General features: G+C 43.4%; 2 protein-coding genes across 4 annotated transcripts; both read left to right on the top strand.

Moving 5' to 3' along the window:
* Positions 1–27,265: 27,265 nt before the first annotated feature.
* On the top strand, positions 27,266–174,054 carry Chn1 (chimerin 1). Of its 3 annotated transcripts, none has more exons than XM_057754877.1 (13): positions 27,266–27,603; positions 75,097–75,135; positions 79,217–79,272; positions 84,603–84,634; positions 87,894–88,007; positions 112,696–112,984; positions 126,020–126,097; positions 143,495–143,579; positions 154,238–154,411; positions 155,118–155,195; positions 166,086–166,223; positions 171,762–171,867; positions 173,179–174,054. In XM_057754877.1, the coding sequence occupies exons 1-13, from the start codon at positions 27,585–27,587 to the stop codon at positions 173,348–173,350; spliced, it is 1,380 nt and encodes a 459-aa protein (XP_057610860.1). In that variant the 5' UTR covers positions 27,266–27,584; the 3' UTR covers positions 173,351–174,054. The 3 variants fall into 3 exon arrangements, with proteins under 3 accessions (XP_057610860.1, XP_057610861.1, XP_057610862.1); XM_057754878.1 differs by having other exon boundaries at positions 112,696–112,783; XM_057754879.1 differs by lacking the exons at positions 27,266–27,603; positions 75,097–75,135; positions 79,217–79,272; ... (1 more) ...; positions 87,894–88,007; positions 112,696–112,984 and adding an exon at positions 114,835–114,858 and having other exon boundaries at positions 173,179–174,052.
* Positions 174,055–202,833: 28,779 nt separating this feature from the next.
* On the top strand, positions 202,834–216,615 carry Chrna1 (cholinergic receptor nicotinic alpha 1 subunit). Its single transcript, XM_057755257.1, has 9 exons — positions 202,834–203,032; positions 208,374–208,519; positions 208,639–208,683; positions 209,386–209,495; positions 211,115–211,310; positions 211,985–212,222; positions 214,373–214,596; positions 215,707–215,946; positions 216,258–216,615. The coding sequence occupies exons 1-9, from the start codon at positions 202,990–202,992 to the stop codon at positions 216,387–216,389; spliced, it is 1,374 nt and encodes a 457-aa protein (XP_057611240.1). The 5' UTR covers positions 202,834–202,989; the 3' UTR covers positions 216,390–216,615.
* The last annotated feature ends 17,605 nt before the right edge of the window (positions 216,616–234,220 follow it).

A 234,220-nucleotide genomic window follows, 5' to 3' on the forward strand; every position in this document is an offset into this window, starting at 1 on the left:
CTTGAAATCCCCCCACACACACCCTAGATCTCTTAACACATAAAAAGCTGATTTATTTTACAGGCGAAGGTACTTATGACTTCACTGAGGCCATGGGAAGATGACTTTGGTTAGTAAGGACCCATTAAGGATGGGTGTTGGGCTTAAGTGTTGGATGCTATCAGGACCACGGTGTTAATAAAAACCCTACCTGCAAGTAGGGTCCATTTGGAAAGACAGCGTGCTTGTTATATATCTATCCAGAAAATAAATCTTAACGAGAAGAAACGGTTTAGTTTTTTATGCACAAAACCCATATCCTGATTGACACACATCAATTAGCAAGAACAATGAACAATAAGACGAGCAACAGAAGCAGAACAAGCAAGCTTAGTACATTTAGGAACCTGCCCGGACTACGGACTGTGATGGGTGAGGTCTTTGCTCTCATTTTGGCAGGTGTTGGGGTCCATGTGCTGGGCTCTTAGGTCAGAGCGGTGCCTTGATGCCTCTAACATGGCCTCACCTGTGCTAAGATCTGGGGGCCTGTTACAAAGAGAAGGTCCGTAGGGAAACTAGCACAAGAAATTTTATAGTCTGAAATATTTAAAAAGTTTCTTACATGGGCCGTGGTGGCACATGCCTTTAATCCCAGCACTAGGAAGGCAGAAGACAAGCAGATCTCTGAGTTTGAAATCAGCCTGGTCTACAAAGCAAGTTCAGGATAGCCAGCAATGTTACACAAAGAAATCCTGTCTCAAAAAAAAAAAAAAAAAAAAAAAAGAAAAAAAAAGTTCTTTTTTTCTTCTTCCTTTCTTTTTCTTTTTTTTAAATATTTAAAAAATATTTAATGTTCTGTCTGTGTGTATGCCTGCAGGGCAGAAGAGGGCACCAGACCTCATTACAGATGGTTGTGAGCCACCATGTGGTTGCTGGGAAGTGAACTCAGGATCTTTGGAAGAGCAGGCAATGCTCTTAACCACTGAGCCATCTCTCCAGCCCCTCTTTTTTTTTAATATTTATTTATTTATTATGGATACAATATTCTGTCTGTGTGTATGCTTGCAGGCACCAGACCCCATTATAGATGGTTGTGAGCCACCATGTGGTTGCTGGAAATTGAACTCAGGACCTTTGGAAGAGCAGGCAATGCTCTTAACCTCTGAGCCATCTCTCCAGCCCCTCTTCTTCCTTTCTTGGTGATAATGAAATTCAAGAAAATGTGAAGAAAACACCAAGAAAAGTCAAAAGTAAAATAGAAGGAAAGATAATGGAAAATAACAATGGAAGTTATTTTTAAGGTAAAGAAGAAACCAAGTGTGCGGACTCACACATTCACAGAGAGTGCTGGGTGATTTGTTGCTGATTCTGCTGCTTTTCCCCAAGCATCGCAAAATGAATTCCAGAAGAGATGCGGGCGCTGGTCGGATTGTCAGAGGCGCTCCCCCAGACAGGGTAACTGGGGAGCTAGTGATCTGGGCAGCAGGAGGTGAGAGAATGGGGACCTTATTTGGTAGGGGACTAAAGCAAGAGGCAATAAAGATGGCTGTAGGCTGGGTGTGATGCTACCGGGACCCAGTTCTGCCACCCAACTCTCCGTCCATGTCTCAGCATCACAGACTGTTGAATGGGGGCCTCCGCAGTCATGGGGCCCATCGAGATGGTCCAGATTCTTCAATTCCCAAGCAGCTTCTGACCTCTGGGAGCCCTGGCAGACATGTGGGTCACAGACATCCATGCAGGTAAAATATCCACACATACAATTTTTTAAATAAATAAATACAAATTACGCTTACATATGAATTTATTTATTGTGTGGACAGCTTTTGGATATAGTTTCTCCCCTTCCACTATGTGAGTTCCAGGGTTACAACTCAGGTCTTTAGGCTTTGTAAAAAAGTGAGCACATTTATCGTTGGAGTTATCTCACCAGCCTGGAGATCCTGAAATTTGTATGTAGGACAAATTTCACCAAGATATTGGAATACAGATTCTCTGAGCGATGAGCAGCCTAAAGATATTTCTCGTGGTGGCTGGAAAATCAGCTGATTGCCTGGATTCCTGGGAGCTGGCAGGGAAAAGATCCGTGAAACGAGCCAGCCCTCTCTTGGTGGTTTACCCTTCTCCCACAGGCCCACTGCCCTCTCACTGTCCACCAAGAATGGAAGAACAAAGGATCCTCACCCCAGGTAGTCACCAGTTTTGGACTTCCCAGCCTCCAAAAACATGAACACAAATAATCCGGGTCCTTCATAAATTTCTCAGTCTTGTATATCCTGCTATCCAACCGGAAATGAGAGTCAGGTCTCCAACCCAGGGTGAACCCAGGGGAAGGGAAGCTTTGTGTTAATGCAGGAGGGTTCTATTTTGCACCCATAGTGAAACAAAACATTCATTTTCCCTAAATAGTTGCCCAATTAACTTGAAACATTTTGTTAAGTGATTCTTAATTAGGTGGCTTGGCTTTTAATGAAGGGTTTTTAGTAATGAGCTCGAAGAACACATGGGAATGGTAGAAGCAAAGAGTTTTAAAAGACCGGGAAGGGTCCTCAGCTTGTAAAGAACGCAGGGGCAGTGATACCACAGCCTATGCTGGAAGGAATGGCCTCCACACCGTTGTCCTTGTTGTGGCACGTGTGTGCAAACACTATGGTGGTGGTGGTGGTTATCGTGATGGTGATGGTAATGATAGTGGTGATGGTGGTGGTCATGATGGTGATGGTGATCGTGATACTGATGGTGATTATGGTGGTGGTGGTGGTGATGGTCATGATGGTCATGATGGTGATGGCAATGATGGTGGTGATGGTGATGGTGGAGGTGGTGATTAATAGTGGTGATGGTGATTATGGTGGTGATGGTGATTATTGTGGTGGTGGTGGTGGTGATGATGGTGGTGAAGGTGATGGTGATGATGGTGATGATGGTGGTGATGGTGGTGGTGGTGATGGTGTTGGTGATTATGGCGATGATGGTGGTGATGGTGGTGGAAATACTTTTAAGGAACTTTAAGCATAAACCTTTTGTTTCAAAAGAATTATAAATTAAAATTATTTCTCAGCCAGGCAAAGAGTCACGTTTCTGTCACGTGTCTGGTCTCTTTCACCGTTTATTCCCGTGTTTTTGAAAGAAAAAGTGCCACATCTCATCCCATTTCCTTCAGAGACAAATTGAACAGGATGTAACACTTGCAAAGTAAAATTTTCATTTATCCTGTAGCTGCTCTGGAAAATTGACATTAGCCAGAAAATAAACATTAGAAGCAGCATGCAGCTGGCAGAGCATTTACCTTTCAGTGTGGCTCACGCTGAAACTGGAGTCAAACGGAAAATTAATTGAGCAAAACATCACCTGGTGGGAGCAGTTGAAAACTGAGAAGTGAAGAGAACGCTGGCTCCGGGTAGAAACTCAGGAGTCAGCTCAATATGAATTCATTGTATTAGGTAGGTAGAGTTTAGTATCAAAATACTAACGGGCTCAGTGTGCTGGTTTGCTGTTTAGGGGGCGGCTATGATTGTAACCAGCCGGACAGTGTAATCCCGAGGCGCAGATGGCCACGTGCACTCCTGTTTCAGGTCAGTGTGTTAGTTTCATGTCTGCTGCGGTATCAGAATACCCCAACCAAAAGCCGCTTAGGTGGGAAAACATTTAGAAGGTTTAGTTCCTATTTCCAGGCTGCAGTCCATCATAGCCGGAAGCCAGGCCTCAGGAACTTAAAACGTCAAAAGTTACATCCATAGTTAAGAACAAATGCCGGGTAGTGGGGGCGCACACCTTTAATCCCAGCACTCGGGAGGCAGAGGCAGGCGGATCTCAGTGAGTTCGAAGCCACCTGGTCTACAAGAGCTAGTTCTAGGACAGGCTCCAAAACTACAGGGAAACCCTGTCTCAAAACAACAACAACAAACCAAAACCAAGACCAAACCAAACCAAACCAAACAAAAACAGAGAGAAACAAACGTGTGCACATTAATCAGCTTCCACTCTCCACCCTCACAGGATCCAAGACCCAAGTCCAGGGAAAGGAGCCACACCCAGCGGCCTGGGTCTTCCCTCAGCAGTTAAAGTAATACTATCTCCCACAGATGCATCCACAGGCCAACATGCTTGGCACCATCCCTCCCTGAGACTCTGCCCAGGTGAGCCTAGAAACTGTCAGGTTGATAAATAAGACTAACCATTGCCATAGTTAAAGAGAATTGTGCAGGCTCCATTTTAAAACCCAGAAAAACAGTGGTTTGTTTTGTTTTGTTTTTTAAAGTTTTAGAACTTTAGGATTAAACTATGGTGATCACTTACTTTATTAGGAATATCAGTGTGTCCTGCAGAACCTCTCCCTGAACAGCCCCGGTCACCACCTCTGCTCCACCCAGACCCATATCCATGTTCCCGTCTTTCAGAAGGTACTGGTTCTGCCTATTCATGGGGTATAGGAAAGCCACCTGATAGATCTGACTCAATGTCCCAGCACCTCCCCTCCCCTCCCCTGCCTGTGCATTACCATCTATCTGGAGCCATCTTCTCCCTCCTCTTTCCTCCCCACCCCTCCCCTACTTGTGTATTTCCATCTATCTGAACCCACCTTCTCCCTGCTGCCAGGACAGAGGAGACTTCTTTTTCTGTCAAAGCTGGGGTCCTGTGTTTCCGCCTGCTTTCAATATCTTCATTGACGCTCCAGGCCCCTCCACCTTTCTCCTCTTCTACTTGACACTTGGTAAGTACTGGGATGTAGCCCCCATCTTAGAAGCAAACACTCCCATGACTCTCTCTGGTGATGTCCTGTTGCCTTCACTGCCAGGCTTCTTTTAAAAGATTGTCTACTCTACTGTCCCCAGATCTGTATTCCTTAACCCACTGGTACCTGACTTTGAAAGGCTCTCTGCAGGGTTTGCCTTGGGTCGTTTATTCCTCCCATAGTACTGTGCCTCATACCTTTAAAGTCTACTGACTTCCCTACCACTCACCTTCTTCCAGTTCCCTCTTCCTCCGAGGCCTTGAAACATCGGTGTGCTTTGTTCTGGATCTTTCTCCGTGTGTGAGGAACTGGGTGGTCTGAGAGTCTACAAGCCGTTAGTGCTTGCCACATACACAGTCACCTCACTGCAGCTTAAACTGACAGTCATTCATAGTCTACTGTGTTGCAAATCAAGAACTCAGTGCTCTATGAATTGAATACTCTATGGGAATTACTTGGTAATCTGTAAAACAAGTGTGGAAATCAGATTTTATTTTTCTCTCCTATAGCATCTGAGGAAACAAAAACCCTCCCAAGGTCACAGTGATAACAGAAGAGCTGGAATTTTTTTTAACATTTTTTAATTGAATCTCTGGGAATTTCATATCATGCACTCCAATTTCACTCACTTCCCAGTCCCTCCGTATCCTCCTCTCCCCACTGCAGCAGCCTCCCACAAACAAAAATTTAAAAAAAAAAATCAAACCAAAACAAGTAATCAAACAAAAGAAAACAGCAACAACAAATCTCTCCGATCCTCCTTCTTTCCTGCCTCTCCAACCCTCTTCATGCATCCTGGTGGCATTGGGGCCTCGGTGTGCCACACAGAAAACCTTTCTGTCCTGTCAGCTCTACTAGCGAATGTTCATTGCCAGGAGTCACTGGTCTGCTTCAAGTCCTCTGGTTTGTGGTCCACCATCATCACCGGATCCTCACTGAAATTCCACTCAGATATCCCACTGCCCTACCCCACTATCAGACACTCACAATTTTCTAGGGCATTGGCTTATAGAAGCCATATTGGAAACAGTCTTCCTTTCTCCTAAACATAAAATACTAAAAAGAAGCAATTGAAGGGAAGAGGATATTTTGGCTTACTGTTTGAGGTGGCACAGGTCATCGGGAAGCAGATAGATGTCCTAGGACTTCAGCCCACAGGATGGTCCACCCACATTCAGGACGAGTCTCCCCTTGTCACCTAAACCCTTCTGGAGATGTCCTCAAAGGCACACCCAGAGCAGTTTCCATGGTGATTCTAAACCCAGTCAAGGCAACAGTGAGAAGAAACCATCGCATATTTTTTATTTCTTTATTTTTATTTTATTTACTTATTGGATTTTGTTTTGTTCTGAGAAAGGTTCTCTCTACGTAGCCTGGCTGTCTTGGAATTTACTGTGTAGAACACAAGAGCCTCAAACTCACAACTTGCCTTTTTAGTGCTGGGATTAAAGGTGTGGACCACCACACCTGGCTTGGTTTAGCATTTATTTCTAAGTAAAGAAATATGTTAGCTTATTTTTAAGAAAAAAATGGTAGTATGAAGGTACACATTTTGGGGGGAAAAGAGATTAAGTTGGTTTTATTAAAGGTTAGAAGTAAATTAGTCGGAAGCATCGCCCTGACAGTTTGTCTTTGCTGCCGTTTGTAAATGTGACCAACCAACTCAGGGTGTGAGTAGGGGTCCATTCTTCTCCAGAGTCCACTGTATCCAGCCTCAGGCATGCGAGCACTTCAGCCAACCTGTCCTTGCCACCCCAAGTCCTTTAAAGAGATACACACAGCCACAGGCTAAATTTTGCTCCCAAATAGTGAGGCAGTGACTGTTCAGCAGGTCCCAGGAGAGTTTTGGAATGACATCTATATGTGTTTTTCTGGGACTGTCGTAAGGAAAGTACCACAACAGAGTGACTTAAATCTCAGATACTGATTGTTCCAAATTCCTGGAGGCTGAAAGCGTAAAATCAGGGACCCGAGTGTTGGGACCGTTTGGAGTCCTGGCCTCCAGCTGCTCTTCCCTGCTAGAGATCTTTACTTTCCTTCTGATCTGAGTTACTGAAAGCTGTGTCAAAGTTGTTTACCAGCTCTGCTTCATGAGCACGGGTTGCCTTGGCCTTGAGGATCAGAGGATAAGGTTTTCACCTGTTGGCCCACCTGACTGTTGGATATATAAGCCTCCGTGGTGCTATTGAATAAAGGGGCTTCTTACCAATGACTAGAGGTCCGTGTCCCTGTCTCTCTGTTTGTGTGTCTTTGTGTGTTTCAACCTCCAGCGCCTTGCCCGAAGGTCGCGAACTGTATGGTAGCGCATAGAGCGCAGACAGGCATTGTGCGCTGCACCAGAGAGTTATTCCAGGGGTTAAGAACCCTTGCTGCTTTTCCAGAGGATCCAGGTTCCACTCCCAGCACTCACATGACAACTCCCAACTGTCAATTCTACTTCCAGAAGATCCCACACACCCAGAAGGCTTCTGAGGGCACTGCACACATGGTAGGTAGACATGCAAGCAGGCAAGACACCCAAACACATAAAATAAAAATAAACCTTTAAAAAACGCGAAATCACAGAGTTGGTTGAGGAGGCTCCCCACTAAAGGCTGGACCCAGCTATCCTTATATTCACACTGTGCTATTTCCATGTCCAGATTCCTCCTTGTTTAATGCGGTTTAAAGGACTTGGGACCTATCTTAATGATCTGTTTAACCTGGTTGCCTTTGGGAGACTATTTCAAAGTAGGATCATATGCTGAAGTTCTGGGGACCAGAGTTTCAAGATGGACTTGAAGGGCACACAGCTCACACAGGTATCTCCTGCAGGCTTTGGTTCAATCAGTGGGCACCAGACTCTTCCCCTTTATGTCTAAAAGGTCTTTGAGTAAGACATAGAGGTCTCCCCTGTCTCTGTGACTCATATGCATCTTAGGACAGTCTCCTGTCCTGACTCTTAGGTCACGACCCCCTTCTTGTCCTCTCCTGCTTCTCTCCATCTCCCTGGCAGGCCTGTGTTAACCTTCATTTCTACTGTAGATGTCTCCCTAGATGGTGGTTCCCTCTGCCAGTGGCTCCCACTCCATCTACCCAGAGACGATCCTGCATCTGGATTTCTGCCCTGGATCTCCTTCCTGTAAATCCAGATGTGGAACTGCCTGATGGATATCTCCACCCGAGGCTACTTAGAGTTGTTTTCCTCATGGGCCTCTCCTCTCTACACAGATACCGTCCTATATCTATAGAGGTATCTATAAGGTCAATTCTGTGGAGGCAGAGGGTGGGAAACAAAGGCCCCCACTGGCTATGGAGAAACTGGAGAGACTCTGAGGAGCCAAAGTGAAGCTGTTCATATGACAGCTTTGCAAAACCAGGTGTCACTGGGGACTCTGGGTGCCCTGATGGAGCCCAGAAAATGGTTTTGACCATGAAGGGCCCCTCCCTCCCTTTCGTCACCGGCTGAGTACAGGAAGATCAACCCTGCCGTCATCGAGGCCCTCCCTCTGCCTCTGCCTCTTTCCTTCACCCGTGGTTACACAGACCGTGCATGGAGTCATCTCTACATTTCACACCGTTTGTCTTACAGCTCACCAGGAGCATGACCTTGTTTGCACATGGCAGTCAGCTTTAGTGGTCAGGCTGTTCAGGGCAATGACCCATTGTTCCAGCTGTTTCTCCGGGTCATCGTGTTCCAGGTAGACAGTGAAGTTATGCTGGGCAATAGGCAGTACAAACGGTGCTTTAGTGAGCCACTAGATGAATCAATAAAGCAGTATATAATAATTAATCTTTTTACCTTATTCGACTTTAATGAGGCAAGCCTGGCTGTTAGTAATTTTCTACTCTAAACGTTAGTTTGAGTTGGTGGGGTAACTAGATTAGTTACCAAACAAACTGAGTTTGGGGAGAATAACTAGCCAGCGGGGGGTTCAGGGTTTTCTGCTTATCTGTAATTAGACATAAACCAACTCAAGATACTTTTATTTTCATACATGATATTCTTACTAAAGTTTAGCTATTGATATAACTAGGACCCAACCTTGATTTCCACATTGGATGTTAGGGAAGGGGCATGGAACGTTTCTGAAGGAGGAGCAGGACGGCTCAGTGTGTCAATGCTTGCCTAGCAAGCCTGACAACCTGACGTCATTTCTCAGAACCCAAGCAAAGGGGCTGAGCGATGTGGCACTCACCGGTAATCCCATGGTCTATGGGGAGATGTCTAAGGCAGATATGGAGGCGTCAGGAAGCTCTTGGACCTGCAATGCTCTTGTAGGATGCACAGCAAACAAGCGAGACTCTCACTCAAAGAGGTGGAAAGTGAGGGTCCGATTCCAAAGTCCTCTGACCTCAATACAGGCATCTCTCACTCCAGTTATTAAATTATGAAATGCATTTACCTGGCCTCCGTTGTAGACAGAGGTCTTCACTTTGGTCACGGAGCATGAAGCAGTTGTTCCCAACCAGGAATGATTCCCCCTCCCTTAGAGGATATTCGGCAGTAACTGGAGACATCTTGGGCTATCACAACTGATGCATTATTTACTGGTACGCGGCAGATGGAGGTCAAGGATGCCACTGAATATGATTTTAATGTAATATCCCAGAGAGCCTCCCTCTTCTGAGCATCCGGTCCAACAGCACTGAGCCTGAAGAGTAGCCGCTTTCCCTGGATCGTTTCTTCCTGTTCGCTACTTTATCAGCATGAACGGAGGTTGCTAGAGATTTAGGAGCAATAATAAGGAGCTGGGTCAATGTCATAGGAGCTAAGTGGAGACTACAAATTTCTATTAGATTTTCTATAAAGCCACATTGCAGAAACATTAAAGTTCACACCCACTTTAAAGTTAGCTTGCATAGGAGGTACCTTAATTTATTCTTTGGAGACATCATTTCATTAGTGCAGAACTGTAAAATTTCTTAAGCAACAGAAAAGTTACTGTGGTCAGAATATCTTTTCTAAACCAACTCTTTCTTTCTCTCTCTCTCTCTCTCTCTCTCTCTCTCTCTCTCTTTCTCTCTCTCTCTCTGTGCTCAGCATTGAACCATGTGCTAGGCAAATGCTCCATTACCAAGCTGCGTCTCCAGCCCTCCCTTTTCTGCCCAGGTACAATGGGGTGTCCATGAGGCTTGCCTTACTAAGCAGCCTGCTCTCCAGGATCTCCATTACCTCGTTAATGGAGGCAGGCTGCATGGAATAAGCTGTATGCATTTCTGTCAGATGCTGGTTATGTTTTGGCATGCTGACACCAGTGAACACTAAGAGTGGGGATGGGCTAACAGTAGACCATTGCTCTTCCTTCAAGTGGGTGTTGAGTGAAGAGGAGTCACTCTGAGAAAAATACTTCCTTGCACAATTGAATAAATATCCAGCAGGAAAAGAGGGACAGGACAAAGAAAAGATATGAGCTTACTTTGTTGTTTTTATACAGATTTTAATGGGTAATAACAAGTCAAAAGAAGTATGCTGAGAACGAGAAGTACGAGTATTATTGTCTCTGAAGTCATGTTTCATGGTGACCTTTTCTGACACCTTGACTAGATTGAGAATTAGAAGATGGTGAGGCACATCTCTGTGTGTGTCAGGAAAGGGTGTTTTCAGAGAAGGTTACATGAGAGACAAGACCCACCTTGAGCATGAATGGCACCATCCCATGTGCTGGGGCGTGGACGGAATAAAAGGGAAAGAAAAAAGCCAGCAGAGGGCTGGCTCCGCCCCTTTCTGCCTCCTAGGCCACTGGGACATGAGCAGCCTCTACCACAAGCGGCCGCCATTTACCGCGCCTTCCCAACCGTGGCGGACCCAGACCCTCCGAGCTATGAGTCCCAGCGACACTTTCCTCCTCATGTCGGTTTTGCTGTGTTCCGTCACAGATATAAGAGCAACGGATGCAGTCACGCTTACAGACGTAGGGTTCCTGAAACAAGTCAACAGTCTCAAGGATTTATTCTTCAGGTATATGCTCGTGTCCTCATGAGTTTATACACACCAAAGGCGTGCGGTTGCCCCTGGAGATCAGAGGGAGTCGAGAGCGGAGTTCCAGGCAGTTCTGAGCTGACTGACATGAACGCTGGGAACCGAAGCCAGGACTTCTACAAGAGCAATATGCCCTCTGTACTGCTGGACCATCTCTCCATCCCTGAGCTGACATTTTATTTCTGTTTTGATAACTAAAGAACTAATTTTAGAATATCTACTTGTTACATGGTACAGAAAGGTAACATGAGAAAGACTATAGCTAGACTGTATTGTTCAGCTGGTTACCGCAGGACAGTCATGAGCAGGCAGTACAATACTTGGATCATTTAGGAAGTTCATATGTCTGCACTGGGTTAGGGAATTGCTTCTGGTAATTAAAATTCCTGGCACACAGTAGGTGATATCAGTGATATCAATTGAATAACCATCATCGTGTGGTAAGAATTTACCAACGTGTTGCCATGAACAGACTAAATGAAGTGTTAGCTGTTTTTCAAATTAACTTTTTAAGATTCGAGAAGTTTTGCTGGCTTCTATATTTTCAGATGTTTTGTGTATTTTGTTAACAGAGCTCTTTTTAACTCAGAGTTAAAGGAAGGATTCTTTTAAATCCTCCTACCAAATGTTCAAATTTAAGAGTAGTCATGTTTCTTTACTTGGATAAATCAGTGGTTTAAGATTAAATGGCTGCCGGGCGGTGGTGGTGGAAGCCTTTGATCCCAGCACCTGGAGGCAGATGTAGGTGGATCTCTGTGAGTTCGAGGCCAGTGTGGCTTACAAATCAAGTTCCAGGATAGTCAGAGCTGTTATGCAGAGAAACCCTGTCTCAAAATCCAAACAAACAAAAACCAAAAACAAACAACAACAACAACAATAATAAAACCCAGCAAACTGTTTTAACAATCCTAGCCATTAAGGCTGGGAGCATTCCTGAAGAGAAAGGCAAACTCCCTGCCCTGCTGCCATCTGATGTGGTTCTTACAAGATTAGACCAGCCTGGCTTGTGTCCTAGAGACAGAAGATGGGCAGATGGGGTTCAGAATCAGTTCTAGTTTGCCGCTGAAAGGCACAGCTAGAGTTTGGCACAGAGAGCTTTTCTCTGGCTGTGTTCTAGGAGGTTCCATAATCCACGGAGCCTGTAGGTAGGAAGCTGCCGGAGTTCTTCTGATGCTGCCTTCCCGTAACCAGGCCACACTATTGTCCCTGAGAGACATTTCTGAACAGCACCACATGGCATCTTCTCCTTGCTCCTCAGCTACCAAGCTGATCATGCCAGTGCCTGGGGCACCCGGGAAAGGGTGCCCCACGTGCCACGGGGACAGAGAAAGATGTTTTCTGCCTCTTTGAGATTCATTCTAGAGAGAAAAGGAGGTATTTCCCACCAGATCTCACCAAATATGGAACTAAGGCTTGTTTGTGAAGTAGCCAAGCCCCCAGTCTAGGGGAGCTAGTGAAATTAAACAGCCAAGTGAAACCGAATACGTGCTGGCTCCCAACGCCCTGGGGCTGCTTCCCAGCCTGCAGTGGCCTGAAAATGAAGGAAATATCATGATTCTGGTGGGAGTTCTTAAGGTGTTTGTTTACGTTGCTAGGCAGGCTGGAGCTGGAAGACACCCCCCCGCCCCCGCGGGGAGTTCTTTTTTTTTTAATTTTTTAAAATTAATTTATTTATTTAATTATTAAAGATTTCTGCCTCTTCCCCGCCACCACCTCCCATTTCCCCTCCCCTCCCCCAATCAAGTCTTCCTCCCTCCTCAGCCCAAAGAGCAATCAGGTTTCCCTGCCCTGTGGGAGGTCCAAGGACCACCCACCTCCATCCAGGTCTATTAAGGTGAGCATCCACACTACCTAGGCTCCCACAAAGCCATTACGTGCAAAAGCCACATTTAAGGTGAAGGTGAAGGGAAGCGGAAGACTGCACGGGCTCCGAAGCTCGCTTTGAGGAGCCCCCGTGTGGCTGGGAACGGAAACATAGTCTGATAGTTTGGCCTCTGGGTCCACCTGCTGGCTCACTTTTCTTTCAGTTTCTTTATATGGTGGGTTATATTAACAGATTTTTTTAATATGTTAAACCATCCCTGCATCTCTGAAATGAAGCCTACTTGATCACGGTGTATGGTCTTTTTGATTTACGAGTATCTTATTATTTTCGCATCAATGTTGATGAGGGAAATTGGCCTGTAATTCTCTTTCTTTGTTGAGCCATTGTGTGGTTTGAGTATCAGGTTGACTGTGGCCTCATAAAATGAATTTGGCAATGTTCTTTCTGTTTCTATTATGTGCAATAATTTAAGAATATTAGCATTGGGTCTTCTTTGAAAGTCTGATAGAATTCTGTGCTGAAACCATCTGACCCTGGGTTTTTTTTTTTTTTTTTTTTTGATTAGGCGATTAGATATAGACGGGTGGGAGGGGGAGGGAGTGTTGTTGGGGACTGCTGGGTAGGCTTTAAGGAGTGTTAGCTGGTGGTGGGCTGTGTCTTACTTGGAGTTCCTAGTGACTTGGTCTCTGGTAGAGCAGGAGTAATCTGTCAGAGTTGTGGCCAGAAAATGGAGTCGGAGGTGGGTGGGGGTAGGTGGGTTGCGTGTTGGTTACTTTTAAAATTGATCTTCTAATGTCTGCTCTAGAATCCTTTAACTAATCCCTTATTGCTAGCAAACTGGTCAACAGAATTGTAAGTATCAATATGTAGCCTATTCAATGATTCTTTCTAGTGAATTGATCAGATTCCAGAGAGCCGGATCAGCGAGTGTTTGAAGACTGTGCCCTTCACCAGCTGGAGAAAGGGTGCCTCTGGAAGGTGGGGTGGAGGGAGGAAGCCTACAGTCAGCTCTCACCATTAGGGCAACTTAACATTTCAAAGTAATATAGGTAATGAGCAACACTGAACTCCGCCCCCCCAATCCCATGTCCTGAGACTCTACAGCAGGAGGATTTCAAATTCCAGGCCAAGTACATAGGGAGTCTCTCTCTCTCTGTCTCTGTCTCTGTCTGTCTCTGTCTGTCTCTGTCTGTCTGTCTGTCTGCCTCTCTCTCTCTCTCTCTCTCTCTCACACACACACACACACACACACACACACGCCCAGTGTAAAATTTACTACAAAATACCTGCTATTTTTTGTGTTATATTTATTTCTGTGCCTCTAAAGTGCTCAATAATTTTCTTACAATTACTATTATATAAAAAGATTTCCAAGGTGACTGACTTTTGATGCCTCTCTTTGGTCAAACAAACTGAAAAAGTGCATTTAAAGAAGCTAATACCAGAGGCTGCAGAGATGGCTTATTGGTTAAGAACACTGGCTGTTCTTCCAGAGGACCTGGGTTCAATTCCCAGCCCCCACATGGTAGCTCACAACTGTCTGCAACTCCAGTTCCATGGGATCTAATACCTTCATACCAATGCACTTAAAATGAAAGTTAATAAATTATTAGGAATATATAAAAGAAATTTTTTTTTTTAAAAAAAAAAAAGGAGCTAATACCATACCTTCAGCCACACAGCTGGCAAACCGAAGAGTGAGAATCCAAACCCAGGTAGCCTGCCTCTTGAAGTGCGCTTGAGGCCACCACCGCTGGGCGCACCCTTTCCAGTTTCCTGTCATAGAGAGATTTGATGAAGATGTCTTTTCTAAAGAGGTTGGCTTTCAGCCTGGGATATAGCTCAGTAGTAGAGAGTTTGCCTAGAATGCATGAAGCCCTGGATTCAATCCCCAGTGCAGAAAATAGAGACTGGCCTTTGTCCAGCATTTTCTGGCTCCCAGACCTTACACTTGGCAGTGGGTATATAACATCCAAGACTGATTGCAGCGGGGAAAGGTTAGGTACAGGGTAAGTTTAGTGTGCTCGGTGCCAGATATATGATTAAGTCACAAGGGTTTATTGGTTTGCATGCCCAAAGAGAAATAGATTGTGCTTCAAAGAAAATAGGATCTATAGGAAAGAATGTTGTGGCAAGGAGGTGACACGTGATTTACCAGTAAAAGATGAGGGAAAGCCAGCCTCTTGGGAAATTAAGGGGCAGGTGTATAGCTTGGGTCCAATGTGTGCGAAGCCTTTGAGTTCTCGCCCAGCACTCAAACAACAACAACAACCAACAACAACAACAGCAGCAGCAAAACTCAACACAACACACTCACACACACATAAAACAGCAAAACAACCCATTCTACAAAAACGCCATTCAAAACCTAACAAAGAAGCTGGGCACAGCAGTCCCCACCTATAGTCCTAACTCCTGGCAAGGATTGTCTTAAAGATGTCCAAAGGAGATAGCAGTGACCCTGTACTTTGAGTTGTCACCCTGCTTTAAGTTGCTGTGCCCTTGGAAATGGCATACGGTGAACCCAGTTAGCTTGACTGCGCTTCCTTCACCATGCAGTCTGCTTAACAGTTGAGGAATTACCAAAGAGCCTAATCACATGACCTGCCACTGAGCTGTGCCCCAGCTACATTTCTTTTTTTTTCTTTTTATTTATTTTTTATTCTTTTTTAATTAAAATTTCCACCTGCTCCCCGTTTCCCATTTCCCTCCCCCCCAGCTACATTTCTTAGTGTTTGTTTGTTTTGTAATTTAGCTTTGGAGGTGTTTGCTTCTGTCGGTTTTATCACACCCGAATGCTCATGGACACGTACACACATAGAGCCAGAGACTGACACCACGTCTCATCTTCTATTGCTTTCTACCTTAGCTTTTAATATTCTTTTTTATTTTATTTTTGTGGGTGGGTGTTTGCCTGCCTGTATGTCTGTGAGCCACTCCCATGCCTGGTACTCTTAGAGGCCAGACAAAGGCAATAGATCCCCTAGAACTGGAGTTAAGATGACTTCCAGTACCCAGTGAGTCACCGCTGGGTACTGGAATTAAATACCCTGGAAGAGCAGAGTGTGCTCTTAACTGCCATTGCTCCAGCCAGCTACTTTAGCTTTTGAAACAGGTCTCTTGCTGAACTGGAGCTCACCAATTGGCCAGACCGGCTAGTCAGAGAGCGCTGAAGGTCTGCCTGTCTCTCCACCCCACTGCTCAAGCACTGGGGTGGCAGATGCCACTGGGGGTTGGGATGTGACCACAGGGGTTGGGATGTGACCACAGGGGTTGGGATGTGACCATAGGGGTTGGGATGTGACCACAGGGTTGGGATGTGACCACAGGGTTTGGGATGTGACCATAGGGGTTGGGATGTGACCATAGGGTTGGGATCTGACCACAGGGGTTGGGACCTGACCACACAGGGGTTGGGATGTGACCATATGGTTTGGGATGTGACCATATGGATTGGGATGTGACCACAGAGCCTCAGGCTTGTACACAGGCACTTTACTGACTGAGCCTTTTCCTCAGCCCACTTTGATGGATTTTAAATGCCCTGAGGAGTTTAATATTTGATAAGTTTCATACATCCCAATATATTCCTCAATGGGAAACTAGTACTTAGAATTTTATGTTATAGAAGCACTAGAAATTATCTGGCTCAACTGTGACATTTAGTCTAATTTAGTTACTTGACTGGAATTTTACATTTTTAAATTGTTTTATTTCTTCATTTTGGTTCTGGGGACTGAACCTAAGGCCTTGTGGTTGCTGACCTACGTGCTTGGATCATTTTCTAAAAATTACCATATAACAGCCAGTGGTGTAGGCACACACCTTTAATCCCAGCTCTCAGGGTTTCCATTGAGAAGTTGGGTGTAATTCTGATAGGTCTGCCTTTATATGTTACTTGGCCTTTTCATTTACAGCTCTTAATATTCTTTCTTTATTTTGTATTTTTAGTGCTTTGATTATTATATGATGAGGGAACTTTTATTTTGGTCCAGTATATTTGGTGTTCTGTAAGCTTCTTGTACCTTCATAGGGATATTCTTCTTTAGGTTGGGAAAGTTTTCTTCTATAATTTTGTTGAATACATTTTCTGTGTCTTTGAGCTGGAGTTCTTCTCCTCCTTCTTCTATTCCTATTATTCTTGGGTTTGGTCTTTGCATGGTGTCCCAGATTTCCTGGATGTTTTGTGTTAAGAATTTTTGGGATTGAACAGTTTTTGACCAATTTATCTATTTCCTCTGTCGTATCTTCAGTGCCTGAGATTCTCTCTTCCATCTCTTGTATTCTCTTGGTTATGCTTGCATCTGTAGTTTCAGGTCATTAACCCAGATTTTCCATTTCCAGAATTCCCTCGGTTTGTGTTTTCTTTATTGCCTCTACTTCAGTTCTCAAGTCTTGAACTGTTTGCTTCACCTGATTGCTTTTTCTTGGTTTTACTGGGTTTCATTAAGAGATTTATTGATTTCTTCCAGTTTTTTGTCTTTATGTCTCTCTGTCTCTCTGGTTTTTAGAGACAGGGTTTCTCTGTAGCTTTTGAGCCTGCCCTGGAACTAGCTCTTATAGAGCAGGTTGGTCTCAAATTTACAGAGATTCTCCTGCCTCTGCCTCCCAAGTGCTGGGATTAAAGGTGTGCGCCACAATTGCCCAGCTTCCTCCATTTCTTTAAGGGAATTTTTCATTTCTTCTTTAAGGGTCTTTATCATCTTCATAAAGTTATATTTAAGGTCGTTTTCTTCTGCTTCTTCTGGGTTAGGATGTTCAGGTCTTTCTGTTTGTTGTATGACCACTGGGTTCTGGTGTTGCTTTGTTCCTTTTAGGTTGGTGAATGTATTCCTGCATTGGAGCCTATTGGTTTCTTCCTCCAGTTGGTGCAGGCAGTGTCTGTGTCTCAGGGATCCTCTCTTGGACCAATCACTGCAATTGCGTTCTGTGTCTTAGGGAGCCACTCTTGGTCCACTCTGTGCAGTCACTGGCTGTGTCTCAGGGACACTGAGGTCACTGGGGATGGGTGGATTTGGGGACAGAGTGGGACTTATAGCTTATGCGGTTCAATCAATGGGGGTGGTGTTGGAGGAAGCTTGCGGGATGGCTGGGTAGTGAAGCTGAGGCAGGTGGGGGAGGGGCCCGGGTTTTGCCCAAGGGCCTATGGTCTGGAGGTTGGGCTGTCCAGCTGGGGAGCTGCTCACTCACCTCTTGCCCTGCTCTGTGCAGTCACAGTCTGTGTCCCTTGTATCATTTCGAATGCACTCAAACCCATGTTCCTTCTGCTTCAGATTTGTAAGTAGCTGAGAGTGTAGGTGCTGCCTGAGTCTAGAGGAGTGGTTCTCAGCATGTGGGCTGCGAGCCAGTTTCAGAGATTTAGTCCATTATCATCACGGTAGGAGAGCATGGAAGCACACAGGCAGACATGGTGCTGGAGAGGTAGCTAAAAGTGCTACACCTGGATCCACAGGCAGCAGAGAAAGAGCTTTTTCTTACTTCTGTATGTCTTACTTTCACTCTTTGGGTGACTGGGTGACTGGGTAGCTGGCCCCTAGTGTCCCCCTCTCCTTGTTCTCCTGTTCCTGTAATTAGAGACCAATGGGGGAGGGCCCAGTCCACAGTGGGTGGTCCCATCCCTGGGCTGGTTGCCCTGGTTCTATAAGAAGGTGGGCTGGGGGAGCAAGCCCGTAAGCAGCATCCCTCCATGGCCTCTGCATCAGCTCCTGCCTCCAGGATCCTGTCCTGTCTGAGTTCCTGACCTTCTTCAGTGATGAGCAGAATCGTTGAAGTGTAAGCCTGATAAACCCTTTCCTCCCCAACTTGCTTTTTGAGCATGGTGTTTCATCGCAGCAACAGAAACCCTAAATCAGACAGTCATCTATAGTGTTGGCTCACCTTATTGTAAACAACCGTCAGAATCACTGCACGTCTTTAAAGTGCCACAGGATGCTCAGGCTTGGAGCTCAAAGAACTGACAGGAAATATTTTTTCTTTTGTTTCTTATTTATGTATTTGATGTATATGAGTGCTCTACTTCCACGAATGCCTGCATGAAAGAAGAGGGCATCAGATTTCATTAGAGATGGTTGAGAGCCGCCTTGTGGATGCTGGGAATTGAACTCAAGACCTCTGGAAGAGCAGCCAGTGCACTTAACATCTGAGCCATCTCTCCAACCCTGATAGGAAATATTTTCATTTACAGAAACTCTCTCAGTTAATAAAAGACAGGGGGTAAGAGGTCAAAGCCCCAGAGTGTCTCAGTAAATGAGAAAGACTGTTAAGACTAAGTCCCTCCCTAAGGGATGCCTGGTCACTATACAACAAGCAAGCACCAGCACTTTCCTGCACGAGATTGTATTTGTACCAAAAGATAAGCTAAAGAAATGACTTGGACATTCAATTAGGCAATGGAATCAATGGAATAAAAATGTTTGTCACCATAGTTGCGTTAAAAAAAAAAAAACAACTTTTTAGACAAAAGGAAACCTGACTTGAATGTCCAGGGGAAAATGTGACATAATGCAGGGGCACAGAAAAGGAGGTGGACAGAAGCACTGCCAAACTGAGCGAGGACCAGACGCGGAAAGCCTTTGGCTAGGAAGAGCGCATTATGTCATCCTGTCATTGGAGGTCATCTTTCTCCAGCTCCATTGTTCTTCAGGAGAAACACAGGAAGACATTCCCGGTGACAGCCACCTTCCCTTCACGGCTCAAGCCGCATCAAGCAAGCCCTTACATATCCTTAAAGCCTAGCAATCAGGCTGAAAGCCAAGATCGGAAAGGAAGGGGCCTCAATGAAGCCTCTCGTGACGACAGAAAGCGCAGAATAGGAAATTGCTCCACCTGGGGATAAAAGTTTAAAGTCTTGCTTTTCGGCAGATTGAATTTTATCCTGTCGTTCTTCTGCTGAAGGACTTACTGGCTTAATTTCGGATTGTCTCAGTGGCACTGATGATCTGATGACAGGCAGGCTGCAGTGTCCGCTTTCCGTCCTCCCTTTCCCTCTCTGCACAACTGGGCCAGCTGTTTCCCACCAGTCATTATTTTTCAGAGAGGTCTAAAGGCAACAGCTACAGGTTGACTGTTCCCTAGAAATTGTTCTGTGGGTTTGGAGCTCAACCCCAGGGCCCCATACACACTAGGTAAACACTAGCCCCAGTCCTTATGTGCTTCTCTTTACAGATTTTTGGATTCTCTTCATGGTGGGAGGGAGTGAAGGGATGAAGAGAAAGGAGTTTTAAGGATAAATTAGAATATAAAATATCGATAAAACCTATCATTATTTGTTTTTTGACACAGGGTCTTGCTGTATAGACCAGGCTGGCCTTGAACTCACAAGAGATCCATCTGTCTCTGACTCCCTAGTGCTGGAATTAAAGGCATGCGCCATCACCCCCGGTAAAATCTGATCTTTACAAAATACTTCTGCTAGGTGCAACTTTCGGCAAAGATAGGCTATTGGAGGACCCGGAATCTATTGTATTCTTTTTATGGTGAATGCTGTAGTTATAAGCTAATTATTGGCACCTGCCAGTCTAATGGCGACCTCTATCATATCCAACCAAATATCATAAAGCACAAAGGAATTTCCCTGATGATGAATCAATTAGATCTTTGAAAGAGACGGAACTTACTTTGAAACTGAAGAACAGGGTGGAACAAATGCCTGATTAATTGAAGAGGACCCAGCGGTCTGGTTGGCATTGCATACCAGACAAACACACTTAGCCAGTACTCAGCTCAGTTGTCATTTCCAATGGGCTTGTTATCGAGATGTCACCTTAACTGTTGAGCAGGGGAGCAGGGGACCTGTGAGGTAGAAAAGGGCTCATCTACTGAGATGACGATGTTTTGAAAAGAAGGGACTCGGCATAAGACTCTGGTCCCTCGCGTCAGACACAAACTGGATTTTACTGAATACGGAGGAAGATAATCCACACGGAGGGAAAATGGAACACATTTGTTTAATGTCCATTGTGGCTTCATTAATCCTAATAATCCAGAGGAAGTGGCCACTGCCCATCCCTGCTCTCTCCGCAGCAGTTCCTTGGCTCACCTCCATCATGCTGTCTGAGCACGTGAACCTGGGCGGCACATGTTCACGCTCTGCCTCTGCCACCGTGGGGATTATTCATGGATAACCCAATCCAAGTCAACGGCAGGGAGATTCCAGGCCAGGGCAAGACTCCAGCGACACATACACACAAATGGGGCAGTAACAAAAATTTCAAAGAATTTTATCTAATGAATTCAAATTCCTAGTTGTCTTAAGTGTTTGTAGAAAGTAGGCAGAGTCCTGGAAATAATGCTAAGACTCATCAGCTCAGAGGTCTGTCTCATCTCCATGTTCTCTCAATGTAGATGTCCCCACTGTTTCTCTAAGAGTTCCTAGGCACGGCCATAGCTATGCTCATGATTTTCTCATGTTCCTGGTTCCCCAATTTCAACTCCATGTCTCTCCCTTGACTTCTTGCTTAATTTCTCATCCCTCAAGACACAGCTTGATCCCTCATAAAGTTCTCTAAGCTCTGAATATGCTCTTAGGTTCTAGTGCCAGAATTTTGCATGAGGCCTTATATATCAACGGTACATTTGTTGAACAGATGAGTGATGGATGTATGAAGTTAAATTTGTTCATTGTCACAAACGTCTGGGAAAGTCCTAGAGAGCTGGATACACGGCAGCCTTGTGAAAACTCCGTCACAGGAACAGAACCAGACTGTGATTTCAATTATGGAAATTCACTAAATCCCTCTCAGCGGCTACTGGCTCGATATTTAATTTTCACCCAGAGATCATAGGCATTTTGCCGATTTATAATTCCCAATGTAATCACCTTGAATAAGTCACCCTTTCTGTGGACACCCACATTAGCCAGAAAAACCATGGCCATGTTAGGGAAATTTGATTTGTAGCCAAATCCGCTTATATACTCTTGAGCAAACCTGGCAGAAATCCAACTGCTCAAGTTAAATAGACGTTTAGCCACACTGCGCATTAGATATGCCTGGTAACCTCAGAAAAATAGACTTGAGTAGCAATGCTGGCTTAGCAGACTGTTATATGATTGTAGTATAGAACAAAAACTTACTGGTAGCCGGATCACTGTGCTTTTATCTAACATATCTTTGAAAATATACTGGGTTTTGAGTCTATATAAAAGTCCCAGAAGATCTGCTATACTACTTACCAAGAAAAAATATTCTTTTTTTCCTTTTTAAAATTGTTTTTAGTAAGCTATATATTTTTCTCCACTCCCCTCCCTGCATTTCCCCTCCCCTCCAACCCTCTCCCATGGTCCCCATGCTCCCAGTTTACTCTGGAGATCTTGTCGTTTTCTACTTCCCATGTAGATTAGATCCATGTATGTCTCTTTTAGGGTCCTCATTGTTGTCTGGGTTCTCTGGGATTGTGATTTGTAGGCTGGTTTTCTTTGCTTTATGTTTAAAAGCCACTTATGAGTGAGTACAAATGATGATTGTCTTTCTGGGTCTGGGTTACCTCACTCAATATGATGTTTTCTAAATCCATCTATTTACTTACAAATTTCAAGATGTCATTACTTTTTCTGCTGTGTAGTACTCCATTGTGTAAATGTACCACATTTTCCTTACCTATTCTATTGAGGGGCACTTAGGTTGTTTCCAGGTTCTGGCTATGAAAAACTATGCTGCTATGAACATAGTTGAGCACATGTCCTTGTGATACGATTGAGCATCCTTTGGGTATATACCCAAAAGTGGTATTGCTGGGTCTTGAGGTAGGTTGTTTCCCAATTTTCTGAGAAATCACCATACTGATATCCAAAGTGGCTGTACCAGTTTGCACTCCCACCAGCAATGGAGGAGTGTTCCCTTTACTCCACAACCTCTCCAGCATAAGTTGTCATCAGTATTTTTGATCTTGGCCATTCATACAGGTGTAAAATGGAATCTCAGAGTTGTTCTGATGGCTAAGGATGTTGAGCATTTCCTTGAGTGTCTTTCAGCCATTTTAGATTCCTCTATTGAGAGTTCTCTATTTAGGTCTGTACTCCATTTTTTATTGGATTATTTGTTCTTTTGATGACCAATTTCTTGAGTTCTTTGTATATTTTAGGGATCAGCCCTCTGTCTAATGTGGGTTTGGTGAAGAACTTTTCCCATTCTGTAGGCTGTCGTTTTGTCTTGTTGACCGTGTCCTTTGCTTTACAGAAGCCGATAAAAAAGTATTCTTTTAAAAAATTTATTCAAAACCAAATAAAAATAGATTTTCCTCTTCTTGTTCTTTCTCCCCTCCTCCAACCAGTGGTCATTTTGATACATCAAAACAAACTATCATCAGATGGTGGTGGCACACAGGAAGCAAAGGCAGGCAGATCTCTGTGAGTTTGAAACCAGCCTGGTCTACAGAGTGAGTTCCAGGACAGCCAGAGCTACACAGAGAAACCCTGTCACAATCAAGAAAGCAAAGCAAAACAAAAACAATCACAATTGTTTTAAAAAGGACTTATGGCTTTTAGAACATTCTAATCTAGGTTGTACAGTAATTCCCATGACTTTAGCACCTACTGAGCTGAGATCTTCTCTTCTTACTGAGTAACTAACAAGAAACTTATTAACCTGGGCCATTCTAATTTTGAATCGAATTTCCCTTCTTGTTGTTCCCCTCTTTATAAACACAGGGCTCCCAAATGCTGGCTGGTTTGCTTAATTTGGAAGGCCTTACTATCTTCTCAGTAATATGCCATCAGAAGCAGGATGGGCGTTAGCATAATTTTGATGCAAGTAAGGCATTGTGTTGACAACCTTGTCTTTGGTTCTTATAGATTTTTCTCAGATTGGGTTTCATGCCATTTCTAAGGTACGATATTACTCCAGTGGCTACAATTTAGGCACCCTCTGGTGGTTAGCAGAACACAATCAATTCTTCTGAACATCAATTTAAATTATTTAAGTTCAATGGCCAATTTTTTAGTTTGTGATGCATTCTCCCCTCTAGTTTTCTGATCTAAATCCTTATGTTCAAGGTATGTGCTATCTTAGTTACTTTTGTATGTATAAAGCTTTGTCCATTCAAAATGCTACTTTTAAGTCATGAAATGCCATAAATAATGGGTAAAGTGTTTATTCAGAATATCTAAGATAAAGGGGAGGTGCACCCTCATCCTCACTAAGAGTTTAAGAAAAACGTTAACAGCAAAGCCAAACCACCTTAAACTAATTTACATGGTGGAAACAGAGCCGTCAACAGCATAGAGCTGTCACACACAGTCAGACGTTGTTAGAACTTAAATAAAGAACTTCCACCTCTGTAATGGCTGTGCTGAGGACTAGAAGACGTTCCTATCGAATTAGCAGAAACAAACCGTGTCATTTTTTTCCTTCGCCAGCAAACTTCTGCACTATTTTGGGAACTGTGCTAATACCGCTGGTATTCCAGTGTTTAAAGCTGTGTTGACATGATAAAGTGCTGTAATTTTCACTTGTTATTGTGAGACAGAAGCTGCCTCATTAATTTCTGCTTCATTCAGAACTGAAGAACAAATCAATGTTTACCAATGGGAATGAAACTAAATGAGCAGCAGAAAGAAAACCTGAAACACTGTAATAAGCCATTAGTTCACGATGTTAAAAAGATATTTAAAGGATTGTCTAAGTTCTGTTTAGTCAACAAAATTTAGATAAAAATGAGGAACGGTTCTAGTAAATTTAAAATAGATTTCTCACAAACATTTAATTTTAATGCTGTTGAGCCTGTAAAAGATTTCTTTGTGCAACAATGTAACATGGTTAGTATAACCAATTATGAATGAAAGAAGAGTGTGGGTGCTCTAAGAAATGTGACTAATAAATTTTGAACACTTACAAATTTACTTTAAACAGTACCTTAAATATATTAAAGATCCAAGCATTTTCCAACTTACCCATAATCCACTGGAAGACTTAAAGATGCAGAATAGCAGATGCACCTAAGAAGGGTGTTAGAAACAATCTGTTCCCACCATTCCATCCTTTCATTTTATGAATGAGGGAAATAAGGACTAGAAAGAGTACTGTGTTTGCTTAAAATCTAACAGTTAATTAACAGAACAAACAGATCTGGCTCTTCTAATTACTTTCCTGTTAAGTATAAAATTAAATTTGTGAATGAAACCATGTGTGTTTTGGAAAGTCAATTCTTTCTTTGCCTGGTTTACAAATGGCCAAAGTCACCACCCATAAGAATCTCTTCTGAGTAGTTAACGCCCTTCCTCACATTGAATCTGAAGCAGAAGGCTATAGCTTTATTTCCAATTAACTGAGCAAACACACACACCCTATTTCTCAATGGCTAGGGCAATAGTAGAAGCACCGACCGGTACTGCTTACAAGACAGGACACTTGGGTTGAGTGTGGAAACCATTTTTGATAACACCAAACCATCAGGAAGTCAGTGAAAAATATCACACCAGCTAGATGCTTTGAGAAGAAAGATGGCAACACTCTCTCTTTGTTGTTTCCGGTTCCTAAAGACAGCTGTCTCTGCTGAGTGTGGGCTCACCAAGGTCTTGTACAGACAAGAGGAAGACAAAGGGAAGCCCTCCACTAAAGTCTAAGGTGGGTCATTAAAGTACTAGCAGGACCCAGCTCTGTTTCGTTGCTGTTGGTAAAAAGTGAAATGTTGGTCCAGTAACCAAAGTCTGGCTGCACAATGGGTGAATCTGAGCAGAGGGTTCTGAATTCCCTCTCGCTGACCCTCAGGGGAATTCCTCAAGGGGCAGGGAAGACTCCCAGCAAACTGAACTGCTAACACCCAAAGCCTTGACACTCTGGTACATCGCATTAAATCGAACCAAAAGGAAAGGCTCTGTTCTGTTCTTAGCCTCCATGGACACGCAGTTTCTGCTTAGAGGTGTGTGTGTGAAGAAAGACGCTGGACAAGACGTAGCCTCCAGAAGCTGAAGAAGACCCAAGCATGCCAAACTGCGGTGGGCAAAGTACCCACCTCGCTTCTTTGCTTCTAATAGTAAGCAGATTTTTTTTTTTTTTAACTTCAAACCAAACATGCTCTAAACTGGTGGGGAATGGGGTGCGGGGATGGGGTGGGGAGTTGAAGGAGGTTGCCTAGGAGAACAAAAGAAACCAAGATTTTCCCGTTAGTTGTCATGAAGTAAGTACACACATTTGGGGGAAATCCTTACACCACCAGGTCTTCAATTTTTCTGTCGTCTTCTTGAAATCTGTTCAAAATTCAATGAAAGACTTTTTAGATTATAAAAGGCAAAACCCTCTTGAGATTAAAAAAACCCTTCTGAAATCGTGCGGAAAAATTTGGTGTGCTTATGTGTATAAACACTTTTCTAGGAGGAAGGATCATCTTTCCACTGGAACCTCAGAGAAATTAGGTGACTGAAAAAGTAGACAACCACGGTTGAGACGACGGGGTCTCTAGATACTGATTTATCTGGTTGGAGAGATCAGTTGAGGTCTCAGCATGGTATAAAATCTATCCCACAAAGCCTGCTTGAGTTTCCATTTATCTTGATGAGTTGTGTGTGATTTTTTTTCTCAAGAAAAGGGGGCGGAGGTACATGAAATCAAACCGAGTTTATTCTCAATAAAGATTTAAAAAGAAATATTTTATAGGGGTGGCTAATGAAATTTTATTTTAGATAAGAAGAGACTCTTGGACACTTGCCCACGCATACTGGATTAGTTGAATATTTCTCTTTTTGAGTTAATTAACTTGAAACAAAAGGGTTTGGCTCCTCCTTCCAACAGGTTTTTTTCTCCTATCTGATGTTTGAGTGCGCTGTGAAATAGTGATGATGGATTAGTTGTACTTCTATTTGAGCTAGTAATTACCGTTTTATAAAGATTTGATCCCTGAGATATATTGAATAGAAGCTATTTATATAATCTCACAATAACGTTGAAAATTAGAGAAAAGAGGAAAAATGGCACTAGAAGGTAAACGAGAGGTGCATTCAGGAGAAAATGAGGACCTATGAGAAAACGAACACGATTACACACCCAAACAGTATCAAACCCTAAACAGACAAACTAGGGGGAAAAGAACTATCTTAAACGGAACAAAGGTACCAAGGGGAGAAATACAGTGAAAAGGAAGAAAACAGCACAGTTGAGCCTTTCAAAAAAATCTCAAGGCCTCTTGCTAATGAAGGCGAAGACAAGAAGACAAGGAGAAAACGTCAGAGCGAGAGCCGTTGCCTGTGATCATCAGATAAAACATCGAAAGCACAGGGGAATAATCTTTTGTGGCGGAAACCGGCCAGGCAGTAAGGAATGCTGATTTTTCTCAGACAACATCCATAAGGTCTAATGTAAAAGGGAGAAAGTGGGCTTAAGCACCTGCCTTCTAACAATTATTTTAGATAATTCCTGATGTTTTTCAATTACCCGTTTCCGGGTATACTGATAGGGAACCTGAGGGGCTCCTCGATCCCTAGAGAAGGCTGGCACCATCCACAGGCAGGGACCGCTTGCCGGTTAACCCTGAGGGCGCCGGCAAGATCCCCTATCGTCAGACGAACCCGGTACTCAGGCGACCCCGCTTGCCCGCGAGCCCGAGCATCTTCCTCCCGGCTCTCAACCCATTCACGAAAAAGCCTGGGAATTCTGGAACCGCAACCGCCTCCCCTCGGGCGCTAGCCGCGGCCGCCGCCGTAGCCTCCGGGGGGCGCAGCCTCACCCGTCGCGGCGCGGATGGGGCGCGCCCCCGTGGGCCCACAGCGCGCGCGCCCGTTACCACGGCAACGCCCGCCCGGCCGCCCGAGGGGCCCGCGGGGGAGAGCGGGCGCGCTCCGGCAAGATGGCGTCGGCGAGGTCGCGGGGTGCGCAGTGAGCGCCGGCCGCCGTCGCTCCGCCCGGCCCGGCGCGCCTCAGGTCCGGCCGCCCGCCCGCGCGCGCCCCGCGGGCCCATGGCGGCGACAGGTGCGGGCGCGCGGCGGGTTGTCGGGCTGCCGCGGGCCGGGCGCGCCCCTCGCTAGCGCGCGCGTAACTTTTCCTCGCCGCGGCCCCCCGCGGCCTCGGCGCCACGCCCCCCGGGCCGCCGCCCCGCCGAGGTGCCGTCTGCCGGCCGCCGCGGGAGCCAGGAGCGCCGGGAGGCGCGGCTCCACCATGGCCCTGACCTTGTTCGGTGAGTGCGGTCCCCGGCTCCCCGCCGCGGGTGGGCCGCGCCCCGGCAGTCGCGTGCGGGGCCGGGGGAGGGAAGCGCGGGGCGGGCCGGCCGCCGAGTCGGGGCTCCTGGAGCGCGGCCCCGCGCGCCGCTCCCATTGTCTCCTCTCAGGCAGGGCCGATGGGCGTGAGCTCCCGGGCCCGTCCTGGGGTCGTGGTAAACGCCTGGTGCCAACTTGAGAGGGAAGTTGGCTAGTTGTTGGCAAACCAATTTTTCCCCAAGTCGGTAAATAAAGATCCTGGAAAGTTTATTTATTTTGAACAAGATGTGAGAGCATCCCCAGCCTCTCTAGAATTGCCCCGTCCATGTGTTGCTTCCTCCTGGATTGTTGGGCATTTTATATTTGGGGGGGGGGGAGCTTGGTATATTGCATTGGAAAGGAGAATAATATGTGAACTTAATTTGGTTTTGGTTAAGGTTGGAAGTGTGTTATCTGACGAAAGAGGACAGAAGAAAGTTGGTTACTGGCAGGTAACCGATCGGAATAGTAATTTTGAGCTTTGGATGGGAAATGTTATCCAGTGGATGTAGTTACTGGAGCACTATTGTTTCAGTGTCTGAGACCGGTTGCATTGACAGTGCATTGAGAAAAAGCCTTGGAAAGCCTTGGAAAACACTGTTTTCTTTTTACACAAAACAGACTTTGGTACGTCCACTCAATAGAATCCAGTATGTCGAAACTTAGATTTGCAAATAATTCAATTTTTCAAAGTAGTAAGGTATAAGGATGTACTATTACCTGTAGCCACGAGAACATTTCTTATGAGTTATTCAGCATATGAAGTTTCCAGTTAAGTTTGAATTGTGTCATCTGAATGGGCACATGGTGTTGTCACGTCCCAGAAATGCTTTTTGTTATAGATGCCTCCAAGTGAATCAGCCAAATGCCCCCTGCTGGAATCAGTTACTCCCCCCTCTTCTTTCACCAAAAAATAAAATCTCACTGTGGTTTTGCCCTACCTTGTGTTTAATTTCTATTGTTTAGCAGAACTGGGGACTTTTCTTTTGGTACAAAGGTTACACATGATATAAAACTGGACTCTCAGTTGATTTTTTAAAGAAGCAGTGGTGGCGGCTAATCAGCAACTATTGTAGCGAATACACAGTAAGATTTCCAGAGAAGAGCTTTTCAAACTATCTGATTAAATTAGTTCATCCCAATTTCTTGTGAGATATTCTGCCTTTTTAAGGATTCCAGAAGTAAGTTGTACTCAACTAGTATTTTTTTTAGACTGTTGGCAGTTGTGATAAATAAAGCAGTTAAACTGGGAAAACAATACTTATTTTAAAGGATTGCTAACTTGGGAGCCTTTACCTTTACCTAACTTGGAAAAGAAGGGTGTGGTATTCTACCCCACCCCTCAGCGTGAGTGACTTGGTTTCTACATTCTGATGTGTGTTTGCAGAAAACAGAATTCACTTTGCACTTCTTCCAACTCCATAAATGTGGGTATGTTGTAACGCACACCTCTGAACAGAGAGAAGTAGGGGTGGGAGAGGGGGAGAAGGAGAGGAAGAGACAGACACTGCCTGTCGCCCAGGTGCCAGGATGATAGGAATGAGCCGCCACACCCACTGTTTTTTGGTAGTGACGCCACAGCAGCTGTTCTTAACTGCCAGTTGCGGAGCACACTCCTGTCTCCTGGGTCATCTGTGTGTCTGTTAAATGTAGAGGCTTTTGTCAAAGTCTGGGGGTGGGGGGGAGGGAAGGAGATCTTTAAAGGGACACTCATTGTGATTTCTCTTAGGCGCACTCACAAGTTTGAGAGCTACTGAATTACAGGAAAATTCCAGGAGGTTGGATCAACTTTGCCCAATTCACAAAAACTTTTTGCATATGTGAGGAGAAGTACCCGAAAGTTAGAAGAATTGGATTTTATTTTAGATTTTCTTGCCATTTACTTGGGTTTAGAGGCACTTCTTGTCTTTCTGTTCAGTCTTTCAAGAGTTGGAAGAACTGCTCAATGGCCTCCATCACATTACTCTGTTTTTGAGAGAGGGCCTTGGACTTATCGGTCCTCCTGCCTCCGCCTCCGGAAGGCTAAGACCACAGGTACATTTCCTCTCCATGACCAGCTAGCAGGATCAGTGATGATGGGGATGAGGGGATAGGAAAGGGGCTAGGTGAATTTGCTGTCAGACGTCGAGGAGAGCGCGACAGTCCATATCTGTGGCTGCCCAGAGCACTCACTGCTGGCTGTCTGCCTTGACTGTCTTGGTCTGTTGATTTACACCAGAACAAAAGAGTATGGCCAGTTCCTCAACTTGTGTTTTAAATTTTCGTTCACACTTTCACAGATGTAATATTTTTATTGGTAATTATTAGAAGTTTATGTAGAAATTTTAGAAGCTCCTTAGTGTTTCAGTGTGTATATGTGCACCTGTTTGCAAGTATGCAGTGTGTGTGCACATGTGTATGTATGCGTGTGTGTTCGTGTGAAGGCCAAAGGTCAACCTCAGGTGTCATTCCTTGGATTGGGTTGGGTCCTCTGTGATTACGTGTTTGTGCCACTGAATATTTAAAATTTCAGTGTAGTCCCCCAGCACCTGTCACTGGCTGGAGCTTCCCAAGCTTGCCCTTAGCTCTAGGGACCCGCCTGTTTTCCTTTGTCAGCATGAATTTTCAGGACCTGAAGACAGGATAAGTTATGTGTGTAGTCTATGTATTTGTGTGCAATCTTCTGTCCAAGCACACAGGGCAGTCAGAGGGTGTCTTCCTTTATTGCTTTCCAACTTAAATTTTGAGGCAGAGTGTTGGTTTTTAATCTAAATCTCTATCTTAGGATTTTATCAATAAAGACTCAGAAGTCAGATGCTAGGGTGAAAACCTGCTAGCTGAGAGAGGCAGAGGAGCAACCAGCTGACCTTCCTCCTTAGCCAGCATCTCAGAAAGAGCTTCCCTTCTGCCATTCCAAACCAAAAAGGGCCATCAAACTCAAAGTCCCTCCCCACTACTTCCTGTGTATTTCTCTATCCATTTTCTGGACTCCCTGTAACTCCCTATGGCTACCTGTCAACTAGTTGTTGGCTCTACCTCTTGACCCAAGGTTGGTTTTATTTAATTAACATGATCTTGGGGTTCACAGTGCGATCAAGTATCCTGAAGCAGCAGAGTGTCTCACTGAAGCTGGAGCTCAGTGTTCCAGTTAGAGTAGTTGGCTGACAACCTCCCGAGATCCTCCCATCCCCTAGTGCTGGGGCTACAGGTGTACTGCTGTACCCACTTTTACATGGGTGCTGGGGATCTAAACTCAGATCCTTATGCTTGTCCAACAAGCACTTTTCCACTTTTCCCAGCTCTCTCTTAGCTTTTGAGACAGAGTCTCACTGGCACTTGGGGTTTGCTTTGTAGGCTAGACTGTCTAGAAAGCCTTAGGGATCCTCCTATCTGTGTCTCTAGACTGAGAATGTAGGGACTGGCTTCCAGTCTTGACTATTTTACATGGGTGTTGACATTGAACTCAGGTCCCTGTACTTTGGGGCAGATACTTTGCCGACTGTTTCCAGCCCTAAGTGTTTCACTTTTTTTTTTTTTTTTTTTTTTTTTTGGTTTTTCGAGACAGGGTTTTTCTGTGGTTTTGGAGCCTGTCCTGGAACTAGCTCTTGTAGACCAGGCTGGTCTCAAACTCACAGAGATCCGACTGCCTCTGCCTCCCGAGTGCTGGGATTAAAGGCGTGCGCCACCATCACCCGGCAAGTGTTTCACTTTTGAAAAACTCGAATATGCATTGAAAATGTTCACCTTTGAAAATTCAGAGATTTGAAACTTTTTCTCTGCCTTTCAAATGAATCCATGTCACACTGTCAACCCTGATACAGTTTTATTTTTGTTGTAAGATTACATTTACTTACTTATAGGAGAGGAAGGAGAAAGGGACATGCTAGGGTGCCTATGTAGAGGTCAGAGGACATCTTCTGGGAGGCACTTCTCTCTTTCAACCTGTGCGTTGTAAATGGAGACAGCTCGTTCGTTTCCTGGATGCTCAGACTCGAATAATCACGCAGACACTATATTAATTACAACTCTGTTTGGCCAATGGCTCAAGCATATTCCTAGCTAGCTCTTATACCTTAAATTAACCCATTTCCATTAATCTGTGTATTGGCACGACGCTGTGGCCTACCAGTAAGGTTCTAGCATCCTTCTCCTTTGTCAGCTCATGGCGTCTCCTTGACTCCACCTACTCTCTCTCTGTCGAGGACCAGCCTCACAAAATCACCTCTTACCAGGGTAGGAACGTGGTACTTTTAGAAATATGAGTAAAGAATATGGATATATGTGAAGAATAACATAACAGAAACCATAGAATAATACCAGGGCATTACTGAATTTGCCCCCGTTTATTTTTCCATAGCTTTTATACCCAATGTAAATGGAGGAGAAGGTAACAGAAAACTTTTTTAACGTGATACAGAGGATAACTCACACAGTCAATTGTGTTATCACTCTGTGAGACATTAAATCATTAGCATTCTATTGTCTAGGTAGTGAAGCTGATCTAGCTCATGATTGCCCCTCCCCAGGTGACCTCATAGTTACAAAAGAAGGAGCAGAAGTACATTTTCATATCCTGACCACCTGTCAGGATGGCATGAACCTCCTTGAATGAACTATTTTAATGTTAAAAGAGTCAAGCAATCACATCCTGAGTTGGGCCTTGCAACTATGCTTGTCAATCATTTGAGCAACCTCCAAACTCTCTGACCCTCAGACAAGGTAGAAATGGGCCCACATTTCTTTGTCTCCACATCTCTCTGTATCTCTGTTCAGATTTCCCATCTGGTTATATTCTTCCCTGCCATAGGCCAAAGCAGTTTCTTTACTAACCAATGGTAATAAAACATATTCACAGCCTCCAGAGGGGAATCCCGCATCAGTGAGTCCTGGGGATTGAACTGTCAGAAGGCTTAGCAGCAAGTGCATTCATCTGCCGAGCAGCTGTCTTACTGGTGCAAAGTTAGTTTGTTTTTGAGTTTGTTTGTTTTGACTTGGTTTTGGTTTTTCGAGACACGGTCCCTCTGTGTAGCCCAGGCAGTCCTGAAACTCCACCTGCTTCTGCCTTACAAGTGAACCACCACTGCCAGGCCAAAGTTAGTTTTTGTTTTGTTTTGTAAATGGGATTGAACCCAAGACCTCACTCATGGTAGGCAAACGTTCTACTGAGTTACATCTCCAGCCTGATACAGTTTTAAAATCTTCACCCTCAAAAATAGCCAAACCTATACCAGATAGACTCATCGTACTGGCCTTGCTCATTTGGTCTGCAAACCTCTGTTGTAGCGTGCAGGCTGTGTGGTGTCTGCTGTGCTCCTGATTGTCTCTCCCGGTGCTCTAGCTCACGCACTATGGCTCTGTAGTCAGTGATGTCCATCTTGGACATTTTGCTGAAATCTACAGGAAGGGGATTGTAATTGCTAGGATGGTAGGAAAGTCTGAGATCATCTAATTTTATCCTTTTGCTGCTGTGCCTGACAGGATTTGTGACAGGCCACACCTGGAGAGCTCCAGTTGGCAGAACTGGGTGAATTTCCATCCTACCAGGTCATCCTTTGGCAGGAATCTCATCATTTATAGCTTAAGGGTCTGTGGCTTCTTCCAAGCCAGTGATGAGGCTGGAAATTGAGTACAATCCCTGCCTGCCTGAACCTTGAACAATGCTTGTCTGTCCAGGTAGTTGGTGCTAGTGCTGCCTCACCCCCACTATCATGTAGTTGCCAGCATTACAATCATAGGCCTCTTATAGTACTTTCTTACCACTTGTGGTGGCTTGAAGGAGAATGTCCCCCAAAGGTCCATGTGTATTTGAATACTGACCCCAAGTTGGTGGAGCTGTTTGAGAAGGATAAGAAGGTGTGGCCTTGTTAGAGTCATGGTATGACTGGGGTGGGATTTGAGATTTCAAAAGACTTTTGCCATTCCCAATGTGCTCTCTCTGTCTTGTGGTTATGAATGAAGATGTAAGCTCTCAGTTGTTCCTAGCACCATGCCTTTTTGCTGTCATCATGAACTGTGGTAGTGTGAATGTAATTGTCCCCATAATCCCATATGGAATGGCACTGTTAGGGGATGCGGCTTTGTTGCAGTGGATATGGCCTTGTTGGAGGAAGTGTGTCACTGTGGGGACGGGCTTTGACGTTTCCTATGCTCAGGTTACTGCTCAGTGTCTCAGTCAACTTCCTGTTGCCTGTAAGATACAATTTTCTCAGCTACTCCAGCATCATGTCTGCCTGCACACTGCCAGGCTCCCCATCATGATGACAATGGACTGAACCTCTGAAACTGTAAGCTGACACCCCAATTAAATGTTTTCTTTATAAGAGTTACTGTGGTCATGATATGTCTTTACAGCAGTAGAAACCCTAACTAGTCATGGACCTTAACCCTCTGAAACTTCTTTTCATCTTTTCTGTCTTTTTTTTTTTTTTTTTTTTTTTTTTTTTTTTTGACCAGGCTGGCCTTGAACTCAGAGGTCCATTTGCCTCTATCTCTAAAGTGTTAGGGTTAAAAAAAAAAAAAAGTGTGTGCCACTACTGTCTGGCAAGTGGCTTTCTTTTGGAAATTGCCTTGCTCATGGGGTCTTTTCATAGCAGTAGAAAAGTCACTGAAACTGTTTGGTACCAGGGAATGAGTTATTGCTGTGATGCCTGACCCTGCTCTTTTTTGGAGGAATATGGGAGACTTTGGGACTTTTGAAGGAAAAGTTACTGAACACTGTAAGTGGGTCTTAATTGGCTGGGAAGACAGTAGTGCTAACAGCAGTGTGGACTACAGAAGCCCAGCTCAGGATGTTTCAAAGGAGAAGGATATTAGTAACTGGGCTAGAGAATATGCTTGTGATAGTCTGCCCTTGTCCCAAGACACTGCCTGAGGCTAAATCAAAAAGTATCAGGTTAATTTCCTTGGTGGAGAAGAATTCAAGATGGCCTAATATGGACTCTGCCACATGGTTGTTAGTAATCACTGTTCTGCAGATTGGCAATGGAAAAGAGCAAGCTGGGCAAAAAGAAATGCAAAATGTAGTTTGAGGAGGAAAGTAGCACCATGAGATTTATTAAATCCGTAGCTGTGCTAGAAAAGATAAGAATATTAAAGAAAGACGATTAAAGAAAGGCTAATCTGAAATAGAATAAAGGAAGGGGTGACCTCAGGGCAAGGCCCCTTGTAGCTAAGCTTCTGACTTGTGAAAGGAAAGGCCTGAGGAATTTTCTGCTCTTAAAAATTGCCAACAGAAAGAAGTTTGAGATGTGAGTCAGGGGAGCTGCAGGGCCAGGTGTGTGGCAGGGGAGTCCCTGGACAGAGGCCTGAGAGGGCTCTTCTGGAAGCCGTGAAAGAAGCTTGAATCCTGTTGAAGCGCCCAAGATGTTGAGCATAGCAGAGCCCTGGGATGTCTGCTGAGGAAAACTTCAAACAGGTTGTGGAAGCAGCCCAAGAGAAAGAAGTCTGTGTGTGTTTTAGGCAGCAAAGCTGGAAGGGCAGTCATCTAAGCCCTTAAAACAGCAGCCGCGGAGTTACAGGATTCAGAGTTTCCCTGCTTGTTTTTTACTTTGGCTCACTATTTTCTCCCTATGCCCTGCGATGGTAATGTGTATTCTATGCCATTGTATGTTAGAACAATGTAATTTGCTTTTTGATTTTAAGAGGGCTACAGTTTGCCTTGAGTCTCCGAAGAGACTGGACTTTTAAGAAGTGTTGAGGCCGTGAAATACTATGAGGACTTTTGAAGTTGTATTGAATATGTTTTGCATTATGATATGGGTACACGTCTGGGGAGGCCAGGCCATGGAATGTGGTAGTTTGAATGGGAATGGCTCCCATAGGCTCAGATATTTAAATGTTTGGCTCATTGGTGGAACTGTTTTGGGAAGAATGAGGAGGTGTGACCTTGTTGGAGGAGGTGTGTCACTGCCCCTCCCTCCCGAGTTAAACCCTTTCTCTTATAAGTTGTCTTGATCCTGGTGCTTTGTCACAGTAGCGGTAAAATTACAGACAGACTCCATCTTTCCTCAGCCCCTTGGCCACGGAAACCTTTCACTGTCTTAGTTTATGTAGGATTTGCCATTGTCCTGACATACCTGCTTCTAGGTGTCTCCGTACAAGTCCTTCAGAGCAGTTAAGTGGGAATGGTGTGTGTGCGTGTATGTGTGAGTGTGTGATGTATTTCACAAATTTTGATTGTCCTGAAATTACAGCCTATTTTCAGAAAGATAAGTCATGTGTAACCAAAACTGATTGCAAGAGAAACTCCCACTTTACTCTCTGCTGACATTTTTTTATATGTACATGTTTTATGATTATGTGTGTGAGTGTTCTGTCTGCATGTATGTGTGTGCATGCATGGTGTCTGTGATGTCAGAAGAGGACATCCGATACCTTTGAACTGAAGTTACAGATGGTTGGGAGCTGCCAGTTGGGTGCTGGGAACTGAATCTCTACAAGAACACTAAGTATACATAACTGCTGGGCCATCGCCAGCCCTCCTGCTGACGTTTTTAGCTTTCCTTATTCTAACGAGACAGCAGCCTAATGGCCAGAGCCCACCTACCTTTCCCAGGGTTTTAATTTTCGTCTGTCATCAACACCACTGCCCTAATTTTTGAGTATTTCTCCTCACTTTTTTCTTTAACTGAAGTAAAAAACCTTAATGTTTCAGTGATAAAATTTATCTTTTAATGTGGTATCATATAAAAGAGTGAGAAGAATTAGTGGTTAAAACTCTGATGTTTACATCTGTGTACAACATGTGAAGGAATATTGACGATGCATGTCTGCCCCTTCAGGGTGCTGTTCTATAAATAATCTCGTCTTTGGAGAGAGAAGTTGGGACATGTTGTTAAGAGTTTTAACTTCCTCACGTCCCTTTCTGTCCTGTCTGTCCTAGCACCATGCTCCTCACAGAGACTCTGTCTCCGGAGGCCAGCTTCACTCTGTGCATCTCTTTACAGACTGTGGGCATCTTATTCATGCAGAAAAGGAGGAAGTGGCTGGGAGTGGCAGTGCTGTTTTGTAATCCCAGGACATGAAAATCTGAGCCAGGAACTCGAGACTAGCCTGGATTGGTTGGTGAAACCCTGTCTCATGAGAGGTGGGGTGGGGAGGCACAAATGTTTGTCTTTTAGTTTTCATCTCCAAACGCCACCTCTGTATTTTAGACTAATTTAAAGCAGGTGTAAGAAAAATTGGTAGGAGAATACTCTTTGAGCATTCTTCCTCATGGTGGTAATAGCTCCAAAGAGATGGCATAAGCAAGATAAGTTGTTCTTTTTTAACCAGATTGGTGTAACATGGGGATTGTACTTCACTGTTATTTTGAGACATCTGGACCAAAGAGGACCTTGCAGGGACTGAGCTGGCGTAACTTTTTCATTTTCTCTAAGTGATTTTCCTTGATGTAGCTAAGGGATGCTTCCTTAGTTTCACATGACGTGACAACACTATTTTCAAAATACATAAATGCAACAAAATCAGCGATTTTCTGTGTAAAACCACAACTTATTCCTACTTAGAAAACTGCTTCTGTAAACTGTGATTCCATCCTTCCTTCATTCTAAGTACCGGGATTGCAGGCATCAGCCACCACATCCAGACCTTTGATTTTTATTGATTGATGTAAATCTTTTGTTCTTTCTTTTATTTTGTTTCAATTCAAGACAGGGATTTTCTCTGTAGCCCTGACTGTCCTGAATGTTTCTATAGACCAGGCTGGCCCCGAACTCAAAGAGTTGCACCTGCCTCTGCCTCCTGAGAGTTGGGATTATAAGTGTAGGCCACCACTGCCTGGCTGATGTAAATCTTACATTTTTTTGGGTTTCACGTGCACACCATGGCCCACATGTGGAGTTCAGAGAACAACTTGTGAGAATCAGTTCTCACCTTCTGCCATGTGGTTTTGGGGATCAGACTCTGGTCCTCAGTCTTGGTAGCAAATGACCTTACTTGCTGAGCCATCTCACTGGCCTAATTGTTGCCCTTAAATGAAAGATAGGGAAAAAGTAACAGGACAGAGTGACCATATTTAAAATCATGTTAAGTAAATTATGTCTGACAAAGTTGTAATTTATATTCCTCCATGGATTTTTTTGTTATAAAAACAAGTACTTCCTGATGTTGTGGAATATTATTTTAAGATGCGTTGTATTTGTTTATGTTGTAGAACATTAGTTTTAATGATGCAAAGATATATTGCATTCTTTTATGTTGCATTTGTTTAACTCTGTGAGGCTGTGTTACTGTGTCTGTCTAAAACACCCAGTGATCTAATGAGGAGCTGAATGGCAAGTAGCGAGGCAGGAGAAAGGATAGGCGGAGCTGGTAGCAGAGAGAATAAATAGGGGGAGTATTTTGGGAGAAGAGGAAGGAGCAAGAGAGAGCAAGAAGAGGAGGACATGGGGCCAGTCACCCAGCTGCAGGAATAAGAGTGAAAGTAAGACACACAGAAGTAAGAGAAAGATAAAAGCTCAGAGGCAAAAGCTAGCTGGATTTAAGTTAAAACAAGCTGACAATAAAGAAGCCAAGCTAAGGCCGGGCCTTCGTAAATAAGAATAAGTCTCTCTGTATGTGATTTGTTTGGGAGCTGGGTAGCAGGTTCCCCCACCCAAAAGAGTTAAAGAATGAAGAGTTCAAAACAACTGACTACATCCTGACCACACCGAAAACCCACTGCAGTGGCCCTTGCGAAGGCTGAATGTTACAGGATGTGAAGCAGATTTCAGCTAAGTTCTAGTTAGCAAAAGACACCTGAGATTAAAAACATAAGCTGAAATGAAAGGAAAATGTACACCCCTCCCCCCATCAGATAGAGTCTTGTGTAGCTCAGTTCCACCTCAGATTCTGTAGTCACCTCCCAGGCGCCTGGGTTCCACTTCTCAAGTGGTGGGATCTCAGGAACAAATGTCTCCTCCACTATAAAATACACTGCAGTAGCATTAGGAGGATGGCTTGTATCCAAGAACCTCTAAGACAATTTCATATTCTTAGATAGCTTTTTCCTTTTCCTAAAGAACAGAAATGCCTGACGTGTCCTGAGTGGTTGTTTTAGATGGAGAGCAGTGCATGTGGAGAGTTCAGCGGGGATGTATGGAGAAGGCCCCGTGAGTCAGGGCAAGTGCATGGCCTGGCCCTCAGCAGCCTCATCAGCTGATGGGAAAGTTGTTCCTTTGTCCTTCCTGGCTTCACCTCTCACGTTTAGATTGCATTCTTGATAGAAGGCAAGACAACCAAGATGGAGCCCAGGAACGATCGTCACTAGAATCGATTTTCTGACCATAAACTAAATGGGTCCTCTAGGCTCTTTAAGCAGCTGCACTCCCTCCCAGTATGCCCTTCTGACATTGGCACTCACCCTCAGCCTGCACCGCACAGGCCTTCTGTTTGCATCTTTGAGGTGGGTCTTGTCCAGGCTCCATATGGCTGTGAAGTTACTTTGGTAGAGGTGACTTAGGATTGCAGGGTTTGGTTAGATGGGACAGACAACGGGTGAGTGCTGTAGATGTCTAGCTAAGGGTTATGCTTGGCTGAGTATTTCCCCTGCAGATCTGTATGGCAAAAAAACAAAAACAGCAATCGAAAACCACTTTATGGCATGATAGTAAAGTTGAGGTGTGATGTTTGCGTGCTATCTGTGAAGAATACCATGTTAATTCTACATGGACCCTGGACTTTTAATTTAGTCTGAGGATCTTGAAGGGGCAAGACAGAGTACAGGGCAAGTATTTGATGAAGGAATTGCACCATAAGAGAAAAGAAATTAGTTTTATTTAGAGGGTGAGGCATTACTAAAACAGGTTTATGGAAGGTGCCGTAAAATAAAACTATACTGAAAAAACAGAGCATACAAGGTTGGAGGAGGGATAGACGGTACCGTTGAGAGAAGGACGTCAACACGTAATTTTACTTTTGAGGAGCTCTGGGGCTTGAGGTGTGTTTTTCTGTTTTTTGGTTTGTTTACTTATGCATTTGATGACTATTTATTGGGTGCCTAATACGAGTCAGACAGGTATTAGTTTCTGCCTTTAAAGAGTTCACATTTACAGCAGGGCAAGCAGAGGAAAAGTGCCTGTGCTGTGCGAGTGTCGGGAGCCGAGGGGAGAGTGGGGTTGAGTGAGCCAGGTGCTGAGTCTCAGCGGAGAAGGCTGCACGCTGCTGACAGGCAGGCACACAGAGCTGCCCACAACCAGGACATGTTTCTAAATTATTTGGCATAATTAGAGAATAATGTCGACTTCATTAAACTATTGTTCATTTCATTTCAGCAGTACAAAGGAACTGCACATAAATTAACTTGTTTGTTCATGTTTTACCTCCACAGTAGAGAACATACATAATCAAATCGAATTGGAGTTCCTTGTCAAAATGGCTGACTCGATTTTTCAGGGCTCTGAAAGTAAAAACAGTACAATCTTTTGTCATAGTAAATATGCGGGCTACATGCCTGTTAGTTTTCAAATGACGTTTACTATATATGTTTAAACACTTTTATTGCATGTGAGTTAAAGGCTTTTATTTCTGTTATTTATTAGTATCTCTTGTTTGTCCAGGGAGATTTGAGGTGACTCAGAAGATAAGGTGCAGGAGATAGAAAACAGTTTGTGGGGGAGTTCATCTTTCTACACTTTGAGTCATTAGTTTCTTCCTAGCCCCTGAGTTGTTTCCCATAATAATCATATGATTATACTCTGCTTTTGACCTAATAAAGGCTTCCCTCAACTTTGGTACCCTTGTAATAATCATAAATTATCAGCATTCCCCCATTACCGTTTCAGGGGTACAAAGAAACTGAACATAGTTAAAAGACTGAGGCTGGTAGACAGTGAGAATTGTGGGTACATGAAGAGAAACGGGAGCTCCTCACCCTAGGTTTAGTTGAAGTCTCTTGCTGGCTGAGGATCAAGAATTTAACATAGTGGACAAAATTTGCTAAGGCTGTTGGCATAAAGACATTTCCTAGACAGGTGCCTTTAATCCCAGCACTCGGTAGGCAGAGAGGCAGGTGCATGTCTGAGTTCAGGACCAGCCTGGTCTACTGGGCAAGTTTCAGGTCAGTCAGGGTTACAGAAAAACCTTGTCTTGAAAAACCAAAACTAAAACACAAAACAAAACAAAACCTCCCCGCTAGTCCTTTGATATAGAGATATTTTTGAGTGAGAATATTAACATTCTTAAAGACCTCCTTTTCCAGCTATTGACCTGCAATTTCTAGGATTTACGTCAGAAACCCCATTAACACATGGAAACCTTGGGCAACCTTTGTGGCCCATATTTATCAGCTTGTAACCCCACCCAAGGTATCATTGGATTCACCCTGTAATCTCATTTATCTTGAGAGAGAGAAAAAGAAAAAAATTCTAATAACCCTTGAGATGTAACTTGAGAGCCACCAAAATTGTATGTATGGATATTGCTAAGACACTTGTCTGTGACCTTCCTGAGATGTGCACACCTTGCTCTTGGGTGTACTTTTTTTTCCTGAGTAACACTTTTTCTGCTAACCTTCATGATTAAATCTGTGTTTAAAAAAATCTAATTTTAAGCCGGGCGGTGGTGGCGCACGCCTTTAATCCCAGCACTCGGGAAGCAGAGGCAGGCGGATCTCTGTGAGTTCGAGGCCAGCCTGATCTACAAGAGCTAGTTCCAGGACAGAAACCAAAGCTACAGAGAAACCCTGTCTCGAAAAAACCAAAAAAAAAAAATCTAATTTTAATAAGCTCCAACTCTGTTTTGTGCTGTCTAGTCCTCCAGTTCTTTTCTGTGGTGAACTCCAGGATCTGACTTTTCCTAAGTGGAGGTTCCTGAAGGATAGGGGAGCCTCAGGCTGTGGGTACAGTTCGAATGGTGTCTTTTCCTGAACTGCTGAGAAGAGCAACCTGCACAGCCCGCTGCAGCTTTTGCATGCCTGCTTATGCTCTCCTCCTCATCGTCCATCTTTTCCCGGCACAGTACACTGGGCAGTGTTCCACAACTCAGTCTGGGTGTTCATGAGTGTGTTTCACTCCTTGTGAAAGGGAGGTTAAAGAATTCTGAGACATATTAACACATAAGAAAGATGCTTATGATGTTCATGCTAAGTGTCAATACTATCTATTATAGTAGTGGGGAAAGAGGCTTTATATCCTATATTATAACAGCATAAGACCAAGAAAGGGGTGTGGTGGGAGCAGGAGGGTGGTGATGGCAAGAGGAGACATCAAGGATGGGGAGAAATCCTAGTTAACCCCACCTAACAGGATAAGCACCCACACTCACTGGGTCAAGGTCACCTGATATAGCTGCAAAGAATTAAATCAGGCCAGTTGAGGGACCACAGCACAACTGAGGCAGTGACGTTTTATTGAGAGCAATCAGACTTTATCAGAGACAGAATGTAGTGGCAATTGCCAGGATCAATACAGTTGTAGTTGCCAGGATACAATGGCGTTTGTAAACTTTACAGGGCACACAAGGTTAATGCCTAAGACCAGTTGTCCTGCCAAGCTTCCAGTTTTTCCTTGACTTCCAGGGGGAACATACAGAGAAACATAAAGTGGCCTGAAGGCTTCACTGCCTGAGGGAGCACATCTGTCTCAGGAACTGGAAGGCATGCTGTACCCCAGGAGCCACGGACTCTAACCTGAAACTATGACGCACGCCTCTCATAGTAGCCAGGCTGGGCCAGCTCTACCGTTCCCTGTGTTTGAGGGCTCTTGTTGAGAGTTGCCAGGTGACTAGATATCAGCTGGGAATTTAAGAAGATAACAAGAGTGATTACGTACTGCAAGTGTAGGGAATTAGCGGCAGGGATGGTAGGCTTGCTTCCTGCCAAGTCTGGCCTATGCTGATCTGGCAAAAATGATGGCTAAGGAGACGGCCTATCTGAGGACCTACAGCAGCGGTTCTCAACCTTCTTAATGTTGTCCTTTTAATACAGTACCTCACATTGTGGTGACCCCAACCATGAAGTTATTTTCATTGCTATTTCATAACTGTAATTTTTCTGTTATAAATTATAATGTCAATATCCGTGTTTTTCGGTGATCTTAGGTGAGCCCTGTACCCTCTCAAAGGTTGAGAACCTCTGGTCTAGAGGAACCTGACTAAAGTTTGGTCAGAGTGAGCATCTTCCACAAGCTTTCCTTGCATTTGCAGCTGTCCAGTTGGAAGTGCTTTGTCAGTGGCTGGTATCAGTCCTTCTGCTGAGCTCTCTGCATTATTTGATCTTTCAGTGGCTTCTTTTGTTTTGGTCTGCTGCTGCTCTTTTCTTCCCTCGACTGTTCTCCCTGCTGCGGGTGGACTTGGTGTTCCTTAAGAGCTGCCCCTCCCATCTGCCGTGGAAGTTGTAGCCTTCAGCAGGGGCAGTGTAGATAGTTCCAGCTCTCTAGCACTGTCTTCCTGGACACCCCGAGTCTGTCTGGATTTCCTCTAAACACTTGGTAGTGTGTTCCACCCCAAGAGCTTAGTGTTCATTCTTACGTCCTTCCCTACCTATGATGCCCAGCTATTGCTGACCTTTGCAGAGGGTCTTTGCAGGCTTTCACATCTGTGCAAATATTTGCTCTTCTCCCTCCCTCCCTCCCTCCCTCCCTCCCTCCCTCCCTCCCTCCCTCCCTCCCTCCCTCCCTCCCTCCCCGTGTGGGTGTGGTACATGTGTTTGTGTGTACATGCACATGTGGAAGCCAGAGGTCAACTTTAGCTGTCTTCCTCTATAACTTTGCATCATATGTTTTGAGATGGCATCTTACTGAATTGAAACTTGTTGATTCAGCTAGACCAACTTGCCAGTGAGATCTCAGGACTGATCCTCATCCCACACCACCACTGGGTTTACAGATGAATTCTACATTGTCACCTTCTCTGTAACTAATGGGCACCCAAACTCAGGTCCTCGTGCATGGAAGGCAGCATTTGGACTGAGCCACCCCCCTTGCCTCACTTATTATTTCTCTTCCTTTCAGGTCAGACAACCCTCTTTCCACCCTCTGCCCCCATTGGAAGTGGTTGCTTTATCTTCTGAGTATTTTGTCATTTTACTGGTGAGCCTGTGGCATTTGGTAGTACACTGGGTTTTTGTTTGTTTGTTTTCATTTTGTCAAGGCAGGATTTCTCTGTGTAGCCTTGGCTGTCCTGGAACTTGGTCTGTGGACCGTGCTGGCCCCAAACTCATAGAGATCCACGTTGGTCTCAGGATCGCTGGGATTACAGGCGTGTGTCACCACTGTCCCACTGGTAATACACTGTTCCATAGTAGTTCTGAATCTGTTTTAGCACAGATCCCTGGATAATCTTCCTTCTCTAGTCCATGCTGTGTTAAAACTAGGCACAGTGCTTCACACAGGCTAGTGCTCAAAAGGTGCTTGCCAAGTGAAACAAGTAACTTGTAAAACATGGCAGTGCTTTTTTATTGTTTTAATCTTAGTACACTTTTATTTCCTTTTTGGTGTATGTGTGTGCATGCATGTGGTGGTGCTCGTGTGGCGGTCAGAGAATAGGAATAGTGTAATAGGAATTGTTTCTGTCATTCCTCCATGTAGTTTCTGGGTATTGAATTCAGGTCATAAGGCCTGATGTGGGCACCTTTACCAGTTGAGTTGTCTTACTGGCCTAATGTACTGTAGTTTGTGTTGAGGGTTAAAAGTTCATGTTTCTGTCACTTTGTAATTTTAACTGACTTAGCAATAGACCATAGTTCAGAATGCTTCTTGTATATTTTTATTGTTGACCAGTTATCTTATTTTCAGTAAAGGGAAGATACACATATATTCTTGCATTTGGCCTGTGAAGTGCAAATGTGTCTCTTACTATGAAATTGGTTGCTTTGGTCAGTACATTTGTTCAGTGTATGGAAAAACAGTAATTGGATTTACACTGTTTTATATCCACTAACAATTTCTTCAGCTGAAAGCGGAGAACAGCGATCAGCCCTGCACACAGTGTTGCTGTGTGTCTAGTGTTCTGTTGGAAAGAAACGAAGCTTCCTCTGGAGAAAGGCTTTGCTGTAGGGGAGAGAAATGCAGGACGCTTCAGGTGTGACAGTCTCATTCTTCCAGAGCCTTGCAGGCTGTTCACAAGTAGCCATGAAGGGGAGGCCTTCCGGAAGTCTCCTTCAGACCTCGTGGGTAACAGGGTCAGAGACATTCCCAGACGCCCTCTACTAAACACTCTGCTCCAGTAGCTTTTGTTTCTTTTTTGGTTTTGTTTTTTCTTTCTTTCTGTTTTTACTTTGGTAGAGTCTCACTCTGTAGTCCACGTTAAACCTTAACTTCTATATAGTTCAGGCGGACCAAAATTTTATAACCCTCTTGCTGCTTCTGCCTCCTAAGTGCTGTGTTTACAACCGCACCACTGCGCCCAGCTCCCTGAGTGTTTCCAGTGTTGCTCAGGAGAAAACAATAAGCAGTGGGGCACAAAGCTCACACATTGTTTTTCAGAATATGCTAGAATATATTAAGCTGTGGTGCCTAAAGAAAGTAAACCCAGTGGCCAAGCGTGGTGGTGCACATCTGTAATATCAGCACTTGGGATGTCGAAGCAGTGGAGTCTGGAGTTCACGGTCGTGCTCAGCTGCATAGCGAGATGGAGGCAGCACACACCACAGAAGACAAGGGCGTGGGTACTCAGTGGCTTACAGGACATTTTATAGATTGTCTATAACTTTTTATTAATAGTGACTTGGTGAGGTTGCCTTTGCTACTGCTCTGTGTTGTGGTGGTGTTGCTGTTTTGTTTGTTTCATGGTGTTTGTTAATTCCTCAAGGTTCCAGAGTTGCTCATGGTGTGTGTGCAGCCTGTAGCTAAAAAAGAGAACTTTAATCCCAGCACTTGGGAGGCAGAGGCAGGTGGCTTTCTGAGTCAAGGCCAGCCTGGTCTATAATATGAGTTCCAAGACAAAAAAACAAACAAGAACAAAAAGAAGAGAACCTTTAAAAAACAGAGTTCACATTTTTTCTTCATCTCTTCATTGTAGAATTTAAAAGTTAATCCTAGACTTTAAAGTTATATTCCTTGACAAAAGCCAGATCCTCAAGTCTTGTCATTTTATTCTTTCAATTGAATTTCAACTGAAATCTTAAGGATAAATTATCACAAATGGACAAGAAAAGGGAACGGGAAGGACCCCTAACAGGATGATAGGAGGAGGATACAGACAGTGTTGCTGAGGGAGATAGGCTTTTTGAGGCCTGTGGACATGGTGCTCTAGAGTGCCCTGCTGAGCCTCTCCTGCTGCTTTCTTAGGTCTGTCCAGATAGGGGAGCTCTGAGCCCTTGCTCTCTCTAGTCTCCCTTGTGTCTGCTCTTCCTTCCCTCCCCTCTCCACACAGACACAGACAAAAGTTCCTGCTTTTGGAGGGTTTGGTGGAGAAAGCAGTGACTGTACTCCATCCCCAGTCTTTGTTCCTTTGAGGTGTGACCACACACACCCTCTTAATGCTGTGTGACTTCACTCTTCTAATCAAGACAAGCATTTGAAATCTTCCTACATTTTTGAAGTATTGTTAATTAAAAATTGCAAGATTTCACAAGATAACATCTAGTATTTTCTAATCTTATAATCTGTTTTCTACTGTCAGGTGAGGAAAGAAAATTAATGCATTTTAAATGTGTTAATATTAGATAATTTAAGAGAGAGATGCCCTATAATGGTTTTCTCATAGGCAACTTTGACTAGACAGCTTGACCATTGAGTTCCAGGATCCTGCCTCTACCTCTCTGGGGTTGCAGACACATGCCACTATGCCCAGATTTTTATGTGGGTGCTAGACATCTGAACTTAGGTGCTTTACCAATAACCATCTCCCCTACCCCTGCTTTTCATTTTCAGCTGACATCTTTTACATGACAAGAAACAGTTATATGGGTAGTGCCAGGAGTCAAACCCCGGGCCTGGCCTTGTTAGAAAAGGTCCATGTGACAGGTGTGGTAATACCGCCGAACCACATGCTCTCCAAATTAAGAGGCCACACTGTTTAGTAGGTGGGCTTCATTCACTGTTGTGTGAAAGTGGAGATGGTGTGTGTGTGCTATATAATAGCTCTTTTATGGAGCTAGGGTCAAACCCAGGCCTCACATTACATTACCACTGAACAGGGACCTCAGCTCACCCCTTCTGCTTATCAGACACATGTATGAAAGCTATGGACTTATGGATGGATACATCTGTTTATCAGCCCCACTATATTTTAGGTTCTTGGCAACTTCTTTGGTTTTGTGGAAAGCCTTCCTCTCCTTTTTTTTTTTTTTTTTTTTTTTTTTTTTTTGGTGAGAGAGTGTTTTATAGCTTTGTTTGCTATGTCATAGAATTGGGAGAATTCTTCTAACTCCACTAACTAGATGCTTTCTAAAGTCCATTCCGTAGACAGGGGTCTCAAACTTCATTATCCAGCCTAACTCATGAAGGTTAAGGATTAGATATTGTGCTACTTGCGCCCCTCCTTCCCCTTTAGGACCACTTCAATGTGTCGGGGTTAATCTCTGAGGCTTGTTGCCTGCACCATCTGGAGATGGCTGTTACACACTATGCCCCCTTTGGCAGTCTTAAATATGTGCATGTGATGATAGGAACCTGTTCCTTTGCTTATGCCCTCACCCTTTCTGGGGAGAAAGCCATCAATGCTATCAAGGCTCTTAAGTTGGCCATGGTAGTTTTGGAGGTACCTTGGGCACTTACGACTGATAATGGCCCTGTCTGTGCCTCTCAACAATTCAGTGACTTTCTGGGGTCCCATACTGCTGGCATCCCTGCAGTCTCGAATCAGGACGTCTGGGAAGAACAGTAACCTATAATTGAACCCAAGCTGTCGATCCTAAAGGAAAGAACAGCTAAAGGTGGGGCACATAGAACCAACCACAAGTAAACATAATACCCCCATATTTGTTATGGATACTATCAAAATTAATAAAGATTCAGTTTGTACAGGGGAGACCTCTTGATCAGGAGAAGTGATAGTTCATCAACTGAGGTGGCAATTTAATATGTCAAAAGGAAAAACCTTACAATCAATCTTCTCCCAGCACCCAGGCATTCCAATCCATTAACAGTTGATATGTGGTTGCCCTTCATTGGCTAGGCACCTGTTGCTAGGTCCCCCAGCAGCATCGCGTAGCCCCTCATTGGCTAGGCATGATCAGGACCACGACAGTACCAGGCAGGGTCCAGGTTGGCTCTTTTCAGCCTTGTAGGCCTTGCTTTCCTGCAGTGTGACTATAACTATTCCAAGTCCTTTAGAAGGATCTTACTCCAACCATAAATGGCCTGGGTATGGTCGTGCATGGCTGTAATCCCAGCACCTGAGAGGCTGAGGCCAGCCTGCACAATATGAGATTCAGGACAGCTAAAGTGAGATGCTATCTCAACTCCCTGCTCCCATAAATGCTGCTTATTGTAGTTATTGACATAAGGTCCTGGCAAAGTTGACCTAGATTTAAGTTACAATAACATTTTGGTTATTTGGAACCTTGTAAACATGTATAATGATTAGCTCTGGAACTCTGAACAAAAGAAGACAGTTTCTAGGAAGCCCACAAGATGGCACTTGCTACCCTGCTTCCTTTTCCCCTTCAGCGTAAGGGATTCAGCAAAATAGAAGAGGTCTGAGTCTTAAATTTAGTACTTAGGAAAACGTTCATTTCTAGAGAGAAGCCAGTTCTTCTGTGGAAGATGTTACGGTTATGTTGAAAGCACAATGGGATTTCTAGACTAGAAAGAGCTGTCTCTATTCATTGTATTTGCCCATTAAACACCTTAAAAAGAAAATAGAAGTTCATTTTTTGTAACCATTTAATGTGTAGTATGAATAATAAAACCCAGACTCAGATATTGGGGTTCAACCTGAAATCCAGAAAAGCAAAGCTGCCAAGCCACTAGAGAAGTCTTACCTCTACCAAGGCTGGGTGATCACAGGCTAAGTAAGCAGACAGAGCCTCTCTCTCCTCTCATTTTATATTCCCTCTAGTGCTGGGATTGAAGGCGTGACTCCCTAGGACTGGGAGTAAAGATGTGAGCCACCACCACCTGGATTTGTTTCTGCATTGATCTTGGGTAGCCTAGGGTGGTCTTGAACTCACAGAGATCCATCTGCGTCTGTCTCCCAAATCCTGGGATTAAAGGTGTGTGTCACCCTTGCCCGACCTCTAGTAGCTTTAGCTTTGCCTCTGGTCTTCAGGCAAGATTTACTGATTAAAATACAAATAATATACTATTATGTTAACGTATATAACCTATGATGAAATGGAAGCCATTTACAAATGTGCACCTTATCACATGCACATTATCAGTGGAATATGTCATATTCTGGAGCCAAACAAAATTTAATATATCAATAATAACCCTAACGATAATGATGTCCCCACAGGCGCCACACTCCCAGCTTCATTTCCTTCTGAAAAGGCACTGTCCTCCTAGTTCATGATAGTATCTTCAGTTGACCAAATCCAATGAGGGAGGATCCAGAGCATAAGTCTTGATACCAGCCTTTTGGAGTGCAGAGTAAACAGAACTGGTCGAAAGTAGATCTGGATGGGCAAACTTGAATGCCACTGATAATCCATATATGTCTCATATAAGTCATTTTATTCTATTCTCCATGCCACTTTATTTTAACTTTTCTTTGTGAAATGGGCAACATAGTACTCTAGCCACTGTATGTTACAAAGAAATTGCAATCTAGTGATACTTCTAATAGAATACTGTATTATGGTTGGTACCACTAATAAAGCCTGGGAAATGAGGATAGAAAATAGAGGTTTATAAGACAATTTATCGTTTGTAAAACAATTGCCACTAGCAGTTGTTTTTAGGTAATTGTGCTATTTTTATATTTAAAGGAAAGAAAGCATATTTAGAATATGATATGAAATTTCTAGTTCTAATATTTAGGCATTCCTAATTCTAATTATGATTGAGATTTTCCATGTGGAACAATAATGAAGTTGAGGAATCACAGTATGACCCTAATATGCATTACTGTGGCTCCTTTTACCCCCATCTATGTGATACTTAACCGGTGCTGTTTTCCAGCCTGTGTGCTGTTTCCATTAACATACTCCATGTGAAGGGAATGATCCAAGCTGATGTTGACATTGGTGGTGAAGTTTATTCTGCATGCTCATCTGTAAAAGCCTGTCCGCAGTTCATAGTGGCTAAGGTAGGGAAGCACATTCAGTATACTTCAGTGCTGGAGCATGGCTTCTCGGGGACATTCTGAGTTTTCTCTGCCTCTTCACAGGGAGTCAAGCAGCACAAGTGAAGCCATGGACTGAGCAGTAAAAGGAACTTTCTTTGTTGCAAATGGAATCAGATTTGCAAATATCTAAATTTAAGCTTCTACTCAAATGCTCTGGAGGGTTGTGAAAGTACTCATTTTCACCATTCTTAGGAAGGGTTGTGAAGAAAGAATCTGTTTCACAGGAAGAAAGGATCGAAAAGCCTTCTTTTTCAGAGCTTTGTTACATGTCCTGGCTGTGCTGGCCTACTGCCTGTGCTCTGTGGGCAGGCTGTGCATGGCACGCATTCCTTTGTCAGCTTACCCTCTCCAGTGTTCTGTTTCAGGTTAGTTATTGACATCATATCATCTAGCACAAGACCTCCTTTAAAAGCTTGTACACAGTGTGTGGGTGCACCCCTCGCGGTCCTGACTTCCTTGCTCATGTTCTCCCTCCTTCTGCTCCTCATTTGGACCTTGAAAGCTCAGTCCGGTGCTCCAATGTGGGTCTCTGTCTCTATCTCCTTCCATCGCCAGATGAAGGTTCTATGATGATATGCAAGATATTCATCTGTATGGCTATAGGATAGGGCCATTTCAGGCTCCCTCTCCTCAACTGCCCAAGGAACTAGCTGGGGACATCTCCCTGGACACCTGGGAACTCCTCTAGGGTCAAGTCTCTTGGCAACTCTAAAATTGGCTCCCTTAATTAAGATATATACTTCCCTGCTCCCATATGGGGCTGATCTATTGGGAACCCACCAAGGCCAGCTGAACTGGGTCTAAAAAAGCATGGGATAAAACCAGATTCTCTGAACATGGCGGACAATGAGGGCTGCTGAGAAGCCAAGAACAGTGGCACTGGGTTTTGATCCTACTGCATGTACTGGCTTTGTGGGAGCCTAGGCTGTTTGGATGCTCACCTTCCTAGTCCTGGATGGAGAGGGGAGGACCTTGGACTTCCCACAGGGCAGGAAACCCAGACTTCTCTTCAGGCTGAAGAGGGAGGGGTAGGGGAGCAGGGGAGGGGGAGGGAAATGGGAGGCAGAGGCGGGGAGGAGGCAGAAATTTTTAATAATAATAAAAAAGCTTGTACACATTGCATTTCATCATTTTATTTCTGAACTAGCAATAGAGAAATTCTGGTCAGAGGAATGTAGTATGGGAACAGATATGGGGCTGTTTGCCAGCTTCTGGGGCTTGTTTACCCACTGGCATAGTTGAATATTAAGATGATAATTATGTATAAAGTTACTTAGTTATTTTTATCATTGATAAAATAAAAATAATGCTTTCAATTGTACTCATTTATAGTTTTTTAAAAGTTTTTCTTCTCCTCCTCATTCCCCTCCTCCTCCTCCTCTTCTTCTTCTTCCTCCTCCTTTTTTTTTTTTTTTTTTTTTTTGCCAGCATGGGGAGCGGATAACAAATGACTGTAAAAATTCCTTGTCTTTATCCTCTGTGTTTAGATTTATAATCTGCATTTGAGATCAAGTGGTTATTAGATAGCTTAAACGGGATTTTCTCCCTGGTGCATCCTTTACCATTTCTTGTGAAATGTAAATGTGTGCAGTTTGTCAACGGAAGGATTTATCTTTTTACGCGGACAGCTGCTTCACTAGCAGGGCTTTGAAGTGTGTCTTGCAGTTTTGTTTTATACTCAGGTACATTTTATTCATTTCTTCTAATTCTGATCGTATCATCCTCAAACTTTTGCATGGGATCTCTTTGAAATGCTGCGACTGGTGGAGGGCACTGCCTGTGGTCTATCATCTTCACACTCAGTCCAGAATAACTAAATGTAAGGAGTCATGTTTGCTTATTTCTCAATGTTAAAACAATTAAGACTGACATACATACAGAAAAATAGATAATGGATAATGTTCTTAAATAAAATACACATAAAATGAGAGGGTAGGCAAAGGACAGGAAACATGCACTTTGGACTCTTTCTAAGTGAGCACACCTTAGATTGTCTCCCTGGAAAGCTCCTCCATCTGCTTTGATTTGATGGTCAGTGTTTATTTTGTCATATTACAGGAATTTAAAATCTCATTGACAAAAAATATTCCTCTCTTATAGAATATAAAAGCAATGAAAATATTTTCCAATGCTATTATTTCTCTGTGCCTGATGTTGGTTTGAATCACATGATTCTTTTCACTTCCCAGTGACAGGTGACCTTTGTTGTCTGGGTCCTGGTAGTCCACATTTTGGAGGGCACCCTAACAGTGTTAGTGCAGCTAAGTGTGCACATAGTGCTTTAGACTAACAGTGTTAGTGCAGCTAAGTGTGCACATAGTGCTTTAGACTAAGTGCTTGTGCACGCTGCTCAACATAAATCACTCGGTCTGCTTTTGGAATAGCCACATTGTTTATTAGGAAATTTTAACTTGAATTTCAAATTAAACAAAAGAATCTATTTAGATATTTAAGAGTAGGTAATGATTTGCCTGTCCATTTTGGAAGCTGTCCTGGGCCACATTTCAAACACGAAGTATATTTGGCATTGGCCCAGTATTCTGAGTCCCATGGTAGAAATGTGAAAACAATGGTAGCTTGAATGGAGATGTTTTAGAAAGTTCCTCCAAGTATAATGCCTTCCTAAGTATTCTGTTAGCATGTTTCCTTTTGTTAGTTAGTAGGAGTTCATTAGCTTTTAGCTGTGTTCATGTGAAAAGTTCCTTATGCTGCTCATAAATCACCCATTGCTTTATATGCTCTCAACCATACCTATATCTGCATTGTGTTTAGTGCTTGAATTCTATGAGTATATTTGTATGTGTATGTGATGTGTATGCGTTGTACATACGTGTATTTGTATGTGTATATGTATATATGTTATACACATGTGTATGTGTATATGATGTATATGTATCATACACACATGTGTGATGTGTGTATGCATTGTACATACGTGTATTTGTATGTGTATATGTTATACACGTGGATGTGTATTGATGTGTATATGTTACACACACATGTGTTTGTCACTTTCGCTTCTGCCAGGCTCTTGTGTAGGAAATGCATTAGGAGTCTTTTGCTGCAGAGTGACAGAAAGGCGTTCCCCTCTGTTTTTCTGTAGACTGGCGTCACTGGTGTTCTGAAGACTTCATTTGGAAATCTTTCTAGTGACATGTGTGTATATTGTCCTGAAAATTTCTTTAATATTGGATATTTCAGGGGGAATAGTAATAATAACAGCAAATATTCATTTGCCCTTGACTTTCCCAAAGCAGAATTCTGATTAGTAAGTGCTAGCATAGGCAGGTTTTCATAACCCGAGATCCCACCTTGTAGATCACTTTCCTGCATTGCCAAAGCTAGCAGCTCACAGTGAGGCAGGGCCTTATAGTCTGCCTTTCAGAAATTCACATCAGCCTGCCAGAAAATGTAGAACCCCTCTTCCGCCTCAGCCCCACATGGGAATCTGCCAGATACCCTTTACCTAAAACAAACAAACAAACAAATCAGTTTTAAAAGACAGAGTCTTTAGTTTAGGCTGGCCTTGAACTTGCTGTGTAGCTGAGAATGACCTTGAACTTCTGTTTCTCTTCTTGTAACCACCTCCTTGATTACTGGGATTAAATGCATAAATCACTGTAATTCAGGCGATCAAGCCCAGGGCCTGGTGTGTGCTGCCTAAGCCTCTCCAGCTGAGCATCATTTGCAGTCCTACCCTCCATCTTTGCCACTTTTTCTTGGAGTTTCACTTGAATCATGCAAAAGAACCATGGTGGCCTGTGGAGTCTGCAGCCCCTGATAGCCGCTTGCTTCATAGTCGTGTTTGCTGCTTATGATCTAGCAAAATGTTGAGTCACTGCTGTTCTGCACACCATATGTTGAAGCATGGCTGTGGTTAGGAGGAGGAGGCAGGAAGGTTGGATGACAGCCCACTTAACTGTGGAAAATACCAAAGAGCACAGTTACTGCGCTGAGCTTTGTTTCTCACCTTCATAGTTACTTCTGCAATTGCAGATAGAAGATTGGGGTCTGATAAACTTGGAGATTCAAGGCAAAAACAGGGTTGCAGTGGACATTAATGAAGCTGTGAAAAATTCTATTTCTTTGCATAATCACTGATGTAAAGTGAGGGAATACTTAAAAAGAAAGTATTGTTGGCCATTTGTCGCCCTTGTACATTAGAAGCTTTTCCTAATCTCATCTAAAGATCTTTAGAGAAGCTTGCTCTCTCTCTCTCTCTCTCTCTCTCTCTCTCTCTCTCTCTCTCTCTCTCTCTTTCTTTCTGTTGTAGATTTTAGACAAGCTGTATTTTCCATTCTAGCCTCCCAGATGCATAACTGAGTCAGTTTTGCACCTTTCTCTCTCATGGGGTTATGTAGTCCGTCCCTCACTGAGTAACACATTGCACGGGGTTGTGGACGAACTCTGATAAGCTGGCTTTGTGACTTTGTCCCTCCTTCCCAAATATTGATAACACTCTGAGGTCTCACCTCACTTTCTGTTCTAACTTCCTTAGTTGGTTTGAATGCTGCATTGCAAAAACCACGAGTGCTGCTCTGCCACCCACTTCTTTTTCTCTTCCATATATTAGATCCCTCACTTAAAAAAAAAATCATCCCCAACAAAAATGATTCATAGTTTAAATATTACAGGAAGGAGAAATGCAAGATTATGCAGAGTTTATCTGAATATTCCAGCAAAATTTTTAGCTTTGGAGAATTTAAAATTGGAAGAGATTGCTGTTCTTGACCTTAATAAGACTCCTTCATAAATATTGACAGTATGTGCCCTTCCTGTAACTAAGCCCAGTCAGCATGCTGGAGGCCTGAGAGTTAGCCTTCTTCAGTCTTAATGCATTTAAGGTGTGGCTACTCTCTCTGGACATGAGAATTAGGAAATATCCCGAGACTTTCACTGAAGGTTATACTACAAGGAAGCTGTCAATCGCAAGAATGCATCAATAGCATGAATGAACTCAGCTATAAAGGGATAACAGCATCCTTCTGCTAGTCTTCCAAACCAGTGATTTGGATGCATTCTTTAGCCTAATGTTGAATCCTTAGACCCACATTTGAAGCATCCACTCAAATACTAGCACCTGTCTGTGAGCAGTTTACTTGGCCTTTTTCTGTTCATGTGACCTTCCTTAAATTGTCTCCTTCCCATTCTGAAGGAATTGGCTTTGCGTTTGGTTGTTTCTGACTGCATCGATATTTTTTAGATGAGCTGCCTGGCTCTCACTGTTGTCTTATTGATAAGCATCTTTGTTACTAGTCACAATTATGAGCATGTGCTGTGAAATCATATGCTCTGGGTTAAGGATTCACTGTGTGCTGGGGATGTTTAACTGTGTTTATGCCTTGGTCTCTCAGTTATTGGATTTTTCTCTGTGAAAGGCATTATGTTTTCTGCCTATTTCTTAAGGTTGTTTTGAGTTATTAACAAAATAAGTTTAAAAGCGTTTAATAAAAGCCTGGTGAATTGTAAATATTCAGGTCTACAGAATCTTCTACTGTGTGCTGGCTATTGGTTTAAGTTGTTTTTAGGCACCCAAACTAATCTCAAGACTTGTTTACACTATTCGTCATTATTGAGAGCCCTGGGGCCTCTTGTTTTTGGGGTGCTGTATGTTTTACAGTTCTGAATGAGAATTCCAGGAAATGCTGTGTATACAAAGGCTGATTGACTGATGAGGACCTCAGTGATGTGGAGAGGATGGCGTGTTGACCTCACAGAACCTAACTGCAGTTTATCTTGGGCTGTTTTTAGGCAAGTCCATATGCCACTGTGTGCCACCTAATATACCAACAGATTAAAGGAGAGCAAGAACCCTATTGTCACGTTAGCATAGCCTAGTTTCCCCAGTGCAAGGGCTTAGTGCTGATTGATAGCCAAGGCCCGTCACTGTTTCTCTACATTGCTGTTAACCAGATAGCTTAAGCAGTCTTTCCAGCATGTTATTTAAAAGTGTCTTCATTTATGACTTCCTGGTTCTCTTACTATAGAAACTTTATGAAACTGCTTCCATACTGAAACATGGATTTGGGATAATATAAATCAAATTTGATTATTTAAATTTGGCTACAGAATAAAAAAAATTTCTTATTCTCGTTCAGATGAGAGCTGTGTTTTTGTGTTGACTATATTCCCTGTATTTAAAATTAAAATTGAGAAATTTAAAATTGATCAATTAATTTAAAATAATATTAAAGGTATTATATCTTATGAAAAATAACTTTATAAAGTAGAAGATAGTTGTGGAGGTTTTTTTTTTGTTGTTGTTATAACATTACAAATTCATGTCTGACTTTAGAGAATTAGAATTTTCATCTGTACCTGTCTTTAGGACTATGTGTTTGAATGATGAAGAAACTCTGACTGGCTTCAGATAGGTACATAGTTAGAAAAAAAGGAACGTATTTTAACAGTCTTTTCAGATAATTGCAGATTTTCTTTGATGCTACATTAAAACTTGACAAGTAAGTAGTTTTATTTTTGTGTGTATATATGTGTACATGTTTGTGTTGTATATGACTGTGTGTGTATGGTGACTTCCTCAATCATCTGTGTCACTTTATTTTTTGAGATAGAGTTTCTTACCAACACTGGAGCCCACTGATCTAACTATATCTACAGGGCAGTAAGCCCCATTCATCTGTCTCTGCCTCCCAAACACTGGGATTACAGGCATGCAAAACCAGATCTTTTTCTTCTTTCTTCCTCTTTCTTTCTTTCTTTCTTTCTTTCTTTCTTTCTTTCTTTCTTTCTTTCTTTCCTTCTTTTTTTCTTCCTTCCTTCCTTCCTTCCCTTTTTTTTTTTTAGACAGGGTTTCTCTATAGCCTTGGCTGTCCTGGAATTCACTCTGTAGACCAGACTGGCCTTGAACTCAGAGATCCACCTGCCTCTGCCTCCCAAGTGCTGGGATTAAAGGTGTGCCATCACTGCTGGGCCTTACTAGATTTTTTACGTGAGTGCTGGGATCAAACTTAGATCCTTATGTTTGTATGGACTGATGGTTTGAATAAAATGCCACTCTAAAGGGAGTGGCACTATTAGGAGGTAAAGCCTTGTTGGAGTAGGTGTGGTCTCTGAGGAAGTGTGTCACCGTGGAGGCAGGTGAAGTCTCTTTATATTAGAGCCATACTCAGTGAGATAGACCACTTCCTCTTGCCTTCTGATCAAGATGTTGACAACACCATGTCTGCCTGTATACCGCCATGTCCTGCCACGATAATGGACTAAACCTCTAAAAATGTAAGTGACCCCACCCAATTCAATGTTTTTTTCTTTATAAGAGTTCACAGCAATAGAAGCCCCAAGTAAGAAGAAGCTGGTACCAGGGACAGGGGTATTGCTATGATAGCCTGACATTGGTTTTATTAGAAGGAATATGGACCTTGGGACTGTGGATTAGAAAAGCAATTGAAGGCTTTAAATTCTGCTTAATGGGCCATCTTTGGTGTAGGAGGTCCTTCTGTTTGTGTGTTGTTTTATTGGTTAATGAATAAAGAAACTGATTTGGCCTTAGTTGATAGGACAGAAATTAGGTAGGTGGGGAAGACAGAACTGAATGCTGGGAGGAAAAGAGGCGGAGGCGGAGAGAGACACCATGGAGCTGCCAGAATCAGACATGCCGAATCTTTCCCAGTAAGCCACTGCCACATGGCAATACATAGATTAATAGAAATTGGCTAAATCAAGGTGTAAGAGTTAGCCAATAAGATGTTAGAGCTAATAGGCCAAGCAATAATTTAATTAATACAGTTTCTGTGTAGTTATAGCCGGGCAGCCAGGACGAACAAGTGGGCCTCTCCCTGCAACAATGAAATGGTGTAGGAGGTCCTTCTGTTTGTGTGTTGTTTTCATTGGTTAATGAATAAAGAAACGGCTTTGACCTAGTTGATAGGACAGAACTTAGGTAGGCAGGGAAGACAGAACTAATGCTGGGAGGAAAAGAGGCGGAGGCGGAGAGAGACACCATGGAGCCGCCAGAGTCAGACATGCTGAATCTTTCCCGGTAAGCCACTGCTACGTGGCAATATATAGATTAATAGAAATGGGTTAAATGAAGATATGAGAGCCAATAAGAGGCTAAAGATAATGGGCCAAGTAGTGACTTAAGTATAGATTCAGTCATATAGTTACTATTGTTCATGCTTACAACCATTTATAACAACAATTTATAATGAAAAGGAGCAAGCTAAACAGGGAAAATAATTTGAGGAGAAAAGGAACACCAGGAAGCTGTAATTGGAGGTTTCTTTCCCACCCCACCAGTTCCTGAATAACCACTCAGAGGCTTAATATTACTTATAAATGCTTGGCTGATGGCTCATACTTATTATTAGCTAGCTCTTCAATTTAAATCAACCCATATTTTTTATCTTATGTTTTTCCATGTGATTCATGGCTTGTTACCTCATTTTTTACTTGTCTTACTTCCTCAGCAGCTGGCTGGTGTCTCCCAGACTCTACCCTTTTTCTCCTGTACCCTTTTTCTCCTGTGTCTCTGCTTGGATTTCCTGTCTGACTGATTGCAGCCTTCCCATAGGCTGTGCAGCTTTATTTATCAACCAATAAGAGCAACACACATTTACAGCATACAGAAAGACCATACCACAGCATTCTCCCTTTCTGTCTAATCAAAAAGGAAGGTTTTTTTACTTTAATATAATTAAATTACATATAACAAAGCAGTTATCAAGTAAGAATTACCGTTACAATATCTAGTCTATTTGTATTTGGAAAACTTATAGAAATTACTCTAAAATCTATTCTATCTTTATGAGTATAAAGTTTCATATCTAATTTATCTTTTATCATAACTAAGGAGAACTTTCAACTCCATCAAAGGCCCAGAAGGATATGCTATTATTACCTGAGTAAACAGGAAGTTCATTGAAAGCAACTTCTAAAACTCTAGAAATGACAGAGACGTCTGACTCCCTGCACAGTCACCTAAAGTTCTTCTGTAACATTGGGGCATCCATCTTCAGCTTGGAGGCCCATAGTATCTGGCATGCTTTGTAGTGAACCAGGAAATCTGAAGGACCGTACCACCTATTTTGGCAAAGTTTGTCAGTCGCTTTCCTCTGTGTTCTGCAGAATGTCTCGAAGTTTCTTCTATGAAGCAGGAACCTGAAGTACCATTTCCCCTTGTTTTGGCAAAGTTTAATGGTCACTTTCCGGTGAATCCTTCATGTCCAGTTTATACAGCATACTGGCAAGCAGTCCAGGCAAGAGCAGTTTCTTGTCCAAGTGGCTAGCTTTGCCACATTGAAAGCAAACTCCATAATGAATGCCCATCATCCTCTTTGAAGTAATTGGTGCTGCCAAGAATAGACTTGTCTCACTGTCGAGAAAAGTCTTTAAGTTCTTAAAACATTTTAAATACCATATTATGAAGGTCTTTGCAGTGTTTGGAGATTACCTACCTAATTGAAATATATCTTTGTGTACCTAAAAACCTAACATGTCTATAAGTTTGACTATTGTAGATGACTATTAATCGGTATTTTTAATTATATGTTAAATTTTAAATGATATACATAGACTTAATACCTTAAACAAGAGTAGAAATATACAGTATAACAAAGTTGACCTTTAATTTGTATCAATACACTAAAATCTATACCAACGTAAAATATTTTGAGATTGTTGTTGTTGTTGTTTTTTAAATAAAAGTAGATTCAATAATCTCCCCTTTCCCCCCATCATTTCTACATCAGGAAGTGAAATGGAGTTAAGTCCTGTGTTCAGCGAGATAAACAGATTAAGAAATGGAATAAAGGGAGTGGTAACCTCAGAGCATTATCCCACCCAGCTAAGTTTCCAGCTTGTAAAAAGGAATTAAAGAAAAGCTTAAAGCCACTGTGTTGATGCATGCCTTTAATCTCAGCACTGGGAAGGCAGAAGCTGGAGGATCTCTGAGTTTGAGGCCACCCTGGTCTACAGATCCAGTTTTAGGACAGCCAAGCATAGGCAGTCGAGGAAACCATTGAAAACAGAAAGTTGGCAAAGATGGAATTGAATAAGGGTACCATGCTCCAGCCCCAGCTAGCAGCAGAACTTGACAGCTTTGGTTCTGTGGTTCTGGAATCAAGAATAAAATAAAGTGTTATGGAACCTTCCTTGACTAAGGAAAGCCGTTGCAGCAGGCATGTGTCAGTGGTGTCCCTGAATGGAGGCCTAGAAAGGCCATTGGGTGAAGCTGTGAAGTTGAAGCCTAGATTGCTTTGGAGGACCCAAGATGTTAGAGAGGCCAGAATCATTGGATACCCGCTGAGGAGAGCTGCTGAGAGGAAGTGGATCCAGACCAAGGGAAAGAAGTATGTTGGAGTCAACAAAGATGAAAGGAGTTGGAAGATCTGAGAACACTTTAACATCAGACATGGAGATAGACAGTTTGGAGTTTGCCTCTCTGGTTTTTGTTCTTGCATTGGTCCAGTATTTCTTTACTATGATCCCTTCCATACATTTTGGAATGGTAATATATATCCTTTGCCATTGTATGTTGGAAGTATGTGTATCAGTATCCATGTAGATAGCTATACATTACCTAGTTCCCATTTGTCACATAGAATATAAAAAAGGTATATCTATAGGGTTGAGATTTAATAAAATCAGTACTTCATCAGGACATTCTTAAGTGAAATGCATTTTTCTTTTTTGGTATGAGTATGTGATGTTGAAGTATAGAATGGCCACTGTGTACATTATTGCTGCTTTGTTTTGGCTTGAGATGCAGCAGTTTTACCTGTTACTGCTTCTACATCATCAGTGCAGTTAAAGGAAAGGGAGGACCTCACTGAGTAAAGAATTGAGCGAGCCACAGAGATAGCATGGAAAACATATTGCAAACCGAAGAAACTGCTGGCTAAATGTGCATCTTCCATATCTGGTGAACAGTAGAAAAGCCAGAGAGCCTGGAGAAAAGTGGGTAAGAGCAAGAGAAGTAGAGGAACTATTGGGATAAGATGAGCAGCCCTTCTGGAAACTGTGCATGCAAATACTAGGTCTTAGGAAAGTGCAAATTCTGACTAATAGAGAGGCTAGGTCCTGGTGTACTATGTGTCTAACAAGTTGCCAAGTAATGTCTTTTATCACACTCCTTTTAAAATAGCAATCTTTGTAGGCAGTTACAGAGAGTTTAGTTTTTATTCTGAATGATCCAGAAAGCCATTGGAGATAATCCAGCAGAAGAACAAGTTTTGATTGTTTAGCGTGATTAGCTATAAATATTAATAACTGCAACATGTCCATAACCCTAACCCTAGAGACTAGTGTGCTAGATTTCAGGGTATTTGAGAATTAGAAAGGTCTTTTGTGTGTGCATATGTGTACTTACATATGTATACATGTATGCATACATGGATTGAAAGAGAGAGAGAGAGTGAGTGCACGCGAGTGAGAGAGAGCTATAATACCTCTAGCAGCATCTGAGGCATTCGTCTTTAATTACATATTAATAATCACATATAAGTGAGACTGATGAACAGTCACATTTAATGGGAGAAAATAAAGACTATTCTCAGATCCATCGAGGTGAGCCTTTTACCACCAGTTCATATAAAAGCATTATAAAAATATTTGTGGGTTCAAGTCAGACAAGTGTTGGTTGCCAAATGACTTGTAAAAATACTTTCACTTTTTAGAACAGTGGGATTTTAAAATTGAGAAAACTTGGATTCTTTGTTGTTACTACACTTGTAGCTAATTGTTCCTCCTGTGCTCATATTTCAGGAATTTTAGAGAAATTTAGACAGCGCAGTTCACTGCATGTTTGTTATAGGTGCTGCTGGATGCAGATGTCAGCCTGCGTCACCATACTTCAGCTGTGTTACCTTCTGTTCTCTTCAAGGCAAGACAAACAAGCACCCATCAATTTGGGACACACATTCTCCCTCCCAGAGACTTTCTACTTCTTGCTGCACTCTGCTATCATGCAAGCAAAGTATAGTTAACTAAAATATGCCCAGTATTTTATTATACTTTGGCATGTTTAACATTTACTTAGAATCATCTAACTCTGGTCATTTGTGGTTGGCAAATCTGACTTTGGTTTCTTCTTTACTTTATTCTATATTTCACTCTGTAACTTGTAATTTAAACTTAACTTCTCCGTAGTCTCAGTGTCTATTTTACCTCTCTAGTGACTACATGGCTTTCCTTGGCAAGTCTGAAACAAATGCTCATAGAAATCATTATAAGGCAAGGAATGCTGTAGTCTTCTTTCATCTCAGTGAGCCGTGGTGCCACTTAGTAGCAGGCTCCTTTACTCCCTGTCCCAATAGACTCTGCTGTTAGGTTAGCACACCTGTTCGCTGAGCACCCATCCTCTCACAATACTTGAAAATAGTGGTAGAAGGAAGATTTGAAGGAGCTTGTTTTTTTTTGTTGTTTTTTTTTTTGGTTTTTCGAGACAGGGTTTCTCTGTGGTTTTGGAGCCTGTCCTGGAACTAGCTCTTGTAGACCAGGCTGGTCTCGAACTCACAGAGATCTGCCTGCCTCTGCCTCCCGAGTGCTGGGATTAAAGGCGTGCGCCACCACCGCCCGGCTTTTTTAAATTTGTTTTTATTTTATGTGCACTAGTGTTTTGCCTGCATATATGTCTGTGTGAGGGTGTCAGATCTTGGAGTTATAGACAGTTCTTAGCAGCCATGTGGGTGCTGGGAATAGAACCCTGGTCCTCTGGAAGAGCAGTCGTGTGAAAGAGCTTGTTTTAAGGCTTGATTGACATATTACTGGGGAGTTTTATGACCATATGAAGAAGAATTCACATTGTATTGCTTTACTCATAGGTCCCTAGTGTGGTGGGAGAATCTTTTCTTCCAGGATAAGGGTCTAGGTGAGCCATTGCTACGAACTATCCCATAGAAGTGTGGGATAGGAATTATTTGTCCAAAAGGCTGAATTGGCAGAAGAATGTGCATTCTGACTGTGTCCGCTGAAGGATATGAGGGCTGAGACAACTGAATTAGAATTCTCAGTTGATTAGAAAGAGCACCAATAAATGTAGTTAGTTTCAGCTGGTTATTTCCTGGGAAAAACAGTCTTGTATTTATGAGTAGTCACAGTTTTTGTCTACTTGACACAAACCTAGACAGAAAGAAGGAATCTCAGTTGAAGAATTGGCTCCATCAGATTGGCCTGTGGATATGTCTGTGGGCATTTTCTTGATTGATAATTGATGTAAGAGACACACTGTGTGCAGTGCTGTCCCTGGGTAGGTGGAACTTGGCTGTAGGGGGAGAGGTAGCTGAGCAAGCCAAGAGAAGTAAGCGACAACCCTTCCTGGTCTGTTCCAGTTCCTGCCTCAAGCTCCTACCCCGACTTCCCTTAGTGACGGTGATGGCCGAGAAGCCATCTAAAAGCTTCCTGTGCAAGTGGCTTTGGTCGGTGTTATATTCTAGCAGCAGAGAAGTGACTAGGGCAGCGGGATGCTGAGGATGGTGCTCATTGGGTTACAGCCTTCTCCCTGGATTTCTAGTGCTATAGAAAGTCTAAGCTGTGTTCGGAAAAATGTGTTCAACAGACATGTTTTTATTGCAGTAATATATAAAATATACTATATTTTAAAAGTTTAATTATAAGAAATTAATTAAATTTAAATCAATTTACTACATTTTAATTTTAGGCATGTGAGAGCAGAGTGGCGGTCATAGCTGTTGCCACGAATGACTGAGCTTTGCATGCTGTTGTCTGGGGTAAAGAGGTTCAGGAAGAGTGTCATTATTAAAGGTAGAGTGCTTTGCTTACCCAGTAGGGTCCACATGGCAGCCTGTTGGAAATGCTGAGATACGAGAGCCTGGAAGAAGTTGAACGTCTTCCTGAAGAGTCCTTTAGAAACTACGGGCAAGCAAGTCTGAGGGCTCTCTCTGTAAACATGCCAACATGCTAGGGCAAACATCAGAAAGAAGCAAATGTTTTAGGGAGAAAGTCTTAGGGATATGAATTGTATCTAGAAAAAAATAGGTTAGAAATGATCTCCTCCCCTTTTCATTAACTGTATGTTATAGCTTCTTGCTTCCAAGAAAGTAATGGAAAATTTTGCATGAGCAGAAGGATTTTGTTTGTGTTGTCTGTTGGCTAGCTCTGCCAAGTTGGTGAGAGGAAGCTTTGCTAAGGTTTTGAGTGAAAGGCCAAGCTGCAAATGTGAGAAGCAAAGTTTCCAAGTTGGCTTTGGTCACATTTGGGAGGAGGCTCTGTTGGGATGGACTGGTGAGGAACTGAGTAAAAAATTTAAAAATACTTGTTTCTGGAGATCTTTGTTAAGGGTTATTTGTGAGCATGGTAGTTGTACCATCTTAGACTCCCCCACCTCAACATATCAACCCTTCTAGGTTACTGTTCTCTGAAGAATTCAAAGTAAGCGTATTTGGGATTAAAAATAGTTTATTTCTGTCGCAATTGGATCATGACACATCAGTTTTCAAGTTGGAACAGTAATGATTTGGTTTCTCGTTTTTATTTTTATTTTTGGTATTATTTCTTCCTTTCCTTTTTTTCCCTCCAAACCTTACCCTTTCTCCTTTTCAAATTTATAGCCTCTTTTTTATGCATATATGTATATACATCTAAATATAACCTCCTCAGTCTGTATATTACCCATATGAACGTTTTCAGGGCTGACTGTTTGGTATTAGATATCCAAGTGATGGGGTCTTCCCTGGGGAATACTGTTTCTCCCACTTTGAGTAATCCCCCTGTCCTTTATGTAGAGTTGAGATCTTATGAGAGCCCCCACCACCACACACATCCACATTAGCATGTTTCTTGATGTTGCCCTTGTTCAGGACATGTTTAGGCAGTCGTGTCAGTGAGGCTTCATAGGTGTAGTTTCTGACACTACTAAAAGACTCACAGCTAACTCCCTGATCTGGCTCTTACAATCTTCCTGCCCCATCTTCTGCAGTGTTCCCTGAGCCTTAGGTGCATGAGCTGTTCTGTAGATGGATCTATTATTACTGAGCTCCACAATTCTACATTTAAATTGGCTGTGGTTTTCTGCAATGGTCTCCTCTGTTTCAAAGAGAAGTTTCCTTCATAAGAGGTGATGACTGCACTTATCTGTGAGTACAAGTATAAATATTTAGAATGTACTTAGGATTATGCTGGTTTATAAAGTGGCAGTTGTATGTTCTTTCTCCAGGACCAATGACTTCATGAACACTAGGTAATTGGCTAGGTTTCAGGATTTCATTTTTGTTAAGTGAGTCTTAAGTCGAATTAGAAATTGGGTTTGTGCTGGGCAGTGGTGGTGCACACCTTTAATCCTAGCACTTGGGAAGTAGAGGCAGGCAGATCACTATGAGTTCCAGGACAGCCAGGGCTACACAGTGAAACACTGTCTTGAAAAACCAAAAAGAACAAAGGAAAAGAAAAGTAACCGTTTGTCTGAAGGACATTTAAGTTGTTTCCACTTCTAAGTCACAGTGATTAGAGCAGCCATAGACATGGCTGAGCAAGTGGAGTAGGGCGCTAAGTCCTTTGGGCATGGCTGTCAAGGAGTGGTATAGCTGAGTCATGTGGCAGACTTATTATTTAGCTTTTTGAGACTTTTCCACTCCGATTTCTATAGTAGCTGCACCAGTTGGCAATGCTTCCAACAGCGAATGACATTTCCCTTTTCTACACATCCCTCTCCAGCATTTTTCTGTTGTTTTGTTGATCTTTGTCATTTTGACTGGGGTAGTATGAAATCTTAATTATTTTGATCTGCATTTTCCTAATGAACATTTTTTCCTTCTTGGGGGGGTGTTTTTTTTGTTGTTTTTTTTTTCGAGATATGGTTTGGGCTGGCCTCAAACTCAGAAATCCTCCTGCCTCTGCCTGTCAAGTGCTGGGATTAAAAGTGTGCACCACCACTGCCCTGCCTGCCTGTCTGCCTGCCTTCCTTTCTTTCTGGAGATATTTCTTACCCTTTTTAATTTTTTTTATTTTAAATTTTTATTTTGAGAACTCTCTGTTCAAGTCCCAGGCTGAATGGATCATCTCTTTGGTTTGTTTGTTTATGTGTTCTGGATATTCATACTCTGTCAGATGAAGAGCTGGCAAAGATTCGCTCCCATTGTGTGGACTTCCTCTTCACCCAGTTGATTGTTTCTTTTGTTGTTTAGAAGATTTTTAGTAGGATTTGTGAAGCCCCACTTGTCAATTGTTGGCTTAATTGGTTTGGCTACTTCTAAGGATGGATTTAACTGACCCAATTTGACCATGACTTTGCAGGCTGAATTTTAATGATTTCAGTTGAAATGTCTTCTTTCCACAGTTTGAATCATTTTCTAGGAAAAAAGTCCAGTCAGGATGTGAAGTACCTAGAAATTTAGCAAAGCTCAGTTTTCAATGCTTTCTCATTTTAAATTTATTTTACAATAAATAGTCTTTTATTTACTGTGAATTGTTTTCCAAGAAACTTCTTGTAAGGGTTTATTTTCTTGTGATCCTTTCAAGCACTAACAGTAACACTTGTTTGTTATTTATTCTTTGGATGGTCTTGTTTTAAATGATCACTTTATTACAACAGGGGTTTGGTCATGTAATTATTTTGCCATGTCCAGATACTGCATAGAACAGAATGAAAGTGGAAAGAACTCAGCATCAGCACCTTGAGATTGTAGATAAAACAACACAGGGAAGAAATGCTTTTGTTGTCAATAGATGTTCTTTGCTGGACTTATTTTAAAAATGAGACAGGGTCTCCTGTATCCCAGGCAGATCTTGAATTCTCTGTGTAGCTGAAACAAGCCTTGAACTTCTGACTCTCCTGCATCCACCTCTGAGTGCTGAATTCAGAGTTGTATACCACCTTGTGGTTTATGTGGTGCTGGAGGGTAGAACCCTCTACCATCTGAGCTGTATCCCCAACTGTAAATATTATTACAGATGCCAAAGTTACTCATTTTTAAATCATAGGCAAACTAAATGAATATACTGAAAACATTTTAAAATGTTTAAAGTGTTCATGAACATTAGTGTAATTAATCATTAGTGTAAACATCATTTAAAATTGAATGTTGTCCTTCATTTCTTTCTTGCTCTCTCTCTCTCTCTCTCTCTCTCTCTCTCTCTCTCTCTCTCTCTCTCTCTCTCTCTTTTGTGTTTTTGAGACAGAGTTTCTCTGTTGTGATGCTGGCTGTCCTGGAACTCACTCTGTAGACCAGGCTGGTCTCAAACTCAGAGATCCACTTGCCTCTTCCTCCCGAGTCCGGATTAAAGGTGTGCACCACCATCGCTTAGCGAATGTTACCTTTTAACGAATATCTGTTCTGTGATTTAAAAGTTGTTTGGCTTAGGCTTTTAAAAAGGAGCAGCGGAAGATCTCATTCTCACATGTTCTGCAGTGGACCACTTTCCCTTTCATATGGAAAGTTGAGCAAGTTTACCTTCACCAGAGAAGTAGTCTTAAACCAAAGAATACGACACAATATGTGCTGGTCCACAAAGCCATATTTAATAAAAAGAATGAGATAATTAAAGCAGATTTTCTTCAAAATTCAGCCATCTTTTGACAACATCTATCTATATATTAGGTACAGAGAAGATCTAATTGAGGAAAGTATAAAGATTCGATTATATAATGTTTTAATCTCAAAGAATCAGAACATTGGGTATTTATAAATAGTTTAAGTTCTGCCAACCATTACATGAGCACTTTTGAAAAATGCCTCCTAAGTGGCCCTGACGTTAATATTATAACATTATAATTTATAATATTATAAAAATACAACATATAAATTTAAATATATATAATTTATAATACTATAGAATAATTATCATAGATGTTTTACTGTAGATTTTTAAAACTTCTACATACAGACACAGATAATAATTTGAAATATATTACTATTTTGGGAAAAATGAGTGTCCTAAAACCACGCAGCAAAAACTGTAACACTAAGTCCTGTAAATATGCTTACCTATAGGTTTAAAAATCCACATGAACTTTCTTTAAATTTCTAGGAGTAGTCAAAATAAAGGGAAATTTAATTAAGAAACTGCAGGTTTTTTCTATAACAAATTCTTGACATTCCACACTCTTATGACAGGAAGTAGAAGACCCCAGAAGGAAGGTGGCACTTTACTGTGTGTAAGCTGATTAGAAGAATGAGTGGTTTTCTGCACCTCACAGTGGGAGGGAGCATGTGTTCATGTTAAGAGCCTTACAGAACCCTGTGGGCATTGTTAAAAGAGTTTGCATTCTCAGTTCCGTGTTTTCTTTATCTTTCAGATAGTTAAACTTGCAGTTTTTGTTTAATATTTACATTGTGTGTGAATGTGTGTGTGCATGCACACACATACGTGTGGTATCAGGGCAAGTGTGGCTAGGTGAGAGGACAACTGGTAGGAGTTGGTTCTCTTCTTCTACCCTGTGTGAGTCCTGGGAACCGTACTCAGGACAGCAAACTCAGCAGCAAATGCCTTTACCAGCCCCGGTCTTCTGTGTTCAATATTAGTTTGCTTGCTGTTGCTGTTTTTCTAAGTTAGTACAAAGGTACTCTTCACTACATAATTTTCTACAGAACATATAGCTATTTTTGAAATTATCATTAGAGATACCTCTTCGGCATTTCTGAAACCTGAGAAAATATCAGCATGTGTCTGGGCTCTGTGGTTTAGATGAGATCTTGATTGAGAAAAGCTGATTTAGAGTTGGCTGCTGTTACTGCCTCTGCCTCCGCCTCCTGAGTGTCGGGATTAAAGGCGTGCGCCACCATCGCCCAGCTGAGTTTTATATTTTTGCAGTGTATCATGGAGGAGAATGTCTCAGAAGAACCCATCTTATTTACCCACTCAACTACAGATGAAGCTTTTCCTCCACCTTCCTGGGCCTTGCTTAATGCTTTGGGGTGGGATTTGTTATTGTTGCTTTTATTATGATACTGGGGATTGCTTAGCTTCTGTATTTTGGATGTTAATTCTTTGCCAGGCATATAGTTTATAAACATTTCTTCCGTCCTATAGACTGACTCTTATTTCCCTAATGCTTACCAGCTGTACTAAGCCAGGCCGTCTTTAGCAGCTGCTCATGACCCAGTCGTCTCTTGTCTGGTTCTCACTCCCAAAAGTTCTGTGATGTGAGTCTGACATACTTGTGTTCTTGATCTGGGTAGATTTTCTGATGCAATCTCAGAGATGCCAAGAACTCTTAAGACGTCCCTGGAGGTGAGAATGTGCTGCTTAGTGGTTCTTGGTAACTTTTTTTCAATGAGCTCCTGCTCTATGCTAAGAGAACACAGTTTCCAGTCCCCTGTGCTCTCATCTCATTAGTTTCTTTTTATGTGTTTCCTATCAGGTGGGAGGGCTCTTAGCCCATTCTGCCCTGTAGCCGCATACGCTGAAGAAATGGTGGAGAGTAGTCATTTCAGAGTGCAGATCACGGACCCCTAGGTTCCTAGGTTTGCTTTTCTCCAGACTACAGAGTCAAACTAGTTTTCATGTAATTCCAAGATATTCAGCCTCTGTCATCATCTAGTTGAATCTTCCAAAGTGATTTGGCCTGTGATGTAATGATAGCTATACATAGGAAAGTCTAGCTGTGTGATAACTAGGCTCAACATTAACATGATTTGTAAAGTGGAAAACCAGATCCTTTTATTTTTAGCACTTTTTCTTTTTAGTCTTGATAATTTCTTACCTGGGTATAATACACTGATCGCACACCCCATCCTATCTACTTTTCACCCTCATCAGCCTCTCCTCTCCTTCCTTCAAGACTTCCTCCCACTTTCTTTTTGTTTTGTTTTGGTGTTGTGATTTTACTGCATCCGGGCCTTCACCTTGAGGATGGCTAGGAATGTACCCATTGGACCATGGGGGCTCACCAGTGGCTACATCACTGACGGCCCTGATGCCCCCTTCCAGCATTCGTCAGCAGCTAATTGTTCTCCAAAGACGATAAGGTTTTGTTTTGAAAATATTATTTTTCATAAAAATATCAATATGTAATGATAGTATTTATTATTTTGTGAAATGATGTTCATGAGTGTGGCCTTACTCCAGTACATGGTGGAGATGAAAGAACAACTTTTTGGGATTTTTTTCTCTCATTCCAGCTGTGAGCTCTGGGAAGCAAGCTCAGGTTGTCACTTGCTTGACAAGTGCTTTTAGTTGTAAATCTGGGTTTGTTATTTTTCAATGAAATGAAATAAAATATACTATCAAAATTTCTGTTTTTATCTTTTATGAATATCATTACTCATAGTTCGATATCCCAATTCCTTAAAAGGTTGATATCCAAAATACTCCAAAATTAAGCAATTTAAAAAAACTATCATGATGCTAGCCATGAAAATTCATGTGACAGGTTGTAGTCAAAGCAGATGCTGTAAACATTATGTAAAATCACATTTAGTTGAGCGTAGGGTATATATGAAACATCATGAAGTTTGTGTTTAGACTTGTCTTATCCCCAAGACAGCTTACTGTGAGTATGTCAGTATTCCATGTCTGAGAAGATCTGAACTGAAGCACTTCTGAAGATCCCAAGCATTTGGGATCCTCAACTTAAATCAATAAATATTAACAGCTTTTTTAGAATTCACATTTCTAAAGCCAGAAAGGTTGTCAGGCAGTGGCTTATAAGGCTTAAACTGTTTTCAGAAACAGACTAACAGGAAGATGGAGTCTTATTATGTAGTAAAGGTATTTCCCAATTGTAATTGTTTAGTTTAATTTCCAGCTCTTGGCATTTTTGGTCATGTTTAGTCAGTTAGCCTTTGTCTGCAGCCCTCACCACTACCACTTCGAGTACTGACAGTGTTCCTGCACAGAACCATACCCTTTGCTTTTGATTATTATAAAGAATATTGCAGTGATGATGCTTAGTATTATTTAAAACTTGACTTTTACAGTAAGCTAGAAATACAGAAACTGCTTTCCAAGATAAGCAGAAAGAACTAGCAGGCCTGTCACATGACCTCAGGGTTAAACAGACTCCTTTGTCTTTTAGTCAGTGCTCCAGATTAGTAAGTGATTCAGCCTCTCCCTACAGGCTTTGAACCCCAAGAGGCCTCTTTAGTCTCAGGGTTCCTCTTCCAAAGGCCAGAGAGAGGGCTGCGGTTTAATAGAACACCACTTCCCCTTCTTGTCTCTGTTTCGGTTGGTGTGTGCGCGCACACACGTGGTCCATGGTGTGCACATAGTGATCAGAGGGCAACTCAGGAGTCAGGTCTCTCTTTTTGTCATTGGTGTCCACGAGTCAAACGCATGTTTTCAGGCTTGCTGTCATTTGTTTGTTTATTTCCTTGTTATTATTTGCTTAGAATTAAAGACGAACTCTGCCTTGTTGGTTGATAACTACTTGTATAACTCTGATAGGATGCTGTCAGACCATGACCAAGGTCACTGCAGTGACTCCAGTGAAGGTCAAGATTGCAAGTATTTGGTTCCCTCTTTGAATTCACAGTGTAGTGTGCCAGGAGGCTGAGGTCAAGATCCAGCGTCTTCCTTAGGCTGTGTCAGCTCTGTCCTTCCTAATAAGCTTAAAGATCTTTTGTGGGGCTCTTAATTACTATTTTTCAATTAATATTTCTTTTTACTTAAAATATTTTATATTTTATTATTAATTAAATTGATTCTTTGACAGTTTTATACATGTATTTTTTATTTTTGAAATTAAAATATAATTATGCCAGTTAATCCTTACAGACTAGTTTTCTTTAAGAATGAATGCCTCTTCTTATTAGTGGGGCTTGATGTCAGTGGCTTTTGTGTGACACAGCTCTTTAATTTTGAACTTCAAAAATCAATTTTTTTTGTCATGTTTGTTTTTAAGACAAGGTTTCCCTATGTAGCCCTGGCTATCCTGGAACTTGCTCTGTAGACCAGGCTGGCCTTGAAGTCAGATATGCGCCTGCCTTTGCCTCCTGAGTGTTGGGATTAAAGTCATGCACCACCACCGCCCAGCCAGAAATAAATGTTTGAGGTGTTTTTTTTTTTTTCTTATAGGAGTTTAGGATCCCAGAAGATTGCTGTTCCTAAGTTTGACAATAATTCTGTAGATGGAGAGGTTGTGTAATAGGTTTGAGGGATTAAACTCTCCCTAGGGCACTAGTTAGCATTGTGAACTATCCTCAGTCAGCATGGGAAGTGGGGGACATCTCCTCAAGTAACTCAGCAAGTGGGCAGTGATTGGTGCAGTGTAGGTCTTCTGGTTGGTTGTTATGAAAGTTTTATGGATGGTAGACATGGAAGCTGTGTTGTGATCAGCATAAGTATAATCCTTCATTTATATGTCACATGCCTTCCTAGTTCTATGACTAGACTATTGAGCTCACTCTATGAATCAACTGGGAAGAAGCCTTCTAATCTCTCACTGATATTCAAACAGGAGGCCAATAAAAGCCTTCTCCTTAGTGGTCTTTTCTTGCTTGTGATCTTTGTGGGTGGTCTGCAGGCTTAGGTGCTAAGGACAAAAGGAGGGAAGGGGGCAACTGTGACATTACTAACAGGTGGGACAGCAGCTGTTGCATCAGAAACTTGACAGAAAATTCCAGAGAGCAGAGACTGCAGGGAGCTAAGGAGATGAGAAAAGGAAGGATGCTGAAGAAGATGTGTGGCAGGGTGGGGGGGGGGGAGGACGGACTGTGAAGAGATGAGAAGCTGTGGGCCCTAGTGGCTTAGAATTCCAGGGAGCTACCAAGACAGAAGAGCCAAAGAGTTCTGATACTCAAGGCCCACGAGCTGTAACACAAACCTTGTAGGAGCTGAGGGTCACAATCAGGGCGCACAGCCACACCACAGATCATTCCTGCCTCTGTCACTGGTAGCTGTGAGCTGGGTGCTGGTTGTTAGTATAGGGACGCTAACAGACAGAGCCTAGAGCAGTAGCTTCTGAGTTTCCTCACTGTATAGGAGATATGCTTGGAGCAGGGTCAGGACAAATAAAAACGTGGAGCTCCTGCTCTCCTGTCTCCTGAGAGGGCACATAGTTGTACTTCATGGTGTGACTGTCTGCAGGGAAGAGAAGCGTTTCCTGTCTAGACACTCAGGACTTCCCCACATATCCTTTGTGGTTGGTTAACTGGTACCATCCAAAAATTGCATTCTCAGTTTCATTGCTATGCTCTGGGCAGCCCAAGGCAAGCCCAGATTATTTCCTGGGAGCTAAAGGCAAAGCCATATTTCTCCTTGAGTGGAATGACTGTAAATTGAAGAGGCTATAAAACAGGTTAGAAGGATCGAACTCCCCCTAGGGCACTGGGACAGGGGTTAAGTCCTCATCAACTTTGGGAACTATAGAGGACTCTGCTTATAGTTCAGATACACGGGGATGCGTTTCTACATAACACATTAAGGCTTTGTCTTGTCTAATTTTTTATTATCATTTTTAAATTTTACTTTTTTTTGAGACAAGGTAGCACTATCTAGCCTTGGCTAGCCTGGAACTTGCTATTCTGACAAAGCTGGCCTCAAACTCTTAAAGAGATCTGTCTGCCTCTGCCTCAGGAGTGCTAGGATTAAAGGTCTGTGCCAGTACCCTCACTTTAATTACTATTTTTTTACATTCACCTAACCTGAATGGTTTCTTAAGTAATTGCTTATTATTTGTAGTCAATTTTCATAATTCACAGGGTGTGTATTTATAAATTTGCCTGCTTACTAACATTGTTGGCAACTGAAGCAATTGCTCAACATTTTCTCAGTCATTTGTGAATGTTCTCAGCGCTGTAAACCTTTGAGCCCTGTGACCTGCCTGTGACCAGCTGTGAGTTTCTCCTCCTTTCAGCTTTCCTTTTGCTTTTGCAAAGCATTCTTCTGTTTTGTGGCATTTCTGTTAGTAGTTGTATGGATAAAATGCCTGTGTCTCCTAGCATAGTGCTGCAGAGTGGTGCGGTGTTCCTGAGTGTGAGAAGTCTGTGATCTGTCTCAGAGAGAGTATACACGTTAGACACACTGCTTGTAGGACGAGTGCTGAGGCATGGGAATTCAGTGTTAACCAGTCAGCAGTGTATAGAAAGGGATTTCTGAAGAGAAACACACAAGGCAAGGCATGTACTGATTGCTTGATGAAAATGCTGTGTCCAGAAACAGAATTTGATCTCTGTGCTTCTCCTAAGAGCTGTGGTTTATAACTTCTTCTCAATTCAATGTGGTGGAGATTTTATCCATTGAAGCAAATAAGGACAGTCCACTATTACTTGCCTTGTGACTCATTATTTATTTATTCACGCAGTTTTTCTTGTTCTTTAAGCAGGTGTATTTTAATGCTTCCCCAGGTTGCTAAGCGATTTCTACACAACTCAAGAATTTCACATTTTATGTCCTAAGTCCATGTTGGTAGTTTGCTCTGTTCTCTGACAGTGTTTGTGTGATTTATAATAACACATTATAAACCTAGTGAGATGTTGCATTTTAAAGGTTGGGAATTGAGAGCTGAATGTTTTGATTCTGTGATCATTTTACTAAGTGTCAGGTTTACCCTCAATAAACTTTCCAGGATTTTTCTTGCCTTCCTGGGGACAAGATCTCCTAATGGGTTCATTTTAGATGTCAGTAGAGCCAGGTGATGTGATCGGCTGCATCTTTCCACACCAGAACTGTTATGTCTGTTCCTTTGACTCCATAATCCTGCAGAGGCTTTGGCTGGCAAACAACTCCTTAGCTATCCATGGTCAATGAGAATCTAGAGCACACTTGGCTCTTCGCCTTTCTGTAATTTATTTTCTCTTCACATGCCTGGATTTCCAGCTCCTTCCACTGCATCCTGAAACTCAAATAGAGTGAGAGAAATGGATTGAAGAGCAGATGTTCACATCCTGTTTGCTGTTGGTCCCTGGGGACATGCTCTTCCATGGGAGCGGTTCTCATTTCCTGGTTTTCACTGTCCAGGACATTTGACCATGAGGATTTGTTCCCGCACTCTCCTCTCTTCATGTTAGTGATTAGCTAGCTCTACAAGAGTCCCCAGAATTAGTGGGGGAAAGCAGAGACATCTGTGAAGGTTAGCATCATGGAGTCAGCTGAATTGGAAAGGAAAAAGTCCAATAATATGAGGAATTTTGGGGGTGAAATAAGCACTAAGCCTAAACATGGTTTTATTGACTACTACTTGATGGATATAAGAAATGATTATGAGAAGTCAGAATCAACTGTTTTTTTTTATGTTGTACAACTGAGTAGACACAATAACTTTCTTTTAAATTTCTTAAAAACAGTATTTTAAGAAAGTAAGGATCAAAGCTAAAAAAAAAAAACTTTGCATTTTTGTGCCTAGCACTAAGACAGATAAAACATAGCCAGTATATGTACCATGTTAGTTAATGATTGAAGCATCTTATTTAAGTAATATTCAGTAATATTAACTTGGTAATCTATTCTTTCAGATACGGATGAATACAGACCTCCTGTTTGGAAATCTTACTGTAAGTATACAAATAAATTTTATTATGTAGATTTTAGTGTTTTTGTAAGTAATGTAAGTATTCACAACAAAGTTTGGGATTAATATAAAAGGGATATTTGTGGTGAATGTGTTTCTACAAAGCTCTGTGTGGTTTAATGTCTGGAGAGAAACTCACCTGTTTTAGTGTACAGAATCCCATGTAGATGATTTGTTTGAACAGCCGATATAGCTAATGCATGGAGAAACTAATAATTTGAGCAATTTAATTATTCTGATCTCAATTCTTTATGTGACAAAAGGAATATATATGATAAATGTGGGGTCTATCTTAAAAGGATTTAAGTCAGTAAAAGAAGGTAAAAAATTATTTAAAAGTGCTTTCTCAAAATATAAAAGGTGTGTGTGTATGTGTGTGTGTAGCTGACAATTCTGTTGACAGTTTTGGATTAAAAGTGAATTCAGAATCTTTCTTAGATATGACTTATATCTGGTTACTTAAAAAAACTTCTGAAAATTTAATCAGAATCTGTACTTCACTTTTTTGTATGTGCTTTTTAAACTTAAGTGGGTGATTTACTGTCAGATGTTGCTGTGTATGTTGGGTTTTGGTGGGATATAAACATCTTTTCACAGTGTGAGTCTATAGGAAACTAATTATTCACTGTGATTCTTTAGAAATAGTTACATTTTATTCACTTGCTTTGGTTGTGTGTGTGTGTGTAGCATGTGTGTCTGCATGTGTGCACGTGTTGTGGTGTGGTATGCATATAGAAGTCAGAGGACAGTCTGTGGGAGTTGATTCTCTCCTGTGCGGGTTGCTGGCCTCTGCCACCCTCTGAGCCATCATACTGTCTCTTACTGAAAGTTTGAGACAGTTATTTTTCCTCTGTTCTGTGCGTTTTCCTCTTTGGGAATAATTAAACTTATAAATACACAGAAACAAAAAAAACCCTGAAAATTATAAACCAATAGGGGAACAGAATTGTGTTTAGTGCCCTTCTTAACCAAACATAAGCATGGCAGTCAGCAAATGAGTGCCGTGTGTGCTGGGAGGAGCAGTGGGTGGGGAGGTGGATGTGCCTCATGGGGAGCAGCTCAGAACTGGCCGTTTTGTTGTTGCTGTGGACCACTCTGAACTGCTGCTGTCACAGCTGAGGTTTGTGTTTTAAGAGAAATGGGAATTTCCTGTTGCTTTTATTGTTGAAGCAAATTTAAACTGAAAGCAAACAAACCATATGTGAGCTGATTTTGACTTTAAGATACTAATTTGTGATCTCTGAATTTGATTGTTGTTATTGCTAGGGACTGAGAATTTTATTAATAATTCTATAAGCATTGACACTTCTAACACGACTGAAAATACGTTAAGTTCTATACTTGTCTATCCTGTCATCTTGAATTTAGCTAATAACTTCCCACAAATAAGTTAATGATTGCCAATTTTAACTCAGTTATGTTTCAATTCAAATTATCAGAAGTTCTAAACTAAGGGGAAAATGACTGAATTAATTAGACCTTTCTATTGTTATTTTTGAATACTTACTTTGGAAGAGAGCAGGCGTACAGTCTTGCTATGTATGTAGGCTTGACTAACTTGGTACTCATTATGTAGCCCAGATTGGACTTGAACTCATAATAATCCTCCTGCTTCAGTCTTATGAGTTTTGGGTTTATAGATTTGTGCCACCACACTTGGCTTGTGTGTGTAATTATTATTATTTTGTTCTCGTTGTGTTTTTGTTTTTCGAGACACAGTTTCTCTATATAGCCCTGGCTGACTTGGATCTTGCTCTGTAGTCCTGGCTGACCTAGAACTCAGAGATCCATCTGCCTCTGCCTCCTGAGTGCTTGGATTAAAGGAGTGTGCCACCACCACCTGGCAGTTTGTGTATAATTTTTTAATGAAACTTTTCACAGGTGTACTGTGAATATAAACCTGCTGTATTTGACTATAAAATGTCCATATACATATAGATTTTGCATATTACTTCAGGAGGTGTTTTATCTAGAGACTTTTCTCCAAGTAATAGAACCATGCCATTTTGGGCTATTAGAAGTACTGAAAGAAAATGAAAATAAATATACACAATTTATTGTTAGGAAAAACACAGGGGTGAAACCATCTCAGTTCTTTTGTGTGATGTTGTCACCCCTTTATTTTTATTGGCTTATCTTACTGTTTACTTACTAGACAGGCAGATGTTTACTAATTATAACAGAAACTTCAGCCTGTGTGTGTGGGGTCACATTTACTTTGGTTCTAATGGTACTTTTTTAATCTTCTTGACTATGGCTCAGTTGCTGTAATTGGAGTTTTATAGGTGACGGTACTTTCTGTAACATTTATTTGACAAAGAAGACAACATTATAGACAAAAGTAGAGTTGTGAACTGGATTTTAACCTCGTCATTATGCTTACCACTAAGGAGCCATGGGCATGGACTATCTGACATGGCGTTTGTCTCCTTGTAGGTGGAGACGTAGAGCTCTCTCTGAGTGATGCACACATCCTCAGTGTCAGGCCCAGTGTGATTTCAGTGTTCTTTCTTTTCTTCTGCATGTCAGAATTATCCCCCTCATATCCTCCCTTTAATCTGTAGGTTCACAGGTCACAGAAGAACTTTAGATGAAGTAAGGTATGTTTCAAGACTGACCATTTGGAACTGATAATCATGTGATATGCTCTTCCTTGGGGAAGACTGTTCCCCACTGCTCTCACCATTCCCTAGTTGCCTGTACTCAGTTCCTGTTACATCATGGCATTATCCAGGAACTCGAAATGCGTCCAGAATCAGACATTACTGTAGTAAGCTTCATATTTTAGTATTAATTATCAACATATAATGTTCTTTATGATATGTTTCCTGTCCAGCAGGGATTATTGTGAATGTTTCACGTGTAGTAAGTAGCAGTAGAGAACACCAATGTGTTCTGTATTTGTTCTAACTATATGTTTTTATATTATCTAATTGTATATATTCACATATATTCCCATTATATATGTATATATATATATATTATAAATTACAATGGCCAGAGATGGAACCTATAAAATGATACTTCATTCAAATGAGTCATGCATGGTCTGAAGTCCCAGATTTCTGGATAGTTTGATGATGTTGACAAACTATGTAAGTATTTAACGGCAGTATTAATTTAAGTTCATTTACCTGTGAATGCACGTTTAGAAATAGGAAGAAAAGCAATCTCAAGAGATGAACTCGCTTTCTCTGACAGCCATGATTCTGTAATTTAAAACCTAGTGTAAGACTGGAAAAGGTCGTGCTCTCAGTTCAGATTTCATGCATCCTTTGGCCAGGTGCCTCAGTGTCCCGTTCTTTCTTGTACTGAATCTGCCCATATTTAGTAAGTCTAGGAACTTGGCCTCTGAAAGTTTGTTTTTGAGGAGATTATATTTGAAAATAGATGTTTGCAATATAAGTAAGGAGAAAAATAGTGTGTATTCTAACTTCTGACCTATAACTCCTTATTTTAGTCTCGTGCTTGACAGTAATGTGCTTTAAGCAGTATAAGTATTACTGGTTTATATTAGGAGAAACAAAGAGTGGATTATAGAGAAGAGTGTAAAAATTATAGTACCAACTTATTCTAGAACAGTGCTTACCAGCTGCGACCCTTTAATACAATTTCTCTTGTTGTGACCCCAACCAGAAAATCATTTTCATTACGACTTTGTAACTGTAATTTTGCTACTGTTATGAATTGTAATGTAAATGTCTGTGTTTCCTGATGGTATTAAGCAATCCCTGTGAAATGGTGGTTTGACCCTCAAAGGGGTTGTGATCTACAGGTTGAGAACCACTATACTAGAAGATATTTGTCTGGATTATGATTATATACAGCCTTGATTGTTCTATAAGATATTTGTGTGGATTATGATTTTTCTGCTTGTGTTCTCCTAAAATTTGATAACTTTTAATTTGATTGACAGTCTTTGTTTTGTTCATAACAAATTTATATTTAGCAACAAAAAGGATATAACTGTTTTCTTATAAGTATAAAAACCAGCCAATTTATTCTAGTATCTTCCTAAATCCTGTATAAGGGAAAGTGACACTTTGATGTCTACCTTCTTGTAGTGTACCAGCTGCAGCAGGAAGCCCCTCATCCTCGAAGGATCACCTGTACTCGTGAGGTGGGTGTGACGCACACAGCACAGCATACGCCCTTTCCTTCCTCTGTTTCCCAAGACTGACCTTCCTTGGAGGCTTGTCTGGGGGTGTAGCCATTCACTCCGGTTCATTGTATTCGTGGTCTCATGGGACATGTATGCTGTTTACAACATTATATAAGACATGTTTGTATAGTTTTAAATTATTTTAATTTTCTTTAGCTAATTACAGGTTGTTCTTACATTTTAAAATTCCAGGCAGGCAGTGGTGGCACAGCCCAGCACTCAGGAGGCAGAGGCAGGCAGATCTCTGTGAGTTTGAGGCCAACCTGGTCTACAGAGCAAGTTCTAGGACAGACTCCAAAGCTACAAAGAAACCCTGTCTTGAAAAAACAAACAAACAAAAGTTTTATTCTTTATTTATTATAATGAACTTGAAAGTTTAATTGTAGAATTTTTGAATTATTTCTTTTATTAAAAGATTTAAATCATAATGTAAAAAGTGAACAAAAATTGAGCCAGATATGTGACCTTTAATCCCAACACATGGAAGGCAGAGGCAGGCAGACCTCTGAGTTCCAGGCCTTCCTGTCTACATAACAAGTTATACACAAACACACATGCAAACAAATACACATATACACACACACGTAGAAAGAGGGGGCTGGATATGGGTGGATGCCATTTAAATACAGTGTATACATGTATGAAATTACAAAAGAGTAAAAAGAGAAAGCACTTCAACAAAATAAGCAAGCAACATGGATAATTTACCTAGGAAAGGTATTTTTGTATAATATGAAAAGATGCAAACAGCCTACCCCAAATACCCACACAAAAAGCTCACAGAAAAATCATGGAGTCGATTTTGTGTTGGCCAACTACTCTTGAGCATGGGTCCTGTCCTGAATGCGGTTGGTATACTCAGTGAAGAAAACTGACTTTCCCTGTGGGACAGTGTCCACTCCCACTCTCAGTGCTGGGGTCTTGTCTTATTTGAACCTGTGCTAGTCTGTGCATGTTGCTCAGTCCCTGTGAGTTCATATGTGTATCAGCCTCGTGTCTAGGAGACACTGCTTTCTTGGAGTCGTTCACACCCCTGGGTCTTAAAAGATCTTTCAGCTTCCTCTTCTGAGTGGACCTTAAGGGGATGTATATAATGATGGCATCCCACTTAAGACTGAGTCTCTCACTCTGCACACTCTCCAGTTGTGGGTCTCTGTGCTAATTAACATCTACTGCAAGAAGCTTCTCTGTTGAGAGTTGAACAAGACACTGATCTCTGGGTATAGAAATGTACCATTAGGTGTTATTTTTATAGCTATATTCCTTTTGCAATATAATATGTGAATGTTAGCTTTTATTCTGTATATTGTATGTTTATCTCAATAACCACAGTTTAAACCAGTGTTTAAATAGCTAGTAAGGGACCTGGGGGCAGGGAAGGGATCTTCCAAAGGAGGTGAAATACAGTGTTCCAAAGAGATACAGGGAAACTAGAACAGAATTAAATCAGGATGGGTATGGGAGAGTAGGGTAAAAAAGGGAATTTGGGAAGCGACAGCTAACACTAAAGACATTTGAAAAGCCATATGGAAACTTACTAATGTAGAAGCTTCCTAAAGTATATGCATATATGAAAGAAATTTAAATGGAGACACCATATAAGGGGCGAGACAATGCTCCAACCAGACAGACATATTATGCCACCAAGTAAAACCTCCAGTGCCAAGAATGGGCTGCATCTTGTTGCCAGAGGACTCCCGTAAACTCTCCCAAACATCAAAAGTTATTGCCACAGCTATTCATTACCTTCTACCCCCAGACGACAAGGCCCTATTGCTGACAATTCCATTGATATCATCAGACATGGATAACTTGAGCTGGCACCCAACTAGAAGCTTCACCTCAACTGACTAATGTTTATGATGCTAGAAGGTACTTTGCATGCTACCGGAGGAGAAAAGTAATTATCATTATTACCCTTTGACCTATAGCAGTGACCACATGCAAGATATGTTGAACTGGTAATATCACATATGTTATGGGAATAGGTGACCACTTTTTATTTATTTATCTGTTTTGGATTTCTCTGTATAGATTTGGAGCATGTCTTGGAACTCCTGTCACTGCCTCCCGAGTGCTGGGATTAAAGACTTGAGCCACCACAGCCTGGCCACTCTTTTTAAAAATTGAATTTAATTTCACTCCATGATATAGTACCCATACCTGATACTGCTAAAGTGTTCAAGACCTGAGACTAGACATTTATGTTTTTATTCCTTCAATCAATTAACCAGTATTTGCCGAGGGACTGCTTTCTGCTAGATCCTCAAAATTCAAGTCAAAGCAATATCTCTCTCCCAGAAGAACCTAGAGTCTCCATAGGGAGTAGAGCAGATTAGACAATAGGACCAATTGGCTAATGTATCTGGTGTTTGTGAGGTTTTTTTTTTTTTTTTGGTTGGTTTTTGTTTTGTTTTGTGTTTTTGTTTTGCCACTTGCAGGGAAGTTGTAGTAGAGAGCCAAAAGATCTATCTATATAGGCAAAAAATAATAAAAATGTTTTATGTCCTGAATATAGAGTTTAGACCTTGTCCTTGTAGTCATAGAAGTAAAGGTATTTTAGACACTAAAGCATTTTAGGCTAGAGCACTTGGCTGCAGTGTGGAAGGTGGGTTAGGAAGGAAGATGGACATTTGAAGGCAAACAGACTATGGTGCGGGACAATTGTCTATATTCTGTCAGTTATGTTTTAAGTGAACGCTGATTGGCCAGTAGCCAGGCAGGAAGTATAGGCAGAACAACCAGACAGGAAGTAGAGGTGAGTCAATGGAACAGGAGAATTCTGGGAAGGAGGAAGACCATTCCTCCCCAGTCCTGTCCCAGCCACAGAAGGAAGATGTGATTGCCCTGCTGAAAAAGATACCAAGCCACGTGGCTAACATAGATAAGAATAATGGGTTAATATAAGTTGTAAGAGTTAATAAGAAGCCTGAGCTAATGGGCCAATCAGTTTATAAATAAAGTAGACCTCTGTGTGATTTCTTTGGGACCTAACGACTGTGGGAACTGGGCAGGACAGAAAACCTCAACAGACTGTTTTATGAGTTTGTTGTCATACTTCTCAGGATGCATGGAAGGACCTATATCACTATTTGGTTATTCATAGGAATGCCAGTATTAATTTGATCTCTACCATTTGGACAGACAGTATCTTTAATAACAAGTGTAACTTTCCCTGCTACTCAGTTTTCTCTTGTATCATACAGTCCAGCACATGTGCTACTTGGTACCTGTCCAAAGGAAATGAATTCATTATGTTAAGACATATCTACACTCTGATGTTTTGATGTATTAGTCACAGTGGCTAGTCAGTGGATGATGCGATACTGTATTTCACACCAAACATAGCCTTTAAAAGAAGCAAGTCCTATTATTTGCAGCATCATGGGTGAACCTGGAGTGCAGTATATTAAGTGAAATAAGCCAGGCGGAGAAAGTCAAGCAGTCATAATTTCACCCTGTAGAATCTAGACTGCTTAGTGCAGAGGACCACAGTGTGGGTAATAATTATAGATGCTGGAGTGGCTGGTTACTGGAAAGGTGTTGGTTAAGAATACAGTATTTCAGTTCAAATAGATTACTTTGGGAGTACAGCTTTTAAATATGTGAGGTAATGCATGTTAATTATTTATCCATTCCACAATGTACACGTGGTGTGGGAAGTCCTTCTGTATATGTGTTGCTTTTATTAGTTAATGAATAAAGAATCTGTCTGGCCTGTAATAAGGTAGAGTGGGTAAATGAAACTGAACTCTGGGAGAAAGGAGGCAGAGTCAGAGAGATGTCATGTAGCCGCCTCCAGGAACAGGCATGCCAGAAGCTTGACTGTAAGCCACAGCCACGTGGCGATATACAGATTCATAGAAATGGGTTAAATTAAGATGTAAGAGTTAGCCAATAAGAAGCTAGAGCTAATGGGCCAAGCAGTGATTTAATTAATATAGTTCCCGTGTGGTTATTTTGGGAATCCGAATGGCCAGGAAACAAACAAGCAGTCTCCTACAGCAAACACGTATCAATAAATGTCATAATATTCACAAATGTGTAAATTATATAACATATATACATTTTCATCAATTAAAAATAACTTTACCATAAAAAACAAGATTAAAAACTGGGAATGATAAGACTCTCTTACAAAGACAGAGTAGAATCATTCTTACCTTACTGTGGATAGTAAATGATCTTTACATGTAACTAAAACAGCAAATAGCAAGAGTCCCCTGAACCCAGATGTCTCCTAGGAAAAAGGCTTTTCTGTTTCTGTCATTTTGCAGTTAGAACTAGACTGTCATTCAGGACACAAATGTCACCTTAGAATGGCATTTTCTGACCACAAACTTAAAGTTAACATATTAGTCCTCTGTTACTATCCTTAGGCCATTTGCTACTCCTGTACTTTCTCTTTTTCTCCTTGCTTAACAAACTACCTACAACAACCAAACTGTTTTATTGTGTTTCTCACCTTCACAATGTATTCTCAGAATTGGACAGTTTTGGTTTTAATTCAGTGATGTCTCCTGCATGTAAAAATAGGTATGGGGCTGACAAGATGGCTCAGAGGTAAAGGCACCTGCTGATGACCTGAGTTCAAGCCCTGAGACCCACATGATGGAAGGAGAGAGCCACTTCCTGCAAGTTGTCCTCTGACCTCTCTGCTCATGGTGGAGCAGTCACCCCTCCCCTCCCCTCCCCCAGACACACAAGCACAAATAATGTAAATAATTTTCTTAGAAAATGAAAAATCCCATGTTTTTTTTTTTCACTATTTCTGGAATGAACTGAGTGATTTCCCTCTATCTACCTATCTACCCAATAGGAGCTTCTCAGAATCTGTGCTTCTAGATATGCCACATGCTAGGAAATGCTGTGGGCAGAGAAACTGATGGAAGCAGAAGGCTGATGCATGTTAGGATGTTTGTGACCAAATGGAGAATGTGGAGTGATAGGGAGGGAGAGTGCTGGGGAGGGTGGGAAAAAAGCCACCATCCGTTGTGACACTGTTATGACATTAAGTCCTTTGGACATTTTCTTCTTTGAATAAATGGTTATCTTTTCTAATTCATTAGCGTCTAGAAACAAAAGATAGTTTAGTTCTACTGTTTACACACACAGAAACAGGTATAGAGAGATAAAAGATAACTGATAAACTTACAGTCCATCTTCTGCCTGTTATTATTACTCAGATCTCTTGATATGTGTTAGTTTATCGTATGGAAATGGTGTTGGCTTACATTGTGTGTGTTTGGATTTTCATAAGTATTCATTGTTCTTCCTTTTTTCTGTAGGTAGAAAACAGACCAAAGTATTACGGAAGAGAGTAAGTATGGATTATCAGAAAATACCTTGTAGGTTTATATGTGTAAAAGATACAGGTAAATGCATGCTTTTGGAAAAATACAGGATGAAAGAAATATTCTAGTTTTTATTTTTATTTTTTTGAATTTTCGAGATAGGGTTTCTCTGTAGCTTTTTGGTTCCTGTCCTGGAACTAGCTCTTGTAGACCAGGTTGGCCTTGAACTCACAGAGATCCGCCTGCCTCTGCCTCCCGAGTGCTGGGATTAAAGGCATGCGCCACCATCGCCCGGCAAGAAATATTCTAGTTTGGTGGGATCCATTTCTCTTTATCTGATTACAGGTATAATTCTTACTGGTCTAAAATGGAAAATAAAGGCCACTATTAAAAGAAAATGCCATGATAAAGTAAATATGCTATAATGTTAAGCAAGCCATGTAAATGCTTACTCATCGATTAATATCAAGAAAGTGTATATATTTATGTACTAATACAATAAAACATACAAACAGATTAAATGGGTTCAGACAATTTATTATATATTGCCCCCTTTTTTCTAGTTTTCAGTATTATGTAGTCTCTTTCCAAAAAAAAGTGATTCATGTTATCCAGAGACATACTAAAAAATTTTGTACACTACCTTCTGAAGATGTCTTTTTAATGCTATTTTTAGGATAGAGCATCACTGTGAAGTCCTGCTTCCTTCTGTGGTGGAATTTCTGGCATGTGCCCGTGCAGCAGTCCCCTTCAGACACGTGCCCATGCATCAGTCCCCTTCAGACATGTGCCCATGCATCAGTCCCCTTCAGACACGTGCCCATGCATCAGTCCCCTTCAGACACGTGCCCATGCATCAGTCCCCTTCAGACATGTGCCCGTGCAGCAGTCCCCTTTCAGGTTTTACAGAATTTATATCTGTGCATATAAATTTGCAGCTTGAGTTTTCTGCTTAATATTGATAATGAGCATTATAACATTTTTAAAATTGATTTCGTTTTAGTTCTATGTTTGGGCAATAGGCTATACCAAAAATTATTCAAAATGTTGTTTTAATGTCTAAGTTCTTAATTTTTCTTATTATTGAGAAATAGTAATATAGCACTTTGAACAAAAGAGTAAAAAAAAAATCACCTATAATTCTTATCACACCCCCTCCCTTTTTCGTTTTTCATTTTGTTTTGTTCTTGGTTTTGTTTTTCGAGACAGGGTTTCTCTATGTAGCTTTGGAGCCTGTCCTGGAACTTACTATGTAGATCAGGCTGACCTCGAACTCACAGAGATCCGCCTGCTTCTGCCTCCTGAGTGCTAGGATTAAAGGCGTGGGCAATCACCGGAAAGCAGATCAGTCATTCTTAACCTTCCTAATACTGTTACCCCTTGGTCCAGTTTTTCATGTTGGGGCGACCACAACCATAAAATTATTTTTATTGCTACTTCATAACTGTAATCCTGCTACTGTTACGAACTGTAATTATAAATATCTGTGCTTTCCAATGGTCTTAGGCAACCCCTGTGAAAGGGTTATTCAACCCCCAAGGGGTTGCTATTCACAGGTTGAGAACCACTGCTCCAGATAAAAATCTTTGTTTTTCATTGGGGTAATATCAAATAACAATGTATACAGCAAGTATTTATAAATTATTTACAATTCCAGGTGTGTTTTTTTAGCCTGTGCGCTGAGGTGAGAGTGATCACATAGCTGAGAACCTGTCCTTTCAGTCTTAAGAGTTACTCAGTTGGTCTCTCATCAGGAGAACTGGACACAGAAGTGGATCAGGTTTTCGGCTGGAGATTATGGGTTAGGGAGGATTACTCTCTAATGCTAATAGTAACTCAGAACCTCTAACTGCGCACCATTTAAAGGGATACAAATATTGGACCACTTGGTATGAATCCTTTTAAGGTTTTTTAAATTTCATTATTAAAGTGTGTTCCATAATTTGAATTTGATTGCCTTTTAAGGTAATCGATCTTTTTAAACAGCTAGCACATTTTGCCAACTTGATTCACTGATGGCATGGTGCATAGAGAGTGCAGACAAGGGCATCACAGAACAAGTAGTGAAGACCCACTGCGATGTCAGAGGTTGTCTATTCATATGTTATTACTTAGTTATTTTTCTGTAATTTTTAATGTCCTTAATGATTTCTAGGAACTATGATTTTTTTCCCTTAGGAAAATGAACGGGAGAAATAGGCAAGTTTGTGTGTGGCCTGTGTTACCTTTTTTTCTTGTTGTTGTTTTGAAGACAGGGTTTCTCTGTAACAGCTCTGGCTGTCCTGGAAATCACTCTCTAGACCAGGCTGGCCTCAAATTCAGAGATCCTCCTGCCTCTGCTGGGATTTAAAATGTGTGCCACCACTGCCCGGTTTGTGTAGTGTTACATTTATGTCTCCTCTTCTGGATGAGACTCAGTCTCCCAGGAGTCTGCTGGGATTCAGGTCCTTTTCTGATAGTTTGTCCTTAGGTAGATAAAGAGAGCTCAGAAAGACTTTTCCTGGTACTGGCCGTTTGTCTCGTGCTGTCAGAAGAGGATAACATACTAAAGCAACACATTTGGGGTGGCGTGGCCTGTACTCCTTTATAGTCTTTGAGTTCTAAAAGGACACGGTATATGACTTCACGAATTGAAAATCCTCATACAGGTGTAAAGTGATTCCATACTTTAGATATTTGCTACCACTGCTGCTCTACTTTCTGTGTTCTGTATCAGGTTGTTGTAAATGAATCTTTCCATAAAAGATGCATTTATTATTTGTATTTATTCTTCCTTTTTTTTCTTTATTAATGAAAGATAGGGTTTGGACAGGAAGCCAAAACAAGTGCTGTTGCTTGTGGTCTGAGTATTCAGCAATGCACATTAAGCACATTATTGGGTGATCATGTCAATTAAAGACAGCTAGGGGCCTGGGAAGTTGCCAGCATGGACTTCCAGCCAGAAGCTTGGATCATAGCACCAACTGGGAAGAAGAAATGAGATAAATTCTGTGGATTATTCTTTAGCAAGCCCATATGGTCAAATGGTTACAGGTGTTGGATCCTGCCTTAGATGTATGTTGATTTTGCTCCCTGGCTGGGAACTAGACTCAGTAGCTACTTTGGTGCTGTTCTTATCACAGAGAAGCTGGCCAGGGGCCAGCCAGGCCCACAGAATCGCAAGCACAGTTAAACTCAAGTGCTTCCTTCCACGGTGTAACTGAAAGCAACAGGTGAGGGAGAGGTCACGTTTTGTCCTGTTAAAAACTATGGAGAGCCAGGTCTCTGACTGACTTTGTTCCATAGGTTTCATGGCATGATCTCTAGAGAAGAGACTGACCAGCTCTTGAGTGTGGCTGAGGGGAGCTACCTCATCCGGGAGAGCCAGCGACAGCCGGGAACATACACTTTGGCTTTAAGGTTGGTCCTGGACCTACAATTATAACTGTGCTTTATTTTAAACCTTCTTAATAGAGGACTTTAAAATTTAAAGACATCCAGCAAGTAATTGAATCGGTTCTTGTTTTCTTGGGGCCTAATTACCATTTTAATAGCTTTGAGACCCTTTAAAAACTGTCCATGAATGGTAACCCTCGGTGAGTAAGGGTTCAGACACTTTAAAGCATGTTTGTTACAGTTGCTTCCTTCCATCATTCCCTTGCTCTCTGTCTTGCTGGGTCAGCTTCCATCTATTTCTCAAATAAGGAAAGATACCAAAAGAAGTTCTTTGTAACTGATGAACCTAAAGCCAATGCCATTTCTTTCTTTTTTTTTCTTTAAAATATTTATTTATTTATTTATTAGATATACAATATTCTGTCTGTGTGTATGTCTGCAGGCCAGAAAAGGGCACCAGACCTCATTACAGATGGTTGTGAGCCACCATGTGGTTGATGGGAATTGAACTCAGGACATTTGGAAGAGCAGGCAATGCTCTTAACCACTGAGCCATCTCTCCAGCCCCGCCAATGTCATTTCTTAAGTTGTATTTTGGTTGAAGTAACTTTCTTGAACTCTTGGCTCTTCTCTACGATTTTGGCTGTTCCTAGCTGACAGTGTGGTGCCTAGAAACAAGTATCTCTATTAGCCCTGCACTCAGATCAGTCATAGGAGCAGAAAGGCTGTTCACTCGGCTTTCCCTGTGCCAGACTTCTAAGTGTACTAAATCTTCAAGATGATTCTCTATATTGTTATTTTCACTTTACCGTTGAGGAAACAGAGGGGGCCTGGAGGTTGATTAACACTGCCAACCATGGTCACACATGTAGTAAGTTGTGCTAGTATTTTAAGTTCGTCGGACTTAGAGTGTGCTTTTAAATACTGCCTTCTTGCCTGCCCCAAGGCTCAGAGTAATGGCTTGTTGTCTTTGTCCCTCTCTTCCTGGGTTATCCACACTGTCCCTTTGAGGAGACTAAAGAGCAAGGGTAACTTCCTAAGGAAGTGGTGAAGAAACCATAGCTCACAGAAGGTAGAAAGATGCCAGGGCTTTAGCCTGACTCTTTCTTCAGCTGCCCCACCTCTATGAGTGAGCATAGAATTCATTCTCATCCATAGACGAGGATCAATTCATCTTTCTGATAACTTGACTGATATAATTCAGTATTAGTTCATACTGAGTTCTGAATCCTCTGTATTCTTGGAAAGAAGAATTCCTCATAGTATTTGTGGAACTTTACCTTTTGATACAAATTATGACATATAACTCTCCCTTCAACTACTTGTGTTCTTATTAATTTTAATTGTGGTATATAGGTGAAGGTATATATTTTGGCAACCCAAATATCTTTGTTTATTTACCTACCCATTTTACCAGAAGACTGATTTGTAGAAAAATCACAGAATTACTAGAAGTTTACTTTTCCAATTTTCTGGTTTTGTTTCTACTTTCTCTGCTTTGGGGGACCTCAAACACAAGACCTGTGCATCACTGAGCTGCATCTGCAGGATTTTTTTGTTTTGTTTTTTTTTCTGTTTGTTTGTTTGTTTTTCGGGACAGGGTTTCTCTGCGAAGCTTTTTGGAGCCTGTCCTGGAACTTGTTCTGCAGACCAGGCTGGCTGACCTTGAGCTCACAGAGATCCGCCTGCCTCTGTCCGGCTTGCATCTGCAGTTTTTGAGGTCAGTTTCTTTGTCTTTCTATTCTTTAACTTTATACCAGAATTCTGCACCACTGAATTTCCATATGTGGCAGTCACGTGATTGTCTAGGATAAATGAGCCTTGATGTAACAGCCAGTGGACCAGGGTATCTTGGAAGGAGAAAGAACAAGATTCTGCTCCTTTGGCTGCCGTTTCCTTGTTTCTCGCTAAGATCACGTGTAAGTTCTAAGATGTCAGGAGCTCGAACTCAGTTTTGCTCTCATCTCAGGATGCAGTCATTGTGGGGTTTCATCGGACTCCAGACCATCAAATATTCAAGGACCACAGATTTGATTTGGAGTAAAGTAGCCCCCTGACTGCCCAAGTTTTCCTGCTCCTCACCTTTCTGCCCTGTCATTCAACTTCTCTGCCATCCATCGAGATTAGAGAGTAGTTGGACATTAGTTTGAAGGGAGTGATGGGATGTTTTTCTTTGTTTTGTTTTTTTAAGACAGGGTTTTTTGGTGCAACCTTGACTGTCCTGGAACCCACTCTAGACTAGGCTAGCCTCGAGCTCAGATTATCTGCCTGCCTGTCTCCTGAATGCTGAGGTTAAAGACATGTGCCACTATTCCAGAGTGTTTTTAATTGAAAAGTCTGTAAGAACCTATAGTCTGTCTTTTGTTACTGAAAATAATTTTTTCATTACATGATTCTTACATGGAAAGAAACACTGAGTAAGGAAAGCTGTGGGCGAGGGTAGGAGAAGGAATTCATGAAGGTGTATTTTTAGTAATTTATTCATTGAAATATAACAGTCTTCACATTTTAAACTAGATGTATGGCAGGGTACTGTTAGGAAAAATATGAAATAGAAGTTGTATTGAAATGTGTTATTATTACCTCTTACTCCCACTGCAACTGATAATTCTCCCAATTCATGTCAGTTTGTCTTGTTTTTAACATAGTGTACGATCTATTTGTGGTAAATGGCTTATCTAGTTCATAGCCATCTGTGTTTATTGTGCATTTGTTGTGTTGGCCAAGGACTCTCTAAAAAGGAACAGATCTTACACCTCAGGGTCCTCAGTAGGTCCATCAAGACCAATATGTTCAAAACCAAGCTCATTGCTTTCCTTCCAGATAGCCTATGTCTCCATTCCCCTTCTTAACTGGCAATACTGTTATCCAGTCTGTTTTTACAGAATCTACAAGTTGTTTTGTTTTTTTTCTCTTAGGTTTTAGATCCTTGCAGCATTTATTTGCTCCTACCTTTTCTTACAGCACACACTAAATCTTTTTATCTTTTTTTATTGTTTTTATTGATCTGTTATAAGGAGAGGGGGGCCCTTGTTACAAGGGAGAGGCAGCCCCTTTGTTTGTCCCGGCCACCCGGCTAGCTTACACTCGAAATAACCACACAGAAATTGTATTCATAAAACACTGCTTAGCCCATTAGCTCTAGTTTCTTATTGACTAATTCTTTTTTTTTTTTTTTTTTTTTTTTTTGGTTTTTCGAGACAGGGTTTCTCTGTGGCTTTGGAGCCTGTCCTGGAACTAGCTCTGTAGACCAGGCTGGTCTCGAACTCACAGAGATCCGCCTGCCTCTGCCTCCCGAGTGCTGGGATTAAAGGCGTGCGCCACCATCGCCCGGCTTTATTGACTAATTCTTACATCTTAATTTAACCCATTTCTATTAATCTGTGTATCGCCATGTGACTGTGGCTTACTGACAAGATTCTAACCAGTGTCTGTCTCAGGCAGAAGATCTATGGCATATCTCACTCTGCCCTTCTTCCCATTCAGTTCTGTCTTCTCTGCCTACCTAAGTTCTGCCCTCTCAGGCCCAAAGCAGTTTCTTTATTCATTACTCAACGAAAGCAACACATAAACAGAAGAACCTCCTACACCATTGATCTATATATTTTTCTCTACTCCCTTCCTTTCCCCTTCCCTCCCCTTCTACCCTCTCCCATGGTCCCCATGCTCCCAGTTTACTCAGGATATCTTGTATTTTTCTAAATCCCATGTAGTTTAGATCCATGTATGTCTCTCTTAGGGTCCTCATTGTTGTCTAGGTTCTCTGGGATTGTGAATTGTAGGCTGGTTTTCTTTGCCTTATGTCTAAAGCCACTTATGAGTGAGTACATATGATATTTGTCTTTCTGGATCTGCGTTCTCTCACTCAATATGATGTTTTCTAGGGATCTATCCATTTGCTCACAAATTTCAAGGTGTCATTGTTTTCTGCTGTGTAGTCCTCCATTAGCACACACTAAATCTTACAGCAAATATATAGTTTGCCTTTAAAATAAGTTTATTATTTTTAACATAAACTTCAAAAATTAACTTTGGTTTTATAATTTTCCTTTAGTGTTCTGGATCTATATCTTTTTTTGTTTAGTTGGTTTTTGGTTTTTTTTGAGACAGGGTTTTTCTGTGTAACACTACTGACTGTCCTGGAACTAGCTTTGTAGACCAGACTGGCCTTGAACTCACTAAGACCCACTGCCTCTGCCTCCCAAGTGCTGGAATTGAAGGTGTGTACCACTACTGCCTGGCCTGACTTTTCCTATTTATACCTTTGCATAGATCTCCAAAGCCTTAGATACTGTACCGTATTACCTAGTAATTAAGAGGAATTTCCATTTGTGTATTTCATATAACCAAGCCAGTCCTATCTCTTGGGTGTTTTTAAAAGTTACCTTTTCTATTTTATGCAATTGCTTGGATTGGTAAATGTGTGCGGATCTCCTGAGACCAGCTTTGTCTCCATAAGTGATCATCCTGAAATCTCGTATAGTTGTCAGGAGTATAGACTGGCTGGGGAGACTGAGACAGAAGGATTATTCAGGTCCAGTAGTTCAAGGCCAGCCTGGCCAATAAAGTAGGGCCTAGTCTCCAGTGATTAGTAAGATTGTAGAGGTCACAGGACTGAGAAAACATTGCTTCCTTTCATTGGTATCTCTTGTACTTCCTTCCCCAAGGGTCTCTGCAAGTAATGTAGGGTATCGGGGTAGTGTCCAGATGTTCCCATGGTTGTAGTTGCCATAGTAAAAAGGAGGGGAGCTGCTCCATTGAGTTCATAGCTTGCAGATAAGGAGAATGTGCTGTTTAGTACTTACTATGACCTGCCTGTTTCCCAGTGATTTGGAGGCTTCCTGTGGGTTAATTTGACGTTTGGATTAATTACAGTTTAAGGAAGTAAACATGAAGTGATATAATGTAACTTAAGAAATTCAGCTGAAAACATGCTTTTCTAGTGATTTTCATAGTTTTAAGACATATTTTTTTTCCCCAGTGCTGGGAATCAAACCTAGGGCTTTATAATGACCACTGAAATACCCCATCAGTTCAGGAACTAATTTTTAAAACACATACTTCACTGGTCAGGGGAGATTCCTCAGTTGCCAGACACGTAGACCAGTGTGGTTTACACTGAATTCCAGGTCACCCAGAGCTACATATTAAAACTTTGTCACATACACAATCACATGCATGCATGCACACACGCGAGGCTTGGTAAACACTCCTGTATTCCCAGTGCTGGGAAGGCAGAGACAGCTCTCTGATCAGCCAACCTAGCCTGCTTGGTGAGACTCTGTCTCAAAGAAACAGTCCTTATAGGTGGTACTTACAAGGACAGCCTTAAAAGTTGTCCTCTGGCATACAGAAACACACAGAATATATACCATAAGCTTTGTACCTCTCTAGAGGAAAACTTGTCAAGTTCAGTTTGAACGTTTCCTCTCGGGCTTTCGCTTCCCTGGTCTTGCGCATGCTCTCCAGGCATCATGCTAGTGAGCAGCTCCCACCCCAATGCTCTGCTGTTTCTGATCTGTTGTTTAACCTGTCCTACTGAGTTTATCATTTTCAAGTACTGTGCTAGATTATTTGGTTCTAAATTTTCATCCACACCGTGAGACTAGTGAAGTAGAAAGGTCTAGAAGATATGGAGAGCTAATGAGAGTTACCACATGAAGTGACTGTTCAGATAGCAAGCACCTGCTCTCTCCCTGCTGTCACTGCCTGATAAACTCTCAACACTTACGGATGTTTGCACAGTCGCAGCCTGTTTACCACTCTAGAAGCAGTGGGTCTGGGAGAATGGAGACGCAAGTCTCATGCAATAACTAACTTTATTCAGAGCATCAGACAATCTGTATCTTTTTTATTTATTTATTTATTTATTTATTTATTTATTTATTTATTTATTTATTTATTAGGCATATAATGCTGGCAAGGAAGGCACCAGGTCTCATTACAGATGGTTGTGAGCCACCATGTGGTTGCATGGGAATTGAACTCAGGGCCTCTGGAAGAGCAGCCAGTGCTCTTACCCTCTGAGCCATGTCTCCAGCCCCCGACAGTCTGTATCTTGAGGGTTAAGAAAGATCACCTGAGTATATAATCACAAGGGCAAGCTGCGTGTGACACAAACAAGTTTTTCCTTAGCGGCATAGAAACAACATCAAGTTGTAATGAGGAGTCTGCAGTGAACTCATTGCTACCTCTATACTTTTAAGGGCCATGAAAGCACATTTCAAGAACAATTCCAGCTGGGCAGTGGTGGCACACGCCTGTAATTCCAGCACTCAGCAGACCGAGGCAGGTGGATCTCCATGGGTTCGAGACCAGCTTGGTCTACAAAGAAAGTTCCAGGACAGTCAGAGCTGTTACACAGAGAAATCCTGTCTCCAAAAACCAAACAACAATAAAAAGAACAATTCCATATTGTTGAAGAAACTGGGGTCATAAGCCTCTTGCTTTTTTTTTTTTTTGAGTTTTCTCACACTCAGAATTCTACTCATAGGACTCCATCCTTTGACCGTGTTCCAGGAGCAACCCACTTCAACTTAAAAAAACAAAACAAAACTTGTCTTTTATTTGAGAAATTCTATTTTTATTGAAATTGGGTAAATGTGAGAAGCTGTTTATACTCAACAAATGTATTACTCACAGTTTATGCCAATAGCTATTTATGTTCTCACCCTGAGTAACTAACGCATGCAGACAGGTAAGATTACTGCTGAACATTATTCTTGCTGTTGTTCCCCTGAGCCAAACATTTTATTCAGGGCACACTTGCCTGGATTCTGTCCAAGAGTTTTCTTGGAAATAGCAAAAACAAAATAACAACAAAAAGCCCCAAGAAACATATAACAGTGTCAGATATTTAACCAGATACGGGATTAAATCTGGTGTGACGGTCGCTGGGTTCTATTACTGTGGTCCCTCTGATATAATGAATGCCTTGTTAGCAGTAGCTTTAGCCTCTGAGTTTAATTTTACTTAGGAGAAAAATCTTAAGTATATGTTTACAATAAGGAATAAGGCCAAATGAATCATTTAAAATGAATAGATTGAAAAACAAAAGGAAGATCAGAGAAAATAAGAAGTTAAGATTTTAAAAATTCTATTACAAAATAATGGCTCTCCCTGCTAGAACTTTTCAAATAAAATGATACTGCACATTTGAAGTCTGACAGACTTGGGTTCTGGTTGTCTACCTGTTTTATATATGTGTGTATATGTATATGAACACACACATATATATTTATGCATTAATATACACATTAATAATATAGAACTGTTTATATATGTATATATATATATACATACATACATACACACACACACATATATATATATATATATATATATATATATATATATATATATATATTTACCTTTGAAGTTTGAGTTCCTGGTTTGTAAAACAAGAGTAACAGACATGGTACTTTTCAGAAGAGGTGATTTTAAAGTCTATTATCCTTCTTTGCAGAATTTTGATTTCTATCAGTTGAGATGCTTTTACCTATAAGTATCTGATCCTCAAAATCAGATACTTATCACAGCTCTACTGGCTTCAGTGTGAAATGATTTAAGGAAATACCATTAGTGCTACAGACGTGTAATGATGGCTTGGATATCAGTGCACTTGTGGTGTAACAAAGGACTTGTGATCCCCTGTTTCTGTTAATGGATAATCAGCTTCACTATAAGGTCAGGTTTCACTTGGGATCAAAATGTAGCTGCCATACCAGAGTTGTGTGCTTCCCTTTTTATCCCCAGTGAGAGTATATCCAGGAGTCTTTCCTGTATTTGCAGTGTGCAAAGCTTCCCTTCAGGATGGTAAGATGAATTCAGGTCAAGCCTACCCAGACCAGAGCCTGGCGCATCTGCAGAGAAGTACAAGTAGGCCCTGAGTGCCTGTCTAGCTAGGACTTGTTCCTGGTACCGTGTAGTGCCTCTTCTGGAAGAGGACCATTGTAGGGAACTGAGTGAGCACATAAAATGTAGGGTTTGGTTTGGTTTGGTTTTGTAGAGGGGGATGGGAAATGGATACCAGTAAGTACAGCTTGGTAGGCTGTAGCCATTAAGGAAGTTCTTGTTAGGCACTGAGAATTGACCCATAGCATAATTCTCAAAACTTAAAGTCCTCAGTGCTGGGGATTGGACCCATCTGTAAAGTGTTTGCTGGACAAACATGGGGGCCTGTGCTTGGATATCCTGAACCCATGTAAGAAGCTAGGCACAGCAGATATACCTTAGCCATGGCACTGACTGGAGCCAGGCAGAGCTGGGGCACACTGACCAGCCAGTATAGCTGAACTGATAGGCTGCATTCAGTGAGTGAAGAAAGGAGACATTTCAGGCAGCTCCAGATATGATGGCTCTGGCCTCCATGGGCATCCACACATGTGCATACCCACATAAGACACAAACACATAATTAAAAATAATTTAAAATTTTTAAAAAGAAAAGGTGAAAAATGTTAAAATGAGCATTTGGGGAAGAAGGAAGTGGCCATGACACTAATGTGTAAAGCAACATGGAATGTTTGGTGTTGAGGCAGATATGGATCAGGGATACAGGAAACAGAGCAGTAAAAGTCAGGATGCTGTGGTGGCTCACACTAAGAATTTATTTTTCCTCTAAGAAATGGTAGCCATTGAAGGTTTCTAGTAGAGACCTTAGCTTGCAGTTTGATCAAAGCAATAAGAATGTTGAGTGATTGGGCAGCAGAGGCAGGCAGATCTCTGTGCATTCAAGACCAGCCTGGTCTACAGAGTTAGTTTCAGAAAAGCCAGGGCTACACAGTGAAACCCTGTCTCAAAAATAAAGAAAAAAAAAGAGAAAAAAGGAGGGATGTTGAGTGGAATGAGTGTCTATAACTTTCTCCAGAATTACTGTGGATGTGGGAGTGTTGATGATGCAACCCAGGATGCCATGTATGCCAGGCAACATTGACCATGCCCCAAAGCATGTATATATGTATATGTGGCTTGGCCTTGCTGGAGATGAAGCCCACAGTCTAGAAAATTAATTTAATAAGCAGTTTTCATTTGGTTATAAAGATCTTTAGAAGGGTTTCTTAATAACTTATAGATTTGCTTTGAGAAGATGTGTTAAACTCCAAATTTGGCAACTCCAGAAATATTTCTGTTAATCTGAGTTATTTTAGCATCTCTAAATTGGGAGAAGAACACGATGTCATATGTGCAGGAGTCTTGATAATTCCCAAAATCTGGATTCAGACCTTCCCAGGACAGATTTGGACATGTGCCAGAAGATGCTCAGAGCCACGGTGCTTGCTACTTCCTCATTTGTGTCATGTACCAAGATGGGAATTATTTGGAAGTTTTTAAATAATGGAAAACAAGATTTTAAGACCAAAAAGCATGTTTAGACAAATTATATTTTCTTTTAAAATACATCACACTTCTTATTTGATAAATTCTGAAGCATATATAGCCTATGTTAATCTGAAAAATAAAATTATACAGCACAGTATGTGTAGCATCATCCTACTTATGTAAAATTATGTATCTGTGGTGCATATATAAGTAGTCTAAGAGAATGACCACAAAAATATCCAGGGTTTAGCTGAGTATTGAACTTAAAGATGGTTTTTATTTTGTACCTTTTAAGTTCATTGATTTTGTTTTCACCAACTTTGTATATCATTTCCTAATCAGAAAAAAATCAATGGGACTGTTTCTTTTTAGAAAAAAATAATATTAATTATAACCTTAAGCAAAAATGAAAGTCAGTATATCTTAAATATATGAGGATTATAAACTTACCAACTTACTTCAGTGATTGATCAGAAGAATGTCTGGTTGGCAGTTGGGGGACAGGGCACAGGCAGTGTCTGAGAATCTGCACGGCCTGTGTAAGAGGAGCCCTGTCCAGTCCAGTGCTGGCAGTGGTAATTGTTGCATGGAGATAGTGGGAGATGCCGTTTGTCCTACCTGCCGTAAGCTTCATCAGTTGGACGTCTCCCCTGCGGTACTCATCAGGGCCGTGAGGATTGATGGGATTCTTGTCTCGAGGTGGTAGTGGAGTATACTTTGGGAGAGTCTGCATTCAACATTTTGATTCAGCTTTTCTCTTGCAGCCAAGCAATCCTCTGATGATTGCTCCTCATGCAGTTGGTTCACAGGAGAGAAGACTGTAAATAGATAAGCTGGCTGTTAAGATCCTTGGCATTAGCGTTCTCAGCTAGCAAATTAGTATTAAGGGCTTGGAGTAGCGGAGACAGAGGTGGCGAGAACTACTGGGTCAGAGTTCTTCTGTCTGCTGAGGACATCCAAAGGCCTCGCTGCTCCTGCACTTCACTTCTTCTCAGACCCTCTTTTGATCAGCCAACAAAAAGACGACTTGCTAAAGAGTCAAGTTGATAGGAAAATAAGCTGAGCGAGTAGCTTTTCTTCCTCTCTCACCAACCTCCCTTTCCAACCAAAAAGGCCTTGACTCATCCCAGGTGCGCTGAAGCACCTCCTCTTGGCAGCCAAGCATGGCTCTTGTACTAAGAGTTGCAGGATCTTTCTAACTCTCCAGGCAATGCATGTCATTTTATACGAACAAAATCAAATAATATGTGATGTTTAATAGCTGATTTCGTCTCGTGATGTTTTTAGGTTTTATCTGTGTCATGGTATGTGTCAGATTTTATTCCTTTTTATTAATAAATGATAACAAATATGCCAAGAAATGGGAACATTTCTTTTTGTTTATTCACTTACCAGTTAAAAGACATTTGTATTATTCCCACTTTTCTGGCTTCTGTGATTAATGTTGCTATAAATACAACAATCATGAATGTACAAATTTTATGAAGAAATCTGGTTTTGTATTTTGGATATATTCTTAAGAATTAAATGATTGGCCGGGCAGTGGTGGTGCACGCCTTTAATCCCAGCACTCGGGAGGCAGAGGCAGGCGAATCTCTGTGAGTTCGAGACCAGCCTGGTCTACAAGAGCTAGTTCCAGGACAGGCTCCAAAACCACAGAGAAACCCTGTCTTGAAAAACAAAAACAAAAACAAAAACAAAAACAAAAAAAAAAAAATGATTGGGTCTCGTTATAAATTAAAAACAATTTGGGGGTCTTGGGCATATGCTTCATTGATAAAAATCTGTGTTCAGCAGACCAGAGACCCTAGGAGCAGCAACAAAAATAGTTTTGAAGGACTGCCAAATTATTTCCCAAGATGACTGCACTAGTGCAGTTCTGTAGCAGAGAAGGAAGTCGAGTCCAGCTTTACCTCGCCAGTGCTGTATGGAGTGGCATCGTGTTATGGTTTTGATTTGTACCTCACTCTAAAATGGTACTTCATTTTAAAGTTTTTGATTACTGTCATGGTTTATATTCACTGGTAGTCTGTCTTCAGATTTCACTTGTCTTAGATGTGTATAAAGCAGTAGGTTTAAGATGGAAGCTAGAGAGTTTTGTGAGCTATCTGCAGTGGTTGCTGAGAGCAGAGCCCCAGTTCTCCGGAATGTGCTCTAATCTGCTGGGTATCTCCGCCAGCCCCCAGTACATTTCAAAACCAACGGACAGAAATTTGGTTCAGTGATGATCTGAGCTGTTGCTTTGCCAAGGAGAACTAGAATCTGACCTGTGTTTCTGCTTGGAGGTGAAGAAGGAAGTATCTAAGACTTGCTTTTTGGGAACCAGGCCCAGCCCCGGAATATGTTTATAACGTGATTCTTTTCTTTGAAAACAAAACCCCACAAATTTGGCAAATCCAGACATTGTATTAATAGCCCTAGTCATCTTATAAATATAACTATTCTTCAGATCCCTTAACAGGCATTCTAGTATTTTGTGTGTTGTAACGCTTGGTGTTTCTCAACCCATTTTGTATTGTGGCAGCCACGGAAAGATGCACAAGGCAGGCCTGGCCATATGTGCCTGACCCAAGGACTCCAATAGATCCACTTTGGCATCCTTGAAGGCTGAATGGATTTAATATCTTGTAACTTGTCATTTCTGTTCATGGCAACCAGTTGGAAAATTTAGTTTTGTCTATAAAGTAAGTCCATATAGTACATGCTAGTGGTTTGGGGTTTTTTGCTTCTTTGAATTTTCTTTTACAGTTAATAGATGAGAAAGCTGAGGTATAGCTGTTACAGCACAAAAAAACTAAGAAACAGAAGTTCAGCTATTAAAACAGCAGCTTGACTAACAATGAAACACATATGTTACAAGTGGGTATGACACATGAGTAAACAGTTTTTAAAAAATTGGAGCTCTTAAAAATTAATATTTTTAAAAGTAGTGACACATTATCATCTTTATAAAGCCGAGAAACTATTTTTTAATGCTTTTAAAGATAGTAATTATACCAACTAAATCTCAAGGACTAAATTTTCACTTCTCCCAAAAGAAGAAAGCCAAATTAAATGTGTTTAAAATTCAATAATTTAAACTAAAATTCTACTGTAAGATCACTTTGTGATCATTTGTATAAAACAATTTGGTGCTAGGGATGTGTAAGTTGGTGTTATAGCTTGATCTTCTGTGAGCAAGGACCTGGATTTAATCACTAGTCTCAAAAAATGTATATTAAATTTGATTAACTAGTCAAAGGACAAACAACAATGGTTCTCTACTAAAATAAGTGTTTGTTTCCATGTCATCTATTACATCTTTATGGTGTTGAAACTGGTAGGTAGATGTGGGAAAGTTTTTTCAACCAAAAGCAAAGCATCTGTGACAGTAAATCAGGTGCTTCTCTGGTCTATCCCTAGTTCACCTTGTAGACAGTGCTAGTCACAGTTATTTGTCTGCTCGCCCAGACATTACTCATGCCTAAAATTCACATCTATTTTATGTCCCACATGTAAACTGTGTTCTCATTGAGAATTGGTAGAGATTGGTCCATGTACCAAGAAAAGTAATTTCTAGTCTTTGCATAAGTTTGCACTATTGTCTGCCTGGCTATGTGTTGTGTAACCAACAGCTTATGCCTAACAAATGCCATCATTGCCTTGTTTATTTCATTTTAGCAGATACTTGGTAGTTTTCAAACATGTTCAGCCCCATTCTTTGAGTTTAGCTTTTGGTAAGCTGGTTGATCACTGGTGAGAGATTAGACAATAAGATGTAATTTATTGTGACTTTTGACTAAAATGCTGATAAAATGTTACTAAGCAAGGAATTCCTATTATGTTAATTCATCTTCATATTTCTGAATACTGTGTAGGAGGAATTCGTTCCTTTTTTTTTTCTAAGTCAGGGTTTCTCTGTGTAGCCCTAGCTGTCCTAGAACTAGCTCTTGTAGACCAGGCTGGCCTTGAACTCACAGAGATCTGCCTGCCTCTGCCTCCCGAGTGCTGGGATTAAACGTGTGCGCCACCACTGCACAGCAGAATCCATTCTTACTGTGTTATGAAATAATAAAATAGACTGAAATAAAAATCATTGAATTTTGGAATATTAGTTTGAGTTTTAGCATTAACTGAATCAGAATTCCCAGAGAATCACAGTAGCTGCTTGTAAAGGGGATTTTACATTTTGCTGGTACTGAGCACTGGTCAAAGACTTTTTCATTCTAGAAAAAGGATCCAAAGGACCTGGGGAAGGATTATGCTGCTGGTGGGCGTTGACATGTTGGGTACTGTGTGTTCTTTTGATCTGATCGCTCATGATAGGTTCAGTTGGTTGCTATGGTTTCATTTCAGTTTCTGCAAAGCTTCCTGTGCTATTTGGATTAAGTGGAAAATGATGCTGTGCAGAATTATTTCCCAAGAATATTTTCAGCTTCTTTTACTTAAAATTACACATTTTTCAAGAGAAGTTTTCTGGGTATTAGAGTAGGGGGGCTCACGAGACAATAAAATTTAGTAGTCCTGAGGTGTTAAAACTGATGTGATAAAAGGCTACTGTAATTAATTTTAAAATGCAGTCAGTGCCATAGCTTTAAAAATGTTTGCAAAGACTGAGTGTCCCTTACCCCCAAAGGCTTGTGGCAAATGTGTTTTAGAATTCAGCACATAAAATGTCTGTGTGTGTGTGTGTGTGTGTGTGTGTAATTAAAGTGGAGTTGCTCTGAAGCTCTGTCTCAACCATCCCATTCCCCCAAGCTCTCCCCAATCCTCCCCTTCTCCCTTCTCTTTTCTCATTTCCCCTTCCCCCCAGCCCACCCCCACCCCCATGCTCCCAACTTTTACCCAGCCATCTATTCTGAGAGACTCTGAAATTTGGGGAGTTGGATTGGCTTTTTTTCCCCTCAGGATTGGTTTATGTAATTTTTATTATTTTTCTTTTTTGTTTTTACATATATTCTGACTTTCAAAAAAAATTTATTTTTATTGAGCTATATATTTTTCTCTGCTCTCCTCCCTTCCTCTCCCCTCCCCTTCTACCCTCTCCCATGGTCTCCATGCTCCCAGTTTGCTCAAGAGATCTTATCTTTTTCTATATCCTATGTAGATTAGATTCAATAATGTCTCTCTTAGGGTCCTCATTGTTGTCTAGGTTCTTTGGGATTGTGAATTTTAAGCTGGTTTTTCTTTGCTTTATGTCTAAAAACCACTTATGAGTGAATACATACTATATTTGTTTTTCTGGGTCTGGGTTACCTTGCTCAATATCATGTTTTTTAAATCCATCCATTTGCCTGCAAATTTCAAGATGTCATTATTTTTTTCTGCTGTGCAGTACTCCATTGTATCACATTTTCCTTATCCATTCTTTGATTGAGGGGCATTTAGGCTGTTTCCAGGTTCAGGCTATGACAAACAATGCTGCTATGAACATAGTTGAGCACATGTCCTTGTGATACGATTGAGCATCCTTTGGGTATATACCCAAAAGTGGTATTGTTGGGTCTTGAGGTAGGTTGTTTCCTAATTTTTTTGAGAAATTGCCATACTGATATCCAAAGGGACTGTACTAGTTTGCACTCCCACCAGCAATGGAGAAGTATACCCTTTACCCCATATCTTCCCCAGCATTCAGGCACTGAAGACATACAGGTGTTTTTTTTTTTTCTTGTCATCACGCCCAGAAGAATACAGTTATGTGATGTTTACAAAGTTTGCATTGTATTGGGTGTTGAAGTAGCTGGAGATAATTAAAGTATATGGAGGATATATGTTTTATGGGACTATTTGGCCATTTTATTGAAGGGACCTGAGATCTGCAACATTTGGTCTCCATGGGGGCCCTAGAACCAGTCTCCTGTGGATATTGTTCAGCTCTATACCAGTTCCCGAAATGAATCAGCAGAAACAAGTCCCTTGTATATCTCTCTGAGTAGTGGAATGTTGCATACACACTTGACATGCTTGCCCTTTTCTACTTGATAAGGGAGAAGCCGTGATTTGAGTAGCCTTCCCCACTTACATTGAACTGCACTGGACTTGGTGGGTGGCACCACAGGACTCCAGCTTGTCTTTGCCCTCTTTGGCTTCCCTGGCCCCCCACACATCCAAACAATGCTGACTCCATTAGCATTCTGAGTCAGTCAAGAGAAAACTAAGCTTTCAGGAAGCTCTGGAAAAGCCCAAATGAATGCATGTTTCATTCTTCTCCTCCCACCCACCCAGAAGCCACAGGCATTGCAGAGCTCTGCCGACTTGGAGCAGTCCTTTTCCAGATGAACTGAAAGGCTTCCTTTACCCTTTAATGGAGCTCATCTGGACTTTGCTTGGAGTATTAAAGCTTTTAAATTACTTTCTGAAGATCACAAATAGGTGTTTGATATAGAGCCCTTATCCCTTAGGATAACTTAACTCCCCTCCTATGTATCCTGTAATCTTTGACTCGAGTAGAGTAGCTGCCCTGTGAATATCCCATGCTATCTCCTGCTGCCTGCTGCAGTCTGAGCGTCTGTCCTGCCCTATTTGCTGTGGTTTTAGGTACTTGTGTTAGCCTTTGCTTCTGCTCTCAGTTGTGATTATTTTGTGAATTCTACAGATTGCCACTGCCTGCTAAGACTTCAGAATTTTTGTTAGAAATTCCAACATCTGTTTTCTGCCGGGACCTTAGGTTCACTTAAAAATCTTCTGACTCAGGTGTGGGGGCTTTTTAGGAATGGTGCCCAGTGGACAAAGTTACAGTTGAGACATTGTTTCATGTTTACATCTGGTGCTTTTTCCATATTGTTATTAAATTGAATTTTCTAAAAAGATCTTTATGTGATCTTTAAATACAGCTAAGCAGAAGGTACACCTACAGAGAATGGCTATTTATGTGCCCCTCTGTCTTTAAAGATGAAATGAGGTCCTCCAGGGCGCGGAGGATGCCTTACTTATCTTGACTTCTTAGGCTTCTACAAGATGCATACCTGGGATTTGTTCAGTTGCACTGGATCGTGAGCCATCGGATTCCCAATACCTCCTTAGGATGCAGTTCTCTGCATAATATGAAACCGAAGAGCCATTTTTCACTCAGATCATTACTCTTCTCTAAAAACCTCTCTAGTAAACAGAGATTTGTGTTTACTCAAATTTGTGTTTGCTGTGTTGCTCGAAAAGACACATAGCCTTTTGATAGGGCTTTTGATGACTGATTCAGCCTGTGGTTCTAAATCAGGGTAGGTGGTCGGTGACTCAGAACATGACTCTTAATCACACAGTCCTGGGTTCAAACCCCAGGTCCCAAGTTCTCTGTATGACCAATTACTTAATCTCCTTAACACTTAGTTTCCTTTGTTGTAAATGAGGATGTAATAGGAGTACCTCATAGAGTTAGAAAGGTTGTATGGTGAAATGAACATATCACTGAAAATTATTGTTATTATTGAAATAAACAGATATAGTTTAAGCCTCTACTTATGAGACAATTTGCAGTCAAAGTTACAATAGGAATATCTTAGATTCTCAAATGTTTGCCTATATACATTGAAATCTTGGGGATGCCTTAATTCTAAACACAAAATTCTTTTATATTGCATATACATTGTACACATGACCTGAAGATCATTTTCTACAATATTTTTAGTGCTCTACTACTTTGTCTGTCATGTGAAGTCATATATAGTATTTTCCATTGTAATATCATGATAGTGCTCAGAAAATTAAGTTTTAGACAGTTTCATATTACAGATTTCAGATGGAAAATGCTGAGTGTAAACTCCAGTAGCGACAGAGACACAAAGTCGCATGTGCAGATACAGCTTACTGCCACCACACCTGTATCCATCAGTTTACAATGAATCTCAGGTTAAACACTTGGGCATCAAAAACAATTATATGCATGTTATAGTTCATTAACTTTTTATTGTTGTTAGTATGTGTATGTGAATGGGCATGTGGATGTAAGAGGACCGCTTTTCGGGTCTATTCTGTGCTCCTCCACTCTGTGTACTCTAAGCTAGCTGGCCTGTGAGCTTCTGGGGATTCTCCTGTCAGAGTGCCGAGATAACAGATATGAGCTACTGCTATGGATTGAACTTAGGTTGCTGGGCTTATATGCAAGTACTTTTATCTTCTGAGCCTTCCTGCTGGCCCATGGCTCTGTTTGTAGAAAATGACAAGTTTAGTGGCAGCAGACAGTGAGGTGGTCCAGCAGGACAGAGAAGGTATATAAGAGCGTGGGGAAATTTTGGGAGCTGTTTGGGCAGTTTCTGCATTTTACCTATGATAAAAACTCGTTGAATTGTACCCTGTCAGTAAATATGGGATACTATATTTAAGTAATACAATAATAATGGGCATTTATTGAGGAAAATGTAATAATCTGCTGACCATTAGTAGATAGTTGGTATTGAACTTAAAGGTATGTAACAGACCAAATCAAGTTCCAGAGCATGGCCTGAAAACTAGAAGTAATGAGAAATGACTATTTTTGGGTAAATTAAACAAAGAATCCATGTGTCTGTTGCAAAGGAGCACTCAGTAAACCCTAATAGAGTCTGCTTAATACAGTCTTAAAACATTAAAACAAGTTTTGTTTTTTTTCTACATTATATAGTATAGAACCTGGAAACAACCTAAATGCCCCTTGACCTAAGAATGGCTGAAGAAAATGTAGTACATTTACACAATGGAGTACTACACAGCAGAAAAAAAAAATGACATCTTGAATTTTGCAGGAAAATGGATAGATCTAGAAAACATTATTTTGAGTGAGGTAACTCAGACACAGAAAGACAATTATCACATGTACTCACTCATAGGTGGTTTTTAATCTTAAAGAAAAGAAAGCCAGCCTACAAACCACAATCTCAAAGAACTTAGACAACAGTGAGAACACTAAGAGAGACTCACATAGATCTAATCCACATGGGAAGTAGAAAAAGACAAGATCTCCTGAGTAAATTGGGAGCATGGGGATCTTGAGGGAGGGTTAAAGGGAGGAGGGGAGCATAGAAAAATGTAGAGCTCAATAAAAATTAATAAAAAATAAAGAGATCAGTTATCATAGAAAAAAAGAAGCTAAAAAAATTCCAGGCACCATCCAGTAACTGATGGAAGCAGATGACCCACAGCCAAATATTAGGACTCCATGGAGAAGACTCACACAATCAGCTAACCTGGGCTCATAGGGGTCACAGAGACTGAACTGTCAACCAGAGAGCCTGCATGGGGCTGACCTAGACATTCTACATATATGTTACAGTTGTGTTGCTTGGTCTTCTTGTGCAGCTCTTAATAGCAAAGACATTCATATGGATAACTCCCCTTTTTTACAGCTGCGCTTTAGAGTGAATTTTTTTGCTATATAGCAGATTCATTTTAAATCATTTAGTCAAACTGATCATCAGTTCTTAAATAAGTGAAATCTGTTGTTAATTTCACAGAGATGGTGAGCATTTCTGGACATATTGTAGTTTCTAAAAGGTTTATATATATATAATATTTTTCTGTAAATGAAATATATAAATACATATAGTTCTGAGCAAAGTACTTAGTATTGGTTCTCTGCATAAGTGATAGGTTAAAAAATGATAACAAAATTCTTGACTCTCTGGAGTAGAAAGAGCATCTTTGTACTTTCAGTTGTTGCTATAGAAAGAAGCTTTATGTTCTGTTCTTCATCACACTGAGGGCATTGGGGGTCTGTGATGACAGTGTGGCATGGTACTAATACGCCTGTAGGAACTGAACTTATGTCTGTTCTCTGTCTCAGCTTAAGTGCTGTGGTTACAACTATTTGCTACCATACCAGGCTCATTGAGTCAACCTGCTCAGCCATCTTTTGCTTGGGCATCATACCCGCCAGGTGTTGTGTTAACAGAACCAACAGTCCATACTGCATGGCAGTGTTTGACCTTTTCTTTAGAAGCAGTGGTGTGCCATTAACTCTCAGGAAGGAGAAAGGCTATGGGAGGACTTTTCAAGCTCATGGAATTTACCATCACAGCTTTTGTTTTCCTGGGAATTTATGTGGTTTCACTTTTTGAATGTTTTTGCTATATATGTGTTTATGTGAAGTTAGGGGAAGTACTTAAATATATAACCTATGGTGAGCTGTGCAGTTGTGGTGCATGCCTTGAATACCAGCACTTTGGAGACAGAGGGAGGCAGATCTGTTCGTGAGTCTGAGGCCATCCTGGTCTATAGAGTAAGTTCCAGAATAGCCAAGGTTACACAAAGAGAAACCCTGTCTTGAAACTTCCTACCAAAAAAATAGCCTATGGTGGCTGGATATAGTGGCCCATGCCTTTAATTCAAGCACTCAAGAGACAGAGGCAAGTGGATCTCTATATGATGGAGGAAGGTCATTGGCTAATAAAGAAACTGCCTTGGCCCATTTGATTGGCCAGCCTTTAGGTGGGTGGAGTAAACAGAATAGAATGCTGGGAGGAAGAGGAAGTGAGCTCAGATGCAAGGCAGCTCCTCTCAGAGACAGACGCCATGCTCTCCTCTCCAGAGCAGATGCGATGAAACTCCAACCCAGGATGGACGTAGACTAGAATCTTCCCGGTAAGCGTACCTTGGGTGCTACACATATGAACAGAAATGGGCCAAGCAGTGTTTAAAAGAATACAGTTTCCATGTAATTATTTCTGGTGTAAAGCTAGCCGGGCAGGAGCCGGGCAGGACGAAAAGCAGGCCCGCAGCTCCTACTACATCTATAAGTTCAAGAGCAGTTTGGTCTACGTAGCTAGTTCCAGGATAACCAGAGCTATATGGTAGAAAGACCCCATCTCAAAAAAGCTATATCTATATCTATACCTACCTATAAATATAGATGTAAGCCTATGGCAACAGTAGTCATATATGATATTTTTATTTATATGTTTATAAACTATAAAAATTACATGTTTTTTTATAAAATAGCCTAGGTTATATGTGAGGTAGAATGTAGTATTTCTAGGTATTATATACCTTCAGGATGGATAAATAGTATAGTCCCAGCTCCTAGGCCTGAGCTTTCAGTGTCATAGAGTATGTATGTGTGCCTGTGTTTAGCCTCACCAAGTAAATCTGTTAAACAGTGTAGCAGCCACAGACTCTGTAGTAGCTCTGTATCCTTGCTGGTGTTTAGTAATGTCCGACATTAATTACATTTTCCCCATCTGAGGGTTTCATTGACAATTACTGCTCTATTTTTTCAGTACCTTGTTACATTTACCCATGCTGTATGGGCCCTTTTTTGCAAATTACATAAATTTCTGTCCTTCCTTTGTGATTATTTTCTTTGATTTTCTCTTTGATTTCTACCTTGGCTGTTTACAGTGGGTCTCCTTTGTAGCATCCTGATCATTTTGACTAACTTCTATGTAAGAATGGAAATAAGAGATCCTATAATACTTTAAAAATAAATATTTTCCCTGTGAATGATTTGTTTCCTCCAACTTGGCCTGATTCTGTCTGTTTATCTTAGTCTTTTTCTTCCGGGAACGTTTTTCTCAGATACTGGGTGGTTGCTGGCTGGTTACCATATTTAAGTGCATTTGGCACTTAGGCTCAAGTGCAGTTCTGAGAGCTCAGGGGAGCCTGAAAGTTACAGGATGGTGCTCTCTATTGTAGAGCTGATAGGATTCCCCAGAGAAGTCTTCAGCTCTCCTGTCAGGAGAGATGCTTCCTAAGGACCTGGTAAAGGGGTGGTTTCAGTGTCCTATCTTCAAGATGGCACCTCGGCTTTCTCCTCTGCCTGTGCCCGCCAGTCTCTGTTTCGTCCTCGCCAGTGAGAAGAACTTAGGTCTGCTAGGGACAGGATGACGAGTGCAGTGGGTGCTTAGCTGTGTCCTGCGTGGGTTGTGACCTTCCAGAGCTGTCTGGTGCCATCTTTGGAAATTGGTTAAGCAATGGGAGGGGAAATACAGGAATAACTTTACTCACTTTAGTAATTTCCCCAATTTTTATTAATAAAATTATGTAACAAGGTAGGCAAAGGTCATGCATAGCCTGATGTCTTAGAGGGGTGGTGTGTAATCCCTCAGCAGAGCCTAGATCATGGAATGCTTCATCGCTCACTTCTCTTCCCAGCTGTCTCCTGAAGGCTTGTTTGTGACTCTGTGTGCTTCTGCGGTGTTCCTACAGTTACTGCATTTAGTTGGATGTTTTGGTTCTGGTAAATTGTGTTTATGGTGAAAATATTTTTGTGTATTTGTTGCTAGAAACTCCTCCTCTGTCTCGGTATTAGCGGACATAGTCTTGTGTATACTATATTTTCTGTCTGTAAGCAGGAGACTTAGCTTCGAGTCCTTTGAAGAGATACTTCAAAATAACTTTAGCCTCAAATCAAATTAAATTTTGGTTTTATAGAAAGTAACAGTTTTATATATTTTCATCATTTTATGTATGTAGACTGAATTTTTTAGGAATATTATTCACCCACAAGAAAAAAGTTGGAAAAGAGTTCATATTTTTAAAGCTAAATGGTGGAATTACAAAATTTGAAATACATCTAATGCAACTAGGTGGGCACAGTAATACAGTTATTTTAACCAGGAAAATCCAACTAGAGCCACAGGAGAGGATAATCATGGGAAGTGGTAATTCCATACAGCAGTCACAGCGTAGAGCAGATTGCCCTCGTTCTTTCCTGCTTATTAGGTTCAGAACCACCTTGGAGAACACGAATTTCATCTGTTCAGCTGTCTCTGCAGAGCTGGCTTGCTCCAGTCCAGGCATGTTTACTCAGCCTTAGTTCAGGCAGAGGTGGATGGTTATTTCAGAAAATGAGAAGAGTGAATTGTCTAAAGAAATAGTGGAATAGCAGACCACAAATTAGTCAGCTGATAAAGGTGCTTGCTACCAAGCCTGATGTTCTGAGTTCAGTCCCTAATCCAAATGGTCTAAGGAGAGAACCAGTTCCTAGGAATTGTTCTTTGACCTCTGTGTGCTTGGGCATGCTCGCACACAAATAGACGTAAAACATATTCTAAGCAATCTTAACTTGAGGTTTTTGAAATTCAGCACGTCATATCTTTTTTTTTTTTATCATCTTTTTTTTAATGGTTGTCTCTGTCCCATTGTGTTTGCTATGTGCACAGGACATCGTGAACATCCTAATACTGGGAGTGTCTGAGCATTTCTTGACTGGTTGTTGAATAAAGGACATACCAGCAGAGCACAGTTACAAGGAAGGGGCCCTTCATCCTCAGACCTGGTGTTTTCCTCTTCTTGTTTTTCTTATAGCCATTCCCCTCCATTCTCAAGGATATTCTGCTTGATCTCTACATCTGATCCCACAGATCCCTCAACAAAGTACAAAATAATCAAAGTAAAGCACAGTGTCTGATAGTCCGCACCGTTAGACTGTCCCTTAGGTAGCGCCCTAAGTAAATGAGAGTTCCTTTTGGCAACTAAAGGAAAACCTATCATTCCTTTAGTAAAATGATATTATTTTAAGCAAAGTTCCAGTCTGGGCATTGCTTCCATGTCCTTTGAGACTAAGTTTAATCAGGTACCTGATGACCAAGAGCTCCTTCGGTAATCTCATAGCTCCCTCAAGGCTAGCAGACAGAAGAGGAGCTGGAATCATGGAAGAGACCTCTTGGGATTAAAGGGTAAAGCAGAAATTCAAACTTAGACTTCTCTCTTCTAGCCAAACCATACCTAACCCTTTTGGGACCAGTTTCAGTACTTCTTCCCTCCCCTGCCTCCCCTGCTTACTGCTCAGACCTCAGAAGACACTTGTACGACACTAGCGCCCAGTCTGTCTTCAGTTAGAGGGCCATCACCATGGAGAGGAGCTTAGACAGTTTTTAAGCTCTCTCTTTCTCTCCCTTCTTCTTCCTCCTCCTTCCTCCCTCCCTCCCTTCTCTCTCTCTCTTCCCACTCTCTCGTGTGTGTCTCTCTTTTTCCAATAATACCTATTATTTTGGCATAGACATTTTATCTTTCTAGCTTTTGTGACCTATAGAATAAAAATTTGTTTGGGAGAAATGTTTAATTTTAGAAGAAAGTTTAATTATAGAGCTCATTTACTTAAGTATAATAAAAACTTAATTGCTTTAGAAGGAACAAAAGGTGGATAATTATATGTTAAAAGGTCAACATTGATATTATGTTTGATTCTGGATTGAGTATTATTAACATCTAAATACAAAAAACAAACAGAATATTCTGGGCCCATTATTTAAAAGTGTCTAATTTCTAGCAAGATGTGGTGGCTGCACGCCTTTAATCCCAGCACTCAGGAAGCAGAGGCAGGCAGATCTCTGTGAGTTTCAGGCCAGCCAGGGCTACACAATGAGACCATGTAACCAAATAAAATAAACTAGAATAATTATGTAGCTCCTACACATTTGAATACTATCTGTGCCATAATTATGTTGCATACTGAATTTGCAGCTTCATGGTGGCCTTTTCAAGGCAAAATTGCTGCAATTTTAAAATTTATTTCTAATGAGTGTGTGTGTGTGTGTGCGTGAGAGAGAGAGAGAGAGAGAGAGAGAGAGAGAGAGAGAGAGAGAGAGAGAGTTTATAACCAAATTAAGAAGATCCTTTCTGATTTGCTTAGTTTCATTGGCGTTCACTCTGAAACTGGCAGCTCTTCCCACTTTGGTGTTGGCTTCTATTGAGTTGCCTGTATCTCCTGGCCAGGATACTGTCAGTCATGCCAACTTGGAGCCAGTTCTGAGGTTTCCTGCAGGAAGCAAAATACTGAAATTACTATTATGGGAAACCATCCTTCTCCAGTTATTAAGGCATATTACGAAAACCGACAACAGATTTCTATAGTCTGATGGTATGGAAGTTAACATACACTGTATTTGCAAGTGTTTCTTGCCTATACCTGACCAAAAGACAGGTTTAAAGGTAAGAATAAGTCCTCGCCCTCTGGCCAGAATTGCCCAAGTGTGTTTCTTTGCTGTCTGCTGCTTGGCTCAGTTCTGGAGGCAGCACAAGTATAAATGATTGTTGGCATCTTACTTGAGTGAGCAGTAAATGGGACTTCCCTGTTGAGAGACATGAATACTGGCCTTAACCACTTTGAATATTTTCATTATTAAACTTGAAGAAGTTTTATATATTATAGTTGACCAATTGCATATTGAATGTGCATTCTTAGGCTATAAAATTTATTTTCCTTGCTTTATTACAAGTGTAATACATTGATTTTAAACAATACATAAGTAAATAAAAGATACATTCTTTCTAGGATCACCATGCTAAAAACCCTAGTTATTTCAAGTACATTGCTTGTGTTTAGAAGTTGAATCTTATGTATTTTAAGTGACTAATGGACATTAGTCACAGCTGATCTAAACATAGTAATATGCAAGCAAAAGCAATGTATATCAGCTTGGGGTACTTGTGTATTTGTTTCTTCTTTAGAAAAAATTCACTTGTTCACTTTTCTTAAAAGCATCTTTCCCATTTCATTGAGGCAGATTTGGAAGTCAGACCAGAAACTTCAGGCTGTACTACGATGGAAAGCACTTTGTTGGGGAGAAACGCTTTGAGTCCGTCCACGATCTGGTGACTGATGGCTTGATTACTCTCTATATTGAAACCAAGGCAGCAGAGTACATTGCCAAGATGACGATAAACCCAATTTATGAGCACATAGGATACACAACCTTAAACAGAGAGCCAGCATACAAACAGCACATGGCAGTCCTGAAAGAGACACATGATGAGAAAGAGGCAACAGGCCAGGATGGGGTATCAGAGAAAAGGGTAAGCTATCCTCAACCACGCTGTCTTTGGGGGGGCGGTCTGTGGCAGAGCACCCCTCTGCCTGAAAGTCTCCCGTTCTCACAGTGCTTTCAGAAGGAAATGTGATTTTCTTAATGTCTGGGATGTGGGGATGAGCTTTGCATACCTTACTTGTTTGATTAAAATATGCCAGGTATATTTTTGCTTCTGATTGTGTTCCTTTAAAAAAAGTTCATTGTCAGTTTTAAAATATGTTGGAAAATGACCTAGTAACAAAAAGCTAAGGGGCTGTAGTCAGAAGCACAGCTTGTGACCAAGAAGATAGCTACCAGCATGTAAGGAACTGAGAGGTTACATCAGAACCTTTTGTTTTCTTTAAAGGTAGTTTATTAAATAGTTCTGTTTTTAACAATTTTATTTATTTTAATATGCATGATTTAATTCTGTTTATTGATAACTCACTTATGAAAATCAGCCAACCTTGAGTTGGGAGGATATATCCCTTAGTATTTAGAAGGATTTACTTTTCTTTAATTGTGAAACACAGCTTAAATTTTCAGTTGTCGTATGTTAGTTATGATACCTTTGATGTTGGGATTGTTGACGCGTGTTGCCATTCATGCTTTATTAGGAAAAGAGACTGTCCTGTTGTTAGATGCTATGTGGGACTGAGCTAAAGGCCATTCTCTGTCTAGGCCGCAGTGTTTCTTCATTTGGTTCTGCAGGAGTCTCTGGTGGCTGCGGGTGTGCAGCTAGGTTTGGCGCCCAGCTCTATGAGCTGGTCCCTCTGTGGCTGGTCCCTTTGTGGCTGGTCCCTCTGTGAGCTGGTCCCTCTGTGGCTGGTCCCTCTGTGGCTGGTCCCTCTGTGGCTGGCCTTACTAGAAATTCATGATAAGAGAAGTTGTGGGTGAGTGGGATGGCATGTGTAAAGCGTTCAGCAGTGCTCAGCTGGTAGTGAACCTGCAGTGTGGTCTGTGTCTATGGCCTCAGCTAAAACAGTGTAAGATTAGTTTGCTGTGGATGGGTAGGAGATGGAAAGTTAGTGTTTACTGACCAGCCCAAGTTTTGGTTTCTGGCAGATCTTAGCTCAATCAGTGTTTAGTAACTATAGAAAAACCAACATTTTAAATCATTGGCTCTTGAATTTTTGCTTCAAATATGGTCTTTCCTATATTTATATTTGCTAAAAGATGCAAATCTTGTTTGGAAGTTGCCAGAATTTACAGTCATAGATGTGTGCTATATAGAAGAGTGTTCTTTATGTCTCATTCCCGTTTTTTTTTTTTTTTTTTCACTTTTCTTATTTTCCACCTGTGATATTTCCAGGAACAAGTAGCATTGCAGCAATTTATGTAGATGTAAACTTACATTGTTTAAATAACTTAAGTCTTTCAAACTTTATCAGCCTAATGATGATCTTTGCTAATGTATATATGTATATGATTTTTTAATCCTAGGGATTAGTGACCCTTAGTGAATTTTATTTAGCACTAGAATCATTATTTAACTTGACAGGGCCTAGCTTGTCCCTAGTATAAAGGAGAAATAATAATCACAGAGTCAGGGAACTGAAATAAATACCAGCTACACGATTCCCACTATTTTGATTGTGTTCTGACAATACAGTAAACTCTCAGGACTCTGTTGTATTAAGGGGCCAGTGAAAACTATGGAACATAGTTAGCACTGGGAATTATCTCTCTTCAGTAGTACATCATTAAGGGGCATTTAAAAGTTACTCTTTGCTTAAACTGCATGCATCTTAAAAAGAGTTAACTTAGAAATCTCACTCAAAAATAGATTTATTTTATTTACAGGTGTCATTCAACAAGACAGGGATGATGACCTGTTCAACAGCTTGAAACACTGACTCCCTGTCACAGTGCATGACATTTGTAAGTAAAAGTAGTCATGCTTAATTGATTCAAAACTAGCTATTGATCCAAAAGCGGTTTATAAACATTTTAATGGATGCTTAATAGTTAAATTCCCTCTTTGTCCATACTTCTTATATAAGAGGCAAAAGTGTTTGTTTTGCAGAAATTGGGTAGTACTATGGGCAGGATGCTAGTGTTGAAATTCGGAGCTGGGTGCTGCTTCCATTGTAGACATGCATTTATGTGATTCCCCTGAGGACATCTTCATCTTCCACACAAGAGTTTTGGACTAGATTATTTAATTATGTGCTAGAGGAAAGAGAGAATATAGTACTAAAACATGTCCTGGAGTCTTGAGGCTGAGAGTTGTTGGTTATCTGCAGCTCTCACCTCACTTCTCTGGACTCGGGTTTTCCGTAAAAGATAAATTGCACAAAATTTTAATAAAAATACACAGAAGGGTTCAGTGCTCAAATAAATTAGAAAAACGTCAGACTTTTTAAAGCGATTTTCTTTTACTTAGGCCTTGAGTGGCAACTTACGCAGCTCCCCAGTAGTGCTTTGAATTTGTACTGCTTGAGTTGCCTGCCGTTGTTAAGAATGGTTTTGGAAAAAATGTCTCATGCAGCTCCCCTTGGTAAAGTTTGGCATGGTGATCACTCTCTGTTTCAGAATTGAGGAGTAAGAGCTCCAAAGGTGTGTGTGTTGTGGGCCTTAGGAGTCAGTTCTTTCTGTACCCAAGCTTCTGTAAACAATCCGCTATACGTGCTATGGCCATCAGCATGGAAACAGTCTGTCGTATGGTTTTGTACAGGCGTAGCTATCTGTTTTTATGGACGTGAACATGTAAATGTTCTGGGTTCATAGCATGAACATTGTTGCCACAGGAAAGCCAGTTCTTGTCCCTAGAAAACCTGGTAGCCTATTGTGATGACCAGCTTTCCTTCCAAGTGATAGCTATTGTATTTTTCTCATCTACTATTCAATTTGTTTCCTAAGCTTGAAAAATTAATTGCAAATAAGAAAATTAAAGCATTGTAATAATAAACTGATGAAGATGCAGTGTGTAAGGGAGCCAGGTGCTCTTCTCCACAGTAGATGATTTAGCAATCCAGACTGGACAGTGGCCCAGTTTATTACTAACCTCTATTTCTCTTGGAACTGAATTTGAATGGTTTCTTGTTCCAAGTAATAAATATATGTGTGTCTCTACAAATCCTGGACCAATGGCTGCATTTGGTAGTTTTTATGATAATTTCATACTAATTAAATTACTAATTTAATTTTAAATCTTTTGGGAAGCATGCTGTAGGAAATATTTCTTATAATAAAAAATTATAATTATATAATATTATATATTATAATTTAAAAAATGACAAACAAACCACGTAATTTGCATTTCAGAAACCATACTGTGAGCCAGAACATAATCTAAGCAGAATGTCCTGAGCTTTGGATCAGTTATCTGAGCGTCACCCCTCTCACACGAAGATGCTTCTGATGGCATGGGTGTGCACAAACCTCAGTAAGCTAAATCACACCTCTCTCACAAGTGTTCTCTCTCCTTTCCACACACACCCATAGACACGTGTGCACACAATCTATATATGCATACATGTGTGTGTGTGTGTGTGTATCCCTTTTTCTAAGAAAGTTTAGAATAAATGCAGTGTCTTACATGTTGTCATTAATTTGATTTTTAGGGTTTTCTTTTACATTGAAATTTTAATTTTGAAAGATTTCTTTGGGATTACCAAGCTATGTATGTTTGACATTAAGACATAACTGATGCCATGCTAAAAGTTATTTTTACTACTAGAATCTTTGGATACCGCTATAAACATTCAGTTTTTTTTTTTTTTTTTTTTTTTTGTTGTTGTTGTTTTGGAACAGCTGGATGGGTCTGGGTGATCTGGTGTGCATATTTTCCTAGTCTTCCATATAGTAGCTTTGCAAATGTTTAAGATTATATAAACTTAATCTTAAATAATAAAATTGACACTAGAGGAATGCCACAAACTGAGCTAACCCTTCAAGAAGCTACATTCTGTCCCAAACTTGGACATGCAAGTTTTTCGGGGACTGAGGTAGACCAAGGCAGGGCTAAGAAAAGAAGTTAAAACTCAGCATGATGTCATACATCCACAATCCCAGAACTTGAAAAGTAGAAGTAGGAGGGTCAGGAGTGTAAGGCCAGGCTAGGCCACATGAAACATTGTCTTTGTTGTTTGTTTGTATAAGTTTATATAAGTCAGTCTGTTGATTTCTAAGGAGATACAGATAAAATGGCACAAACTTTTTATGCAAAGAAAAAACATTTGCAAAGCTACTATATGGAAGACTAGGAAAATATGCACACCAGATCACCCAGACCCATCCAGCTGTTCCAAAACAACAACAAAAAAAAAAAAAAAAAAAAAAAAAAACTGAATGTTTATAGCGGTATCCAAAGATTCTAGTAGTAAAAATAACTTTTAGCATGGCATCAGTTATGTCTTAATGTCAAACATACATAGCTTGATAATCCCAAAGAAATCTTTCAAAATTAAAATTTCAATGTAAAAGAAAACCCTAAAAATCAAATTAATGACAACATGTAAGACACTGCATTTATTCTAAACTTTCTTAGAAAAAGGGATATACACACACACATATGTATGTATATATAGATTGTGTGCACACGTGTCTATGGGTGTGTGTGGAAAGGAGAGAGAACACTTGTGAGAGAGGTGTGATTTAGCTTACTGAGGTTTGTGCACACCCATGCCATCAGAAGCATCTTTGTGTGAAAGGGGTGACGCTCAAACACCAGATTCATTGCTCACTATTGTTCATTGGAAACAGTATCATTAAAAAAAAAAAGAAACAGTATCATTGGTATAATATAATGCACTAAACCCTGTGCTCAATATCTTAAAATACTGACTCTTAAAAAATAAGGACATTACAAAGATATCCATTATCACACATTTTCTCTCCTGTGTGTTTTCAGTTCATTGTTTTGCAGTTGTTTTGGTTCTCAAATGAGAATTTGAAAGCTCTCTACTATATAGTCCTGGTGAGACCAATTCTGATATTAACAATGTAATTTTAGGTATGATAAAATATATCAGCATTTGTAACATTCAACTGATGGCACAGTTTGAAATTCTGACAGTGAAAAATGTAATGATTGCATCCACTTACATCCTCTAGCTTCCCATCCTTATTCCAGTATCTCCCTTGCTTTTGAAAATGGTAAAATAATCTCAACTCAGAATGAGTTGCAGCTTTGAGTTTATAGAAGGAAAAATTATCAAACTTGGAACTCTGCTTGCTAAAGGATAGGTAGTGCCCACATTCTTTTTCCTTCTAATATTGTCTTGAGATTTATTCTCACAGTTTTTACTCATGAAGGAACTTTCCTAGAACTTTGTTATTCCTTAATGCTATTCCAAAAATAAATTTTGGGGTCCTGTAAACAATCTTTAGAAATGAGACCTGCAGTTCAGGTATGCGTCTCATTTCAGGCGGCCCCTGCCCCTCAGTGCTGCTAATGTCTTCAGTTCACTGTCTCCTCAGGGCAGCAGTGTCGCTGAGATACTTCTGTCATCCCAGATTTTCTCTCCCGCATGTCTCCAGTTCATTGTTTTGTAGCCATATTGACTGTCAAATGAAGAAATGGTGTTTTAAAAGCCCTTCTTTCTTGTATTCCTGGCCAGCCATTGGATTCTACTAATAACTGTAAAACAAAAAGAACATTTTTGTGCATTTTCTTTATATTCAATATTTTCCAACAACTCAGAGAGGAGGCTGGAGTAATCGTTCTCCTGCAGCATTTATGTGTTTCTCCCTTTTCTGAGCACCGTGTCAAAATGACGAGAGCAGCACTGGTCTCAACATCCTTCCTCCGCTTGCTGTGTTCTGGGTACTTGCTGTACATCTTACATAGTTCATCTCGGCCTCCCAGTGTCTCTACTGGGGAGAGGTGCTCTTCATCGTTGCAGGTTTTATGAAGAAAAAATAGACTTACCTACTGCCCTGTGAGAGACTCATCTAAGATCTGTTATTTCATCCCTTCCTAAGATCCTAGATCACTGTTAAGTTGATTTGAGATTCATTTATACATTATCTGACTCGAGAGCCACATTATAAATAGCACTAAGCTTTACTTACTTTTTAAAAACTAATGTAATTAGTAATTAGGCAAACTAAGCTGCAGCTTCCTGTCTATTTCTGCTAAGATTCTGTGAGATGAGGGTGTTTAAAGGCACATTCATCATGGAAGGAAACAGAGATCTGGATGGAGGGCTGCAGAGAAGTCACCTGTCTCAGAAGCCCCAGGAGAGGGGGAAGCAGCTTGGAAGGGGAGTATAAACAGATTAGTGGGGAAATCCAGGCTTTCTTAGAAAATGGGATTGGGAACTGAATGATGAAAATATCTTTTATCCACTAATATGTACTCTAATTATAATCAATTCATGAAATATATATTTATCTCTTTAATATCTGACCCTTGTGAAGACAGCATGTGGCCTTATACTCTGGCATTTACTAATTTTACTGGTGAAGCCATAGCATATTCTACTTCATGAAATACTTGTTAATTGAATTTAATTCATCAGTGCTTAGTATTGCATTGTCATACTCAGCCCTATTTGCAGTCGGTGTCAGTCATGCCCCTGGGTCTCCATGAAGCATAGCAGAGACGAGAGAGGCAGGGTATGAAATCATAAGGCCTGGATTTCTGTCGTAGCTACCTTGATTCTCTGCTTCTAAGCAAATACCATAATACTGATGGATTTCCCATCTGAAAAACAGGAATGTGAGAACAGAATAAAATAACCTGTGTAGCAAAAATTCTTCTGGAATCCTAAGTTCTGTGAAAGAGCCCTGCTGCGGGGCAGCATAAAAGCTGAACCTATTTTTTGTGAGTAGATTGACAGAATAATACAGTAGTTAAAATTATTATGAAGTAGGTTACTTCTTAATATGGAACATGTTTATAGAGTCAGGCTTGGGACAGAAAGCTTTTCCAAGGACTTCCCCATGCACTCAGACCTGTTCTGATGCCATTCTTAAACCCGAGGTAAATACCTCCTGTCTTCCTAGAGCAGCAGTGTTACGGAGTGGTGATTGAGAACACCTTTGCATTAAAACCTTCTGGGTGTTGAGAAAGGCCCCCTGCACCTTTGCTGGGAAGGGCATTTCTTGGCGACGATAGTGAAGCCCTGGTCCCATCTGGCCAGGTGACCATCATAGCATTGGCCAGTTTAGCTTCAGATCTCCAGTTACAGTCCTGTCCTCTGTAGAGGACAACACCAGTGAGTAGGTGCTTTACGGTAACAAAGTAGAACTAAGAGAAAGTAAATCCGACTTTATTCTTTTCTTTTGCCTCTCAAGGGTCTGTCATTTCAGGCAGAGAGAGAGAGAGAGAGAGAGAGAGAGAGAGAGAGAATGTGTGTGTGTGTATTTTCTTCTTAAATTTTTTAATGAGTTATTTATTTTTATTGTATGTGTGTTGGTGGTTTTCCTGCAGCATGTTTGTGTAAGGGTGTCAGATCCCCTGGACTGCAGTTACAGACAGTTGTAAACTGACATGTAGGTACCAAGAATTCAACCCAGGTTCTCTGGAAGAGCAGCCAGTACTCTGAGCTGCTGAGTCACCTCTCAGTCCCTTTTCTTAATATACCATTCATTTGCAGGACCTCATCCTTATGCCTCCAACCCTATTAAGCATTGATTTTCAAGAAAGACCACATACTCAAATAGTCTAATGACTGTCTTGGGCATGAAGGGCAGCAGCAAAATTAGAGATTGCTAAAGTTTTCTCTAATTTATTAGAAACCTTTGAACTGGAAGGAATTTCATAAGTTGAAATATTATGGATGTGATATAAAAAGTTTTTTCAGGAAGTACCCAAAAGGAAACTAATTTTATTTCTTTGGGGGATGGTATTTCATCTTAAGGTTTATAATCCATCCGGAAAAGTCAGGTCAAGATCACGGCAGGAACCTGGAGGCAGTAACTGATGCACACAGTTGTTTTCTGGCTTGCCTACTCCACTTTCTTATACCATCCAGGACCACCTGCTCAGGGATGTCACCACCCACAGTAGTCTGGGTCTCCCCACATCTAGCTGTATTTCTTAAATATCGTCATCTTGCTGTAAAGCATGCACATAGTAGAGTCACGGCACAGAGTAGTTTACAGCAGGTGGGGCGGTGGACAGTGGTCATGTCTGAACCATGTTCCTGAGGATTTTTTAAGTATTGGTGTTTAAGGAAGTAAAGTCATGTGCCTTCAGACCTCTGTTACCATTGCCAGATGAAGTACACTACACTAGTATCCCCACTGCCCCATACCATCTCTACTCTGACGTGCTCCCTAACTGACCCAGCATGACATACCTTATCTGTTTAGATAGTATGGTTTTGATCAATATTAGGTTACTGCAATAGGAACTGTGATGAAGAACGAGTTAGAAGTTATAATCTGATTCTTGCGGTGACTGAAACATTTAGCAACCCAGCAGATGGAGGTTTCCTATGAAACATAAATATTTAGTAATATGAACATGACTTAAGGAATTTAGAAATCCTAATCTAGAAGTCTCTAATGTTTGACTTAAAGTCCACTTGGAAATTTTGGTTAACATTGAATCTAATAGACAGCACAATCTACATATAACAGTACTAAGTGCCTAGTGACATAATGTGCTTAAGATAAATGATCTAGGATGAATACTAACCTTTTAAGAATTTGTGTTAAAAACAGATACTGTGAGAGCTGGGCGGTAGTGGTGCATGCCTTTAATCCCAGCACTCAGCTATATACACCATGGGTCTGACATACATGTTAAATTAGAATTCTATCCCCAAAGCACCTCATGTCATCTCTCCAGCCTTTGGCCTTGGGTTTTTAATTCATCCATAGTCATATAGTATACTAGCCCTAATCTCAGAAACATAGACCCTTGAATACAAGGGAAAGAAGGGCAAACTTACTTATTAGTTACTTCTTGGCTCAAAATCATGACAAATTCTTCTCACATGTTATCTCATTTAAATTCAGCCAGAAGCAGTTGGTTTGCCCCATACCCTTCATGCTACGGCTGAAATCATGGGCCTGTCTTGCCAGGCTGGTTGTTATTATAGTTCACGGGGTGACTGTGATATATCTTATAATTAATAAACAAGTGAAGGACTCCTAGGTTTACAGATGAGTAAGGTCACACCTAATACATTTAAATTTTCCAAAGCTTCCTGGAAAAAGGAGTATTTGGGTTGAACTTTGAGGAGCATCTGCTACTCCATGGGACTGAGAGTTGAACTTGAGGAACCATCAGTTCCTCTTCCTTTTCTTCATTGGTCTCCTCTCTGTCTCTCTGTCTCTCTGTCTCTCTGTCTCTCTCTCTCTCTCTCTCTCTCTCTCTCTCTCTCTCTCTCTGTCTCTCTCTCATAGTCTGTTATCAGCCTTTGAAATTGGAGGCAGATGAACCACCAGGAGAGAAGAAATAGCCCTCTCAGAAAATAAGTTCCTCTTATTTTCTCAACTGTGTGGCTATACCTTACTGGTTAGGATCTCAGTTCTGCTTCCACCTGTCTATTCAACTTTGGGGATTTAGTTTCTGTGGGTTTCAGTTCCCTGAAATGCAAAATAAGGATAATATATGTATGCCTTACAAGGTTTATCTGTGGATTCATGAGATTAGATATGTAACCACCAGAGTGCCTGGTACATAAGTACTCACTGACAAATTATAACCATAATTAACAATACATGGCCAGATACATGGGAGCGTAATGATAGACGCTTGTCTACAAAATCAGAACATTTGTAGTGGTTCAGAGTCTCAGAGTTTGCACTTGAAACTGGTCCCCAAAATTAACACAAAAGTAGCGTGATTGTTCTTGTGTTGCAGGGACAGTACTGGCCAAACCTTTGGCAGTTATTTGGTATAGCTATTTGATATACATACTACATACATACATACATGCATACAGTGATCCTATAGTTTTGATTTCTATCTCCTTCAAGGCCTAGTTGCTGCCCAAGCTGTAATTAACTTAGCATGTCTTGATTAATAGAAAAGTTAAGAAAAACTATAGAACTCTGCTGAGTCTTTAATAAACCTTATCTCTAGACAAAATATTTACTTACCTGGCCATTCATTTTTCTGGACAAGTCTACTCTTCTTGTGCAGAGTTGAATTTCAGTTATTTTAGCTGAAACACAAGGGTTGATATGAACATAATAGGAACTCGACCAAAATATTTAAGAAAAACAAAACCAGACAAACCCATCATTCAGATTACACTTGTAATTGTTTTCTTTAACTTAGGAACTTTGCTTTATACATTGTTGAAAAATTAAATACCGTTATGTTTGCCTTTGGGGTCTAATTTTTTTTTTTAATCTGATGTCTACTGAGGACTGGGTTAACATGATTTTCAGCTGAACTTAACCAAGGACTTGTTGCCCTTATGCTTCCTGTCGTCACAGGACAGTCTAGGCCTGAGCTGAAGAATCATTGTTAGGCAGGACAGCATTTTCCAGTGTGTCTCCTCTCAGTAGTATCGTTTTATAATCTATCGATCGTCTAAGCCTGAATTTGTGAAAACTGAGCCATGCATTTGAGTAAGTGTTACTGTCTCCCTTTGTCATTTGCTTAAATTTCTTTTACTACAAAGGATCTAGTGTGGTTGACTAGCATGCCTGAGGCCCTGGATTATGTTTTCATTACTATAAAAAATAATTAAAGTGGGGGCTGGCGAGATGGCTCAGCGGTTAAGAGCACTGCCTGCTCTTCCAAAGGTCCTGAGTTCAATTCCCAGCAACCACATGGTGGCTCACAACCATCTGTAATGAGATCTGGTGCCCTCTTCTGGCCTGCAGACATATATGCAGACAGAATATTGTATACTTAATAAATAAATATTTTAAAAAAATAATAATTAAAGTAACTGTGTGTAGACTCAAGAAAATAAAGATAATTGGCCCTCAGTCATGGGGCTGGAGAGATAGCACAGGGGTACTTTCTGTGCAAACATGAGAACCTGAGTTTGGGTCCCAGCACCCACATAGAACCATAGTGTGGCAGTGTCTGGGCCCTCATTCAGCTCCTTGGCCAAATCAGTGAGCTCCACTTTTAGTGGGTGACACTATCTCAGAAAAAGAAGGTGCTAGACCTTACCAACCGCAACAGCCAGCCTTGGTCTTTCCTTTTACAAGCGCACACAGGCACACACCAGTTATTGCTTCCAGTGTCTTAATATAATTTCAGGATGTCTCATATATTAATTAAATTAGAATTTTTGGTGGAATATCTCCTATATTTTATGAAAACTGAGACAATATGCATTTAGTGGTTAAGTTGATTGAATTTCTGCTTTGGTTTGGTTTGAGTCTAAAGCTCAAACCCAAGCCCTTGTACAGTCCAAACATGCTTCTACTGCTAAGCTACAGCCTCCAGCCCCCAAGTAGTTTAAATACAAGACTTCAGATTTATTGTAAGAGTCATTATATAGCCAGCACAAGGAAATAGATGAGAGATGGTTAAAGAGCCAAATGGGAAAGCCTGAACCTGGGTATGATGGTGCACACTGTTCGTCCCAGCACTTGGGAGGCAGAGACAGGCAGATCTCAGTAAACTGAAGGTTAGCTTGGTCTATGCAGTGAGTTCTAGGATAGCCAGGGCTATATAATGATTTCATGTCCTGAAGGGGGCAACAGACTGAATTTCTCATAGCTCCTTAAGGAACTGTAGTCATTGCTCTTGAGTGAGTAGAACTGGGTTGGAGTCTCAGCTAGCAGCCCCTTTTTTCAAATGTACCAGGGTCTGGTAAGCACAGCCACACTACCCCTGGGCTCTGTGCAACTGAGGGATTATTCTTACCTCCCTTCCTCTGACCTCAAACTCTGAACAGAGTTCAGACTGTTGAGACTAGAAGACTAGCATATTGGTGTTATTAATTGTGTAGATCTCTAACTTAATACACACAGTGCAGACAAAACTACTCTAGAGGATATAAGCAGGGCCACGTGCATGCGTTCTATTCTGGGTGAAAATGCAACACTTAAATTCCTTTCTTTCTCATCAAAATATGTAGCCGTTTTTGTTCATCTTTAATGAAAGTGGATTTTAGTTAGCCAGCCATCACAATGCACAAATAAGAAGGCTCAATTCATCTCAGAGCAGCTCATGTCTCACGTGATGCACAAAGAAAGACATGGGCTGGCCTTTCACAATTTACCTGGCAGTAGAGTTTTTTGTTTGGTTGGTTTTGTTCTTAAATGAAAACCTGGTGCTGTGCGCTAATTTTCCTCTGCCTTTAATGATGACTCATTACCTTCCTACATAATTTTTTTTTCTTTCCTTGAGCCAGCAAGAAAAATCTTGCAGGAGAGGAGGGGGAAACAGTGAGTTGAGGAACACAGTACTTAAATACTGTTACTGGGTTTTCATTGGCTGTCTCCTCTCTTACTGTAACCAGTCTAGTGCTTCCTCCTGCAAATCCCTCCCTCCCCACCCCCTCCTGCAAGTGAGTTCTCCGGGTGTCTGTTGCTAGCGACTGACTGCAGGCTGTATGTAGGCGTCTCTCATTCAGAATGGGCATTGATGTACTGAGCAGAGGAGAAAGCTTCCAGCGATGTTCCGTTTGTCACAGTTGTCTGGCTTTTTAAAGGACTCCCAAAGAGAGATACTGCAGGTTCTGTATGGTAGCACAGACTGATTTCTTCTCCAGACTCTTAAGTTTCCAGAAGCTTAAATATAGAGCCCTGTTTTAAAAAAAGGAAGAGAGAATTTGCGTGTTAATCGGCCTTGTGAAGAAGTGCTTCATCACCCTCCCGAACCTCCCCGTGCTCTGGCGTGTGGTGTGGCCGTGGCTCTCTAGGTTAGGATTCTGAACTGGCTGCAGCGATGCTCATATGTTAGCTGAGTAGAGTTCTCCGACAGTCGCAGGCTGCTTGCTACAAGGTTGTTTTTGGTTTTTGGTTTTTTTTCCTTCCTTTGAATTCCAAAATGCCATCCAAAGAGTCTTGGTCGGGGAAGAAAACTAACAGAGCTACAGTTCACAAACCAAAACAAGAGGGCCGTCAGCAAGGTTTATTGATAGCAGCATTGGGAATGAAACTGGGTTCTCAAAAGTCGTCCGTGACGATCTGGCAACCTCTGAAACTCTTTGCTTATTCGCAGTTGACATCACTTGTTAGAAGAGCGACTCTGAAAGAAAATGAACAAATTCCAAAATATGAAAAGGTTCACAATTTCAAGGTAAGAATGTTTGTTTCTGACCCTTTTCCTATAATAAGCACTCAGTACTTAGAAGGTGTGGTGTTAAAGGCTCATCTTCCAAAGCCTTTGAAAAATTGCGTGATTTGACTGCAGTGTTATTGCTATTCAAGGAAAGCGATGTCTAAATCCCAATTTTATTTAAGGAAGAGGTGAATAAAGCTCATAGAAATCCAGCCCCATTTTTCTCAGATGTTGTAGTAATGTTCTCTTTAATTACTGTGTATACACTGGTAAGTCTTGATTGGTATTATAAAGGTCTCCGAATCATGAGTTAGGCATTGCATGTATCTGTGTTGCAGTATGTCTAAATACCTTTGTTGGCGACTTCAGGGGGATTAGCTCTTACATGTTGGGTTCTGGTCAAAGGCTTTGCTGTGGCAGGCATGTGCAGTTGACTCTGGAGTGAGCAGATGGTGTGCCTTTCCCGTAGTTTCTGTCTTTTCTCCTCCCTCCGTTAATAAACTGACCACGATTAAAGGAAAATTGCTGCCCTGCAACCGTAGAGGCTGTGACTGACAGCTTCCCTTCACTTCCTCGGGGTTGGCTTTCACCTTTGTTTTTAATTACTGCTGTGGCATGTTTTATGCAGTGTACCTGAATCTTTTATGAAGGTGATATGTATGATGGTCTGAGCTGTGTCCAGATCTTGCCTGTACTCACTGCATGGTATAAGGACCTGAAGTTGTGCCCTTTGCATTCTAGTTCAGAGGGTTTGCAAAGTGAGATCATGTGTGAGGAGACCCAGTTCCACTTCACAGTAGATGAGCCAGCATTTCTGTGGTAACTTCCTAATAGTTAAAAGTTGTCTAAGGCTCAAGAATATTCCGTTTAGACAGAAAATCATTCATGCTGATGTTAGAATGGGAATATTTATTTTCAAAAAGAGCTCGAAATTTTTGTCTTTGATCTGTTAATTTATTCAATCTTTTAAATATTTATTTGCCATATCAGAGGCACCAGGCTCTCTATCAAGTGACTTCACCCCAGCTTTATAAACCACCCTGATTTTTAACACCAGCATTTATTTTGCTCATGCTAAAAACAAAAACACTATGCCTCAGTGTACCCTGCATTTTCTATAGTGAGGAATAGATTGTAGTCTTCATACCTTTTGGGGTTAATCATATGAACCTTACTTTTCAACTGGCATTTTTGCTTTAAAATGGAGTTGAGACAGCTCAGCAGATCAAACCGTGACAGGAGATGGAAATCATGAGCACACCCAGTCTTAGCCACATCGTAAACCAACTCAGCCTCTTATGATCCAGAAGAAAACAGACAAACAAATGAGCCGGCTACCGGACTCTGGTGATTTATAGCCTGGTCTTGCAGGACTTTACAAGGAAAATGGCCCCCTAAAATGGCTATTAAGTTTGTAAGCAAGAATCACCTGCATGTTCTAGAAATTCTGGGACTTCCAAAGCATCTTCAAAGAGGTGCAGTCAGTCTAGTTTACTAGGTAAAACAGGCCCGTGAGATTGTCATTTTAGTGCTAAGTCGGTTTCTGTAAATATTTTTTGTCATTATTGTTTGGAAGTAAACATGTCTGTTGAAAAATTTGCATAAACAAGCATATCCTTTCCCTCTCCTGCAGATCATATCTTCAGTTCTTCTCACATAGCTTTATAAGAAGTGAGTGCTGTGTGATCACGTGTGACCCTCGCCACCCAGGTTACTATAAAGACCCCACCACACACACAATTGGAGACAGAACTTAGAACCTTGCGTGTGCTGGGCAAGCAGTGCAAACTCTGCCCCTACCCTCAGCATCCTTCTTTTTCTTTATTTGCGTTTTTTTCTGCTTTAAACACATAAAACATGGGAGACTTCTCTCTCTGGAGTAGAAGCTGAGGCCCAGCTGAGACTTGCTCTCCAACACTGTCCTTTGTCAAGAAGAGCCTCCTGGGAGACAGGGAAACATGGCACATAGTGTTTAAAATCTCAGGTCAGGAGTCTCAGAACCCAACTCTTCCTGTTATAAATAGCTCCATTATTTTTAAGATGTGCCTGTGGAGTAACATTATTTTAAAAAAAGAAAAGAAAAGAGAAAGGGTCATAGTTGACTTCAGAGAATATCCCTGAAAGGATTCCAGCCCCCAGCAGGAGTTCACTCCCACACAGATGCTGGCTTAGAAGGGCACTGCTTGTGCACATATGCAGTCAGGTCTGCTGTGGGAAAGCTGGAGTGTTTCCATGATGATTGTCAGTCATGTGACCTGCCAGTAGCGCTCTCTCTCTCTCTCTCTCTCTCTCTCTCTCTCTCTCTCTCTCTCTCTCTCTCTCTCTCTCAGTGGAGTGTGTTCAGAGTAACTTCGCCCTCGCCAAAGCCTCCTTTCAGGGTGCCTCTTGAGCTCCTGTTATGTAACGCTGCCTGGTGCTGTGTGCAGCTGTCAGCCCTTCTTTGGGGGTGAATCCAAGACACCGGTTACCTTTGGTGAAAGCATTTAGCAAGGCGGAAGCCATTCGGAGCAGCTGACCCTGTGATTGGAGATTTGTAGGAGAAAAAAGATCTGCTGTTACGTAACACTTTCTCCTTTTTTGCTCCCACCTCTCCCTCCCTCCTCTTCCCTCCCCTCCCCTCTCTTCCCTCCCCTCCCCTCTGTTGTTACTTACATCATAGAAAGGCTACTGTATCTAGAGAGGTTATCATTTGAGAAATAAATATACCACATTCTATATTATAGTATAGTAAGATGTCAATATTAATTTTAGCATAATTCCAAAAATGCTAGAGGAAGGGATTCTGGATATTTTTACCAAAAAGTAAAATAAAATAAATGTTGCAGGAGACACGTTTATCCCAACTTGAGCATTAGATGTATATAATGTATTATAACATCACATATTACCCCATAGTTTTTATTTTTTTTTTTAGTTCACACATAAATTTCTACATACATATTAGGTACCATGTGATGTTTCAATATGTATATATGCTTTATTTAATTAACATAAATTGTATGTATTTTTAACTAACCAACTTCTTTTAAGAATTACTCTATTCTGAGTTGGTGAGATGGTTCTGTAGGTAAAGGTACTTCCATGGCTCCTGACTGAAGGATTTTATCTCTGGGACCTACATAGTGGAAGGAGAGAACCAACTCCCCATAGTACCTATGCACCCCAGAAACACGCCCTAAATAAAGCAAATTTTAAAAAATTTTTAAAGAGTTTTTCTCCGTCCTAATAACCACATGTAGAAAACACAAAAAAAAATATCAAAAGCAAAGCAGAAACAGCCAGCTCTCCCGCCTCCTCAGTCATTGTAGCCTACTTTCCAGGCTCTGGAAAGGACACTGAGCACTGATGTGTCCTGGGGCATTGCTTGTGATGTGTACCATTGCTTATGTGGCCTGAATGCTTAATGTCTCTAACCTCTTTCTGTAGTAGGAAACTTAAGTTCCTGACCCTCTAGGCTCATGGTACTTTATTATGACATACTACCTCTGACTGGGCATTTTTTTTCTGGATTTGTATTAATTAATTTATACTGAAGAACGACTGAGTCTCCCACCTAGTAATAGAGATTACAGTGTGGTAGAGAGCCTTGGATGATCCTGGGGGCTCCCACTCAGCTCCCAGGCAGAGTGGGGTTTACATAAGAATATCTGAGTGTTTCATGTACCACAGTGTACAATGAAATCCTCTTAATTTTTTATTCCCTCCCAGTTGAGTTATAAAATGTTTTGTCTAATTAGTTGCTTAATCAAAAGGTTGTATAATACAAAAATCAAGAAGAGATAGAATAATAACAGAAATCTGGCTACCTGGGCAACTTAACTAATTAAAAGAAAAACATATTAGCAGTTATAAAGCTAGGGCATAGCTTAGTGGTAGAGCACTTGCCCAGCATGTGCAAGACCCAGAACCTAATTCCTAGCTCTGCACAGAGAACTTACAGTGAATAGTACTTTATGATGACTTTTAGTTCCATGTACTACTTGCCTTTTGCATGCAGATGGGAGATGTCAGGTATTAACAGATTTAGTGTTGCCCTGTAAGTCCCAAAGTGTGAATTGGTGATATAATTCAGATAATCCCATAGCAGGAGCCTTATGCAATAAGGCTAGTGATTCAGGACCTGCTAGATGAAGAAATAGCAAGCATGTGGCCAGCAGACAGCATCCTGCCGCTTGGTAACCAGAGGGCAGCAGTGGCCACACTCACACTGAAGAGGCCTCTCCCTCCTAGGACACAACACAGATCCAGGCCCTCTGCTCTTCCATTTGATATGTATCTAAGAGTTTTGTTTCTTTCACTGCAGTGAAATGTTACGTGCAGTGATTGTGCCTTTCCATTCCCTTGTGCTGTGCCCACCAGCCATGCCACCACTCTCTCCTCTCCCCATCCTTCTTTCCCTTTCTTGCCACATGTGGTAAAATGCTGGCAACTGGCACGTGTGTAAGAAGTGTGGACTGAGTGAGTACATAGTGCGACATCGTGGACCTGTTATTTTCAAACCAATTTTTATGATGGCAAGAAATCCCAACAAAAAAATTATTCTGAGGACCTGTATTGTTTTATATTAACCATATTTACATATTTTTGAAAATGAAACAAAAATCATGTTTTAATCTCTGTGCCTTTTTTTTTCAATTTTGTCATGAATGTAACTGTATAGCCCAGTCTGACCTTGAACTAATTATGTAGCCCAGGCTGGCCTCAAGCTCCAGCTCCTCCTGCCTTATCTTCATTAGTGTGTTTAGCCTGAAGTGTCTCGTTAATTTTTTGCAGTAATGTACTGTCCTTTATGGACATGAACATGGAGTATCCCACGTGAGATTTTAAAGGAGTAGCTTTTCTGTAAACAAGAGGTTAAAGGACTGCAATGTGTATTTTATCTTAAGCACACTCCCCCTCTCCTCACTTTGAATGTGGGACAAAGACGACAAAAATAGTCCAGATTAGTGCATACTGGGGTTCTTTCTGCCTCTACAGTCAGACAGAGAAAGACTGGTGAGCAGAACTAGGAGGTTGGAAAAATCACCTATGTGGTCCCTGTAAGAACTTCACTTCTGTTCCCTGGCATAGTGTTCTGCTGTGTAGACCCCAAAATAATAAAGAGCCATGCCTCTGCCTCTGCTGTCCGGAAGGCTGTGCTCTCTGTGCTGTCTCTGCCGCAGCACCACAGCCTTCTCACCTTACTCTCCGTGCTGATGGTTCTGATGCTTTAAGTGCAAGTCTAGATCCTTAAGATGACCGTAAAGATTGTGCCTCTCATTAAAACCCAGAAAGAAGCATTTCACAAGGGGTCCTGGTGGTTTGCTTAGTCACATTATACTTCACAGCCATTTCATGGGCAGGAGTAGTTCTACATAACTCGGAAGTAACGCGTTGTATCTAGATTCTCACAAAGCATTGCTTTTTAAAGATTTGTTTTTATTTCATGTGTTTCTGTGAGTGCCTCCTTTACTGTATGTGCATCACGTAAGTACAGAGACACAGAGGCCAGAAGAGGGTATCAGATCCCCCAGAACTGAAATTAAAGGCAGTTGTGAACCATTTGCTGTGGAAGCTAGGAACTGAACCTGGGTCATTTGGGCGAACAGTCAGAGTTCTTAACCACTGGTCCATCTCTCCATTGGTGCTAAGATATTTTGTAATCTGGTTTTATTTTCCCACGTTCCACAGTTTTACTTCCCTTATTGGTACTGCCTTTTGTGAAGGTGTACAACATTGTCTCTTTTTTAGTTTTTCCACACATATTTGCTAGAATATTTTTCTTAAAATGATTCCATTGGGTCAGACATGTCTTAGAAACAGCCTCTTGCAGAATTCCCTCCCACATCCACGTGACCCAGAAAAATTTATTCTTACATACCCATGGTATGTTACTGTTAAACACACTAAAAGAGAAGCATACTTACAGTCTTGAAACTTGTTGTCCACACTGTTTCTCAGATCTGAAAGGAGACTGCTCCAGCTTCCCTGACATGTTCTCCACCTCCTCATCACTCATCCCTCACGTGTGTGTGAGCAGCTCCTACATGTTCACCACACTGCCAGACATGCAGAGGGTAGAGGAATTGTCACCTGATCCTTGGAAAGCAAATACCAATCTGATGAGAAGAAAAGGAGAACATGATGTGTATGTGTGAACATGGATGTTAAAGTCCTTTACTAATGCCCTCCTCCCTAGAATTCAGTGTTCAGTGTGTGAACATGTGAAGGGGCTATGAACATCGTGCTTCTGCTCGTAGGAATGTGGTGGCCAGAAACAAGTATGCAAAGCTCAACTAGAAATCCACAACAGAGTCCTTCAAGCTTCGGGCAGGGTTTTGATTTTTTACTTTTGATGTTGGGATTTTGTTTGTTTTTGTGAGAAGAAGATAAGATCTACCTTGTTAAATATTTAAGTGTTCTATTAACTGGGCACCGTTGACTAGCCAATGTTATTAATTAGGTACCATTGACTAGCCAGTGTCATTAGCTAGGCCCTGTTGACTAGCCAGTATCATTAACTAGGTACCGTTGACTAGCCAGTGTCATTAACTAGGCACCGTTGACTAGCCAGTGTCATTAGCTAGGCCCTGTTGACTAGCCAGTATCATTAACTAGGTACCGTTGACTAGCCAGTGTCATTAACTAGGCACCGTTGACTAGCCAGTGTCATTAACTAGGCACCGTTGACTAGCCAGTGTCATTAACTAGGCACTGTTAACTAGCCAGTGTCATTAGCTAGGCCCTGTTGACTAGCCAGTGTCATTAACTAGGCACCCTTGACTAGCCAGCGCCATTAACTAGGCACCATTGACTAGCCAGTGTCATTAACTAGGCACCATTGACTAGCCAGTGTTATTAACTAGGCCCCGTTGACTAGCCAGTGTCATTAACTAGGCACCATTGACTAGCCAGTGTCATTAGCTAGGCACTGGTGATTAGTTAATAGCACTGTTAACATGGCACAAACAAAGTAATAGATGAGCTAAAACTTTGTCACTTTTCTGGCCCCAGTCCCCAGCAGCCAGTCTCTGTGTCTATGAGTTGAATTATTTGAGATTCCACACCTATGCAGATGTGTAGTCTGTCCCAGTGGACATGCCTATTTCACTTAGCACAATGTTCTTCAGGTTCATCTGTATTTATCATATGGAAAAAGTTGTCTCTTTCTGAAAGCTAAACATTCCTGTGCTGGTTGGTTTCTGTCAACTTGACACAAACTTAAGCACATCTGGGAAGAGGGACTCTCATCTGAGGATTCGCCTCTGTCAGACTGGCCCGTAGACAAGTCTGTGGAGCATTTTCTTGATTAATTATTGGTATGGGAAGGTTCAGCTCACATTGGGCAGTGCCACCCTGTTTGAGAAGGCCGGTGAAGCAGCCATGAAGAGCAAGCCAGTAAACAGCACTTTTCCATGGTCTATGCATCAGTTCCTGCCTCCAGCTGCCTACCTTGCTTGAGTTTCCATCTTGGCTTTCAGAGGTCTGTGACCCATGATATATAGGCCAAAACATATCCTTTCCCCCAAGTTGCTTTTGGTTAGTGTTTTTAATCACACACACAAAAAAAGCCAAAGTAAGACCATTTCATTGACTATATACTCATTTTTTTACTCATCCATCCATGACTATTAAGGGTTTTTTTCCATACCGTGACTGTTAAAAAATATCGTAAATATTAAAGCTGCTCTTGACAGAGGGTACAGATACCTCTTTGAGATCCGGACTTCAGTCTTTTGGAGTTAATCTTTAAGGAACTGCCATGCTGTTTTCAGTAGCATCCAAACCATTTCCCATTCCCACCAGCACCATTCAGATTTGCCAGCTTCTCTGCGTCCTCACCAACATTAGTTGTCTCAGGTTTTGGTTAACAGCCTTCCTAGCTGGTTTGAGGTGGTACCCATTGTAGTTTTGATTTGCATTTTCCTCGTTATTAATGATAGTACGTGATTAGTCATTTATGTATCTTCCATTAATAAATGTTTATTCAAGCCTCCTATCCTTTTTTCTTTTTTGAGATGAGGCTCACACCATGCTTCCTTTTCAGGCTGCACTTGAGTTCCTGTGACACCCCTAAGTAGTAAGCACTCCCCCTTCCTCTCTACCACCCCCCTTACTGTAACTGTACCTCGCATTTTGCTGTGCAGGCAAGATTACTCAGCTAGTAAAAGTGCTTGCCATGCAAGCCTGTGTTTGATCCCTAGAATCCAAAGTAGAAAGAGAGAATCAACTCATAAAAGTTGTCCCCTTCCCTCCATGTGCATGCCCTGGCAGATGTGCACAAGCATGCACACACATTTACACACCAATAATAATAATAAATACAATTAAAATTATTTGGTGGTTGCTATTCAGTGACAGGAATTTATTTTATATTCTGATACTAACCCCATCAAATACTTAGTTTGCTGTGTTTTCTGCCATTCTGTCTGTAGTCTGTCACTGTTCTTCCTGTGTGCTCTTCCTCCTATTAAAACTCCACCTGCGACCTGTGCCCTGGCCTCATCTCTGCTCGGGCTCAGTCTAGTTCACAGAGACATCCTTTCCTGGAGGTGTATAGGTTTGCTTTGCTGCTGACTATGGAGCCTCTGGTTTGTTTTGGTTTTTTTCTTTTTAACTACATGGATCTATTGAATAGTATTTACCATTTGATAGACCAGTTGTGAGATTTTTCTTTGTAAGTCTCAGGAAGCCCAACCCAGACTGGCAATGTGTCACATAATTAGAAATCCATCATTAAAAATGCTCTCACCAGAACCCCATCTTCCAACTTTGAGCTTATTTTTAGGATCATTTTGTTGGCAGGATGGTGGCAGAGGCACCAGCTCTTTGTCTTGCCAGACTTTGGCCTATTGCAAAGAGACAGTTTTGTCAGGCTCAAGGCCTGGCACTCACTGCCTGATGGTATGTCCACGTTCATCTCTGCACAGTAGCTCCTGCCAGGAGGACAGGGTGCTAATTGGCCCAGATCTAAGTGGTAGTTATTTCTCAGACAAGGACTATCACTGGAACTAAGGGTAAAATTCTTCAAGAAGACTTAATATTCTAATGTGTATATACATTTAGTAACAGGATCCATATACATAAAGCCACAGCTGAACTGCAAATAAAATAGACAGTCCACAGCATAGATATTTCAGTAATTCTGTCAGTGATAGAACAGACCAAAAACAGGGGCATGGGAAACTTTAATCAACCAGTTTGGTCTAATTGATATTTATAACCGACTTCATTTAGTAATAGCAAAAGTCTGTACCTTTAAAGTGAGTGTGCAGTTTAAAGAGAGAGAGAATTGGCCTAGCAAGGTAGCAACTACACTTGTAATCCCAGCACTTAGGAGGCAGAAATGGGGAGAATCTCTGAGTTCAAGACCAAGCTCATCTATATAGTGAGACCCTGTATCGGTGAATTAATTAGATCTGAGGGCTAGAGAAATGGCTTAGCAGTTACAAATACATGCTGCTTTTATGGAGGACCCAGATTCTGTTTCCAGCACCAAAGATAGGTGGTTTGTAGCTGCCTGTTATTCCAGCTCCAGAAGAATTGATGTGGCTGCCCCATAGCCCCTGGCACTCTGTGCATACACACATGCATACAAATAATTAAAAATAATTTAATAATTAAATTAAAAATAAAGCGTCTTTAGAAAGCCTTTTTCAAGATTATAATTACATACTGTCCCACTTCCCTTTCCTCCCTTCAACCCCTCCCATGTAAACCACCCTGTCCTCAAATTTACGACCTCTTTTTTAATTGTTGTTATATTTATGTGTGTATTTATGTGCTACATATATACGTTGGGGGTGTGTGTTTGTATTCCTATATACAACCTCCCCAGTCTGTCTACTACTACTTGTATGTATACGCTCAGGGCTGACCATTTGTATTAGGTAACAAAGTAGTGTGTGGACTGTCTCTCCTACTATGTGGGTCCCGGGATCAGAGTCAGGTGGTCAGACTTGGCTGTCCTGCTGAGCTGCCTTGCTACCCTTATCATCTGACATTCTTCTACCTGAGCACCATCAATTTAGAGGGAACACTACCAGGAGGAAAGGATGAAAACTATAGGCTTTAAACGTCCACATTTTGAAATGGAAAGTGGTTTACTTATATTTGTTATTTTCCTTTTCTTATTTTGGTTTGGTTTGGTTTTTTGGTTTGCCTTTGTAGTCCTGGCTGTCCTGGAACTCTCTCTGTAGACCCGGCCGACCTCGAACTCAGATCTGCCTGCTTCTGCCTTCCAAATGCTGGGATTAAGGGCGTGTTCCACCATGCCCTGCTGTTGTTTTACTTTTTAATTACATAATTATACCTTGTAATGTGATGGAAAATGGACAGAAAAGCTAAGGATGGTAACATTATTTATTTTGGTATAGCCACTGTCAATCTGGAGGAACTTTTATGCTACTTCCCCCAATTTTGAACAGTTTTCCCATTCCTGAAATAAAAATCATACTGATCAGAGTGATGCCGTGTGTTCACAGGTGTGCAGTTGGGTGCACCTGGCACAGCCCCTGCAGCTCCTCCCTGTAATTATCTGCTCGGCAGCTAGCTGTAAAGGTCGTCAGCACCTAGGCCCTCACCAGCTGTCCCATGGCTTCCTGATTCTGTCTGCTGTTGGCCTCTGACTTGTTCTCCCCCAGACACATAACTGTCTCTAACTAGTGTTCAGAATTGCTTCAGCAAGAGCCCCATACACTTCTCTCTTCCCAGCTGAGGTCAGCATTACCAATCTTTTGCATCAAAATGGCCAGCATAATGACAGTGTTGGTGCCTTAACTCAACTCAAGCCTTACTCTGTAGATTTTTGTTAAGAATTTGAAGGCAGTTTTGACTAGCAAGAAGGTAATTGATACTAAAAGCCCCACTGTTTTCTTTATAACCCACCCTTGTTTGCAGGAGACTCTGTACAGATTCATGTATTTACTGCTAATGTTCACAGCTGATATGATATACATCTCTTTACGTCTTCACATATATGCATATGTAATGTATGTATATATGTATACACTTTAACATAAGTGATCAAATTAAGACTAAGATTGTAAATTTCATATCAAGTGATCAAAATTTGTAAACTATCTTGGTGAGACTAACTTAAAATTGAGAAGCATCTCTCTCAGTCTGATGGTACAGGTTCATAAGCCCAGCACACAGGAAGGTCATGAGTTTCAGCCATCCTGCACTATATAGTGAGGTGACTTTTAACAGAAAAAAGGCGTATTGTTTCACTAAACTATAAAAATGAGGAGCACAGAAGAAATGGCCTTTCCTGCCTGGCTGCCTATTTCTGTGTTCCTCCATTTGATTGTCATCATCTGTTCCCTTCTTTTGTTGCCCAGAACCATGCTAGAGGACTGAGTCATCAGAGCCACCCAAATGACAAGGCTACAGCTGAAATGTCAATGCCACCTTTGCCAGCAAAACCTCACGGTCCTAATATTCTTGTCACTTCCACTGTGGTTTACAAGGTCATTTGCCGTCATGTTTCTAAAGGGAGTGTGTTTGCCTGAGAGGGATAACGAGGATGTCGATGCAGTGTTCCTTGTCTTCCAGTGGAGTGGGCTTCTCTTTTGCTATTTCTGTTATTGGTGTTCGAAGTGGCATTGTAAGTCTTGTGAACATGGTGAGAAGCTGGTAGCAGGTGTGTTCATTATAGCAAACCGCAGTGAGGATGACCCTCACTGTATAACAAGGTCCTTGCCTGGGAGACAGTGTGACACTGGCTATTGCCCCCAACACACCTCCCATGTCACACCCTCTGTGCCCTTTTCAGCCTGGCTTTGGCTGGTGCATTCAGTAATAAGGCTTTATTGGGGTTTACTAATTAGTTTCATCTGATTGCTTAAACAGCAATTAGCATAAAAGGAGTTGTTCACAGGTGAAAAGTAATCGCACATACCATAGTGATGATGTTGTTTTTTCCAGGAGCAAAAGAGAAAGGGGCTTTAAAACTAGCTGAACCTGCTGTTGTTCACTAAGGCGTGTGCCATTTCATGTACTCTCACTTTGACTTGTCAAGATGGACCAGCAGCTTTAGAGGTAGCTTAGGAAAAATAGTTCTGTGTCCTCTTACCAGATGACCTCCTAGCTGGTAATGCCCCATGCTACCGGAGATTTGCTCCTTTGAGTTGTCTTACCAAAAGAATCTCCAAAGGCATTGCCTCTGGGAAACGGATACAGTTACTAGTGCAGGTATCACTGACTATAAAGAAATTATGCCCCCTCCCACCTTACAAAGCCTATGTGTGTGCTTCTGGTCCGACAGCAAGCAGAGATTAGATTCCACTTGGAGGTGCCAAAGTAAGATGCCGCTGAAATCTCTCACTCATCACAAGATCACTTCAGTTGGCTCAGTTGTCTAAAACTCAGAAAAAGGCAAAATTTTTGTATGCTTACTAAGAGACGTGCATTATGCAACACTGCCTAAGACTTTCAAGACAGACTGGAGAGATGGCTCAGCCATTGAGAGTGCTCCCTGGGGAACTGGATTTGATTCCCAGCACCGTGTGGCAGCTAACAATGGTCCAAAACTCCTGTTACAAGAATCTGACTTGCTCTTCTGGCCTCTGTTAAGAATATTTCTTAGAACAAGCCTCTTGGCCGATGCAGATAATTCCAATCAGATCAAGTTAGACCGAATAAGAGATGCTCATGTTTAATGCAGTACTCCCGGGTGGCAATGAAAACATGGCAAGGGGAAGAGATTTAGTGTGGGAGACCACGCTAAACCCAGAGAGCACATGTACATTCTCTGGGGGACAGTTTAAGTAGCCTGTGGGAGTGGTCCTGCAACTCCCAGGGGAGGGGGCTTGAAATGGAACTTCCTGCCCAGTATTCCAGAGATGGGTGCCAGGGGCTGGGATGAGGCTCTGGTATATAATAGCCTCTTCAGACACTGTTGAGGACCAGCCTCAACATAAATACTTTTTACCAGGGTAGGGGCATGGAAAAATAAAGACAAAAATTACAAAACAGTATTGGGAGGGAGTTTCAGGGATTATTCGGGTCCTGAAATCACCCACGCTTATTTTTCCACAGCTTTTATACCCAAGGTAAACTGGGGGAGAAGGTAACAAAAAGCTTCAGGATGACCCAAGTCATGTATACTCACATACCCTTGGTCAGCCCCTCTCCAGGTGACCGTATAGTTACAGTGGAAGGAGCAGAAGTACATTGACATATCCTGACCACCTATCAGGATGCTGCCCAGCTTTCTTAACTTCAAAAGGGGGCTAGGCAGCCACCTCCTGAGCTAGAAGGAGTGATTAAGCCTTGTTGTTCCCCCAAACTCTGACCGTCAGGTAAGGTGGGAAATGGGCCTGAGAGGAAGGAGCAGCGAAGACTTCTCAGAAAGGTCTGACTGATGGCTCAAGCGGGTAAAGGCCCTTGCAGCCAATCTTGAGGACCTGACACATGGTGGAAGGCGAGAACCAGTTACCCCAAGTTCTGATTTCCGTGAACACCCACACATACACATAAATAAATGAATGTAATAAAAGAAAAGCAAAAGAAGTCACGGGAAAAGAAAAATCTGAGATGGAACGTTTTCCTGTTTTCTATCCACTGCTAACGAAAGGTTGTCGTTAGATTACCTAGTCTGCAGCAGTCATAGGGTTTCTATTGATGTGATAAACACCATAACCAAAAGAGGAACTTGGGGGCCAAAGGGTTTATTTTGGCTTACAATTCCACATTTCAGTTCATCATCAAAGCAAGTCAGCCAGGAGCTGATGCAGAGGCCATGGAGGAACACTGCTTACTGGCTTGCTCACCATAACTTGCTCAGCCTGATTTTCTTATGTGACTCAGGACCACTTGTGTCCAGGAGAAGCATCAAACATTAGCTAAGACAATGCCCTATAGGCCAGTCTTAGGAGGCAATTTTCACTTAAGATCTCCTCTCCCTAGATATGTCTAGGTTTGTGTGGAATTGACAAACAAAATAAACAAAAACCTAACCAGGAAAATAGCTAAGAACCAGGAGTTAAGAAAGGGAGCAGGAGTAAGAAAGGAAGACAAAAGCAAAAACCTCAGGCACTTTAGATGAAAACTATGGAAATGACAGTGTTGCTTAGCTGTGCGCTTATCGAGGCTGCAGTAGTGTTTATTCCTGCAGTACTGACCAGCTGCTGATCCCATGTGGGCGTCTTCTATATGAAGGGTAGAGCATTCCAGGCAAAAGTACTCACTTTGTTCGGGTAGGCATGGTGGCCTACACCAATAACAACAGAGCTGAAGAGACTGAGGTAGAAGGTTCAAGGCCAGCCTGAGCTCTACAAGAAGACTCTGACTTTAAAAATAGGCAAACAGACGGGCTGAGGCTAAATTTCAGGGGTAGGCTGTTTGCCTGGCACGTTAGCATTTGTAAAACCCAAAGATCCCACTGTTGTGGCCCTGGGCTTCTTCCTAATCCATTTCGGACCTTTCTTCTATTTTCTCCTCATTTCCTTCCTAGTTCCCTCCTAAGCAGTGCCACTTTTGACCTTTCTGTTATAGTTGAGCATGCATTACATTTGATTAACTCCTTTTTAAAACATGATTAAAATACAACTATTTCTAGTAACAACGTTATCAGATGTCAGCGACTGTAGAACTATATGCAGTAAATACCACCTGTTTGCATTGTGCTCGGCTCTGTACAGATGAAGGGCTGTTTCTTCTTATTAACATGTGATTACACATTCTTTGGGGATACACTGTAATATTTCAACACAAGTGTAATGACCAGACCAGGGTAATGGCATCAGCCTCCTCAAACATTTATTGTTTCCTTGTGTTGATAGCTTTCAAAATTCTTTCTACTAGCTATTTTAAATATACAGCTAATGAATATTAGCTATAATTGCCCTTCTGTGCTATAAAACTTTAAAGGTTGCTCTTAGTCAGGTAGCACCTGCCTATAATCCCAGCACTTGGGAAATGGAGATGGAAGGTCAGGAGTTCAAGGTCAGTCTTGGCAGCATTCATCAGCAGCCTGTGCTACCTGAGACCAAGGTGTGCCTGTGGGGGTTCTCTTCCTGTTCCTCCTATCCAGTTAACTCCAGTCAAAGCTAACTGTCTGCCTGATGCTATCTTCATTTAGCCCTAAGGAACCTGTCCTGTCAGTGACCCCTTTCTCCCTGCCACTCTCTCCCTTCCAAACTAACTTAAGCTGGCTGCTGATGCTTCTAAGGCAGTTTGCTGGGGTATGCAAGCTACTTAACAACTTTTACAACAAAATAACCACAAATGGTTCACAATGCCTGTATAAAAGGTCTGTACCAGCCTGAAGTATATGAGTAATAATTCTGTAACAGCTGCTTTTTGATATACACGTGCAACCTTTGATTAGAGAACATGGGGCCTGCACAGTTAACTCTTACTTCAGCATGTGTCATATGAACAGAGGCCCTGTGTCTTTAAAATGCCATATTCACCACTGCCCTCACAAGGGAAGAAAGGACTGTGCTAACATTGGTAGTTAGTGTTCTTGTGTTTAAGTAATAAACGTAACACCTCTACGACTTGTTCCCCATTGTAACTCAAGATGCTTCAATACAAGGTAAGTCATGTGCAAAGTAATTCTTGGGATTTCCTCCATATTCTCATTTCATTTTTACACATCTACATCACTCGTCTGAGTGATACATACTTAACATGAGACTCAGCAACCTGTGGTCAAATTTGTATCTCAGAGACTTTCTCCAAAGTAATTTTAGGATGCTATCATGATTTGATCATCCATACCTTTTTGTATGAGCCCGTGCCTGTGGTCTACTTCACATTTGCGTCAGAGTGAAGTGTGGCTCATCCAGTTTTACTCATTCTGGGGAAGACAGACAAGCATAGGGGTATTGGAGAGAATCTGCTGATCTTGGGCCCTGTTCCGGCACTTCCATGAAATGCTTTCAATTTATAGGTTCTGAACATCATTAGCAGTTCAGAGGCAAGTGTGTATTGTATTCTGACCCTTTTGATGAAAGATATAAAAGGAATTATGGCCTACTTTTCAAAATTACATGAAACCTGGTTCTCAGGCTTGCTTGCTGTAATCATAAACACATACCTATTTGGAATGAATTCTGGGTATCCTCTGTAGTCTCGTAGGGATATTTGTGCCAGTTCTATATTTGGACCAGAATTCTGATATCCATATTTTACTGACTGTACTAGAGACATTTTATTTCATATTTCAGCATCTTTGAAATTGAGCGTTATAATTAGTGGTGTGTCATTATTCAATCAAAATTGTTTTTCTGAGTGAAATGTTATACTTGTCATATCTTAGGCTTGAAGAAACCATTCATTTCTGTAATATATGTAAATATGTGTACATATCCCAGAGTCATTGCTTTGTTTCTGAGACCCAGTCAGTAGGTTAATGTCACAGTTATGGAAAGTGACATTCTTAGCTGCGGTTTACAGAACTGTGCTGGCAGATCTGCAGATGGAGATCATCACACTTGGTGATTTTTCTCCATGGTTTTGTTTCCTGCAGGAGGAAATGACCTTAATTAAATCTAACTGGCTGTAAGTCAGCTGACTTCCTGTATCCTCTCTTTTTGTTGTTGTTGTTTTCCTAGTGCGCTTTTAACCAGAATTTGCCCAAAATTGGTAATACTGTTTCTTCCCCTACCCCTCTTTCTCCTCCTTCCCTCCCTCTCCACATCTCTCTGTCTGTCTCTCTCTCTCTGACATGGTTTCACTGTACAGTTCTTGATGACCTGGAATCTCTGCCTCACTAGTGTGGGATTAAGAAGCATGGGCCACCACGTCAGGCAGGATTTCCTAATTCTGTTATTTAATTGAAGGTTCAGATTCATGGCATCTCTGTTCTGGTGATATTTTTCACCAGCATTAGAATACTTACCTTTCGTATGCATGAAAGTCTGTGGGAGCCAACACAATGTCACAGGCCTGGAATGCCAGCCTTTGGTTTCTCATTCACTGTAGTTTTTATAGGTACTAACATGCATTTGTTGTTAACACAGTAAGTATAAAATGTTTTGAAGAATTGGCCCTGTTTGATGATTCAGTTTCAACCAGGGTCACTTCAATATACGTAACCCATTTTGCCCAGGAAACTGGACTGACAAAATTTTTACAGACTCAAGACGTTGCCAACCCTGCTTCTTAGCTTGGAGTCTTCACACTCAGACTTGCATGTCAGTGTCAAAAGGCTCCCTGTGCCTGAGGAGCCGACTCATTGGAAAATTCCATGGTAGAAATTGTTTCCAGAAGGAAATTGCAGTCTATCGATTTGGTGTGTCATCCCTTTTAAAAGAAAAAATGAAGTTCTGAAAACACATGTCACTTGTCAGTTCCACTCGATGGGTTTTCTAAATGTGCATGCTGCATCCTCAGTTCAGCTAGCTTGTGTAAGCCTCCTTTGACTGATGTGCAACAGCCTCCTCATGTCTCCCCTTTCTCCACTTTGCCCCATTCTTTTTCCAGGTCCATACGTTCCGAGGGCCACACTGGTGTGAATACTGTGCCAACTTCATGTGGGGCCTCATTGCTCAGGGAGTGAAATGTGCAGGTAAGAGCCCCTGCTTCTCCCCGTTGTGCCAGCAGCCACTCTGAAGACTGGGCTTGTGTTGGCCATAACCTTCTCACACTTGGTGGGCAGAGCAATAGGGATATGTGTAATTCCCTGAAAAGGAAGAGGCCAGCTTGTTTCAGACAGAAGCAGAAGCACTTCGGTTATATTCTTGCCCTTGGTGTTATACTGACTGCATCTATAGTGGTTTTGGTTTTTTTTTAAGCAGTGAGCAGGACATAAGATTGTTACCTTGGAAACTGAATTTTAAAGCTGACTTGGTAAGCTGAATTGTCCTAACTACATTTTTTAAATCAAAGTCAAAGCTGTAAAAAGTCTACAGATTTATCCTCAAAGATGATTAGCAAGTTCTGAAGAAGTACTTGATCTTTTATATTTTCTCTATGATTCATGAAGATGCTCAATGTAACAGATCCTTCTGCGAAAAATGATGATGGTATTTTCGGTCTACATTTAGGCACTTTTACCCATAAAGAAAAACTCAATGTGGTAGGCTTGAGAGATGGATCAGTGGTTAAGAGCACTTGTTGCTCTTGCAGAGGACCTGGGTTCACTTCCCAGAACCCATATGGTGACTCACAACCATCTGTAGCTCCAGTTCCAGGGGATCTGATGCCACCTTCTGAACTCTGTGGGCACCAGGCACACATGTGGTGCACAGACATATATGTAAGCAGAATATTATGTAGTATTTTCTCTAAATATTAAATATGTTATACTTGATCATTAAAGTTCTACTATTTAATTTTTGAACTAAAATATCTTCTTACATGTCATTTAGCATAAAGCTTTACGCAGATGTATGCTAAGAGGGCCGGGGATGTGACTGTTGGTAGGGACTTGCTTAATGTGTTCAAGGACTGTTTCAGTCCCTACAGCCTCAAAATCCTAGGCCCGGTGCCATACACATGTAATCCTAGCACACTGGAGGTGACAGCAGGAAGATCAGAAGTTCAAAATTGTATGTAGCAAAGTTGTGAGTTCAAGGCCAGACTGAGATACATAAGACCCTGGCTTTTTTTTCCTGAAGTATATTAAGAGTAAATTATTTCAAAATGATAACTACCCTAATTTCTCTTTTCTGATTTAAGATTGAGTATTTTAGTTGTGCATTAAATGCAGACATGTTTATGTGTGTTGCTAGGTTGCATTTTCTTTGAGTACAAAGCACAATATGTATTGCATGTGAGCAGTCTCTGATCATCACTGAGGAATTCTCAGTTTCCAGACATGTGTCACAGGCCAGTCCTATTTAGGATGCTCCCTGACATGGGGAGACGGATAGCATGTCACAGTGGCACTTAAGTGTGCAGAATGATCTGTCCAGGAGTGCCTCAGTTCTGATTCAGGTGTCAGAGTCCACAAGGAAGCCTCCTTGGAAGACTGTGGTATTGTCTCTGAACTAAAGGGCAGCAGCAGGGCTGGAAAGTGTTGGTCACTGTGGTAGGAAGACCATCTAGACCAGTGGTTCTCAACCTTCCTAATGCTGTGACCCTTTAATATGGTTCCTCATGTTGTGGTGACCCCAAACTATAAAATTATTTTTGTTGCTGCTTCATAACTGCAATTTTGCTACTATTATGAATTGTAATGTGAATATCTGATGTGCAACCCATACGAAAGAGTAAGTTGACCCACAGGTTGAGAACCACTGATTTTCATGGTTGTTGAAAGGCAGATAACATACCCCTTCCACAGCAGGTCTCCTGCTCAAGGAGTGAGGGTCTCAGTCAGCCTCATTTGTCTTTTGTGAGACATCCTTGACCAGCTGACCCTGAGAGAGTTTCTTAGCACTTGACAGTCACTAACGTAAGGTTTTCTATGAATTAATAGTGTGTACCATTTACCTTTGGAAAGAGAGAAGACCATGTACATGAGAATCCTGTCAGAAAGCAGCAGAAAACAGCCCCACTATGTCTAAAGTATATGCGGTAATATGCTACAGTCCCAAGTCGTATTTGGAAGAAATGCCTTGGAACAGCTGTTTTAGTGATAACATAAGCAAGGAAAAATAAAATGATTTAACTCTGCCTTCCAGCACCACGTGTATAGCCTCTATCTCTTCCCATGAGTAAAGGGCAGAAGCTAAAAGAAAAGTCTGGAGAGCTTTCATCTGTGCTTTAAATGTTACCTGTGGAGCACATGTCAGCCTTTGTTTGAATACAGAGGAGGGAGGGGTGTGACTCAGCAGTGTTTGTCTCACATGATGCATTCCCCAGCACACATTCCTTGAAAACGGAGCATGGTGTGCAGGCTTGTACTTCCAACATTCAGGAGGGACAGGCTAGATCAGGATTTCGGAATCATTCTCAGCTACACAGGAAGTTCAAGGCAAGCCTAGACTACACGAGACTCTGCCTTAAAAACAAAGCCACAGAAACCCCAGAAATCCACCATGATGATCTTCAGAAAATAAAAATAATTCCTTTTAAATAAACAGAATCTACTTTGGTAGATGTAGCTTCCCAGCACTCTGGAGACAGAGACCTGAGTTTAAAACTAGTCTGGTCCTTCCTCCATCTTGACTATCCCTTTTCCTCAAATTCTCCTCCCTATTCCTCTTCTCTTCTCCTCTCCTCTTCCCCTTCCACCCTCCCTTCTCCCCCCACCCCCATGATCCCAATTTTGTCAGGCAGTCCTGTCTATTTCCCCTTTCTAGGTGGATCTGTATATGTTTCTCTTAGGGTTCACTTTGTTACTTATTTCTCTAGGGTCATGAACTATAGAGACTCATTATTATCCTTTGCTTTACAGCTAGTATCCACTTATGAGTGAGTACATACCAAGTTCATCTTTCTGGGTCTGGTTTTTTTTCACTCAGCATGTTTTTTTCTTGTTCTGTCCATTTGCATGCCAATTTCAAGATGTCATTGTTTTTTACCACTGAGCTGTACTCTACACATTGTGTAAATGTACCACACTTTCTTTATCCATTCTTCGGTTGAGGGACATCTAGGTTGTTTCCAGGTTCTGTCTATTACAAATAATGCTTCTATGATCATAGTTGAACAAATGTTCTTGTAGAATGATTGAGCAACCTTTGGGTATTATGCCCAAGAATGGTATTGCTGGGTCCAGAGGTAGGTTGATTCCCAGTTTTCTGAGAAACTGCTACACTGATTTCCAGAGTGACTATACAAATTTTCATTCCCAACAGCCATGGAGGAGTGTTTCCCCTTACTCCCCATCCTCTCCAGCTTAAGCTATCATTGGTGTTTTTTTGTTTTGTTTTGTTTTGTTTTGTTTTGTTTTTATCTTAGCCTGTTCTGACTGGTGTAAGATGCTATCTCAGAGTCATTTTGATTTGCATTTCCCTTATGGCTAGGGAACATTTCCTTAAGATGAGAGCAAGGGAAGAGATATTTTGATTGAGAGAGCCCTTATGGGGCTAGCAAGAAGTTTAGCACTAGAGGAATTCCCAGGAGTTCCACAAGGAGGGCCCCAGCTAGATCCTGAGCATCAGAGGAGAGGGTGCCCGAACTGACCTTGCCCTGTTGTCAGACTGATGAGTATCTTAAATATCACCATAGAACCTTCATCCAGCAACTGATGGAAACAGAGGCAGAGACCCGCAGTGGAGCACTGGGCTGAGTTCCCAAAGTTCAGTTGAAGAGTGGGAGGAGTGAGAATATGAGCAAAGAGGTCAAGACCATGATGGTGATACCCACTGAAACAGTTTACTTAAGCTAATTGAAGCTCACCAACTCCAACCAGAGAGGAAGGAACCAGTATTGGACCAAACTAGACCCTCTGAATGTGGGTGACAGTTGTATAGCTGGTTCAGACTGCAGGGCCACTGACAGTGGCACCAAGATTTATCCTTACTGCTTGTACTGGCTTTTTGGGAACCTATTCTCTTTGGATGCATATATCTTGTTCAGCCTAGATATAGTAGGGAGGGCCTAAAGCAATGTCCTTACTCTCTCTGAGGAGTGGATGGGAGTGGGCTGAGGGGTAAAGTGGAGGGAATGGGAGGAGGGGACGGAATAGAAACTGGGATTGGTATGTAAAATGAAAAAAAGATAGTTTGTTTTCTTTAAAAAAAAAAAAAAAAAAAAAACTAGCCTGGTCTACATAGTGAGTTCCAGGTCAGCCAGAGCTACACAGTGACAGTCTTCTAAAAGGGAAAAAAAGAGTTTAGACTCACATTAGTTCTGTTTTGATAACCAATTAACATTTGTATTGACAGTGAGGACTTTAGATCTAAAATGACTCTAGGACTCATCTGGCCAAAGCCAGAATATGAAGAGTGAAGGTTGTAGAGAGCACACAGTCACAGTGGTAGACAGGACAATAGTCCTTTTCCCAAAGGGAACTGTGTGGATATGATGTACAGCACGTTAGAGACAGTCAGAAGGGTTATAAGTTCAAAACCGGCCTGGATTCTGTAGCAAGGCCTGCCAGCAAATAAATCACACACATTCAAAGGATGCTCATTCAAATGATTAATTTTCCCACACTTTTTAAAATCATGAAATGTAAATTTCTAGGTTCTGTTATTATTATGTAATCACCGAATTTTATCAGACATTCCTCTTCCAGGAAATGTTATTCCCAAAAATAATTTATTCTATCAGAATCCCTAAATTGTATTTATTTTAGCCTTGCCAGAATATTCCAAGCGAAAAGGAAAGATAATACTTGTTTTAAAACAGACATTTTAGCTGAGTTTAAATTGTAAGATTCCTTAATATTTTCATCACTATTATTGTCATTTCTACCCTCAAACAAGAAATAGCAGTTTCTCTCCTAATAATAGAAGTTATTTTAAATATGCAGATATTGAACTTTTAGTTTGAAGAACTTTATTTTTATTAGCACCTCAATTGGCTACACATAGCACTAGTGGTTTCCCTTAATAGTCGGTGAGAACTTGAGGAATCCCTTTAAAAATTTTCATGTAGCCTCTTTTGTTTGAAAGTAATATTTTTATAAATATTCCAAGGCATAAACCATTTCTCTTAATTTGCTTATGAAAATGATATGTGATGACTATTAGATACTCACTGTGAGATACTCACTTTTAGTAAGGGGAAGGGACTGAAGAGATGGCTCAGCAGCTAAGAACACACAGAGAACCTGAGTTCAGCTCCTAGCACTTAGGTCAGGGCTCACAACTACCTCTGGCCTCTGCGAGCACCTGCAGAGACATGTACATACCCATACACAGACACACATATACACAATTAAAAATAACGAGAATCTTTCATAGTGGAAAATACCAGAGAGGTACATTTAACAATAAAGTTTATTGGCTGCAGATGTAGTTCAATGGTAGGCAGTTGCCCAGCCTACATGGAGCTCTGGTTCAATCATCAGTACTACAGAAAGAAGAAAAAGATGTTTCTTCATATCCTTCCTCATGTATAACCTCAAAATGGAAACCCAGGCTTAAACCCTGATGCATCCACATATCAAAACATGTATATGGTGCCAACAGGGTCACATTTATCCTTTGAAAGTTTGCAGTCATCTTTTGGGTTTTTGAGACTGGGTTTCTCTGTGTAACAGCCCTGGCTGTCCTGGAACTCACTCTGTAGACCAGGCTGGCCTTGAACTCACAGAGATTCGCCTCTCAAGTGCTAGGATTAAAAGCGTGTGCCACCACCATCCAGCTGCAGTCATCCATTTCAAATAGACAGCTACTAGATATAATTGTGATTCACTCAAAACCACATCAAATAATAACGAAGCTCAGATTTAGAACTTAAAGACAATGAAATGTTTGCTAAACAAGTATTCTTTATCCCACTTGAACAATATAAAAGTATGGGATTAACTTCAAAGACTAAATTTCTAATAGGATTGGAGATGAAGTTCTTTGGAAGGCCGTGGTAAGGAAACAGCATTAAAATACAGCATCAGGGCTGGAGAGATGGCTCATTGACTAAGAACATTGGCTGCTCATCTAGAGGCCCAATTCCCGTGCTCCACATGGTGACTTACAACTATCTGTAACTCCAGTCCCAGAGACTCTGACCTGCCCCTGCAGGCAGAACAGCATGCACAAAAAGTACAGCATCTTTCTATATTCCCCAAACACGCTCTGAAAACACTGAGAATATTTCAGTGCACGAGCAGCACACCACATTTCAGTCTGCCATTAAGGCTTAGCACGCAGGAGGCAGAGGCAGGCGGATCTCTGAGTTCAAGACCAGTCTGGTCTACAGAGTGAGTTCCAGGACAGCCAGGGCTACACAGACAACACAGACTGTCTTGAAAGAACAAAACAAAAGCAAACAAACCAAAAAAAAGACTTGATTTTGTTTTCGTATTTAAGTCATCTGCAGTTCTGTTCCTCCAGAAAATGTTACACACAAATGAGAGATAGGTCTGCAGATGTCATTTGTTATATCTCTTGGTTTTGTAGGTTAATTCTATGTTATTAAACTGTATTTTATCCTCCAGTTTCTCAAGATAAGAAATATACAACATTGCTGGGCGATGGTGGCACACACCTTTAATTCCCAGCACTCGGGAGGCAGAAGCAGGTGGATCTCTAAATTTGAGACCAGCCTGGTCTAGAGAGCAAGTTCTAGGACAGCCAGGGCTACACAGAGAAACCCTGTCTTGGAAATAAAATAAGAAGAAGAGAAGAAATATACTGTGACTCAGTGTGTGGGTGCACCCCTCGCCGTCCTGAGTTCCTTGCTCGTGCTCACTCTCCTTCTGCTCCTCCTTTGGATCGTGAGACTTCAGTCCAGTGCTCCAATGTTGGTCTCTGTCTCTGTCTTCTTTCATCGCCTGATGAAGGTTAATATTCAGGGGGATGCTTATATGTTTTTCTTTGGGTTCACCTTCTTATTTAGCTTCTCTAGAGTCACGAATTATAGTCTCAATGTCCTTTATTTATGGCTAGAAACCAAATATGAGTGAGTACATCCCATGTTCCTCTTTTTGGGTCTGGCTTACCTCACTCAGGATAGTGTTTTCAATTTCCGTCCATTTGTATGCAAAATTCAAGAAGTCATTGTTTTTTACTGCTGAGTAGTACTCTAATATGTATATATTCCATACTTTCTTCATCCATTCTTCCATTGAAGGACATCTAGGTTGTTTCCAGGTTCTGGCTATTACAAACAATGCTGCTATGAACATAGTTGAGCATATACTTTTGTTGTATGTTTGGGCATCTCTTGGGTATATCCAATGGGGATGATCTATCGGGAACTCACCAAGGCCAGCTGGCCGGGGACTGAAAAAGCATGGGACAAAACCGGTCTCTCTGAACATAATGGACAATGAGGACTACTGAGATCTGAAGAACAATGGCAATGGGTTCTTGATCCTATTGCACGTAATGGCTTTGTGGGAGCCCAGGTAGTTTGGATGCTCACCTTAATAGACCTGGATGGAGGTGGGTGGTCCTTGGACCTCCCACAGGGCAGAGAAACCTGCTTGCTCTTTGGGCTGAGGAGGAAGGAAGACTTGATTGGGGGAGGGGGAGGGAATGGGAGGTGGTGGCGGGGAAGAGGCAGAAATCTTTAATAATTAAATTAATTAATTAATAAAAAAAATCAGCAAGAAAAAAAAAATAAAATAAATAAAAAAAAAAAAAAGAAATATACTGTGACCAAGACAGGAAAAGAACAACAAAGAATCCCCATTGCACTTTAATCTGCATTTTCTTCACACACGTGTTACTTAGACTACTGACCTCAGGTTGTCTGGCTTTGTATGCACCCACTTCCCTATGTACATGCATGCTGCACTTCTAGAAAGCACAGAGACCCCTGCTTTGAAGTGAATGACCAACGTCATTCATTTACATTCTAATGGTAGGTTAAAGGGTAACAGAACTATGTTAATGTACACTTTGGAAGATAGTTATGCATTGTTTTATGAATATTCATATTTAAATAATTAAGAAACAAGAATATAATATCTAGGTTTTATCACTGCTTTGTAAAAGTCCTACAAGATCAAGCACAGATAATTGCAAGACTGGTACAGGTGAAATACCACAATACTTTTACACTCAAGAATATATCCTGGTGCTGTGATACACAGTACTGAACAAAAGACTGAACATAGGTAATTCATCGTCAGCGCTGACACAAGTACTGGCGTGTGCAGTGTGTTGTGGACAGGAAGGAGGGGTGAGGGGAGGAGCAGAGCACAGGCCAGCCGCTGTGCAGTCCAGTCACAGCGCAGCTCTTCTAGCCGAGTAGCGGGAACACACCGGGGCCTCGTTTTCTCCATCTGCCCCTAGGACCTAGGTTGCGCATGAAGTGCAAGACACAGCCAAACTACTACTAAATGATGAAAATTGGCCAAATTTCAGACTTTTAATACACTTTAAAAGAGTTTTCCAGCTGGCTATATGTATGCATTTTACTTTATTTCTTCAATAATTTTAACACCTACAACCACATAAAAAATTATGACAAGATATTTGTATTAACCATGAGAAAACTTGGAGATCTGGACTAAAGAAAGGTTCTAGAATTGGTTCAGCAGTTTAGTGACTTCTCGCTCTTCCAGGAGTTCAGGTTCCAGCACCACAGCACCCACACAGGGCAGCTCTTAATAGCCTGTAACTCCGTAGACCAGATACAGGGGACCCAGTGCTGCCTTCTGGCCTCCACCTGCACACATGTGGTCCACAGAGAGAGGGAGAGAGGGAGGGTGTTTTATAGACCAGGTAAACATTTTAATTTTATCTTCAAAGGTAATCCAGACCTGGCATTGTAAGTTTAAAGTAGAACTTGCTGAAATGGAAGATTTAAGTGGGCACTGACTCACAACATTTACAGGAGCCAAGATACAGTCCAGAATTACTTACCCTACCATGAACCAGGAAAGCTTAAACTCAAGTTTTGAAATGTTGGGATTATAAGACAAGAAGCAGGAGCTGTCGTAAACTGCTCCAATGAAACATTCTGAAAAACATAAAGATGGCCAGGTGTTGGTGGCGCACGCCTTTAATCCCAGCACTCAAGAGGCAGAAGCAGGCAGATCTCTGTGAGTTTGAGGCCGACCTGGTCTACAAGAGCTAGTTCCAGGACAGGCTCCAAAGCAACACAGAGAAACCCTGTCTTGAAAAATTAAAACAAACAAAAAAGTATAAAATGGCATTTACTTTAGTTGAATTATTTATTCAGTTTATCACTTGAGTCTAATTTAGCAGAACACTTTTGTTTGTCATCCATTATAAAACTTCATTATACTCTTGTTATTGAAAAGAGATCTCAAATATTAACCAGGAAGTTCTTGGGTTCTGCTGCCCAAGATGTAAGAGCCCTGTAAAGCCAGAGGAGTAACTTCAATAGAGACGATCAATATGGAGACTTGAGGGCTCCAGAGTCACCATCGGGTGGAGTTCCAGCCCCACTATGTAGCTTGGACAAATTCCTTAACTTACCTTGTTTCAGATATAAATAGGAAATGAGAAGAAACAGTAGCTATTTGATAGACTTTTGTGGTTTTAAAGGTAACAGTAAAGACACGGCACTTTTAATGGTACTTGGTAATAATACTAAGTCTTCCATAAATGTTAGCTACTGTTCATAGTAAAAAGAATGGTGATGGCTATTTTAGACTACCCAAGAAATTATATGTACTCTTACCTATAAAAAAAGGTTTGTGGCTGGGTGGTGGTGGTGCAGGCCTTTAATCCCAGAGGCAGAGGCAGGAGGATCTCAGTGAGTTCAAGGTCAACCTGGTCTAAAGAGTGAGTTCAAGGACAGCCAAGGCTATACAGAGAAACCCTGCTTTGAAAAACAAAACAAAAATGGGGGGGTGTGAATAGATAAAAATGGGAACTGATTTATTTTAAGCAAACCTTGTATACACTTATTTGGGTGTCTAATTCTACTTTATATCAAGTGATTTGAAATTTGATTACAACTTACAGTAGGTGTAAATTTTCTTGAGATACCTGACTGATTCATCTTGTGCTACTATATCAAAGAACTTCCCACTAGATAGTTTACAGAGAATAAGTGTTAGATACCAGAGTTCTGAGGTAGAAAGGTCATGATACCAGCATTCATTAGGAACTCCTGGCTGTATTCTCCATGACAGAAGAGAGAGAACTCTCCCACAGGCCTCTTCACAGCAACACTGACTTATATGTGAAAAGGGCCCAGCACCTCCCAAAACGCCACACCTTTCAACAAGTCATAGAATTATGACGAAAGCAAACATACTCAGATCTTAGCCTTGCTGATGTGACATTCTATTGTGTATAATTATGGAACACTTACTGATTTGGGTGTGGGGAATGTCTTGATTTTATTTTTGCTTCTTCTGAGGCCATTCAGGAAGCTAAAAAATGAAGTTATTTAATTCTTATTAACAAGAATTCTTATTAGCAAGAATTCTGACCTCTTTGGGTATGATGGCACATGCCTTTAGTCCCGGAATTCAGGAGGCAGAGACAGGCAGACATCTGGAGGCCAGCCTGGTCTATATAGAGAGTTCCAGGTCAGCCAGGGCTTTATTGTGAGACTCTATCTCAAAAAGAAAGAAAATCCTGACCTCTGGGTTCTAATCAAACTTTTCTGAGGAGAGGGGGCTGCTGTACATCTCCTGGGAGGAGGTGCAGTTCACACCAAGTGTCTTCTGCTCAGAGAAGCATTCCAGAAAGCCCAGACTGAAAATAATCATAACTTTTTTCTTTATTCCTTTTACAGATTGTGGGTTGAATGTTCACAAGCAGTGCTCCAAGATGGTCCCCAACGACTGTAAGCCAGACCTGAAGCACGTGAAGAAGGTGTACAGCTGCGACCTGACCACGCTCGTCAAAGCGCATACCACCAAGCGGCCCATGGTGGTGGACATGTGCATCAGGGAGATTGAATCCAGAGGTGAGGCATTTCCGGTGCAGCGGCTGTAGCCTTTCGCTCCGCCCCTCTGGTGCCAGTCATGGAACTGCTGCTGTCTCCATTGATGGGGGAGTAGGGCATAAGAAGACACGTGTCTGCAGTGTGCACATAAGCAGACAGCTTGGCTTCACGGAGCATTTTACCAGCTATGGAAAGTAATATTTAGGGTACATTAATGGGTGATGCCTGCAGTCTGCAGAGATCTCTGTGCAGAGATGGATTCACCTTTCGGGTTTTAAATTCTACTCAGGCCAGGAAACAAAGGCAGAAATGCCCTATTAAAACACCAGAAAAGACCAGAAACCTGAGCTGCACCCTAATTATTCTTACCCACTTGGGAGAACTGGCACAAGCCTGCTGGTGCAGGCTCTCGGCCTTTTGTTATATAAAAGACTTCACGATAGAATTGGGTGATGGATGATTTCCCTTAAGATTTAATGTTACCTGATCTAATTAGGCGATGTGATGGCCAAATTATAAATACCCAGGTGACATTAGGTCAGAAGTAAAAACTGAGTGAAACAGATTCGTTTTAGGAGAAAAGTGGGAAAAGTCTTCTAATCATGTGTGTTTTATTATTTTTTTCTAATACATAACTTGTCGAGCTTGAAGTATGGAGAGAAGTTAAATGTGAAGGAAAGGCGCAAATCAGCAGAACGGGTTCCATGATTTACTGCTTTGTTTTCAGGTCTTAGTTCTGAAGGACTGTACCGAGTATCAGGATTCAGTGACCTAATTGAAGATGTCAAGATGGCTTTTGACAGAGGTATGTTCTCAGCATAGACGTTAACTTCGGATGGTCATACTCTTAGGCTACTCCTAAATTAATTTTCTAAGTGACTGGTGATTATCATATTCTGCAAACAATTTTGATAAGCGCACCTTTGATCCCGAGACAGTTAGAAGCAGGTATTCAAAGCCGTGATTAGTACACGTGAATTTGAGCCTAGCCTGTCTCAAACTAAGCCTACAAAAACAAAATTCAACTTAGAGTTTCTTGTCTTTGCATCAGCCACCTTAGAGGATCAGATTTCATGGTGAGAAAGAAACATGAAGCAGTATCATCAGCACTTGAATATCTAAGACTGGTCAAAATTTATCACAAACATGAGATCAATTAAATTCACCAAGAGCACAGACAAGGTGGGAGAGGATGTAGCATCTCAGCCACCCGAGCCTATGCAGCCCCTGTGAGCTGCAGTTCCCAGGAAGCTGAGGGGAGCTGACACTTTGGCCTAAATCCTGCCCACTGTGGGAAGCCCTGTGGATTGTTTGTTTTGCATTATATCATGCAGAGAGGTGGGAGAAGATCTTGCTTGTAGCCATGAATGGCCTCAAATGTGAGGTCCTCCTGCCTCTGCTTCCCCAGTGTGGGATTACAGGTGTGTGTCACCATGCCCAGATTAATTGGACTTTGAAAATTTAAGTTTTGATTTGTGCTGGGTGTGGTGGTGCACATCTTTATTCCTAGCGTTGGGGAGGCAGAGGCAGGTGGACTTCTGAGTTCAAGGCCAATCTGGTCTACAGAGTGGGATCCAGGACAGAGAAACTGTTAGTAGGGGGTGGGGGTTGGGAGGTATTAATTTTGTTTTGTTCCGTGACTATCCACTTTATGTTTACTTTGTGTACTAGAATAAATAATGTAGCACCAAAGAAAAGCTGTTTTCTTAAATACAGAGTTGTGGGTTTGTGTTGGGTTTTGTTTGTTTGTTTGTTTGTTTTCTGAGGTAGGGTTTTTCTATGTAGCCCTGGCTGTCCTAAACCCACTCTGTAGACCAGGCTGATCTTGAACTCAGAGATCTACCTGCCTCTGCTTCCCAGATTAAAGGTCTGTGCCACCACTGCCTGGCTAAGTCAATGATTTTTTTAAATGCCTCTTTGCTTGACTGTGTGTGTGCATGCTCATTCGCGTATGTGTTAGGGCAAGGAGAGGGGCACTGTGGATTGAACCCAGGGTCTCATGCTAGGCAAGTGCTCTCCCAATCAGACCCACACCAGCCTGAAAATGAATACATTTCTAGTTCTGTCACATCTCCTCTTGGCAAGCTCCTCATAAGCCACAAAAGCAGAAGACAAAAATAATGAAATATTACCAATTTGCAAACAAGAATGTAGGTCAACTTAAGTGTTTTATGCAAGCAAATGACATGTTGCATACATATACACATGAAGGAACATCCTGAATTTATGCCAGAAGGAATGATAAGAGGCATTTCCTTTATCTGAAAGGCAGTAACTTTGCATGTCCATTCCTAGCCAGTCATGATTTTCAAAAATGCATAAATACTGGCAAAGAAACAAAATCACATCAACCCCAGAAATCAGTTTAGTGATGGATTTTTCTTTCATTAAACATTGAGACACCTTTTTTTGTAACACGGCTAACAGCTTTTAAAATCCCCTATGGGGGCCGGGCGATGGTGGTGCACACCTTTAATCCCAGCACTCGGGAAGCAGAGGCAGGTGGATCTCTGTGAGTTCGAGACCAGCCTGGTCTACAGAGCTAGTTCACAGGACAGGCTCCAAAGCCACAGAGAAACCCTGTCTCAAAAAACCAAAAATAAATAAATAAATAAATAAATAAATAAATAAATAAATAAATAAATAAATAAAATCCCCTATGGTTTCTATGGTTTCTTTGGCTCCACATGGTCAGGTCTTTGGGGCCTACTCGGAACTTCCTCCAGGACTCATCCTGCACTTGTTTGTAGGAAATCTATAAAGAGTTTTAACACAGGTGTGGAAGAACCAGATTTAAACCACTTCTGCACATAAATGCTGCCCAGATCTCTGAATGCTCAAAGCAGGTATCAAATAAATACCCAAGTATGGAAAATGAAGTAATCAACAGTGATCAGCTCCAGGAAGCTTAGCTTTCAAATAATGGAAGTGAAGGAGGAGGACGATAGGGCCCATGGAATGCAGGTATGGCACGGTAAAGGCAAGTTTGGGGAAGTCTTGCCTCGCCTAGGAGCCGGTCAGCAGCTGGAGCACTGCCTACAGCAGTGTCAGCAGGTTCCATTACAACTTCGCTCCGTGCTGTCCTCAGCTGGGACTACAAATAGTGGATGGGGTGGGGGAGCACTGAGAGGCCATGATGGAGCCTCAGCCCAAGATACTGGGCTGTGGACAGTGAGCCAAGGACTGAAAAGGAAAGAAAGACTCAGAGAGCAAAGATGTCTCAGACTGTGCCAGTGAGTTGTCATTTTGCTAATAAAGGCAGGACCTGGGTTTCCCATTCTAGCTGCTATATTAATTTTAACAAAAAGCAATTTAAAATGAGACAAATGGAAGACAGTTGTGTGTGTGTGTTCTTATTAAAATCCAGGCTTAGAACACATTGGTGGTGGCATGTGACTTTAATCTTAGCACTCAGGAGGCAGAGGCAGGATATCTAAAGTTCAAGGGCAGCCTGATCTACATAGAAAATTCTAGGACAGCCAGGGCTACCCAGAGACCCTGTCTTGAAAAACAAAACAAAATTCAGGTTTAGAGTTGGGTCTAGCAGCTCACATATTTAATCCCAGCACTCAGAAGGCAGAGGCAGGTATACCTTTGGGAGATCCAGGCCATCCTGTCATCTAGCAGGTTCTAGGATAGGTAGGGCTATGTAGAGAGACCCTGTCTCAAAAAACCAAAAGTAAATAAATTTGTTGTAATAAGAGCGGCGGGCTGCGTCCCGCCACCCGGCTAGCTTTATACCCGAAATAATTACACGGAAACTGTATTCTTTTAATCACTGCCTGGCCTATTAGTTCCAGCCTCTTATTGGCTAGCTCTTACATATTGATCTAACCCATTTCTAATATTCTGTGTAGTACCACGAGCTGGCTTACCAGGAAAGATCTTAACCTGTGTCTGTCTGGAGTGGGAGAATCATGGCAACTCACTGACTCAGCTTCTTTCTCCCAGCATTCTGTTCTGTTTACTCCACCCACCTAAGGGTTGGTCTATCAAGTGGGCCTAGGCAGTTTCTTTATTAATTAACCAATGAAAGCAACAAATAAATGCAAGACCCACCTCCATCATTTCCCCTTTTTCTGTTTAAACAAAAAAGAAAGACTTTAACTTTAACATAGTAAAATTACATATAACAAAACAGTTTTCAAGCAAGAATTACAGTTACAATATTTATATCTACTTTATCTTTTATCATAACTAAGGAAAACTATAACTATCTATTTATTCTTCAACTCCATCAAAGACTCCAGAACGATATAATATTACCTAAGTAAACAAGAAATAAGAAAACTCTAGAAATGACAGAGACATCTTGCTGCCTGGACAGTCACTCAAAGTTCCTCTGTACCGTTGGGGCATCCATCTTCGGCCTACAGACCCATAGAATCCAGTAGACATTTCCATGAAGCAGGAAAATTCCAAAGACAGTTGAGTCATTTTCTGCTGTATCTTGCAGAATGTCTCGCAGACTCTTTCATGAGTCAGGAACCCCGAAAGATCATCTCACCTTTAGGCAAGTTCAGCAGTCCTCTTTCTGCGGGTTCTTTGTTTCCAGTTCATGCATCAGTCCAGGCAAAAGCAGTTTCGTGCCCAAATGGCTAACCAACTCCATAAGGAGCCTCTTCGATGCCCATCTTCCTCTTGAAGTAGATTGGTGCTGCCAGGAGCAGACGTGTCTCATTGTCATGAAAAGTCCTAAGTTATTAAAACATTTAAATGCCATATTCTGCAGTCTTTGAAAGATATGAAGAATGCCTATCTAACTGAAATATATCTCTATATATCTAGAAAATCTAACTAACATGACTACAAATTTGACTATTATTGATGATTATCCATTAGCAACCTATATTTCCTAATTATACATTACATTTTAAATGAACTATACAATCACAATACAGTAATCAAGATCAGAAATACATATACATATAACAAAATTGACCTTAAAATCCATACCAATGCAAATTATTCATATCTATATCATATCCCCCTTTAAATGTAAAAGAACATTTATAAACCATATTTGGGAACATGGGCGCAGTTTTTCTCTCCAAACTGCTTCCTGCTGAATGGGGGCGCTGTATTCAGATCTTTCATGGTGTAACCTGTGTGTCAGGGTCATCTCAGTCGGCAGTTGAATGAAGTAATTTTCTGAAGGTGTTCACAGCAACCTTTCAGGAGGGCGTGGTCTATCATACCATATTGGGATAGACGCAATCCACAGAGTCTCATCCTCTGTGAAAACAAAAGAAGACCCTCTCCAAAGCATCATATCCTTAGACCCATATTCTGAAATCATAATACCTTTGTATCCATTCTGGTTTAGCTTGGCAGCCCATATAATGAAATGTCTCTCTGCACTTAGCTCCTTTACAGTCAAAAATTTTAAAGAAAACACAATAATACAAAGAATCCAGACTCTCTGTGAATTTTCCATTGTTACGTGGCTTATTTTTCTTTATTTCTTTTAATCTACAACTATCTGTACTCTGTCTCTTTAAAGACTTTACCCTTTTTTTTAAACCATTAACTTTATTCTCTATATATTTTTCTTCTCTCTCTCAAGCCTACGTACAGTCATCCAACACTGTGGTCTTTTATGTCTGAATCTGTTTTATTGTGACTCTGTAATTTTTTTTACTATCCAGGAGCATTTCTTAAAATGTTAAGCAGTTTTTAAAAACTTAAGTTGCACCATTAGAAAATTCTTGACATAATATGTGCCCTCCCTACCCCCTTTGGATTACTGGGTTGTGGTTTCTTCCCTTAAATACCCCTTCTCCCAGCTACTCAGGGTCGAACTCTCTACCCCTGCATGGGAAATGAGTTTTGGTCCCAGTGAGTACACTGGCTTCTGTCCTGTCAATAAACCTCATGTGATTGCAAAAAAAAAAAAAAAAAAAAAAAAAAAAACTTAAGTTGCACCATATATAGATAATACGGTACTGTCTGTGTCCTGCCCAGTCTAAACCTTAACTGCGCTGTTATTATGGTAATTACGGTAGTTCCTGCCTAAGACCACACAGTTCAGCTTGGCGGAGCTGAGCCAGTCCTGCCTCAGAGTCATTTGGTGCCCCTGAGCCACACACAGTTCCAGGCACACAGCAGTCCACATTGCCATCAAGCAAGCCATAGCACTTTATTACAAATGATCCATTCAAAAGCTCTGTCTCCCACAGGAACCAGACAGAGATCGCAATGGCGGCACAGCCCAGAAAGCCGGCATTTTAAAACAGCCAGTTTTTTTCTGCTGTTGAGTCAGGACAATTTCTTTGCGGCACGCAACCCAGAAACGGCAAAAAGCTGTCTTAAATTCTCTCTCTCTCCTTTTCAAGCCCTCTCATGTTTTACGTGGAGTTCATTAGCATGTTGGGCGCCACTCTGTTGTAATAAGAGCGGCGGGCTGCGTCCCGCCACCCGGCTAGCTTTATACCCGAAATAATTACACAGAAACTGTATTCTTTTAATCACTGCCTGGCCCATTAGTTCCAGCCTCTTATTGGCTAGCTCTTACATATTGATCTAACCCATTTCTAATATTCTGTGTAGTACCACGAGCTGGCTTACCAGGAAAGATCTTAACCTGTGTCTGTCTGGAATGGGAGAATCATGGCAACTCACTGACTCAGCTTCTTTCTCCCAGCATTCTGTTCTGTTTACTCCACCCACCTAAGGGTTGATCTATCAAGTGGACCTAGGCAGTTTCTTTATTAATTAACCAATGAAAGCAACAGATAAATGCAAGACCCACCTCCATCATAAATTCAGGTTTGTTTGTTTGTTTGTTTTAAGGAAATGACTTGGTGGCTAAAGGCACTTGCCACCAGCTTTCCTAGGTTTTGGCAGTGTACACAAGCTAGAGTGACCAAGTAAAAGGAACCTTAGCGGAGAAATTGTCTCCATCTGATTGCCTGTATCACAATCTATAGTGCCTTTTTCTGAATAACTACTCTAGGTGGGTCCCACCCAGGGTGGGGAATGCCTGGGCTGCTGATCCTGAGCTGTATAAGAAAACAAGCCAACAAGCATCATTTTTCCATGGTCCTGCCTCCAGGTTCCTGCCCTGAGTTCCTTTCTGTCCTCCTTCCTCTAATGATAGACTGTAATCTGAAGGCCAATAAACCGTTTCCTCCCTGAGCTGCTTTTGGTCATTGTGTTTCATCATAGCAGTAGGAACCCTAATGAGACAGTTTCTGAAAACCCGAGTTAAGGAGAAAACCAGCTCCGACAGGCTGTCCTCTGACTTCCACATGCATTACATGACACATGCATGACATACACATGAAATAAATGGAGCCTTTTGAGTTCATGTTTTAATACAGCAGATATATTTGGTAGTTTTTTTTTGTTGTTGTTGATTTTCTTTCTTTTTTTTTCTTGCTGATTTTTTTTATTAATTAATTAATTTAATTATTAAAGATTTCTGCCTCTTCCCCGCCACCACCTCCCATTCCCCCCCCCTCCCCCAATCAAGTCTTCCTTCCTCCTCAGCCCAAAGAGCAAGCAGGTTTCTCTGCCCTGTGGGAGGTCCAAGGACCACCCACCTCCATCCAGGTCTATTAAGGTGAGCATCCAAACTACCTGGGCTCCCACAAAGCCATTACGTGCAATAGGATCAAGAACCCATTGCCATTGTTCTTCAGTTCTCAGTAGTCCTCATTGTCCATTATGTTCAGCGAGACCGGTTTTGTCCCATGCTGTTTCAGTCCCCGGACAGCTGGCCTTGGTGAGTTCCCGATAGATCATCCCCATTGCCTCAGTGTGTGGGTGCACCCCTCGCCGTCCTGAGTTCCTTGCTCGTGCTCACTCTCCTTCGGGAGCAGAAGGATATTTGGTAGTTTTTAAAGAGGAAAAAGTACTAGCATAGCATAGCATATGGTATTAAACTGAGCTAGGTGAAAAGTGTCCATATTACATGACCCATACTGTGCAGACTGATAGCAGGGCAGCATATCACCCTTTGCAAGGGCCAGGGGTGGTGCTAACAGGTGTGGGGACTGCAGGGGACACAAGAAAGTTCTAAAATCAGAATATGGTAGTAATCATACACCTTGTTAAGTACATGGAAAACATTGAATTGTATAATTTAAATGATTAATTATGTTATATGAAAATTCTATCAATAAAACTTGTTTCTAAGTTGGGTAGTGGTGGTGCATGCCTTTAATTCCAGTTCTCTGGAGACAGAGACAGGTAGATCTGTGGGAGTTTGAGGCCAGAGCAAGTTCCAGGACAGCCAGAGGTACACAGAAAAATCATGTCTTGAGAGAAAAAAAAATCTTGCTTTTCAAACTAAAAAAATGTTGCATACAGATTTTAAATCGGGTTTTAAAAGAACTACCTTAATAATGATGTCTATTGTACTCAAGAGTATTAATCTTTTAGGCTCCTAGCTTTTGAAATTTTATTTCTGTTGATATAGTCATTCAAAAAATTACTTTAAGGTACTGACATGTGCCGGGCACTGAGTTCTTTAATTTAGTAGTTATCCTGTGTTCTCGGTCCTTGCATCTGTGTAGGACTTACAGTAAGCATAGTTAACCTGTGTTCTAGGTCCCTGTATCTGTGTAGGACTCATAGCACACACCAGTTAGAAACTTAATTTTGATAAGTTCCATAAAGGAAAATATTAGTAAGTGGAAAACTTACCATAGTCTAGTAGAGCAGATGACACCAGTGTCAGGAAAAGCTTCCCAAGGAAGAAATACGCACACTGGTGCTGCCTGAAGATGAACATAGGGCAACGGCACAGGGAGAGCAGCAAAACCCTGATAGCAGGCGCTGCAGCCTAGAGAACAGTGGGCACTGCCAGTGGGCACTGCAGCCTAAAGAACAGTGGGCACTGACAGTGGGCACTGCAGCCTAAAGAACAGTGGGCACTGACAGTGGGCACTGCAGCCTAGAGAACAGTGATGGCGCTAACAGTGGGCACTGCAGCCTAGAGAACAGTGGCAATGCCGACAGTGGGCACTGCAGCCTAGAGAACAGTGGCAATGCCGACAGTGGGCGCTGCAGCCTAGAGAACAGTGGCAATGCCGACAGTGGGCGCTGCAGCCTAGAGAACAGTGGGCACTGACAGTGGGCACTGCAGCCTAGAGAACAGTGGGCACTGACAGTGGGCACTGCAGCCTAAAGAACAGTGGGCACTGCCAGTGGGCACTGCAGTCTAGAGAACAGTGGGCACTGACAGTGGGCACTGCAGCCTAGAGAACAGTGACAGCGCTGACGGTGGGCACTGCAGCCTAGAGAACAGTGATGGTGCTGACAGTGGGCACTGCAGTCTAGAGAACAGTGAAAGGAGGGTGCCCTGTCCTGGTTACCTCCACTGAGTTATCTTAATGATGACACCCAGTCCAAATTCTACCAGCATCTTCACACAGTGGGCCTCACGGAATGGTGACTTCATCCTGTTTTCCAAGCTAAAAATTGGTGACGTAGCTGGCCTCCATACCCTGGAAACAGGCATATTGGTTATATACCCTGGAAACAGGGATATTTGAAATCTGGATTCTTCCTAGAAAAAAATGATTAATAGGTTTTGAAACAGGAGCTCTGTGGCAGAAAATAGGAAGAAAAGAAAAGCAAAAACACTCACTGTTTTTCCCTTGGGCAGGACTTGGATGGTAGTAGTACTTGCCTTTGGTCCCTGCCTTCCTGTGGGTGCTCGGTCCTCTTCTGTGCATGCCTTACTCTGCAGGAGGGAAGTTCTCGGAAGCAGACTCAAAATCAACTGAAGACTCAGAGGCTGCAGTCCTCTGTATCTTCAAAGAGACTGGGTTATTTTTTCTGGACTTTTATGGAGTAGTTTTAGAACTTCAGAAAAATGTAACTGAAAGTACAGCAAATTCCTCTGCAGTGCCTTGTTGCACCCCCATGTTGCAGTGCCTCCCACTGGCACCGACTCCCAAATTCCCTGTTACTAACTTGATTGTGCTTTTTGAGATGGTTTCACTGTATTAGCCGAGGCTGGTCTAGAACTCTTGACCTTCCTGCCCCCGCCTCCTGCACACTGGGATCCAGGCATGCCCTACCCTGCCTGGTTTAGCATCTTGAATTAGTGTTGTGTGTCTGTTATCACTGATAGCCCAGCATTGACACATTATTAACTAAAAGTCAGTGTCTACACTGGGTTTCTTTGTCTACATCACAGTACCATGCAGAATAGCGTCACTAACGCAAATCCTCATACTCTACCTGTGTGTCCCTTCTTCCCCCAAATACTCAGTAATCACAAACCTTTCCACCCTGACTAGTTATAATTGCATGTTACAAAGCCATTTTAGGCTGACTTCTGTCACCAAGCTTTGGTGGTTCATTTGTGTGTGTGTGTGTCACCAAGCATTGGTGGTTCATTTGTGTGTGTCATGTGTGTGTCTTTTGTGTGTGTTGTAATTTACTAACATTCTTTTCACTGTTAAATCTGTTCCCTGTGCACACACATAGGTATGCAGACACATACAAATATAGATATCAAGGAAATGATACTAATTAAATCTTGAATAGATAAAAGTTGAGATTTTTTTATTTTTAATTTATATTCATTGATGTTTTGCCTGTGAGGGTGTCAGATCCCCTGGAACTGGAGTTACAGACAGTTGTGAGCTGCCATGTGGGTACTAGAAATTTAACCCAGGTCCTCTGGAAGAGCAGCCAGTGCTATTAACTACCAAGCCATCTTGCCTACAAATTCAGATGTTATTAAACACAGGGCAGCACTGGAGGACTCTCTGAAGACAGCCTTGCTTCAGAATCTGAGTGCCTAACGCCTGTCAGTGGTCTCCCATTCTATAGTGCCTCTCTTCTTGCTTCAACACTCAGAACCTTGGCGCATTTTCTGGGGCATTTTATTTAAAATGTAGAGCATTTTAGGTTTTTTGTTTTTCACTGCCTCATTTACTCATAGGACTTGATTAGGCAAGATCCAGATGTTATTTCTGTGAAGCCAGGTGTGGATAAAACAAGGGACCTTTATCATCAGCATTGCATGTATTAGGGGTGGTACCTGTGTGGAGGTCACAGAACAACTGAAAGGAGTGGACTCTTGCCTTCCACCATTTGGTTCCTGGGGAACAAACTTGGGTCGGCAGGCCTGGCCGGTGTTCTTTTTGTGCACTGTACTTCTTTAAAACAGAAAAGAAGGCAACACTGCATTATTCCCCTGGGAATTCTCAGGCAACTGTGAAATGTAGTTATTTCCACTTCAGTCTCTCTCTGTCCCTTTCCCTCTCTCTCTCTCTCTCTCTCTCTCTCTCTCTCTCTCTCTCTCTCTCTCTCTCTCTCTCTCTTCTGACACACACATGCACAGCTGAGTAAGGAAAAGGAAAAATAAGTAGCTTAAGAGAAAAATTACCTGCTGTTTTACCAAAGTGGGTCACTAGTATAGATAGTGTTTCATGCTGAATTCAACCTTAGAAACTAGAGTGTTGGTTGCTAGTAATGAAAATGCATTTTTTGTTTTATTTTAAAATAAAAATCACTTAACTAACAAAAACATCATAGCCAGGGGTTAAGTTAGCCACTCAAGCATACACTTTTCTAGTCCTAAACTGTATACATGCCAGCAAACTTCTATACAGTTAGAATAAAATACTTAATTGATTATGAAGTGTTGCGTATCTTTAAAAACTAATCATGCACAAATCATATTAAAATGATTCTGCTATGAATTTAGTGTTTACTTTTTTTCTTTTAAAAGATGGTGAAAAGGCGGATATTTCTGTGAACATGTATGAAGATATCAACATTATCACTGGTGCACTTAAACTGTACTTCAGGGATCTGCCAATTCCTCTCATCACGTATGATGCCTACCCCAAGTTCATAGAGTCTGCCAGTAAGTACAAACGTGTGAGTCCCCCACCCAGTACACTGCGTCTCCCCAGTAACTGCTTTTCCTGCCCTTCATCCCCTGCAGCTCTCTCCACGGTCCAGTCCATGTGTCTGCAAGACTTATATTTTTCTAGCCCAGATTATCCATGCCTTCTACCCTTAGTTTTGTACTGTGCTGCTTTTCCAAAATAATCTGTACCGTACTGCTTGGACGTTGACCAGCGTCCAGTAAGGTAAACCCAAGGTCGGAACAAGACTACAGTCCTGTTTGATTCAGCAAACATACTGTCAGTTTCGGTACTTACCCTGAGTGTGCAGGCCCTCAGAGCTCACAGACTACCTGTGGCTTATCAGTGTGCTCTCAGAAACATGGCTCTGCACCATCGAGGAGTTTGTTTGGTTTTGCTTTGTTTTCAGAATTAAGAAACTGAACTCAGGCCTCAGCCAGAGTTTTGTTTTTTCCTTTTTTAATTCTAGTTGAGAAGAAAATGGCTCATTTGCAAAATTGTGTTTCAAAATTCATACCTGTAATTCACATCTTACCCTTTAAAGAAGGGAAATCTTAACAGATTTTAGGTGTTGACATCACTTTTTTTTTTAAGAAAAGATAGTCTATTCCTGTCATTTTGCTTCTGTCTGAAAACCCATGTCTCCTCCCTTTAAATAATAGCTCACTTCCTTAGTAATATAGTGATTCCTCGGCTTTGCTTCTTCACGTGGACTTTCACAGAGCTGTGGTATCCTTTGTTGTCAGTCCAGCTTGAGAAAGTCTGACCAGAAGTTAAAAGATGTGGGTTGCACTAACTGCTCCCATCTTAGGGTGGACTCGGTGCTGGCCGTGGTTGTCCAGGGAGTTTGCAGGCAGCCCTCAGCTATGGCCCCAGACTGGAAGCATGTCCCATGTGGAGGGCTACTCACCCAGCCTGGCTCTGAACCTCACACCCAAACTGGAAACACCCAAGCCTCTTGTCAGATCCTGAGGCTTTGGGCTCCATGTTCTCTCACCTTCTTTCCCACCCACCTTGACTGCCCAGGAACACCTTTCCCTTTGTTTTTCTTCCAAACCTATTGCCATTGCTGTGGGGTTTGTTTCGGAAACCTTCCTTTCTGAAATCAGCAAACCCCCTTTTCCCCCAAATGGAGAGAAAAAATGACTCCTTTATAATCTAAACTGGTAAGTGATTTGTGTGACACCAAAGCCCGTGCTTCCTGTACATGTATGGTTCCTGTGTGGTGCTGATGGCTGTGAACATAGTGAGTGTCCTTTCCCACTGGAGTCAGCTTCTTGCTTTAGTGTCTAATTAAGGCATCCCTCAAAAAACACAGAAGGAAGAGCAAAGGCGTTGGCAATTACAGAGCTATAACTGAGCTGCATGCCATTAGCCAAGGTCACGTTGCTAGAAGTGGTCCTGCACCCCAGCCTGTTTGTCCTTTCATTGAGGTCCTTGCTCTGTCCACTCTGCACCCTGCCTAGCTTCTGCAGGAACCAGGAGAAGACCTATGATGGTGGAGAGACCCCCTTCAAGTGATGGACAGGATTAGGTGACACTTCCTAATGTAGTCAACTCTTTACCTTTAAAACATCTCAGTTTCCACCCCCCAGAAATCTCTGGTATTGTTTACCATGCCTTCACAGCAGAAATCAGTTAGGTTAAAGCTTTTTTCTGCAAAATCTAGCAGAGCTGTGCTGTAGCAGCTTTCCCCCAACTCCCACGTGACAGCTGATGAGAGAGGCTGAGGGCAGGAGATGGAGGCTGGTGTGGCGGAGCCAGATCACCTGCCTCTGCAGGCTGCACAGCCTCTGGAACCCTGAAGTCTGAGGCTGCCACCCCTTCTTCCTCTGTTCCCCAGTGGAGACTCTGTTGCTCTAGAACAGAGGCCCAGAGGCAGGCCTTACTACAGGGTCTTGTCAGAAGCCGGCATCTGTGAGCACTCTGTAACCATGGTGAAAACCATGTGGGAACTGTCCCCAGCCCAGGAGCCGCAGCACTTATTTTCCAGATCTTAGACAGTCACATCTCTTCCTAAGTGTGCAGCGTTGGATGAGCCTGGCAGGGAGAACTTTCTGGGTCTTCTCTACTGAACTTCCCTATAGAGAATTAACAGTACATGCGCCAGGTGCACCTTAATTAGCTCTTGACCCAGGCCCCGAGTGTTTACTTCCTAGCCCTCAGTATCCACGCTTTCCTGGACCATCTTTCCTGGGCCTTCCCCAGCCCTCAGCCATGCATTCCCTCTCTTTTCATTACATTCCCGTTGTGGGGCAGGTGGTGGCCATGACTTGGTTTCCTTGCTGCACTGGCATCCCTTCAGGACATAATTGCCACCTCAGGTGTTATTTTCCTCAGGGCCTGAGTAGTCCCTCATTTCAGTAATAATTAGGTGTTACATATTTGTTGACTATTAAGCTTGGAATTTTACCTGGAGATTCACAGACTTAAGTCATTAAGTGAATATTCTAAGTGATTATATAGCTAGACTTTTCCCTTTAATTCATTGTTTAGTTTGGAGGTTGGGTTGGTTGGTTGGTTTTCCTGGTTTTGGTTTGTTTGTTTGTTGAGTCAGGGTTTCCCTGTTTGGCCCTGGCTGTCCTGGAACTCACTCTGGCTGACTGCGAACTCAGATTTATCTTCCTCTGCTTCCTGAGTGCTGGGATTAAAGGCCACTGCCAGGCTTCAGTCTTGTCTTGAAACCACCAGTACTGCACTCTTGCTGCTTTTCTGTAGACAGCCAGGCCACTGATGGTGGACAGGTGTGACAATCACGAAACCCACTTGTGTCCAGAGAAACCTGCCCGCCACGATGCCCTCCCGTCCCCCACATGCCAGACTGTCTATATTTGATGACCGCTAATCTGATGATACCCAGTTGTCTCTGAACACCTTCCATTTTTCCTGCTTACCTCTTAAATTATGCTGTAACAGTCTTGGGACTAAAAGTTTCGTTCTCTAGAAAATTGACGATGGGCAATACTTGTGTGCATGGGAGAACAGGGAGGACTGATGTCCAAGGGAGACTCTCTGGTCAGTTTGAGCCAGGTATTCAGTACATTTTACCATGTTCCCACTGGAACCAGTTGGAAATACAAGGGGAGGGTGCTCTTTCTGCAACAGCAGGTTCATCTAGGTCAGCATGTTGATTTGTCCATCTGAAAATCTCAGATAGCGCTATCCCCCAGACCTCCCTCCCTCCCAACTGTCTGCATCCAAACCTTGATTATCCTTGTTCTTACGTTTTTCTTACACATTCCCCATCAGGAACTCTCATGGACTCTACCTTCGAAATATACTCAGAATAAAACAGTCTCTCATCGTTCACACTGCTGTCATCTCCAAACTACTGTCGTGACCCCTGGGCTCTGTGTTAGCTGCTGGAATGGTCTTCCTGCCGTTACTCTGTAGTTGGCACTCTGCATGGCACCTAGAGGAAGGGAACCATAGAAAATGAACGTTCGTGCCAGTGTGAGGGGTCAGCGGGTAAACAGCACTTGCCACCACATGCCCATGTGGTAGAGAGAACTCACCTCCACACACATGCCATGCGTACTCACACACACAAATAAATAAGTGCCTAAATAAATAGCATGTTTAAATGAACATCAGGTTACAGCCCAACTTCGTTCATAGCCTTCCCATTCTTCTCTGTAAATCTTCAGAGTTGAGTTGCCCACAGCTGACATGAGGAAAAGTGTTTTCCTCTGACATCACCCCTTCCATCTCATCTGCAGCCGCATCTGCCCCACTGCCCCTCAGTCTTACCAGCATGCGCTCTCAGCCCAGCTCAGCTGGGACCCTCTTCCCTCCTCAGCTCGTTCCTTCACTCTGAGGCTGTACCCAAGACCTTTCCTTCACAGTGAGCTTTTTCCTGACCTTTAAAGTCCAGGTGCGCAGCGCTTGCATCCTTTGGGCTGTCTCACCATACCTTGTGGAGTCTGTGCAGCGATGCTGGCCTCGGTCTTTACTGTCCGCCCCTCCAGGAGGAGCTAAGCTCCCTGAGCTAGTGCACCGGTGCTCTCTGCAGCCTCCCACTGTCTCAAGCTTCTCCTAGTCGAGATGAATTGTAGAAATTAAAAAGGAAAATCTGCTTTTAATTTCTGAAATCATGTAGTTTCAAATTAATTTAGCCCTATACTAAGAGCTAGCTTTCCACAGTAAACAGAATTTCCTTCTCTTTATTCTAGAAATTCAATTACTGAATTTCAGTGTCTGAGAAAATAGCTGTGTTATGAACAAATACCCTTTAAAGTCCCCATGATTTGGAAGTCATGCATTATCTATCATGGCAAAAGGCAAAGAACACATTCTTTGTTATAAAGAAATGAAGCAGGGATGGAGGAAGCTTTGGACCAAAGCTGCGAAGCAGTCAAAAGTTCTTTTGAACTAAAAAGCTTCACACTTTGAGAATCATCTGGCCTGCTTCGCCGCACTCGAAGCTCAGCCTTTGTTCTTCCCTGGCCTTTCCTGGGCCCGGTGTACAGAGTGTACACGGTGTGCATGGTACACGTTGTCCTCCAGCTGGGCTGTGGGTACAAGCGAGACCAGAGTTGAGCTGTCCATCTGAAACAGACAGAAGGCTTCTGGGCAGGTGGAACCTTCCCAGCCCTTGAAGGACTCCAGTGCAAGGCCTTGTTGTGGTTGGGCTGAGAGCAGCGTTTACAGCACTCCTTGTAAGCAGAGGGAGAATGTGCTGTGGTGCTTCTTCAAGAGCTCAGGGTTGCAACAGCTTCAACTGTTGGTGTTACAGGTGTAATTGATAGATCGAGCAGAGTTGCCACAGTAACAGCCTGGTGTGTGAGCCCTCAGTGCAGATCTGAGGTCCAGAGGGAGGTCTTCCCTTCCAGGTGGACTCCTTTGGAAGAACCCCCTTCTCCTAGTACCCCACCGTGGCACAGCACACTTAAAGCTGCCTGCCGTGTGTTCTTCAGAACACAGTCTCAGAAATGGGGAGTCCTCATGCTTTGACTTAACACACAATGTAATAACTACAGCACACAATGTTAGGTGAGATATTTCTTGGCTTAGAAAAATGAAGGGCTGGGGTATTGCTCTGTGGTAGAGTTCTTGCCTAGTATTTATGAGGCATGGGTTCTGCCCATACCACTGCAAAACAAAACAATGTCATTATAAAAAAAGAAGAAGAAGAAGAAGAAAAGATTATCAATAAGGTTTTGCCAGGAGTCACAAGAGGCTGTGGATTAGCTTGTCTTGCATACTATGGTATACAATATTTTGAGCAATATGTATGTCTATAATGTTCTCAGATGAACTCATTAGAGTGTACAGGCTTTCTCTGTGAGTCTACATGTGTCTGGATTTGTCTGTTACATTCCAGATCTCTAGTGTGTCCATTTCCTCAGTCGCTGCACCCAAGACCTGCAGGTGGGAAAAAGCAACCCTGCTCCCACGTTGAACCTAGGATGGCATTGGAGAGTTGTTTTTGTTCTGTGAGAAATCATTTTTGCTTGCTTTACAAAAGCATGGAAGAGTGTTCCATAAGCATTCCCATGCATTTTCCACTAGCGCATCTCTCCTTGCTATTGTAGAAATCATGGACCCTGATGAGCAGTTGGAGACCCTTCATGAAGCACTGAGACAGCTGCCGCCTGCCCACTGCGAGACCCTCCGGTACCTCATGGCCCATCTGAAGAGGCAAGTGCAGCCTGTAGCTTACTGCTGTATTACAGCCAAATCTCAAGAATAAAATTAAGCAAAAGGTGAAAGAGAGGACATGTTCTCTTGAGTGAACGCGTAGGTGCATAGCAGCATTGTCTTGTGAGAAATTGCATCAGTTGGTAAAGGGTGCTAAAAATATTGTACCCTGCAGTACCCTGGCATCCATGCCTTGCCCTTCTAGGACCTGCTTGTAAGGATGCTCGTGTTCTGCAGACACTGGTGAGTGTTTTGGAGGAGGAGAGGGCTGCTGCTGTCAGTTTGTGGGGCAGCACACTTTATTCTTAGCTTATCGCTCCAAGTAAGCTTTTCAAGCTTGGGATGGGATTTTAGACTACTGCCCTTACCAACACTGGAAAGTGGCACACAGTGATGGAGTCGGGAGGAATGCTTCCCGTTAAGAGTTTTAAGCTATTTTATGATTGATGGTGATCAATCTCTACCAGCTGAAACAAAAATTTCACAGTTATATGACGTCAGCAGATTTAGGGCCTCAAACTCAATTAGAAACACAAATTCTAAATGCCCCAAAGCATGCATTGTCCAGAAGCACTTGTGCATTTCAGACACTCATGGATACTCACCCCGTTCTTCTTTTTTTCTTCCTCCTCTTCCTTCTTATCTTTGATTTTTGAGACAGTGTCTTGCTGTGTGACTCTGGCTGACCCCTGACTTACTGTATAGGCCAGGTTCATCTCCGCCTCACAGAGATCTGCCTGCCTCACCTCTGTAGTGCTGGGATTAAAGGTGTGCGCTGCCATGCCCAGCTCTTTCCCACTTAAAGGCGCCATGAGTGAGTTCATGCTTCCTTTGGGTGTGCTCACAACTCATGCCATTGTCAATTAAAGTCGGCTTCATATTTGACTTTAGTTCTGTGTTCTGTAAGAATCACTCTCTAAGACGGTCTGTTCTGATGCTGTAGGGTGCCAGGAAGAGAGACAGACATGAGACTGTCCTGACTATAGGCCACTCCTCCCTGTCCCCACAGCTGCTCTCACTTTGCAAAAAAGCCCAAGGGGAGCCAGAGAGCCAAGGAAGGGGAGGGCAGACCTCTTCTCCCTCCCTCTCCCCCTCAAGTATCTGAACCCACATGGACTTTAAAATCTTTATCAACATGACCTACTTCAAAAGAAGTCACATTCCTTGAAGCTTCTGAGAAGCACAGGAAAGTAGCCTGGGAGAGCTGGCCAGTAGCCACAGACCTGGACGTGATTCTGGCTTTCATCTGGGTGCTCAGATTGCTGGAGCCCCTGCGTCACTGAAGTCATCTGTCCTTCCCTGTGTTTTCAGAGTGACCCTTCACGAGAAGGAGAACCTGATGAGTGCAGAGAACCTTGGGATCGTGTTTGGGCCAACCCTCATGAGATCCCCAGAACTAGACCCGATGGCCGCCCTCAACGACATACGCTATCAGAGACTGGTGGTGGAGCTGCTGATCAAAAATGAAGACATTTTATTTTAGAGTTTTGATTTGAGGAAAAAAGAAATGTTTTACAGATGAAGGAATGTTTTCTAGTAATTTAATTAGCTTCACTAGCTGAATTGTTTCTTGGTTAAAGGTTTGGCCAAACACCCAGATTAAATGAAGGAACTTCTTGTCATTTCTGTAGCACCGCTCAGCTGTCCCTGTAAAACCGTGAACACACGCTTTCCGGTCTGAAGTCCTGGGTGTTTATCATGTTAAGAGAAACTCAAGCTCCTGCATGACCCCTGTTTGGTGAGGAAACCCCACATCAAGGAATCTCAGACTTGAACCTGCACCGCCTCTCTGTCCTGGGTTTCCTGTGCTTGTCGCCCAGCATGCTGCCCAGAGTAAACTGTCATGACTTTGCCTTTGGGGTCCATGCCATCGATTTCTGACGCTTGCACACTCACGCACACACGCATAGGCAGCGCCCTGCCATCCACCCACCCCACACTCGGTTCCTCCCCAGCTCTCTCCTCTGCCATAGTGCTTTCTCTCCAGCAAAGCAGGATGTCTGCGGGTCTGCTGCTTCAGTACAAGTGCACCACACTTCAGTAAGCTTCCCTACCAGTACAAGTGCGCCACGTGGCGTTTTCTGTTAAATTATTGGTTTCAGCTGTAAAGTTATATTTTTACCTGGCATGCAGTTGTTAATTTATTAAATTTGGCTTTTAGAAATCAAAACTACTCATAGCTTTTTTTCTTGCCATGGGGAGAATAGTTAGAAAGTTGTACTTGGCATTTAGTTAGCACCAATTGCCTCCCTTCCCCTGCCTGTTGGTCACTAAGGGATTATGGTAATCTCCTAAAACAGTTTATACTGCCTAGAATCAGCATTCACTTACTGGATTTATTGTTCCTTCTCCTATTACTCTGGCAGAAGTCTGTAATGTTTTCTCCACTTTGGGGTCAGTTTTCCTCGAGATTCCTAAGGTGAACAGGGCTCCCTGTCTGGAACAGCTAGGGCCATGTGCATGAAGCTTTAACACACGGCTGAGCAAATGCCAAGGCAGCTTGTCAGGGGGTCTGCACTGGATACCGAGAGTCCCATCCGTGCCAGACTGCCACCAGTCAGTCATGTGGCTGTGAGCAGACAGCCATCTCCTTCTCTCTTGGACTGTGAGATGAGCACCCGCATAGAGCTGAGATTCCATCTGCTTTAAACAATAAAACAAAAACTTGTATGGTAATTCACACCTGTAATCCCAGCACTATATGTGGTGGTTCACACCTGTAATCCCAGCACTTGAGAGGAAAAAGTGGGAGAATCAAATTCAGGGCCAGCCTCGGGTACCTGAGACTCTCTCAAGCCAACACTCAGTGGAACATCTGGGCACAGCAGTATATTATGGTCCTAACTACTGGGGAGGCTGAAGGAGGAGCAGCATTTGAGTCCAAGAGTTCGAGACCAGCCCAGGCAACGTGGTGAAATAAATAAATAAAAGGTGAAAATGAAATACGTTCTTGAGCTATCAAGTCTGCCCCAGAGCGGTGGGAGCTGGTGGAAGCACAAGGCTTTCTCACTCCATGCTTCCTCCTCTGGGCTATAGCGGGCATGGGCAGTTTGCTCTTTCACTGCTGTTCACATTGAGAGAAAGTGTAGCTACCCAGCTGTCTTTTAACCAGTGTCCGATGACAAATGTCACCACACTGTGATATGGGATTCCCCTCTCTATGCTTTGAATTCTTATTGGTTAATAAAGAATCTGTTTTGGGCCTGGCAGGACAGAATAGAGGTAAATGGGGAAAACTAAACTGAATGCTGGGAGAAAGACGGCAGAGTCAGGAGAAGCCATGTAGCTCTGCTGGAGACAAACACCAGAACTTTACCCAGTAAGCCATAACCTTGTGGCAATACACAGATTAATGGATATAGGTTAATTTAAGATATGAGTTAGCCAGAAATATGCTTAAGCTATTGACCAAACAGTATTACAAATAATATGGTTTCTGAGAAGCCGGAACAAAACAAGCGGCCTCCTACAGCAACACTGAGCTGTGTGGAACAGAACACACAGATTGGTTAGATACAGAGTAAATCGTCTTCAAAGTGGAAGCAAATCACAGGGTGGGGGATCAGCTCAGCAGAATCCTTACCTAGCATGTGCAGAAAATTTGAATAGCTACACTGAAAACTAATGGTAAAACAGTTACAGCCATGAAGCTCTTCCATATTTAAGCACACATCTCATAGATCAGGGCCTTTATTTAAAAAAAACAAAAAACAAAAAAACACTGTCAAGGCATCTAAAAGAGCTGACAGGCTTCCTGAATTTTGAGACAGGATCTCTGTACCATCTGGCATGGAACTTAACTATGTAGCAAGTGAGACTCAAACTTCCAGCAATCCTCCTGCCTCAGTCCTCTAAGCGCTGGGATTATAGGTATGAGTCACATGTCAGGTCTTACAATATCTTTTAATTACCCTAAATTGTCAGATGCAATTTTCCCTGGTTGCCCAATTTTTTTTTGTAATTGATGGAGTTACTGTTGTGGCCCAAGGCTCCGAATCAACCCAAGCAGACACCAAAGGTTACTGCAAGGCAAGATTTTAATGCAGAGCAGCACAAAAGGATTGAGAGAGGGGAGGGGCTGATCAGGGCCACAGAACCGAGCTGAACCGCAGCCCTGAATGCCAGCTGAAGCAAGTATTTAAGCACAAAATCACAAACATTTGTTGCCAAGTTACAGTTAAAATTTTCACCAATCGGGACTTGAGAGATTAGGGGCTTCCTTGAATGTTCAGTTCTGTCGTTGCCAGCCGACACAATGGATTCGTTTGTTCCTCCCACTGTTAGGAATAGCTGTAATCGAGAACTAGAGATGCGTAAGGACGGTTCCTGTGGTTTAGGAGGAGGTGGGTCAGCCACTGGAAGGTTCCCAGCTCCCCCAGGGCCTGCGAACCTGAACTGTGCTTCACCCTGCAGGTAAAATGGAGGCTGACATCAAAATGGCAGGACAGGTGCTTTTTGCCTGCTCCAGACGTGATCATTTAGTAAAACACTCTATATTGCGGGTGGTTGCTGCGGCTTCATGTATGGATGGGTCCCCTCAGGTCCTTGTAACTCATTTGGAATTTTCCAAATTGTCACATTTGCCAATTACATCCATTTGGCACGGCCCTCTAGTCTTTGTTTTTCCTATAAACTGAAAGTTGGGTGAGGCTCTGACCTACCTACCTCCCGATTTAGAGACAGGGACTCAACTTGTGGCTTGAAGAACCTTCCTGCCTCTGCCTTCTGAGTAGCGGGGACATGCAGCATGTGGGCTACCATAAGAAACTTGTGAAACTACAGCTTTCTGAGCAAAGCCTTCACCCTAAAAACTTGCGATGAACTGGTGTGGGTACTGGCAATCCCTGGGCTTTGTTGTTTATTTATGTACATGGGTGTTCTGCCTGTGTGAATGTCTATGTACATATGTGCCTGGTGCCCATGGAGACCAGAAGATGGTATTGGCTCCCTTGGAACTGGAGTTATAGGTGGTTGTGAGCTATCCTATGGATGCTAAGAATCAAACCCAGGTCCTCTGCAAGAACAGCCAATGTTCTTAACCCCTGAGCCATCTCTCCAGCCCCCCAGATCTTTTGTTCTACAGAGCCTCAAATGTGCCCATTATGTTACATTTCAGAATTGCTAACCTGACTCCTCGAGGAACCACAGATCTGTCCCTCTCAGTCACACCAGCTATCAGAGAGGTACTGTGCTCAGTCACACCTGCTATCAGAGAGGTACTGTGCTCAGTCACACCAGCTATCAGAGAGGTACTGTGGGGATAGTGGAGATTTCACTGAGAAGAGTCTCGGAGCCCCGAGGCTGGTGTCTCCATCCTATATCCCAGATTACAGAAATACCCTGGCCCTGTGAGTGTATGACTGAGATGACAGCAGGCTGAAGACACTGGGGCTTAGAGTTGCTGACGGTAGCTGCCTCATGATCCAGGTCGCTGTTACAAGAGGGGCTGAAATGCAGGCTTACCTGTGCCGTTGCTACTGCGCTGACTCTGCTCACTCCCACTCCCCAGAACCAAGTGTCCCCTCTGCTGCTGCAGGAGACCCCTTTGGAAAGCCAGCTCCTCACTGCATAGCCAAAACCTGTTAAATTCTTCCTGTAACTTCCTTCAACCTGAAACAAAGCCACACTCCTTGTCATGGCTGACAGCCTGCTGTGGCTGGACCCATGCCTACTTCTCTAACCATGTCAGACTTGAGCATCCTCATCGCCTGAACAACTTGGGCAGCAATTTTCCAAGCCCCACTCCCAATTCCTGAGGTAAAGCCTGGAGTAGGGCCCAAGGCTTCCATTTCTAAGCACGCGTAGTGATGCAACACCTATAAGGGTCCCAGGATCCCACTCTGGGAGCCGCTGGCCTGGGGCTTCTAGAACCTCACTGCCCACTAGATCACCACAGGTCAATGAAACCCAAGGGTGTGTTGGCAAGGCCTGGGCAGACAGCATCCTGGGTCATTCTATAGTCCCCTTTTGCTAATTGTAGCGGCTTCATTTCCTCTGGGTGTGTTACAATGCACTAGGAATTTGCTTCAAGTAGACTCAAATAGCAGATGTGGGAGAAATGGTTGTCACAGCGTTTCTGCACAAAGAAACAGGAGGCAGGACACAGCCAGGTACACAGGGTCTCGCAGGGAAGAAGTCAGTGGCTAGAAAGCATACTGGCTGGGCCTGGGCCAGAGCCTTTATCAGGTTCAAGTCAAGGACTTGCCAGTAGAATAGTGTCCTAGGCGGTGGCCCGTGGTGCTAATCCCTGTTCCCACCTGGCTCTGGTGATTTAGTGTAAGAACACTGACTTGATGGCAGGGGTTGTTGGCTCTGGATTGCATTGGCATCTCAAAGAGGAGTCCTTTGCGCTCTCTAGGAATTGGCTAGATATGGGAGGGCACTCTCCAAGACATGGAAAATACAGAAAATAAAGAAGTCAATCAGTCTGAAGTCCTTGCCTTTTTCCAGTGTCGCCTCCCTGTTTCTGACCCACAGCTGACTCTGTCCTCAGTACAATCTTCTTCTTCTTCTTCTTCTTCTTCTTCTTCTTCTTCTTCTTCTTCTTCTTCTTCTTCTTCTTCTTCTTCTTCTTCTTCTCATCTTCTTTTCTCGTTTAATTGTTTGGATAGGAATGTGCTATACGTTTTCCCCCAACTCCCCCTCCCCCTCAATATGTTCTTTTTCACATTTGATTCTAAATTGCACAACTCATTAAATATAAAGTGGATCCAAGTCAGAAAAAGGGAACGGGAGTTCATCAAACCTTATAGAAATCAGAATTAATCATATAAACACCTACTTGTTACTTAAAACCCTCTATTAGGAGACTAGGGAGGATCGCTAGAAACTGCTGAAGGACGTTTTTATGTAACAGGAATTAAGCTCAAGGCCCTGATACCACAACAGTGGTTTGCATTAGAGGTGATCAATAGCTTCAGAATTCTTCATTCCCTGGCTGAGACTAAAAGTCCATGGGAGTTGAAACTGGAATGTTCTGAGATCTCTCTGGTGGAACTTGTAAGCTGGTACTCCAAACACTGCTGTTTCACAAGTGAGTCGGTATATCTTTTGCCCTTGGCATGGGGTTGTGTGCCAGTTAGGGTTAGCATATACTCAAAAGTTGCTTCAGATTAAGGTCCCCTGAAAATTCACTTTTTAAGTTACAAGGCAGGAAGGGAGGGAAGAAAGGAAGGAAGAAGACAAAGACAGGCTGACCTGGGCTGTTGAAGACAGATTTCTTCTCTCTCCTCTCTGGTTTGCCCCTAGCTTCCCAGGTTTCATAGTTAGCCGTCTGCAGAGGAAGCTAGGCTCTTCCACATTGCAAACTCATACTGTTTCAGCTCTGAATATGGGTTATAGAAAGGAAAAAAAATCCCTGCCTGTGCCCCATGAACCGCCATGTTGTTCTTGTTCTAACTTTAGGACCGAGAGAAGCAAAGGGTTGGTGGGAGGTTGTTCTGGAGAGTTTTCACAAGCAAGAAAGGCCCTGTACCTAACACATACACATCATCCACTCCATAACTGGATGGTCAGAGCCTACCAATGACCAGAAAGGACAGACCCCTTTGACTTTTGCCTGAGGTAGAGATGTGCCCACCACCAAGCACTTCCTGTCCCCTCCAAAACCCGATCAAATACAAGGTAATATAGGTGGTAGAGAAACCCCAAGGGATCTACCAGCAACACCACAGTCTCTCACCAGTATGTTTCTCCTACCCTGAAATCTGGGCCCTATGAAAGACAACCCCCAAACGCAAATACTCAGCTCAGAGTACAGGCAATGATTTCTGTGGTGGTACAGGAAGGGTACAGTTTGGGACTGGAGACTCAGCTCACTGGTAATCACTGCACTGTGGGCGAAGGGAGGAGAGCCCTGCTGACCAGCAGAGCCAAACCCCGAATTACCCAAATTGAGGGCCTGCTTCTTATACCCATAACCGGCAGAGCTGTTCCGTGGTCAGTAGGGGAGGGTGGCCGCAGAGATGATGCTAGGTCTCGAGCCACTCCCACGGGAAAGAGAAACCTCAAAGAGGGTGAGCGGCCTGCTTCTGGCTGGTCCTGGTGTTGACAGTGTACTTTGCAAGGAAGGGCTTGTTCCGGAAAGATCGATGGGGGAAACAGTGCAGACTCAAGGGGTCAGGAGATCTGTCCAGGGGAGCGAGGCGTTAGGATGGAATTAGTGTCCTTGGAGTCACTGAGTCTGAGCCGGAGCCCTGGCAGCCCTAACAAGCTAGTTCAGCCACCCACCTCAATAGGCCAATTAATGAGATAAACGAATAGTGAAAAGCAGAAAAAGGAGATTAAGTTGGTTGGGAAGAAGTAAAAAGAGGTACAGTCATTCTCCTAAGTTCATCTTCAGGGCCCTGACAAAGAGGAGGAATCGGCATGCATATCTGAGCAGTTCCGGTGGAGGTGTGGTGCCACCCGTCATCTGGACTAAAGTCTCTCCTGCTAGGTGGCCAGACAGTTGTCAGAATTGTATGAAATCTCCCAGGAGACAAGCCAGGGTTTCAGCCTTGCCTTCTCCCAGCAAGAGGTTTCTGGGGAAGTTCTAGTTCTTTGGATGTCTGTGTGATGGCCAAAGAGAGAGCCGGAAGTGTCTCTAGGATTTCTTAATTCCTAACAGGCAGTTACAGCAGCTTTGGCTTTGCTTGTTTTGCTTTATCAAGGACTGAACCTAGGCTGCCCGCAGCCGCACAAGCTCTCTACCACTAAGCGACAACCCACCCTCCTCCTCCTCCTCCTCCTCCTCCTCCTCTCCTCCTCCTCCTCCTCCTCCTCCTCCCCTCCTCCTCGTCCTCTTCTCCTGCTCCTCCCCCTCTTCTTCCTCACTTTTTGAGGCAAGGACTCACTAAGTTTCTCCAGGTGGCACTGAGCTTCTCCAGGTCTTGAATGTCCTTCAGGCTTCGGCCTCCCTGGGGCACCGTAATCACGTATCCGCACCACCAAGTCTGGCTAGCGCTGGGCTCCACCAAACGGAGGACTCCAGGCTCCTGTGATTCTCGGGGAAACGGGTTCCAGGGAGCAGCACACTGCAGCTCTAACCCCGTCCCACATATAACCCCACATTCAGGTGCGTGAGCCTGGCACCTGGCTTCCCGCTCTAAATGAAATTAGGAGACAAAGCAGTAAAGGAAAATGTTCGAAGTGGGAAGAGATAAGCCTGCGGCCATCATGTAATTGAAGGGTAACTTTGTAACAAAGACTAGAACAAATATAAATTTGGGGGCAGTCTAATCAGTCCCTTTGGCGGGGGTGGGGGGGGTGGGGGGGTGTGGGGGGGTGGGGGGTGGGGGGTGGGGGGGTGGGGGGGGTGGGGGGGTGGCTATAGGCCCCAGGTTGTCTCTCCTCTCTGTTAGGAAGACTTTGTTTTTTAAAATTCAAGTCCAGCTGAGGAAAATGAGGTCTTCAATATCCCCAAGTTTAGAAAAGAGAAAAGCATTTCTGCTTCTTTTGTTATATTGATCGCACCCATTCGGGGTCTGGAAGAATTGCTTTTCTTTTTCCTTTGACATGAATTCATTCTTCTTAAACATGCTCATTTTCAAGGGGGAAAGATGATCATCCGGCTGGGAGGTGGGGATGCACGCCTTTAATCCCAGCACTGGGAGGCAGAGAATCTTTGTGAGTTCAAGGCCAGCCTGGTCTACAAGAGTTAGTTCCAGGACAGCCAAGAAAAAAAAAAGATAATCTGATCAAAAGGAGGGGTACAGGTGTCTCCCCGTGAGCATCCGCATCTTGTCAGGGCTCCGGCATAGAGTTGAAACAATACTTATGACAGAATCCTGAGCCCCAAGGGGCTGCAAGGAGGACAGTAGCTTGCCTAAGCCTCCCAGACTTCCAGGAGAGGTTCTGCCTGCCCCCTGTTAGGTGCCCCTCCCCACACAACTCTCAGAGACTAGAGAGGGCCCCAGAGGCACCCCACTGTGTGGGTGTTGTCATCCATGTGCCACTAGGAAGAGCTGATGTACAAGGCTTGCCAATGGGTGGGTGACCTGGCAGAGATGTATGGTTGGTCGCAGTGGAATCTGGTTGCCATGGGGATGAGAGGTTTTCTGCTCAAGCTGTTTGAGGAGCAAATTTTCCATTGAGTATGTGTCTCACACACATGTCTTTCGTTTTTATATTTTGTTTTCAAGAAGCATCAAGGGTGGGTTTAACATTAAAAGATGGATTATGCAAGCCTGGAGGCTTCGGCCAGAATCCCAGCTACTCAGTAAACTGAGGCATAAGGATCAAAAAAAGTCAAGGCCCCCATTACCCATCAGCCCATGCCCACCCCACTGCCACCCTCAACTGTGGCTGATGGCTTCCCAGAGGCAGTCTGAGGGGAGCTTGCCCTCCCTGACCTCTCTGCAACCCCTCCTACTTGAGGGGCTAAGAGGCTTTGGGTGCACTGAACTGCCTCTGCCTCTTCAGTTTAGGTTTTTGTGTTCATTTTGTCTATCTTGTTTCTGTTTCTTGGAGGGGGAGTGGGTGGTTGAGGTCTTGCTGGACTATGGAGTAAGTTCAAGGCCAATCCAGGCAGTTTAACTGACCCTGTCTCCAAATAAAGGCTAAAAGGGGGCCATTGCTGAGGCTCACTCAGTGTCAGGACGATGCTGTGACTAGGCAGGACGTCCGGGGGAGGGGGCAGGCTCTGCCAGCTGTTGGCTGCTGCACACCCCCTGCCCTTGGTGACTGCCACCACGCTGTGGCCTCTGGGTTCAACCTTTGTGCTCGCCGCCTGCAGACAGCGAAGCAGCCCCATACTCTCCATTTCCCAGCAGGGCAAGCAGCACCAGGCTGCAATCTTGGCAGCTTCATGGTGCCGGCAGCCGGTGGGTGGGCCTAGGACCAGCCCTGTTCAGTAATGACATGTTTCCAAGGGAGCTCCAGACCGCAGCACACACACACGTCCCTGTCATCAGTGCTGCGAGCACCGTAGCTTACTGGGCACGACCTTTGCAGCCTGCTGGCTAAGATGCACACTCCGCTCTGCTCCACCATCTTTATTTCCGAATTCGTGAGTCCACTTTTTAAAAATGTCTTCCCATAAGACTTGCCTTTTCTTTTCTTTTTTTTCCTTTCCTTTCTTTCTTTTTAGTTCTGAAGCTACTGCATTCCCTGTCGATTCCTTTTCTGCCACCACAACACCCCTCAGAGCCCCCCATGGGTCTCTGCCTCCTCAGAGCTCTTACACTTTGCAAAATGGTCCCAGAAGTGTTACCGAGACTGCAGAGTTCAAAGAGGCTTTAGTGGAGCCAGGAGCAAGGCTAGTACACAAAGCACACAAAGGTCACTGCAGGGGTGCAGACCAGGTGTTAAAGAGCCGCTGGAGAGCAGCTGGAGGTGTGCAGGCCAGCCACAGGATAGAGCTGACAGGAGGCATGGGACCAGGTCTGGTGTATGCAGAGGGATGTGGCCACTTGGCGGGTGTGTCAAGCAGCCAGGCCCATGAGGAGCTGAAGTGTCTGTCTGTCTGTCTATTCTTCCGCTATTTTTTCATATAATAGATGAATATAATATAGAGATCTCTGTATATATACATATAAATGTATATATGTATGTGTGTGTGTGTGTTCAGGCCAGCCTTTAGCTCCAGATTCCCCTACATCCATCTCCCAAGTGCTAGGGTTATAGAACTGTACCACTGCGCTCAGATTGAGAGGGTACTGCCCCTCCACATTGGCCTGGTATGTCCAGCAAGCCTGGGGACCTGTTTTGTCCAACATGATTTTAATATGCTCATATGTGCATATATTCTCAACCTACTTGAATAATCTACTTATAGCAAGAGGATATTTATCAAGCTTGTGGCCAGCAAGCCCCAATGATGCTCGTGTCTCTTCCCCCTTCCAGCCCCCACGGCACTGGGGTTGTAAGCACATGAACAATTGTGCCCTGGATTTTTACGTGGGTTGTGGAGATTTGAACTCAGGTCCTCACACTTGCACACCGAGCACTTTTATGCACTGAGCCGCCCCTCCAGCCCATCTCTTGATTGATCCTGCAATGTTTTTACCTCTGTGTGATTATGAATGATGCTACCACTGTGAACACCACTGTGCAAGAATCTGTCTAAGACTGCTCTCTGTTTCTTAGACATGCCCCCAGAAGTAGAATCGCTGGATCGTGTGCTAGTTCTATGTTTAACTTTTTGAGGAGCTGCCAAACTCTTCCCCAAGCAAGCCCCTGTGGAGCCTTGACGGAGATGGTTTTATAATGGAATTTGGCAGTAAGCATAATTGTATCTATTTTTTCATTCTCTCAGATTTACCTATTTTTCTCGGAGGGTTTCTACAAGCCCTTTTAGTTCGTTTTTCTATTATCTGTCTAACTGAAGTATGCCTGAGGGCAGTTCTGAGTTGAGAATCTATTAATTGATTAACCTGTACTAGCAGCAGGGTTGGGGAGTACCGGTTTGTTCTCGAAAACTGCTGTCAGCTACACATTTGTGGAGCCTTCTTCACCCACTTCACCCTCAACCCATCTCCACCCAATATGCCCCACCTGCCCCTGGCAGGAGCTTCTGCAGACCCTGCCTCCTGGATGCCACAGAGCTGGGATTGTGGTGCCTCTGCCCCTGGTGTCGGTTTTCAGTCCTTTTTAACAGTGGCTCCTCCCTGGGCAGGGTCTGGAACAAGACTAACATGGAGCCTTCAGGACCCTCCCTGATATTTTCCTTATGAATATAGAATATATTCAGAGAAACACACGGAGGCTAGAAATGTGGCCTTCACGGGGCTCCAGGCGAGAGTACTTTCCTAGCATGGGCAAGATCCTAGGTTCAGTCTCTAACACCACAAATCAATAGGTAATCCATGTAAAGTGAGCAGGTCAGTGAGTACTTGTAGAGCAAACACCCTTGTTACCCCCACCAGGTTAAGGAGAACACTGTCCGGGACTCTTTCTCCACCCTAGGGAACCGTGACCAATGCTGACCCTCCTCCCCTCCCCTCTGGTGCAGTCTTCTTCTGAACTGTATCATTTCTCCGTATATTTTCCCTTTGAAGCGTGCATCCCTGAAGAGATAGTTTGTTTGGCTTGGTTTGAACTTCACATTAAGGAGACAAGGCTATCTTCTTTCTGCATTTGCTTTGTCCCCTCAACCGTATGACCGTGGGTGGCAGCCATGTCATTGTGCCTAACTGTGGTTAGCTGGTCTTCCCGGATGAATTGTGTGCCATCCTGCAGAATGCCTACCTGTTTAGGGAACACATGCCATGACTGTCGGTGGCCCTTGGGTTGGAGCCAGCTGAGGACTAGCTGGAGAAAAAAAAACTTCCCATGGTCACTTTCACAGGTCTCCGGGTGACAGCATGTGTTGGGTGGGGGTGGGCGTGTTTCTGTGTCTACTTTCAGCCCGGCCTGCATGGATGCTGGCCTGTTTTTCATAGTAGCCATGGCAGCCTCACACCTGCCTGAGGTAAGGGAGCCTGCTGTTCCCTTTCTCTCCAAACCTGGAAGACACCGCAGATCTGTCTGTGCTTCCTCCAGGAGCCACAAACAGCCTTGAGCTTCACCCTCCAAACCTTTGGATGTCACGTGTGCAATGGCTTTATTCCTGAGGAAGTCCGGCCTAGCGGAAGGGGAATAGCTGAGCATGTCCCCACAGGATAGCCAATCAGGACACATTGCTGCCCCTACTGGAACTGTGATCTCAACTCAGGTTACAAGCCTGGCCAGCCAGCCAATCATAAAATACACTTCAGAGGCTCAGAGTACCACCGATTCTGAGTTTCGGTGGCACCCAGATGTCCCCCCAAATTTTCCTCACTGCTCGCTGCTGAGCCAAACACTCAGCTATGTTTGTAGCTGCTACATGACCAGGACCAAAGCTATACCTTGAGGCCCTATGTCCAGTATGCATACACTGAGAGACACGAGGTGGCTAGTGTTAAATGAGGCCATGGGACCCTAACCCAAATGAATCAATGTCCTCAGAAGAAGGGGAAGAAACCCCCAAGTTTGCTTGTTGCCGAGGAGCGACCCTGGCAACAGAGTGAGAAGGACCTCTGCAAGCCAAGGAGGATGGAGCTCCACAGAAACTGCCCTGCAGTTACCCGTCTGGATGATCTGGTTATGGTAGCTTACGCATACCAATCCTGCATCACAGTGGCTTCAAATACCTTTCCCATAGCAACAGAAATGGATCGCTTCACCTGCAGGCCCTTAGCTGGCCACTCAAAACCACATGGCAGTTCCACAGGCCTCCTGTCTCCACCCACTCAGGCCCCGGCTATAATTTCACCTCAAGCTACTCCACAGCTGATAGTGCCTCACTTGCCACGCAGCCACGGGAGCGTTTAGCTTCTCAGCTTGGTGGTAAGTGGAGGTGTGCACCTGCGGTCAAAGGTGGCCAAACTGGTGCATATTGTCGTGGATAAGAGTGATCTGCATGGTTCAGCCTACAGAAAAGACCCAGTGGAACAGTTTTTAACAGCGATTAACTCTTGAGCCAGAATTGTAGCATCAGGACAATAGAATACATCGGTCCTCAGCTGAGCCGGATCTCTCTGATGGCCTCAGCCTCTGACACATACAGAGTTTTGTCATAGCTGATAAAACTGGTGACAGCACTCTCAAGGAGTTCCGCTCCCTTGAGCATCCCTTAGGCTTCCAGAAACACCCCAGGAACCAGGGGTGCAAGAGGCACTTGCTTCACATGCAGAGGCTCCTAAGGCCTTTCACAAGGCTGCTCAAAGCTGGGGCCAAACTTCCTGTCTTCTCCTGATGCTCCAGAAAGGCGGAGCTCGCATGTATCCTCCCTAGACCCTAAGCTCCCAGTGACCCCAGTTTTCCTGGATTCTCCTCTTTATCTAAGACCCTGATGTGATTCCCCCCATCCCCTATCTCCAGCTCCCATCCCTAGAACTGGCCCACAGCAATCCCTCCATCATCCACTGGCTGAACTCTGTGCTGGGAGGAGAAAGCTGTTCTTTTATTGCCTTCCCAAGCAGGACTGTATTGCAAACTGCATCCTTCTAAAGCATGACTGAACTCCAAACCCTAGAAGCTGCCTGCTCCAGCTTGATTGCAGGGCTGTGCTTGGGGCATGCATGCTGGTTCAAACAAATGTGGCTCAGCTACCTGCTCTCTCTCTCTCCCTCTACTCAGGTGCTGGGCAGTGGGAGGAAAGGAAGGGGTGCCTCTGCGTTCCTGTTCTGGCCCTGCTCTGTGGGGGCGGAGCAAGCTGGTTCAGGCTCAGCTCTGCAGCAGCACCAGCTGGTGAGATCTTTCTCTACCCCCACGGCACCTCCTCCTCTCACCTAAAATGGGAGGAGAGAGGGGGAGGAAGGGCTGATTTTCCTCCTGGGTTGAATTTATCCCAACTACTTGCAGACCGGCTTGCGGAAGCCGGGAGAAGATAAGCAAAGAAGGCTTGTTGGAATCTTTCAGAGCTCTCTGGGTGCTTCTCAGCCCCCTCGTTTTCTTCCTACCTTCCTGGGGGGAAGAGCTGTGCCTGACCCCTGCGCGCAGAGTGCAGCCTGCCTTCTTTCGAGCTGCCTGAGACCTCGCTGAGATGCGGTTCAGTTTGATAGGTGCCTTTCATTCTAAGGTTCTCAAACAGGCCTTCGCTAAAGTGGCGCTAGCTCTCTGTTAGGTTTTAGACGTGCTGGTTCAGGAAGACACCAGGACAGATTATTGGTGACAAGGACTTTATTTGTTAATACCATGGACAGAGAGGTGGAGGTGGGGTATCAGCATGGCAGAACCTCAGAGGGAGAGTTGAGGCCCTAGTACCAGAGAGGTGCAGCGTGATTTAGTCTCTGAAGAGAATCAGAGCCACAATAAGAGAAGAGGGAGCTTTTGAGGATGGAGGAGGTTGGCAGCATGAGCCCACAGCCAGATTTCCTGAATCCAAGGCATGAGACAGGAAAAAGAATGGAGAACAGGATGCAGCACTGTTTGATGCATGCCCACTTCCTAGGTGAGATGTCAGGACACCCTAGTCTCGGGACTCACAGTGTCCCAGTAGGGTACCTGCCAAAGCAAGGTGGAAAAGGCCCTGGCTAACATACGGCTGACATACATTCTTAGACCCGCGGCCTGCTCCTAAGCTTTCTTTAGAGTCACGGCACGTCTGCTGCTTAATCTTATGTTTCCCTTTCCCCGTGGAGGTTTGCAGGAGGGACACACAGATGGCAGCAGCCGGGGGGGAGTAAGGGGAGTGGAGAGCTCAGACGTTCACCATGTAGCACACTAGGCTTGGACCAAGAGAGAGGGTACAGTCCAGAAAGGGAAGTCTTGGGAGGTCGAGACCTTGTCCAACCTTCACTATAGCCTCCTCGGCAATAAGCCATTGGATATTTTCCATTGGAAGGCGGTAGAAGCTGTTGGGGAGCAGACTCAGATCATGAGAACTTGCAGCAAGGTGTTCTGGGTAATAGCCCCTAGCCATAAAGAACGGGTTAGCCCCAGCCTAACCATTCTGCTCCACTTATAGAAACAGTATTCCCAAGTATCTAAAACAACCTACCTTGCTCCCAGTCAAACAACACACACACACACACACACACACACATATGCACTCACACACATGTGCACGCATGCACACAAAGCTGCAACTTACTGGTAGCTACCTATGCGTACGTACATGTCCCCACGTTTCTCTAAATGCACTTGGCTTTTGGCTTGGAGGCTGTTTATTGCCTTGCTGTGTGTCACAGGCCACTGAGGGTCCCCTGGTTTTGAATGAGGAGACTTAGGTGTGGCGTGGCAGGACCAGTAGGGGCCCCCCCGCAAAGAGCAGTCAACAGTGATGTGTTCATACTGGCTTGGGATTCTGAAGTGACTCTGCCTCCCTGAGACCGAGGCCTGAGGCGCACACTCCAGGCTTCCCTGTGACTCCCCACAGGCCTCCACCTCATCCACCTCGAAGAGCCCTTTCCTGCTGACACCAGCCATTCCTGCTGCTTACCGCTAACTTCCAAAGGTGCTGTGCTCTGGTGACCCTACCCACTCCTGCCCTTCTCTTCTTTTTTTCTTTTTCTGAGAAAGGGCGTCGCTGTGCAGTCTGGTCTGGCCTCAGCCTCCCGAGTGCTGTGATGACGGCCTGAATTCATCACACAAGTCCACCACACTTCTTTCCGAATGTTCTATGCCTGTCCAAAGCCAGAGACAGAGCCACCACACTTAGACCATCTGAAGCATCAGCTGTTAAGCTAAAAGGGTCTGAGGCCCGGGTTTGATGGGGAGGGCGAGGGTGTAAAACACCAGGTCTCTCACACGCCCCTGCCACCCACTACTCCACCAGAGCAGCAGCAAGGGTTAGCATGTTACGTGGTTAGCTGAAGACATAGAAGACAGGGCCACCAATCAGAGTAAAGCTCTGGGTCAAGAGAAGGTCCTGTACCCACAAGCCCTCTGAATGGCGCTGGGCATTGTGATTCAAGCCTAAGTGTTCTACTTTGACAGTTACTTCTGAGTGGGGCTTTTGTTACCGTAAGCCAGGTGCCCAGTGAGCGCGGCGGTTCCCCCAGCATTGTTCTCCATGTCACTGTGAGTAATGGTCACCACCGTCCCTTGATATTGGCCAGTCAAAACCGGGGTGCTGTTTCCTTCTGCCTTTGCCCTTTTCAGTGACATTTATCCCTGTGCCCAGCCTGTTAGGGTCTTCTATCAGTGTTAATAGTTCAAACCAAGGCAGGGTGGACCAGAACATCCTTCTAAGCCTCAAAATGACTTGATGTCTCAGGAGAGTCACCAAGAAGGATTCCTTGGTGTTTGAGAGGACAGTCATATGTCAGATCAATCATATAACTCATGGAGCCCTGTGGAAGACATTGAGCAACTCGGCTGGAATTAAGGCCTGAGCAAGTTATTTTTTATTATTATTATTTTATGTATTTATTTAATGGTCGTTGAATAAAACAGATACTCCGAGCCCCAGAGGCCTTGAATACATAGGAGCTGGCCTCTGATCATTGATGCTTGGAACCTTGTAATTCACCCTAAGAGCACACAGCCCCTGGTGTCCCCAGAAGCCCCTTCCTGATGTCATCCACATGTGTCACCCGTCCATGGGTCTGATTAGCTGTAGAACGTGGTATTCCTATGTTCCCAGAATGCATCTGAGTTAGCTCTGTGGCTAATTGGTTTTGTGTCAGTGACATCAGAAAAGGGTTGTGTCAATTATGTTCTTCTGGAACACGCAGGAAGAGGTTGTCCTGTCAAAGCCCAGGCTGGTCTCTACCGTAATGAGGTGCCCCAGACAAAGGCACGAAAGGACATTATTGTCCTGGCGTTCCTATCTTTAGTGGCTTCTGTTCAACAAGAAGCTGAGCTCGGTCTGGGTGCAGGAGCTGGCTCTCCACTGTACCCTTTGGCATTCAGGGTGATCAGGTGTGTTAGAGTTACTTTCCAGAGTCAGCCGCCAAGGAAATGGAATATGGAAGCTCTCTTCCCGCAGTCTCGCAACCCAGGGCTCCCTTTAGCTGCACCAAAGCCAAGAAACGGCCCCTTACAAAGCCAGTGACAGCCCCCACGGCTTCCATAACCCTAGCCACACGGCATACACCTGGAGGGAGAAAAATGGAACCCTTCCACATGGGTGTTCCCCACCCCACTCCGGTCCAGAACAAATCGTTCCTCAAATGTTTCAACATCCTGAGTGTGGGTGGGAGTGAAACTTACTTCTGTCTTCCGGAAGCCGCGGTCTGTTTATAGAAAAATCAGCAAGTTAGATGGCTGACTTGGGGAAGGGCTCTTGGCCACTCAGAACACACAAGAGTCCTTGGATTTTCTCCCCCCGCCCCCCAGTCCCTGATCCCTGATCCCTGGCCCTGCCTTGGGTTCTGGTGGGTCAACCGTCACTTTTTCAGAATGCTAGAATTTTCCAAACCTCTGACCAAAGCCCTGGAGTCATTTCCTTTATCCAGTTTCACATTCTTTGCTCAGCTGTGGCCAGACTGGGAGGAAGTGCGCTCCCTCTGGTGGGTAGCTGTCATGGGGGTGACCATCTGAAGGAACTTCTGTTACAAGCAGCAGTGGACGTGAACTGGCCTGTGGTCAGTCTGTGGTGAGAAAGGAGGCTCTCCCAGGCCAGGCGGTGCTTAGCATGAGCTGTGCCTGCCCAGCTGCCAGCCTGAGGGTGCCTTGCCCTACCCTACCCTACCCTACCCTGCCCTACCCTACCCTCTGCTTGCCTCGGGATCCCAAGGACTCCCTGTTAAAGCAACGTGGTCCAGCCACTCCCAACATGGGAACAGGAACTGAACATTTCCTGCCTTTTATCTTCTGGGTGTTGGGGACAAATATGTCCAAATGACCAAACCAAAGCCCTACCATGGGACAAGGGCCAGAACTGTGGCTCTGGTGTACAGAGAGGTCTCCAGAAAAGAGGTGCACACAGCCTTTGCAGATGGGAGGGTATGCAAGGGACCAGGCACCACTTGCTCACCCCAGGTCAGTTCTCCACAGGCAGAGCACACAGCCTGTATGGGGACACACACTGCAGTTGTCACCAGATTGCTCCCTGGGGATTCTGGGAAAACTTCACTGTGGAATTTTATCCTTAGCTGGTAAGCATCAGGCCCACCCTAGGCTGCTGCCCGGCTGGAGCTGCGGAGAGGAGCCCAGCCTAGAAAAAGCAGCTCGAGAATACAGACACAGATCATGAACGCACCAGGCAACTTTAAGGAGATGGAAATGATCTTGTAACAAATCAAACACGTCAGAATTGAGGTCCCCAAACAGGTGTCCCAAGGGTTCCCCCCGGGAGTGGCAAGGACGTCTGTTTGCATTTATTCTGGTCTAATCCAGAGGGAAGAATTGTGTTGATAAACAATTGCCAAGCTCTGATTGCCTGGCCGAATTTTCTCCGTAATCATGCTTGTCTCTTTCCTTTCTGCTGCCCCGCCGTGCCCAGCCGGTACCCCGCCTCCAGTCCTTTTCTGCCTCTCTTCTCAAGGATCTGGGTGGTGATGACTCCCAGGGAACACCCTTGCATTCTTGCAGCAATCTCTCAATCTCCCAGCCTGCTTCCTAGGTCTCCATTTGATTGCTTCCACCCACAGACTTCCTTCTGACTTCCTTGGCTTAGCTCTTTCACTGCGTGATTGTCCTTCCCAAACCATAGGGCGGGAAGCAGGTGGTCTGCTTCCTCGGTTTCCATGTCTGTGGGCCAAGTGCCCTCTACACATGGATGTGTGCCACTGAGGATGCTGGCCACAGTCACCCCTGAGAACACATCCTCATGTGGCTGTTCTAAGAAACAACAAGATCTCAAGTAATATGCTAATAGCCTTCAGAGGGGCAGTGACCCCTCAGAGGCTACCCTTCTAGCCTGCCACATGCTTGCCCCTGGAAGCAACAGTCTCCAGACAATTGCATTTTAAGAAGCAGGGCTTGAAGCACTCTGAGCAGGACAGGCGCATCATCCTTCTTACAGAATTAAGGCCTGTTAGGTCTGGAAGCAGTCTGGCTGGAAGCAAAGACTATCACAGCCAAATCTCCCATTTATGACTTCTCTAGCACTTTATTGTCAACCCAAAAGCCTCCTAAAATGTCCCTTGTGTCTGTCTGGGCTCCCAATATTCTGAGAAAGAAGCTGAGGCAGGGGCCCTGTAGGCTGGTTTTTCTCTTTCTTTGTTGTCTTTTGTTCAAATCTTTTTATTGCATTTATCTGTGTGTGCATGCACAGGTTGTGTGTGTGTGCGTGTGCAGGTGTGTGTGCATATGCCACGGTGTGTAGCAGTCAGAGGACAGCTTGGGAAAGCTGTTTCTCCTTCCACCATGTGGGTCCTGGGAATGGAACTCATGTAGATCAGCTTGGCAGCAGGTATCTTTGTTAGCCGATCCATCATCCTGGTCCACTGTGTGCTGTTTTAAGAGCCACTGCAATGAAGCTTGAAGTCAATCCCCAGAAGTTGGGAGATAAAGGCAGGAGGATCTATAGTTCAAGGACATCCTCAGCTGCACAGCAAGGTAGAAACCAGCCTAGGCTACAAGAGACCCTATCACCAAGCTAAAGGGTCCGTGGAAGCTGCCCACCGCTCTCGAACAGGGCCCCCAGCTGTAGCCAACGCTGCCTTTATTTTTCTTGAAATGCAAAGCAGGCAACATGGATGGAGCTGAATGTAATCAAAACAACATGAACTACTTCTGAAAGCAATTTGAGAGAAAAACAGAGAGAAGGGCCAGTCTGTACAAAATCAGCTCAACTATTATTGCTTCTGTTTCGAGAATCTGAAGTCTGTACTGTTTGCTGTTCTGTTACTGACCTGGTGGAGGGGCAGGGGAGACCCCATCTCAAGTCTTTATCTCAGGAAGCAGGGGAGATCCCCCCCATCTCAAGTCTCTCTCTCAGGAGGCAGGGGAGACCCCCCCATTTCAAGTCTCTCTCTCAGGAGGCAGGGGAGACCCCCATCTCAAGTCTCTCAGGAGGCAGGGGAGACCTCCCCATTTCAAGTCTCTCTCTCAGGAGGCTGGGGAGATCCCCCATCTCAAGTCTCTCAGGGACCAGAGGAACCCCCTATCTCAAATCTCTCAGGGGGCAGAGGAGACCCCTTCATCTCAAGTCTCTATCCAGGAGGGTTGGGCACAGACAGCGTTTATAGGTGGATTGAAGAAAAGTCCAGGCAGACAGTGGGCAGGAAGTCCATGTGCTAGAGGTGGGTCCTCTTTCCTCAGTACTTGAAGGAAACCTTACAGTGGAGTTGCTCTGCAGCGGCTGCCCACCCTAATGTTGGTTAATACTTAGAGTGATAGAATAGCAATGTGCAAACCAAAAGCTATGTCTGCTTGGCTGTCAGACTTCCAGAACAATGGGTGATACAGAGAAACCATATGAAGAGGCTTTTTCTGCAGGTGAGAAAGTCTGTGCACACACTCTCTCTTTCCCCCTTTCCTCTCACCCCCCCTTTTCCCACTGAGGAGTAAATTTAGGGCCTTGCACAAAAGTACTCTACCACTGAGCTGTTATTACATCCACAGACCTTAAAAATTCGGGGAGGGGGCAGGTGAAGGCAAGAGGATCAGGAGTTCAAGGACATCCTCAAGATACATAGCAAGCTGGAACCTAGGCTACGGGAGACCCTGTCCTAAAGCTAAAAGGGTCCCTGGACTCTGAAATCTGTCCACTGCTCTCTGAGAGCAAGGGCTTCTCTTGGATAAAGGACGGGGAGAAAAGGACACTTTCAAATGAACCCGTTTTATGCTGACATTCTGCAGATGGAGCGGAGGAGATGAGACTTGATAGAGTTTGGCTAGGAAACTGACTATTGGGAAAAACGTGAAATCTCCAAGTCTAGCAGGTCGCTAGCCTTCTGAGAGGTCCTGTCTCCCTTCATCCTATCGGATACCTCATTTACTTCCTCTGTCTTCTCTTCCTCCTCCTCCTCCTCTTCTTTTTAGGGATTGAGCACAGGCTACCTTACCTGGAGGGCAGGTAGGGCTGTGTCCCTTCTCCCTACAGGGAAAAAAAGCCACTTCGGGTGGCTTTCTCCTTGTCACCAGTTGTTCTGGGGCTGAAGTCTGAGAGCCAAGCAGACATATTTCTTGGTTTACACATGGTTATTCTATCACTGTAAGTATTAATCAACATTTGGGTTTTAGTCATAACATAGCTAATGCATAATTTTGTTTGCTTCGTGGAAAATTAAATAAAGAATTGGCAGCACATTAAACAAATGGTTAAATTAATTTTTTTTCTCCAAGTCTTCCGCAATAATCTTCAGTGCTCCCAGCAGACTGCTGTGTTTATCCAGAGGCTCCAGACGTCCCACCTCCTACCCTGCTGGGAATTGCCAGTGTGACCCGGACTGTGACAATGTCCAGCACACAGAAGGGACTCATAGAGGGGGGTGGTGTCAGTAGCACTGATTATGGGCCATGTGTTAGGTGAACGAGGTCCACGTACTTCAAATTAGTATAACAAATGAAAACAGTACTTAAAGAAACTCAGGCTTGAAGGTCTGGTTAGATTATGTGGAACTGTCACCTGCATTCTGCTTTATTGCAAAGCCCGTGTAAGAGGAAGAAAGGACGAACACCATCAATAAGCATGCACCACCCCCCAAACACACTCACTGAACCCTAATAATCCCACCCATTGTATGTTCTCACACGAACTCATCCTCCCTGTCCTTACTCCCAAGACAAGTCACATAGCATAGACTCCAGAAAACCATGACTGTGAGACCATACGCACTTGTCAAGTTCACTCTGGCCTTCTCTAAAGAAAGGTGCCTTTTTCAGTCTGCTAATTTAGAGCAAGCTCAGATCAGGTTCATGTGTGGAGTCCCCACAAACATGCCCCACTCCCTACGAAGCCCTTGGAGAATTTGCTTTGATCTCTTCCAGACTGTTGCTCAAAGGAACCGAGGCCTTGGACTGTGCCCTGGAGTGCCAGCTCTTTGATATTCTCCATTGTTTAGCCAAAAGGATTTGCAGGTGTTAGCACTCTGCTTAGATGATGAGTAGCCAGCCAGATCTGTTGTCCACGAAGACAAAGACAAGAAAGAGGGTTCCATTAACACTCTAGTGCTGATGGGACACGTGTTGTGTTGCAGAGTCTGCCTTCCATATTCTGGGAGCACAGCAAGTATTCATGTTTGGCCGCATTTTAGGAGGGTTCAATCATCACTCCAGTGCATAACGAAAACCGTGATCATCCAGCTAGACACATTTTCAAAGGCCAAGGATAGTCACGATGGAAGATTCGATTGTGTTTCTTGCATCAAATGTAATTAACTTTCCTGGAAGATCATGGAAAATCCCATTGTGAAAAAAAATACATCCAGGTTGAAAAATAACATTTAGGTGACTTCTTTACCTATGCAATTCCTTCTGTGAGAAAACTCTTTAAAAAAATAAATAAAAATAATTAAATTATCTGTTCCTGGTGAGGTAGATATAAAATACTGTACTATTAATGTAAGGTTTTAAAGAATTCCTCATTAATTTTATTTCTTGATAATTTTTGTCAGGGTGTCAACAGTAGAATATTCTTAGTCCAAATTGAAACTAATTAAAAGTTATTTGAGGCACACAAGTGAATAACAATGTTTAACATTTCACACCTCTCAGAATAGAAACTCAGGCAGCTGACAAATGGAGGGGAAATGTTCGTGGTTTTGACTCTTCTAAATCACAGCGAAGACTAAAGTTTGCTTATGTAACTAGCACAAATCCAGGATTCTGCATGGTCCAGTGTTTGCAGTAGTCCAGTCCAGGAAAAAAAAAAAAAGGAACAGAAAGCAAATCTCTTCTCTTTCTTGAGAAAATGCCAAAAGCAGGAATGTATTTTAAATATCTAGCAACGTTCCTTAAAATTATCAGCCAGGCTTCTCTCTCACTGTTGGTCCAGGTCTTAGTCCTTCCGGCTCGCCCAACCCCTCCCCATCACTGTGGTTCCTCCCCGGAACTAGGGAACCCGCCCCCACTCACTGTCGTTCACACAGCCACCCAGGCACCAGGTCTTTTCAAAGACTGCAGCTACTGAGACCCTGCAGAACAAAGAATAGCTCATAATCCACTCAGGGAGGCAGGGCACCTTCAGTTTCACAGGAGACTCCCTTTTCTTAGTTTGTGCGTGCTCCAGGGAAGGTGCAGAGCTAGGCAGAACTGTCCTTGCCTACCAAAGCATTTCCTGCATCATCCAAGGGGTCTGACCAGCTGTAATTGCTGTTCGCTGCTGTCTTAGTTAGGGTTTCTGTTGCAATGATAAAATATCATAGCCCAAAGCAACTTGGGGACCAAAGGGTTTTTTTTTTTCTCAACTTAGAGTTCAGCATCACTCTGAAGCCAATGATGATGCTCCTCTCACTATCAAAGGGAGTCCTGAAGCAGAGCAAGAACTCAAGGCAGGAACTCCAGCAGAGGCCCTGGAGGAATGCTACTTGCTGGCTTGTTCCTCGTGGCTTGCTCCCCGTGGCTTGCTCCGCCTGCTTTTTTTTTTTTAATAGCAACCAGGACCACCATCCTAGGGATGACACCCCCACAATGAGCTGGGCCCTCCCAGTCATAAATCAAGAAAATGCACCACAGGCTTGCCCACAGCCCAGTCAAGTTGGGACATTTTCTCAATTGAGGCTCCCTCTTCAAAAATGACTCTATCTTGTGGCAAATCGACAGAAAAGTTTGCCAGTACAAAGCAATTATTTTTGCCTTCTACAAGGAAAATCAAAGTGAAATTTTATGTATAATATTAAGAATGGGAAGCAAGAAAAAACACCTCAGAGTCCCTAAGCTTACTCTTGTCTTAGACAGGGATTAATTGGGGTGCAATTGAACCCTGAGTGTAGTGAGAGGAGCATCATCATTGGCCTCAGAAACATCCAGTTCTAGACCTGGGGAGATGGCTCAGTCACACAAGAACAAGGATTTGAAGTCAGATCTTAAGCCTCCATGTAAAGGGCCGGGTGTGGTGCCCTGTGTTTGTAACCCCAGAACTGGGAAAATAGAGACAAGTCCGTACAATTTGCTGACCAGCCAATCTAGCTTAATCAGTGAGTTCTAGACTCAGTAAGAAACCCTATCTCCAGAAATAAGATGGGCCTGGGCATGGTGACGCACACCTTTAATGCTCGCACCTGGGGGTCATAGGCAGGTAGGTCTCCGAGAATTCAAGGCCAGCCTGGTCTACAGAGTGAGTTCCAGGAAAGAAAGAAAGTGAACAGTGATAGAAAGTTGGCCTCAAACTAACTGCCCAACACACATGCAGGTGCACCCGCACGTACATGTGATCATACACACCACACTCATGGCCACATATACACACAGAGAAACTTCAAATTCTGATTGGTCTGAGACTTGCAGCCTAAGGGATCCTAAGGCATCACAGGTAACGCCGCCCTGCTGAGCTGCCCTGAGGTTGGAGAGGGAGGCAGCAGCACTCTGCCTGGCTCACCTGGTACTCTCCTTCCTTTTATTCTTCCATGGAAAAGGGGAGATTGTAATTGGGGGGACAGCCATGCTCACTGCTCCAAGACTGGGAGGCCCCCCGCGAACTGGAAAGTCTGGTTTGTGTCTCATAGGAAGCGTAGTGGAATCCATTTTATCAGGAAACTATCAGCCTGAAGGACAGGCTTCAGAGGTCTCTGCTTGGGTGTGAGGGTGGATCTGATAGCCCAAGTCGTTAAATAAAAACACTCAGGGGCTGGAGAGATGGCTCAGAGGTTAAGAGCACTGATTGTTCTTCCAGAGGTCCTGAGTTCAATTCCCAGCAACCACATGGTGGCTCACAACCATCTGTAATGAGGTCTGGTGCCCTCTTCTGGCCTGCAGGCATAAATGCAGACAGAATACTGTAAACTAAATAATCTTTAAAAAAAAAAAAACACTCAGGGGGATGAGGCAGAGCAATCACAAGTTTGAGGTCAGTTTAGAGCCTATAGAGGGACCCTGTCTGGCAGACAAACTTCCAAACAATAATGGCAAGGTAAAAACTAAAAGCCTGAACCTTTCTGACAGAGGCGGGTCATTTGGTGTAAACTGGATGAAATCTGATGTTTTCTGATTTCACGGCCAGCTCTCCAATCACCCTGCTCAGGTCCTCCGGACATTTATGCTGAGCTATGGCAGGAATTGAACTGGATTCCAGCTGAGACTCTTCAGAGGGAGCCCGCCGCATCCGGGGAAATGCACCGAGCTGAGGGAGACCTAGGACTTCCAAGCCCAAAGCTTGGTGTTTCCAGGGGTGGGGACCCAGGGACCACAGTCTGCAGGAGGCCAGAGAAGCAGTCCTTTCGAGGAGGGCTTAGATATTCTACCACAACTTTAATGACGGTTTGTTGCCCCCTGCTGGCCGCGGGGCTGCTGCACAGCATTCTGCTAAGGAATCACGGGGCTCCTTGGACTCCCATCAAAATACAGTGATCAGTGTGGTGGCAGATGGCCTTAATCCAGGAACTAGGTGAATTCAAGGCCAATCTTGTTGATATAGCTAGTTCCAGGGCCAGTCAGGGACCCCGTCTCAGTAAAATTAAATTGTGAGTGGGGTATAGCAACATTATCTGGATCCCGTGGGTTGTAATTTTGTTTAAAAGAATAGGGTGTGAATTTGGGCAGAGAAGGGATACAGGAGGAATTGAGGATGGGGCTGAGAGTGAGTATAATCTAAATACATTGTATACACGCATGAAATTACTGAAGAATAAACTTCCTAAAATGTGAATGGGGTCAGAAGTGAAGAGCCACAGTAATTCATTCATCAAAACATGATTTTGTGTGTGCCTTTTATTTACTTGTTTATTGTTTTCTTTGGTGTGCTTTTTATAAATACATTACCTTTTATTCATTCGTCAATCATATAAATATTTCGAAGGGACCCAGAATGGCACTGGGGTTATTGATGGATTGACATTTTATCCTTGAATAAAAGCATGTAGTGAGGTCTATCCTAGTCCTTTTTGATTATTTTGATACAGGTCTGATGATAGCCTGGGCTTCCCTGGAACCAGTCATCTCCCTACCTCCTCCTCATGATGGGCTTCTAGGCTGTACTACCACCCTACTCTGGAATTATGATTTGCCTCCATTCATGGCTCACAACCATGACTGCCTCCCTGTCACCAAGCTGAGGCTGCGGCGGCAAGCAAAGGGACCCAGTCATCGGTCTAGTGGGAGAGGCAAACGCTGATCAACCGCAGGGCCACCGCGACAGTCAATGTGGTAGAGTCAGAGGTAGGGTCCCAATAAGAGAGGGCCTAAGCGATCCGTCGGTCCTATCAAATAGCCATCAGGCTGTCTGATATGCACTGAAGTTATGTAAGTACTTCTGCTTTGGTGCGTGTATCCTGAGCATCCATCAGGAAAGGAGGTTCAGAACTGCCTGCTGTTGTATACAAGCTGATGCACAAGGAATGTAAAGAAAGCTGCCCACCTATCCAAGGATAAAGAGTTGCTTTAGCAAATTATGGTGTGCTCAAAAGGAAAAAAAGAATATTCTAAAGCCATTGGACATGAAAAAGTAGAGCTCCCCCGTTTGAACAGGATGAGAATTCATTGCTTATTTTGCAAGTTACAGTAATAAATCTCACTTCCAGAAACATTTTTATGTTTCTCTTCTGCTCCCAGCTTCACTGCCACTGCTGCTGGATCGCTGTGACCTTCATGCACACATGCTGTGATTTCTCCCCTTGGGAAAGAAGGGCATCCCCCCCCCGCCCCGCAAAGTTTTCCTCTGTGTTCCTACTGGCTCCCGCCTCATCCTTGTCACCCTTTGCAGAGGTGACCCTCTGAAATCCACCCTGGCCAGAATCTTGTTCATGTCAGAGTGCCCTGTGGCCCCCATATTGCTAAGTCCCCCACCCATGTTGCGCTGTCTCCGTCAGCAGTGTTAACGCAGCCACAGAGGACCCTTCCTCCTCCCTGCTCTTGTCCTCCTCCAGGCACCCAGAACTGGGCCTCATTTCCCTGCCTCTGGCTTCCTCCTTCCTAGGCTTCATCGCAACGTCCTCACGTCCTCCTAAGCTTTGAAGGTTCATTTTCTTCTCTACCTACGATCATTCCTTTGACCTTATCTGATCCTGGCTTTATTTATTTAAACTGGTCTTTACATTTTTAAAAAATGTTTATTGTACTTTTGTGTGTGTGCGTGTGTGTGTGTGTATACATGTACATGTAGATGAACCAACTCATGCCATAGAACATAGATGAAGGTCTGAAGACAACTTGCAAGAGTCAATGTTCTCTTTCCTCCATGTGGATCTGGGGATTGGGCTGAGCCGTTTCATTGGCCCTGTTCATTCATGCATGTATGCATTCATTGATGGAGATGGAGCCCAGTGCTTGCCAGGCAAGCTCTCTGAGTCACCCACCCATCCCTCGCCTTCTTCAATGAGAAGTCTACAAGAGCGGCTGTAGCTCGAAGTCCTCTCTCCATGCTAGCCCTTACTCTTTGAAATTCAAAGCAAAAGGTTCCAAATTTCCAGGTTTCTTTCTTGTCTACCTCACCTCTTCCTTGTGCCAACTTGCTAATTAAAGCCAGTTAGTCCCAGGGAGATTCTCCTGTGCCCACAGACTGTCTAGCAGTGATATCTTGCCCTTCTTGGCTCTGGGGGATGGATGCCACCCCACAGCAGCCTTAGCTTTGCTTGGGACATCCTGAATCCTCGAGTGACTGTGTGGAGGTGGGTACCCCACTACCTTCTCTCCACTCAGAATTTCATGAGTGAAAGCAAAATATTTATTGTGTACAGCTGTAGAAATTCTAGGTTCATTTGTTCAGTAACAAGGGGTGATTAATGGACAATTTGATCCTTTGCATTGGAACCGTGTGGTTAAAGATAATCTCTAGTGTGGGAGGAGGGCCCGTTTGTTCATCCTGCTGCCCAGCTAGCTTAGCCCCAAAATAACCACACAGAAACCATATTATTTACACTGCTTGGCCCATTAGCTCTAGCTTCTTATTGGCTAGCTCCTACATCTCAGTTTAACCCATTTCTATAAATCTGTTTATCACCACAAAGTCGTGGCCCACCAGCAAAGTTTCAGCACATCTCTGGTGGCAGATTCATGGTGTCCTTCTGACTCTGCCTTTTTCCTCCCAGAATCTGATATCCTATTATTTAAACAGAAAAACATAAAGCAGGCTTGCAGCTCTTTCCTCTCTTCTGCATGTCCCTCATCTGTTTGTTTGGACTCTGTGGAATGGGTCGATGTGACCAGATGCTGTCCTCAGGCTCAAGGTGAGAGACTTTGCTCAGGACTCAATCCCTGAAGGAAGTAGGAGGTGCAGGAAGCAGGCAGGATGTCATCAAAGGACTGCTTTCTGCTGGAGCCCATTCCAACGCTACAAAGATGCCAGTTTAAAAAAAAAAAAACAAAAACCTTCAGAAAGTGAACCATTGCTAGCTGCTCACTGCTGAGCCAATCTTGTTTTTAGGGATCTTCTAAACAAAGGGCTTGAAAAGCTGAACTACTCTGCCCTCTGTGTTCTCCAAGGGAGGGCAGATTGAGAAGGGACAGCAGGAACCCGAAATCTGGAACAAATGCCACTAGGGCAGTAAGCCTGTTCCCACGAAGTGCCCTGCTGTGATAAATAATAAGACACAGAAAGCTGCGGTGGGTTCAGCTAACAGCTCTGGGTGGGCTAGGTTCTGCCTGACACAGATGGGGGAGGGGACAGCCACTTGGGGCTCCAGGAAACCAATTCGCAGGAAAGCTGTCTTTGCTATGATCATATACGGACATCTCCAGCCGTTAACTCAACAGCAACCAGTCTTCCCAAACTCGGGCAGGCGCATAAGATGGAGGCGTGCTGAGCCTGCCTGTGCCGCAGAACTGCATTCTTGTTTAGGGAGTGTGCACCTGCATGATTAAGGATGGTTACACAAACTGGCGTCCACTCATTCACGCACAAGGTTTCCGTTAATGATGATTCCTGGGCCAGCAAGTGCTTGCCACCACGCCTGATGACCTGGGTTTGATCCCCAGGACCCACATAGTAGGAAAACCAATCTCTGAAAATAGTTATCTTACCTACGCAGGCACCAGGGTATACCCACCACGACCCTCAGATAGATAGATAGATAGATAGATAGATAGATAGATAGATAGATAGATAGATGATAGATAGATAGATGATAGATAGATAGATGATAGATAGATAGATGATAGATAGATAGATAGATGATAGATAGATAGATACATGATAGATAGATGATAGATAGATGATAGATAGATAGATGATAGAAGATAGATACATAGATACATAGATAGATGATAGAAGATACATAGATAGATGATAGATAGATAGATAGATAGATAGATAGATAGATAGATAGATAGATAGATAGAAGATAGATAGATGATAGATAAAGTCTGGGGGTGTCATCCAGGGGTAGAGTTTTGTTTTGTTTTTTGCTATTCTTATTTCGCCTATATTTAGCTAGTATGTGTGAGAGGCAGGAATTGCTCTTCAGCACAAAACAGTAATTGTCCAACTCATGATACATGTGGGCGTTCGTGTAATTACACCCAGCATGACTATAGTGCTCCCTTAAAGTGAGGAGCGACTGTAGCCCAAGGCCCCTGAGTGGCTCGCTGGGCCTTGGGGCTGTGGGCAGCTCAGCTGTCACACGCACACAGGTGGTGTAAGGCAATAGCCGCGGAGTCAGCTGGCTTCCAGCGCCGGCAGCCGAGCTCCAGACAGAGTGCCAGGGCGCAGGGCAGGCAGCTGGCTGCTGGAGGCCACACCAGTGCCCACAGCCCATGGAGTTCCCAGTGTTCCTCCTTCTGCTAGGCCTCTGCTCCGGTAAGTGCCCCTGGGGATGGGGTCCCTGCTTTGTGTCTGAAGTGCTAACCGTCCTCCCCACCCCACCCCCAGACCTCAGTCTTACTTCTTTGATGGGAACACGGGATGCAGACACACCAGCCACAGGCTTCGCGACTAGTCATTTCTAGACATTGACTCAAGGGGACGCCTGGATTTTTAGCTTGTTTACCCAGTTAAAGTGGGAGCCGTTTAGTCAGAGGCCATGAGCAAAATATCCTGGTTGCTCTATTATCGCCTGGTCCCAGACTCAGCCACGTGAACATCCAGGCGTTACTTGTATGGTCTGGGCCACCGGTAGACAATGGGTGCTGCCTTCACGTTCAAACCCCTAGCAGGCATGCGCAACACACAACCTGAGGGCTGTGTGTGCTCAAAGATACCTAGGAATGTGTCCCAATACAAAATCATAAGCTTACTTAAGTCTTATTTATTTATTTTTGATTATTTTATTTTTTACTTTTTTTTTTTTGGTAACTCGATCGCATGGTTTGAGGTGTGAACTTCTGTAGGTGATGGCGTGTTGGAACTCACCAACAACGCAGCATCACAAATAACGACCTTCACGGGACTTTTGTGGCTCTAGGATCTGTCTGAGAATGAAGGGAATTGATTGGCAGCTACAGGTGCCGGGAAGGGAAATCTGTTCATCAGTGTAGGTTTAAACGGTCTCTACGGAGAACACGTTTTGTCATTTTTTTTCCAACTTCAGAGTTTTTTTTTTTAAGTCCATATAAAGGTGCAGCTGCCGCCTTCTCGCCCCACCCCCTTCTTTAAGGACCTCACTAATACGTCGGCTTTCGTTTGAGTTGGACTTAGGAAACCTTGCACAGCCCTTGACCTCCTCTCAGCTCTGGAATGTGTCACGTCCCAGCAGCTGAAACAGTATCCGAGACCCAGACTTCCGGTAGAGGGAAACAGGAGATGCGTGTTGATTGCTTCCTGTGAATGTTTCCTGGTGACATCATCCTGCCAAGGAGCAAGGAGGCCGAGGGCCCGCAGCTCCCTGCTCTAAAGGGCTCTAATCAACAAAGGCCTTCCAGGCAAGGGCAAAGAGCTTGTGCAAATACATGCTCATTTTCAATAGCAAACTTAGGGAAAATATCTAAACTCAGATCAATTAAAGCCTGTGGAATTTGAAACTGAGCCAACCAAATCGGGTTCAGTATGTGTGTGTTTGCAAACACCACACTCAGGGAAAATTTATTTTTAAAATATTTAAACGATTTTTTTAAAAAAAAATTTGTATGTCTGAATGTTTTACCAACATGGATGTGTACCACATGTTCCTAGTGACTACAGAGGTCAGAAGAGGGCATCAGAGTCCTTGGAACTGGAATCACACATAGTTACGAGCCACCCTGTGGGCACTGGGAACAAATTAGGTCCCCTGCAAGAGCAGCAAGTGCTTTTAACTTCTGAGCCATCTCTTCAGCCCCCTCAGTGAAAATCCTTAAGTGCCGTGCTTCTAAAAAATACCTACAAGCTCTCTCAGGACAACAAATACAGATGCAGCTGTTCAGAGAAGGGTGTGCTATGTATTTTGGTCAAACTTAAAGTTTCCTGTGTTGATTCCCATGTGTAGTCTGTGGGAAGCAGATGACTTCACCCTAAGTGGGTGAAGTCCTGGGTGAATGTGTGCTGTTGACTCAGGCAGGACCGTGCCAGACATCCCAGAGCCTCAGACTTGTGGAGGAAGAGGAAAGCTTCCGTAGGGCAAGGCTCAGAGTGAGATGGCAAAGCCTCCCTCTGGTGCATGTGTGAATGTGAACGTGTGTGCAGAAATGTCTACCATCGTTTTCTCCCCCCGGATGTTATGGCCTGAAGACTGCTCCCCTATGGAGCTGTTCCCACTGAGATCGCTACCCTGTCCCAACTGTATACCACAAACCCTGCCTCCTTGTGAACTGGAACGCAATATCCCTCGACCCTGTTCAGTCTATGTAAGAAGCTTGCTGAGCTTCCGGATTTCAGGTTCTCCATCTGAAGGGCCAGCCGTCCTACCCTAGTGTTTCTGTGGCCTTGTGTCTGTGTTTCTTTCCTAAGTCCCTCACTGTCCCCGTCAGGCCCTTTCCTGGAGCCACGCAAAGGATGTGACAGTGGTCTATAGTAATTTAGAATTACAGCCAGGCAGGGCAGTTCACACCTTTAATCCCAGCACTGGGAGGCAGAGGCAGGCGGATCTCTGTGAGTTCGAGGCCTGCCTGATCTAGGGATGGAATTCAAGGACAGCCAGGGCTGTTACACAGAGAAACCTTGTCTCAAAAAAAAAAAAAGGAAGAAATTAGAATTACAAAACCCAGCCCAACAGTCTAAACTTTTTATTGTAAGGAAACTGAAGTTAAAAGATTTGAACTAACGTGTGGGGTGACAAGACCCAGGTTCTGGAATGTGGTCACTTAAAAACTCGGTTTGTCCCATGCACAAGCCTAAAGCAGCCTGAACTCGCCCAGGCAGTGACACAGCATGACACTGGAGTAAGATTTACCCGTGGCGACTCACCGAAGTTCAGCATTCCTTTTGTCAAAACCAGGGGCCAGTTCCCTGGGTACGGACACACACTGGGCTGGTGGGATGGCTCAGTAAGTAAAGCCCTGGCCTTATAAAAAACGCAGGACCTTAGTTCAGTCCCCAGAACCCATATTTATTTATTTATTTATTTATTTATTTATTTATTTATTTATTTATTTTGGTTTTTAGAGACAGGTTTCTCTGTGGTTTTGGAGCCTGACCTGGAACTAGCTCTTGTAGACCAGGCTGGTCTCGAACTCACAGAGATCCGCCTGCCTCTGCCTCCCAAGTGCTGGGATTAAAGGCGTGCACCACCACCGCCCGGCTCAGAACCCATATTTAAAAAGCCAAGCATGGTGGCACATGTCTGTAACCCCAATTCTGGGGACAGGAAGGCAGATAAGTCCCTGTGGTCATCCAGCCTAGCCTACATGATAAATTTTAGGCTAATGAGAGACTCTGTCTCCAAAGAGAGGTTGTCCTTTGGCCTCCTCATGCATGTACACATATATGTCTTTGCATATACACACATATGCAAATACTCACAGTCTCACACACAGAATATACATTAGACCCACACGATCTAGAAAGCACTCTTTGAACTTGTAGCTAAGTTCATCTTCTTAGCATAAGTCTTCTGTGGGCAGAATTCACACTCATTCTTGTCAGGGCCACTCTCTCAGGGCTCGCTGGACACACCACAATTGCTGTTCTGTTTACACAGCCCCTGTTATGAAGACCCTTGCCTGTCTTCCACTCAGGAATCCCAAGCACACCACTGCCACCTTAGGACACAGCACCTTCCAGTGTGTTCACAGTTATTTATGTAAATGCAAATGTCAATCACTATGTGAATAGAGAGAAGAGATTCATGCCAGGTTCAGCTCTGTTGTGGCATATTTAACCATGTAAAGGTGTGTTACATTGGTTTGTGCTACATTTGCTTAACCATGTGATGATGTGTTGCTGTTTTACCTTGCCTGCCTAAGATACCTAATTGGTCTAATAAAGAGCTGAACAGCCAATAGCTAGGCAGTAGAGGGATTGGTGGCCTGGCAGGCAGAAAGAGTAAGTAGAGAAGGAATCTAGATGGGGGGGGGGATGCCCATGGCTAGCCAGTCAGGCAGCCTCCAGTCAGTCAGACACAGCGTAAGCAGAGAAATATGTTGTAAGAAGGCCACTAGTTAGTTCCTGGCCGCTTAGCCCCAAAATAATCACACAGAAACTGTATTAATTAAATCACTGTTGGCCCATTTGCTCTAGCTTCTTATTGGCTAACTCTTACATATTAATTTAACTCATTTCTATTAATCTGTGTATTGCCATGTGGTTGTGGCTTTCGGGCTAAAGCTCCAGCATTCCTCTCCAGCAGGACTACATGGCTTCTGTCTGACTCCGCCCTTCTTTCTCCCAGCATTCAGTTTAGTTTTTCTCTGCCTACTTCTGTTCTGTCCTGTTCTGCTATAGGCTCAAAGCAGTTCCGTTATTTATCAGTGGTAATCACAGCATACAAAGGTAAATCCCACATCAGAAATAGGACATACAGAACTAACTGTGTTCTAAGTAGAAGTCCTAATCCGAGTTATCAAAGCACAGGGGTTTTGTTTGTGATTAGTTTTCCCTGTTTTAATCAGCACACGGCTCTACCAGCAGTGCTCTGTGAAAACACAGGTAAGACACACATTGCATAAACTGGACTGTTTTAGCATTTAAAGTACACAGCTCAGTTCAATATTATCATTATTGCCTAGCTCTGGAACTCTTTGGTTGTCTCCAGAGGACACCCTGGCCCCATTAAGTGGCCCTGTTCTCCCAGTCATAAGGAGCCACCTACCTTCCACCACCATGGATTTACCGGTCCAGATGTCCCATCAGACATACCCTTGACACCTGTTTGAACTAGCTGAATGGTTTTTTTTTTTTTTTTTTTTTTTGGTTTTTCAAGACAAGGTTTCTCTGTGGTTTTGGAGCCTGTCCTGGAACTAGCTCTTGTAGACCAGGCTGGTCTCGAACTCACAGAGATCCTCCTGCCTCTGCCTCCTGAGTGCTGGGATTAAAGGCGTGCGCCACCACTGCCCGGCTTAGCTGAATGTTTTTAAGGTGTATCCATGTTGCAATAGTATCTTCACTTCATATCCTTTTTATGATTTAATAATATTCCATTCTTTGACTATACCACAATTCATCCATCCGTTTATCTGTTAAAGACACGTGGGACTGTTTCCACCGTCTGAGTATAACACATAGTTTGGTTGTTCTTTGGGTGTACACTCAGGAGTGAACTTGCTGGATCATATGGTAACTCTGGGTTTAGATTGTTGAGGACCTCAAGATACTATATTCTCACCAACAGTGTGTGAGGTTTCAAGTTTTCCATAACTTTGCCAACACTTAATACTTTCCTTTTAGTTCACTGTGGCCAGCCTAGAGGTTGTAAACCAGCACCCGCTTTATACTGTCCATAGCATCCTGAAATAGGAGGCCAGTCAGTCCAAGGTTGTCTTAGACCATGCCCAGACTCTAAAACACCCATGCTAGCCTTTCTCTGTGTGTGTGTTTTCTGTGTGGTCTCTGGAAAACGTGATATGGCCAGGGGCGCATTAAGTAAGGTCACCTATCGAAAGAGCATGTGTTATCCCACCCAACTGTTTCTGGGTAAGGGACCACACGAGCAGCTGTGTTTGGGAGGGGACATTGCCTTTGACAGGGGCTCTGTGTGCCCTTCGTTACCCGGCTATGCCTCTAGCCCTGGCGAGAATGTGTACAAGCTGGGAAACAGTATCTGACAAGATATGTGTCCTTTGCTGCCCAGCTGGCCTGGTTCTGGGCTCCGAGCATGAGACGCGTCTGGTGGCAAAGCTATTTAAAGACTACAGCAGTGTGGTTCGACCAGTGGAGGACCACCGGGAGATTGTCCAGGTCACCGTGGGCCTACAGCTGATCCAGCTCATCAATGTGGTAAGATGGGTGCTAGGGGTTCCCTGTGGCACCCACTGTGTGGCACCCACCCTCACACTGGATTCTCTCCCCTTAGCTTCCCTGTACAGTCCCTAAAGAGGGGGCTTCTTTGTTTACAGGATGAAGTCAATCAGATTGTGACCACCAACATCCGTCTGAAACAGGTAACACAACCGGGTAACTGCCTTTATGTCGCTCTATTCATCTCAAATCAAACCTGGGCCCGGATGAAATCAATCTAGGAAAGAGGATCGAATACAGAACTGTTGGAAGTAGGTCCCTTGGGACGGGGGAGCATATATATCTGGATATCCTAATATCCTGTTTGATTTGAGTTTTCTCTTTGTGTTTGTTGGTCTCTGTGTGGGTTCATCTGCTAGGGAGGCTGTGGCCAAGGAATACAAACTAAAAGGCTTCAACAACAGGGATTTATCATTGCTCTGTTCTGGAGGCAGATGTTCCAGATGTTCCAAAGTTAATGTGTCATTGGAGTTGCTTCCTTCCGAGGACTGAGGGGGAATCTATTTCGGAAGCTTCTACGGGGCTTGTAGATAGCTGTTGTCATGTTCGCTAAACATTTGCTCTGTGAATTTGGTGTGTGTGTTTGTGTTTGAATTTCCTCTTTTTATAAGGACATTGGACTGAGGCTCACCTAATGAACTGGTTTTAACTTCGTTTCTTTGTAACGATACAACTAAGGGCCCATTCTGAAGTATGGGCTAGTGCTAGCAAGAGTGAATTCCACCGAAACAGAACTCAGCCTGTGGCATGGCGTCCCTAAAGCTTGCGGGTCCATCGGGACTCTGAATCTCTCTAGATAGGATGCTGGTTCTGCGGTCTAATTAGGGACATGTCTCCCTTTCTAGCAATGGGTAGATTGCAACTTGAAATGGAATCCAGATGACTACGGTGGGGTGAAAAAAATCCACGTCCCCTCAGAAAAGATCTGGCGGCCTGACGTCGTTCTCTATAACAAGTAAGCAAAGCCATGAAGGGTGGGCCAAGTGTACCCTCAGAAAAACTGCCACCTGCGTTTCCCCACCGTTTGCATTAAATAACCCTTAAAATCAGAGCCACGTTGACAGGCGAGGGGTGCCATATGGCGTCCCATGTTATGAATAGAAACAATTATGGGAGCCAAATTGAATCAGGGCTGTGGGTGGGGACATTAATCCCGGAGAGCCGCAGTGGGGCGTGTGGCAGCCATCCGAATCACCTGGACTTCCGTCTCTGAGTTTCTTGGACTTAAATACCCACCCACCCCCCGCCGCCCCCGCCACCAAATGGGTCTCAACTCCCAGGGGGTCTTATTCATTACGTCTTGAATGCCATCCCAGCAGTAGTACCCGGATGCCTAGGTTGCCATCCATGGAGCCCTGCCACAGAGAAATTATAATGCGATTCAAGACACTTGGCTTAATGACACGTTCATTATCATATGCCCTTCATTTGTCAGGGAATATTCATTTCAAAGAGCATCCTTCCAAGGCAGGAGCAGGAGCATGCGCAGTCAGCTAGAGGATTTGTAGCCTGCTCCCACACACACCGCTGATGTTCCCGGTAGGGGCGGTGGATGAAAATGATGCCCTCTGGCGGCCCTCCCAGCATCTACCACACGCCGCCCAGCTATAGCTGGGATTCCAGCTTGACCCAAATTCCCCCACTGAAGGCGGTCCGTTTCTGTACAGAGATGCTGATGGTAGCAGAGCCTTCTTTTCCGTGAGAACCCGGGGTAGCTCTGGTCCTCTCCACAGTTCCATAACGGGCACCTCCATGGCTAAAAAAAAAAAAAAAAAAAAAAAAAAAAGGCTGGGGGGGATGCAGCTCAGTGGCAGAGGACTTGTCTGACTCGTGAAATCCTTATACGGAATCCTCGGAACTAGAGGAAAAGGACGTTTTGATATTTTTAAAGACCTACGTTTTCAGCTTCTGAGAAGGGATCCAGCTATGTGGCCACGCTTGGTCTTCAGACTCCCATGGCTTCCCTGGGTAACCTGGGGCTGAAGGCCTCGCTCGCTTGGATGGCTGAGGGGCTCTGTGCCCTTCTCTCTCAGCTACAACGGCCCCTCCCCTGCTGGCCAGAAGGCCTCTGAGTTTGTGTCCCGCCCACCAAGTTCTGAACGACACTCAGAAGAGCACAGTCCTCCCCCACAGCGTCCAGCTACTAGGAGTGTTATTTTAAGTTTCCAGATTTTCCAGTCGGCTCTCAAAGCGCAGATAGAGGCTCACATTACGAGGGTCTCTGGGGGCTGGAAGGGAGAACCGAGGTGTAAGGGGCCCATATCACCTGTTGGTCCCCAAAGCCTGTTCTTCCTTTGATATCTGAGTTGGGGCTTGCCTAGTGCTCAGGAATCTGCATTCTTTCTTTCATTGGTTCATTGACTGACTGAGAGAGAGTAGGTCTTCCTATGTAGCCCAGACTGTCTTAATCGCAGCCGCTGGAGCGGTGTAATCACCACACCTGGTTAGTACTTAAGAATGTGGGGGTTTTTGACCATTACTCCAGGGAGGCTTCTTATAAGAGAAATTTGGGGAGCCCTGCGGTAGACTAGAAGGCAAGATTGGAGCCATTTTTCTCTCTCATCCCAACCATAGTGCAGATGGCGACTTTGCCATTGTCAAATTCACCAAGGTGCTCCTGGACTACACCGGCCACATCACCTGGACGCCTCCAGCCATCTATAAAAGCTACTGTGAGATCATTGTCACCCATTTTCCCTTCGATGAGCAGAACTGCAGCATGAAGCTGGGCACCTGGACCTATGATGGCTCTGTGGTGGCCATCAACCCGGTAGGTGGTGGCCTCCCGGGATGAAGCCGGTTTCAAGAATAGGACCACCCAGGTATCCAGGGTGGTCCTGCAGATGATCCAGATCATCAGTGTGGTAAGATAAGTGCTTGGGCTCCAGGCCCTATTCTCAGCTAGAGACACATCTAGTTGTGTGGCTCTCGACTGAGTGCCACGGTTCCTGATGCCCTGGAGAACTAAGTAAGAATTCCCTTTGCTGTGTGCTGTCTCAAGAATTCTGATGAATGAGTCGAGAGGGACTCAGGACAGTTATTTATTTGTTTATTATGTATGTAGCGTTCTGCTTGAATGTCTGACTGCAGACCAGAAGAGGGCATCAGGTCTCATTACAGATGGTTTTGAGCACCCATGTGGTTGCTAGAAATTGAACTCGGGTCCTCTGGAAGAGCAGCCAATGTTCTTAACCTCTGAGCCATCTCTCCATCCCCAGGATCAGTATTTAAAAGTTTCACAGAGATTTGAGATTTGTAGAGCCAAAATGAATAACCCTAACTTATCATATAACACATGCTATAGGAAAGAAAGCTATTACCCCCAAACAGGGGCCCAGCAACTCTCTTAGAGAAGTGACCCTCCGAATGGGATATGGCTGCCATGTCACTGCCCCTCCTCGGGGTGATGGAGCCGGGCTCGGCAAACCTTGTTTTGTTTCTCAGGAAAGTGACCAGCCGGACCTGAGTAACTTCATGGAGAGCGGGGAGTGGGTGATCAAGGAAGCCAGGGGCTGGAAGCACTGGGTGTTTTACTCCTGCTGCCCCAACACCCCGTACCTGGACATCACCTACCACTTCGTCATGCAGCGCCTGCCCCTCTACTTCATCGTCAACGTCATCATTCCCTGCCTGCTCTTCTCCTTCCTAACCAGCCTGGTGTTCTACCTGCCCACAGACTCAGGTGAGTGCGGTTGCCATGACTACAGCTGCTATGGAGCTCGTGCTGCTATTTTAGGGGGAGCCAGGAATAACTGTGTGCTGACAGAGGCACAGGGCCCCAGTTCGTCGTTGCTGTGGGCAGGGTGCAGAGGGACAGTCACCAAGTAGCTATCTGATACCAGTGGAGCTCATAGCGGGAACGGAACTCAGGTTCCCTGGAAGAGCAACAAGTGCTCTTGACCATTCAGCTATCTCTCCAGCCCCACACACCCTTATAGCTTTGGAGCCTGTCCTGGAACTCGCTGTATAGACCAGGCTGGCCTCGAACTCAGAGATCCACCTGCCTCTGCCTCCCGAGTGCTGGGATTAAAGCCGTGTGCCACCACCACCTAACACACCCCCGTATTTCTACTTATTTATCTTTATGTGTGTGAGTATTATGCCTACATGTATGCTACATGTGTGTGCCTGATGCTAATAGAGGCCAAAAGAGAACATCCGTTCCCCTGGAACCAGAGTTCTAGATGGTTGTGAGCTTTCATGTGGGCGCTGGGACGGGGCAGCCAGTGCTCTTGACTGCTGAGCCCTCTCTCTTGCCTCCCATATTTCTTTCTGAACAAGTAAGTGCAAATAAATATTTCCAGCTTCCCAAGCAAATGAAACTTCTGAAAGCAAGTAGAAAGATGCTGACAAAGCAATATGGAAACTAATTAGCATCTATAAATGCTGAATTATGACTGTATAACAGAAAAGTTATGATTACTTGGTACATAACTATATTGTATTACTAGATAAGAAATGGTAAATAATGGTAACTTAATATTCATAATTCTAACTTCTTGGGGGCAGAACTGAGGATTCCCTGCTTTTACTCTGTATCTTCCTTATTTAGTCACTCGCTCCTCAGGATCCGCAAGAAACCCGTTCTAGGATGCCCGCAGGTCCTGGAATCCAAGGATGCTCAAGTCCTTCATATAAAATGGCATCACAGTCACATGGAATTTCTGCACAGCCTTTGATACTTAAAATTATCTCCTGATAAGTTGTAAAGGCTACACAAACAGCTACATGCTACATTGTCTAGAAGACAGCGGCAGAAAAGCCTGCGTATGTGCAGTATAGATACGGTTCAATTTTCCTAAATATCTCCAATCTGAGTTTGGTTGAATCCTTGCAAAATCTGCAGGTACAGAAGGCTGACTGTCCATCTACCATCTGGAAGACTGCGTACAAAGAGGACCACAGTAACAGCAGGCAGGGCAATATGAGAGACCCCCCCAGAGACCCCAACAAGAGCAGTCCAAGGTTCTCTATAGCACCTCACCTGCCCTTCCTGCTGCCTGGACTTCTGAGACTCGGGCCTGCAGGAAAAAGACAGGGACTTAAGGGGATCCTTACTATGAAAAATAAACCGAAAAATGTGTGAAAAGTCAAACTTTCTATATAAGAGTGAGAGGAGGCAGGGGTTTGGAGTCCCAGGCGTCCTGAGGACAGCTCCTCATTGGCAAATTTGGTCTCTTTTTCAGTTTGGCCTTGCAGTTTGCTTCATACTGAAAGAAGTGTATTTCTGGGCTGCCCAGCCATCTGCTGGCTAACAAGTCCTGAAGTTGGCCCGCTCCCACCTTTGTCTAGCTTGCCAGCCCACAATCCCCCTTGTTTTCCTGAGTCCCAACAAAAAAGAAGAGTTTAGGTCACGGAATTCACTGCTTGGCAAGATGGAGTTAAGACGCTGCGGTCACACAGGAAAGACGTCCCCAAATTAACCCTTGAGAGCATGCCGGACACGTTCCTTCACCTTGGACTTTGGTGGCAGATGAGGGTACAGGGACAGCCTTGATGGGAATTCACAGACGGGGTATTCTAAACAACTCCAGCTTCTGTCTTCTTAGCTCTGAACACTCAGACTGAGAGCAGGGAGCCAACGGGCTTCGTCCATTCTCAGGCCAATCTCCCAGCCTAGCAGAGGCCCCTTCTCCATGTCCTCACATGGTCCTCCTTGTGCGTGTCTGTGTCCACAGTCCCCCCTGCTGTGACGCCAATAATCCCCTTCCCCACTCTCATTTTGCCTTAATTATCTCCTTAATGGTCCCCTATCCAAGCACAACCCACACTCTGAAGTCTTGGGGTTCCAGGAAGGGGTGGTTGTAGCATTTCTTCCTTTTGTTTTTTTAGGGGAGAAGATGACACTGAGTATCTCTGTCTTACTGTCCCTCACTGTGTTCCTTCTGGTCATTGTGGAGCTGATCCCGTCCACCTCCAGTGCCGTGCCTTTGATTGGGAAGTACATGCTGTTCACCATGGTGTTTGTCATTGCGTCCATCATCATCACCGTCATTGTCATCAACACACACCACCGCTCGCCCAGCACCCACATCATGCCTGAGTGGGTGCGGAAGGTGAGTGCTGAGAGCCGCAGGGCTCCCCTCCAGTGGGGCCAACGACATACTTAGGACTGAAAGTCCTTCTTGGACTTAGGGAACCTGGAGCAGTTTTTGTGGGTACAGGTAGCCTTCCTGGACAGAGAAGAAGAGTAAATGGATAAAGCCTGCTCAACCTTATAAAATCTCTGATTAGAAATGAATAGACCCCTGTCTTATCGCTTGGACATTCTTTTTTTATTTTGTTTGTTTTGTTGATTGGTTTTGGTTTTTCGAGACAGGATTTTTCTGTGTAGTCCCAGCTGCCCTGGAACTCGCTCTGTAGACCAGGCTATTCCCAGACTCACAGAGATCCACCTGTCTCTGCCTCATGAGTGCTGGGATTAAAGGTGTGCCACCATGCCAGGCAAGGACATTCTTAAGATTTGTATTGGTGTGTTTCTCAACTGTTGAGAACAGAATGAGGAGGAGAGCCCTGACGACAGTGTGTGCTCGTAAATATTTCTGTTATTGAACTGAAAATGTGTTGATACCTCCCATGTGTCTTTTTATTTCAATTAATTTTGTAATCATGCAGGGTATTGAACTCAGGGCCCCGAACATTCTTGACAAGCCCTGGACCACTGAGTCAAATATGCCTACTTTTAATAAGCGTCATACAGACACTTAACTGTAGGACAATAGTGTCAGTAATCGTGGCTGGGAACACACTTTCTGTTGGCTGCAGAGTCGGGTAATGCAGCGGAGGTGGCTGCTCACAGGCTCCCTCTAGTGGCAAGCTGCTCACATTACAGAATCATAGCTGTAAACTACAGCCAGGAAGGAGAGGTATTGTTCTTTTTTTTTTTTTTTTTTTTTTTTGGTTTTTTTTTTTTTTTTTTTTTGGTTTTTCGAGACAGGGTTTCTCTGTGGTTTTGGAGTCTGTCCTGGAACTAGCTCTTGTAGACCAAGCTGGTCTCGAACTCACAGAGATCCGACCTGTAGTGCAATCTTTCGGTTTTAAGGACAAGGAGGGTGAGGTCTGGAGATGCTGAGTGATTTGTCCAAGATTACACTTCTAACTCAAAGATGGTGATTCTTGAAATGTTGAAAAGAAGTCTCATGCTGTGGATCTCTTCTTTATGTTAGGTTTTTATCGACACTATCCCAAACGTTATGTTTTTCTCCACAATGAAAAGACCATCCAGAGATAAACAAGAGAAAAAGATTTTTACAGAAGACATAGACATCTCTGACATTTCTGGGAAGCCGGGGCCTCCTCCTGTGGGCTTTCACTCTCCCCTGATCAGGCACCCAGAGGTGAAAAGTGCCATCGAGGGTGTTAAATACATCGCGGAGACCATGAAGTCAGACCAGGAGTCAAATAATGTAAGCTTTCCAGTTCACGCCTCCAGGCTTAAATAATCAAATGCGCGAGTGTGACAGGTGGGTTTGGCCTGACCAGTGAATCAGCTTCAACCTCCAGATACTGTCCTCAGAAATGCTGTGCTGACTGCTTCTAGGCCACTCTAGTAACTCACTTGGGTGGAAAACAATTCCACAAAACCTAAAGATCAAAATATCAGCCTCAAGTGTTAAGGCTTGGAGATTTACATACTGAAGGCCAGGCCAGTCGGGGATGCTATAAGCCTGTGTCCCATCTTAAGGGATTCCTGTCTCATGCTCTTTTTCCCTCCCAGGCGTCAGAGGAATGGAAGTATGTTGCCATGGTGATGGACCACATTCTCCTTGGAGTCTTTATGCTGGTATGTCTCATCGGGACACTGGCTGTGTTTGCAGGTCGGCTCATTGAGTTACATCAGCAAGGATGAGCAGAAGGTTGAACCTGCCTCTACCCCAGCCCCAACCAGCACTGGAAAGAGGAAGTTCTTTAACACTCACACTCACCAAACACGCAGTGTCCTACATGTCCTATTAATAGTAGTGGTCTCTGTTTATAGCTATGGTCTTGAAGTATTTCCCCTTTGCTTCTCTTCCAACCCCATGGGTCTTCTTAAAGAGTGAACCCTTTGTAGTAAATACAAGTGAGCCTTCAAAAAAAAGAGTTCATTTTTAAGTGACTGCTCAGAGTTTTGCTTGGATATTCAAGGTTTTCTCTTGTATTATCATTGTTAATTGCTTTTGTTTTCTTTTCTTTAAAGATTGTACATGTATAGGTGTTTTGTCTGCATATATGTCTGTATGTCATACATATGCCTGGTGCCCATGAAGGTCAGAAGAGGGCTTCTGATCCCCAGGATCTGGAATTACAAATGGTTGTGAGCCACCATGTAGAACCTGGGAACTGAACCCAGGTCCTCTGGAAGAGCAGCCAGTGTTCTTAACCCGAGTCATTTCTCCAGCCCTGTTAATTATTATTTTTAAAGCATAGAGAAGCCTTTACTTAGACACATGGTTTCATACTTACTAGGAAAACCTGCCTACCAGATCCCCCAAAGACAAATCATTTGATGTGGACACAGAGGAAGTGTGTGTGTGTGTGTGTGTGTGTCTGTCTGTGTCTGTGTCTGTGTGTACTTGACACATGGAAGAAACAGAGGACAACTTTTAGGGACTGGTTCTCATCTTCCCCTTCACTTGAGGCAGAGTCTCTCTTGTTATTTCTGCTGCTGTGTTACATACTCGAAGGGATGGGGGTGGGGGGCAGAGTCTTCTCTTGACACTTCCCACCCCACCACTGCTGGGCTCACAGATGCACCCAGGCAGCTCCAGCTCCTAACATGGGTTCTAAGACTGAAATTAGGTCGTTAGGTTTGTGCAGCCATAATAACTTTTACCTGGAAACCCATTTCCCTGGCCCAAAGGTAATCTTAGGGCCATCAATATGCAAATAATACCAAAAAACCCCTCATGATTTAAAGTAGATTTTTGATATCAGGAGGAGGAGAAAGGTTTCTTAAGTGGTTTTTGTCAGTGAGGCCTTTTTGGAAGGATGTTTGAGATTGCACCCAGAGACTTGCAAATCCAAGTGAGCATGGAGCCCAAACTTGCCCAATTTAGCAGGATCCTGGGAGTTTGTTCTCAGGACCGATGAAGAGCAGGTCCTGTGACCATTGAGTGCCAGCCTCTGACATTGTGAGAGTCATCTCACCTCTATAAATTTATTTTATCCAAATAATTTCACACAATATCAATAATGCCCCTATTTTACAAGTGAAAAAAAAAAGTGAATTTGAGGAAAGGTAAGCTCTGCTCCAACTAGAAGGAGAAAACCTGAAATCTGAACCCAGTCCTTAACGTTCCAAAGCAAGGTTGGAGAGATGACTCAGTGGTTAAGAGCATTGGCTGTTCTTCCAGGGGCTCTGAACCTATAGCGGGATCTGATGCCCTCTTGTGGCATGTGGACACACACGCAGAAAGAGCACTCATACATAAATACATAATTTTTTTTTAAGGAAAAAAATATATGCTGAAACAACTCCCAGCTGACCCTGTCACCTGCTCCTTTTCCTGGCCAAGCTTGGCTCGATCTAAGCCGTTCTGTCGCTCTGGGCTGTGGTGCTGGGCACTCTGGTGTTGGTGTCCTCCCACATTCTTCCTTCCCAGTGAAACTTCCTGGCTTTTCCTTCAGTCCTTATACCAATCACGTTTGGAGTTCAAGTCCTATGAACAGAACCAGAAATGTCCACACACATCATGACCTCTTGCGAAGTCTGGAGAATGAGACTCTTATTCTCTGTGTCAGACTTCTGTGTAGTCTTCTCTGTGGCAGACTCTAAGCTTCCACACAGTTCTTCCACTGAGAAACGGGGCAGCTCTGGAGTGAGGAAAGGCCTTTGGCTCACAAGCACATCTGACCACAGTCAGCCCCAGGGAGAGCTATAAAGGGTACCCCCAGAAGGCCAGTCAGAACCCAGATGGCTTCGATCTCCTTCTCCAAGGGACGCCCATCACCCCTGTAGCAGTGCTGGGCGCTTCCATCCCTAACGGCTCTCATTTTAAACTGAAAACAGTTGGCAGCTTCTCCAAGGCCACTCCCAGGGTCACCAAAGGCTCATCAGAAGGAGAAGCTTGTACTTATTTGTCTGAGACTGTGCCTTGAAGAGCGAGCCACGAGAAGGCAATCCAGGTGCTCACGCACAGATGAACAAAATGGACATAGACAGGAAGGGTTTGTGTGTCTGTGTTCAGGTCTCAGGGGCCATCCACTTTGTGTGTTTTGTTCCTGTTGTTTTGTTTGTCTGTCTGTCCTGAGATAAAGCCTGTAATGTAGCAAGCAGGCTAGGCTGGTGAGGCAGCTGGCTCCAGGGTCTGCTGTCTCCCTTCTCAGCCCGCACCGCCACACACAATTTTGTTGACATGGGTTTTGGGGCTCCTACTCATGTCTACGTGGTTCCAAAACAAGCATTTTATCAATTGATCTAATTCTTAAACTTTTTTCCATCATGACCACTTTTTGCTTGAAAAATGTTATACAGGAAAATAAAACATGCACAAAATAAATAAGATTTAATTAAAAATATAATTTTATCAGCTATTAAGGAAAAAGCACAAATTTGCTTTTGAGGAGGATATGTTTGCAAATTGCCCAACACAATCCCTTTTTCTTAAAAATATCTATTATATATACAATATTCTGTCTGTGTGTATGCCTGCAGGCCAGAAGAGGGCACCAGACCCCATTACAGATGGTTGTGAGCCACCATGTGGTTGCTGGGAATTAAACTCAGGACCTTTGGAAGAGCAGACAATGCTCTTAACCCTCTGAGCCATCTCTCCAGTCCCACAATCCCTTTCAAAGATACCCTAATATGAGACTTCATGGTAGGGAGGATAGAAGGTACATACTAAAAGTTTTTGTTTTCAGTGATTAAACCATACTGCAGTGCACACCGCCTGTCTGTGCTCTATGCGCTACCATACAGTTCGCGAGCTTCGGGCAAGGGGCTGGAGGTTGAAACATACAAAGACTCACACAGAGACAGAGAGACAGGGACACGGACTTCTAGTCACTGGTAAGAAGCCCCCTATTCAATAGCACCACAAAGGCTCATATACCCAACAGTCAGGTGGGCCAACAGGTGAAAACTTTATCCTCTGATCCTCAAGGCCAAGGCAACCCGTGCTCGTGAAGCAGAGCTGGTAAACAACTTTGACACAGCTTTCAGTAACTCAGATCAGAAGGAAAGTAAAGATCTCTAGCAGGGAAGAGCAGCTGGCGGCCAGGACTCCAAACGGTCCCAACACCATACTGTGTTTGTAAGAGCAGAAAGAACACAGCAATGGTAGCATTCACTAGTTTCAAATCTGCGCAGAGGAGTATCGGACAGAGTTCATGGGTATTCTGTAGCATGGACGGCATGCACAGTGCAAAGTGTTTGTGTGTGTGCGTGTATTTTTGCACAACCAAGACTGCAGTGAAGTCCCACAAGACAACTCATGGGAACACTGTGTCAGATATCTCAAAATCATGATGCCTTTGATTTTGAGTTAGCTTTTGGCAACTGTACATTCAGAAAACTTTTACTGTCGTCAAATTTCTGCAACCCCACACTTGGTCACATGACCATGCGGCCACAAGCCATAGTTTACAAGAGGCTGTGGGGAGCTAGAGGGAAGGGGAAATGCGGGGTTACCATTCATGGGGACAGACTTTCACTTTGGCAAGATGAAAAGTTTGGGAGGCAGATTGCCGTGACGACCACATGGCATCCTGGATCCACTTGACACCCGAGAGCTGTATACCAAAAACTGAATGAAGGCCACATAGGCCACATTCCGTGTCTGTGTGTTCTACAACAAACGGAAGAGACGGGTAAGCCAAAGGCCTCAGCACCGAGCTCTGAGCACAGGTTCTGGGAATAGACTGAAGACGTACTTCGTGCACAAGGAATTTAAGACCCCCAGAGAGTCCTCTCGGATCACAGAGCTGACCAGTGACAATTACTAGGTCTGCAACTCCTGCTCTTTTGGCACTTCTTTGTGTTTTGGGAGACTTTTGCTTTGTTTTGGTTTGATTGTGTGTGTGTGTATGTGTGCATTTTCTTTGTGCATGTGATTGTGTGTATTTGAAGGCCAGAGAGCAACCTCAGATATCATTCCTCAGGCCTCATCCACCATTGATAGTTCGGTTGTGAGTCTAATTTTAACGGCCGAGCCCTCTTGCCAGCCCTCATCCACCGTATTTTTTAAAGACGGGGTCTCTCACACATGAGGAACACACCGAGGAAGCTGGCTGGCCTCAGGGACATGCTGGCTCTGACTTCTCAGAGTCGAGATTTCAAGTGTGTGCCACTGTGCCAGGCGTTTTGCCTTAAAGTAGGAGTTGTAGGGGCCAAACTCAGGTCAGCGTGCTTGTAAGGCAAATGTTTTATCAATTAAGCAATCACCTGGCCCCATCATGTTACAGTCCATGCAGTCGTGCCCCCTCCCCCCACATGTTCTCCACTCTCCCTCACCCTAGAAGTCAGCAGCTTGGCCCCTGGTAGCTCCTGTACTACACCAGTGAGCCCCACAGCAAACTCCCAAAGAAACGGCTCTGTCGATCTGCCCTCAAGTCAGAATCTCATCCTTCCAAAGCCTGATTTTCAGGAGGCCACCAATAAAATTAATGCAGGAGTTTCTGGGAACTGTCCCCACCTGGTGGTGGTTGTAAAGTGTCCAGCCTGTGGACCCAGTGTGTCTGTGTTCCTGCATCTGCCTGGATGGCAGAATAGGTTCAGGGAAATGAGGACCCAGAACTCAGGCAGGTGCCTTGTTACGGAGACAGACGAGCGTTCAGGGATCAGGTTCCCGAGAATCTTCATTTGGATTAGAGGGCTCAGTGAAAACCTGGGGGTGGGAGGGGGGAAGGTGGAGGGATTCAGGAATGTGAGGAGGGGGCTTACAACAAACTCCCCCATCGTGGGTGTGGAAGCAGCATCCGTTCGGGTCGCACTACAGACCGATCTGCATTAATGCGCCTCTCCCGCTCTCAAATGCTGGCCCACTAACTTCTGGTGCAGCCATATTGGAAGATAGGGCCCTTGGACAAAATCTCGGAGGCTTCGTAATGGGGTGAGTGCGTTGATGAGAGAAGCGTGCCAGAGAGTTTCTTCCCCTCTTCCTCTCCCCCCTTCCCCTTACCTCCCACACCATTTGAGGATGCAGGATGATCAGACGGTGAGAGCAGTAATGACCACATGATCCTATCCCATCACCTCTACAGTCCCCTTCTATCTTTACCAAGCTTAGAGGCCGCCATGAACATGGTTCCCACAGGACAGAATGAGGCTAGGAGCTGACGGCGCTAGAAGTCTTGATTAACAAGGAGCTAAGCTGCGGGCACCTTAGAGGGTCCAGGCTGTTCTCTGGGTCAGGGGAAAGACCTGGCAAAGTCTGAACCAAGTCTAATATCTGGTTACTAGTTCGTACTGGGTCAGGTTTTTGTTTGTTTTTTCGAGACAGGGTTTCTCTGTGGTTTTGGTTCCTGTCCCAGAACTAGCTCTTGTAGACCAGGCTGGCCTCGAACTCCCAGAGATCCGCCTGCCTCTGCCTCCTGAGTGCTGGGATTAAAGGCGTGCACGACCACCGCCCGGCTTTTCCTGGGTCAGTCTTAAATGCTTCCCTTTTTACAAACATGAAGAGAAACTCAGTGGAGGGCATGTGAGCTCTCCGCGCCTGCGCAGACTTTTTATAACTAACATCCCCCAGCCTCAAAAACAAAATAAAAGACCAACAACGTATTAAAAAGCAAAGCTGGTGTGAGGGCTAATCTTCATTTCAAACCGAGTGGACTGAGAGGTGCATGCTTCTGAATGTGAAGGTATCACTTCCAGACAGCACCATTTATATCGGGAAGACTCGCGGTGAACGCAAACAGCATCTCATAAATAGGTGGACCAAACAGAATCAAAGTGGAAAAGACAGTCAGTCAGCTGTGTGCTTTAGTGCCCCGTGTTTGCCGTGGTGGAACACCTGGCAAAAGCTGCATAAGGAAGGAAGGGTTTATTCTGACCCTCAGTTTGAAAGGACTGTTGCATGGCCGAGGAGTTATAGGTCAGGAGGCAAAGTATGGTCAACGGGAAGTGGACCAGGCCACAAAACTTCCAGACCCACCCTCAGTGAGCCACTTCCTCCTCTAAGGTTCAACCTTCTCTAAATCCCACAATCCTTCCCAGACATCATAACCACACATCAGGCCTATAGGAGACACTGTATCTTCAAGCCAGTTGTATAAGCCCTGTTTGTTTGTTTGTTTCTTGAGCAAGTGTGTCTTCTGTGCTGTCATCCTCAAATTGGACCTCAGACGTGGACTCACCACGTCCTGCCTTGCCCTTCAGTGTTGGTGTTATAAACACGTCACCAGCCTAGCATTTTTCTGTGAGTTCCAGGGCTGGAGCTCAGTCCCCCATGCTAGCCAGCAAGCACTTCACTCAGTGAGCCAGGCTCCCATCTTACAGTGGGAGTATTCGCACTTCTCCTACCTCCAAGTTCAGGGCTTGGCCCCTATTTTTCTGCAGCTGTTGACCAGAAGGTAGAGAAGCAGGAACTTGCAGGGAATGCTGGGGGGCTGTAAAGTGGTCTAGCCGCCTTGAGAAACAACCGGGTAGTTTCCAGCAAGGTTACACAGAATTACCTCATGACCACCCAACAATTTCACTTTTAAGTGTGTATTCAAATGTCCAGAGAACAGGAACTTGAACAGATACCCAGATGTTATTGTTCACAGCAATGTTGTTCACTGCGGTGGGCCAATACTGTGAAAACATCTCCTACTTGCTAAAAGACTGGAACTTATGCTGGCCCGCATAGCCCGAGTTAACAGCATGCCTTGAAGTTACCGAGGACGTAGGCTGCGGTCCTACTGGGTACGCAGCCTGCTTGTTTAATCTGCCTTTGAGGGAAGAGTGAAACATCACTAGCGTTAGATTTCCCATGCAACCAACTTTTATAGCCTAAGCTAGTGCATAGCTGTGATCTTATATTATGTATTCTTCCATGCCCCACGCAGAACAATGCATGTGTATGTATCATTTGCTGAGAACAATCTTTCTAAAATGAATATCCACCATAAACGCTGAACACAACATCTGGATATTGGTTAATGAACAATCATGCTCATAGTATTGTTTCTAGTCTGGGTCAGTTGGACCCAGTGACTTAATCTCTTGTAAAATTCTTTAAAAAAAAAAAAAGGTTTATTTATGTTTGAGTGGTCCATCTGCATGTACAGGCTTACATCAGAAGAGGGCATCAGATCCCATTATAGGTGGTTTTGAACCACCATGTGGTTGCTAGGAATTGAACTCAGGACCTCTGGAAGAGCAGCCAGTGCTCTTAACCTCTGGAGCCATCTCTCCAGTCCTGTAAAATTCTTTTAATGATCTCTTAGAGTATCCCTTCCTCATGTGATGCTTTCTGGACAGTCCAATAAATACAGCTTGAGAGGTCCTTTGTAAGGAGGATGGAAGACACAGGAAACACTAAGTAGACTATTCAAATCTGGACTCTCTTGGTTAAATGTCTCCAAGGAGACATGCTTTTATTTCTTTCCTTAATATGACATTGATGCATCATTGGTAACTTGGGGTCACTCACTAATGTTTCAATACACACAGTTTACAGTAGTCAGAAGAATGAGACAGCCCAGAGTCCACCACACTCCGGAAGCAGAGGTGGGCGAACTCTCTGAGTTTGAGGCCAACCTGGTCTACAGAGCCAGTTCAGGTCAGCCAGGGCTACACAGAGAAACCCTGTCTTGAGAACAGACAAATGAGCCCAAAGGCATGCTGCCCAGAGGTATCGTCCAAATTAAATTGAAATCCACTTACCCACCTAGTTCCCTACTCCAGCCCCTCCCACCGTCTCTTCCCTCAACCCCCGCTCCTCTTCATCAGCCAGTGGAGGCTCTCACAAAGGAAAAGAGGATTTTTGTTTAGCCAGAAAAAACAAAAAACCAACTCCAGTAACACAGTAATTTTGTTTTGTTTGTCTGCCTGAGGAATAGTCTCATTCTACAGCTGCCCTGGAACTTCCTATATAGCCTATGCTGACCTCAAATTCACAGAAATCCTCCTGCCTCAGCCTACCAGTGTTGTTATGGTGGAAGCCTTCATGTGTGCCAACTTCGTGTTCTCGGGTTTGTGTTTCTGTTCCTTTTTCACAGCCTCTCTCTAGGTGGCCCTTAGCTCTTCGCTTTACCTCCTTGTGGATCTGATCACAGCTCCTGGCTTGGAATCTTCTCAAAGGACAAAACCCATGTTTTATTTCCATTTCTAGTCTCATAATAGTCAGGTAGGTGCTAAATGTAATTTACCAAATAAAATGAAGCGAGTTAGTGAATCATCGGCCAAACTGCCTCATTTGCTTTCACTTCTCTCTCATGCTTTGACAGACACTTTGCCTTCGATTACTTGGTCAAACCAAACACCAGTGACTTCAGCTGTGTTCGTGTGAGCTCTGGTGTGAATATAAGATTCCCATGCTTCTCAGTTTGCTAAAGAGAACTGGAGTGTGTACCTCTTTCTCGGAAAAGCCCTTCTGTGGGCCCGTCTTCCCCATCTCTGAGCACTTAGGGGCACTGCAGCGGGAAAAACCTCACCTCCCCACGAGGCTTATCTCCAAGCGTCTGCCCAGAAACCCTTCCCAGCTTCCTGTTCACTACAGCTGCACCTGGGAGCATCCAAGTCTGCTTGGCTAATTACTTTATGGCTGGAAAGCCTTTGTCCTCATCGTGCTCCAAGGTGGTTTTCTGGAACTCGCCAGCTGGTTCCTGTTACCTAGACTTTCACACTTCCTACGGGACCTCAGGCGAGTCACATACTAAAGGTTCTGAGTCCAGAAGTCACAGATGTGGACAGTAACATCGTCCTCAGCGATTAGACGGGAAGGGGCTGACCCTCTTCCCGGAAGATGCTCCCCAAACAAGACCTGCCGGTGCTGGGCCTTCTTTTATACTCCACGCCAAACCCAGGATAGGGTTAAGTGCTTATTATATCTGCACACACATATATGGAATTGGATTTTTCTCCTTTACTTTTTTTAATTGAGATATAATTCACATACCATAAAATCCACCTTTTAAAAGTCCACAATTCAGTAGGCTTTATTTATTAACAATTTGTACAACCATCACCACTGTATGATTTCAGGATATTTTTATCACCCTGTTACCCTTCATTCATTGTACTTTTTCCTCTTAGAAATAGTCTCCCTAGGTAGTCCTGGGTGACCTGGAACGTCCTATCTGGATCAGACCGGCTTCAGCCTCAGGATTCTCCTGCCCAACCTCGTAGGTGCTGAGATGGCAGGCATTAGCGTAAAGCTTTGTTTGGCTTTTTTGTACCTACCTCATCAAATGCAACTACTTTCTTCTCAAGGACACCAACAGTACCAACTGTGTGTCAGACATGTTCTGAGCCCCCTCTACACTATGACTGCTCTGTGTTGAGTCTCGTCACTGCTGTCCTCTCCAGTTAGAATACAGAAGTGGATGTGGTCTAGAGAGGTGGCTCAGTGGTTAGAGAACCTGCTGCTCTTGCAGACGACCTGGGTTTGATTCCCAGCACCCACATGTGGGCTCACAACCATCTACAAGTCTGGTTCCAGGGGATTTGATGCCTTATGGCCTCCCTAGGTATCATGAATGCATGCATCACACAGGCATATATGCAGGCAAAAGACCCATCCAATAAAAATAAATTGTTTTTTGTTTTTAAAAAACAGTTACCACTCAAGCTACAGCATCAAACAAAATATTTCAATTTTTTGGTTTGTTTTTCGAGACAGGGTTTCTCTGCAGCTTTGGAACCTGTCTTGGAACTAGCTCTTGTAGACCAGGCTGGCCTCGAACTCACAGAGATCCGCCTATCTCTGCCTCCCAAGCACTGGGATTAAAGGTGTATGCCACCACTGCCCGGAAAAATATTTCAACCTTTAATCACAGAAAATTCTATTTGGTTCCTCTTTATCTCCCCAGTCACCAGGGCTGTTTACCACTCTAGCTGGTGGTGGGACCTGAGAGAATGGAGCTGATAAATGTGGCAGGCTGAAGTCGTATGCAACAGCCAAATTTATTCAGGGCATCAGACGATGTATGCTCTGAGGGTTAAGAGGGGGTCAAGTGGAAAAACACAAGGGCAGGCCACCCGCGGCAGACATGTTACACATGGCTAAAATATGTTTTTCCAAAGCGGCATATGAACAGATAACAAGAGCCAGCTGTAATGAATCATCTGACGTACACTCACTCCTATCCACTACACGTGTGAGGAGCATGGGCACACATCCCAGGAACAACTCCGTGTTTTGAAGAAACTGAGGTCACGAGACTCTTGCCTTGTCTCCTTGGAGCTTTCTCGCAAGCACTCAGTATTCTCCTCAGACGGCTCCACACTTGGACTGTGTTCCAACAATGGCTATGACTTTTTCTAGACGATCGCCCAGGTGTGCTTTGCACTAATACAGCAATCACGTAAGTAAGGCCCCTGCCCTTGAGAAGCAAACTGAGAGAGACAATACCAGGTGGGAGGTGATGTGCAAACATCAGCATTCAGACATGGGAGAGCCTGGCCACTGGGAACATAGCTCAGACCCGCGACTCCCTGATGGACAAATCAGCCCCCAAAGAACTGCTCCTCCTCCTCTTCTTCTTCCTCCTCCTTCTTCTTGACAGAGCATTTCTTTGCCAAGACTGCATTCAGCCAGGAATGAGGAACATCTTTCATGCAGAGCTCTGTGTGGATTTCATTCCCAGGTGTGTAAGACTACATTAGCTCTCTATCCACCCTTCTCCCATGCCTTCTCCTGCTTTAAGTGAACTGGACCCTGTCACTTCTTTATATGAGGTAATTTAAGTCAGTAGTAAACTTCATTTGCTAAAAGTGGTACCTATAAAAACAGTGTATAGATTCCACTTTAGTAATTCAGATATTTGGCACTTTTTAACCTTTATGATGTTAGATTTCAAACTCTCATGCAGGCATGTTGGTACACAGCTACATCCCCAACCCCAGGGTTTGCCTTGTTTGTTTGTACAGTAAGTACTAGGGAGTGTCTGCCATGGGAAAAATTCTGTAGCATGTCCTTTAATAAAGCAAGAAATCCTTTACAAACTTGTCATCACTCGTAAATCCCCCAGAGGTCTGTTCAGATGACCTCGAGTCAAGGCGCACTTGAACCTGGGTTGCTTCATTATTTAGTCTTTGTAAGTTGTTCTGCATCTGAGGCCTAAACTTGGACAATGTCTCAGCGTGACTTTGACCCTCATGAAAACAGGTAGAGTGGCTCTTATCTCAGCCCAGCTGCACACAAAGGACACCCCAAGGTGTCAGGATCACACAGCTTGCTTTATTGTGAGCCCCAAGACTGGAAAAAAAGTCTCTGCAGCCTGGCCTCGTAGAAATAAATAAATAAAACTATGTCTTCTAACCATGTAACTTCAGAGAACATTACTTTAGAAAACAATACACTACTGGGCAGTGGTGGTGCACAACTTTAATCCCAGCACTCTGTAGGCAGAGGAAGGCGATCTCTGTGAGTTTGAGGCCAGCCTGGTCTATAGTTCGAGTCCCAGAACAGCCAGGGATACACAGTCAAACCTTGTCTTAGAAAAAGAAAGGAAGGAGGAAGAGAGGGAGGGAGGGAGGGAGGGAGGGAGGAAGGAGGAAGGAAGGAAGGAAGAAAGGAAGGAAGGAAGGAAGGAAGGAAGGAAGGAAGGAAGGAAGGAAGGAAGGAAACAAGGAAACAATACCCCAGGAACAAGAATACCATTGACTATGGTAGGATAGTTGGGGCTATATTTTGGGAAGGTGGCCAAACTGTACACAGTAGTGTTTTGAATGGTACAGACATGTAAGGAATGAAGTTATGTTAACTGCAGGAAAATGGATGCAGCTAGGGATAACTGTATTAAATGAATTAAGTCGGTCTCAGGAAAATATCATGGTTTCTCTCCTTTTGGGGTCCAGATTTTATATGAACATGTGAAGTCATATGTGTCCAGAGGACTTAAAAGCAGAAGTCAGACTGAGTGGGAAAGAGAGGGGACACTGGGAGGGAGCCGAGGGGAGGGGAGTGTGCCTGAGTGTGGAAGAATGCATTACACACTTCCACGAAACAGTCTTATGTAGCCCACTACAATAAAAATTTTAAAGATTTAAAAACAAAAATGGGGCACGCCCAGAAAAAACCCACTATTTAAATAAGCTAGTCAGCAGTGCCCTCTTGTGCTAAGACGTCAGTACTACATCCAGTGAGTTAAACACAGGAATGCCACCAGTAAAAATCACATAAAACTTTCTTAAAGCAAGAAGAGCTCTCTACAAATAGCTTAAAGTCAGGGTGTACCTCTTGACATTGACACATTGACATCGTCATCTACAAATATGTTGAGCCGCACTCATAGCTGTTCCGGGACACTTGTGGTCTGTGGGGCCTCAGGTTAGATACCCTGATTGAAAGGTGTAGGGGCAGGGGCACAATGTAACCCTTCATGGCTAGCACATCCACACCACTAATCTTTGTTAATTAATTTTTCAAAATTTATTGGGCAGTAATCAAGTATATTAGGGTGATTTCATAGTTGCTGTCCCCCAATTGACCCTGGGTCCCGGTTTACCTAATGGCTTGTCTCAATGTCAGTGGCTGTCAACGTCACCTGAGTTGCTAGCTACTGTCCAAATACACCTCGGGCTTTTCTGTGGTGTCATCAGGACGGCCATGGGAGGGAAGATTTATCTTAAACTCACAGTGCCAGAATGAAAAGCAGCTGGCCTTCCCTGTCCTCAGCGTGCTGTGAAGTCTCTTCCAGGAGAATCCGGTGTAGGCGCTGCCCGGCAGAGCTGACAGAGACTGACCTTGATGAGAAGAATCAGTAAAACGCCCAGGAAACAAAGTGGTTTACACACATCTATGAGAGGCTGGAGCGGAGACATTGCTGAACTCTTCGGAATCTTCTATGAACCGAATCACAGAATGACTTAGAATCCCAGTTTGGTGTGTGTGGGTACAGCGAACACCTACAGGACCAAGGCTGGGGATGCCACCAAGTCTCTTTAACAACCAGCACGGTCCACCCTCGGAGAAGGGTGTCTACACATCGAGAACGCTGTTGAAGGAGCCATCTCTCTGCTGTCTGGGAAAATGTAAGAACCATCGGGAACTTAGACCCCCTGACAGCAGCAACAGGAAATGCTCCAGCATGGGTAAGGGAAGTGTTAGGAGAAAGCAAAACACAAATGCTCCTGCCCAGCAATGGGGAAGTGGGGGCCAGAGTGAGGACCGTGCCCTCCAGCAGATCGACATTCTCTCTCGGCTTTCTGGAGGCAGTTGTGTGGTTGGCTGGGTGGCAGTAGAGAAGGGTGTGGTGGCTCTGTAAGGTTTACTGGGAGGAAGGAGAAAGGGAACCAGGGACTCACCTGTCCGTGTCTGTCTCCTGAAAGCCGCCCCTGCCCCCTTCACCTTTTCAAAGGCTTCCAAACTAGCCCTGGTACCTGGCCATGTGATTTCTGGAACATGAACAAGATTTGAGACTCCCTCCTCCCACTCCAGGACTCCCTGAGAGAGAAAAGAGGGGTGCTGTGCACGGGAGTTTAAGGACCCTAGAATGTCTGTGGAGAATAATGGGAAAAGGCCTAGTGAGAAGACAAAGGACTTCAAATGTTCCCATTTGCTACTTCCTAAACTGCCTTATGTGAAGGGGCCTCCATGGGAGCTTCAGAGGGGCCGACGTCCCAGACCCAAGGGCTGCCTGAGAAGCCACTCGTCCTACAGCCAAGACAGCCTGGCTGGTCCCAGGTGCTGCAGAGTCCTCACCCCGCCAAGTCGCCAGGTTCCTCTAACCTAGATAAGAGGTGGTGTCTGAGCTTTGGGGGGGGGGTCCTCTCTCAGGAGCTCTCAGGGGCGGGAGTGGGGAGGCGACTTTTTCCCGCTCTTTCCCGGACACAGTCCGAGTCCTCTCCTCCGGCACAAACGTGTCTGTGTGTCGGGGCCATCACGGTCACCTGTGGCCCTAGAGTAGGTTTCCCAGTGCCCCAGAAGCTCTCAGGTTCCCGTTTTCTTTCCCATAAGAATGCTCCATGAGGAAGTTTCTATTATCTGCATTTTGTAAACAAGGAAATCAGTTTTCATGAGAAAGAAACAATTAGCCTAACACCACACAGGAAGCAAGAAAGGTTAATGCCAAGATTGAGAATCGCAGCTCCCCAACCTCAAAGTCATCCTCCTCTCAGACACAGTAAAGAGGGCAGCAGTGGAACAGGCACCCCACCTTCTGCAGTGGCTCACCCAGCCCCCCACCATCGAGGAGATCTCTTGATTTGGAGTTAAAGTTGCACTCACAGTGTTCCCCCACCTTAGATGAGGGGGGAGTTTCTCCACGAGGCTTACAGACTACGGTTGGGCTTGGTGGGGAGACTCTAGGGATCCGAGGCTCACCAAAAGGCACTTGTGAGAGAGAAGAGGCTGTGAGGGGCAACAATGATGGTGTCTTCTTTCTTCCCTTCAGTGCTGACAGCTCGGTTTGCCGGCCATAAGTCCACCGGGGCTATAGCTCGGTGGGAGAGCACTTGCCTACCACATAGAGGGCTAAGTTTGATCCTCGTAATCACCGAAACAAAAACAGCCAGGAAATTCAGAGGATAGGGAAGGTCTTCCTCTTAGAAATCAGGTCTATGACATGTTCTTCTGTTCCGTATTTGCTCACACAGTGCACCTATTATTATCTGCCAAACAAAATTCTAGACTCACACAAACTTAAGACCCATCCTTAAGCAGCTTGCATACGTACAGTCCAGTGGGGAATTCATGTAACAAATGGGGGAGATGTCTGAGCTCTCAGACCTGGCTCCTCTTTCTTCCCTTTCTCCTTCACCTATAAAGGTTTGGGTCCTCTTCCCTCTAGGACCCACGCTGGGCTCCAACTCCCGGAAGTTACGTACTTGCTGGGCAAGCAATAAGAAGCCTATGCAGTACAGGAGCATACATGGGTTCACCCATGGTCTCAGGCCAATATATGCCCACTAATAAGGCTAAAATGAGCTTTCAACACCAGGCTTGGCTGGGCCCTGGGGCATGCATCTCCTCCATGCTTCCCTGTGGGCTAAGGTACCATGCTCTGATCTTAACCGGAGGGAAACTGAGGAAACTATCCAGACTGCAATCCAGATTGCAGCCGCACTGCACCTTACTGGTGCAGAGCCAGGGTCCTGGGACGTTTTTCATTGTCACCGGTTAACCCCTGCCACCTATGAGCCTTTGAACAAAGGTTTCACAGACTCCATAAACACAGGGTGGTGAGTAACTTGTCCAGACTGACAAAATCAGATACCGGCAAATGCCTCAGGGCTGCTTTATCACCATCCCCCCCCCCGCCCCCCTGTTCTATTTTATGTGTGGGTATTTTATTTTATGCAGGGGTATTTGCCTGCATGTATGTCTGTGCACTATATGGAGGCCAGGAAAAACTCTCAGATCCCCTGGGACTGGAGTTATAGGCAGTTGTGAGCTGCCATGTAGGAACTAGGAACTGAACCCAGGTCCTCTGGAAGAGCAGCCGGAGCTCTTAACTCCTGAATCATCTCTCCAGCCCAAGCATTTCCTTTTTCCTTTTTGAAACTTTGTTTTCAATTGACAAGTAAAAATTGCATATATTTCTGATGTACAATACGTATGTATATATACATATATGTATATATATATATGTGAATTTCTAACTTCCTTAACACATGCATTACCTCATACACTTATTGGTGTGTGTGTGTGTGTGTGCGTGCGCGCAAGCACATGTATGTATGCCTAAAAGTATGTTGAGAACCCTCAATCCTGCTAACACTGTTTTCAAATACAATGTGTTGACATTAGTGTATTATGGTGGCCACGATGCCCTGTCTGTGTTTCTTGGACTTTAACTTACTTAGAGAATCTTTTAAGGCTCAGAGCCAGTGTGGGGTAGGGGCCATATTCCTGCAGTCTTAAGAAGCTCCCCATGCGGTGCCCACATGGCTAGTTGATGGGAGGGGGGAACAGATCAGGAAACAGGCTCAGCTGCAGGGCAGCCCACCAGGAAGCCAGCAGCAGCAGGAGCTAGGAAGGCCCACCCCTGCTGAGTCCCTCCCACCAGTCAAGCCCTGCCTCTTCAAGAACCCACAAGCCCCAAACAGTGCCACCAGCTTGGAAACAACCACCCAGAACAGCCTGTGGGGACGGTTAATGTTCAAGTCATAGCACAAGGTTGGGTCTGCCTCTCATCAGACAAACCCTATTGCATCTCTTCCCCCACTAACCACAGGCAAATGAATCCCAGAAGAAACTGTTTCCCAAGCTGGGGGTGTCAGTCAGATCTGAGGGAGCCTCCAACAGATCCGCCATCACTGTAGAGACTGACTGGTCTGCCCCAGCCTTCTCTCTCCTCAGCATCTGCTCTACGGTTGCATCCAGGGGGCAATGTGACTTCTGCAGAAGCTACTGCAGCCAGAGAGCGTCTCCCAGCACAGAGCACGCCCTGGGGGGTGGGGCACGGCCACAACCTGACTTGAACCCTTAGTACCTTTGAACTCTATGTCAAAATCGACTGTTCCTGTCTCCAATTTCTCGGCTCCTTTTTTCTGATATCATCATCCCAGCCGCCTCCTCTTTCACTGAAACCAGCTCAAGCTGGTCTCCGCCTGACTGTCACCCTCCTGAGTGGGCCACTATGCAGGTGCCCTCCCCTCTCCATTGCTGGTGCACTCTCTCCGTTTCTCCAACTTGCTTTCTAGAAAGGACTCCTTGGAGAAAGAGCAAGACAGCCAATGAGGCCTGGAACGGTATCAATGATGTGAACAGAGGACTCAGGGATTCAAAAACAAACCTTACTGAGGAACCCAACCATTTTGAAGCCTTGCTGGCCTTCCCAATTGGCCTAGCATCCCATACCTCATTTAATTATGGTTATTATCTCTTCCCCTCCGCCCTTCATCCCACTTCTTCATCTGCCCTTCCCCGCCATCTCCCGGTCTCTCCTCACTCCCTTCTCTATTCTTAGCCCCAGGCTACCCCATTTCTCCTAATGTCCCCCAGACTGTTCTCTAGAGGGCAGCGCCCCTCCTGCCTCTGCCTGCCTGGTGCTGGTCAGTATGACAGGCCACCCCGGCTTGCTGACAACTCTAAGTCCAACCCTCCCAATTCCTGTGTTGGGCTCCACATCTGCTTCTCAGGCCCACTTGCACTCAACCAGGTCATGAAGTGCAGGTCTCTTAGATCCTTCGCATTGATCAAGTTTCTCAGTCTAGGAACTGCTCTGATTCCTAGAGCTAGCAAGGGTCGGGACAGGAGCAAGATTGTGAAATACAGACTGAACAGCCTAAAGCTAGATGTCCTCTATCTGCCGTACCTCCAGAGGCAAAATTCCTTCCCCTTCACCACCCCAGGGCCAGATTCCAGGCAACCCAAGAGCACTCCTATGGCTTGACGTCATCTAAAATAATTCAGACTAGCAACTTCTAAACTGCTCGGCTTCCCTTGCCCATGGAAGCCCCTAATAAAAGCCCCAACCAAGGTCCTCCTGCCGGTCCTGCCCGCTCTGCGTCCTGTCCGCGCCATGCCTGTCCACGTAGCCCTGCATGGCAGGTGTTTCCTCTCATCTCTGGGAACTGTGAGTGTAAAACTGGTCCACTGAGCCTCTTCTCTTTCTCCACAGGCCACACATGACTGATCGTATCATAAAGGAATGCACAACAGCCTT

This window comes from Chionomys nivalis, chromosome 22 (genome assembly GCF_950005125.1).
Source record: "Chionomys nivalis chromosome 22, mChiNiv1.1, whole genome shotgun sequence".
Lineage (NCBI taxonomy): Eukaryota > Metazoa > Chordata > Mammalia > Rodentia > Cricetidae > Chionomys > Chionomys nivalis.

What these genes read in the sequence shown, in the direction of transcription:
- Chrna1 (XM_057755257.1), top strand. Translation starts at nt 202,990, where the DNA reads ATGGAGTTCCCAGTGTTCCTCCTTCTGCTAGGCCTCTGCTCCG. An exon ending in CTGTGGTGGCCATCAACCCG is followed by an intron (nt 211,311 to 211,984) that starts GTAGGTGGTGGC and finishes TTTGTTTCTCAG; the next exon opens with GAAAGTGACCAGCCGGACCT. An exon ending in CAGACCAGGAGTCAAATAAT is followed by an intron (nt 215,947 to 216,257) that starts GTAAGCTTTCCA and finishes TTTCCCTCCCAG; the next exon opens with GCGTCAGAGGAATGGAAGTA.
- Chn1 (XM_057754877.1), top strand. An exon ending in CCAAAGTATTACGGAAGAGA is followed by an intron (nt 84,635 to 87,893) that starts GTAAGTATGGAT and finishes TTTGTTCCATAG; the next exon opens with GTTTCATGGCATGATCTCTA. An exon ending in ATGGGGTATCAGAGAAAAGG is followed by an intron (nt 112,985 to 126,019) that starts GTAAGCTATCCT and finishes GCTTATTCGCAG; the next exon opens with TTGACATCACTTGTTAGAAG.